This window comes from Pieris brassicae, chromosome 13 (assembly GCF_905147105.1).
Source record: "Pieris brassicae chromosome 13, ilPieBrab1.1, whole genome shotgun sequence".
Taxonomy (NCBI): domain Eukaryota; kingdom Metazoa; phylum Arthropoda; class Insecta; order Lepidoptera; family Pieridae; genus Pieris; species Pieris brassicae.
In genome coordinates this window covers 5,207,914-5,443,170 of record NC_059677.1, presented here as the reverse complement: position 1 = coordinate 5,443,170, position 235,257 = coordinate 5,207,914, and the positions used below count along the sequence as shown (strand labels likewise).

Here is a 235,257-nt window from a genome sequence, read left to right as displayed (position 1 = left end):
GTCCTCATAAGGGACCTTATTCGAAAAATCAACGCATTATGCATTCTAATTACGCCCACCAAATCTCATTATACATTATAGCTGCCGTCCCAAGTATTAGCTAACAATAACATTATTAAAAGCCTGACAATGCAGGTATAAGTGTCCATAAACTACATAATCCCTTAGGTAAACCTTATACACACAAAAACCAGCATTAGCACAATATTAGGAGACTGCCACGATAAATCGGTAATAAGCCCGCGGGGAAATGAATGAAACAGCACTTTGAGCGGCGACACGCACCATGCCTCGCAATTTGTTCCCCTGGCACTCTTACGCAACTATTAAATTGTCGTGTCATTACTCCGGCATTACCCCATCTATGTATTTCATGGCTGCCAGCTATCAAAATTACTATTGCGGAATGTTTGAAAGATTTGTAATAATTTATACCGCGAAGAAGATATTGTGTATATTTACATTTCTATAAACGATTTTTGACTCGTATTTGTTAAAGTTAAGAACTAGTTTATCAGGGCTCAACATAGAGGGTATGGTAGTGCTCCTCAATTGAGCAAGAATACCAACCTTTTCTCGAAAAAGTTCAGGTCAAGCCGGCATTTATTTATTAAAGTTTACTACATCATGCTGTATCTATAGTATATATTACAAGCTCTTTCGTCTAAAATATGATAGTTTTGTTTAACATAAATACCAGTAAGTTACCAGTAACCTTAAGTAAAACAGCGGATTAGGTACGAGTCAGGCACAAATGCTTTCTTTAAAATTCAACAGCCCACTACCAAATATCCAGCTCCGGTTAAGTACTGTTTAATACGTATGTATATAATCACGACGAATTCGAGTCACCTCAAAAGAGAGATGCCTGAACTTCTAGGTTGGTTTTGGTAGATTTTAAACTTTGGAATGAATATGGATCGACGGTAATTTGAAAACGTTGTTTAAGAATTATAACTATTTCCTATATTTGTCATTTACTGACTGAACGATTATCAAAACCCTCGCTGTATTGCGATGTTTCTGTTTAATAATGATATATTCAGATGTTAGGTTAGCTTAACGTAATAACTTGAGACAGAAGGTTCTATTGTCCTTGTTAAGTAAGCTTAATTATAAATTGAAGGTTGTCCAATCAATTAAGCTGTTCAAGCATTCAAGAGAGAATTTTGTGAGTTCTTAAAAACGTTTAAATACTATTAATTATACCAAAAAGTCATGCAAAGCAAATAAATAAATCAGTTTTTTACTATCTATATTATAGTTTTTACTAAATCGCTACCATTTATGTCTGGGCCTCAGATTTTATATGTTTTCGTGATTATTTGTTAATCTAATAGGCAAGTAGGTGATCAGCTTCCTGTGGCTGACAATGCCGACTTTTTGGGTCTATCACAAGGGTTATTGGGTTTCCTTACGATGTTTTTCTTTACTACGAGGGAATGTTAAATTCACGCAAATAAATTCCATTGGTGCAAAGCTCGAACCTACGACCTCAGGGATCAGAGTCGCACGCTGAATCCTCTGCTGCTCTGTCTCCTCTCACTTTTACATTATGACACAACACAGCCGAATTAGGCAATGCAATATTTTTTATTAGCGGACCCGACAGACGTTGTCTTGTCTTAACATTGATTTCGAATTGGTACAATTAAGTAAAAAACATACTTCAGAAACAAAGTGTTTATTATTCTAATGATAGACAACATTCTTTGTTTGATTTTCTGGTCGCATTCAGTTAATGTTATGTCAAACGTATTAAGGTTACATCAAAAAAGTTTGAATTGTAAAAGCGCTATGCACTGAAAACTGGTATCGTAACAAAAATATTCTAATTTTCTTTCTTCTTCTGACAATAACAAACACAACAAAAAAGGAATTAGCGAAATCGGTCCAGCCGTTCACACGTGATGCTGTGACCAAGGGAAATAGGAATTCATTTTTATATACACAGATTCAATCTTTGGCTTTATCTTTAGCATAATGTATTTTGTTTTATATTTATGTTAGCTGTAAAAATTAATAAAATTGTCATAACGTTTTTTAGTACCTAGTAGATTTAGGACGGTGTTTAAACAACGCCGTGCCGCGTGTGAACACGTAAATTAGATTGATATATATCTCTCTCTCGTATAACTGCATGTTTAGACAAAATTCTATAATATAACGAGAACAGAAGAAAGCCTTCGCATTGCATGCAAGGAGCAACTTACCTCCCCTCCCTCAGAGAAGTTGTTTTTTAATAGTTTTCTTTTATTACGGGTTTCAATGGAGTACAAACACCAATATCCGTAACACAAATGTGTAAATATATTTGCTGTATATAACAGGGGGTAGACGGACCGATGGTCACCTGATGTTAGGTGACACCACCGTACATAGACACTCACATTGCTCGAGTGCGTTTGCCTTTTAAGAATTGGTAGGAAAGACTGCCTTAACAAACGCTCAGATATGAATAAATGGGGACAGAAAAAAATTCTATTATTCCCAAATACCTACCACGTATTGACAAGTGTATAAAAATATATATTCATACTGTCATTAGCAATTAGATATCGGCAGGAAAGAGAACATTTATACTTAACCAACAATCATAGATCGTAGAACTTCATATAACAGGATATCGCTGAGGAAATCCTGGCAGGGATTAAAGATTATGCATTTGTAAGAATTTATTACAGCTAATTCATCTACTATACGTGCGTTCAAAGCTCTGTACGCTTAATTTCTTCCTGTGTTTAATAGTAGATTAATCTTAGAGTCTGGACGAAAAAAATATGCCCTTCAATGTCTGCCTACCCGACTTGTGGTCGTGTTTTGTTTCGCGTTCCACCAACCACCAACTATGCAAACTCTGCTTTGCCTTATTCCCCGGACATACAACGACCACTAAGCCTTGACATCTTGAAGCTATCGCGTAATTTTATAGGAGTATTAAGATAGCTTAATCAGGTGATTAAGCTGGCAGCAGCGCAGAGCAGATGCTCATCATGAGCACACCCTACATCTACACTTTCACACCATCACACAACACAGCCGAATTAGGTATTACGAACTTTTTACTTTTGAAAATGTTCGAACTTTTTTGTATTTATTCAATCTTTGGCTATATGTTTAGTTTAATTTTTCTTTGTTATATCGATTTTTTTTAGCTGTAGAAACACATCGAGGAAGTCGGCATTATATAATCATAAATAAGAAATGACATAACCCATGCATAAGCGGATAACAACAAAATGGCTGACTCGAGCTGGATTCAGTTTGCCCATGTCAGAGATACCTGGAGATGCTAGGAGGGGCGCAGAGGGTTCAGAAACAGAGGGACTTAGAAACGAATTATAAATTAGATATTATTTATTATAAATAACATATTACTTTATAAATTAAAATAGGATTAAGTTTACATTGATTTCGCTAGAAATTAAAGCCTTTTCGTTTTATTAATACCTTATTATATTTTATTGTTCTCAAACATCACACATTTTACAAGGAAGACAATCAAATGATTATATTTTATAGAAAGGATATTCACACGTGAATATGATATGAGACCTTAAGAAGGCGCAGATCCATGCAACCTTCTCAGCGATACCGCAGCACATAACTCACGAGGAGTGCCTCTTTGTATTGAAGAAGTTGCATGAGTAAATACATACATATATCGATAAGCGAAATAATAACAATAGCAAACAATTAACATAGGTTTTCAACATGACTCGGCGAATGGTCTATATGGAGTTTCAGAAAATCCGAGTCTTTTTCATATTTTTTTATAGAACACGGCAAACGGATAGTGGGCTCACCTAATGTTAAGTAATAGCGCCACCCAAGGACACTTACAATGCCAGAGGGCTCGCTTGCATTGTCGGGCTTTTTAAGAATATATATCTCTATATACTACCAATCACACTCTTTCGATGCAATACATTTGACAGAATTGGAAATGGCTACGCCATACACTCCGAAGAGATTCCAATCCACGCAGGCGTTTGATTAGAATCAGCAAGGAAAGCGGAAGCGTGACCGTCCCAAGCAATCCTGGCGTCGTACAGAGGCAAAGAGAGACGGAATGGGGTGTGGGATGAAACACGAGGCTCAAGGCTGAACGGGTGTCACTGTGGACACAGCCCCATCTAGGGGTCTTAGGGGTTACAGGCACGTGGACAATGACATGTGCTTGAATGATTTAAGGATGATTTTCTGTATGATAGCAAGCATTTAGTCTATCTATCACCTACTTTACTTTTAATAAAACTAATGAAATATAGTCTAAAAGACAGGTAGAAAGGCAAGGAAAATGCTAATAAATATTGGACAATGAATGATGTCTTTTCTCCATACAAGCTAATGTTGTCCATTAATTGGATAAAGTAATTAATCAAAATAATATTCAATTAAATATCTTCATTTACTATCCCACCTCCGTGGCTTTAGTGATGATAAGGTGTTTTTTTTTTTAATGGGATCTCGCTGTTGGCCTTAAGGGCCTTTACAGCTCAGCTAGGGCTGTTTTGGCGTAGCTCGGCCAGAATGGCGTTTTATCCCGCGGCTAGCGCAAGAGCGTCTCCTGTGAGACTCGAACCTCGGCTTGGACCGTCGCGGGGTGGTCAATCGCCTGAAGGGCAGGACGGAAGCTCACTGGAGTGAGCGAAGTACGAAGTAAAGGTCCTTGCCTTCCCCGGTGAAGGCGGTTTTTACCCTAATCTGTGTATTTTTATTATTATTGGCGGCGCGGGCTTTGGCATGGGATGAGCCCCGTCTCACCTCCCTCGGACAAGCAAAAAGCTAGCAGTAAGTTGGCGCCTGGTATATAGTACCGGTGAACCCAGAGGTGCTGCTTTCCATTTAATAGTATTTATTACTGAGTATTTTAAATTTTGCTAACTATGTGGGTTATATATGTACAAATTTGTGTTTTCAGATTAAATCATCAAAAGAAAGAAGAAACTTCCTCCACCTTTTTCCGCCTTAAACCAGTTATATATCCAAAATGAAACTATCCTTGTTGATAATTTGATAATAAATCAAGTTAGTACCCAGGAGTAGTATCACTTAGGTGGACGTCCTGCACACCATTTTAGAAGGTTTTGTAGCAGTAACAATGCTTTCTTGTGTATTTGGATTATAAATATGAAGTAGAAAACATATTAAGGCAAAACGAGGGGCGACTGCTAGTTCATTTTAATTGGTACGTCAAACACTCTTCTTACCAATTCAAATTGCAATTGACGGCCACGCTGATGTATAAATAATGATCGACACATTTCCATGAAACGTATTACAAATAAACATTGAAATTTTTACGGAGAACTTTGTTTCGAAATGCTTTAACGACATTTCTTTAATTGCTTCAAACTCGTCATTAGTCTTATTTAAATTTAATCATAAAATAAATTGTTAATATAATAGATTAATACTATTTTTTATTACAAAAAAAACATTCCAACACGCACTATTTCCAACACACAGTATTTACAACATACATTATTCACAATACACATTATTTACAACATACAGTGTTTCCAACACACAGTATTTATAGCACAGTATTTACAACATACAGTATTCACAACACACAGTATTTAAAACACACAGTATATACAACAAGTAGTATTTACAACACACAATATTTACAACACTCAGTATTTACAACATTCATCTTTAATGCTAGCTACAAGCTACACAGGGTCCAAACTTTTTAAATTTGTTAAATTTTTTTATTAATCAATTTTAAATTATTATTACTACGTAGTTTAAGAATGTAGTAAACTATATATTTGTGAATATTTGGAAATATCTATTTAAACAGACAATCATAAGTACATATGGTTTAGCATTTGTCCTAATTTTTATTCTATTCACTCCACTATTTGCGTGACACAAAGAGATTTGAAACTGGGTTATCTAGATTAACGGCAATCGACAATCTAGTGCCGTGGGATTGAACCTGAAGGACGATTGAATTAATTACAACAGAACAGTTTCAATCAGCTCAATCGGCCGCATATGATATAATTCGGTTAATAAACAGCTGACAATTTACCTATTGTTCATATTAATCAATAGCTAAGATGTTGTGCTATTTGACCTCGAAGCTTTCGTGAATCTTTCGCATTGGATTTCATACCCACAAAGACTAAAATTTATTTAAAACGTTTTCTATTCTAAATGATACAGATGTTTTACGTAAAAAATGATTATCCAGTGTCTGAGGCATCGATTTCCTCATGATGTCTGTCTTGACGTAGGTGAAAACGCCTAAAATCTTTAAAAAATCTATGTCTTTCAATAGCTTTCTTAAGGATTTATATACAATGACTAGCGTACCCGATAGACGTTGTCCTGCATGATATTTTAGATATTAAACAAAGTTTATAATGGGAGGAGCAGTGTTGGCGTAGTGGCTTCAGCGTGCGACTTTCATCCCTGTGGTCGTAGGTTCGATCCCCGGCTGTGCATCAATGGAATTGTATTTCTATGTGCGCATTTAACATTCGCTCTAACAGTGAAGCAAAAGATCGTGAGGAAACCAGCTTGTCTTAGACCCAAAAAGTCGACGGCGTGCGTCAGGCACAGAAGGCTGATCAACTACTTGCCTATTAGATTAACAAATGATCACGAAACAGATACAAGAATCTGAGACCTAAAAAGGTTGTAGCGCCATTAATTTATTTATTTATATAATTCGGACAGCTCAGACTTGAAATCGAAACCAGATCGTTTGGTTTGCACCAGGAGCTTTACCAGTTAAGCTATCCGAGACTCTTACTGACTGCAGCCATCTGCCGGGCTGATTTGTGGATCTAAACCATCCAGGTCGCCACCTAAACGCATACAAAAAAATCCTTTAATCGGTCCAGCCCTTTAAGAGGAGTACACACAACCATTTTGATCTCGAAAATTCCGTAAAACTCTGGCATTTGATTTTATACTCTCAAACAAAATCTATTAAAAGTCTTGTTATTGATATCATAATATACAAAAAGTCGCATGATTTGTAAAAAAATTAATAGTGACGATATTTTTTTTTTATACACAAGTAGTTGATCAGCCTTCTGTGTGTCAGAGAAATGCCGATACCCTCAAAATGGCTGCCTTGACGTAGGAGCGAGTGTTTAAAATCATTTCAAAACGCAAAATTTAGACGATCACCTTTGCCATTCTTTCTCTTCCGAGAGTTTTTACATCATCAACAAATCATCAATCAACAGTATTAAAAAATAAATAATAACCATTGAGATCATAGTTTATACAAAAGAGGTATGTTTACTTTAACAGTTTTAGAAGTTGTACGTTAAATTTTCGAAGAAGTCACACGAAATTGATACATCGCTAAAGATACTTTTAATAAACTAACTTTATTAATTAATTCAGTCCGAAAATACACCATAAATAAAAACCTGTACGAATCTAATTTTCTCGAAGGCGGACTGCAATCTACAATCATTCCAAAGACAATTCCACAGAGCTACGTGACTGCTCGTAATGAGGGGTAATGATCGTGGATCTGTCATTATTCCGATTGCGGTGTTAGTTCATAGACTCTTGTAATTCAAATTCGCTTGAGGGTAAGATTTTTATTACTGGGAATTCGAGAATTGCTACTGTAAAAATACGCAGAGGCGATGAGAACTTGGACACACTAATCGTGGTTGGTAACAGAAGGCAAATGACGTCGCCGTTCTCCAACCGACTGGAACGATCAAGTGGAAGACTCATTGTCCTCAAACCTATGAGAGAGTAAGAGAGGCGCTGGACTGCAAGCGGTGGAAACAGATTGTCCGCTCCAGATGTTTCCTTGACACGATGCTCAGACATGAGTTACCGACTGAAGAGAGAGACTACTAGAGTTGACTAAGAACGATTGTTATTAGGCAAAAGAAGTGTTGGCCTAGTGGTTTCCATTGAGTGTCTCAAATACATGGCGTTGTAGGTTCGAGCCCCGGCTGTGCACCAGTGTGCCTGTGCACAAAGACTTTCTGCCTTTGTGCGCATATAACACTCGCTAATACCGTGAAGGAAAACGTGAGGAAGCCGGCTTATCTTAGACCCAAAAAGTCGACGGGGTGTGGCACAGAAGGTTGATCACCTACTTGCCTATTATAATAACAACGAAACAGATACATAAATGTTAGACCCAGACCTAACAAGGTTGTAGCTATTAGTAAAATTATAGTTTATTGTTCTATGATAAAAATGGCAAAGAATGCCGGAAAGAGTTGGTGGACTGGAAATTGAACTCAATATCGAACGTGATAGACACTTGCCCCATACAGTGGAGGGGTCATAGTGAATATAATAGTAAAAAAATACAGCTTTACTTCTGGAATAAAGAGGCCAGACATCGCTCAGTATGCTACTCTCACCCTGAGGTCGAGGGAACAAGCCCTAAACGGGTAGATTGTGTCTCTGAACATTCTGCTTTTATAGAAAAGTAGTCATAAGCAAAATTATCACGTGATTGCATATATGAGTCAAAAATGCAATACAAACTGTAATTTGAAGCTTGTGGGAATTCGATTACAAAATTGTGTCACAAAAATGCTGAAACATCATGAGTCATATGTAAAATGTGAAGTGACTTGAATAATCATAATTATTAATTTCAAATAGTTAATGAAGGTTAAATAAAGTAATACTTTTCTGAACCTAAAATTTTCATTCACCCCTTCGCTGTTGACAGGTACGATTTGGAGCAAAGAAGTGGAACTCCTTGCCCCACAACAACCAACACACAACTCCTTGCTCCTTGCCTTGTTCAACAGTTTAAGATGGGTTTGTTCAAGCAGCGGCTAAATAAGTATGTCCTGGACAGGCGTGACCTCCATAAGCCGCATCACTATTAACATCAGGTGCATGGTGTCGAACGTCTATTCAGTGTATAAAATAATCCTAGCTTAGAAATGAGCTCTCATTCTAATAACTAACAAATGAGTATTCATTTGCTTCTCAATAACTTCCAAAATCTATTAAAAACCGATAAGGAGAAAATTAAAACAAATTTAAAAGTTGGTCCTCGTAGTACCTTTAATGCTGGAATTTCCTCGCTGTATTCGTCTTATTCGTTAAGGAAATCACCAGCTCTGGAGTGTGTAGAGAGGAGAGACCATTATTTTGCGATGTAACCATTTTATAAATACTTAGGAAGCATAATTAAATAAATTAGACCAATGATATTGATGTTGATGTTATTCATCGGTGAGTCAGCCGTGTACATAGCGCACCAGCTTCCGAAATGGGCAATTTAACCTACATGTAATGTCTAGTTCTACTTCGAAATTTTATGATTTTGCCAGAAGCCACTCCACTCGGGATACCGCGAACATGCTGAATGGAGTACAGAATTGAAGAGCCGCAGTTCAAATCCCAGTCCACCAATGGACTTTCTATGTGTGCATCCAATCGCTCATACGGTGAAGAAAAGGCGAGAGGCACAGAAGGCTGAAGGCCTTGCCTATTAGAACATTTATCAGGAAGGATAAAACGAAATCTGCGCGCAGTGTTGGCCTAGTGGCTTCAGCGTGCGACTCTCATCCCTGACGCCGAAGGTTCAATCCCCGGCTGTGCACCAATGAACTTTCTTCTTATGCGACCCAAAAGTCGAAAACTTGTGACAGGCACAGGAGGCTGATCAGTGATCACCTACTTGCCAATAATATTGAAAAAAATGATAATGAAACAGCTTCAGCAATTTGAGGCCCAGACCTAAAGAGCTTGTAGCGCCACTGATGTTTTGAGGCAACGAAATCTGAGGCAAAAACCAAGGGTTATAACGCAACTGGGTTTTATTATTACATCTCATGAACTCGACTTCATCTTCGAACGCACTTGAATGAGGCCATCCAGTCACAACTGTATTTACGCGATTTACAGATACTGTTGTTACAAGTAATAACTTCAAGTGAACGCTTGAGCCTTGAATTTTCCTAAGTCAGTTTAATCTAATACATGTTATAATTGATAATACATACATAATATAAGGAATGAGGACAGATATCAGATAATTCTTGTGTACATGTTCTGTGTCATTTTATGTCATACTGATACAAAGAATATACTGAAGGAATTGAACGATATTTAATGATTTATTTATTTCGTAATCCAACAGTTAACAGAAATTATATACAACAAAATACAATTATACTAAACAAAGCCAATAGCCAAAGATGGAGTACATAATACATATAAAAAGGGGTCAAAGATTTACAAAAGGGACAAAAAAATATTCATAATTGTTTGATGTACGTGAAAATGTGTATGCTGTGATGAATGTATATCAATTATTAAATTAAAATAAAATAATTATTTATTTACATATATATATATATATATATATATATATATATATATATTTATTATAAAGATTGAGAGAATTGTGTTTAGTCTTCTACATTCATTTTCTTTTCAATACGTTATTGGACACTTAGCAAAACGATCAAATGAAAAATAAAAAATTCTGTTTAGCAGTAAACATTGTTAATTGTTTTTACGTGTGTTGCAAATATCGGCTCAATGGTTATCAGTAAAAGCTTACCGGCCTTGGTGATAACACAATCATTCACAACAACTTGTATTTTGTTTATTTATTGCATATTTATCAAAAAAACTCAGTGTTGCCAGCATTAATGTATCATTGTCTATGTATGTCTTACCTTAATAAGTTATAATGAAATGGCAAGACACATTTTGGATTGCAGTAGATACTGTATAATTGCTGATCTTAATACACTCTCTTCGACTTTAAACAATAATTATAAATCAACATAAAAACCGTCATGAAAACATAAACTCCTTCCTAGTTTCATCACTGAACCAGCCGTAATAATTCAAAATTTCATCAGCATCACCTTGATGGAACAGGCTTCCCGTGGGGGTCTTGAAGATATGACCTCCATTTGTTTAAAGAAAGAGAGTTTATACTCCTCCCGTACAAGCCGGCTCCTAAAGTTCATGGGCTGCCATGACTGCGTTTCTGGTCTACCGTGGGCTTGTTTTCCTACCTGTAGACATATCTTAGGAATCTTGTGGCTAAACCGAGATATAGCAGTGGAAAAACTATCCATCTATCTATACAGAGTAACTATCTTCAGCGGAGTCATAAGACCAATTTGGATTTAGAGAAAATCTGTCACAGATCAAAGTGATAACACAATTTAAAAATAAAATTAAAATGTCTTCATTATAACATTGCATATGTGTAAGATTTGAGAACTATAACTTAAAATTCTTCTGTCTGTCCCTTCTATAACAAACTTAATAATTACTTCCATAACAATTTATTTTTCAGTGTTTACAGTTGAAAAAAGGTTTTATTAAAATCTCCCATTTTTGATGCAAGTGAGTGAATGAGTCAGTGTTATGTGTGCCAGCCAGTCTTTTAAACGTTCTTAGGTTGTGGACGCTGAGCGGGTAGAAATTATGCAGCCTATTGAATTTATTGTATTTATCCTTACTGTTTGACCGAAGACAACTTACCTACTTCTTTTTAGATACAGCTTAAGGTTATTTATTATCTCATTCATGTACTTTAATTTTCAATTAAAGATGCGCAATGTCATTATTAAATAGGTGCAAGTGTGACCAAATAAAACCCTATTTTTATGTCTGTTGGATACACTTGTCTTGTTTTATTCTAGTAAATATGTATAGTAATTTAATAATTACGTTTCATCAAAATGTATTTATAATTTATTTACATAAGCCAAATTTTGGCTAAGGGAGCAAGTATTACGTAACGAATTTTGGAGGGGGGGGTCCTCCTGTAAAACGTTACGATGCGGGGCGGGGATTGAATTCCACCTTATTGATAATATTATTTTCCCATTTCCAGTACTTTACACCATAAAATGGTAAGTTTTAGGTATAAAGAGTCACTGGGGTTGGCCACGAAACCTTTTAGTATTGGATACAGAAACGTTAAGGCGCGTTTCATGGGGCCCCCCTCAAGAATCTCCAAAAATAGCGTGACGTAATACTTGAACGCTAAAGTAAAATGATAGATGATCAAGATATAGAGAGATGGTGCCGGTTGGAGGAGGCCTATAGTCTATAACAGCTCATTAGAAAAAATATTATGTGCAAAATTTTAAGTGTGTATTGTACATGGATGAATGTTTCAAGGAATAAATGACGCTTAATTATAACTTTAAGCCATTTTTATAACAAATACAAATAAATAACGGACCCGAGAGTCGATGTCCTTCATGATATTTCAAGCGATTAGTACCAACTTCAGCGCCATCTGGCAGGCTGCTCAAAAGCATACAAAAAATCATTTAAATCGGTCCAGCCGTTTTAGAGGATTTCAGTGACATGTACAGTAGTATTATATATATAAAGAAAATTAAAATATTATAAAACTTTTCAACGTTGTACAATTAAAAATTATTTTTATAGTTACCAGACAATATTTTGCTATACACCCATGCAAACTACGATAAATATTTGTGTATATATATATTAAGTAACAGGGGGAAAACGGGCAGGAGCCACACGAGATGTTAAATGATAGAGGGCTCGCAAGTGCCGGCATTTTCAAGAGTTGGTACGCTCTTTTGAAGGACCCTAACTCGAATTCGTTCGAAAATACTTCAGTGGGCAGCTGGTTCCACATAGAGTACGTTAGTTAGTTAAAGTATAATATTAAGAAAAACACTTTTTAAATGGATTGAAGCTATGTATTATTATTAAAAACTTATTTTTTTTAAAAATCCGACGTTTCGCGTGCTTTTCAGCGTGCGTCACCGTGACCACGTAATATAATAATACATAGCTTCAATCCGTTTAAACAGTGTTTTTTTAATGTGTAAAACTAACAAAAGACAATACTAAAATATAATATTTAAATTTAACTTACTTATACATATTGTTGTCCTAGAATACTAAATAACAAAAGATACCATTATTCCGACATGTTACAACCAGGGTTATTACAATTAATTGGCGACAATCAAGCCGCATCGTCGCCATGTTCTTGTCTCGCTTTGGCCTATTGACTACACAATGACTAGGTTTTATAGAAATTGTGTAATGAGTATGTGCGTGAACCACGAAGCCATTTTATGTTTCAATTTATATCCATAGCGAATACCTGCATCGGGAGCACACTCACACTTTCACACAACAGCCAAATCAAATTAGTGAAATGTGTTTAATTATTTTTATGGAATTTTTCGTTTTATTTAAGTAGGATTACTAAATACATAAATGCGGAAAATGTTCTTTTGTATATATTTTGTAACTATGAAAACGGAACATTTAATTTTCAACCACAGCTAAAACAATTTGGTAACGCACTTGCGAGCCTTCAGGCATCCATGGGCATATCATTTAAGATGAGATGAACCTCCTGTCCATCTGAGCGCTGTTCTATGAAAAAGCAAATACCGAGCGCTTTCTAGGTGATCAGTCCTTTGTACTTGGACACTTGTCGATGTTTGGTTCTCAGCACAGTTTCCATTACCGTACGGCAAGAATAAATGCGCATAAAAAAACAGAATGTCCATTGGTACAAGATGAAGTTAGAACTTCGACCACAGATTAAGTCTCTCACTGAAGGCTGTGACATTGTTCTTACCTATGAATAAGTAAATACAGCCATCAAATTCTCATCGTAAGTAAATACAAACCATACCATTAGCCCAGTTACATAACCTGTTACCTTGGTTACCACATGAATTTTTATCTTATTTTTCATTGTGGCCGGCCATATTAATGAAATAGCATTCCTATGGACTATCGTTTGATGACATGATTTTAAAAACTTATAATTCACAGTGAATATTTCGTAGTATAAACTTGATTTGGCACACAATTTGATCTTAAATTATCGTAATTCATGTGCACTTTTTACTTCTGTTTAGCTTTGCCTCAACAACTATGTGTAAAATGTATTTTTGCACTTCTTGCCTACCTTATCCAATTTAATACATTTCTTTTCACTTTCACAGTGATTGCCTAGAAGAGATCGCTCGAAAGCGATAAGGCCGCCAGGCCCTCCTTTTAATATAATTTTGTTCACTTTTTATGTTATGTGCAACAAAGTGTTCATAAATAAATAAATCATTTATATGATCTAGTAGAGGACAAAACCTGGCACCATTTCGTTTTTTGACAATATTAACTTCACTATTGTAAAAATATATTTATATTATGTACGCTAAATTGACAATCAATACGCCTTCGTCTAGAACTAGATTATTTAAAAGCCGTCAACGCAATATTGCAATGTTTCCGAGGCTGTTAAAAAGTAGTATAGATTTATCCGTAAACATTTGCACACGTACAAAGGAATTAAATGTTGTAAACAGCGATACATTCCCTTTGTTTTGCACTCGAATAACGGGGAAATGAAGGCAAACAAAAGAGAAGCCAGCCTAGGTCGGCGCCCTACGTTCGCACGTTGTGTGAGAAAATTTTGTTTTTGTTTCAGTAGTTCGTAGACCTATCACTGATAGTGGGAAATGCAGAAATGTAAACATAACATTCAGAAACTAGACTTGTCAAAAATGTCACAGATTACAACTTTAATTTAAACCATAGATATGTTACATTATTTGTCTATTTATTTTACGCTCGCATTTCAATTTAATTGACGTTAATTGGCATTCTAAAATTAAGTTTCTAATTTTGTGATTTCATATATTACACTAATTTTTCGCCCAACGCTGCAACACCCTTTGACGTTTAACCACTTTCTTATTTAAGTAAATATTCATTAACGTATAAATTCAAAACTATTTATTCACTGTCTAATACTAAATCTATGCTAACAATCTTAAACAACAACTTTTCTGTCCTATGCTGAAACAGTTACTCGCTACTCTCAGTTTTTTGTTTAAATTAATGAATTTAATTAATAGTTGTCGTAGGTACTTGGCGAAACAATAAGCGACAAAATATGAGATACTAGAGTTATTTTATAATTAAAAATATTAAGTTATTCTCAATTATACCAATTAGCAAATATTTCTTGAATAACGTCATAAGCATGTATGAGATCTTATTTCTACATGGTCATACAGTGATGAGTTAAGTCTGTAATTTATGAACAGCCTTTGTCTATATTATAACCGATTCTATACCACAATTAGCAATATTTCAATTCTCGTTATTTTAAATGGCGTTGTTTGTGATATTAACAATTCACTTATTTTCAAGTAATGTTGTATTCTTACCTCATATGAGGTAAAATGTCGCAGCTAACCTAGATTGATTCCTAAATATATTATAAAAATAAAGGTACAGTTTAATTTATTCACGATATTTTGTTATACGCTTCAATTACTGAATAATTTGACATAAAATATCGTGTAAAAAATTATAATAAATGAAAAAAATTATTCATTGTTATTATATATTCATTTATTCATACATATGAAAAGAATACTACTTTACATACATACACTGCATTTGCTAAACATTTTTAATATAATATACCGAAGACTAACTGGAACTAAAAACATTTACAACAGAAAAAGTAGCCGGTATGGTCGGCCATTTTGAAAAAAAATAGGACAGACGAAACAAAAACAATATTTTTAAAATCAGTCTACTCTGAAAAATACTGTTCTAGCACATTAAATCACATAAACAATTTGACAGAACGAGACAAATGACGTTTCGCTAGTTGTACTTTTAATCAATCAAGAATACCCTATTATACATAAAATCTAAATCAGACAAATTATTCTCTTAACTAAAATTATCACTGGTCTCCTCGAGTCAAATTTTGTTAATAAATACAAACATGGGTTTGTGGGTACGACAGTAAAATCCTTAGACGAAAAAACTACTTAAAAGCGGGAAGCTTCTTGATCAGCAATACCTACTTAACCTTGAACTAAGTCTAAAAATCTCTAGCTTTCCTCATTTTTATTTATCACTGGCCCGCTCAACTTTGTAAACGAGAAAACGAATTTTAATCACAATCAAATGTCACTTAATATTCATGTAGCCTTATATGAGTTTTTAAAATAGGTACACGAGTTTCTGTTTCAAGAACTTGTAAATTTTATCTCATAGTAACGATGTCATAAAAAAAAATAGTAGAACTATTCCTTACAATAATTAATGCGTGAAGAAACTGCTAAACTTTTAATTATTGAGGGTCAGAATAAAGTTACAAACGTGATCTAAAAAATCTTAAGTTTTTTCAATCACATTAATTTCCAACGGCGTCGAACTCCATAGCGTTAAATTAACCAATGCAAATCGGGCCTTCACAAGGTTTTTTCTATAAAATCTACCTGGTTTAACGACTACGAGCAGGTAGCTCGTCGCTACCCGGAACGTTGAGTCGCTTTGTAATTTCATCTTTAGACATTTGATGGATGAGTGCTTAAAACGGCTTACAATTCTAGTTGCTATGGCATCTGTCGAAAAATTTAAACCTAGTTTGGGGCTCGAAACCTTTTGGACTTTATTTTATAATGCAACTTGCCACATTTTTGTATCTGTAACGTTTCACCGGAGCTTGGATTTTAAAATAGTGAAAAGGTATTGTAACGGTCAAGACGCTGTTTCGGGTTTCGGCAATAAGCGCGTGCATTTGATTGATGATGCGTGGTATCTTAAAGGTTAGGCTCAAAGCTTCCGACAGATATTACTTTATGAATATTTGAAAGCTGATAAAGTACCCACCATAAACACGAACTTATTTTTCTCTTCCAATTTATTGAGGTTTTAGTATTATGTAAGCTTTTTATCAGCATTTCCAACCACATAATCATAATGTTGGTAACGCAAATGGCTAATGTAAAACTTCCGTGTATGACGGATAGTTTTACGTATGGGAAAACCCGACTTGGTAATCTGCAGGTAAATTACACAATAATATTTAATTCTACCCGATTACTCGAGAAAATTGATTTGAATTCACATTAATGGGTTTAGCTTTGTATCACATTTAAAACATTAGTTATGAATGACTTTATTTAAATCCTTTTCCTTAATGATAGCTATAAATAATTCTCTATTACATGGTCGTGAAGCGTTTGTGTATAGTAATTTGTGAGGGGCGAGGGGGAAGCGTCAGGTTGTCGGCCCCGAGTCGTGACGTCACCGCACTGACCACTCCGGGACCCGCCACAATAGCCTTTCTTAGAACGAGCAGATGTGCCTGCGCATGCTTCCACCCCTCTCGCCCGTTCGTTTACCCCGCTTACACAATCGCATCGACAACTTCTAGAATAAATTTCTAAACATATAAATCATAAAGCATCACAACTCACAAGAAATACAACGTCAATTAACATTTCGGTTGCGCAGGTAGACGCGTACCTGACAACGTATCATTTTGATACCGGAGACCGTAATCGACGCCTCTTTGCCGCACGTAGAATATCGCAACTTCCATGGATGAGTGTGGATCTAGTCATGATGTAAAACATGCACTAAACCTCCACCCATCGAAAGAAATTGACCTTTGACCGGCTAGAACGAGCACTGCACTAATCGCTCGATGTCACGTTGCACCAGAACAATAACGAGCACGTTTTTTAAACTATAAGCGCGTCATACAACGCGACCGCACAGTCCGAACGTTCACCGCGAAATAAACGGTCGAGATTTGAAATCGAAAATCTAGACGCTGCGCGTGAGGCGCGAAGGGCGAAGCATCGACTGACCAATGAGGAGCGAGCGCGCGCAAACCGACGAGAGAGGGGGACAAAGATATTATCTTTCCTCAAAGAACGTTATTTTCTTTCTTTCGTACGCCCGCTCGTGCGTTAACCGACGGAAGTGAAATGTACGTGTAGTGATGCTTAAACTTCAACCGTTGACCTTGTATCGTAAGGTTCACCTGCCGTATATGTTGTGTATGAATTTGTTTCAACTGATCCTGGGAACACTAAATGAGTCACGGATCCCGAAGAATCTTATCTGTTTCCAACAAAAAAAATCTTTATCACGGCATGTATACCAAGACGCTAGATTGTATTGTTCGTTTTTCGAATGTGACATTTTAGGCCGTTGCGCATCGTTTCATTGATAGTAATTTATCTAATGCTTCTATAGTTAGAAACATAGCGGCTTGGTCACTCGAATATATACAGACTTGTTATTAGACAGAATTATGCAGCATATTTCTAGCTTTAACTACCATTTTAACGCAAACCATTCTTAATTTCGGTCTCTATTCTAAATTTAATACCAAGTCAAAATGATAAAGAATTTCACAATTCAGAAATAACAATCTATGTTTCGGGCAAAATGTTATTAAAACCTCTTTAAACAAATTATGCTGATAATAGAATTTGAACATTTATTTGAACTTATTGCATCACCATTTTCATGAAATACAAAATAAAAGGTCGCGGCATACCGTTCAACCGAAACAATGGTTCGGTTCTCAGAAAACGAATAAGAACCAAGAATAACAATTTAGCGATTGTGAAATTTTTACAAATCTTATATGCTGCACACTTTTGGCCAAATTCAAAAAGTATTTAGTATAATAATACGGTCAAAACCGTTAACGACGACATCGGTTAGATCAACATACCGGTTATATTGACCAAAATCAAAGGTCCCGGCTGACTTCTATTGTATTAGTTACTTCGGCTGTCAACGTCATCGGCTGTTACGACTATCGGTTTTTACGAGCAAATATGTCCCTTCCACGTTGCTATAACAGATTTTGACTGTATATCATGCTTTACAATTCAATTACAAAAGCTTTCTACTGGTTCCGCTTTGTGATGTACACCATATTGCTATAGTGTTTGAATAAGCATTTTATTTTTACTATTTTGCCAGTACAGTTGCCAGTTTACCAGTATTAGAACTGGTTTCCTATTACTCAGAAAAATGACATTGTAATGGGCTAATAATTGTGGAAATAATTTCAGTGGTTTATGACTTTCTTTGTTACAAGCATACATATCTATTCAGGGCGGGAATTAGAAGTCTGGAGGCCTAGTGGCAACAAAGAAGTTAAGGCCCTGGCCCCAAATTCTTTTCCAAATAGAATGAATAAATGAAGTGAAACTTCTTTATCGACGTTAGAAAAAAATTACCGTCACATTTTCCGAAATTCTGTAATAATCTTAGTAGTAATAAGGTAAAATTAAATAGTTGTATTATTTGTATTCATGTCTATGATAATAAAAGCCTTTTGTTAAACTTTGTCTAAATTAACTTTATTTAACCAATTTCTGTAAAGTTGCATAGATCATTTATCGAAAAATAAGGTCATAAAGAAGTTTCACTTCTTACGTGTATACACTAGTACACGCACACTTTTTTCCAGTTTTATAATCAATAATTTATTATGAAACGACGTAATTCTTTAATAAACATAAATTATATCAAAGGAAACGTTTTTTATATGATAGTACATTATTCTTTATCAAAATACGTCGTTCTCGTAGTTCAATTAGCTTAGATAAAGTATCAGAATATAATAAACAGTTAATTAAATTTAATAAAACGAGAAAAATAAAACAATTAATTTAATTTCTTCAGTTAATGCACAGATGTATAATATATTTTTCGTAGTATTCAACCCCATACTAACCACGTGGAAAAAAACAAACAGAATGACATTTTACCCTTTGAAATATAATCTACCATGACCAGAGACAACTGTTAAAATGGCTATCGAGCCAGATACCGCCAAAACATACCGAGCTGAGCTGTAAAGGCCCTTAAGCACAACAGCGAGATTCCTTCCTTAAAAAAAAAATGGCTGGATCGTTTTTACGTTTATTAACTTAATGGAATTGGTATTATGAAATTAAACAACGTGAAAAATATTTATTGAAAATTTTTAAGGATTATTGTTCGCCATAATAATGGTACAGCCAAGATCGGTGAGCTGCATGACTTCAGCGCCGCCATCTAGTAGGCGATGTGAGCAAACAGCGAGCTTCTCGCTAATCTCACACTTTTGCTTGTTAGTTAAGTGCCCGGAACTAACTACAGTTGCACTGAGTTGTTCTAATAACTGCGATGCCGAATAGGCGTCCATTAAAAATCTGAAAAAAATCACCAGGATACATGGATATCTCAAAAACTACTGAACCGATTTTGATGATGTTTGCATTGTCTAACTATGAATTAATATATTCTCGGAATTGTTGATAAACATGCTATCTTTATATCGTCATACAATATAACGTTACATATTAGTTTTAGAGTTGTTAAAATAATGTAATAATAATTTACCTCAATAAACAAAAAGCGACAAATTAAACTTGAAATATTTTGTATAGGACATCCGTTTAATGTCAACTTGTTTTAACCGCTGTCAATATATCACATTTGACAGATCCTGGGATACTTACTTTTCAACGAACAGCTCCAATTCGTTGTAGTTCATAACACTTAGGTATTCATTTACCAGATGGTCTGGAACAAGTCCTGTCACCTGAAATTTCATTAATGACATTTTAGATAGTCAACGAGGAATGGAAAATAGTCTACTAAACATAAAAGATAAGAACACAAATAAGAAAAAAAAACAAAAGTAATTGATCCACTATCCCATTGCTAAAACTTAACTGGTAATGGGTGCGAGCAGTGTGCTCGAATGAACAATGGCAGTTGGACAAACAGTTGGTTGGCCACCAGGGAAGAGATAGGTCACCCTTTTGCACAGTGGGCTGACGGGATTACGAAGTAGGTGAAGTTTGGGAGAAAAATGCTCAAGACTGAGAGATGGAACTAGTTGGAGGAAACCTATACTCTATAAAGATAGAAAAGTAAAAAAAATATAATTTTTTATGTATAAAGTTTGAAGTGTGTCTATCTGTTGTAAAAACTGATAAATAAGAGGATGATTTTATTTATAACTACGATGTACGTCTAGTATAGTAGCCGTAGACGTGCCGATGACGTCATACGACGCCAAATGACGTTAATGACAACAACGTAATTTATAAACTGTAGTAATCTATTTAATGCATTTATTGATGCGTTTTGATTTATATTAAAACAATCTATCAATTCTCCATTCACATTACACTTCGTTACCTTAAACATACATATGTAATAAAAAAAGCAGATCACATAACTTATAACGTAACGGGCGGCCTTATCGCTAACAAGGTATTTCTTCCAGGCAACCCTAGTAGAAAAAAAAATGTATTATGTATTATGTGATTTTTTATTTTTCTGTCAATGTAGAACCATAATATATATTTGTTAACGTAACGTAACGTCTATTACACATAATAGCGAATTATTTATTAAAGATTTAAGATGGCACCTGGTAGATAGTACCGGTGACCCCAGAGCTGGTGCCTTCCTCAACGAATAAGTATCGCAATACAGCGAGGAAATGTTGCCAGCGTTAAAGGTACTCTGCCACAGGGACCAAACTTTTTTAATTTGTTTTAATTTTCTTTTTAATTATTACTACAATGGTTAAGAAAATTGTATATAAATTGCAGGAATGTTATAAAGATTTTAGTTAAAAATAATAATTATTAATATTTATATAAATAATATAGTCTTGAGACTAGCAACCTTGGGGTTGTGCATAAAAATTCTGGCAGAGATGGCTCTTCCAGTGCAATTAATACTTGCTGACAAAGGCTAACATGAGAAAATTATGACTTCGCCACAAAATTAATAGTTATATTTTAAAAAATATTAGTTGTAGAAGGCTGTTCAGCAGGACAAAGATGCAATGAGATTATGATGATCAACATGATAATCCTATGTTTGTAGCTTCTGTTTTGTTATTTGTTACCTCAATCAATCCTTCAGCAGTAATCTTTCCAAGTAATCGCTGGCAACACTGTAATGCTGTAAGTGCTCTACGAAGGTCACCATCACAGGTGTGAACTGCTTGCTCCAAAACCTCTCCATCACCCACATCCACGCCTTCCGACTCACATACCTCTCGCAATCTGAAAAAATGTTATATTATAGAGCACAAATTCATCTAGAAAAAACACAGAAATTAGTCTATAGTAAAAAAATTAAGTTTTAATATACATAAATAGTTACCTATTTCACATTTTAGTATGTACATTAAATCTAATGAGTACTTAACCTATATAAATAAAAATGAGCAAACTGAGCGCAAAACTCAAAACGAGTACTAAGACCAGTTTTTATTTTTGAACTCTAAGAAAAATTATGAAGAAAAAGCTAAGTAAATTTTTTTATATTAAAGCGAAACTAGGTTTGCTGGTAACTACATAAAGCAGGAATGATTATAGCTGTTTGAATTTTTTTTTTTTTAATATAGAACGAATTTTTTTAAGTGAGAAGACACATTTGAAACTGAAGACCATGTAATCAAATATAAACTCTTTTAAAAACAGGTTATGAACAGGATTGGATAATTACTTATTAATAAATTAAGTGCTAAAGTAATTGGGCTGGGATTTGAACACATAACCTAAGGGTTAAAAGTTGCATTCTCAAACTTGTAGACAATAGACAATATTCATTAGCTTATTGACTTATTTAAAAAAATAAAAAAAATAAATCAATCAATAGCACTACGACCTTTTTAGGTCTTGGTCTCAGATTTCTATATCTGTTTCATGATCATTTGTTAAACAAATAGGCAAGTAGTAGTTTGTATTTGTTGAAAAAATGTGTGCCTTCTGTGCCTGACTGACCCCATCGACTTTTTGGGTTTAAGGCAAGGCGGTTTCCTCATGATGTTTTCCTTCACCGTTCAAGCAAATGTTAAATGCGCACATAGAAAATAAATCCATTAGTGCACAGCCGAGGATCGAACCTACAACCTCAGGGATGAGAGACACATGATGAAGCCACTAGGCCAACACTGGTCTATAATAATTATATATATATATATTTAAAAAAAATACCTTTTAATAACATTCTCTCTGGCCAGTGGTTTAAATCTGAATTTTGAACATCTACTGGTAATTGGTGGGATTATTCTTGATACATAGTTGCAGATGAGACAAAATCTAGTAGTCCTAGTCTCTCTTTCCATAGTTCTACGTAATGCTGCTTGAGCTGCATTTGTCATGGAATCAGCTTCATCCAGGATAACAAGTTTGTAGGATGGACATGGCTTACCACTGGAATAAGTGATATAAAATATTTTAGATATTTGATTTGAACTGCTGAACATAAGTATTTATTTAACTAAAGGGTCTGTAGAGGTACTGGGTTTTTAATAATGAATTGACTGTCCCAGGAGGTTTACTAGCAACAAGACTGGATTAGACTGGTTTAATTAATCAGACAAACCTATGTTGTCTAATAACAGAAAAATTAACCACTATAAATAATGTATTAAATTCTAGAAAATTATCAATAAGTCTAATTTCTAGCAAATAAAATTGTCAGAGGTGTGGCACATAAAGCACTTGCCCTTTTGAATAGATACTAAAAATAAAACTCACTCAGTCTTAGTACTGCTTACAGTTAATTGAGCAAATGATTTCACTTTATCCCTAATAACTTGTATTCCTCGTTCATCTGAGGCATTCAACTCTAAAACCCGATCACGAGTTATATCACCAAATAGTTGACGAGCAGCAGCCAAAATTGCACTTGTCTTTCCTGTACCAGGTGGCCCATAGAACAAAAGATGGGGCAAATCACTACCTGATAAGCATTCTCTTAAAACTTGCACAACTTCACCCTGGTCAACTATATCATCAATTGTTTTTGGTCTACTGAAAGTGTATAATTTATTGAGTTATCACACAAAGGTGGCAAACTTAACACCAAATTCTTAAGCAGTATGAAATAAAATAATTCAAAGAAATTAATTTTTAACTTTTATAGATATGCCAGACTGGCTTAAGACAAGAGTTTAAAGGATTTTTTAATTCCTAATACATATGTATATGGCATAATAAGACAGTGGTGAATTATATTGCTTAACTCAAGAATGGATATTATAATCTAGGAACAAATAAGACACTTTATTACTGAGTTTTATTTTACATATATTAAGCATTAAATAAGTTTCACCAAGTATATTTCCTATTATTTTCATATGTATTTCTGATATAATAATGTATTAACAAATTAAATTTATTTCTTACTATTTTTCAACCCAAGGTGCTGGGGGCTTTTTCTTGTTTGTCTTTATACCCGATGATCCGGCCTTTTCTGACGCGGAGATTTTACCAGTTTTTAAAAATGCCTGCATCTTAAAGTTTTACTAAGAATGTACTATGACGTTAGAGGTAAAAATTATTCCTTTTTATGTTAAATAGTTAATATTTTTAACAATAATGGTACAAAAAGTTGGAACTTTTAACAGGCTTTTCTGGAGATTCGCACCGCGGCAAATTGAAAATTAGTTTGATAACTGACAATTGACAACTGACAACTGTATAAAATTTTAAACATACAACTTTACCTAAAGGCCGATTAAAAACTATTGCCATAATATAAAAAAGCCCGATTATCATCAGACGAGCGAATGCTCAATCTATCGCCACTCTATCAAATAAACAGCATTTTTTCGTTGTTTTTAATGGAATTACAAATTAATTGGAAACACAAAGATTCTATGGATATAATATATATATAATACTTTAAGAATGCTCGTTCGCTTGGGGAAAACGGTACTAGAGCGTGCGAACAACTGCTTAAAGCATTCTTGCGTGTTCGGAAGTGCTCGCTCCTCGGAGCGGTATCTTGAAAGAGTTTTTGTATTTGAGATCATCGATTCATTTATAGATCGGTTTCAAGATAATTGCTTATACATGATAGAATCCTATCGAAATTCCAGATGTCTCTGGTATCCGACGTTTGAAAATTATAATCCTTCGTTGCATTAAATTTGTCAACCATCAACGTCGCTTCCTTCGTTTCTTTTTAAGACAGAATAATAAATGCAACACTTGCAATAATTATAACATTGCTGTCAGAGTCCGCCTCAAAGGAGCATTATCAACCACATAATTGACACCAATAAGCAATGAGAATTCATTCGGATGATCTAAATATTTATCGTGCACGAATTCTTGTTCTTGGTTCTTATTCTTGCTCGCTTATATTTTGAAGTAAATGTCGCAGTAAAGTAGTTCAATCAGAGAGTTAATTTAATCTCCAGACGGTTAATTAAAGATACGAAACATTTAAGAGTTTCCTAAACGTTCCTAGTCAACAAGCCTAACCTAAACTAATACATGGAATTTCCAAGCTCTCAGATCTATACATAAACACTAATAACGATCTTTCGTTTACAAATTTAAAAGTTAAAAGATCGAGAAAGAATGCTTTCTTTAGCTCTAGCTCAACGTCAGTTTGGTTTTGAACTTTTTTTTCTTGAGCAGCAGTTGCATAAATATTATGAATAATATAATTTGTAATATAGTAAATATGGGGTTTTTGGGGACGTTTTAATTGAAAAGAAATCTACTATATATTTTACTTGATTGTATAATATATAGCATATTTACATATCTGTGAAATATAAGAATTGTCATGCTAGTTCCTAGTCTGTACGAAACACGAATTATTAAACATTCGAAATTACAAATTTCGCTCCGTTTACGCTACGAGCACAGACTTGAAAGTTGAAACTAATTTTATTATTATATTAACAGCATTACCGAAACATTACTATGACGACGAGATCTAAGAAGAAAGTTGGGCCTATTCAATCTACTGTAATTACAAAAAGCCGTATAGAAAATTCTTGGGTTATGTTGATAAAAGGTATTTGTAAATATTTCTAATGTCCAGTGTACTAATGGAAGTTAGGTTTTATGAGTTATATATATTATTGTAATATTTTGTGAACATTCATTTCAGATACGCTCTTTAACAATAATAGCTTTAGGATAATAACTTTACCGCACCCGGCACACAGCTCGCCTACAAAGTATGTTTTAGATAAGTTAAATAAGAAGATGTTTGAAGTAGTGACATTCAGTGAACCATTTCGTTCCTTGTTCATAGGAGAAACTGTGAAATCTGATGGAAGTATAATGTTAGTGACTCCTGTTAACCCTGTATTCTTAGGTATGATGGTAACACTTGACTAAATTTAATAATAAATAAAATAAAGGAAATATCTTTTATAAAAATTCTGAAAACTATAGGAAATAAGATTGTGATCTCATCCCTACAGTCCTACTTTATTACAACTACTTAAATGTGAGTCTAGAGAGTGAAAAGTTAACTTAACATTATAGTAATACTTCCACAGTGCTTCCTAGACTACGTGAACAGTGTACAAGCAGGGCAGTGCCTTTAGAAGATTTATTATCTGAAAAAGGCTTTCATGAAATTCCAGAGTTTATTGGAGACTTGGATTGTGTTGCAGACTTAAAGGTAAGTAAAAACAAAGTTAAATTATAATTATTATAAAGACATTATTCTATACAGATGACTGTCTACAGAAGGAGATGAACTTGTAGTGTTTTTGATGAATATCAAAGCAAATTTATTGTATAACTTAATAACAACATGACATTTTCATTCTGAGAATAAAATATCTATTATTTTAATTTATATGTTTTTAAGGGTTCTGCTGAACTAAAAGCCTACAAGTACAGTGAAGTTAAAACCATGGAGTGGCTGGAAAGTAAAGTGCGAAAATTAGCAACATTATTAAAAAATAAAAAGATACATGTTACTTCTGGATCAAGTTCTGCAACATTTATCTCTAGTACACTCAATAATGACTCAATTGATGAAGGTAGAGTTAAGGTTATCTATCAATAAAAAAACAGTGACACCACAATATTCTAATAGTCTTGGGCTCATATTTCTGTTTTTATATTTAAGTCTAAGCATGCCAGTTTCCACACAATATATACCAGTGTATGAGCAAGTATTATATGCACACATAGGAAGAAAATTACATTGATGCATGACCATAATTTGAATGTGCAACCTCAAGACCAAGAGTTGCATGATTTAGCCACTAGGCCAGCACTGATCATAATAGATATTAGAAGAAGGGTTGTTTACTCAATTTTGTACTAGAACCAGTGCTGCTTTAGATTCTCACTGTTACATTTTAAACTTCTACAATTAAAAGTATGAAGTTTTTTTATTCATGCAGTATGCTTGTGCCAAAATTATCTATGTATACATACACATTTAGATAGTTTACTATTTTTATAATAATTGAGAATACCTTTAAGAAAACCTTTGCATCAATTTTGTTAAGATGTCTAGTTTAAAAAGGAGTTTTCAAATAGCAATATTTTCTTTCTTTGAAATGACAAAACATTTTTCAGAATTTTACCTGAAGTATGCTCATGGAATTATTTCGGAATATCTAGAAGATGACTTAGTTGAAGTGTTGGAAAAGAAATTTGCATTCAAATCTGAACTTATAGAGTCTGTTGGAAAACGTAAATCTGATGCCAGTGAGTTATTAGAAGCCAATAAAAGAGTTAAATGTGAAATTAATGAAGATAGTGAACTTATGGATACTAGTTTTAATTCAAATGTGGTAAAAAAACAGAAACCCTTAACAGCCAAAGAAAAGGCAAGACAGAAAGCAGCAAGTGGAACAAAGACAATATCCTCATTTTTTACCAAAAAGTGAACATTTTACTATTAAATAAATTGTAAATATTAAGATTTTTATTATTGAGTTATATATATGTAGTTGTAATTCAGTTCTCACACTTAAAGCTTAATTATTTTTAAAAAAATCAAGTTGGGCACAAGAAAATTTATTATCCGTAATCCCTAATAAACGAAGATGTGAAATCAATAACAGTTTCTCACTTAAATCGATTATTAACCTAACATCTTCGGTCAACTCTATTTCTTAAACTTGGCGTTTCAAATAAGGCGCTAAATTTCAATAATTAGTTTGAAATGGCAACATTGCTTCTCCGCCAATCACCATTGAGAAAAGCGACGTCCATATTCGTTCCTATTACTTTACGGACATTCAGCAAACATCTTAAAAATTGACTTTTTTAGTTATTTTAAGTGTTTCTTGGACAATTTAGACTTGGTGCAGTGACCTGATGTGATAATAATAGTGATTTATTGTAATTAAAGACTCGTAATAAAAAGTTTTAACACTAAAATCGCGGCCAATGTCAGCAGGCGTGTCAGATCAGGTATTTCGTATTAATGCTTATTTTTTTTCCCTATATAATTCCTGTTACTGGTCTAGCTTTGTATTTTTTAATATAAATATTCTTTGTTTCATGTTCTTGGTGAACAGCGGATGAAAGGGCAAGGGAATCAAGGTAAAGATGCTATTATGACGTTGCAGGTGTTTTAAGAATGCCTTGTAGCACCGGGCGGCTTGCATCCGGTATATTTTGTGAATGTACATTTACTGTTTGTCATTCATATCACCTGATTTGTATGGTAAACTTTTTATCATGATATTCTAAAAAAATATATACTTCTTTAGTAAAGCTTTTATGTATCAGGTGATAGCATTTTCGTTAATCAAGCTATACTTAAAATAAAAATATTATTAATTATTTGAGGGAAAACTGCCATACTGTCACTTGGAGCTGTTGTAGACAAATGATCTTCAATTAGATATAACATTCAATATTAATTATTATGTAATAAGATAATTATCCTATAATATGAAATACAGGAACTGTTATAGTAATTCTTAGAATACCTAAATTAAATAGGTAACATTAATTTTCATTGGAAAAAAAAGACTGGCTCAGTCAACACCTCAGTTGGTAATGGGAATGCATGCATGTTATGGTTCAACTACAAAGAAATTTAAAATTTACCTTCAGTCATTATAGAATTGTCATCACATACCTGTTTGTTCATCTGCTTACAACATTTTGCATTTGTTATCACAAAATTTTTGTCACCTGTTCACAGTATCAAATGCACCTAAAGAGCATCAGCTAGAACGGGGAGGTGAAGAGTTGTCAGAGGTGTCATGGCGTCATCAGCAGCAAGCATCATATGCACCACCCATCTCGTCAGCAACAGATCCGTACAGCGCAGCAGGTAGGTACATATTTTTCACATTCATATATTGTATCCAACAGATATATTGAAGTTCAATACTTGTATGATTAATTAGTTATAACATATTTTAAACAGAAGTTAATCTTAATTTCCGTAGTCTTATAATTTTTGAGGCTAATTTGTATTTAAAATTTAATGTTATCTGATTTATTATTTCAGTTACTAATCACCTTTAGTTGTGTATCCATATGTAATTAAAGACCTATAAGTTTATTCCTAATTTTATAATATTTTTTTAATTTGTCTTTCTGATCAGCCCAGGCTCATAAAAGCTAAAATATGTTTATCTTAATAATGGCAGTATAAATATGCGACAATAGTTTTTTTCCTATATTCTAAATGGGATCAAATTTTTTTAATTCTAAACATTCTACTATGAACCTGTCATAAGGATACAAATAATATTGTTAAAAGATTTTGAACAACAAAAAGGGTGGTTGTCATTCTTTCTGGATGTAAGTTAAGTATTTGACACTATGAGGACATATATAAATTGTCTATAGTCTATTACCCCAATATTTCTCAAATTTCCTTGAGTCATATTTACCATTTGCTCCAGTTGTATGACTGTATCAAAACTCAGCTATGTAGCGCAGTCAGCTAGTTATCATGCTGGAGATCCATGTTCAGAAGCGAGATGAGTTGATGGCTACTTAGAAGGTTTTACACACTCAGTAGAAAATAAATTTAATTAAAATAATTACTCTAAAAACAAGGTCTAATGCCTGTATGGATTCATACTTGCCAGCTGTTTGGTTATAGCAGAAAGTGGTATATTATTTTATAAGTGATATGGGGAATTGTCAATGGTCCTTGATACATTTGTAAAGACTACCTCCATAAGACCTTGAGTTAAAGGAAGTTGCCAGTACAATTACAAAGATTGCTGAAGGTCACTAACATAAGCTCCATCACCGGAATGTTCAACGCTATTCAACTTCTTGACACCACGAGGCTAGTGAGAAGATTGAAATGGAAAAACCATTTGTATTAGTTAATGAGTTTTAGTGCTTGTCTTAACAATAAGACAAACAGTGGTGATTGAAAAAAAATTAAGGCAAGAACAGTTTCTACCCCTTAATAGAGACTATAAGTTTCTTATGTTAAATATCATTATTAGTCAATTTAAGGTATTTATTAGTCTTTAAGTTAAGGCTGTATTGTCCAATGATGTCTCAGTAAAGAGAAAATTTATAAAAATGATTAGTATGAGACCTGGGTTGTTTGAGCTTGTACTATCTTATATAAATAATAAACATATTTGACTACAGTGGAATCGATAACTCGAATGTTAAGGGAACGGCAAAAAGAGTTAACTCAGTAAAGTTTAATAGTATATATTTATTTATTAATATTTTCAGTCATTTCACGAGTACAAGAAAAAATGAATATTTTATTAGATGGCCCGAACTTGATCATTATTTTATTTTAGTCTTATTATTTCTCGGAATTCCAATTATAAATACCGGCAAATATCTTGAACAAATGTCTTTGCCCTGCGCGATTTTTAAGCATCACTGGTAAAGGTGGGGCTGCGGGAGAGGGACGAGTCGATCGTGATTGGTAAATCAGTTGACATTTATGTCCTTGTTTAATGCTAAAGAAGTTTGCCGGTATCTGAAATATGTCATTATATTTTACTAATTTCGATTTAGGCTTCTTTTTAAAATTCGAGTATAGAATATAAATATGTATTATCAATACTTCGTATGGAATTAACATTTTATTCGAGTTACAAAGTCTAAATTACTCAGGATACCGTGGATTTTGAAGTTCAGCGAAAGGGAATGGCCATTGTTTTTGACTTACTGAGGATTTCGACTTAACGAGGTTCGGGTTATCGAGATTCCACTGTATGATCATCAGTAATATCAGATACAACTATCGGTTAATGCTACAGGCTTATTCATTCATATCTAAACTTATAAATTTTTGTTTCAGGTTATTACGGTACAACAGCACTTCCTTATCAAGCCTTCGGAGTTGGGGATGGAACATGGTCTACCAATGGCACAGACCCAATGACTTTTCTAGGAGGATACAATCCTCACGATTCATATGGAATGGACGGTAGCTAGTATTTATTCCAGTTGGCAGAGTTTAAAATATCACTAGCCTGTAAACTTCTATGCCAAATTTGAATAGATTACTAAAGTAGGTTTAAGCTACCATTTTAAAAGTAATTGAAAAAAATGTTCCATCCATCAAAACCAACATTATATTACAATCGAAATTTCTAGATTATTTATGCATTACATAAACATTTCAGGTGTGTTCGGACCGTCGTCAACCCCATTTTCCAACGCCGCATTTGGACAACCGGCATCAACATTCAACTATTTCCCAGGAAACGGTGATTATTCCACTTGGGGCCAGCTGGGTCGAGCTAAACAGTATGACGATTACTACAGAGCTGATGGGCTGTACGTGCCGGACGGTATTAAAGCAGTGGAGACCGGCGTTCAGGCGCTGTCCCTCGGGGAGCACAAGCATGACAAGGATCGCGCCGAGCTCAAGGATATATCGGGCGGATCGCAACCCAAAAAGATGACGTGGGCGTCCATCGCCAGCCAACCGGCTAAGCCGGCGCCATTGTCCCAGACTGGCGGTTTGAAGAAAAAAGGGCCGGGCATGCCCCCACCGCCGATAGTGCCCGGGAAGCACAATATGGACATTAGCACTTGGGACGCAGGCAAGAGCGCACCCGTAGCGTCTGCCCCCCCGCCCCCGGTGCTGCAACCCCCTTCTGTGCCTGCCCCTCTGCCGATGCCTCAGCCGGTCCCGCCCCCGGCCCCCATGCGATGCCCTCCTCAGCATCAGCCTCCCCCGGCGTGGACCCACACCCCTCGCGCCCCCATTCCCCCTCAGCCCCGGCCTCCGCTTCCCACTCCCCCGCCGCCATCCCTGCCCCCCCAAGTCTCCGCTCCGACCGTGCCCCACCCGGTACTCGACGAACTCCGCGTTAAGAACGATTACAACCCTAAAGACTTCGATCTCACCGCCCCTCTAACCCGATTCTTCGTCATCAAATCGTACTCCGAGGATGACATCCACCGCAGCATCAAATACGAGATCTGGTGCAGTACGGAACACGGCAACAAGCGTCTCGACTCGGCGTTCCGCGATCGCGAGCGCGAGGGCGGCTGTGTGTATCTCTTTTTCTCGGTGAACGGTAGTGGACACTTTTGCGGGATGGCCCGCATGGTCAGTGCCGTAGACTACAACTCTAACTCTAGCGTGTGGTCTCAGGACAAGTGGAAAGGACAGTTTCGTGTTAGGTGGATATATGTTAAGGACGTTCCGAACGGGCAGCTGCGTCATATCAAGCTGGAGAACAACGAAAACAAGCCGGTGACCAACTCTCGCGATACGCAAGAGGTGCCCCACGCGAAGGGTCTGCAAGTGTTGCGTATAATGCATAGTTACTCACACTCGACGTCGATTTTCGACGATTTCATCCATTACGAGCGTCGCCAGGAGGAGGAGGACTCGCGTAAGGTGCCGCATCCGGCTCCGGTTCAGGAGAACCATCGCGAAGAGCACGACGGCCGTGGATACCGTAATTACCGTGACTACCGTGATAGGGATGGCCGTGACGGGCGCGATCATAGGGACGGGCGAGACGGTCGCGATGCCCGTGACGGTCGTGATCATCGCGATCATCGCGATCGTGACCCCAGGGATAACCGCGATCCGAGGGATGTCAACCGTGACTATAAAGACGATAGGGACGGCCGGGACCATGGCTATCGTGACCGGGACCGGGACAATTACCGGCCACATAAGGTAGGTTATTTTATTTTTTAGCTTATTACCTACCGGAAGACACTTTTGATAGATATAATATATGTAACTTCAATCTTTTGGGGCTACGTTGCATTGGATGCGGAATCAAAGGTAGGTTTTGTAACATTCCCCCTTAGTGACAAGACTTTTAGATCCATTCGTACCATTGACATGTTTAATTATAAGAATTTGACATTGACTAGCTTTTAATGTTTGTCTGTGGCATGCTTTAAGGCTTATTGAGTTATGTTGTATAAGTTTATTATGGAATATAAGATACAGGTATCACTTATTCCACGTCATTCAATTTGTATCGCAGACACAGAAGACGGAGGATGTAGAGAAAAAGCCGGCGTAAAAACTATCAGTACTCTGTTAAAATAGCCAATCATCAAACAACACTTATTTTAAAACAAATATCGCAAATTAATTAGAAGTAGCCTGTCTAGCACCAGTCCAGGCCCTTTTATTTAGTTAATAAATATAAGATAAGCGTTAACTTTGTAGTAAGCCTTTTTACACAGCTTGTCTTTAATACATTTCTTAAATTTATGAAAAGGCAGAGAAAAAGATCCTCTGGGACTTTATTAAAGAAGAGTCCCTTTTCCCAAATAAGAATTACTAACTTTAGTCTAATATGGGTATATTGCAGCCTGCGTTTGTTACGATTATTGATATGCATATGTTCCATTCTAGTAAACTTTTTTTGTATACATACAAATAAATATGTTGTATTTTTAAAAATACTATAAATCTAAACACAATTAAACATCATACAGACACTTTCCTCCCTTAAAAGTTATTAATCTTATTTTTATACTACTTTATATTCAAATGTATAATGTGATTGTAAAAATGAGTTTAATTATGGCAGTATGTTTATGTAGTCCTGTAATCCCTATATTGGGCCTGAAATCTAAAATATTCCTATTATAATTCAATTTTTATTAGAGATAAAAGTCGAAGCCAAATCATTAATCCAATTAGACCACCTAAAATAGCAGTTTTGAATTTTAAATAAAATGAAGATGATTCTAGTTGCCCCTTTCAAAAGGTAGTTCCGTGTGGGTTTTCAATTCGGTTTTTGAATATTTTGTATACATTAGTTCAAGAATATATATTATTATTATATGTTAAGACAATGTACTCATGATAATATATATGTAATATCACATATTCATAGCTATGGGTATATTTTTAATAGCTTTAAAACTATTTTTAAATGTCATAAATACATGTATGTACTTTAATAATAATGACAGCCTATAATTCAGATACTTTTACATTTATACTTGTTTCTATTTCTATGTCTTGTAGGTATCTATGTGCCCTTTTTTGACCAAGGCCTCCTCAAAATCCTGCCATTCCTATTCCTATTCTCTGCCATGTAACACTGTTCAGAATCAGAGAACCTAGAGCCCAAGGTACAGAAACCTTGGGCTCTAGTTAAGTACTTTTGTCCTTCACTTGTAGATGGGCATGTGGCAAGAGGTACGAAGTTCTTCTGCCCATTTCCACTTTAGTTTATTTATTTTAATTGAAACATTAGTTATCTTAGTTGTTGTTTTTTTTGAATCCGTATTCTTTATTTTGTCTATTATTTTCTTTCCTATCCTATAATAATAATTATATCCAAATTTTGCAGGATCGCGATGGTTCTCGTGGGCGTGGAAGACCTCGTAACTAGTTGAGGTCCAGGACTAGCTTCTCTCCATAGAAAACAAGTTATCATTGGTACCGCAGCAGATGTATGCATATACATGAGGAACCTAACAGTTGAACTACATGTGATGAACAATTTAATAGTATATGTTGAACAGTGATTCATTTAAAAACATTCATCAAATTTAATGTGTTAATCAACTGAACATTGACTAGTGAACAGGACATTTGATAATCGTGTGATGATTGTGGACTTTTCAAAATCGTGGACTGATACAAAACGGTAATTTTATAGGGAAATATGTGAGAGGAGTTTGATCCTTTGTGAAATTGTATGTATAAACATCAGTGCACTGTGGGTCTCATATATCTGTTTATAGCGATGGCTATAAATTTTATATAAATGGAATTTTATATACGGTTTTTAAAGTAAATTCTCTCGTAATCGATAGATTGGTTCACACAAAACATGTACAGAATTTTGTTTTATGTGTACATATAATGTGTATTAATAACATATAATTTAAGTGAAACAACAGTGCGACGAGAGATTTAAAGTTTTATTTTAATGTGCCCACCTTATTTTTAAAGTGCCTTTTCTTTATGAATAAAATCAATTAGATTTGTTTTAACTGATAATTGTCACATTTTCTCAATATTTTAATACCTTTTGTAAAGCTATGAAACATTTATTTTTCATATTTATATTGTAGCGAATGGTTTTGTTTTATGCAAACAGCATTTTATCTCCATACGGTGTTCATTTAAGAATCTGTGTTACACAATTATTATGAAATTCAATCACTGATAATGAATTAAAGCCTGTTATAGACATTGTTAAAAATTATTATTTTTTCACCTATTTGACATTTTACTACTGGATATTTCTCATAAGCCTATTAATAGTGAAGTAATATGCCTAGCTATTTTAAATAAATTATTGTATGTTTCATTACATACTGTGTATGTCTTACTGATGATTTCAACAAGTACAAGAGTCCAACACTCGAATAGATTCTCGGCACTTAAGTGTTGATACAACGACGACGGGATGGGTCGCAACTATCAAGTAGCTTGCAAGGGTTTAAAGTGGGAGATATATTTATTATATACTCGATAGCTTAGACATTTTCAGTAAATACGTAAAACGAATCGTAATCAAATTCCGTTTATAATAAATTGTTGAAATCAATCCATCAACGACAACAAAGTAAATCGGTAATTTTCATCAGCGACCTCTATTGGACATAATAAATAGTGTTTAATTTTTGTTCTTTATTTGAATCTCGCTATAGCTTCACCGTCATATTATATAACTATGATTTAGTAGTCATAAATAATCAAAGGTAAGGTAAAGTAAATAACATAAACAAGTGGTTGATACAGGTTTTGAAACAATGTAATGCTTTTGGTATATTTTTGTCTATGGTAAACACTATTCTTTATTAGTAACTATTTAAAATTGAGTTTATTATGACGAAAGATTCAAAATAATTAAAGATACAAACTATTTTTTTTATTTATGTCAAAACTTTACAGCTTTGCTAAGCTTGTGTCGGCTGTCATTTGTCAGCTATCAAAAATATACTTTGAAGTCAGAAGGCTCGGTACTCAGTTAAGTGCGAATTGTGTTGTTTACCTCGCACATTTTGCTTTCACTAGCAAATGTTTACATTTACAATTGCTCCTTAGCACTATTGATTTAGTGAACATGGCTGAAGACATAAAAAGGACTAAGCTATGTGTAAGAGAGCTGCAAAACGTAATGTGTGCCATTCGGAGCCTTGCGACTTCCTCGGCGACCAGTGTTCTCGTTCTCGTACTCGCATTTTAGTTTCGGTCATCGAAGTGTTACAACGTCTCCGTTATTATCAAAACAATGTTATCGAGTTCGTATCAAACATTGATATATGAAAAACGATAATGTAATTAGTTTTCTGCGGTAATAAAACGAAATTGTGGACTTACTTAGCGTGTGTGGACCAGTTTAAGATATATTTGTAAAAATGAGACATGCATTCGACCGAAATGCAAAAAAGTGTATCAGTGCAAGTAGATAGTGATTTCGCGCTTTTTCTACCCGGTGGTGTGTACGAAATTAAAAAAATGGAACCAAGATCGAAATTACGAAAAGTGATTCTATTTTGCTTATTACTCTCCCTGTTTGGGATGGTGGCATTTGGATACTTCTGCCCAGATCAGGTTAGTTTATTCAAAATCAATTTTAATTATCGTAATTAGCAAATCGCAATACTGTTTAGAGTGAGTAATTTTCTATTTTAAAATGGGTTGATTTTTTATTCTTCTATTTATGTAAAAAAAAAATGCTTAATTTATTTGAATACATAAGATTTCATTTTATTTACTGACTTATTACAGTAATTGTGCACTAACTCATAGATCTTATTGGGTAAGATTTTTTTCCTTATAAATGTTTTAAAATTATGCAGTAAAAAATTTATTAAGTGAAAATTATTTATTATAATTTATTGAAATAGATTTATTTGTGTTGCAACTTAGATAAAATTATTACTAGCTCTATAAGTTGTCAAAATTTTAATTATAATTTTATTGTAGAATAGAATAACAACACAATTTATGTAAAATATTTACTTACTATGCTATTAACTTTTTAATTATTAATTGAGTTTAATACCTATATAGGTGATAGTAAAGGTAATCTTTAAATAATACAATTTCTTACATGCCCATATTTATATATATATATATATATATATATATATATATATATAATTTTTTGATGACATTAATAAAACTTATTAATAAAAAGTATTTCTATTATGTGCATCAGAGTACCTTTAATTCTGGTAGCATTTCCTCTTTGTAGTGCTATGTTTTAAGCTGTGTGAGGAGCTCTGGACTTGTTGGTGGTAAATAAATAATTCCTTTTTTGTCAAAATAATTTTATTTTGATATTTTAACTGATAATTGTCACATTTAACTTTTACAATTAACTTCACTTCACTTTCACAATTAACTTTACTTATCATAAACATATCCTATATTCTCAATAATAATTATAGGATATATTTATGAAAATTACTTAACAGTATTTTATAAGTGAAGAGGAAGTGGTGTGGGTGTAGAGATGCAATGTAATATATGTAAATCATAGGATAAACTGTTCAAAGGCTTCCTTTTATTAAGACAAGGATTTGGAATAATAAAAGGAAGTTCATACTTACTTTTGTTATTTTGAAATAAAATTATAGTGTATTATATTTTCCAAGTATTTAAATTACCTATGTTTTTTTAAATAATAGTGTTTATGAAAAAACCAACCACTATAATTATAGTTATTGCACATTGGTAATACTCCGCTATTTCTTTTACAAACAGTGCATTGAACATTCTACTTCCACTCAAATGATTTTAATTATATACTGTAACATACTAACACATTTAAAATTGTTCTAAAAATAAATTTGAATAGAGAATGTGTTTCCCGAGTTGGTTGAAAAACAAGCTTATTGTATTTACAAACTAGGTCCATGAATGAGATGTCTCTTAACAAGTCACAGTAACAGTGACTCCGCTAATTAAAAGGGGTGGCATACAAATGGTATACATTTGTCTTGCTCGACAAATGATTAGCAAAGATTTCTTTTGACATCGCTAATTTAATGATGTCTTTGACACTTCTGTCACAGTATTTTTGGTCTATGGCATCATTATCTAGCATTTCTATCTGTGGGTAATGCATCTTTCAGATAAAGGTCAAAGTTGAATTAAGATTCAATTAAATGACCTACTTTTTTATGTGATAAGTCTGTCATTTGTGGTTGTTATATGCAGAAGAGGTCTTAGAATCGCGACTATTAAAAAATTGATCTGTCCGTTTCTCAGATGAGGACATGGATCTGTCCGTGAGTAATATTCAGAACAAGTCAAGATGAAAACGGTCCAAAACTTTCATAAGACAGTGAGATTCAGAAACAAGACTTAACTGTCAAAATCCAACAGACTATTGACATAAGAAAAATCGCAATTGTGATTTGGATTAAAGAGTACACTGCCTGCACATTCCCCTATGTACCAGATGACCAGACTCTAGATTATTCTCCATTGTTGGTGTGACTTCCGATTAACCCGAAGTCGAGTTCCCTGTATTGTTTCGATTATAAACACACTATTCACATGTTTCTTTACGTCAAACAATATTGTAAAACACGACTTCGGTACTAACTTCGTGTCGTGTACTAACGAAGTCGTGTCTTAACTTCGTTAGTAGCTTATAAAAAAGATTTTATGATCCAAAGTAAGATATAAAAATATTGAGTGCGTTCCGGTACATCATCAAGTGCCAATACCCTCTAATAATCGCCGGAAAGGGGCCGTTTAAAATCTGCTTACGGAAAGTATTACGTAAGCAGATTTACTGCAATTTATCAAACCCCCCCCCCCCCCTACTTTTGTCAGCAAAAGTAAGCAAAGCTCTCAAAAATAATAGTACATGAATGTATTAATTTTTTGTAGCAATTCTCCAAAATGCATTTTGTTTTCTAGCTAAGACAATGAAATTATATGTAGAAAAGTAAATAATTACTATTGACGTAATCAGCAAATGAGAAACTCAAAGAGTGAGAGAGAGAGAGAATTCGCTAGTTATATATATACCTGCAGCTGAGTTTTATCATTGGACGTGAAGGCAACCGTATCACTCCACGCCCTTAGTTCAACTTAGCGTATATGGAACCAGCTGCCCACAGAATTATTTACGAACCAATTCAACTTAGGGTCCTTTAAGAAAAGATCGTACCTTTTAAAAGGTCGGCAGTGTAACTAAAAACTCAACTAACTAACTATCCAAATTAATATCTAAAATGTTTATTTAATGTTTTGACTTTTAGTTGCTAAAGTTGTTAATGTTGCTTCAACAAGTCCCAAGTGAACACACAAATGTGATGTAGTTTTGAGCCAAATCAAACAAATGTTGGAATTAATATTTGAGTTGGATGTTCTAGGGTTTAATGTGTGCTAAATTTCATAAAACGTGGCGTTACAACCCTTGGTCTTGGCGTCGGATATCTATATTATATAAAAATGAATCCCTACTTCCCTTGGTCACGGCATCACGCGTGAACGGCTGGACCGGTTTCGCTAATTGTTTTTGTTGTGTTTGTTATTGTCAGGAGAGGATTTAGAAAGTAATTAAGAAAATTGCGCGGAAAATTAAGAATAATTAAGCAAATATCGTCAAAGAGGATGTGAGAAAAATGAATTTCGTTTAAAATAAATGCTTCAATCGGAATTATTATATTGCTAAAATAATAGAAAATAATTACAGTCGCTAATTGTTTGTGGCATTAATCTTGAAAATACATGCTTTTCACATGCCCAGTTATATGTCGGAATACCAACAAAATTATTTATATACATATACATGCCAAAAAACAACAATATATCATAAAGCATTTTAAGTTAATTATACCAATCCGAAATCAGTATTCATAGTTAAGACAGGACGTCTGTCGGATTCGCTAGTATTTTTTCTACATAGAAACAGGGGGCTGTCAAGTATTACGTAAACACTATAGGGTTGGGGTGCGGTCTTGATTTTCTTATTTGATGATTACTTGACTTAATGTCCTATAACACCTAGATGGGGCGTCCACAGTGAGTCTCCATCGCGTTCGGTCTTGAGCCTCGTGTTTCACCTCGCTCCAAGTCTTTCCGGCTCTCTTTGCCTCGTCCGCAACTGTTCGGCGCCAGGTTTGTTTGGGACATTTGATGATTACGTCAACAGTAATTATTTTTTACACATATTACCCACACATTGAAAACGAAATACATTTTCGAGGATTACTACAAAACATAAACATAATACTATTATTTTAAATAGCTTTGCTTACTTTTGCTGACAAGTAAATCTAAGCTCTTGCAAGTAAATCTAACTAAAAAAACTATATTGCAGTAAATCTGCCTTCGTAAATAATTGAACTGCTCCTAGGTGATCAGCTGTGCCTTTGAGTTTTGGGTCGAAGGCAAGGCAAGCCGGGTTTCGATGATGTCCTTCATAAGCTTGTTCATGTTAAAATCTCATTGATGTAGTGGTTGGGTTCGTCAGCAGATAATGTTATTTTGGGTACGACCTCCCAGTGAAAAAAAAATACAGTTTTGTGGCTTGAGCCACTGAGGTCGTAGTTGCGAACCATCAATGGATTTTCTATGTGCGGATTGAACACTCGCATACGTAAAGGAAAACATCGTGAGGAAACAGTCCTCAGACCCAAAAAGTTGTGTGAGGTACAGATGGATGATCACCTACTTTCCTATTAAAAATTAACGGAACAGATATGGAATCTGAGAGTCTTAGAAGGTTTCAGAGCGACTCTTTATTTCGAAAAAATGAAACATTTTACTGTTATAAAATATATTATCATTATAAAATTTTGATTGTTTGTTTGCAATGAAAAGGCTTCGACACTACTGCAACGAATTGAAAAAGTCTTTCACCGTTAGAACACTCTATCCCTGTTGAGCAAAGACTATAGAATATTTTCATGAAAGTTATCGTTCTGTATGATATAACGATAGTGTAATCTAAGATGTGAATACCAATAAAATCCCTATATCACTGCGAAAACTATTGACAATATAGCATAGTGTTTCATACTTTTATAGAATAATAACATCTACAAAAATGTCTACATATGTCTAACAATAATCTATTTGCATTTAAAAGTCTATTTACCGAGAAAAGCTTCCGGCTATAGAACATCGCGATACGACCGAATTAATGAGGAACCGCAGAGTAAACTAGACATCTATATATAGTTGTGTAATATCACTTTATATATAAGTTTGGAATTTGGATAACTATGGAACATTTAGGCGTCTAAAGTACCAAACTGGAAATACCACTTGCAACCTCCAGTTTTGGTCATACGACCCGACGAAGAACGAAATTGTGTCTGGTCACTTCTACTTCGAGACCGCGAAATAAAAATACTAAAATATTTAAGTACATTTCTAAAACATGTGACTACAATCACAGTCTAATTTTATTTTTGCTCTCAAAACGTCGTGTTAAACTGAAGGTAATCTAATACTTGAAAATATGTTATAGAAACGATACACGTGTAAAAATGACAAGACAACTTAAGAAGGCGCCAGACCAAATCCATGAATTCCTACAACCAAGTAGCTTGGAATATCGCAGCACACAACTCCAGAGGGGACTTTTTGTATTGAAGAAGTCGTATGGGTCCGAGTTATAGCCTTTTACGAGAGCACTGCCTAGTGGCTTCATATCATTCCAGAGAGCAGAAAACCCTGGCACGAATGGAGTATCTATGTGATTGGAAAGGAAACGTAAGGAAACCAGCCTGGCCAAGGTTGAACACCTTGCCTAACAAGAAACAGAACTGGGTTTTTGGTTGTTACACGCTGTCAATCGAATGGAGTAAGTGACTATCCAGTCGGTAGATCGTCTGAGCTTCGTGGTCAGCAAGGAAACATTGGGAGCGAACTATCAGTTTCCACCGGTTTCTGTCCACCCTTTACAGTTACAACGTACAGTTTGTAGGATAAGTCTTTCACTTGATCCATCTGACAGTCCAACTAAGTGAAAATGGTACCAATGAAATCAGTTCCAGGGGTACCTGAAACTTCCTTTAACTCTAACTGCGTGATAATAAGAGCCTATAATGTTTCTATTTATGGTCCAAACACAACTTCGAGTGTTTAGACACTGACAGTCTTAGGACTGTGCTCAACACGAAATGTGTAAAACCATATCTTGCTATGACGAACCATTGTTTATTAATGACGGTTTATAAAGTTAATCACTGGCGCTTCAACCTTTCCAGGTGGCCTCAGATTTCTGTATCAGTTTCATAATCATTTGTCAATCTAATAGTCAAGTGATCAGCCTCCTGTGTCTAAGACACATCCGCCTTTTTTTTGTTTTTGCAAGGTTTTCTCACGATAATTCCTACATCGAGCGAATGTTAAATGCGCCTAGAAAGAAAGTCCTTTGGTACCAGGGATCGAAGACCATCAGCCACTAGGCCAACACTGTACATTACAGTAAATCTACTGTATGTTCTATGCACGTGTCGATGTCTATATAGGGTGTGGTGTTGCTGCTATTGTGTAAGGCATATTAATGGACAGGATAACACCTGGGCTTATAGCTCAGGTGGGTAGGTTTTTTTAAAGAGCAAACGAACACAACAATATCTCTTAAAACGCACTGCACTCGCGAGCCGTCTGGCGTTGAGTGTCCATGGGCGGCGGTATCACTTAACTTCAGGTGACCCTTCTGCCCATTTGCCCCCTTTTCTATAAAAAACACAACTGAGCGTTTTGTAAGGCAGTTATTGCGTACCATTACTATGTGGAACCAGCTGCCTGGTGAAGAATTTTAGTGAACTAATTCGACTTTATTCAAGGGTCCAAGAATATATGTGCAAGGCCTTAGACATTGAGTACCCATTAGGCCTTATCGCTAACTAGCGATCATTTCCAGGCAACCCTAGTAAAAAAAATAAAAAATGTAACACTGTCTAGTAGTCTATAAATTGCACAAAACAATAAATATCTAAAATTTCCTAGTCGCCACCAAATATAGTTACTAATTTGAATTAAATTAATAGCATCCCATAATTAGACAAGATTTTTGCAGGTGGGAGATAAAATATATGTTTTCTATTTATATGACCACGCAAGGGTAGACAGAGCCCACGGATCTTCATTTACGGTCCTGACCTCTGGATCTGGATGTGGTCCAGGTATGACTAGGCATACCTAACCCGATTTCACCATCCGTTGCCTTGTATATCCTACTTGTTCCTACCTTCTCATCTTCCACTTGGCCAAACCACTTCCCTTTCGTGTCCTTGACTTGTCTAACCCAGAGTGTTAAAATAAACATCCCTGCTCTATGAGATCTAAGATACTAAACTGCACGCCAATGGTCTAAATGTCATGTCATAGTATAAATATACACACTGAAAGTGTGACCTATATAGATGTGAGCTGTAATGATAAACGCAGATTGTCTAGAATATGTTTTTTATTTATTATCCTATTTATAAACGGCAGTGTTGGCTTAGTGGCTTCAGCGTGCGACTCTCATCCCTGAGGTCGTAGGGTCGATCCCCGGCTGTGCACCAATGGATTTTCTTTCTATGTGCGCATTTAACATTCGCTCGAACGGTGAAGGAAAACATCGTGAGGAAACCGGCTTGCCTCAGACCCAAAAAGTCGACGGTGCGTCAAGCACAGAAGGCTGATCACCTGCTTGCTTATTACATTGACAAATGATCATGAAACAGATACTGAATATGATCCTAAAAAGGTTGTAGCGCCATGAAAGAATTTTTTTTAATTTATAGAAAATATTTTTTTTGCACAGGTGATGGCTTGAAAATTTAGCTTCACCACATCCGTCCTGGTGCAAGTCAGAAATGGACATCACAGAAATACAAAATAAAATGTGTACACACGTACACACACACACACACACACGTAAGAAGTGAAACTTCTTTATGATAGTATTTTTCGAAAAATGATCTACTATATGCAACTTTACAGAAATTAGTTAAATACAGTTAAATAAGATAAAGTTTAACAAAAGGCTTTTATTATCATAGAATACAAATAATACAATTATTTCATTTTACCTCATTACTACTTAAGATTATTACAGAATTTCATTAATTTTAATAGAATGATTACTAGCATTGTTATCGTTATTATATATTTTTCGAATTAAATGTAATTGTGACTTACTAGTTCAAAATTAATTGAATGTGACAAGTACTTAAGGTACTGTAACATAACAAATATGAAAGAAAGAATCGCCTCATAAAAAGGAAAACTAAAGGAAAATCGTTGTATATCAGAATGCTCAATCTGGATATCGGTGTGCGAGAAAATACTAGTTTACAAAGTTTCCAATAACACTACTTACACTATTAAGGGGAAGACACTCTGTTCTTGTATTGGTTTTTTTCACAAACCACTGCTTCCATATCTGAGGGTTATTTACAGCTGTTTTTCCGCGCACCACCACTATGTGGAACCAGCTGCCCACTGAATTATTTCCGAACCAATTAGACTTAGGGGCCTTCAATAAAAGAGCGTACCAATTCTTATGGTTTTGTCCTTTTCATTCTTCTCACTAGGCCCGTGGTGTCTAGAAGTGAGAGACTATGACAACAAATAAAACTGCCGCAGATAATAATAGGAACGCCTGCACAGATCTTCATAAATTTGACCTATAGTTTATTATATATAATTGGTCTATTATTTCATTTTACCTCATTACTACTTAAGATTATTACAGAATTTCATTAATTTTAATAGAATGATTACTAGCATTGTTATCGTTATTATATATTTTTCGAATTAACCGTGGTAGGGAAAAGAAAAAGATGGCACGTAACGGAGAAATGTGACGCGTAACCCAAAAATGTAACGGTTGTTTTCCAACGCCGATAAAGAAGTTTCACTTCAATTAATTAGAAAAACACGAATAAACAATATTTACAATTTTCTTACCCTACGTAGTAATGAAAATAATTAAAAATGGATAAATAGAGAATTTAAAATGTTTGCATTTCCTCGCTGTATTGTGGATACTTATTCGAGCTGCGCCATCTTTTGTCCTTGCCCGAGGAAGCTGAGACAGGGATGACGTGTCTACACAAGTAGTATCCAAAGGCCGTCCTATCCTCCAAGGGATCAAAGAAATTCCATGTGATTGTCTCCTGTTACATAATTAAAAAAAAGAGCGTACCAAATCTTAAAAAGTCGGCAACGCATTTGCGAGCCTGGCAATGTAGGTATCTATTGGCGGCGGTATTTGCCTCCTGTTCTATAAAAAAACCTCTGTGCATTTTCTACCGTATTCACTACGGAAAGTGTTCAGTGTTTATTTAAGTTATACAATTCAAATTTGTTATTTTTTTGAGTTGTATTTTACAAACCCTTGGCGTTATTATTTATTAGGGCTAGTTTAAAGTTAATTTCACTTAAATACAGTTAAACACGCGAGCGTAAATCTAAACGTGTAATTAATGATATAATCGTACATGAACCAACCAAGCTCTGAAATAGTGTTTGAACAAATGGGAATAATTAATATGTATTTATAATTTGTTTTATTGCGTATTTTCTCATGCATTTACCTTAAAAGATTTTTTTAAATTTGTAACAAACCTTTTTTCTGACCAATGAACAAAAAAAAAAAATCGTGTAGTCGTTCGGAAGTTGAGGTACCGATATATGGTGGTCCAAATAGTAATGTCAATATTTTTTTTTTGTAGATTCCTCACACCTGGGGATGTACGAAAATATCCCATGTAAGCTCCGCGATTTTTTGTAGTTTTCGAGTTATAATTTTTTGAATGTTTTCTGCCAGCGTCAATGTTGGGTTTTGGATACTCTAGTTTTGTTTAAATTTAAAATTCGAATTGTGAATTTTGCCGCAAAAATTACTATTGTATTTATTTCTTCGTTGTTAATCATGACGTAATGTCAACAGACACAGCAACCTTTAATCCCGCGACGGTTTCGCACAGACTATGTCGAAAATATACTACACATATTGATTAATAGCTTATGGTAACGTAAGTACATGTGGTTGTATCATATTACTTGAGGGATGAATGCAAGACTATATTGTGTAACAAGATCTGGCGCCGGCTGCACGGCTTTTGATGCAAACCGTGCAAAAAGTCTTTGCGTAAATGTAATTGTGACTTACTAGTTTAAAATTAATTGAATGTGACAAGTACTTAAGGTACTGTAACATAACAAATATGAAAGAAAGAATCGCCTCATAAAAAGGAAAACTAAAGGAAAATCGTTGTATATCAGAATGCTCAATCTGGATATCGGTGTGCGAGAAAATACTAGTTTACAAAGTTTCCAATAACACTACTTACACTATTAAGGGGAAGACACTCTGTTCTTGTATTGGTTTTTTTCACAAACCACTGCTTCCATATCTGAGGGTTATTTACAGCTGTTTTTCCGCGCACCACCACTATGTGGAACCAGCTGCCCACTGAAGTATTTCCGAACCAATTAGACTTAGGGGCCTTCAATAAAAGAGCGTACCAATTCTTATGGTTTTGTCCTTTTCATTCTTCTCACTAGGCCCGTGGTGTCTAGAAGTGGAAGACTATGACAACAAATAAAACTGCCGCAGATAATAATAGGAACGCCTGCACAGATCTTCATAAATTTGACCTATAGTTTATTATATATAATTGGTCTATTAGGTACTACCTACATAGAGATCCCTCAACAAAACATTTTAGGTGATTCATTCTAAAGTAGTGTGTTCCTTCTCGACTGTGCATCATAGCTGAGAAGCACCCGGAGACAGGTTACACGTACCCATAAAAGCAATTATTTTTAAGCCTAAACATACAACCTAGAAACAAAATAATCAAAATATCTCGAATTGATACGGTAACCGATATTAGGAAATTTATTGATTCTATAGATTGTACCACAGCGTGTTACCATAGAATGTACCGTAGAGTCACCATAGAGTGTATCTTAGATTGTACCATATATTGTTAGCCTACAAGGGGCTGTGTAGTCATTGGTAGTAGATAAAATAGTATCGAACGATTTTTGTATTGCTACTCTTAGGAAGGAGAATTAAGTGTTTATGGTTTTATGTCAATATTATCATTATGGTTGAGCTAATTAAATGAACAGGGACATTGATTTTATACGTTAAAATCGTTACATAGGAGTTTCATAATGTAAATAGCGGTCGTTGACCCGTCGAAACAAATGATGCGAAATTGTTTTGTTTATGTGCTAGTGCAATCATGCGCAGAATGCAGGCATGCGAACATTATACATTATGCTAAAATTGTTGGATTTTCTTCGGCCGCGGCAAGCTTTCAACGTAAACAGTAATTTTTAAAACTGAATCAGTGGCGCTACAACCTTTTTAGGACTGGGCCTCAGATTTCTGTATGTTTCATCATCTATTGTCACTCTATGGGCAAGTAGATGATCAGCTTCCTGAGTCAGACACACGTTGACTTTTTGGATCATTTTTCACCGAATTTCACCGTTCGAGCGAATGTTAAATGCACACATAAACAGTCCATTGTATACAGCCTATATATAAAAAAATATGTGCTTGTTTATGACCTTATTTTTCAAAAAATTATCTACTATATTCAACTTTACAGAAATTGGTAAAATAAAGTTAAATTAGATAAAGTTTAACAAAAGGCTTTTACTATATATATATTCATAGACATATAATATAATATAGAATATTACAATTATTTCAGTTTACCTTATTACTTGTAATAGAATTATTACTATCATTGTTATCGTTATTATATATTTTTGTTATTAATAGCTTCGATCAACCGGCGTAGGGAGAAGAAAAAGATGGCGCGTAACGGAAAAGTTAGACGCGTAACCGAAAAATGTTGATAGGCTCTTAGTGGTTAATAGACTGCGCCTGAGTTGTTGAGGAAACTGTTAGATGTGCTAACAGTTTATGAAATTGTTTATGTTGTATTAGCGCAGAACACCTGTAAACTACGCCAATCTTAATGAGTTAGCGGAATAAATTTTGCCACCAATTTTCTTTATAACAACTAAACCAAAATTATAAGATACATAGGATACAAAAGGAAAAGTTTGTTCGGCCATATATTGTGTCTCAAATGACACAATGTATCACAAATGCCCCTTCGAGTTTTAGCCGAGAGTACGGGGGTGAATGTCCTTCACGAAACCAAGGCACTGGAGTGCAAGGCGAGGGTTTCAAGTGCACAGGTGCTAATTAAATATTTAAGGTTACGCCTGGTTGTTAACGGTGACTCCAGAGCTGGTGCCTCAACAATTAAGCATCACAATACAGCAAGGAAATGCCAGCGTTAAAGGTACCACAGGGAACAAACTATTAATTGTAATGTAATGTTTTAAATTATTTTTATGATTACAATGTACAAGTAAATCGTAAACACTGTTTATTTGTTTTGTTTAAGTTTTATTGAAATGTAATTTGAGGGTACTGTAGTACTGCCGGTATTGTATATGTATATATATGGCTTTGTTATATTTCCGTTGGATAATAGATGGGACGTTTATAGCCTATTGTGATAGGACTAAAATAAACTTGTAACGTATATTGCTTACATTAACAAGACTTTTGACATACCGAAGTCGATTGTCACTTTTAGTTTAAAGACCGACAACGCACCCACTAAAATAGGTATTCATGGCATGCGATGGCTGCCCTGTATGGGCGTCCCGTATTCTCATTTGTCTTATTAAAAAAAAAGAATTATCTAATGTTATCTAGAGCATAGGCCCCTCTCAAGGCTGGCACCACACAAGCACTAAAATGGATGTCCATGGGCGATGACTTCCATTTCTGGGCGTCCCGTAGTCTCGTTTGTACCATCAAAAAATTTAATTAATAAATAAATGTGTGATATAGTAATTTCTAAAGTGTTTTGATTTTTTATATCAGCGTAACAAATTTATCGTACACGTTATCGGAAAATGTATCTGATAAGCTTAGTTATTAGCTACAGGTTATTAGTAACGCCCAGTTTTAATATACCGATCGTTATTGCAACCAACCGTTAATATATATTAATAATAACAAAGCGGCATAATTACGCTTTTCTGGTAACTGTTCAGGTTACATTCGACCCTCTACAACTTCGTTGTGGATAAAATTAAAAGCCTAAATTATCAGTTACCAACCAGGTCTTGTATAAATACGGTATATAACAAATTTCATTCAATTTGATCCAGTAGTTTAAGAACAACTTGTAAAATTTCTTAATTGTGTCACTCAACCACTGACCCATTATCAAAACACTAAAAGGTACAGATATACAGGCTTCAAGAGGTGTCACTATAAGATCTTGTTAGGTTAGCTAATTACGTAATTTTTTTTTTGTATGGAATCTCAGTGTTGGCTTTAAGGGCCATAACAGCCCTAGGTTAATATGATAATGACAATTAAATTATACTATATTCCATCCTGTTCAACCCTAAATCTCCTACCTCAAAAATGACTTCAAATGTTTGGGAGCCCATAACTATAGCTTATGCTCTTCCGAAAACTATATCCTTCAAAACCCATCTCATAACTCCTCCTTTCTTGGGTTATCCTTTAAGGTATCTGCAGTGAGGCTATAGAACTCACTTCCCGTCCCTATTCGCTTAGCTCCTTCTCTATCTTCCTTTAAATTTCATCTGTACAATCATTACCTGTCCACATCGCATCCCTAACATTCGCACTAACTACTAACTGACGTTAGACTAATCTTGATTTGGATTATCGTGATTTAAGTGCACTTTTTACCTTTTGTTTTTATTGTATCATCTTTTTAGTTTAGTTTCTGTTTAGTTTTGTCTTATTGTAATATGTCCTGTGGGGTAGCCCTTCAAGATTTTTGGTGTTTTTTGTACTTTTAGTTTGTATATTAAGCAGGAACTAAATAATAAAATATAATATTTACTATATATTATGTATACACTACGAGTATAAATTATATTATGTTTTATAAACTTCCTCGAGAGAAAAATGCAAAAATGGATAGGAAATGCTTAAATGACTTTTCAAGGTTTCCACGAAAAGCCAATTTCCACGGGGATCTTAGCATACATTTTTTAGAATTAAGTCGATCGGAAAATGAATGAAAAGTAACTTTGGCCATCTCATTTAGGCTATACCTTGCGGCTTTATAAAGGTGGGGTATTAAGTTCGAATCCGACTACAATAATGTATTTTAGTTTTCTAAGAGTAGGTTTTATGATATATAAATTAGTAGTATACCTGGCATCGGTGATGGTTTGCCGTCGAAAGCCCTACACAGCCTCCACACTCCTCTATCGCTTCAGGGCATTAGGGATGCTGAAACTAATTTAATTTGGTCAGATGAACGGACTTCTGGTGCTCCTCACTTCTCCCTACCAGTTTAGGCAATAATGGCATGATTGCTGATGTCTTGCTACTCTTTTAAAACTCTTTCTATGTTGTTTTTTTAGTATAGGAACCTAATGATAGCTCCAACCACTTCCAAAATTCCCTTGCTTGTACTTGTCGGGTTCATGTGCCGGCCAGCTGCACTCGGCCATCGATCGTTGCTTAGCAACACGCTTTATCCTTGCAGGACACCATTGTTTATCCATTGGCTTCAAGTTTACATTTGCTATTTTTAACCATCCTTGATCGATGTTTGTTTATGTAGTCCTGATTGCAACCATCTTGACCACAGCATCATATGGTGGTTCATGAATGTTCCTCCTGCTGAATTATAACTACATTATACAACTGATGGTGTAAATAGAAATGGTTCTACCTTTTCAGCTAACCTTTTTCATAATCATTAGTCAATCTAGTAGGTAAGTAGGTGATCAGCCTCCTGTGCCTTAACAAGCAGTCGACTTTTTGAGTCTTAAGCTGGATTCCTCACGATGTTTTCTTTAACCGTTCGAACGAATGCCAAATGCGCACACAGAAAGTCCATTGGTGTATATCACAGGTTCGACCCCAGTGATGAGAGTCGCAAGCTGAAGCCACTAGGCCAACACAGCTCAAAATGAGATGGTGACCATATAATATATGAAAACATACTACAATTAGGGAGCTTCATGCACTCGGGAAAAATAGTTTACACTATTATATAACGGGGGGCAAATGGGCAGGAAGTTCATATGATGTTAAATGATACCGCCCATGGACAATCAATGCCAGAACGCACGCAAGTGCCGGCCTTTAATGAATTGGTATGCTCTTTTATTGAAGGACTCTAAGTCGAATTGGTTCGGAAATACTTTAGTGGGTAGCTGGTTCCACATAGTGGTGGCGGCAAAAAATGCCTTAAATAACGCTTATTTATGGGACGACAATATTTTCGGAGGAATTTATTACAAATTTTGTGGCGTGGGATTTTTATATGTAAAATTATAGATTTTAAGATAATACCATATTATACGCTGCTGCTATATGTACTGTATTTCAATAGAGCTAAAGTTCATTATTGTGGAAACGATGTTCTTTGTTTATTGTTCTCAGAAGGAAATTTAACCGGAACAAATTTAATATGACATACCTAAAACAATATAGGGTCCTAAGCAAACATGGTGATAATGTATCCATGGGTCTCATTAACCTAGGTACTCCAAGAGTTTAAAGCTGTTTTGAATGATATTTTTTTTATTGTGCTAATGTGAACTTCGTTTTGCAGTAATATGTTTTTCCTTAGCCTTCCTCTTTAGTACATACACATAGAATATTTTCCTGTTTCCCTTAATACTGTTTGTCTTGAACTCAAACTAACTTTTTTCATATAAGTAACCAAGTACAGTAATAAATATCAACAGAAAAGATTTTAAATGGATTCTAAATTTACATTTACTACCAGTTCGCAAGTTAAGGGCGTAGAGCGGGTGAGAAGAACTGGCAGGAACCTCTCCGCCACTCTTTTTAATCGCCAAGTATTGAGTCATACATATTGTTTGAACTGGAGCAAATCAAACCCAAGGATTAGGTTTAAATAATCGTCAAATTTATAAAGTTAGTTAGTTTAGTTATATACAGTTTTTATTGCTACCTATCTCGCGAAATGTATAAATAAATTGTATAATTTCAGGTCTGCGCAATGTCATCTCGTGAAAGAGTGGCAGAGTCCCTTGCCCTCTCGTACGCAGAAGCCCCGGGACGGCCTCTCCCTGACGTCATCGTGCAGCCAGGCCTCTCATATGACGAGGTCCTGCACGACGACTTCAGGTTCGACCTCAACGCCCACGACGTCATGGTCTTCTTGCATATACAGAAGACCGGGGGAACGTCGTTTGGACGCCATCTTGTGATGGATCTGGATTTGAAGGTAATGATGAAACGTTTTTATTTATTTGGTTTCATCTTTATTTGGAAAAAAAAGGCGGAACTTGGATAAAATACCAAACGGACTAGAAGTCCTGTTGTAACTGGAAAACACTCCTCCTTTCTGCCGACTGTTCTATAAACACAGCACTTTAACGCTGCAAAACTATCTCAAGACTACCAAAGTATGTTAGTGGTACATATATTGGGAAAAGGCCAAAGACCGCGGGGCAGATCGCCAATCTGCTGGTATGACCAAGTCACGATTCTCACTCTCCTCTGTCACTCTCGGTCTCCCCATAACAGCTGCACTATAGGAAGTTTGTAGCTATATCACAAGCAGGGTGTTAGTGATGCTTCCACCAGGAAACTTAAACAGTACACGGCTTTCAGAAATTAAGAAAACGATAGAGAAGAGAGTGAATGAAACCGCGGGACACAGCTACTATATTATTCATTAGTTGACATACCAATGGAAGTTTGAATTTTCATTTTGTGAACTGTACAGTGTCAGCATTTTTGGCACTATGGCAACGAAACTTTTAGTTGCTAATTTGCATTTATGGAGAACGCTGTGCTTATGGAGTTTATTTCTATTACTTATATTTTAGAATGAATAAAAAATTAGTGCGTATTTGATGATTTTCTGAATTAAAAAAAAAACATAGATGATCAATAAAGTTAGATAAGAGATAAATTTAATTCAATTATAGAATTGGAAATGTATGAATTTTATTTTCTAATATGAAAATAAAATTCATACATAATATATTTAAATTCGTTATAAAACTTTTTGTAGTCAAAACTTCTTACTAGTTTATAATCTGTGTAATGCTTCCTATCTCATTTTCTCGCACGTTACATGTTATGAATTTATGTGTCTGTCTCTTTTTATTGTCGCTTTTTTGTTTCATCGACATTGAAATCACAACGTTACTAAAGAAGTCTTCATTTTAATAAAAGCCTTTATTCACTAACAAAAAAACATACTGTTACGAGCTAGGGGATCGGATAGAAAATGCCGTAGATTTATTCAAGGGTTTATTTCTTGGTAAATCAATGAGGAATTTATGGGCACAAATTAACCGCAGAGATGCACTAATTACACACACAAAACAATCACTAATTACTTCACTTATGCACACTTTACACTGTAATTTATCACTTGTATTCACTTTGTTCGCACTTTATCGCTTCGGTGTTTTGCTCTTGTTATCGCATTCCAAACTAAGTCACTAGTCGCGTTTCGGCTCGCTTATATATCCCTGGGAATAATTCTAAACAATATTCGAGAACTTTCTAGGCGGGCTTGCTACTGAGTAGCGATTGCACAATTCTAGAACGTTTGCACTCTTTGTCTCTTTCGCACGTTGCTCCGTCCTTGTCGTACGGCGTTCTAGAGTGCTCGTCTAGTTTCCAGAAAGTTCTGATCTTCTCTCTCTCTCTCTCGTATGATTTCGTCCTTGTCTCACACCTAGAAAGTTCGGTCTAGAATATTCCTTCACCAAAGGGGTATAACTAGGCCTGAAAACGCCTGAAAACGGGTCTCCTGAAAACTGCACTACTCGACTACACATGTTCTGAAACCGACTGAAAAAAGGTTTCAGCTTCCTGAAAACTAGGGTAACATTATGAAAATTACAATTTTCTAATATGTGATTGACCCTCTCCTGAAACGGTCAGAAATCATATTTCAGCCTGCTGAAAAGTTCTCTAACTAGTGGAAAAATCTAGAAACATTGTAGTCGACCCGTCTTCGTAACACTACCCCCTCCTTAGACATGCTCGTCCCGAGCATCATTACTCCCTTTATAGGTGGCCATTATCTTTTCCATCGAGTCTGCGGATCCTTAACAGCTGCACAAGCTCTACATTTCTTGATCCAGTCTTCTACATCTTCACGATAATGTATCCAATAAAACATTTCCTTAACCTTCATAAGAGTCCGTTTTACTCCTAAATGTCCACTAGACAAGTCACTATGACACATTTCTAATATGTCGCGAACCTTGAATCTTGGCACAACAAACTGCAAATGATCGCCTTGAGCATTTTTCAATTTGCGACATAACACTCCATTATGTAGAACTAAACTATCCCATTGAGCCCAGTAACTCTTAGTAGTGTTACTTGTAGATGCAACTTTACTCCATTGCGGCTTGACAGCTGAAGATTTCATCCAGTCCAGAATGGGTTTAATGTCAGAATCTTGATGTTGCTCTTCCTGAATTAATTTCCCACACCAATCTGGACTTATGGTATCTGTTCTTAGTAACCTCACGTGGTCATTATCCCTTCCATCCTGTTCGTTAACTTTATCGCACGGTCTTTGAGACACTACATCTGAACTCCTTCTTAGCTCTCTTTCATGGGTTGATAACATGTCAGAAAATTTCTTTAACTGCCCCTCTGCTTTTGATAGAACTATTGACAGGGCTTCCGTATAGTTATCCGGAACTGTTTGAACTGTGTTCCACTCTTGTTGATTATTAGCCTGTCCGTCCACATTGATTACTCTACAGGCGTCATAACCACTTTTTGAACGGTTACCTTTAAAGCAAACTTCCTGTTTTCCACACTTGAACATTCCTTTTTCTAGATCTATCTTACACTTATAGAACTTCATAAAGTCCAAACCGATTATACAGTCATCTACTATGTCAGCAAGAACAACTTTATGTCTGTAAAAACTTCCACCAATCTTGAAGGTTGCGATACCTTCTCCTCGATCGGTTATGCGCTGACCTGTTGCCGTCACAAGCTGTACAATTCCTCTAGAAGGGCTTTTATAAAATGTCTTCAAAAGCTGATATCTGATCACTGTTCGTGAAGCTCCAGTATCGAGTGTTAGGTTACACTTAGTTCCATTGACTTCTCCTTCGATAACTAAGGTATTCCCACGTCTAACCTTCACATCACCTCGGAAGTCTTTCTTAGGGCATGAAAACCTCATGTGCCCTACTTCCCCACAGGTGTAACAGGTTGGCCCTCGTTGACACTTAGCTTTTTCCGTGACAGCCCTAATGCGGTAAGGTTGAAGATCTTTCCGAATCGCCTCCACCTCCAACGCATGGGCTAGAGCATCCTTCAGGTTCTTGGGGTGACCAAGATTTACACTTATCCTGACTTCACGATCTCTTATTCCATCAATGAAGGTTTGTACTAATATCTTGTCTGCGACATCTGGTAAGGATGCGAAGGCTTTCCTTACCAGCTTCTCTATTTCCAGGCCCCATTCTTGTAAGCTCTCATTTGGTTGCTGCACTCTCTCCCGTAATTGAGCCCTATAGACTGGCTCCAAATGTGAGTCCCCATAACGTGACTCAAGGGCATCCAGCAGTCGCGTTAGTGTCACATCACCTTTCATGGCTTCTAAAACGGTCAAGGCTTCGCCTCGCAGTCCCAACATAAGAGCAGCTACAGCCCGATCATTTTTCCAACCGTTCATCTTGCACAGAGCGTCAAACTGTACCTTATAGGCCCCCCAAGAAGAAGAACCATTAAAGGTAGGTGTTTCTAGCGTTCCAGATGATTCCACAAAACCTGACATCTTAAGGCACTGAACCTCCTTTTCCAACTCAAGCAAGCGTTTCTCCTGTTTAGATAACCTACTGTCCAGGTTTTTAAACTTATCTTTCAATGCCTCAGTTTTCATAGTCTGCATCTCCATATCTGCTGCAGACCCTGCCACAAATTATTCACGATACTCCCTTGGAGTAATTGACATGTTTCTATCCCACTTCTGACACCAAAATGTTACGAGCTAGGGGATCGGATAGAAAATGCCGTAGATTTATTCAAGGGTTTATTTCTTGGTAAATCAATGAGGAATTTATGGGCACAAATTAACCGCAGAGATGCACTAATTACACACACAAAACAATCACTAATTACTTCACTTATGCACACTTTACACTGTAATTTATCACTTGTATTCACTTTGTTCGCACTTTATCGCTTCGGTGTTTTGCTCTTGTTATCGCATTCCAAACTAAGTCACTAGTCGCGTTTCGGCTCGCTTATATATCCCTGGGAATAATTCTAAACAATATTCGAGAACTTTCTAGGCGGGCTTGCTACTGAGTAGCGATTGCACAATTCTAGAACGTTTGCACTCTTTGTCTCTTTCGCACGTTGCTCCGTCCTTGTCGTACGGCGTTCTAGAGTGCTCGTCTAGTTTCCAGAAAGTTCTGATCTTCTCTCTCTCTCTCTCGTATGATTTCGTCCTTGTCTCACACCTAGAAAGTTCGGTCTAGAATATTCCTTCACCAAAGGGGTATAACTAGGCCTGAAAACGCCTGAAAACGGGTCTCCTGAAAACTGCACTACTCGACTACACATGTTCTGAAACCGACTGAAAAAAGGTTTCAGCTTCCTGAAAACTAGGGTAACATTATGAAAATTACAATTTTCTAATATGTGATTGACCCTCTCCTGAAACGGTCAGAAATCATATTTCAGCCTGCTGAAAAGTTCTCTAACTAGTGGAAAAATCTAGAAACATTGTAGTCGACCCGTCTTCGTAACAATACATTTACATAATTTTTAATCACACTAGTTACCAGCAGCAAGTTGGTGAATTTGTCTTCCGACATAGGCCTCCCCTTTTTGTTTCCACTCGTCGCTTTCACGAGCTGGCCTCCATTCCGGCAGATCGTCGACATAAATATGATACAAATCAGTCTAATTATTTCAGAGAACATTCCAATTGATGAATTGGTGTGAATGATTGTAGCTGAACAAATAGGTTTCAATTAAGATGAGGCAATTGGCGATTTTGACATCCAATAATATTAATATAGTCGTAAAACCTTCAATTGAAGGTATACTCCTGAAAGCGTGACCTATCTGCCTATTAGAAATATGATTTTATCGGCCGTGGCACAAATTTTCTTTCATATTCCTTTGTCTCTTTTTGTCATATTACCTTGTCAGGGAAAGGGAAAGATGGGAAATGAATTACGTAAAACATACTATCATGCTTCTTATGTGCCCATCATATACTCGCTCGTATGGTGAAAATATCGTGAGGAAACTGGTTGTAGACCCAAGAAGTTGATGGTGTGGCACAGAACACTGATCCCCTACTTATCCAGACCTAAAAGGCTGTGGCGCCATTGTTACTTTTTGCAAGTCATAATTCTCATATTTATTCTTTGGCCATACAACGTATTACCGTACCGTCATCAAGGCGGATGAAAGATGTCAGGTGGGTAAAATTTAAAGGTGAAAAATAGTCAAAGACGTGACCTGACTTCCAGTGCGGCAGGTTATGTGAAAACAAGATGAGAGCGTAACATAAACGGTCGGCAAAAACCTCCAGCCCGTTTGCACTCTGTTCTTTAAAAACAATCCAATTTTATGTCTGGTAATTGGTAGCTTATACCGGTGATTTAAGTGAAACGTCAAAGTTATACAGCTAGACTTGTTTATTTTAGTTACTTTCACAGCTTAATGACTTATGGCTTATGGTTATGGGGTCATGCAGCTGATGTCGCAAACTATTTTCATCCTGCAGGAGAGGGCTATTCGTGCAATCTATAATTTTAGATGTAGGGATTTTCTGAAAGATAAGATCAAGGAAATTAATATACTTACATTTACCTCGCAATACATTTATTAAAATATTATCTGTGTATACAAAAATAGTGATAAGTTTACTAGAAAAGAACATATGCACAATTTTAATACTCGGAAGATAGTAATTCTTTTTTGGGAAAAGGTATACTCTTCTTTAATAAAATCCCAGAGGCTCTTTTTCTCTGCCTTTTCATAAATTTAAGAAATGTATTAAAGACAAGCTGTGTAAAAAGGCTTTCTACAAAGTTAACGATTAACTAGTTAATAAAAGGGCCTGGACTGGTGCTAGACAGGCTACTTCTAATTAATTTGCGATATTTGTTTTAAAATAAGTGTTGTTTGATGATTGGCTATTTTAAAAGAGTACTGATAGTTTTTTACCCAAGCTTTTTATTTTTGTTTTCATTATTGCACAAGAAACTAATAGCTATACTAACAACAAACCCCTAAGTCACACACAATAAACAAATATATTTTTTAGACAATTTTTTTATTTTTTTATGATACAGCATACAAAAATACATACACCCCTTAATTGTCACCCCTCAACGATCAACCGCTATTTTTATTATAGTAAATAGGTTATTCTTTTTTGACCAAAAAATATGTTACCAGGAAATAATATACATGGCAGAACGACGTTTGCCGTGTCAGCTAGTTTATGCATAAAAAATAATATTAGTACAAAAAAAAGTCTTAATATTAACTATTGACTTTACGAAAACTTTGACACTTACCCAAACAAAGACAAAAACCACAATGTCTCCGCGATGCTTCGTTTAGCCTCTTTGATACTTCGTTTAGCCTCTTTGATACTATCATGAGAAAAAAAAATCGTATTTTCCTCACTGATGCGTGGGGTTTGTGCGAGTACTAACAATATCCTGATGGTTATAGCTAATAAACCCGAATGTGCTGTTTTGAGACACTGGGTTCATATACATGCCTATGTACCTGGTGCCTCGAATCAACGGAGATTTTTGAATTAAATGTTTTAATAATTTTGCTAACAAGGTTATAAGTGTCTCTACTAACAATATATGGATTTATAATGGTCTGAAATAAATTATTTTTATTTATTTATTTTATTTATAAGGATAGGTAACTTAATCCTTTTTGGGTTTGACTTGAAAGCTTGTGTATACGGTGGAATGTAGGTAATTCTGAATATAACCAAAATATTGATTATAACAATTTGGTTTTTAGTTCAAACTGCGTGCAATGACACAGCGAGAATGAAAATGGCTTCTAAGAACGCGCGTCACGCTTTTTAGACGATATTTTCTCAGGAAAAATATTATACACGTATTTTTATAACATCATTCAAGAGTTTACGTTATTTTATATAATATCGTAGCGACACTTTTGTAGCGATGTTTAGGGAACAATAATAATAAGTGGCGCTACAGCCTTTTTAGGTCTGGGCCTCACATGTCTGTAGTTCTGACTTTCTTTTGCAAATTAGCGAACTGACTGAGATACGATTTCCAACTATTTAAGGTTAGTGTACTCCCTTAAAGGCTGACAACGCACCCACTAAAAACAGGTGTCCATGGGCTGCGATGACTGCCTGTTTTGGGCGTCCTGTAGGTTCGTTTGCCTTATATTATAGCGTTTGCATATATTTAAAAAAAATCTGTATCATGATTATTTGTTAATGAGATAGGCAAGTAGGTGATCAGCCTCCTGTGCCTGACACACGCCGTCAACCTTTCATGTCTAAGGCTAACCGCTTTCCTCACGTTTTTCTTCACCGAATGTTTAATGCTCACATAGAAAGAAACTTGGTGCACAGCCGGGGATCGAACCTACGACCTCAGGAATGAGAATTGCACGCTGATGCCACTAGGTCAACACTGCTCACAGGGAATAGTAAAATTGGTACAATTTAAAAATATCTATTGAATTTGACTACATAAAAGAACTGGAAATAGATACTTAAAATTAGCCATAGACTGGACATTGACAAGAATCCGATTTTAATGATATTTTAACAGTTTAAACATATTTAAGTGGCACAAACATACAAAAATTCTAATTTAGTATCCTAAACATATACTAAAATATAATAATAATTATAAATAATAAAATCTTTTTTTCTCCCATATAACATTTACAACAATAAATAAGATTACAGTTGAGAAGGTATTGGGAGACTGGATTCCAAACTAGGTAAGAACCGGTGATATGGATAACCATGCTTCCATTCCACAGCAAAGTCATATTGTATGTTAACAAAAAGTACATATATATCTGGGTAGGCGAACAAATTTAACGTTTTGAATAAGGAAAGAAAACACAAACAAAGCAGTCAATTAGTTAGAAGTTAGTGGAAATAAAGATGTATGGGTGTATGTCAGGGTGTGTGTGTGAGTGAGTGTTAGAAGGGTCTGTGGGTATGTGTCAGGCACACGCCTGAGAACATATGTGAATATAAAAGACGTTTGGAGTAGTTTGAGCGTGTGACTCTCTCTCATCTCTCGACCCTGAGGTCGGCCACGACATTACTTTTCGTATCCTCTACAAGGTTTTCGTCTCTTGGAGTTGGTCCAGGTACATCAATGTATGCCCTACTCGTAGGCTGTCTCTCATTCATTCTGTCTAGTTGGCCGTGGTATTCTTCTTTGTATCATCTTCGTCTTTAGTACGTCCTGATTTAGTCCAACGACAAGGCCTACTCAAAATAACACATGAAAATATATGCAATCCAAAACCACGAGCCTCGTGAAGTTTTGCTACTGTTCTGCTTTAGTGCCTCTCCATTATTGGAGGTTGGCCGTCAGTCTCTTGAAGCGTCAGATGCAGAAACTCATCCGTAGTCGCAATGCCGGTCCATTTGCGAACCATGATTTCTACCTTGTAGCAACACGCCGCTATTATTGCCAAAATTATCCAACACAATACATTTTTGAAGTCAGTGAAAAACATTACGTTTACTGCATCATGTTAACTGTTCTGTAGCATTAAAGGGTTTTTAAAAATCGTTCTGCCATTGTTCTAGTTCTTGAGTTGGAAACTGTGACCCATATTGGTTACGAAATGTTTCGAGTATTCATGAAAGTATGGCGTTAAATATGTGCTTTTGAAGTAAAGCTTCCTTATCGGCGTTGGAAAAAAAATTACTGTCACATTTTTTTGTTACCTGCCATCTTTTTCTTGTCCCTACCACGGTTAATTTGAAACCATTAATAACAAAAATATATAATAACGATAACAATGATAGTAATAAATCTATTACAATGAATAAAATTCTGTAATAATCTTAGTAGTAATAAGGTTAAATGAAATAATTGTATTATTTGTATTCATGTCTATGATAAAAAAGCCTTTTGTTAAACTTTATCTAATTTAACATTATTTAACAAATTTCTGTAAAGTTGCATATAGTAGATCATTTTTCGAAAAATAATGTCATAAAGAAGTTTCACTTATTACGTGTGTACACGCACAAATTTATTTTCTATTCTCCCTGTCCGCTTGTGGTGCTTATTATATAATATATATTATATTCTGGTGAATTATTGTTCATTGTTGACAGTCCCGTGTTATAAAGAGAATAAAAGTAAACTGATGAAGATTAGGTACAAGATATTATTAAAATTTTATTAAAACAGCTCACTACCAGCTCAGTTGCATTGCGTATATTTCCGTAAAGAATTGCTGGACTTCTGGGTCTAAGACATCATTCAATTATGCTGCCCACTGAAGTATTTCCGAACCAATTCGACTTAGGGTCCTTCAATAAAAGAGCGCACCAATTCTTAAAAAGCCGGCAGCTGGCATGGCATAGAGATGGGCGTCCATGTCCATGGGCGGCATCTTATAACGTCAGATGAGCCTTCTGCCCGTTTGGCTCCTGTTATATTAAAAAACGAGGTTCTTTACTCCTTGAGACTTTAAAAGTTTATGGACATACGGAGTTCGCCATATTCTTGTTTCTGATTCTCACCCTGGTATATACTACATCCTGAAACGTGTTGGTCTTTTCATGTCTTAAGTACAATCGAGTAACGATGTAAAGAAAGAATCCACTGTTTCACCTAGGTTTAAAAGAACAGTCGCCATGGTATCTGTATTCATCGGAAAGTATGCGATACTGAACCATAAAGACAAAAAGACCAGTGTTGAAGGTCCAATTCGTTATGGACCCGTTCCTCGTTGTCGTCGTTCCAGCCTGTTGACGTCCACACCTGGACATATGTTATACATTAGAGTCGGTAAAGAAAAATACCTTGAGGAAATTGGTAAACAGCAATTGTACATACCAAGGCTTTCTGGTTTTCGTAGTATTCATTGTAGCCTTGGAGATAGCAGGAGAAACTCTTAAGAGTATCAGACACTGCTCAGCATTATGCAGCATTCATTGATTGCATTTTACTATTAGTTAAATCACCGTCCTAGCCCAGGCATTACATTGCGTCCACATTTTATTGTTTAAGTTTAAAGTCAAAACCGGTTGTTGAATACGGTTTCTTTTATAGTTAATCTTTAATATTCACATACGCAAATAGTCACGGATATCTCTGGGCTTTTGTTTCGATTCCCTGAAACGCGAAGATTTGAATTTTAATGCTCATCTCGTGTGCGAAACACGTATAACAAACAATGACGGTAAAGATTTTTTGTTCGTTTCCGTTCTTAGATACGATGGGCAATACTTAAGAACTTTTTTAGACTAATAGCGGTCTTATTTAAAAAAAATCCCTTTGAACTCCGAAAGTCGTAACCACTTAGTGGTCTTCTATGTTTCGTAAAGTGGAAAATGTTAGCTGTTGCTAACAATACTGTTTATTTATGAGACTTTTCTTACGATAGTTACTGTCACTTTTATTTATTTATCAGTTATCTCACGGCTAACGTACATATAACAAAGAAAACACTTAGACAATATATAAATCCAAAACGGATTTCATTAATAAACAATATATAAGCAGATTATATAAGTACATTGATAGACAGAAATAAAAAAATAAACGAAAGGAAACTGAAAATTAACCTGAAACAAATGACAATTAATTTCAAAGAATAAACTAAATTGTTACTGCTAAACAAAGCCAAAGTCTTCCTGCCTCTTCAAATATTTCCTTTGGTGAGGTTGAAAATATTAATATCCTCATAATTTGTGTCATAGATAAAAAAACAAAACATTGGCGAATTATGCAGGTAACTCGTGATCGTACGAGGCACATGGAACAGTTGTAGGTATCTTGTCGCATACGGGGGAGGAATTCTTAGAGAAATTAACGACTGCAAAACCGGCAGCAAAACTTGCTTGCAAACAAATCATCGTGTGAGTTATGTGACCCAACATTAGGTACTTAAGTTACATATATATATTCTTTCTCTTACCGCATTTACCATGGAGAGTGTTCAGAGGAGTTGTTCTGATTAATACCTACTGAGTTTTATCATCAGACGTCGAGACAGAACACGGGATTCCACCCGTATCACCTCGACGTCCGAGTTCCACATCGGAGCGTTTTTCAAGTTTTTTGCCGCGCACCACGACTATGTGAAACCAGCTGCCCACTGCAGTAATTCTGAACCAATTTGTCTTAGGAATAGTGTACCAATTTTTAAAAGGCAGGCAACGTACTCGCCAGCCCTCTGGTATCGGGAGTGGTATCACTTAACATCAGGTGAGCCTTTTGCCTGTTTGCGCCCTGTTCTGTAATAAAAAAAATCAGTTAAAAATTAGAAGCGTGAACAAAATATGTAAACAATGATCGCATAGTTGAAGCCAATAGTTTTTATCACAACAATTGTAATTAACATTCTCGTTACCGATAATGTCCAACATAAGTGTCATTTAGATTTATCAACCCTTAGATAAGCCAAGTTTGTATTTGTTAGCGTCGCAACCCCTCTACCACTAATTCTGTATTACTTGTAAGCTCATATTTAAAACCATTAAAGTCAGTTGTTACCAAGCTTCAAACAAAGAATTTTATTTCAACATCTCCATACAATAACAGCCATGGAACTTAATTGGTAAATTATTTGTACATAGTATTGTCTTTGGTTAACATAGCTCTTACACATCGAAAGAAGCCAATTTTTTAACTGGGTTAAAGCTATTTGTATTATTATAATCCTATAATTATTTTATATAATTTTGAATATAAATTTTCCGACGTTTCGCGTGCTTTACAGCGTGCATGGTCGCGGTGACTGAAGACAAAAGGTATTGAATGTCAAAAGTATCACAGCTGTAGAGAAAGTTGTGTTATCTGTATTTATTTCCCCGGAGTTGGTATCGTCTTAAAGATGACGGGTTTTTGTAGAAATGACCCACGGTGTCCTCTATTAGGTCGTTTAAGTCGTCTATTATAAACGTCGGAAAAATGAAATTAAAATTATGTAAATAATTATACGTTTTATAATAATACTACTTGTATGATTTAATCCGGTTAAAAATTGTTTTCTTTAAAATTATATGTTGATGTAATAAAATATAAAAAAAATATTTTAAGCGTTCTGAATGATTGACTATGTGGTCTGCTGTAAACCATCTAGAGCGTTGTTCCTTTTAACATTTCCCATCGACAAAAACGTCTAGGTTACTAAATATTAATGAACCTTTCAAAGTTCTTTCTTTTAATTCAAAGTTACTTTAAATGTAACGAGTAGATCCTCGATTTTAAGGTCTCATTCTTTTGTGCATAAACAGAGTTTGAAGCTAAATACTGAATATGGGTTTACCAGTATCATACCACGCTTCCGGTATAACAAAAGATAAATGTATTCACACAACTCATCACACACCTGATCAAATTCTTAAGTGAACAAAAAACTGGAGATAACAATGGGTATTTTAAATATTGCATCTGCATTGTTGCTCTATTGAGTGCAGACAAAACGTGGATGTGGTTCCAACGTGCGACTCTCAGCCCTGGAGCCCTGGGATCGTAGGTTCGATCTCTGGCTGTGCACCAATGGGCTGACGATGTGTGTCAGGCACAGAAGATTGCTATTAGAAATGATCACGGAAGAGATATTCCATGCCATATGTCAAAATTGTGTATCAAATCTCTGAAGTGTGTTTAGAGTTTTGTGTTTTGACATTCTGTTAAACTTGCAATGCTTGAAATAAATATGGATAATGTTTCGTGTAGTAGAACATATCTGTCAAAGTCATTGCCTTAAATGTGATACCGTAGAAGCGTTGCTGCAGGGATCTGACGTTGCACAGTTGTTCTTGAAGAAGATTCTTTCGTGATCATTTGCAAGTAGATTTAAAAAAAATACATGTCGGAGTGAATCTACTAGACTGAAATTTGGACGTGTATGTCGCTCGTACATACATAATGTTTCTCATGTAAATAAAATATAATTTTGTAACGAGGAATAAAGTTCTTAAACATTTTTAACGTAACTACATTATTTTATTTTATTGTGTCTGTACATCTTAAAACAATGTATATGATATGAATTTGTTACCTGTTCTATTGATATATTATCTTTTAAGATACCGAGCAATCGGAACTGTTCGGTAATTAAAACTTTGCCATTGTAATCAATAATGAAAGGAATAAAAATAAATACATTTAAGTTGGATTTTTATTAGATGTTGGTAGATAGTAAAATTATTTACGCAGCAAAATGGCGAGGGTAGTACCAATTTCAACCGCCGGCTAATAAATGTATGTAGCACTGAACTCTACAGGAATATAGCGCGTAGATGCTTGTAAGAAATTAATGTACTCCAGGCACTGGATTGAAATGAAATTAACTAATTTATCGGATCTTGAACTTATCAAAGGGCAATTTACCAATAAATCAATTAGGCACTCACTACAATAGTGCTGTAAAGTCTGCATCCGTGCTTGCAATGTACCATATTTTGTACCAGAATAGTTCTGGCGATCTTAATACTGATAACTTGCGTTGGAACTGCTTATAAGGACGATACTTAGGATTTAATAAGATTAAATTAACATTTGCTCAAAAGAACAATAACCCAGGAACCCTGCAGTCTTAGGGTATATTTTTTATAAAAGCTCAAAGCTCACCACAGGTTGGTAAAAGATCCAAAAAAATACAATTTTTTATGTGACAATCACGGAAGCAACTAATTTACCGGTATGCCACGGCGTCGCTGGCTTCGTATCCAAACAATATCTATGGCAGTATTTTACATTTGTAAAGATTGGATGGGCTTAATCATTATTAACTGCTTACATTAGCTCAGGAATCGAATCATGATTCTGGTAAACTGTTGCACGCGGCCAACACGGCATACGGCAATGAACACATTTTTATGGGTTGAAATTTGCGGGTATATATTTTTTATGTTTCATAATTAATGTTTTGTCTAAATTGCTTAAAATATTTTTATTTAAGCAGTGACCCTTGTAAATTAGTGTAATACTGTGTATGTGTGCGTGATATATGTGTTGAAGCAAGCTTTTCTTTAATGGCTGTCAAGCCAGTTGAAAATTTACGCAATATTGCAAAGCGACTATAAAATTGCATTTTCTTTGCAGAGGCCGTGTAACTGTCAACGAGCGAGAAAACGTTGCCATTGTTTTCGTCCGCACAGCAACGAGATATGGTTGTTTTCGAGATATTCCACCGGTTGGAAGTGAGTATCTTTTGGTTTAACTAACGCTAGTTTAGTTACGTTTGTTAGCGGTAGTTGATTTAGTTCTTAGGGTAGGAAATTAAACACTTCAATGATGACTTAATTCACTATAATTTACTTCACTGATTTTACGTGAACTGTATAACCTCAAACTTACTGTATAAACTCAAACGAAGAAAAGGCCCGTGCGCATTGTCTCAATTGACTCGACCATCCCACTTCGGGAAAATGGTCGAGTCAATTCGTAACAACTCGTAAACAACCGAACGAGTCAAATGAGTAACTATTGCACATGCGCACTTGTAGCAAGATTCTTAAGAATATGTTTCATAAAAATGTTTAGAATTTAATTAAATTAATATTAGAAGCTAACACGTAGTTAAGTTACGTGCGTTAAAATACGTTATTTTAAGTTAATAAACTATGAATGGAAATAGTATTGTCTTTTGTTAACATAGCTTTTACACATTAAGAAAACACTTTTTAAACGGATTGAAGCTATGTTTTATTATTTAAATAATTATAAGTTTTTAATAATAATACATAGCTTCAATCCGTTTAAAAAGTGTTTTCTTAATATGAATAGAAAATTAAATTTCACTGCGAAAAACCGCCTTCACAGAGGAAGCGTGTTTCCTAACACACTTCGCTCATTCAAGTTACCTTTCGAAACGGCCTTCAGGAGACGCCCTTGCGCTACTGGCGGCGGAAAACTCATTCCGGCCGAGAGTGAGCGTATAAAGCAGCTCGGGCTGTCAAGTCTCAGAGCTGTCAAGGCCCATCAGGCCGACATCGAGATTCCTAAAAAATAATTCCACCCCTATCATCTTGACGTCGTTCGTTCGAGCGATATGAGGAACCAGCTGCCCACTGAATGAAAAATAATTAAGTGTGTCAAAAAAATTAGATTACCCTCAAAATTTATAAATTCGATTTCGAACGGTGATCAATGAAATTTAGTATTTTTTTGGCCGTGAGGTTCAAGTGCATAGATGCGCCTGATGATACCGGTGAACCCAAAACTGGTGCTTTTCTCAGCGCATAAATATCGCAACATCGAGGAAATCAAATTTAATTTACTTAACTATTTATCCAATTTTAATAGCTGGAAAACTTTTGGATATCGGACTTCCAGGCGTACGGCTAGGTTCTGAGACATTTTACTATAGTTTCGATAATTTTTTAAAAGCTTAAAAGCTTTCATATTTGTATATCCGATACATTCCGTTTAGTTCGAAATACTCCCGCGCTGCCATTATACGGTAACTCAATGATGAACATAAAATTTCTGACTTTTTTGCTACTAGTTTTTATAATGCTAACACGTGTCTCATATATTCTACGTGGGGTGACTACAGTCATAAATTAAAGACCATAATCCTGTTTCATTTACTGGAGGACTTACGATAATTGGCTTTTAATTTCAGTTCAGTATTCAGTATTTTAGAAGAATTAAAACGATCCATATTACATACCAACTAGAGCCCGTGAACTTCGTACCGCCCAACAGTCAATGATGTCGTGTTACAGGTTAGCTGAACTTATGATTTAATTAGGGTAATACAATGAATTACGATATCATGGCGATATTGAAATTGTTTGATTTGAAGCGTTTACGACGGAATGAACTTTCAAATGTTTGACAGTTAGAAAAACGCCTTCTGCCCATTGTTTTTAAAAGATATTCGCAGAAATACAACAATCAATAATTGGTCCAGTTTTTCCAACTTGTTTTATATATTAGGATATTATAGATAGCACTGAAATTGTTTTTTTTTTTAATACGTAAAATTATTGGTAGTATTGGAATTGGTCGATTATTTGTTCCTAGTGGATGCGGTCTATATGATTACAGGAATATTATAAACGAACATACAGGAATCGCTAATAAAGAAAAAGCTTCTAGAAAAGATCCTAACAACTCTTAACCAGGCTGGCAACGTACTTTGAACCGTCTGGCAATTTGTGTCTATGGGCGGCGGCTATCACTTAACATCAGATGAGCATCCTGCCCATTTGCCCCCTGTAAATCAAAACGAAATTGATAGTGACAGTTTATACCAAGGTCTCCAACTCATAGATTACATCAGACTGGCGCCGATCACATTTGGACATGCAAATGTGCCGAATTTGACTAAGTATTCAAAGCACCTCCATTGTTCTTGGCCTTGGATTAAAACCATAAAACGCGAGATGAATTAATTTAAACTTGATTGATTGTTAAAACAGCAGACAATTATTTAACTGAAACCTTGAAAATGAAATCTAATTGCATTATATAAAGACGCTATAGTCTCTTACAAATTGTGTTTACGCTGGGATGAAAAGAGATCGATGAATAATCAAGAATAATCTATCACAAAGTATTATAAATACGCTTGAAAGGTTTATTTGAAATATAATATACGTGTTATTTTAGTGTAAAACTCTTGAAGCACAAAACATACATTATCTGCTTACTATATGTGGAGCTAAGAGATATGCCTCAAAACTCGCACGATAACAGAGAAAAAAAATGAGAGGCGGTTTCGTCCTTGCCTTACATATGGGGCACACAAAGGCCAAGACACGTTCGTGACAGTGTGCGATTGAACATCTTGGAATAAAGTGAGCAGATAGGAAAGTATTCGATGATAAACAAAAATAGATGCTGAGCAACTCAAACGGAGATAGGCAGCCCGTGTTAAAGATGGAAGATGTTCAAAAGGGTAACCAACTTGGCCCCAAAGGACAGAGAAATAAGGACGGAGCAAAAGAGCGAGGAGCCGATGAGATGGAAAGGCAAGAAATGCTGACGGCAACATATAAAATAGAGTTCTTCTCCTGGACGAGAGTGGCATCTTATAATATTGTCAATTCGAGTTGGATAAAGGCTTATGTATCTCGTTTAGCCAATTTTCGGGTCACTACCGAAGGCCAGGGTTCTTGAGAAGCTTTACATGACAAGACAGGTCCAACATGCAGAGGCGGTTTCACAAATATGATTAATAATAATAATAATCTTTATTTCTTCTCTCACATATACATACATAGAAGGTTATTATGATTAAACTAAGATGATAACATTTGGAAGTGTATGTGAGAGACTGGTCTCTGTAACAGGAGACCTGAGTGACAGATAGCCAGCCTCTCCACCACCGGACCGGAACACGTACAATCAGGTCATTGTCATAAGATACAATAGAAGAAAAAAAGCAAGTGCTCAAGGAAAAAAAAATGGAAACGGAGTCGTAAAAATAAATTTGGTGTGTGTTTGTGTCTGTGTGTGTGTGCGCGTGCGTGTGTGTGTATGTGTGGGCGAGTGGGTGTGTTACAGAGTAACAGTTATTAAATCTTCTGTTTCATCGTAACTCAACGTCTTCAGCCAATTAGTAACCATTTTTTTACATTCATATTTCGATAGTGGGTAAATGTTAATTTTTTCATTTAATTTATTATACAGGTAACAGCCTAGGAAACCAAAGAATCTTTGCGAGAAAGAAGTTGTCCATCGTGTAATACGACAGCAAACTTTATGTTTAATCCGCTTAGTTACCTTATTGATTATAAATCTACAGGTTTGCCAAAAATCGAGGGAACGTTGTGTGACAGGGAAAAGGAGAAATAAAATAAAGAATGTTGTTCTTCTTAATGATGTATTAAGAACAACAATAGAGGTAGCAGATAATACAATAAAAATAAATAAACTTAAGTGGAAATGAGCGGGACACATGGCAAGAGGAACAGATACTTGGAGCAAGAAAGTACTAAACTGATGCCCAAGTGACAAGCGAAAAAGAGGAAGACAACTTAGAAGGTGGATAGATCAAATTAAATAAACAGCAGTACATGGGAGAGAGTGGAACAGATACATAAAAAATTAGATAATTGTTTTTAAGTGTAAAAGTATCTGAAATAAAAGGCTATTATTATTATTGAGTATTTAAACTAACAATGAATAAAGTCAGCCGTGAGGCCGGGTGAGACCGATGTTATCAGTTACTTATAATTCAACGCCAGTGACCATAGTTGACCGTGTGGTTAACACAAATTTCAATGAGATGATAAAAACCAATGGCGCTACAACCTTTTCGGTCTGGGCCTCAGAGGTCTGTATCTGTTCCGAAATAATTTTTAGATTATCAACCTTCTGTGCCTGACACACGTCGACTTTTTGGGTCTATGGCATTTCGGTTTTCTCACGATGCTGTGCTTTACCGTACTACACAGGAAATTCTGTAAGTACACAGCCGTGGTTCGAATGACCTCAAGGATGAGAGACAACACTTCACAGATGTGGTATTATGTGATCTTCTTTTTTATGTAACAAAACGGGCAGGATTCTCACTTGGTGTTAAGTGAGACGCACATGGACATTCACATTTTCAGAAGGCTCGCAAGTGCATTGCTGGCCTTTTAAGAATTGGTACGCTCTTTTCTTAAAGGATCCTAAGTCGAATTGGTTCGGAAATACTTCAGCGGGCAGCTGGTTTCACTCAGTGGTGGTGAGCGGCAAAAACCGGAGTCAAAGCACAGTGTTGAATCAGATTTTATTTGTGTATTTACACATAAGCTGGACTTCGGAATCTAGGGCTTTCTCTGCGTTTTCTGACTTCCATACATCAAAAATGTAGGGAGTCGCTTCAAATTTAATGGATCAATTGAACCAACCAAAGGTACTTGGAAGCCTTGGTTTGTATTAGTTATCTATCAGCATAGGTCTAAGGCCACCATTGTCTATAGTAAGAAAGGGACAAGAACATTTGTTATCATATGTTTGAATTCTTTCAATGGCCCGTTTGTTCAGAGGGCAATAAAGCATCTGTCATCAGGACAAAGGGCCATTAAGGGAACTTTGTTCGTTTAAGAAAGTGTTTCTTTTTACCTAAATGAAGACTTTGAGAAGAGTTATCTATTTTGAAGCCCAAGCTGCGTGAGGAGTTTGCCGATATTATGAATAATGCATAACAGTTTTCTTTTTGATTAAGATTTAGTTATTTAAGTTGTACAACATTACAATATTGAAGAGACAAATCCTATATCCCGAAAAATTGCATTTGGATTATTATGGAAACATTGTTACTATTGAGCAGTTTTGGCCTAGTGGCTTCAGCGTGCGAATCTAATCTCTGAGGTCCTCGATCCCAGGCTGTGCACCAATCTATGTGCGCATTTAATATTCCCTCCAACGGTGAAGAAAAACATCGTGAGGCTTGCCTTAGATCCGAGAAGTCGACTTGTGTCACAAGATGACCCTACTTGCCTAGTCGATTGACAAATCATCATCAATCATCATGAAACAGATACAGACAAATGAGGCCCAGACCTAAAGGTTGCAGAACCGCTGCTTTTTTATCATAGGCTATCGAATAGTAGTTCATACATACTTCTATCGATAAGCAAGTAACAAAATTGATTTGACTTTGACGTTATTAATTTATAAGTGACATAATGGCGGCTGACAGTTGCGCCATTGCCGTGTCGATGCGAGTGTGTTAAACGAAATGGTTTCATTGATTTTTATGATTCTTAGAATGAGTTGAAAACTATTTTTTTTACCCCTAAGTGATAAGCGCCACTCCAGTATTTTAAGATTTTTTTATTTTATATATATACATTTACATTTACATACGCCTTTTACCGTTCTTCACTTACTGGTCCTCACAGACACCTATCGTTTCATCCACTTTCAAGACACGCATGTTAGTTGGTTATGAAACCTATCCCTGAGATTTTGTTAATATATTTTTTTGGCCCTACGCAAAGATAACTTGTAAATGTTGTATTGTTAAATTTTGAAGCCGGATATGAAAGACGTGACGTTAAATATTTAAAAAATTAAGACAATTTAAAATCTTACACCGTCCGTAATTGGTGATACGTGATGAGAAATGATAACGCCTGTTAAGAACTTATAATTTGAAAAACATTGTATAGTCTGTTGTAGTTGAAGTTGACAATGACAATTAGAATGATGGCGGCGGTGTTTATTCCTTTAATACAGTTGACTAAAATTATTTATAATATATTAATAAAATAAATATTAAAATGGATTAGATATTAAAACACTGATAAAATATTTTTAAAGAAAAAAAAAAACGTTAGTCATGTTCCATTTAGTTTAGTCTCATTATAGTTTAGTTTAGTCATATAGTCTTGTCAAGTCAGCTTCCAGTTAGGGGCTGTTTTCGCAACTTCGACTAGCCCAAGTGGCGCTCCTGCGAGACTCGGACCTTGGCTTGGGCCGTCACGGCTGGTCAAATACCATTCGCCTGAAGGTTAGGTGTAGCGTATTTTTACCCTAGCTCCTAGTCTAAATTTACCTTGATGATTGATCATAAACCTTTAAGAACATATTTCGTAAGTGCGTTTTAATAAATTAACGTTTTCATGTAGCGCCATCTATTGGTGAATACTTTACATTACAGCGTAAACACAACTCGATAGAGACACAAAAGTGCTATAGTTAACGACAGTTTACTTATACGTACTTACAGTTAATGATCGTCTATGAGTAGGTTAATTTTCTGGCATCGACCTCCCAAGCAGCACGACGGGCGGTCGTTAAACAATTGCGTGTTTGTATAATGAATAAGATAATATCTGAACTAGAACACAAGTCAAAATCTTTACTTATATTATTGCTGATGTGGTAATAGGAACTAAGTTATTATATATATATAATACAAACATTTGTGTTGAATCAAACACGGATGACTTCAAAAAACTGCTGAAGAAGAATGAATCAATAGCCCTACAACCTGTTTAGGTCTGGGCCTCAGATTTCTGTATCTGTTTCATGATCATTTGTATATCGAATAGACAAGTAGGTGATCAGCCTTCTGTGCCTGACGCACGCCGTCGACTTTTTGGGTGTAACGCAAGTCGGTTTCCTCACGATGTTTTCCTTCACCGTTCGAGCGAATGTTAAGTGGGCACATAGAAAGAAAATCCATTGGTGCACAGCCGGGGATCGAACTTACGACCTCAGGGATGAGCGTCGCACGCTGAAGCCACTAGGCCAACACGGCTATTAACGCGATAATCTTGTTTTTTTATTGATTAACACTTTGTTGCATATAGAAACTTGCGGCTTCATCGATCTTCCAGGCAAGAACTGTGAGAAAATAGATAAGATCTTACTACGAATTAAAAATCTATTGTCGTTGACTAGATGTAAAAATCTGAATCAGTCGTGCTCTGAATAAATAATAACATAAGTTTAGTCTCGAATTATGACAGTTATTTATTTATTTATTTACACTTCGTTACACTACAAAATAAAAATAAAATTTAACATAATTAAATCAAAAGGAGGGCAACTGGCGGCCTTATCGCTTACGAGCGATCTCTTCCAGGCAACCACTGCGAGTAAAGAAAAAATAAATGTATTAAATAAGATAGGCAAGTAGTGCAAAATACATGTAATACACAGTTATTAAAACAAAAAACTAAACAGGAATAAAATATTAAAGATACATTAAGTTATATTTGTTTTGTCTGTATTTACGCATCATAACGTGAACAATTGACAGAAACTGTCTCAGGTTCGTATCTCATGTGCAATGTCAAATTTCATACAGATAAACGCGTTTGACAGCTCCAAAGACTAGATTTATGAAGGTTCTAGAGCACTGTTCACAGGGAGTTTTCCATTATTTTGATAATTTGCTTAGTGTATTTCGTTAACAATGTCATGAGAGTTTCATTCTTAAGTGAGCAATTTATTTTATTATTAAATTTATGTATGTTAGATAGAGGAGTGGGGAAGGGGGGAGGAGGAGGAGGCATAGAATATAGAAAGAGGACTTACGTATTACGCGTTTTTACTGTCTAATGATGATATATAAACAATGTTAGACGCTTTTGGCATTTACGCTTTTATTTATTAACAACTGTGAGAAAAATATTGTTATACAAAACGAATGAAACAAAGCAATTAAAACATATGTAAAAAGTGCATGAATCATCGATCATTATATATCTATCGGTTATTAAATACATATAGTTCGTGTTGATTTCGCTACTATAATCGCTTGTCAACGTGATTAAAATCGTGATTAATAATCGCCTTAAGTTTTTGTGCGAGGTATTAACGTTGAGGAAGCTGTTTGAATTTTTTACAAAGCTGTTGTGTCCATAGCTTATATCTTAATTGTTAAAAGGCAATGCAAAATTGGGGATTTTTTTACGACAAGCAAGCTTTATAAAGCTTTTACAAGTGTTTAGAATATTTGGTGATTTCTGATAACTTTCGTTAGTAACATTGTTCGGAACTTTACGGGTATAGGCTCCAGCTTTTTCCAAATATCTCTATACATGGCTGTCTCTACTAACTTTTCTAACGTAATTAACGTAAACGTATTTTATATTATATATATATATATATTAATTTTTCTAGGGGCCCCCTTCTTCCCCTTTGTCCCTTTCAAATAGTTGTCTTAAAAGTCCACCTTTGATTTTGCTATACGCAGCGGCCATTGCTACTTCTGTTTTATGGCATATACCTAATCTATAGCTTTTGGTTTTTAGCTTTTAATAAAGTAGCTCTATTAATGGTTTATAAATACTGTAGTATTTGAGTTTGTCGTGTTCAAATGCGCGCACATTTTATATGTAAAATAGTTCATCAATTACGACCAGATGTTCCGTGGGAATCCTGTCCCAATAATTGCTTGTAATAATTCTTAGGATTATAAAATAATTTGTTTGTAACATCTGAGATGTTTTTATATCTCGGTTCACAACTGTCATGAATCCAGCCGAGAAAAGCCCATAACGACGGCTTGTTTCGTGATACTCAGTGATACAATGACGGGTGAAATGGCCGGGGCCACGTGGCAGAGGAGTGAGAGGCTAGCACTGTCAAAGATGGACATACGAAACTGCAACAGCGGCGGGGAAAAGCATATTGCTTTTTAAAATAATACAAGGGCGTTGCTAGGACATCGGCTGCGAAGGGGGAACTATTGGGGGGGAGGAAGATTCAGAAAGGAGGCTTAACGGTACGTCTGACTCCCATACATCAAAAGAGAGAAATGTGACATAAGGGAGAGTTTCATCATCGGATGTCGAAGCACGATGCGAAATTCCACCCGTATTTCGACCTCCGCTGTTCCAGAACTGAGCGGTTTTTGAGGCAGTTTTTGCCGGCTTGTGGAACCAGCTACATTCTGAAGTATTTCCGAAACAATTCGACTTAGGATTCATAGAGAGGAGAGCAATTCTTAAAAGGCCAGCACTCGCGAGTCCTCTGGCAATGTCACTTAACGTCAAGTGAGCCTGCCCGTTTGCTCCGTTACATTAATAAAAGCTGTTTTCTGAATCTGACTGCCGTATGTCAAAATTCAATATGTTTATCTAATGTTGGTAGTTTCAGCTGGCTTAATTCTAAACTCATTTCTACTTAAGAGTAAAAATGTTTATATCTAAAACACCCGTGGTTTATGATAAGCGGAAGTGTCGTAACAACACGTCCCAACTAGCCCTTCAATACGTGATAGCCATTTCCGGTGTCGAACAAATCTCACGGTAATGTACTATTTATGTGAATAGAGACTTATGTGTTTGTGATTATATTATTTATACATTCCCGATAGGATGAGACCATTCTCTAGTACGTCCTGGATTTGGTTCAGGTATGGTAGGCCTACCTAACACGACTTCAGCATCCATTACCCTGTATTTCCTACTTGTTAGCCGCTTATAATTCCTTTCTGTATCCTTGTCACTACGTCCTCTTTTAATTAGTTGGCGAATTACAAATTTACTTAATAAAATAAATATAAAAAGATCAAGATTCAAAATCATTTATTTATACAGGTAACACAATGTACACTTATGAAGAGTCAAAAACAGAAATGTATTATCTACTGCCAGTTCTCAAACCAAGGGCGTAGAACGGAAGAAAAGAACTGACAATAAACTCTCCGTCAAATATTAATAAGAAACTAAATAAATATTTTATTTAAAAAAATATAACTTATTTGCTGACGCCCTGTAAAAGTAGGTACAGATAGAAAAGAGACGTATATAGTGCGTAAGTTTAACGCCCCTTTAACTATTAAGCAATAAAAACTTAAGTGTTTTTTTTTCGATTCTCTCTGGTGACATAGGCTGTATGTATTTAACTGACTGAATGAATGCTAATTATGACAGCTTTTAATTACCATTAAACACGTCTATTTAGGTCGGACTTAATGCATATAAAAGTCTAACCTAACATCCGCACTAACGTCACCGCAGAAATAGAGTCTGCGGGAAGAGTGTCGATATAGAATCATAAAAATAAGAAGATCTTTTTTTTAAGAATACTCTCTTTTTCTGAAGGACCTGAAGTCGAAATGGTTCAGAAATACTTCAGTGGCCAGCTGTCTTCACTGGCAAAGTGCACAAAACTGCGTTAAAAAACGGTTAGATGTGGAACGATGTCTGTCGTAATACAGGTGGAATTTCGAAGAGAGTGTTTGTGTAGAAGATGCAGGATGTACCGATCATCCGGTGGTGCGTGAAGTAATCAACTGGACTTGGTCACCTCCAGGTGTCAACTCCTATATATAAATAGAATTATAGACAGGAACAAAAGTACCGATTGTCATTTCGCATTACATCATCATGACAGTTTATTAGTTTGATAAGCTATTTAGAACCAAGAAATTAATCGGTCAATGACTCGGTCATTGTTGCATATGTTTATAATCGTAATATATGTGTGCACGATGTACATATAGACGATTAATATTTATTTTATTTTAAACCTTAAATTTTTTCCCGATCCACTAATATCTGGTTATCCTGTGTTAGTAAATATTTGTAACAGTTAGTATGTATCAGCAACCCTCTCCGGTAAAGGTCTCTTCCAAGGCTTGCCATTTTTCTCTAGCTCGAGCTATTTGCATCCATTGAGGACCCGCGATTTTTTTGATGTCATCATCCCATCGAGCGAAAGGTCTGCTTCTGCCACTGACTGCCTCAGAGGCAAATACGATTTATATAATATATGTTATATATACTGTCTCAAAGACAAACATTACCAACGTAAATTTGACTAATTTAAACATAATTTACTAAAAGTGGCTTCAGCGTGCGACTCCTTCATCTTCATCACTGATGTCCAGGTTTCTGGCTGTGCCCCAATGGACCATCTATGTGGTCATTTAACATTCGCTCGGTGAATTGAAACGTGAGGAAACCGGCTTGCCTTACACCCGAAAAGCTAAGCCTATTACATTGACAAATAATCTTAAAACAGATTATATGAAGACAAAACCTACTAAGGTTGAAGGGTGTTAATTATACTGAAAATGATGTTTAAAGTGTCCAATAACACTTATAGGGATGTTATAAGGGGAATTATATTAAAGGCAAGATTTACCTCTGTTTAGCAATTAAGACTAACGTGCAATGATAGGAAGTATTTCCGTCCAATTCGCCTTTAAGAAAAGTGCGTACCAGTTCCTAAAAAGCCGGCATTGCTCTTGCGAGCCTTCTGGCAGGTTGAGTGTCCATGGGCGGCTGGATCCTTTACCATCAGACGAGCCTCCTGCCCGTTTGCTTCCTGTAACATAAAAAAACGAATTCACAAATTCTAATGGCTTCAATCTTCTTAAAAGGCCCGTGGTGTCAAGAACTTGAATAGCCTCGACATTAACCACATATAATATAAAAAATTAAATGTGTGAGATTATTTTGAATCTAGAGTAAAATGAATGAATATAAAAATAATATTAGAATATGTTAAAACATATTCTAATATTATTGCGTTTACGCAATAATAAGTCTCGGATAATGACTGATAACAACTGGGTGGTCTGATAAGATTCTTATGTTGTCTTTTAAGCTTATTTCACGGTGTCGTGTTTGCTTCTGTAGTAAAACTTTTAGATTTTTAACAACAATGTAACGCATTACAGTAAAATTACATAAAAGCTGTAATTTTTTTGGAGGTCACGAATGGGGGTAGATGGAAAATTTTAAAGGTTTCTGTATGGTTGCAGCTCCTTAAAAACTTTGTGTAATACATAAAAAAAACATGGTGATTTATAAGAGTGGCGGAGAGTTTATTGCGTTCTCTTCCGTTCTCTACGCCCTTGATTTGAAAACTTAAGGTAAAATTAAATGTATATTTATTTTTTATTGACGTTCATAAGTGTACGTGTTACCTATATGAAAAAATGATTTTTGACTTTTGACTCCCTTACCCAGGTTATTTAACCAAGTTGCACTGTATTACCGTATTCGTATACATCCGTATTTTACAGTAAATCCTTCTTCCTCCATCTCTTAGTCTCAGTAAATCTCCTGTAATTACATTCACTGGAAGACTGTCAGATAGTACTTAACCTCTGACGTTGACACGTGTAAAGAAGGCCTAAATTAGTCACATTCCATTTTGACTCTTTGAATTTGGTGTTCTTTTTTTGAATGTCTTTTTTGACGTCTGACAACCGATGTTTGACATTTGCGTTATTTACCGATGTTATTTATGGGTTTACGCTGTGTTTAGTGTGGCGTACGACCGGCTATTGTTTTTTTAAAGCTCTTTAATTTAAACACGATTATAACTATTTATATTTAACCTAAAATTGTAATTGGTTTATTTTGCTAGGCGCTCGCGTTTATGTTCGCGAGAAATTTCGAGTAAATAAGCTTAAGACTTAATATATATAATAATAGTTTAATAGTAAGGTTAAGGAAAAACTAACACAAGTAAATCTAGGATACAAACATAATTACTAACAAAACTTATAATTGTATGTAAGTATACTAACTTAATCTAACTTCTTGTTTTATAAGTAAGAATTAAAAGGCTTTTTTATTTTTTATTATATAACTGTCAATTCACTAATTGCAGCTTATGACACGATTAACTTTTTTTTAATGTAATACGAGGCAAACGGGCAGGATGTTCGCCTGATATTAAGTGATACCAAAAAGGTTATAGTTTGAGGTTATATGTTCACTGTCTAAACTCTAAACACTGAGTAGAGAGTTTCTACTTTGCAATTGTTAATATTGGTGACGGATGATCAGTGTGACTGCAGCATCTTACGCCCGAAGACATGGAGACTGTCATTAAATGGATCTGCTTGGCATGCACTCATAGTGTCGTTTACTGCAGATAGGGATCTGTTTATAAGAGCATTACAACCGACGTTGGTCCTCACTGCCCGAACATAAGAGTTGTATTGTCTTTGGTGCATATCAGCAACATAGCTCTTACACATTGAAAGAAAACAATTTTTTAACCGGATTAAAGCTATTTCTATTATTATAATCTTATAATTATTTTACATAATTTTAAATTTAAATTTTTTCCGACGTTTCGCGTGCTTTACAGCGTGCGTGGTCACGGTGACTGAAGACAAAAGGTATTGAATGTCAAAAGTATCACAGCTGTAGAGAAAGTTGTGTTATCTGTATTTATTACCCCAGAGTTGGTATCGTCTTAAAGATGACTGGTTTTTGCAGAAATGACTCACACTCAATGTGTTTCTCTGAGGAAATTCACTTTACTATTTAGTTAAAGGAAAATTGCACCGGTCTTTTCAGTTTTCATTATAATTATTTGACATAATAATATCTACATAACACTTACAATTTTATAAACAATTTTACACAAAGTATTTTCCGTTTCAGTAGCGGACAGTTTGATATGGGAATACATATTTTCCTATAAAGTTCACAAAAGAGTACGACTTTAGATGAATACAATCAAGCCCTATACAATAATTGAGGCTAATAAGTAATATTATGTTGACTTAATTTTCTACTAGCATTCACTAACAGTCTTAAAACTTCCAAATCACTATCACTAGAGCCGGCGGACGACGAAAATGAACACATTTTACTAATGAATATAAAATTGGATGATCGTAATCCCGATCCACATGCCGTAACCCTACAAATTTCACCGATAGCTATCCGGGATTGATTTGGCCAATCTAAGCAACTGTCAGAATGGACAGATAGGTTATTGGCATGTGTAAACATTAATTTTCACACAGAGGGCAAACTTCAATCTCTGATCGGTCCTCTGAAGGATTGGTTGAAAAATTTGATTGGTAACTCAATGTATGCATGAATATTGGGATGCTTTTCTGTAGAATTTCGATCTAAGATGGCTAAAATTGAATTGAGATTGAATATTAATTTTGGCAGTTAGTGTTCTATGTTTTGACAATGTTCGTGTACCGCACTTACACTGTCACTTACCAGCGAGTTCAATTCAATATTCTGTCAATGAACGATCAGAGATTTGTAGCCCGTGTTACGTTCTTATGCAATTGCAGGTCAAATGCAGAACAGTTAGCTCTTACAGGACATTACTCATTCCGAGAATTTACAATCAGCATAATTTTCCAAGTACCATCTTCAACAACCAACCTAGAAGTTCAGGCTTTCTTTCGAATTATTAGGGATTATATCCCTTATAATAACAGTACTTACCCGGAGCTGGATATATCTGGTGGTCTCAATCAATTTTAAAGAAAGCCTTGTTAAATGCCTATCCGCCGTTTTGCTAGTGATTACCAAAATTGACATATGTCCCTTTAGATGTAGTATTTATGGTAAACGTCAATTAATATATAAGCACTAAAAGTAAAAATATGTTTATTATGGAATATTAGATACAGGTATCAAAATATCAAATCGTCATACAAAATTAGTATGGCAAACATTTATTTATTTTTCTCCCATATAACATTTACAACAATAAATTACAGTTTAGAAGGTATTGGGTTGGTTTCCAAACTAGGTAAGAATCTGTGATATGGATAATCAGACTTTATTTCACAGCAAAGTCATATTGAGTGGTAACAAAAAGTACATACATATGTGGGTAGGCAAACAAATTTAACGTTTTAAATAAGGAATAGTTTAGTTGTCTTTAGGCGTCTTGATCTATATAAAAAAGTTGGGTGTGAATATATTTTGATTTGATGAGGTGGTTTCAGTGCTGGGTTTAAATAAAAATTTAAGTATTTTCTGAGGTCGTCTGAAAACCAATTTCATGTTATCTGATTTCGTGCATAGTGGATGGTGTAGCTTATTTTGGTTTGCGTGCGGTGCTGATACAAATCTACAAATGTAAAGCAGTTTAACAAATTGCGAAATAGTGGTTTTCGCAAAACAATCTAGTGCTACATAGCGTTGAATGTTGTATAGCGATTTGATTGAATTAATAACTGGTCTAGATATGGGCCTTAGATTTCTGTATTAGTTTCATTATCTTTTGTCAATCTAATAGGCAAGTGGGTTATCAGCCTCCTGTGCCTGAAACATGTCGACTTTTTGGGTGTAAAGCAGGAACTTTTTGGGAGGAAACCTAACGATATTTCCTTCACCGTTATACCGATTGTTAAATGAGCATATAGAAAGGAAGTCTAAGATGGGCGGCCTCTGGGATGAGTCGCATGCTGAAGCCGCTAGGCTAATACTGCCTATGAAATTACGATAGTGGTGTGAGAAACACCAATAAAAAATTATATCGCTACGGAAGCTATTGACAATAGACCAAAGTGTTCTACAGTTCTATAGAAGACATCAATATAAAGGATTTTAATGGTGAAGAAGTGTTCAAATCGTTCTGTAGTTTTGGATCCTACTCAATGCTATCAAATCCTTGTCTCCTTATAATATTACTGGCGCCGCAAGAAATCCTATTCGCCACGTTCCCGTTTTTTTCGCTTCGAATTCGTGACAATACAAGATGGCCGGCGTGCCTCGGAGATTTTCGTGACACGTGCCGCGCAATCCACTAAATTATCGCCCATTAGACATCTCTCAACTTTAAGGGACAACTTTCAACTTTGTACTTGAAAGAAAATAAGCAAAACGTTTGAGGCTTCGTGGACAATTATTTACAATTTCCTTTTAAGGCAGCTATTGATTTGAATTGACAATTTTTTGCCTCACTGGTAACGAAGAGGTTATATTTGTGGCCATTGAACTCAAAAACTACTGGACTGTTTTTAAAGATTCTTTGATTATATCTAGACATTTCCAAAAGGGTTTTTTACCGAGCGTTTAATTATTAGAGTTTTATGTATCTAAATAACCCTAGGTCTCTGTAGATATACTTTTGAGAATCGGCAACACAATATTATCTGATCGGTCTGAGGCCATGCTAGCGGGCTGTGGAATCTACTCCCGGTGGGGGTCTTCCAAGGTAGATACGTCCAATTATTTAGAAAAGAATATACTCCTACCTCAAAGGCCGCAACGCACTTACTAAAATTGGTGTCTATAGGCTGCGATTAATGGTTTTTTTGGGCGTCTCGTCGCCCCCCAATACTATAAGAAAAAAAGTGTACACACATATACACCATGCACTCTTACAGAAGATAACAGTTTTAGGGTAAATAAAAAACTTATTAGTATAGCTTGGAATGGCAAAAATATTCAACATAAAATAATGACAGTAAAACCAAACTAAACTAAAGATTTTATTACGGTCAATAAAACTAATCTTAACGGTCTCAAATAACGACTGTTGAATCTCGACGGAGATTTTATCTTTAATCTTATTACTAGACACTTTGGAGCCGAGACTATACTGTTAATGAGAGGTCAAGTGGATCGATTATAGGACTACTGAAAATATGTTTAGCGTAGTTTATATTAATTTATTTACAAAAATATATATTATAATTATAGTACTAAGCCGATACGACATATAAAATATTAAATACATTTAGTACACAATATCGATACTGTAAACTCTGCAAACATATAAAGATGTTAAAAGTAGTGACAGTATTTAGTAAACAACGGGTTTAACGGGGATGTGTGCAACAGACTGTTTCTGGCCATCGCCTTCGACTTTAAGTAGCCCAAATGCAAATCCCCTTTTGTTTCCACTTCATTATTATTAATTGCTTAGGAAGTCACGTGGAACATGGTGGGAGTTGCAGCTCCTTACAAACGTAGTTAAAAAGAGTGGCGCAGAGTTTATTGCCAGTTCTCCTCTTCCGTTTTACGCAAAACGGAAAGTACAACTGGCAGTAAATGTAATATTATAACATTTAATGTATATTTCATTTTTTTGACGTTCATAAGTGTACATTGTGTTACCTATATGAATAAATGATTTTGACTTATAATTAAAATGTTATCATATTTACGTGTAAGACTCGCGTTAGCTAACAATATTATTTATTTGTTATGCAAGCCACCTCCTCCGTCTAATCGTGGGTTTCGGGAAATCACTCATAGGTCAAACATGAATGTGGGAGACAAAAAAAATTGGCACAGGAATTTCCTTTATCATTCGCATGCCTAGGGTCACTTTGAGGACCTAATAAGGTCCCTCTAGATAGCTTCTGCGTTAAAATTATTATTATCCATTATTTCTCCTGGATTCTTAAGCGACATATTTAGTACTGAGATGAAAGTTTCAGTCACCAGTCGCTTCAAAATCTAATTTTAATAAATAACATATTTCTGATTTTTATATCATGTCTATGTATATACTTTCACCATAAACCCAAAGCGCAATCAAAACTTGCTCCATCAGTGAATTAGGGAATAGGCATATCTTACATCCAAAAATCGCATTAGAAATAGGAACAATGGAATGGATGACAAAGCTGGATATATAACAGGTAGTTACGATGATTGAGACCCATCATTAAGAGACCAGAAGTCAGCGGACATTAAATAAACGGGTGCTGGTGAAAGTGAAATATTGGGGGCAATAAAGCAAATTGTGTCGTTGTCAAGGCAATGGAGCGGTAATTCTAAAGGGATATTTTTAAGTGAGATTATATGGAGTAGTGTATGACAATGTCTTGCTTACGGTCAATCGTGGAGACATGACTGGAACACCAACAAGAAAATAACAACACGTTAAGATCATAAAACAGATACAGAAATCTTAGGTCCAGACCTAAAAAGTTGGTGGTGCCACTGTTTTATTACTTTTGACTTGATAGTGAATTTTATGAGGATTGTTTTGATGTGTGTATTATGGTGTTAGGTTGACTGAAATATTAGTTTTGAAGAGATCGTAAAAATCTTGGAAAAAAACACCCACCCAAGGTTTGTCTATATACAATTAATACAAGGAAACTTTACTTCCATTGTTTTAGGCAATAGACAGAATCTAACGCCATTTTCGTGATTAATACCTAGTAAATATAGGATGCGCTTTGAATACAAATATATTCTTGAACAATAGGGGAGATCGCACTGGGATTAACTCATACAGGCCGACAAATTGGTAGTTGATACTTCAAACGTATTGTCCCAAGATATATATTCGAGAATGTGAATCACGTCCAGCGTTTTGGTTGGATTTTACAAATACGTAAACTAGAACTTGTAAGATATTTTGGTAAAGATCCCGAGCTTACAGGATCGTCTAATCTGTTATAGGCACCAGAGTGGATCCAACAGTGGTCCACCTTTGAGGTATCTAAGTTTAGAAATACTTTTTTTTAATCATAAAACGAACGAACAGGCAGGTGGCTCATCTGATGTTACATGATACCACAAATGGACACTTAATGCCAAGCTAGCGAGTGAGTTTCCGACCGAGTTGCCTGCAAGTATCCCTGTTCCAATAATGATAAAAGCCCTTTATTCTCTGACTAAGTCACATGCTATTGCATAAAATAGTAGTAATCTTAAATCTAATTCACGTAACAAAATAATAAATTTATTACCAACCACTTTGGTCAGGTTATCTGTCGACAAAGGCCTCCCCAATTGTTTCCACGTCTCTCTATCATTCATCTCCCTCTCCATCCTTTTGGTAGATCGTCCTCCCATCTTTTAATTTCATTAACGTGTTCCAACAATACAAAATAAATATTGATATGTCCAGTTAAAAGAATAGCATTCAACAAATAATTCATCGGAAGCTAAAACCAATAGACACGTTAAAGTTAATATGTTAGTTGCGTTTTGTTTGAAGTGTTCACGTGAGTGCATTCTTGATATTGCACGGATGATTTAATTATAGATTTTGCCTGTAACTGACGATACACGAACATTGTGAGAAATTCGGCATGATTTAGACTAAAACAATTGACAGTGGGTCACAGAAGGCTGATCGCCTACTTGCCTATTAAGATAATGGTCACGAAATAAACAAATCTGAAGTCAAGATCAATGGTTAAACTCGGATTATTTTTTTTACATAATTAATAATATTTTTTGTATAATATATATATATATACATTTATTATCTACCTAGGTAACACTGAAAACTTTCCTGCGTTGGGTTCATTTCACGTGTAACAAGAGTTTTAGATTTGCCGCCAATTCACAAAAACAAATGACAAATGAATGCAATACACTACATTACCAAGGAGTTCTAAAATTGAAATAAAAAAAAGGTTTTCATTTGCAATGTTTCTAACTGGCCAGTTTTAAACATTTTCAGTGTTACTTACGAATAATCGGAATATGCTGATAAGGCTATTGAGAATATGCCTGCATCATGAGCACACCCACACGTGAGGGTGCACGTACAAATCCTCACTTTCACACAATCACACATCACCGATTTCGGTATTACGTATTTAATAACTTTTATTGATTTTTTCCTTTCCTAAATATTGGAGCCTTTTATTACGTATTCTATTTTGGCAACATCTAGTATAATAATTGTATTTATTCAATATAATCTATGTTAGATGAAGAATAACGATATAAATAATCAAATCGGCAGCTTATTAGTAGGAGGTTAAATGTAAATGATTACGTGAGTATACATTTGAAAATACCTGCTTGAACACACATAAATCTCAGAGCGCTTTATACCGAATTTAAGTCACTATAAATTTATCGTTTATGTCTTTTTTTCAGACGTAAATTAAATTTATATATATACCCACGATAGAGATACTCGATTCTTAAATATTGTAATATATAAATATATTTTTAAATTCTCGTGTGTGTAACCCAAATGACTGATTTTATCTGAATCGTTTTAAAGTATTTCCGAACCGATTCGATTTAGGGTCAAGCAAAGCGTACCAAATTAAGAAGCAACGTACTTCTGGGTATTAAAAAAGTATCCTCCAAAGTTTTTTTTGGCATTTTTTTTGTTACACAACATAGTCTAGAAAGTTACTGAAACACATTGCCCCAAGTCGTTACAGACTAGCAATCAATTGTGTAATTAATCCAATTAATTTGATGGCTTTGTTTACGTTTTCTCCTGATAACATTGTATAATTAATTAGGACAATTAGAGCGTTTATAATAGTTACTTGTCAATGCATAATTGTGGAGGAGCAACGGGATCCTGTACTTCGGTAGACAAGACTAAAAAAAAAAAATATTTATGTTCTTAAACAAAAATAAATGAAGAAAATATGTTAAAAAAGATTATACACGTCTGAAAATTATAAGAGAACTTCAGAAGCGCCTACAATATCACAACTCACGAGGAGAGAAGGTCCTAAGAGGAGAATTCGTATGGGTCCGCAAAACATCCGCAAATATATGATAAAGAAAAAAAAATTGTTAAAAAAAAATCTTTCGTTGGTACACTCTTTGTTGAGATATATCAGCTAATTTATATTTGTGTTTAAAAATGCACGAGTTATCTGATTTAGTTGAATTGAGGTCAATGTTAAGGGTCAACTCGATAAACGAGACCTTTCAAGAGCATTATTGAAATGTTATAACAGTTACTCATGTACAATGACTGATAAACGTCAAAAAATGGAATGCTCCTAAATTGACATTCCCGTTCTCAATTCAAAGGCGATTAGAAAGGTAGAAGAACTGGCTGCACCGTCTTAATATTTAGACTACTTGGCAAACACTGTTCTTAGTGTATAACGTCATGTGGGGCAAATATTTCGATTAATTTCAAAAGGGAATTTCTATTACAAACAACTCAATCCCCTGATGTCAATACAATGATGTTCACCCTCGTGCCTGCAGGCGATAGGAATTTAGTCGACACAAATATAAGTAGTTATTACGAGTTCCCGGGGTTGAGGGGGAAAAATATTTAAGGATTGTATTATGATTAATTCTGTGTCAAAACGCCATTAAACTCCTTAGATACTTTATTAAGCTAGTTCGAGTTAAAAAAAACTTTTGTACACACATTTGCAAACATAAAATGCATGGCGATTAAAAAGAGTGGCGGAGAGTTTATTTCCCGTTCTTCTATTCCGTTCTACGCCCTTGATTTGAGAACTGGCAGTAAATGTAAAATTTGAAGCATTTAATGTATATTTCTTTTTGACGTACATAAGTGTAGATTGTGTTACCTATATGAATATTTGATTTTGACTATGATAAAGAATGAGAGATCGAACACCTCCGCTAAGTCAAAGAAGAGCGTAACAATGGCTCTTGGTTTCACAGAGCTTTTCATCCCGGAAAAGATGTGCATTCATCTTGAAAATCCATGTTTTTCACATGGCCAGTTATATGTCGTCTGTTCCCGTGTGGTGGAATACCAACAAAACTATTTATATACGTGCCTAAAAAACAACCAAAGAATGTTATATATGATAAAGCATTTTTAGATAATTATACCAATCCGAAATCAGTATTCATAGTTAAGACAGGACAACCTCTGTCGGGTCCACTACATTTTGAATAAATTTACTACCAATTCTCAAATGGCGGAAAGCCGTGAATTTACCGAGTGGGCTATTAATCAATCTCATCAAAGTCAGTTAAGTTCTCTACATTTATAACAGATAACTGCCGTTAAATTTAACGTTTCGTAAGCAATAAAAATTAATAGATACTTTGAGTTACATCGCTTGACTTTTCCATGATAATTTTACGAACTTGGTATTATGCTGTTTTAAAAATGTACTTAGAGCATATATAAGGTTAGCATAAGGTTTTTAATTTAATAAAAATCACTTATCTATAATTGTTTTATAACATTTGTTGAAATTTGGTTATGTATAAATAAATAATGTATTTAAAGCGAACGGGCAGACGCTAATCTTATGTAAATGTCGAGATGGATCGTGTGCATTGCCTTTTGCTCATTTCATAAAGGTCCGAATTGGTTTGTCGTGAGTCCCTTGATGACTGCGCCATGCTTTCTCAGCATTTTCATTCTCAGTAACCCACACGCCGGAGGTTCACCTGATGTTACATGGACACTCAATGTCAGAGGGCTCGTTGACGGCCTTTAAAAATTAGTACGCTCTTTTCTTGAGATGTCGAATTGATTCGGAAATACTTCAGTGGGCAGCTGGTTCCACATATAGGTGGTGCGTGAGAAAAATTGTCTAGAGAAACGCTCAGTTTTGAAACGATGGACGTGGAGGTGATGGTTGGTACTTGGTAAACTGGCCTCGACGTGTGATGAAACTCTGTAGGACCCATAGGACTCTTAGTCTATTGTTTTGTCAGCAGCCCTATAATGAGTGGGCCTAGTCTTTATTAGCGTAATGTGTGCCTTTTGCGATTAAAATAATTACATTAGAGTTGGATACGTCCATGGAAGGCTGGGATGTAAAACTGTATATGAAAAAGTTTTGCAAAACTGAAAAATATTCAATTTTTCGAGCTTTAGTTGCGAGGTTTAACTTGGGAATTTCAAACTGAATGTGCAAAATTGTTTTTGTGTTAAATACAAACTGTAACGCCGAAATTGTTTATTTACGTTTTGAGTAAATTAAAAAAGACACAGCGCTACAAGCTTTTGAAGGTCTGTTCCTCGGATTTCTGTTTCTGTTTCATGATCATCAATCTTATAGACAAGTGATCAGCGTGTACCTGACGCCGTCGACTTTTTGGGTCTAAGACAAGCCGGTTTCCTCACGGTGTTTTTCACCGTTCGAGCGAATGTTAAATGCGCATATAGAAAGTACATTGGTGCACAGCCGAGGATCGAAATTACGAGCTTAGACCACGCTGAAGGCAACACTACAACCAGTTATAATCTGTAATGTTAAAAACTTTATTTGAAATCAAATGAATAAACATACATACCTATTCTAGCCATAAACAATGTAAAAAAATTCTATTGCAAATAATATTTATTACTTTTACAGTGTATCAGTTTAATACATAATACAATTTAAAATATACAAAGTTTATTCGGAGTGGTCTCCATGGCTGCAATACAGTACTTTAAACGTTGAGGCCAGATATCTTCATACCTATATATATACTAGCTGACCCGGCAAACGTCGTTTTGCTATGTATATTATTCCAGGAAACATTTTTTTTAGTTCAATAAAACCTATCTACTATAATAAAAATAGGGGTTGATTGTAGAGGGGTGACAATTTAGCGTTGTATATATTATATATATATTTTTTGTGGGGTTTGACAGCACTTATCACTTAGAGATTTGAAAGATAGATAGTAGCCGATTCTCAGACTTACTGAATATGCTTAAAAAAGTTCATAAGCATCGGTCGAGCAGTTTCGGAGGAGTAACGAACGAGAATTTTGTATATTAGAGATTATATACACCAATTCATGAGACAGTTCTGACCCCATATTAATTGGTACATAGATATGTCGTTAAATTGATCTTATCTTAGAAATTTATGTTAATATATTTCAAAACTAGTAGTGCTCTGTGGTTCCATTCGCCTATGGTTAGACCTATGTTAACCTATGGTATGGTTGTAGATGGATGTCTTCTATAAACTGTAAACCACTTCGCTCATATTGTCAATAGTATCCACAGCATATTGACATTTTGGTGATATTTCCCACACCTTGGGTTACACTACCGTAATGTCGTAGGTAAAATTATCTAAAGTTCTTTTGTTCAATTGTGTCCCAAGTCCTAGTCAATGTGCTGAAACGAAAAGGTCGCGACAATTACGAGGACTGGGCCCATAACCTGGTTAAACACGCTTGTATGTTATAAGACTAACTATTTATTAATACATAGACTATTAGTAAGAGTTACAATTAGTTGTTATCAGATGGCGCTGTTAGTATATTAAAGAATATTAAATTGATAATAATTTTAACAGTGGTATTATCTCAAAGCTATCGGGCAGGCTTACCACGATAATTAACGGCTTGAAGCTTTGAGAGGGAGCGAGAATTTCAAAGCATAGATTGCTTCAGCAGGGTGTAGGGCTAGGTGAATAAAGAGTGAATGAAAGCCAGATATTCGTTTTACGATTAAATTTCTACCCGGCCTCTATTGACATGCATTTATCTACATTTTGACATTTATTTCCCATATAATTATTCTATATTAACAGTTATTAATACGATAGGACTAGACAGTTATACCTACACTTTCAACCTATCAAATATAATTATAATGTATTATGATAATATAAGATACATGTATCACTTATTTCACGTCATTAAATTTATATCCCAGACAAATCGGCAAAGAAGACTGAGAGCGAGAGAAAAAGCCGGCGTAAACAACTCTCGGTACGCTTTTAAAATACCAAATTAAAATCCAATTTAATGTATACACCTAAATACAATTATAATATAACAAGCAGCTCATGTGAACTCAGCCAGTGAACAAACAAATATGATACTTATTTATTAGATGTATCCCGTGAGTGGCGCTGTTGTGGTGTGCCCTCAGTATATCCAAAAGTTGTGACTTCCGCCTCAGATTCTTGCTTGGAACCCGTAGACCTCTCCCCATTATGCACGCACCATAATTCTAAATATATTGATATAGCAAGCTCTCTTCGGTAGCTGCTCATAACGCACCCAGAACAAACAATTAAAAATATGGCGTAAGGAGCTGGAATTGGTGGACATTTTGGCTTTTGACGTCTTAAAGCTAGGATTCTAATAGTGATGCTTCATACATGGAATATTTGAGTTTTTGTCCAGGTTTCGTGGATCTTGTACGAAGTAGCAAATAGTTCATTTGCATGTAAGTGGTCACAAATGAGACATCGCTCTTCAGATCACGTTTCATACTGGATGTGTATAGTTGTCACGTGCATCCTTAATGTGCGTAGTAAACTGTCCAGGCTTCGCAGGACTATTATGTGTATAACTCTAACGATTAAACAATTCAATTCCTGGTCTTTCGTATTGTGTTTTGTTAACATAGCTTTTACACATTGAAAGAAAACACCTTTTTAACCGGATTAAAGCTATTTGTATTATTATAAACTTATAATTATTTGTTTTTAGTCGATATCAACTCCGGGATATATAGATAACACAACTTTCTATACAGCTGTGATACTTTTGACATTCAACACCTTTTGTCTTCAGTCACCGTGACCATGCACGCTGTAAAGCACGCGAAACGTCGGAAAAATTAAATTTAAAATTATGTAAAGAAAAAATTTAAGTTTATAATAATACAAATGGCTTTAATCCGGTTAAAAAAGTGTTTTCTTCCTGGTCTTTGCTTTAGATGTCTGTATCATTTCTCCTGATAAGCAAGTAGGATTTATGTGACCGGAGGCAAATGAGTAGGCGGATCACATACAGTATATCAGTGGCGTCAAAGCCGTTGGTCTTTGCTTTAAATATCTGTTTTTTTTTAATAAGCCTACCTGCTTATTAGTGCTGGAACAAGCCACCGCGGAGCCTGTAGGAAATTCTACCAAGGGGCCCTTAGTTTGCTTTAGGTTCTGACGACTAGGATATTAAATAAAACAAAACCGTTACAAATAAGTTTTTCTGGATTTGATATCGGCAAAGTAACACTTTCAATAAAGCCTTCTTTAATCGTATCGTGCTCTATATTCAACAAAGTGAGATCAATAAAACGTTCTTATATAATGTATGATGTATATCTGGTTATATTCTTAGTGTAATTGTTTGTTTATATATAAGTTTATATCTATTTATATATATTTTACTCGTGTCACAATGTACGTTCCCGTACTCCTGCTGCTTAAACTGCTCGACGGATGCTTATGAATTTTTTGATGCATATTCAGTAAGTCTGAGAATCGGCTACTATCTATCTTTCAAACCCCTAAGTGATAAGGGATGTCCACCTCTAAGATTTATTTTTAAAACAATTTTTTTAAGACACACCATACAAAAATACATACAACCCTAATTTGTCACCCCTCAACGATCAGCCCCTATTATCTTATTAAAGTAGATAGGTTATTTTTACTAAACTAAAAAAAATGTTTCCTGGAAGTAATATACATGGCAAAACGACGAATATATATATATATGACAACGGATTGCGAAATAAATAAATAAATAATTCAATATAAGAGTACATCTGTTGGGAAATGTTTGAGGGGGAAGGAAATTACATTTTGCCGTATTGTAATTTCCTTCAGATGATATTCGTAGTTGGAATGGAGCATTATTTTTTCCTTTGTGTCTAAGTTTCACGTAAGTAGACTGAAGTCTCGGTCTGTCTTAGGTTGCCTTTACATTTTTATATACATTACCACGTCATAATAGAATACAATTGGATAAAAAGGAGGGCAGGCAAACACTGAAAAAAAATTGGAGAAGGCAAGAAGTTCAAAAATAAATAAGACATATAGTTTCTTAGACAAAAGTAATGGAACAAAATATGGAGACAATATAAAAACGTGCACATGAGTATAAAAACATCACGATAATCCAATCCAAGATCAGTCTCATGTCAGTTAGTTAACTACTAAAAAGTGTTAAAGTTGGGGATACGATGTCGATAGGTAATGTTTGTACAGAAGAAATTTAAAGGAAGATAGAGAAGGAGCTAAGCGAATAGGGACTGGAAGTGAATTCTATAGCCTGTATATACCTTAAAGAATTCGCCAAGAAGTTATGAGGTGAGTTTTCTAGGATACAGTTTTCAATGCCAGAGGGCTCCTGAGTTCGTGTTTTTTAATATAAAACGGGGCAAAGGGGCAGGAGGTTCATCTCATGTTAAATGATACCGCAGCCCATGGCCCATGGACACTCAATGCCAAAGGGCTCGTGAGAACACTACTCCATGTGGGGCCGAATTTGCGCTTCATACAGTTGCAAGCGATAGCCTAGAGCGAAGTGTCTTGCCGAGCACACTAAGATTCTTGGATGCTTGCCTATTCGCACGGTTGGATTTAGAGGTCTGGAGGCAACGTCAATGATTTCTGGTAATATTTAAGAACAATAGAATCATCTTTTTACAAAGGTAAAGGTAAAGCAGTCGGAATTTAAAACATTTTTTCTGAAGTCTATATTGTGGGAGTATTTTGTGGAGGTCCCGGCTGTAGTCCCCTTAATCGAGCCCTGTTCGCATGCATTACATATGATAAAGTATACTTAGTAATAAATAGTAAAATTATTAATTGCGAAATCTATGAATTACATTGGCTAACTTAACAGCTTTGTTTCCAATCAATATAAAAACCTGAGAACAAAACAATGTTAGTAATTGATAGTCCTTTTGCAAATGGGTGCAATGGCTACGATAGGTCTAAGGGTATGTTCCGAGTTTTTAATTGCAATGCTTTGTAATTACTTACTAGACAAAACATTTCGACACAGATCAAATCTAAGCGTACGACCAACCAGTCTCCAGAAGATAAACGTTATCTTTGTTTTTATAATCCAAGCGAAATTAGAGAATTATTCAATAAATTCAAAACTCTCGTTAAACGTAAATTAATCAATATTTTTTTTTATAAATTTGACGAATATTTAAATGATCCTATTCCTTGGGATTGATTTGCTCCAGTTTAAAAAATTTGTATGACTCAAAACTTGGCGATTAAAAAGAGTGGCAGAGAGTTTCTTGCCAGTTCTTCTTGCCCGCTCTTGACTTGCGACCTGATATTAAATGTTTTCTGTTGACGGTTCATAAGTGTACTACGTTACCTATATGAATCAAGTTATTTTACGTTTGAGTTTAATATGTACTTTTTTTCTACACAACTGTAGGTTTAGTATATTTTGTAAAGGCCTTTGCCGGCACTTTAACCATTGGTGCGCTCTCTTCTGGAAGGACACTAAGTCAAGTGAGTTAAGTAAACCGGTTCCACATAGTGGTGGTGCGTGACAGAAACTGCCTGAAAACGCTCAGTCCTGAAACGACGGACCTTGTGAAATGTAGAATTTCGTATTCAGTCTCGACGTCCGATGTCTAACGTCGAATAGTTTAAAATCGTTAACAGACAACCATAAGCTTTCCTTTCGTATGGATGTAAAGAAAGAGGCAAAAATTTAAGCTTTTTAAGTTCGATTACCTGAGGGCGTGATGTCTAGACAAAGGGACACGAGAGTACCCGACGAATGGCGATAATGAACGCGGCCCGAGGCGGGACGCCCATTGTCTAGGACCCCGGGTTACTCTTACTTTGACGGGAATATTTCAATCAAGCCATTCAGCACGAAGATTAGACTCATCACAAAAGCTCGGCCACTTTCCAGAGCTTTTGAACTGTTTTTTTTTCATGTTTTAGTTATGTTGTTTAAATTTTCTTTTGGCATCGAAAAGCGGTTGAATTGTTTCGATTATACTCACGCTTCTATGTGTCTATTAATTCACGTGTAAACAAGTATTTTATATTACAACAACAACAAATATTAAACTACTTCTGAATAATAGTTATATTAAGATTATGTAAAAGGTTTTTCGGATAAAGGCATGTTGGTTTCCGAAGGATTTATCTATATGTTATCTTACACACATATACATATTATGAAGGAAAACTCGAGACTAACAAAACCAAAATTATTTGTTAAACAAAATATACGAAACAGAAAACGTAAGTCAATTAAGTACTAATAATATTATTAATATATATATTTTTTATTACTGTCAATTTGACTGTTTACATGGGCCTTAATACCTATATGTCTTATGTATTTTTGCACTTTGTTTTCTCACAGAGGTTACTTGGAAAAGATCGCTCGAAAGCGTTAAAGCTTTTTTATTTAATAATCCTAATTGTACTATATTTCTGTATACACGCAACGAAATGTTAATAAATAAATAATAGATAAAAAAGGAATAATATTTTTTAGGTCTGGGCCTCAGATTTCTGTATCTGTTTCATGATTATTTGTCAATCTAATGGGCAAGGAGGTGATCAGCCTTCTGTTTTTCACACACGACCTTTTTGGTCTAAGGCAAGCCGGTTTCCTCACGATGTTTTCCTTCACCGTTCGAGCGAATGTTAAATGTGCACAGCCGAGGATTAAACCTACGTCCTCATTGTCGTGAATCGCACGCTGAAGCCACTGAAGCCACACCAACACTGCTCGCAAAAGAATACACTTAATATTTTAAAGAAATTATAAAGTACTGTCGCTAAAGAAGTCTGCGAGATAGGAACCCACGACGTTAGGAGTTTTCAGAAAATGCGGGAAGAAAATTAATTAAAAGCTTGTAACAATTATAAATAGATGCTTGATTTTTAAAATTTACTGTTACGGTTATGGGTTGAACTCCCGTCGAAATAGTGGGGTGAATTGTTTTTGGACATACGAGAGGCGCAGTTTGCCCTGAAAGAAGAGAGCGTACTAATTCTTAAAAGGCCGGCGACGCACTCGCCAGCCCTCTGGCATTAAGAGTGTCCATGGGCTGCGGTGTCAATTAACATCAGGTGAGCCTCCTGCCCGTTTGCCCCCTGTTCTATAAAAAACAATACAAGGCGCAAATCTGTAACCTTAATATCTCCGTCAGGTTCAGATTTTTATTAGTCTACCAAAATGACTGAAATACTTTAAAATCTAAATCTCTAAAAAATCTTGCACGGAGTACTCACTGTTTTCATCACAGCATGAAAACAATAAAAAAAATCGGTTGTCTGTAAAGTCGGTTTACTGACGATAGTTGAAGGTCATAAGAAAATGCTGATGCAATGGTTGCTCTTTCAAAAGAACATTTAAATTTTATTTGTTTGATAGATATTTTGTATGGATATAGAGAAGTAGGTAAATGGAAATCACAAATGAATTGATCAAGTTACATTTATTTGTACGCATATATACAAGTATGTCACGTTTTTTTTCATCACTCACTCAAGAAGCAGAGAGACAGGACATGGAGGTTATAGCTATTGGGCGATAGTTGGAGAGATCACAGCGATCGCCTTTTTTAGTGGAACATATCCGAGCGAGTACAGATACCGGAAAAGGCGCGTTAGAACCGGAGCCAACTAGTATGCAGTACAATACAATTCCCCCCGAATACCATCAGGCCAGCTCAACTTATGTTTGACCAAGGAAGATACAGCTTTACGGAGTAGTATCACACCGCAATAATGTCGGTGGTTCCTTCCCTTGATCATGATGGAGTTCGACGCAAAGAGACAGCCTAGAAGATCGGCTTTCTCTTTTGCCATATGGGCCAGTCCTTCCTATGCAGTGGTGGGCTGACAGAAATTCGCTTGGACAGCTTTCGCAAGAGACCAGAAGGCTCGAGTTCCCGAGGGGAGGTGGGCCAGTTTCTCACCAAATCTGGCAATATGCTCTGACTTTGCCTCAGCGATTTCCCGTTTGAAGGACTTAGAGGCTGAATTGTATGCTTTTTTACGTTCGCCGATAGCCGCATCACAGGATGTCGCCGCTTCAGCCCAGGCTTTAAAGCATTCACGCTTACGGCGCAAAGCCAGTTTGCAAGAACGCCTAAACCAAGGCTGGGATGCTACCGATCGGCACCGCAGAGAATGGAATAAAAAGTTCCATGCTCTGCAGGACCACCTCGGTCTTGTTTATAAAAAGAGCATACTTGACTAAGACCAATGGCTGGCAATGAACCTACTAAAATGGGTGTACAAGGGCTACGATGACTGCCGTAGGCTGGGCTTTGCGTAGGTTCTTTTGCTATCCATATGGTATTGACAATATGTAGTCTACATAGATAGCAGGAGATCTGTGAATTTTCTTCTCTTCCCTCCCCTTCTGTATCTCAAAAGGGTTATCATGTCTGTCTTTCTGCATACTCCTTCTGTAATTGATGACTCACACAAGGAAACATTCCACGCCTCGCTATTACCAAGCATTTTCAAAATAACACGACCGAGAATTCTTGGTGAAAGACTTTTTATGAACCTACCCACCCTGGGTTTTATATGTCAATCAATAAAACACATTCTTGAATCACGAAGTAGTTCAGTGTGAGATAAAGTTATATGAAGCACTTGAATCTCTCGGATATCGACGAACCACGCCCTTGACCTGAAGCGACAAGCCTTCCACACGGCTGGGCTAATTAATTTGTTCGTTCTAGTATTTTAGCTTCGAGCTTCATTTACGATGCAAGTTAATTTAAATATATATTGGTATTAAAACCTCTGGAAACGGTTCTGCTCCTTGATTTGAGAACTGGTAGTTCATTATAGTATAAGGCTAACTTGGCTCACCTGATGTTAAGCCTAATGGCTATTGGCAAGGATTTATTACACATCAGCATCGTTGTTGTCCACGGTGGTGTATTATTTGTATTCACGTCTACGATAATAAAAGACTTTTGTTAAACTTTATCTAATCTAACTTTATTTAACAAATTTCTGTAAAGTTGCATATAGTAGATCATTTTTCGAAAAATAAGGTCATAAAGAAGTTTCACTTACGTGTGTTCACTAGTACACACACACACATTTTTTGTTTTAATTGTCATCTATTGAAATTATAGTGAAGGATCAATACATATTTATTATTTTTAATTCAAACTGTTTGAAAACATTTTTTTTAGTTTTTACACATGAATATATTTGTTCGTCTATTCGAGTTTGTTGTTTGCCAATAAGAGTCACGTACAAATGAACCAATCAGTGAGGTTAGAGTTGGCAAGCTCATGTAAATAAAAACACAAAACTATCTAAAAAAAAGTACTTGTTTATACGTTTATAAGCTGCGGCGTCCCGAAATACCAACGGGATATTTCTGTCCATCGACAGGTTTGTTCACACCTTACGCACGCGTAACATTTAACAGACGGTATAAATTTTCATAGATTACAACTATTTAAAAAAATCATGTAACAGTTCTAATATCGGAGCAAGGAGAGAACTGGCAATCATCTCTCCGTGACTCGATTAAATCGCAGGTTTAAACTCTCTCTCTCTTCAGACGGTAGGACTTGTCTGAGGGTCGTGGTCAGCAAGGAAACACCTGGATTGGACAATCTGTTTCCACCGGTTTGTTTCCAGCATCTCTCATATAATTATATAATTTTGGAGACCGTTAGTCTTCCACTTGATCGGTCCATCTGGTTAAATTAGTTCTTTTTAAATAAAACATTTATTAATTAGGTAATGTACTTATGAACGTCGGTGGATGCCTGGAAGAGATCGCTCGAAAGCGATAAGGCCGCCAGTTGCCCTCCTTTTGATTTAATTATGTTCATTTTATATATTGTAATGTAACGAAGTGTTGATAAATAAATAAATAAAGGAATTGAAGCTGCTAAATTTACTGCCCGTACTCAAATCAAGGGCGAGAAAAGAAGAACTGGCAGTGACTCTTTTAAATCGCCAAGGGTTTTACTGTATGTTTGTAAGCACCTTCAGCCATTACAACAAGATCCTGATGACATGTTAAAGCATTTAATTAAATAAATAGATAAAAAAACGAGAATTTCTCCTCTACCACCAAGAGGGAAACTCTTTCCTTCAAGAAAAGAGCGTACCAATTCTTAAAAGACATACACTTGCGAGCCTTCTGGTAATGTATTTATTTACACTTCCTTACAATAATATACAAAATCATACATATAAAAAAACAAGTTACATAAGTAGTTAGGCAACGGGCGGCCTTATCGCTAACAAGCGATTTGTTCCAGGCAGCCCTAATATGGGTCAATAAAAAAAGGAACACCTACAGAGGGTAAAGTACAAGGGGTACATAATTCATTAACAAAAATAACTCAATATAACATGTAACTATAAATAGAATTGAATAAAGTAAAATCTAAAGATAAAATATAAATAATGATATGTATAAACAAAAATGTAAAAGCTAATCCAATGGTTAATTGAGTAAGAATGAATATTTATAAGTAGCTTATTATGAGGCAGAAGAAAAATGATCAAAAAGATTTTATAAAATATATTTTAAGACTGATGTCGTCTGATAACAATTGGTAAGGAATTCCTTAGCAGGACGCAAGTCAAAAGAGAGTGAACAATGTGAGTCCATGGGCATTAAATATCAGATGAGACTCCGCCCGTTTGCCCCATATAAACCAAAAAAGTTACATTACTGTGGGCCAAACATTGTAAGACAAAAAGAAATTTGCTAACTTGGCCAAATGATATTAAAACTTTATTCGTGATATATGACACAATTGATCTCACGCTAGTGGGGATACTGGGGAGCCCCTGTGGGCAACTATACCCTGGTACATGGTTCATTCAAATAGTCTCAGTGTTACAACTAAGCCCTTGAGTATATGCGAATGTGCGAATGAATTTAAGAGTGGGGCACATTGCTCGCGAGTGCGTTGTCGGTCTTTAAGATCTATAATTAGCCTGTATGGTAATTTGCAAACGGTGATAGCTAACAATATGAAAGAGAAAAAAATTCGCTATTGGAAGTAATAGGGTTATATATATTACATAGTTTAACAACTTTTTTTAAATTGAAACAATTTCCATTAAAAAGATTTCTCGTTGTTAAATTTTTTATCGGCTATGTACGTAGCAGTAAGCAGTGTTAGTCTTGTGGCTTCAGCGTGCGACTCTCATCTCTGAGGTCGTAGGTTCGATCACCGACTGTGTACCAAGGGACTTTCACGGTACGCAACGGTTAAGGAAAATATTGTAAGGAAACCGACTTGCTTTAGACCCAAAAAGTCGACGAAAAGGAGAGCTGCTTGCTGATCGCCTTGACTTATAGTCAATTGACAAATAATCATGAAACAGATGCAGAAACTTAAGGCCCAGATCTAAAAAGGTTTTAGTGCCACTGAGTAAATCAGTTTCAGCTACGTACTTTCGTTTAATAATTTTAAATTCAAAGTGCATTTTCGTGTTTGCCACAGACCATTTAAAAGCGTATTTGATTGGCATATGTATTTTGCGACAAATGAAGCGAGAAAAAAATATAATTTTACTCGAATTTTTGGCTCGCGTTCAGAGCTTCCAGTGTCACAAGTGCCTATTTATAAATCTTAAAAAGAAAGAGCTGTTTCAAAAGATTACTACAACTAGCTTGAGTATTTCCGAACCAATTCGACTTGGAGTCCTTCAAGCGTACCAATTCTTAAAAGGCTAGCGAGTGTACATGGGCTCACTTAACATCATATGAATATAGGACAAATACTTATTGTTGTAATTATGTTATAAATAAAACATTAAAAAAAATCAACGGCGCTACAACCTTATATATATACCATATTAATGTTTTGCAATATCTATGGCTTCACAGATTAGCAAATATTATCTGTAACCAAAAACAATAGAATCCTGACATAGAGAACTTTGACATGTCGTCTTCATTATGCGAATGAACTTTGTAGTCATGGATTATCTGGATAATATTATTAGGTCTGAAGCCATTTCCAATTCTATTGTAATAAGGCTTCTATCATAGCTAGTAGAAATTCATATGTACAACGCGCTACAACCTTATAGGCCTGGGCCTCAGATTTCTGTATATGTTTAATTATCATCTAAAAGTTTAGGCGAATCACTTCATTTGTACCTCCTGTAACCCCCCCCCCCCCCCACCCCACAGTTCTAAATGGTCCAGATCTTATAGCAATAAACTTGTACTCACTCCGTAGGCTGTCCACCTTTAGCCAATTGCTGGCATTAAGTGCAGCAGTTCCTCCTCAACTCTGTCGATCCAGGGGTAGCAAGATTGAACTACTCGAAGAATTTTTTAATAGCCAAGTTACAATCAATCCAACCAAAATTTGTTTATATCATAATAATCTGTTCTTATCAGGTCTAGAGTTGGGTTGGGTTACAGGGGTTGTAGTGCTGATGATATACAGAAACATTTTAAACAATTAAACTTATGAAAGGATATAATTGAATTTCAGTCAGAAGTTTATTGTGTATTTAGACAAGGGTCGTAAAGTGACATGACAAGTTGTTAATACTGTCTCAAGGCCATCCACATAATAAGCACATTATGTAAAAGCTATATTTGTGCTTTATATATCTCATAAGCCTACAACTAACATGAAGTATTTACAACAAAGATATATAAAAGCTAACATAATAAAAGCTTCAAATATTAACGAAATGAAAAAATCTATAACAATTTTTAAATACATGCAACTAAGTTAACCTAACTCAGGTGTTGTGTGATGGTGATGTAGGTGAATTGATTGTTGATTATTATTTATTTATTATATACATAATTTGAATTAGAAAAGAAGTTGTTGCGGTGGAAACACAAAATTTGACACAGCTTTTTCTGTCCCCCAGGACGTCGAACAGATGTAAATACATAACTAACATATATACTAAGGCCAGTGACATATACACAATAAAATGTATATAGATAGATATCCTTAATACTCCTTTTGAAATTCCGCAATAGTCGTTGTTATATGTTCGGGCTGCGCGATACAAAACTGAGCTTGCATAGTTGGTGATGTTATGAGGAACGCGATAACGATTACGAGTCTTGGAGTCAGGAACATGGAAGGGCAGTTTTCTAGAAGTGAGCTGCAATTAATTTCATTTCAGATTATGTCATGTAGTACCAAAAAATCGTATTGTTTTTCAAGTATCAATTTTAAAATATTTTACTTCTAGGTACAGGTACCGGCAAACTTCCTGAGCATTAAACAAGGGAGTGGGGGAAAGTTTACGTCGTACATAGCGTGGGACACAAACGTCAACTGATTTACTAATCACGCGATCGACCCGTCCCTTGCACAGGCAAGGACATTTGTTCAAGATGTTTGCCGGTATCTGTATTCGATAATTATTTAGATATTATATATAAAACTTATTTAATGAGAACGCGAAGAGTACAGCGAGGGACCAACAGGGACCAAACTTTTTAAATTTGTTTTAATTTGCCTATTTATTATTATTATCTAGGTTAGGAGTATTGTAAATACTGTATGTTTGTGTGTTGGTTGTTACTATTTATTATTAATAATTGAAAATTCTCTCCCGAGGTCGAGGGTTCGATTTACAGCTGGACACCACTTAAAAATGTTGTTTCTATGTGCGTGACAGTCGTTCGTACGGTAAAGGAAGATATTGAGGATAAATAAATCAATGACGCTACAACCTTTTTAGGTCTGGGCCTCAAATTTCTGTATCTGTTTCATGATCATTTGTAAATTGAATAGGCAAGTAGGTGATCAGCCTTCTGTGCCTGACAGACGCCGTCAACTGTTTGGGTCTAAGGCAAGTCGGTTTCCTCACGATATTTTCCTTTACCGTTCGAGCTAATCTTAAGTGCGCACATGGAAAGAAAATCTATTGGTGCACAGCCGGGGATCGAACCTACGACCTCCTCTTGTAAACCGTTACGATGCGGGGCGGGGATTGAATTACGCGTTATTGTTAATATTATCTTCCACTTACCAGTACTTTCAAGTGGGGGGTGTGTGTCAAGAATCTCAAAAAATTGCGTGACGTAATACTTGAACGCTCCCTAAATCTTAAACTCCCAAGAGCTAAAAATTGTTTGCGTAACGTTTTATTCAACCCGGAAGCAAATGTCATTTGTCTCTGTCAGCTGTCAATCTGACACTTGGACACGGAAGATTTCACACGACAATTATGTCTCTCAATCGCCGTTTTTGGTTCGGTGTTGTAAATGTGTCCCTAATGTCCCTTTTAAATTGTTTAAGGATATGTATATATCCACAGCTAACATAAATTATATATAACATACTACAATTATACTAAACAAAAAAATCTATAGTTCGTAATTCTTTTTTGAGAAAAGTGATACTCTTTAATAAAATCCCAGAGGCTCTTTTATTTTATCAGCCTTTTAATAAATTTAAGAAATGTATTAAAGAAAAGCCGTTTAAAAAGGCCAACTATAAAGTTAAGGATTATCTAGTTGATAATCTTACTATTTGTTTATAACTTTACTTTATAAAATAACTTTTTACTTTTCATGTAACCAGTATCACTTTAGTTTATTTTTTGTTCCTGTTTAGTTTCTTCTTTATAACTATATGTAATATGTATTTTTGCACTTCTTGCCTACCATATGTAATTTAATACATTTGTTTTACTTTACTGTGAGTAAAGAAAAACAGAGCGACAAAGCCGCCAGTTGTCCTCCTTTTCATTTAATTAAATACAATTTTTATATTGTAATGTAACGAAGTGTTAATGTTAATAAATAAAAGGGCCTGGGACTAGTGCTAATTAAGTGAGGGCCAGCGGTGAATACCAAAAAAACCCAAAATGTATTTATATAACTTTAATTAAATTACTACTTATAATTAAGACTTAACTAAATAAGAAAATTGAATCGTCCCGTATAATAGATGATGAATATGAGATGGACGATCAATTATAGACTTATTCCTAATTAAGGATGACCGGTCCGATGTGAGGTATCCCATCAAGAGCTTCCGAGATCTGTTGTCCATTTCCTTTTATAACGGTGTTCTGTCAGAGAGGTACTGGTATTGGTTATGCGGGGCAAAGGGTTGGTTACGAAACGTTTTACTATTGGATACAGAAACGTTACGGCGCGTTTCATGGGGGGGAGGGGGTCAAGAATCTCCAAAAATTGCGTGACCTAATACTGCATCACAAAGATTTGAAAATGTTTTTGTTACATTCTAATCGATCGTCTATATAATTAGACGTTTTTTTGTAATTAAAACTGGCTTTTAGGTTGTTCCTACCAATTTTCTCGCCATAAAACCCTCCAACCAAGGGAAAATAAATCTCGTATTGGTCCAACTGTGTTTGACTATTACTTTGAGCAATTTTGCGATTCATTTTTAATTATATAGATTAATAAACGAGCTTTTAAAAGGCAAACATGACACTTTTATCTATAGTACATTTAAAGCACAATTCGACTTTCCATTCGTTAAGTGACTGACAAAAAAACCTGTTGACATTTGCGGTCTATCGATCACCGTTTGAGCTGGACAGGCAATTTCCTTGCTCCGATAACAAATTTTAATGAATGTTACATGTAAATCGTTTAAATCTATATGGAGTATCGAAATGGCTTTGAACTTATAAAAAATTTAGAGGCATTTATACAATAGGGGGTAACGAACCTGGCTCACCCGAGGTTTATTTATAAAATGTCACAAAATTATTCTATCTATCTATCATCATCAATGTCTATACAGCCTATTTATTTATTTAGTAAACAAAACAGATACATCTCTATACAGTGTGAAAGAAGACTAAAACATAAAATTAACACATTTATCCATAAAAAGTATCACTGATATAAAATAAGATACAGAACAAAATAATACAAAACGTGACAGCAGAACGTTATCTAAGTAGACAATACAACACAAAGTTTGTAAATCAGGAGAACCCCAAACATGCTAGTATAGTAAAGAAGAAAGAAACAAGGCTTAGGACAATTATAGTTGTTTTAAGCTACTCTTAAATGAAGCAGTGGAGTGCGAAGAAAGGTCGGTATTAGTAGCAGAATCCAAAGTGGAACACCTGTGAAGAGGCTCGCGGTAGCCGTTGGTTCTGGGAGTCGGAAGGTTAAAGGTTCTGTGCGAACGTAGAGATCTGGCAGGAACATTGAATAGGCCATCTTGAGGCCCATTGACAACTCCATCCCACCAACGCAGCCACGGTCTACTGTGTTTTCTCTGGCCACCGGGTTCTGAAGTCAGTACGGACCTTGGGGTTCTGTCGTCCGCCATTTGGTGCACATGTACCACGTCAAGGAAGGTATAAATTGAAAGAAAACACTTTACCGGATTGAAGCTATGTATTATTATAAACTTATAATTATTTTACATAATTTTAAATTACGGCAATACTAAGGACGTATAAAGTTTTTCATTGAAGCGAATACACGAAACAGCGTCGTCGCAAATACAACCAATAATTATTCTATATATGTATAGATAGTTAACTTATGAATACTATAGAACTACACAATATTTATTTATTTATTCATTTGGGAAACAAACAGATACATCTCTAAAAGTAGAAGTCAGAAAAGAAATATAAACATAAGAATTAAAGCATTGGATATATCCACAAAAAGTTTCACTGATAAAAAAAAGGATATAAAGCAAAACAAAACGTGACATGACAGAGAACAAAATATTTAAGTAGACAATACAAAGTTTATAGATCGGTAGAACGACAGATATACTAGTAGCCAAAATAACACAAATCCTGTGAAGAGGCTCACGGAACCCAATGTTGGTTCTGGGAGTCGGAAGGTTAAAGGTTCTGTACGAGCGTAGAGATCTGGCAGGAATATTGAATTTTATATACACATAAACTGTTCAGTAGAATACAAAATAAAACATGTTTATTATGGAATATATATATCACTTATTCTACATCATGAAATTTGTATCGCACAGATTCCTACTCATCGGCAAAGACAAAGGGTGTAGGCCGAGAAAAAAGCCGGGGAAACAACTCTCGGTACTCTTTTTAAATATTTTAAAATATCAAATTTAAATAGAATTTAATGTATATACCTAAATCTTATAATAATGTCACAAGCAACTCTTGTGAACTCAGCCAGGGTACAAACAAATAGCTCCCCGATAGAAAACTTATTTATTATATGTATCGCGTGAGTAACGCGATGTTGTAACCTGTAGACTGTCCATAATAATATTATGCATAATATATTATAAGTTTTAAATAATTTAATATTTCTTAAAATTCTTTATTAATGGTTAGGTTAGGTTAGTCTCGTTGCTTAGGAACGTTCAGGAAACTTGTTAAACGTTTCGTTCACTCACTTGTCTGACGGAACTTTAGCGACTTGATTGAATATGGACATTTAATCAACTGTCTAGAGATTCAATTAACATTCTGATTTAACTACTTTACTGCGACATATATAAGTACACACGCGTCTTTTTATTTTTAAAGACATAAATGTAAATATATTTTTTAAAAGCGATATTTAAACTATTAAGTATTTCTTAAATTTGACGTAAGTAAGACGTGATTTAACATATAATTAATTAGCAGAAAGCGGGAAACAAGATCTATAATATATGTAAAAGTAGAGGTGGTTTATAAAATTGTTCCATTTGCGGGTAGGTAAGATTTTGTTGTAGTTTTGTGTGATATCTTTGGAAACTCCGTCCGCAACTTGAAAATTTGCTATTGTTAAAGAACTGGTTAGCTGGTTTTCCGAAATGGCGAAGTGCCAACACTGTCTTGAAACATCTTTTGAGTATTTCATGCAATATACTTTAAATATATAGCCTTTATAAATTGTTAATTCAAAATACTTAAATGTGTAGAATAATAAAAGATCTCGTTAATTTTCCTTTGTGGCTTAGTATATATTATGTATACTTAGTTACATTAAAACAAAATCAAATAATATAAATTATGAGGGATGCGATGGGCGGACTTGCTAACAAGCGATCTCTTCCAGGCAGCCCTAGAAAGGGAAAAACTGAAAAATGAAAGATGTAGGATAAATTGCAAGATCGTAACGAAATGAACATAAATTCAGTGACACTGAGAGAATTTGAATGACGAAACTTAATCTAAATAAATATAGAAAAATTAACTAAAATCTAATATGTCAATTATTGACTGTATGCTCAATGTCAATTCAGTCTTATCAGTCAGAAGTCAATCTTGACGCTAAGGCTCTATTCTCATGCAAAGTGGAAGTGCATTTGCCTCCGAAAGTAGCTGGTGTTTGCGAGACCCACACCAGAATCTTTGACTTAGAGACTGTGTAATACCGACTAAAACCCAACTCCTGCCTCGTGTCACCTTGTCGTCCACAATCTATTTCATAAGGCACTTTCTTTTGCGAACTAGTGTCCTGTGGAATCGACTGTCCTCCACTGGCAGTCTTCCCTGAGAGATACGACCTATAACTATTCAGAGTTAGGAGTGTACTCCTCCCTCAAAAGCTGGCAACCCACCCACTAAGTATAGCTGTCCATGGGCCGCGATGACTGCCCTTTGTGGGCATCTCGTAGGCTTGCTTTCCCTCTATTATATAAAAAAAACCCCTCGGGTTACAAGGATGACTTAAACAGGCTCCCGGGGCAGTCTTGTGTTTTACTCACGTACCAGAGAACTCTTCCTATATAATTCCAATTCCATGCGCCCATTCAGAGCGCTTAGATGATTCCAATCCTGTATTCCAATGCGTTGTTTCACTTACAGTTTCAGTAACTGGAGCTTAAGTCATGTCCCTTCTCCATACCGGTTCTTGTAAAAAGTTTTAAAACTGTGAACTTACGGAAACTTAAAGTGTCTATTTTCGAACCAATTCGACTTAGGGTGCTTCAAGGAACGAGCGTATCAATTCTTTGTGCCTGCAACTGCTCGCCCTCTGGCATTGAGAATATTCTTGGGCTGTATCACTTAACAGATGAGCCTCCTGCCCGATTTCCCTCTGTTCTATAAAACATAGCTTAAATAAAAATATCGGTATCCAATACTGGCGTTGTGCCATACTGGAACTATTGGTCACGATAAAGCTTCATTACCTATGAATAGAGCCGTGTGTGTTGATCTATAATCTGTGGTTGTTTGTGTAAAATTTAATCAACTTGATGGTACGACTAAGGGCTGTATTACAATAATATATACTTCTTGACCTCAGACAACATTAAGTCTCCTGCCCGTTTGTTGTATAAAAAAAAACTTAATTCTGATCAGTGCGGTCGAAATTTTATGGGAAATATAAAATCATCTATATATATATATATAACAAACAGATATAGCGTTATAATTTTCTTAACCTGCATAGTAATAATAAAAAAAATGATGAAAAAGAAAATTAAAACAAATTTAAAATGTTTGGTACCTGTGGCAGTATACCTTTAACGCTGGCAGCATTTCCTCGCTGTATAGCGATATATATTCGTCGAGGAAGCCACCAGCTCTGCGGTCACCAGGCACCAACCTAAATCTTTAATTGGCCTAAGTCTCTTCTCCAAAGGGAACAAAATCAAAGTTGGAAAAAGACTTTTAAAAGCGATTTATTGTTTTCCTGCTCCGCAATCTCGTAGTTTGTAGAATAATATTTACATAGTTATAAATATAGTAATAACTTATATTTAGCGGTATTGTTCGGGCCAGACATGTTCTAAATGGGCAATAACCCAAGACTGTAAATCCTATAAAGCCTAAGGCCACTGTCATAATATATTCAGACCCAGACAAGGCGATCTTTGATCACAATACTATGAAGATTTAGTTCCTATATTATTTTCGAACCAAGTGCTTAAATTTTTTATACAATTTGTATAAAGAGCAAATTTGGCCCACATAGAGTACACTTCTCAGCCCTGGGTGGGAGCTCCCCAGTACCAGCTCCTTCCACTTGACCGTATCCAACGAAGAGCGGTTCGAATCGTCGATGACCAATCCATCTCCGTGCGGCTCGATCCTTTGGCGTTGCGTAGAGATGTGGGGTCACCCTGCATCTTCTACCGCATTTACCATGAAGAGTGTTCAGAGCAGTTGTTCAGAATAATACCTGCAGCTAAGTTTCATCATCGGACGTCGAGGCAGAATACAAAATTCCATCCGTATCACCTTGACGTCCGACATTCCACGACTGAGCGTTTTTCAAGGCTATTTTTGCCGCGCACCACCGCTATGTGGAACCAGCTGCCCACTAAAGTATTTCCGAACCAATTCGACTTATAGTCCTTCAAGAAAAAAGCGTACAAGTTCTTAAAAGGCCGGCAACGCACTCGCGAGCCCTCTGACATTGAGAGTGTCCATGGGCGGCGGTATCACTTAACATCAGGTGAGCCTCCTGGCCGTTTGCTCCCTATTTTATAAAAAAAAATCCACCCGTATTACCTCGACGTCTGTTGTTCCACAACTGAGCGTGTTTTGTAAGACAGTTTGTGCCGCGCACCACCACTATGTTGTACCAGCTGAACACCGACGTATTTTCGAACCAATTTGAGGGTCCTTATCGGGCGGCGATATCTCTTAATATCAGATGAGACGCTTGCCCATTAAAAAAAATTTAACCTGACTTATAATAATTATTGAAAACAGATATAAATAAAATTATACTATTCTAAGATGCGGGTCTTGTCCTAGAGAGGGCTTCCTCCAACTTTTTCCACCCTATTTTATTTTTTGCCTTCGTCATCCAACTTTATCTGGCTAACCATTCGATCCCCTTGGCCACTATTTTGGTCCGAGCTTGTTCTAATTTCCTAGTTTCCCTTTGGACTAGCCCAAAGATTAGTTCAGTCGGTTACTGTTTTAAATCTGTCATCTGTATGGCATCGTGTCCTGCATCTGATTTCAGCAGTAACAAAAATTCTGTTTTATTAAATTACTAGCTGTGCTCTACGGTTCTACCCGCATTTTTTCGACGATATTCTATAGCCTAAAGCTTTTCTAGGTAAATGGACTTTTGTAAGTCTTTTTTGTAGATATTGATGTCTTCTTTAAAACTGTACAGGAGTTTGCTTTGATTGGGAATGTTTTTTTGGTATTTTTTACACCCTGGGTTTCACTATCGCGAAAGGAATCATAACTTTGAATACATACCCTATGTTCATCAGAGTTAATATTAGGTCCTATTGATGAAATAATTTTTCAAAGCTGATCTTTAGTTTGAAAGCCTATCGAAAACACAGATTGTTCCTCTTAATAAGTGTAGAAATATAAGAACCCTCTAAGGGTACCCTCTTTTTAAACAACCCAAATTATTTGTGACGTCAAGTACAATTTGCAAATTGTTGAATTCGTCTGTCGAGAGTGGCAAAAGTTTTTCTCACCGCTCGTTATTTTTCGCTGTCCCCTCATTTCTTAATAAATGGATCAAGTGTTCAACAAATTGTCTACGGATCTGCTTGTACGACAATCGTAAATAAAATCGCGGTTAAATGAGGTGCGGATTCAAAGTAAGCACGTATCTATAAGGTATCTCGGATTATGGATTATAAAAGAAATTGTAATGTATATTTTTTAAATAAGATATTTTTGATAAGTGATACCCATGGACATATTGCCAGAAGGATCGCGTGCGTTAAATTGTAACAATTGGTACGCTCTTAAAGGACCCTAAATAATAATCATTAATTTATCACAAAATCCCTAATAAAAAAACTTTACAGAAATTGGTTGAATAAAGTTAAATTAGATAAAGTTTAACAAAAGGTTTTTATTATCATAGACATGAATACAAATAATACAATTATTTCATTTTACCTTATTACTACTAAAGATTATTACAGTATTTCATTAATGGTAATAGAATTATTACTATTATTGTAATCAATATTTTTGATATTAATGGCTTCGGATCTGTTCCAATCGACTGTGGTAGGGACACGAAGATAAAGTGTCACTAAAATTATTAATTATTATACTCAAAACTGTATTATTTATGACAGCAAACAGCCTATTAGCTGTTACTGCATAACAATAGAACATTCATGAAATTTGATATAAAATGAAGGTTAGGGGAAATTCTCATTAAATCATTTTAATTTCATGCCCATGCGCCTCGAATTACACAATGGGATCTATTAATTTCAGCATCAAATATGGGCGTAATGTAAGCATAAAATTTAATGAGACAGAAAACAATATTTGGATGTTATTTTGCGTTGAGCACAGACTACAAAGCTAAACTTCGTTTGACAGCGCAATTTTATCAAAATAGGCAAAAAAAATATTTATCATTACTCTGGTTTAAGTTATTTCAACAACTGAGCGTTTCTCAAGGCAGTTTTTGCCGCGTACCACAACTATGCACAACCAGCTGCTGTGGTCTCTGGCAGAATGACCAGCGCTGTGGAACAACTCTGCTCCACAGCATAATGCTGAGCCAGGGCCAATTACAACCACAGCACACACGCATTACACAATTAAACCTTTTTCTTATGTTAAACTGTTATGTCTATGTCTATGTCAATGGTGTATCAAGAAAAAAAACATCAAATTCTAAAAAGCCGGCAACACACTCGCGAACCTTTGGTATTGAGAGTGTCCATAGGCGGCGGTATCACTTAACATCAGGTGAGCCTCCTTCCCGTTTGGGTTTCTATAAAGACAATGGCAATAATAAAAACATACCAATCTTTTAAATAATTTAATTCTAAGAACAATGTAGATTCGTATGCTACTTCAGTGCGTTCGTTAGTTGCAGTAGAATGTAATGTAATTAAATTAGAGACTCTTCGACATACAAGAGAGCACGTTCTAATAATATAGGAGTATATATCGTGATTCATTTGTCTTTTTTGAAGTGTAACATCTTGAAATCAACTCCCGGTGAGGGTCTTCCCTGAGAGATACGACCTCCAAATATTCAAAGTAAATACTCCTCCCTCAAAGGCCGGCAACGCTAGGTCATACCTAAAAACAGGTATCCATGGGCTGCGATGACTGCCCTTTATGGCCGTCTCGTAGGCTCGTTTGAAATATTAAAAAAAGCTTCAATGTGAGATGGCGACATCTACCCACAGCTAGTACTAACTTTTTGAAAAGGTTACATATTCTGTATTACCTACATTACTCAAAGAATTGATTGGAATAACATAAATTTTTTTTGTGTCCATTGAGTCAACTGACAAAAGTTATATTATTTATTAGTGCCTATATTTATAGTACTTAGTAATTTTTCGTTAATGTATGTTTGTTTTTCCTAATTAATTTCTTATTTTATATTGTTTTGTGTGTAAATTTGTTGTGCATTCTTGTCGATCTATGATCACCTCTGAGAGAATTGTGTTTTATTATAAATAAATAAGTAAAACTGATTGAATAATTAACGAGAATGGTTTAGGTGTCATGTTTCGAGGATTACGCGTCACGGTGCGAAACCGCGGTGTGTCAATGGCAACAATAGGATTGTTAAGTTATTCGAAAATTTCTTTAAATTATTTGGAATTTCAGTTTTTCATGTCTAGAAAATTATTTAGTGTGCTTCATTAACTATTCCCTAGTAATTCTGAAAACCTACTTAAGATTATTAAGTGATGGACATTCACATTGCCAGAAGGCTTGCAATGCCGGTATTAAAAAGCTCGGCTCTATTTTACTAAATCAGATTTATTGTATTTATGAACAATTTCGCCCACGCGTGTGGACGCCACAATGTCTGAAGGTGAACCAGTGGTGATTATATGCACGTATTATGCGTAATTTATAGACTTGATACACCAGAGCAGTTTATTAATAAAAAATAAAATATCATTTATTCATTATTGGTAGAGTCAGACGTCAAGAAATCTTGCTTCAAATTTAACTGTCAGTTCTCCAATCAAGAGAAGCCAAACACTGTCCGTCACTCTTCGACTTGGGTCTTCCAGAACTTAAATTACTTTTAAGAGTATGTTCGAAAGTAATTTATATTATAAAATAAATTTATTTATTCCGTGTAGTATTTTAAAGTTTTATCTCTGTCTCAAACATTACATAATTAGTTACACATTCGTTTCTTGGCTGGCGGTCGAAATTGGCACTTCCGTCGCCATTTTGAAATGTCAGAACTGACATTGTTAATATTCTTTAATTTCTTGGTGCGTACAATAAATAATGCGCTATCTACATCAAATCAAATCTAAATAGAATGTATTTAGTTTTTCTTTGCATAATTACAATGGCAAAGTTTTTATTGTCGAACGGTTCTGATTGCTAGGTATCTTAACAGATATCATATATTACAGGTAATAAAACCCGTAATATCAGTTTTTCCTAAGTTTGTTTCATATTTATTTTAGCCTGGAACTGGTTTTTCTAGATACGTATACATTTATTTATTTAAAAATTTCAATAAATTATTAAGTTCGCCTGCAACTTCATCATTATTCCCCTTATATTGGTTAGTTTGTTATTTACTGGCAATACTAATATCCATGACAGCAACACTTACCGGCCAATGAGAGTTTTTGGCATTGTATGTGATTTTTTAGTTACATAATCGTCCGTTTTGTGGCGCTACATTCGCTTAGTAGTTCTATAGCAAAAATCGAAATTTTCAAGCGTTTCTGAATACAAAAAAAGGATGGATTTTGATATACAGAAATCGTACACATGTAAATATTTAAAAATGGAACTTTAGAATGGGCGTGCGCGACATTTGTTGACAATGAACGGTAAGATTAACACAGAGTATAAACGGAATATCTCTTACGGTTCACAGAACAAGTTTGCATACCATATGTCGTGGGAATGTCATGTGTGTTTTATGCAAGGTATTGGAAGCTAAAAACGGTCCATTAAGTTAGCGAAGTGATTGGTTGAAAGAGACTTCTTTTCTGTATAATACCTTCAGAAATGCACAGTGTTTCATTAATTCTAGAATAATATAGTTAATAATGGAGCATTTATATGCTGTTGTATAATTTTAAAACGAGTTTTTAATAGGTCGACATAGTAATAAGGTGTTTGTCATATAATATTAATAAAGTTTTCATATATATGTGACGAATCAAACTCCAATGTGTTGCTAAATTGTATATTTATTCTAACCTTTAAGTTTAAAAAAATCTTAATAACCAAAAAATTATGCGTGAAGACAAAATAATGAATTATTCAATTACCGAGAAAACATACAAACAATATTTATGCTTAATTTTATAAAAGTATTTCGAAATGTATACTTTAATCTTATTCCGAAAACGTTTCGTTTTCCACAGACTAATAAACTCTCAATATTATATATATATAATAAATATACCATAAGACGAATCCGTTTTTAAATACTAGGATCTTATGGAAGACAAGCCCGTGCTACTGTGGCGAAAGAACCGACCAAACGATAGGTCATTTACTTGTGACCGACCTTCGGAGGAACCAGGTGCGATCTGGAGTTCAAGACTTGCATAGGGATATAAGCCAGTTATTCGCCTGCTCGATAGCTCGCTTGACCACAGATCGCAGCTGAAAAAATTCTGACAATTGTCAAATGTGTCAGAAGGTAAACATCATTAATGCGGCTCTCGCCGTGCTCGGTAAACGACTCCGGAATTATCCTCCTGATGATGACCGCGAGTCCGTTGGAAACAACCTTGCCTAGCTTCTCGTCCACAACTGCCTGTTATGCTACCAGCTGCTTTAAGCTGTTTTTCCGACCCAATTCGATCTTAGTCCTTCAAGAGCGTAACAATTCTTAAAAAGGCAGCATCGCAGTTGCAGGCTTCTGGCATTTAGAGTGTCCATGGGCGGAGGTATCACTTAACATCAGGTGAGCCTCCTGCCCGTTTGCCTCCTATTACATATAAAATGAATTAATAGATTCTAGTTTAATAATCTTCGGTTCAATTAATCGGAGGAATTTAGATTAAACCGTTTATAAGAGTTCCGCCCGATTTGCTTTGAATTAATATTGTAATCGGCCAGGATGGCTTAGTGGCTTAATATAATGGCGAGTTAAAATATTGTATCTTTTACGTTGTTCACAGATGTGGTCTTCATGCAGATTTCACCGAGCTGACGGCCTGCGTTGGTGGAGAACTTGACAGGCATGAAGGTTCTGCCGTCCACAGGCGGTATTTCTATATAACTTTGCTACGGGAGCCTGTGTCCAGGTATGTTGTTGTACTATTAATCTATGTATTACTTTGTAAACCTTACTTTTTCTCTCTTTATTTTCGTGACTGTCATGTTTGTAGGATTAAATAATAATAATAACTTATTTCGAGCCGTGTTGGCCAAGTTCAGCGTGCGGCTCTCATCCCTGAGCTCGTAAGTTCGATCCCCGGCTGTGCACCACAGCTGTGTTTTATGTATCAATATGTATCAATAAATGTTATAATCAAGATGGGACTGTATGGAAAAAAAAAACATTAGACTAGATATTATTCCAAATTTAGTAACTTCGCTAACAAGAAACAATATTAAATAAAAATAAAAATATTATTTCATAAATTGCTTACACAATTACAAATTATGTTAATTAGACATCATTTCATTTGACTGTTATCCGAATACAGAAACACATCCTTTTTTCGAATTAGAATTCTCGTCAAGAATAGGTTTTGTTCATCATGGAGCGTCAATGTTTCAATTGGTTTGTGACGTTTTACGTGCAATTTTAGAGGTAAGTTAATATGCCACTTAGTACATAAGTTAATTATTTACATCTGTTCGACGTTCTGGTGGACAGAAAAAGCTGTGTCCAGTTTGTGTTTCCACCGCAACAACTTCTTTTCTAATTCAAATTATGTATATAATAAATAAATAATAATCAACAATCAATTCACCTACATCACCATCACACAACACCTGAGTTAGGTTAACTTAGTTAAATGTATTTAAAAACATTAATAGATTTTTTCCTTTCGTTAATATTTGAAGCTTTTATTATGTAGTCCATGTTTTTATATCTTTTGTATAATTATTATTTTTTTCCATCAACTGGCTACTAAGCCGTTGAATCTGTACAAATTAAATAAAAACAATGGCGCTACAAGCTTTTAGGTCTGGGCCTCACATTTCTGTATCTGTTCGGTGATTTATATTTTTCTTAATAAGCAAATAGGCGATCTGCCTGGAAAATGTCGTCTTTCACTATACGAGAGAGCACACATCGATAGATGGTCCAGTGGTGCAGAGCTGGGCATCGATCCTACGAAAGCATGAGAGCCGACCAGAACTGCCCATGAAACTAGTTGGGAATTTTAAGTGCAGTCATCTGACATCTGCCTCTAATTTTGTGTTTGAACAGCTGTGCGTATTGTTCCCAGGTATTTATCGGAATACCGGCACGTGAAGCGTGGGGCTACTTGGAAGGGCTCCCGCCACTGGTGCCAAGGGAGGACAGCTTCTGGTAAGAATCATGTTGTATACGTGTACATGTACAAATCATGAGTGTCAAGATAACATAGCATTCTCTATATCTCAATATATTTAAATCTCCTGTCACGATGTTTGTCCGCGATGGACTCCTAAACGACTTAAGCGATTTTAAATTAAATTGGCACACCGTGAGCAGTCTGGTCCAACTTAAGAGATATAATAGCTTAGATCTTTAATTATAGTCGCAATTTTATTTTATCGCAAATTATTTGTCTATAATTAATTGACAGTCACAATTATCTGTTAACTCCAAAATATTCTAACAGATGTCGATACTTTTCGACTGGATTGAGCAAGTAATCAATAGATGGCACTGCTATGGTAAACCGATAAACGTGTCATATAAGCTACAATTCAATATCATGATTACGTACGTATTATTGAGGCTAAAGTATAAAACCACCAACCACGTGTTACTTAGACCGAAGTGTAAATGAAATTCAAATTATAGTGACGATAATACAGTGAAATTATTCTTTCGTGTCACGGTATTAAGGCTAAAACCACATTAAGGAGAAACGAAGTTCGCGGGGGCAGCTAGTTATATATATTTATTATGATAACAGAATTATGTTGTATACATGTACTTATACATGTACAAATCATGAGTTTCAAGTTAACATAGTATTCTCTATATAGTATCTACATAATATATATCTAACATCAAATCTGATATAAAATTATTCCGAGTAGTTTTTAAACTAAAAAAACTATATTTTTAGCTAAGTACATGTAATTTTACACAAGTATAGTACATATAAATTACGCGTCCCGTTGTTTGTCCGCTGTAGACTCCTAAACTACTTAACCGATTTCAAAAAAATTTGCACACCGTGTGCAGTTTGATCTAACGTATAATATAGGATAGCTTTATATAATTCCACTGTATGTATGTCACTGAACATCTCTTAAACGGCTTAATTGAATGTTGCTTTTTGTATGCGTTTCGTTGGATGGCATTTTTTTTTTGATGTTGGCAGACCCAACGTCTGTCGGGTCCGCTAGAACGCTTATGAATTAAGAGTCAAGATTTGTTTTTTTTTCTGTCATTCAAAGTAGTGTTTGTGTTTTGCATGAGCTTAAGAAAAAGTCCTATTTGATATCGACTTCTTACATTAGTCGGTTTCCGCCCTGTTCGATTCAAGAAGAAATTAAGAATCTTGTACCTAGTTTTAATCTCTGATTAAAAATTAATATGCACCTACATGACTTCTCCGCTATGTCCACCATGTGGGGAAGAGGGCATCCTGAAACATGATGAACACCTGAGTTGTGTCATCCAATATTAAATAAATAAAAATAAATGTTTTAAAGAAAACCTTGTGCAATATTACATATTTATACTTTGTAAGTACAAGTGTATTGGTTATTACAACAAACTCCCAAGCGAAATTAGAAAATTAACACTAAATAAATTCAAAGCCGTCGTTAGACGTAAATTAATCAATAAAGCTTTTTATACATTTGACGAATATTTAAACCTATTCCTTGGAATTGATTTTCTCCAGTTCAAACAATTAGACTCTCAAAACTTAGCGATTAAAAAGAGTGGCGGAGAGTTCCTTGCCAGTTCTTCTCGCCTATATGAATAAAGTTATTTTGAATTTGAGTTTGAGTGTTACAGGTAACGATATCGTCAACTAACGTATAAACTGTATCGTCTTTTGTAGTAGTTTATGGAAACAAACAAATGATTCGATGGACATTTTCAGCAACTCCATAGGTACCTACAGACCTTTCGCCAAATCTATATTCAAATATTTTATGTATACCGTATTACAATGTAATTACGTAATTACATCGTGAGTGGTGTGGAGATAGAATAATCGAAAATAATTATATCGAAAAAATTATCGAAGGCTATAATCAAATCAAATTCTATAAAAAGTATTATTTCTATCAACAAACTTTTCTGCCTACCCTCAAAATTAACTTTTATCCCACAGCATCGGAGGTACCCTCATGTTACAATGGCGATTCTTGGCGCGGTGTAACATTGGAAGAATTTACTGCCTGCTCGTGGAACTTGGCCAATAACCGACAAACAAGAATGTTGGCAGATTTGGCCCTCGTAGGCTGTTACAATGGAACTCTGCGACACAGGACAGCTGATACGGATAGGGTCCTCCTGGCATCCGCAAAACGAAATTTGGCTGCGATGGCCTATTTCGGACTAACTGAGTTCCAGAAGGTATGTTTTTTAACTGGCTGTAGAACTAGATTTTTATCGTTTTATCGGCCGCAGTTTTGAATCAAACATTTTCGACGTTTATTATATTTACATAAAGCCATAATTATACTTTAAACCTTAAGTATAAAAACATATAATTGATTAAGTAGTTGTGTGTATATCAGGTTTATACACACGGCTGGAGTAACAAGATTTAATATGTATGAATATATAATTAAAAAAAAATTAAAAACTAAGTTTTTATTTACAACGATTAAATTATAGAATCCAATAGGCATTTAAGTCGAAGGCAAGGCAGTTTCCTCATGTTTTCCTTCGTACGAGCGAATGTTAAAAGAGCACATACAAAGTCCATTGGTGCTGGGGAACGAACCTACGACCTCAGAGATGAGAGTTCCACTCTGAAGCCACTGCTAACACTGCGAAAACGGGCAGAAATTTGATTTAATTATTAGGAATATGACGGCTCTCTGTTTTGTTAGTGTAAACTACACTCGCAATGTTATAGTAATAGGAACTGAAATAGACCAAATGCAGGAAGCACTGTTCAGCAATAGATTTCCGATTTTACAGCGATAAACTGTCATATATATCACGTGGGATCACATAACATATTATATGATATACGAATATATCAGAAAGTTAATGGTCTCCGCGATTTTGGATTTCAAATTTCTGTTATATGATCGGCGGTGTATGCCTGATAAGTGAAATAAATTATAAATAAAAATGTGTTTTTGACATTATAATGTGTAAGATTAGGGTACCCTTTTAGGTAAAGATATACCTGTGTCAAGGTTCCCAGTTCTTCTGCAACAAACTTAATATCTAGTATATGACATGACGTATATAAAATTTAATTATACTTTTTTAAATTATTCTCGTCTTTTGTGTGCATGACACAGGCGTGTTGAAAACAGTTGGAAGTGAGTGTGTGGAAGCATGTTGGTGAATGAGTGAGTGTGGGTGCATGTAAGTGAGTGAGTGAGGGAAATGTGTAACTGTATAGTAGGTCTCGGAAGCATCTCCAAATTGCGTAAGGTGTGTTCTAAAGCCAGTGCTTTTATTGTATTTTTGATTGTAGACGGTGGGCTGGTAGATATTGACCAGTCTGCCTGCTTACTGCATCTGGCGAAGTCAGTACCGTCTGGTCGACGAACTCCCTATTTTGTTTAGGAACACCCTAATATCATACAGGAGCGCTCTGTGTGGTGTTATGTTCATATATTTTAATGTATGTTATATAATGTTATACGTAGAGCAGTGTTGGCCTAGTGGCTCCAGCGTGCGCCTCTCATCCCTGAGGTCGTAGGTTCGATCCCCGGCTATGCACAAATGGTTTTTTTTCTATGTGCGCATTTAACATTAGCTCGAAAGGTGAAGGCAAACATCGTGATGAAACCGACTTGCCTTAGACACAAAACCTCAATGGTGCGCTTCAGGCACAGAAGGCTGATCACCTACTTGACGATTCCATTAACAAATGATTATGAAACAGATACAAAAGTCTGAGGCCCAGGCGCAAAAAGGTTGTAGCGACATTGATTATTATTATTATGTTATACGTACCTTAAGAAAAACACTTTTTAAACGGATTAAAGCTATGTATTATTATTAAAACTTATACTTATTTAACAATCCGCGAAAACAGAGGACACTGTGAGTCATTTTTGCAAAAACCCGTCATCTTTTAGTCGATGCCAACTTCGGGGCAATCAATACAGATAAAACAACTTTCTCTGCAGCTGTGATACTTTTGACACTTAACACCTTTCGTCTTCAGTTACCGTGACCACGCACGCTGAAAAGCACGGGAAACGTCGGAAAAATTTAAAATTTAGAACTATGTAAATAAGTTTTTAATAATAATAAATAGCTTTAATCCGTTTAAAAAGTGTTTAAAGATATTTAACAAAATACAATACTATATACGTATCTTACCATTTCAATAAATTATTCGTGTTTTAAATTAATTAATTAAAATACATATATAATATCACTCGATGTACGTAATTAAACCAAGTAGTGTTTGCCCAGGCTTCAGCGTCTATGTGCACATTTACACATATTCGTACAGTGAAGAAAAACATCGCAAGGAAATTGATATTAGACGGTGTGTGTCAGGCACAGAAGGTTGATCACCCATTTGCCTATTAGATTGACAAATGATAATATAGAAATCTGAGGCGCAAGGTTGTAGTGCTTCTGGATATTATTATGTTGTAGTAATGTTTTTTTTTCCACAGATATCACAATATGTATTCGAAGAAACCTTCAATCTACGTTTTGCTGTTCCCTTCACGCAGCACAACGCTACTGTTTCCGGCGCGACTCTCGCCGCTCTGTCGCCTGCGCAGGTCGCGCAGATCAAACAGCTCAACTCGCTTGATCTTGAACTGTATGACTTCGCTAAGGGGCTCATGTTTAAAAGGTATTGTTAAAAATAGTTTAACAGATAACCTCATTCGTCTTTCTGTCAAATTCTGTTTAATAAAAAATATTCATTACTACTCTAAGATGCCTTTAAGAGAACTTTTACAGCTACCCTTTCGATCCCATTTGGGCCATGTTGCCCTATCTTGATCTTTCTTCCTCGTTTTGAGCCGGTCCATTTTAATCCAAATTAATCAATAAAGCTTTTTATAAATTTGACGATTATTTAAATAATCCTCTTCCTTGTGATTGATTTGCTCCAGTTCAAACAATTTGTATGACTCAAAACTTAGCGAGAGTTTCTTGCCAGTTCTTCTTGCCCGCTCTACGACCTTGCGAACTGGCAGTTAATATACGTTTAGAATCAATTTAATATGTTGTGACTTGTATACTTGTTTACCTATATTAAAAAAAAGTTATTTTATGTTTGAGTTTGATGGGCTGTGTGCCTGTCTATGGCTCCCAAATTTTCTATTCTGGTTTACATTAGTAAAGAGACAACGACGTAGCTGGTTCTACTGTAGAACATGGATTTCCTTTCTAAGAAAAAGTTATTGACAGCGCTTTTAGAATTGAACAAAAAAGGTATTATGTACATACTCAAGATGTTGTTATGGATAAAACTTTCACAACTATTGTATAAGAACTTTATACCAACCATACATTTTGCTCACTCACTTCATAGTTTTCCAAGCTTAGACGATTACCTACATCGTCAGAGTTACGTCCCGAGAGTAAAGCCATATGAAGGCGCTCTCACCATTAATAGTATTTAATTAATTATCATGAGGTTCCTTCCTTCCATCCTTCCATCCTTATATATAAAAATAATTTCCTATTTCCCTTGGTCACGGCATCACGCGTGAACGGCTGGACCGATTGCGCTAATTCTTTTTTGTTGTGTTTGTTATTGTCAGGAGAAGGTTCTTATGAAAAAATAAGAAAATTGGAAAAAATAAGAATACTTATTAAGTAATCATGAATTTTATTACGATAGCAAATATTTTTTTCAGTGCATAGCGCTTTTACAATCAAACTTTTTTCATGTAATCTTATGGCGTTTGACATCACATTGATTTGTTTATCATAAAGAATTTTTAGTTAATTATATCAATTCGAAATCAATATTCATAGTTACGACAGGACAACTTCTGTCGGGTCCACTAGACATTGATATTTTTTCTAAATAGAAATATATAATACATATAAAATACGAAGAACAGGACAATAATTAAAAAGGCGGAGTTAAGTTCCATGGCGGTTATTGTATGGAGATGTTTAAATAAAACTCTTTGTTTGAAGCTTGGTAACAACTGACTTATATGGTTTTAAATATGAGCTCACAACTAACACAGGGCTAGAGGGGTTGCGACGCTTACAAATACAAACTTGGCTAGGGTTGATAAATCTAAATGACACTTATGTTGGACATTATCGGTAACGAGAATGTTAAAATGCAATTTGTAAGTGTGGTAAAAACTAAAGGGATATTGGCTTGCAAGTGTGATGATTGTTTACATTATACAATTTTAATTAGTAACTAAAATATTTATACCTTAACTAAAGATGGGTTACATAACTCACGTAACAATAATTAAATTTAACGTGAAATTATCCAAAAGAAGACAATTAGATCTGTCCAATAAGAATAAACAAAGAGAAATGGAAAAATGTGTAGAAGGCTTTTACTCTAAAAGAAGCCAGGCAATACCAGACCGCTGAAAAAAATCTTACTAAGAAACTTATCTTAACTAACCAATTATTGTATGGGTTCATTAATAAAGCTCTAATAATAATAATTAATTAACATTGAACCGTTTGTCAGTGAATATAGAGTGAAAATCCGATATATTTTTACTTATTACAGATTTATCGACTAATTCCTCTCGCAAATCAACTTTTTTTTCCATCGCTTGTCTTTGCAGAAATAACAAAGATCAAAGAACTTCCTATATCTCAATATACTACTTTTGGATAAAATATTACTCTTAATATTAATTTGATAACATAATAATATTTTAATAATGTGATAAAAAGATATATGAATTTACTAGAATGGTGGATCGTGACAATTGTAACTTCTATTATACCTCTTGAGACGCGCCCCATTATGACGAACGCGAACTTTAGATTGTACCACCATAACATTTTTGTACCAGATTCTTGCAAATATTTATTATTATTATGAACAAAAATAATATTCGACTTGGCCGGCAACGACTTAAATCGAAAGTTTGGTGGCGTCATTTTCAACCATTTTGTTGCTACAAGTTCCAATTTAAACAAGCAAAAATGTTGTTTTGTGATGAATGAACCTCATTGTGTTGCTGAAATATGTACTTTTAGAAACAAAATTTAGAGTTACTTATTTTACTTGAAAACAATTAATTTAATTCCTATAAAATCCAACAAAAAGAAATCCTCAAATCTAAATTCAAATAACAAGACACAACTAGCTTTTACACAGACTAACAAACAAATTAAATGAAACGTCTGTAAACACATAATAGTTGTTTGTATTTTTAAAAACAACATTTAGCGTTTGTTATTTTACTTGAAAACACTGAATTAAATGTAATTTCTTTAAAATCCAAAATGTTCCAACGAGAAATCTTCAAATCAAAATTCAAATGACAAGACAAAGCTAGCGTCTTTTACACAGACTAACAAACAAATTAAATCAATCAGTAACAACACTAGATAATTAATAATCTCAAGAATCGAATGTAAAAAAAAATATGATTTTCATGTAAATGAAATCCTATCAAATACCAATGTCTAACGCATTTACGCCATTGTTATCGATAATTAAATTTGCTTGGATTTTCGGAGTGCCTTCAGAAAGCTAAGTCTGATCTATAACAGTGGTTTTAATAGTCAGTAATTCGATTAATATTAAAATGGCTGTTATGTGAAGCAGTTATAACAAATTCTGGTTTATATAATCCATACACTTTGCCAAGTTAATGACATTGGCACGTGCACCAGCATACATGATCTTTTATGCTAATCACAAAAGGTGCAAGGTTATTATGAAGAGCTCACTGCTATATAGGGTGTTGGTTTGGTAGCTTAAGTGTGTGATACTATCCGAGATCCATGAGCGCAAATGGTCTTTCTATGTGCGCATTTAACACTCGCTGGGAATGGTTGATCATATTTTTACTAATTACTAGATATTTTGTTTGCTTTTTTTAATAATTATTGTAAATTACAAATTATATTTACTATCTCAGTAGTACTTTGATGTCACTATGACAAGGTTCCATCGCATTAGCAATTTGCGGACACTATTAATCTGTGTTTAAAATTTAAATAAATTTGTGACAACATCCATATACCTTTCTAATACAAAACTGGTGATCAAATTGTTTTAAAATTAAACATATTTTTTTTCTTTGGTTACAAACTGAGAATTATATTTTTACTTTTTACATTAATTATAAACCAAATATATAATTGTTTATATTTCTATACCAACATTAATCAACCTCGCTTTACTTAGCTAATAAACTAGATTAAAAAAATACAAATATTATTTACAATTTGATGTCTACGATCAAAATATAGACATAACATTTATTATTGTATTGCCACTGATTTATATTTTTGTTTTTGCTGCTCTATACAGTAGAATCTTTTATGAGTTCTGGCATCCAATATCTGCGCGATGATTGATCCAAAATAACAAAACGGAAAGCGCATTGCTGGGAGAGATTATGAGTCTATTTTTCGGACAATTATTACCAATTCAAAATCATTTATTCGTATAGGTAACACAATGTACACTTATGAGCGTCAAAAACAGAAATTTACTGCCAGTTCTCAAATCAAGGGCGTAGAACGGAAGAGAAAAGCTGAAAGAAGAAACTCTCTTAAAAATAGCTTTTCCGTTATTTTTATTTAAAAAAAAACATAGTTGTATTTAATATAGAAAATTCTCGAGTGTGTTATTTCATGAAATTTTGTGTACATATGGGTTAGGTCTGCGAATCGGACAACATCTTATCCCCCTAAATTTTAAGGGTGGTCCACGGCTTATTTTTTTTTTACAAAATTGTGTTTGAATGAATTTTTACTCTTAGTTCATTAAGAACTTATGGCTTGAACTCAGAGGTTTATATAGAGAATTTTACAGAAAACCCTAAAAAGTTTTCATTCATAAAACCGAACAGTCTCTGGGGTTGCATAGTAAATTGTTTAATGTTGGTATTTACTTAGGAAGGCTAAGTAAAATCACAATAAGAAGAAACGAAGTTCTCGGGGGCAACTAGTTAATATATATATAATTCTACTATACGTATGTATGTAGAATCAACTAGACAAGACTAGACTTGAATCAACGCAAGAAGAAGACAGACTGATACTTTTGTCGTTCCACAGTCCTTAACCAATCTAGGTAAACATGCGCCCCTCAGTAGAATACTTAGGAATTTTAACCAATGTAATTGTTATTGTTATTGATATGGTCTTGACGTGTATTATGACTCACTTCCTAGTTTTAAGAAAAAAATTCAGTCATCTCAGCCATAAGTCATGTAATATTTTCCACGTTTCAATTTATTTATGTTTAAAAATACAAATACTTAAGTAAACTCTGTCCGCTATCATTTATTAGAGTCAATGTTGTGTACACCTATTATTAGATTGCATGCTAGAATAAAACCCAATATTGTTAATTAGAAAATGTATACATGTAATCTGTTGGTGTTCCTTAATAAATAAATAAATAAATGTAACTGTACTCTTCAGAAACGGCTGCTTTGAATGATTTTTTTTCGTATGCGTTTGGGCTTCGCCCTGGATAGTTTAGATTCACAAATCATCCCGTCAGGTAATGCTGCAGTCGGTACTTATATACATTTAATATCCTAATCGCTAGTAATATGCAGTGCAACGTCCGCCCACTAGTTTTTACTTAAAATTCTACCCAAATAGAAGTCGACTTCCAAAGGCGTTTTGATGGAAAACAAGACGGCAAAATTAACACGAGTTAATTGCTTTTTAAATAAATTACGTCATTATAACCGTTATAATTAAAGGAAAAGGCGGCACTTGCGCTTACGAGTATCTTTTGATGAAGATAAAATGTTGGAGCGTTCTCCGTTTGATATCTTTGAATTCTTGATAATTACGTTCAATTAACAGAGTTCCATTGTTTAATGAACAAGTTAAAAACTGAACTTGCTTCGGTCCTTTTATGGTTCGTACATGATCGTAATAAAGATATGAATACCGGTATTTTGTAACTCCAAATATTCATTCTGATACTGAGCTTAATGTTTAGTTTTTGTATGCGATGTCAGAGTATGTATGAGTATGCAGTATTGTATACAGAAAAGGATGGAATCGCTGTCATTTGACGGTTAGCGGAGATGAGTACAGCATATTTTAAGTTTAGAATCGTTGCTCCCGATGTCAACTGTCAAAAGATGTTTATCGTTCAATCGTTCAGGTGCGAAGGGATGCGTAAACATGACAGCGATACTCTACAATCGTTGTTCCCGAAGTCAGCTGTCAACTGTCACTAAACATGTTGTTCTTTCAGATTCGAAGCGTTGCGAAAACGGGACAGCGATTTCGAGTTCCGCTGGCGACACCTTGGCGAAGTGGCCCCGCGTAGTGGAGTCACTGAATTCGATTGGGACAGCAATTTAGAAGATGGGACAACCGAAAAATACAAAGGAAAGTAAGGCCTGGGATGCTAAATTTTATGTTTAGTTTAAAATACCACTTTGTGAAGGATCTCGAATAATATGGCAATAGAGTTTGGATGCGCAGGAGTTTTTTTAGATTCTTTTGTTAAGCGTGTGCCTTCTGTCCATTGCCAAGTTACGTGTCGAGACCTATTTCAAAATTTTGTACATATTAAATATACACGCCACCATATTTTAAACGAACATAATGTATATTGTAGGTTATCAAGTGTCTTAAGCCCGATTTCACCGACCTAGTCTAGAGTTAGTAAGATCTATGGCTAATACGGGCCTCTGTGCAGTTTGATGATTAAGCATGTTAGTCCATATTTCTAGAGCGTTGATTATTATTTAGTGATTTAACATCAACACAAATGGTACGATTCAAAAATAGGAATTAGCTTGAGTCCTGTACATCATAATTATATTATTTGACATTCTGGAAACTTGCTGATATGGTCTTTGTTCCATTATTAATTTGAATTTTTTTTATATATATTTAGCCTTATAATTCTTGTTTCTGAATCGCACCCTAACAGCATCCTGTCCTTGTGGAATAGTGACACATTTATGAATGTTCTAAAACCGATTTCAAATACCCCTAAAGTTTGTTGTACTTGGTTTGAGAGATAATTATATATGTGGATTAAAAATTCATTCTGCTACTATATAAAATAGCTGTTATTTCGATCATTTATGATTTATAGCCTTTTCGTAGCGTTGTCTACATAACGTACCAAAGTATATGTTTTTCTATCAAAATGATATATATACGCTTTAGAAGTAATGAATTTGACATCGTTAAACATGTATTAGATATGCAGTCATAATTGTGTTTCTATTTACGGATTGCGATAAATATCTTCAAACAATTATATAAATGTGTATTGTTTAAGGAACATTTAATACAAGTTTTGATATAGAATTGCAACTGGTGTTTGTTAAGGTAACATAAAGAGTCCACTAGTATTCCTCTTTGATTATATTCGTTATTGGCAAAAATGAAAACTAGGCAGCATTATTCGTAAGTAAAATTCGTCTAGACTATCGCAATTAAATTTTTGAAGGTTCTATATTATGCTACGCAATTTTTCGGTTTCTTTCTGGATGTAGGCTTTTTCTAGTACGCCCTGTATTGACTTCTGCATTCTCTGAAAGCCAGCCTCTTTGGTCAGTTCACCTAGTTGGTGGGCTCGTCCTTTTGCTCTTCCGAGATCTCCATTCACGGAACTACGGCATAATGCAGAGCGAATTCTAAATGCTGAACTAGGAATTACTGATTAGTTCAGAGCTTTTGTTTATTTCTATGAATTTTGTAAAATTTAGTTTGCTCTAAAGTGAGCTGCAATATCTTGTTGCTTACTTCTGTATTGTAAAATTATGTACATATAGGTAAGTATTTATCTGCTATGATTCTTGTATTCAGGCATTTTTTATGTTCCATGTTAGATTGCCGAGTTCTAGATGTCTATGAATCAAAAATTTGGTTGTGTTTTGTATGTTTACCCACCGATTTTATTATATTCAGAACAAGTCATAGCGTAGATTAGAGATTCATCAACGGACGTCGTGGCAGAATACGAAATTCCGTAGTTAGACGTTATATTCCTTCTGGGAATTAAGGCTGTTGTTGCCATACATTATGTAGATCCAGCTGCCCATTGAAGTATTTCCAAAATTATTAGACTTTTTCTTAAAGAAAAAAAGTGTACCAATTCTGAAAAGGATTTGAGTGTCCATGGATGGCGGCGGTGTCACCTAACGTCAGTTGAGCCTCCTGCCCGTCTCTTTCGTTCTGTAAAAAATAGTTTGAAGCAAAACATTTGTTCTACATTCTTGATTTGAACATTTTTTTAAACTTATATATATGCTTACTTTTTTATTTTGTCCCGTATTTGTGTTAGTTTCTGAATATCGTTTAGATGCACTTTAAAAATTGCTATCCTAAATCGATATTTTGATCGTAGACATCAAATTGTAAATAATATTTGTATTTTTTTAATCTAGTTTATTAGCTAAGTAAAGCGAGGTTGATGAATTTTGGTATAGAAATATAAACAATTATATATTTGGTTTGTAATTAATGTAAAATGTAAAAATATAATTCTCAGTTTGTAACCAAAGAAAAAAATATGTTTAATTTTAAAACAATTTGATCACCAGTTTTGTATTAGAAATGTATAATTATATGTTGTTACAAATGTATTTAAATTTTAAACACAAGATTGATAGTGTCCGCAAATTGCTAATGCGATGGAACCTTGTCATAGTGACAAATTGGTAAATAGAAATATAATTTTTAATTTATTACAATAATTATTTAAAAAGCAGACTAATTATCAAGTTATTAATAAAAATATGATCAACTATTTTAGTTTATTAAAAAAAAACAAACGATAGTTAAACGTCATAACAAAACATTTACGAAATGATTGCATACTTTTATGAATAACATTGAACGATTTTTATTGTATTATCACTATTTTGTATGGATACAAAGAAGGGAGTGACTCCTCGGACGTATAAGCCAATAGAGAGGAAGAGATAGATGCGGTGCAAGCGTACAATGAGCGTAACGGGACAATGAGTCATGCTTTTTCGTGCGTGCAGCCGGCGTTCATATTAAACGTTGCATTACGACAAAACAGTGTCCAGGCGCATTATCAATTTGCGAGGTAATTACGTAATCAATTAATAATAAAATATTTTATCATTTAATCTTGTTTAAATATGAGAAAATTAAAAACATTATTTTTGTTAGAATATTCTAGCTACTTTAAGTTTTATGTCTTGATGTCTATATCGCAGCCAATTAGCCTAATTAGCCGTTCAATCAACAGCCTAGCCTATTAACTAAACAGCGCCGTTTTAACTAGCGGCCTGAAAGATTTTCGGGCGTAGCATTTGTAACTATATTTAGTTAACTGGCTGGCAAATGCTTAGGCCATTCGTACTATAGAATGATCACGTGTGACAGATGAAACATCTGACATAAAAAAAATATTTCTTTAAAAATGAAATTGCTTGAGTCATCAAAATTCACATAATTTTTGTCACTACACTCTTGTTTTCATTAAACTTTGGAAACACCATTAATGTTGTGGTTTTCCGACGTTATATTGTCAGGTTAAAGAGTTTCGACGTTAGCCTAGGTGTGGGACTAAATTTAAATTAACAATCAACAGGCTAGGCAAGTTATGAAACGTCACTGATCCAAGTCATTTGCCTTGCTGTTTGATCAACTGGCTATCTTTGAGGCCGCTAGTTAAACGGCGCTGTTTAGTTAAAAGGCTAGGTTTTTAACCGAAAGGCTTATTAAGTTAGTTGGCTGCGACATGTATATGTAACCTTAGTTAGACCATCTTTTTTTACTTTAATTTAATAGTGATATGATAGCAATGATCCGGTATGACTCCTATCTGTCATAATTTTTATTTTGACATACAGGCGTCATAGTTGGCGCTAAGTCCCACTAAACATAGTGGGGTATTAGAAAGAGAAATGACAATATGACCAGTATTATATATTCTTTATCAAAGAAAACATATAAAATTTATTTTAATACAAAAATTGCAGCTATTTTGGCTTTAATACTCTTAATCATATCGATAAAAACAATAATTAAACTGACAAAAATGTCAAACGACAAAGGATTATTGGTCATTGAGGCAAGATTTTAGTTACAGTCCCGTAGAAGGCCGTTAATCAACGAACAAGCGTAAATAAAACATTCTACACTAGTCTACATGCAGATGGCAGGCATTTGTTTTTTGACAATTTCCAACACTTCCAATTTCATTCTGTTACCGACAATCTTTTGGCGGGAAAGGAGTCTAAATCATCCTTCTGTCAAATATTCTTTAACGTCATAGACTATAGACTTTAATTGTCAAAGAAAACGGTGGGTGGTTGTTCCCGATACTGACAAAACAGATCGAACAAAAACTGATGAAAACATTCCACCATTTTTCACTATAAAGCTTTGAAGAATGCAAGCGTTTAGCCTCTATCAGAAGTAGTAAAAGTAAGGCAAATATAGTAACTTTTGTTTTTTGAATTGTATGTATTTAGTATATAAAACATACGTAAAATTTAACACTGACATATATCCTGTGATATGTTTTGCACTAATCACGTTTATATAAGCTGTTGTATATAATGAGCCATATGAACTTATGAACTAGCTATGTATAGATTTTAAGCGTAACTGGATATATTTTAAAGATTTTCACCTGTAGCGCAAACTTTAACGTGTTTACGTTCTTAATCTTTTTTGTTATTGTCAATGCCATGCTGACAACTGAGCTTTTACTAGCAAGCGGGATATGGTTTGTCATTCAGATAACTGTCATTGATGACAGTGACAGATGTAGCTTTGACATTTGGCAGTTTCAAATTATACCAGTTACGATTACAATATTGTTTATATATGCTATTTTCTATAATTGTCGACAACCAAAATCTAGTATTAGTTGTTTAAGTTCCCGACTGAACCAAAATATAGTTGGTACGTGTTTATGAACACTTAATAAATGAATTAAACTATTCTGTCTTTTATTATGTCCATTAATTTAATTAATTAATTTAATTAGAATTAAGATTTTAGGTTATGTCTCCCTGATAATTTCTTTATACGGAGTGAGCCCTAACATCTTGCTACGAAAGGCTAAGTTGCCAATAGTTGGGGCATTAACTACATAATGATTGCCGGCAACGCACTCGCGACATTGATTGTGTATCACGGTGGTATCACTTAACATCAGATGAGCCTTCTACCCGTTTGGTTTTCACACCATCACACAGCACAGTCGAATTACTATTAGGTGTCACTTATTTAAATTGAATTGAACTTTTATAGATTTTTCTTTCGTAAATGTTAGAACCTTTTAGGATATATTTATTCCATCTTTAGTTAAAAAGTCATTGCATTTTATTAGCAGTAGGACTAAATAGTCACGTGAATTTTCACTAGTAACATAACTTGGTCCTGTTTGTCCTGAATTTAAAAGACAATATTCAAGGTATTTATTTATTCACACTTCGTTAATACAAAAAAAATTGTACACAAAATATTAAGGGACGCACCGGGCGGAGCTAACCTAATCCAGGCAAGCTAAGGGTAACAAACTAAAGAAAAGAAATAAGATGAGTGCGAAAGCGGCATAACCAAATGTTATAAAAAAATATCGAACCTTAACCTTGCTACAAAAAACGTTTGTGTACTACTGTAGAAAGTTATACTTCTCTGGCGTAACAAGATAAAAATCTTTTCAAAAATTTTATCTTTCGCCCTATTGTAGAATATACGTTTGTAGAAAAACGACACTAACAATAAAAATATACGTATATGTCCTCGTTTTAATTTGTTGGTAACTTTTTGGAAACCAAAATGTTGACTATTGCTAACTTTTTTCTCTCTCATATTTTCCCTAACTCTCCAAAAGAACTATAACTTAAAAAAAAAACAAAAGGTACTTCCCTGTTTGGAAAGTTCGATTGAAAGCGCTCATCTCAATAACTTTTGGTCCGTATTTAATTTGTTTTGAATAAGAACATTGCGCTACTAAGTCGAAATAACGAAACCAGCTAAACTCAAACTCAAAATAACTTTTTTCATAGGTAACCAAGTACACTTATGAAGGTCAACAGAAAAGGTGTAATTTTTTTTCTGAATTGACATTTTCAGTTCACAAGTCAAGAGCGTCGAGAGGTCTTTCAGTTTTTAGCCGGCGAGAAGAACTGGCAAGGAACTCTCTGCCACTCTTTTTAATCGCCAAGTTTTGAGGCATACAAATTGTTTGAACTGGAGCAAACCAATCCCAAGGATTAGGAACATTTAAATATTTATCATATATAAAAATCTTTGTTGATTAAATTACGTTTAACTATGAATTTATTTAGAGATCATTCTCTAATTTCGATGGGAGTTTGTTGCAAAAATACTATTTCCATATAAGGTGTGGTTTATCTTCTGATGCCTGGTTGGTTGTAAGCTTTAATTAGATCTGTTTCGAATATTATACAGGTCATAGTCACCATTTGTTAAAATCGTTTATAATTTTTTGTAGGCTTCAAGAATATATTTACCAGATTTCTGAAAAATACACAATTAAGAACTGTATAAAGGAGAAATTTGAGTTAAAGCAATGAATAAAATGAAAGAAATATCGCAACTTAAATTACCTTGAAGTTGTAACGAGGTGAAACTAGATGAAAGCTTATGAATTCCACTTTTTACAAGAAATACATCGTTAAATCCTAGCCAATTAAGCACCCAATTAGACATTAGGAAATGTATGAAGGAAATGACGAAATACCTAGAGAAATACTTGTTGTTTTTATCACATTTGTAATCGGAGAATAGGGCGACTGTTTCCTGGACATGAAACTTCTTTATTCGATTTACATTATAAACTTACAATTTATAATGTAAATACCATGTACTAGTTACAGATAAGTTCAACCAACCAATTCTTAAAAGACTCGCAGTATTGAGCCCTTTGTCATTGAGAGTATCCATGGGAAATCTCGGCTGAGGTGAGCTTCTTGCCCGTTTGCCCCCTGTTCTATAAAAAAAAATGTCCGTAACGTTTGAAGCGACATAGTTTGGTCGACCAAGATTTAAAGTCTAGTTTAAATTCAGCATTAAAATTTAACATACACCATGGCTACTTGACCTAAAATCCTATGTCCTCCATGTGGGGTTGAAGGCATCCAGTACCCCTGATTTGTCCTCACTCCTGGTCATTTTAGCTTCCTTTGCCTTTCCAATGATGTTAGCCATGTCTGTTCGTTTTGAAATACCAGTCGATCGCTGGCGTGAAAATGTGGATTGAGCACCTCGGTATAGGTGGTCCATCCACATCTCTTTTCGGCATTAATTGGCCTCTAAGCTAGGAGGCTGTTTGGGGATGGGATTAGTACCGCGATCCCAAGGTCAGGGCTTCTGATATTTAAAATAATGTGTCAATACAATACAAAAATTTCAGGACATTCGCAGTGTTTTTTTTTAATTTTTATTATTTTAGTTAATTATTTAAAGACGTAAAATACTTAAAGATACATGGATCATGGTGTAATGGTAGCAGCTCCTTACAAGCATTTTGTAGACAAAAAACTTGGGGGATTAGTGAGTTCTTCTCGTCCGTTCTACGCCCTTGATTTGAGAACTGGCAGTAAATGTAAAATTGGAAGCATTTAATATGTGTTATTGTATATTTTATTGACGTTCATAAGTGTATATTGTATTGAGTAGACTCTTTCGAATAAGTTTCATAGCACCAATGCTGGCAGCAATATTCGTCAGCTTTTAAAAGCGAAAGAGGAAATATCCCACGGTCCAAGCTTTCACAACGGTGCCCCACTTTCGAAAAGTCACAGTAAGTCGTCCCAGCAAGCAGATCTCAAATTTCCGAAAATAATTTGGTATTAATAATTTTTTTGTTGTCTACCTGGTAACACTAACTTATCACAATATGTGATAACAAATAAAAGTAATAGACAAAGAAAACTGTTAACTAAAATAAAAGGTTTAGTTTTATGGAGTTAACTATATGTTAAGTCAATTCAAGTTGTTTTATGGAATTAGTAGTAACTTGTTATCATTAAATCGAATGATTACTGTAAACTTAAAATACTTTACCGCTGCAAGCGATAACAACCTACAAAACGGCTAACATTATTACCGAAATTACGAAAGGATATTTCAAGGATGTGGCGGTTTTCAGATTATATGTTAAATGATACACTTTTTTTGAAGCTGGGTGTCAACTGTCTTTAATCGTTTAAAACATAAGCTTATAACTAACATAAAATTAGGGGTAGTGGTGTTGCGACGCTGGATTAACAAAAACACTTATGACACTTATGTTATTGGATATTATCGAAAACGAGAATGTTAAATTACAATTTATGAGTGTGGTAAATACTAAAGGACTTATTTTGGCTTCAAGTGTGCAGTGATTGTTAACATATTGTTTACGCTTTTATATATATACATATATATGTATATACCGTATTTAAATTAGCGTGCTCTCAATAAGGTGAAAAAATGCCTGGCTACACTTAATATTATAATAAACCCTGTTAAAAGGTAAAAAATGAGACGAACAATAAGAAATCGTTGTGTATTTTATGATCTATTGCAGGAAGTTTGAATTGTCAAATTTGCATTTAAGCCATTGGAACGCATCCGTTTCGTTGCCGAGGGAGCATAGGGCTGCTACGTATCCTTACATATATTTTTGGATATTCAAAACAAATAAGTCACAAATATTAATATCATTAACCTACATAACAATAATTAAAAACGGATAAGCCAGCTCTTGTAATTATCCGAGGATGGTGAGACAGGGCTAACGTATCCACACAAGTAGTACAGATACCGGCAAACATCTTGAACAAAAATTCTTGCCTGCGCATAAGTAATTTTTAGGTAACACTGGGAGGGGGGCGGCGGCGGGAGAGTTAGTGTCCATCGCGTGATTCATAAATTAGTTGACGTTTGTGTGTAAGATGCGCAAGCTTTCCCCCACTCCCTTGTTTAATGCTCAAGAAGCTTGCCGGTATCTGTATCCCATGCCATGGGTATGGATATGGGACAATGCGTTAAAACTACGCTAACGTAGGTCACGCACGGTCGGATACAAGAACAGTACTGGATTTTTAGGGGGTTCTCTCTGTTGACCTATTCAGGGGCCGAGCGTATCTCGGCACCATTTTTTTTTATGGAATCTCGCTGTTGTCCTTAAGGGCCTTTACAGCTCAGCTCGGACTGTTTTGGCGAGAATAGCTTGGCCAAAAACTCGGCATCAGTTGGTCTATGCTACACCCTCCCTCGCGAGGGGGATGTTTTATCCTGTTCGGGGCGTATGCCCCCTTCAGGTGGTGTTTTTATTCGCGCCCTGCTGATACAGGGCGGTACGGGGGCGGGCATATAGCCCTTGGTGAGGGCTGCAGGCGCGCGGGGAGATTCAATCTCTACCCGCTGCGCGCAGCCGATGGGGTCACGTCCGGGGTGTCAAATCCGGTGGTGATGAGAGGGGCCAAGGAGTAGTCTCGACTTGGCCCTGGTGTCGTGATAAGTGGTAGTATCGGGCAGCTAGCGCGGCTCGCGGTCAAGCTCCGCCGGGTGAGACCCCCGGTGGCCCCGGGGGAGGCCCAGCGAGGCGACCAGCGGTCGAAGCCGCAGCTGCTGTCCTGGTGTCGTCGGGACCCGCGGAGAAGAGCTCACGCGGGTACTTGTATCGGTCGGGCGGCCTGGAGTGCCACGGCGCGATGTTTTGGAGGTGAGGGTGTTGAGAGGCGTCCGCTTGATCAAACATCCTCATCGCGAGCCGTGCGACGAACTCGTCGATCGACTCCATCCGCAAGTCTCGCGCTATGGTGGCGTTCCTCACGTAGCGTGGTGCCTTTACTGCGCGCCGTAAGACGGTGTTTTGCACAGTGCGCAGTCTTCGGCGGTTGGTCTCCCTGGCGTAGGAGAACCACGCCGGTGCCGCGTACGTGAGGTGAGGGCGCACATACAGTTTGTGTAGCGCGAGCTTGGTGCGGAGAGGTAGATTGCCTGTGATCAGTGGGCGAAGCGTGTGCGCCGCCCACTTGGCGCTCCTTACAGCCCTGGAGATGTGGTGCTTCATGGTAAGACTCCGGTCTATGGTGACCCCTAGGTAGGTGACCGGAGTCTTCCACGGCACGTCTCGATCCAGGAAGCGTAGGGGTGGTGGCAACCTACCCCGGCCGAAGGCAATTACCTGTGTCTTGTCCGGGTTGGCGGCGAGTCTCCACTTGTCCAGCCACTCTGGCAGGAGGTCCAGAGCGCGTTGGAGTTTTCGGGCAGCGTGCGAGGTCCCCAGCGATGTCGCCACGTACGCCGTGTCGTCGGCGTAGAGGGCGAGTGTGCACCCCTCGGGGCACGGAACGTCGTCGGTGTAGGTGGTATACAGCAGGGGCGATAACACGCTGCCTTGCGGGACTCCCGCCGTGATAGGTCGCGGTCTCGACGCAGCCTCTCCCGTCGCAACGAAAAACGTGCGCTCGGTGAGAAAGGCGCGGAGCACGGCGACCATTCGGCGGAGCAGTGGACACTCGATGAGCTTTAGCACGAGGCCGTCGTGCCAGACACGGTCAAAGGCCTTCGCCATGTCCAGCATAACGGCGGCGGCCCCCTCCTTTTTGTTGAGGGCCGAGGCTGCAGTGAAGAGCACCTTCGTCAGCTGCAGCGTCGTGCTGTGCTCGCCGCGGAAGCCGAACTGTTCGGGCCTCGGCTGCAGGTACTGTTCGATCTTCTGCATCAACAGCCACTCGAACAGTTTCGACTGCGTCGAGAGCAAGGTGATGGGTCGATAGCTCTCGGGTCGTGTAGAGTCCTTCCCGGGCTTCGATATTAAGATCACCTTGCCCTCTTTCCATGATCTGGGGAAGTGCGTATACCGGAGGATACCCGTGAAGAGGCGCGACAGCGCGACTATCCACCTCATGGGCAGATGGCGCAGCGCCTCGTGGGTGATGCCGTCCGGTCCCGGCGCCTTCCTGGGTCGCAGTCGTGAGATCCTCTTCCGCACTTGTGACGGCGAGAAGAAGATCTGGGCTTCGTCGGTAGAGATCGGGCACGTCAGCCACGCCTCGACAGCGTTCACCACCTCTGCCACGCGCGTAGGGGACGTCGCGGGTTTCGGCGAGAACTGACGCTGGAGGTGTTCGGCGAATATTTCGGCCCGATCTGTGTCATCGTAGGTGATGGCGCCGTTGCTGTCGCGCAGGGGACGCTTCGGGTCTGGAGTCCTGTAGAGACGGCGGCAAAGTTGGTAGAGGCGAGTAGGCTCTGTAGTGGCCTCTCCCAGTGTGCACTCCCATGTGCGCCGTTCGTGTGAGGCCAGCTCGGCCTTGACACGTTTGGCGAGGCGATTCAGCTGCGTTTTGAGCGCGGGGCAGCGGTTGCGCTGCCATTGCCTCCTGAGCGCGCGCTTGCGCTGAATCAGCCTTTGCACATAGGGTGCAAGGTCCTGGCAGATGATCTCCGGCGTGCGCGTTGAGGTCGCTGCCGCCAGAGCTGCCTGGAGTTGCCGCGTCATGGACTCCGCCATGTCGTCAACGGCGCCTGTCGAATCCGGTGAGCCGGGCGCAGGGGTGTCTTCCATGATGGACTCGAAGGTGTTCCAGTCGGTGACCTTCCGGGTGCGTGCGGGCGGGGATGGAGCCCCCGCAATGAGGCACAGCACCGGCTGGTGGTCCGACTGGTATTCGTCCATCAGGACCTCCTGCGCTAGGTGGAGGTCAGGCCGGTTGTGCACCACCAGATCGATGGTGTCCGGCCTGTGGGCGGCTATCCTAGGAAAGTGGGTGGCGGAGTCAGGTCCACACACCAGGTAGCCGTGCTCTTCGGCGTGGTGCAGAAGGCGACGACCTCGCGCGTTCGTGACTTGGGAATGCCAGTTGATGTGTTTGGCATTCCAGTCACCCGCGATGATCGTCGGCTTCGCGCTGAGAGCTGCCTCCAGCTCGGCTTCAATGAAGTTTGCGCCGGGGGGAGCGTAGGCGGCCAACACGTCTGTGGGCTGACCGCCCAGTTCCAGCTCTACCCCGAGCGTCAGGATGCCAGTCAGGTTGACGGCCTGGATAGCGCGGTGAGGAATACTCCTTCTAACCAGCACTGCCAGGCCGCGCATGGGCGCCCCGTTGATCGCCTGATGCTATTCGCGGTAGACGAAGTAGCCCGCAGCACTCAGGCGGTCGGTGGGCGCAGGTGTGTCTCAGAAATGAGCGCAACATCCACGTTGTGTGTAGGAGGCGTAAGATCATCGTTGATTATTTGTGTGTCTTACGCCTCGACTGCGCGGCTGGCGTCCTCCATGGGTCGGGGCAGGCGGAGTCGGGTAGAGGGCGCTCAACAATGAGTTGACCGCCTCAGCAATCGCCGCCTCGCTGAGGAACATCTGGCCCCTCAGAGGGCCCCCGCTGCGGGGGCGTGCGGCGCGCTGTCCGGCGGTCCTGGAGGCTCCAGCGGCTGGAGCGGAGTCAGGAGCGGCCCTACTGGGGCCCTCTGCGAAGTGCGCGGAATTTTCCGCGCGCGGGGGGGCGGGGGGTACTCGGCATCAAATGTCTACAAAAAAAACTATAGTACAACTACGTCGTTTTACTATCGCGTTTTACACACGCACAACGCCATCTGTTGTTTTAAAAATAAATAAAATCATTTATTTAGACAGTGGCTCTAGCCTTGCTGTCGTATATAAATAAAATCCTGGGACAGCCCTATTTGTTACTGTGAGGTAATCGCTCCATCAGAGTAATGCCACCGACACACCGACCATTTATAACTTGTACTTAACTAAGATTTTTGCGTTAAAGTTAACATTTAAGTTAACAGAACTCTCAACCCTAAGGCTTGATTCCCGGCTTCTTCCATGTGCGTATTTAACATGGTCGAACGGTGTAGAAATGCGTAAATATCTATTGAATCGGTTTTGATAAAAATGCTACGCTGTAATCATCCCAAAATATTTATAAGCCAGAAAAATTTTGTGGACAAACATATCGTACAAACGTATCGTTCTCAAATTTCGTTAGATAGAAAGCCTTGACTGGTTTTAGCTATAGCGGATTCTTAAAAGGAGAATTTCCATAGCGCTAAATCACCTGCATCATGACCACACCTCACACACTATCACACAACACCTGAATTAGGAATATGTAATAACTTACTTAAATGTATTTAATAATTTTAATTCAATTTTTGATTCTGAGCGTTTTCATATTTATGATGTATTTCATCTTTGGCTATATCTTTTGTATAAATTATATGTTGTGAGACTGATTTGGTAATGCATGTTTGAAGTCTGCAAACAGGGAACGGGCATGGCGGCTATGTGACTCAACATAATTATTTGCTATTTATTACATTTCTTTAAAAAATGCTATATAAGCTGTGCTCTACGATTCCACCCGTATTAATTTGTACGTAGCACGTTATATATTCTAAAGCTATGTAAACAGACTTATAATTGCAATAAGAAAATGATATACATATAAAAGCGGACTTTTTTGGACGGATATTGATGTCTTGCATAAAACTGTAGTATATCTGAATAGTTTTCATACCTTGGGATACACTATAGTAATTTCAAACAGAATGATATTTTTTTTAAATTGTCTACATACAGCCTATGGTTATCAGAGATAACGTAATGGTGAAAGTTTTTTTTAAACAGTCGAATAGTTTCACATTTTTAAAACAACATTCCTCTTTATAATATTAGTATAACTGTCTAACTATAATGACACAACAGTTGTCAAACGTAACAGACCAGTTCCCCGCACAGACTAATAAATAACGTTTGTTAATGAAACCTGTCAATACTTTTAAGGAATTGATTAAAATTTTTGGTTTTATTTAGTAAAAAGTGAGCCGCATTACTTAACGCTCGTTTAGCTCTGCAAATAAAATCGTTATTTGTTAAGTTTCTGTCAAATTATGTTTATTCTGTGAAAAAACGAGAGAATAGTTAAAATTACAAACACCCATTTTACTTTCCGTTCTACTTTAATAATAAGTCGACGTAATAAGTGGACATGGGGAGAAATTGGCTGTGCCAAAAATCAATCTGGAACTGTTTAGGAAAAACACTTTTTGTATGGCTATTAGGGTTTACAATAATTTACCAAAAGAATTAAAAGATCTTCCGACTAGAGTCTTTAAAAATCAACTCGGTGTATTAGTTTGGAAAAAATGTATTAGTCAATAAATGATTATTTGCGTGAGACATAGTTGATATAAATTTAATAAGGAATGATATGATGTGTACGATATAAATAATATAAGAATTGACCAATTTGAATATGACTAATAATTTAAAATGTAAAATTCCTTTAAAGACAAAATTGCGCGCCATTGTGTGTGGCAGAATATGCCAACTTACTATTGTACCACCTTTTTGTACCATATTCTTGCAATAAATTATTATTATTATTATAATTAACTATTGGTTATTGTTTATAGTATAGTAAACTATTGTGTCAATTTGGACTTATACGTTTATCATCTCTACTTCGTCTCAGTTTCCCATAATTCGCTTTCGCTAACTAATCTAGCTAGAACGTTAAGAGGAGTATTTCGTTTGGGGAAATTCAGTCGAAGTAAATAAGGTATTTGATTAGAAGCTCAAATTTATGTTTTAAATATTATTCGTTCACATACACATAATTATTTTTAAGTCAACGGCAATGGACTGTCGAAGTAGACATGGGGAGAAATTGGCTATGCCAAAAATTCATCTGGAATTGGCGAACCACCTTTTGTATGACAATCAAGGTCGATAATTTCAGAAGAGTTTTTAGAAATCTACTTAAACAATTCTATAAATGATTGTTTGAAACATTACAATTAATATTAAATTGATAACGTAATAATGTGACATTTTATTACTACATATAATATAAGAATTGACTGAATAATGTAAAATTCCTTTAAAGACAAATTTGCACACCATGTGGCAGTATATGCAAACGTTCGATTGTTCCATAACATCTTTTTATCGTATCCTTGCAAATATATGAATGAAATAAACCCTATTCTCACTTTGATACTACCTGTAATCACACTATTTAATGTTTAAATTTCACCAGGTTAGTTTCCTACATGCTGGGTGAAGAATTTATCATCCCATTCCTGGAATAGCTAAACAAATGCTTCCAACCCATCTCGAATCTGCCTCTTCGGTTAGGTCAACGCCTTATACATGAGTAACTGAATGATTTCCTAATCAGAATCGCGTACATAAGCCACTTCAGTCTGGGTTTCGTCCCAGCCAAAGCATGACTACTGCTACTGTGTTTCATTATTACTGCCAGAAGTGTAAATATTTTTATAAGAGTTTTAACTCCGGCTTTTTCTCTACACCCTGTCTTCTTTGCCGATAAGTAGGGATGTCTACGATACAAATTTAATGTTGTGGAATAAGTGATATCTGCATCCTATATTCCATAATAAACATATATATATTTAACATATTATGTAAAAAAATATTTTTTTAAATAGACATATAAAATGATGGCTTTTAGATCCGAATGTAACACAAATCTTTCTGTTATAGACAAATATGATAGTATGACCCACCTAAGTGTTGTTAAAGAACTCGGGTTTTTTGTGCCTAGGGTATAATATGATCGACGACGAAAGCCAATGCTTGCGATACAAAGAGCCATCTGGGCCAAGAGCCAACAGGGAATCTGTTGCACAGATCCCCACGACTATATGTTCGCAGAGTGAGTTCACATATTATATTCACCTAATATTGTGTATCATTCATACATAATAAACTGAATAGTCAGGGGGGAGTGATAGCACGGTTTGACCAAATAAAGACTATTAAGGGTCTCAACATCAGAACACAGGCTGAGGATAAAGTGGTGTGGAGGCAGCAAGCCGACGTATTGGTAACGGCTTTTCAAGACAGGCATGAATAATAATGAAGACTGCGAAAAAGTAATTCAAAATAATCACATTTTCAGTTTCCTTTACATAATTGAAAACTGGATCTACGTATGTGCATCTTTTTGGGCGTCCCATAGACTAGTTTACCTCCTTAGGCATCAAACATTCTTCAGGAACCCGTGATTACTGAAAAAAAACTGTTCCTTATCTTGATCGTGAGCATATAAAAGCCGCTGGCGTATTTTAATAATCTTACATTAAATCGATTCTGAAGCCTTTTAAAAAGCCTCTTACCGATAATAGTTGGAGCGAAAAATTAGTTTCTTGGACGCAATCGCTGATATGTCAGGGCGCCTAATGGATTTCTTTTTATTTATTGAATCAAGTTTAGGTTAGGAGCTGATGGACGGTGACAAAATCGGTGACGGGGTCTAAGACCAGAGATGAGAGTAGTATGCTGAAGCCACTAGGCCAACACTGCCTGTCTATAAAAACCTCCAACTAAAATGATATACAATACAATTTATTATGTAAACACAGTAGTTTACGAATTAAATATCTGGTCAATATATTCTAGATGCCTTGTTAATGGAAAGAGAATGAATCTAGGCGTACGAGCAACCAGGCTCCAGAAGACAAACCACTTCCTTGTATAAATTTGACGATTATTTTAATGATACTAATCCTTGGGATCGATTTGCTCCAGGTCAAACAATTTGTATGCCTCAAAACTTGGCGATTAAAAAGAGTGGCAGAGAGTTCCTTGCCAGTTCTTCTCGCCCGCTCTACGCCCTTGACTTGCGAACTGGTAGTAAATGTAAATTAAGAATCAATTTAACGTCTTTTCTGTTAACTTTCATAATGTGTATTTGTATACCTTTATGAATAAAGTTATTTTTAGTTTGCAGTAACAATCAATAAAGTAGACTAAGTGTATATTAAAAAAATTCACACCCTTTAATTCTGATTTTAATTTTTATAGTTTGGATTTAAAGTACATGCCCACAAGTATATCCGAACCACTTTCGAATTCGACTCAGAGCGTACCAGTTCTTAAGAGGCAGGCAATTGCGAGCCTTCTGGCAATGTAAGTGTTCATGTGCGGTGGTATCCCTTAACATAAGGTGCCTGCCCATTTGCTTCCTGTTATATAAAAAATGTGTGCATGTACTAGTGTACACACGTAAGAAGTGAAACTTCGTTATGAGCTTATTTTTCGAAAAATGATTTACAGAAATTGGTTAAATAAAGTTAAATTAGATAAAGTTTAACAAAAGGCTTTTATTACCATAGACATGAATATAAATAATACAATTATTTCATTTTACCTTATTACTACTAAGATAGAAGATTATTACAGAATTTTTGTTATTAATGGCTTCGAATCTCTTCGAATCAAGCGTAGTAGGGACAGGAAAATGATGGCGTAACGGAAAAAATGTGACGCGTAACCAAAAAATGTGACGGTAATTTTTTGACAACCCCGATAATGAAGTTTCACTTCAAAAAGCTTTACTATTATTTAATACACAGAATTTAATTTACAACGTTAACGATTCTGTATTAAAATTTGTTAGCACATGTAGGTCATTTGATCAGTAAATTGTCCAGACAATTTAGACATACTCACTTGTCCCAATTGTTCAATGAAATATTGGCTATAATTACAGGCAGTGTTGGCCTAGTGTCTCCAGCGTGCGATTTTCATACCTGAGGTCGTAGGTTCCATCCCCGGCTCTGCTCAAATAGACTTTCTAGGTGCGCAAATAGCATTCTCTCGTTCGAGAAAAACATCGCGTGGAACGGTTTCCAATCTTGCCTTGGAACCAAAAGGTCGAAATGTGTCGGGCTAATCTATCAGGTTGACAAATGATCATGAAACAGATACAGAAATCTGAGGCCCAGACCTGTAAAGGTTGCGCTGCTGATTTATTTTATGAATATTTACTTGTGTTGAGTCTTTCCGGCTCCTGAATGCTATGCTTCTAATGCTAAAGAGAGTGCATGCTGGCTATACTCTCGGCGGTAACTCTGACGCCACGCTTATAAAATTAAGGAACTATCGTACAGAACATAAATATTATCATCCCTTATTCATTCTCAAGGTTTAATTGTCAAAATTTTCTAAATTCAATCTGCTAAAACCAACCTGTGACTTCAGGCACCTCTCATTCGAACTCTACGCGAATATAACAGAATAAACACTACTTATCCAGGGTTAATATTGTCCTTGGGTAGAATGCCTAGCGAACCCCGAGGGCCCATCTTAAGGGCGTGTGAAGGGCTGATGTGTTTTTAGTGGGTCGGGTCTCGCTATCCCTCTGAATAGCAGATGGATTTGAGTGTAGACCCAGCCCCACAGTCCCCGCGTCAAGCTCGATATCCTTAGCGCGGGCCTGCGCAAGCGCATTTTCACCTCATACAAAAAAAAGGGTTAATATTGTAGTGGGCTGGTCAATTTTAAAAAAAGCATTGTTAAGTGCCTATAAAATAGCTAATCCGCTGTTTTGGTAATATTTTTTTTGGTATGTTTACAATATTTGTCATGAATTTTATAAGAAGCGTGTAACATATACTGTATATATAGCTATAATAAATAAATGTCTGAGTATGATACAGCCTTTGCGCAAGCACTGTTAAAAGCGATTACGAATTAATAGTTGTAATCACATTAATATGTGTCTAGAATGTTTAATACTGTGAAAAGGATTTAAACGTAATAGATTATATTCCGTTTGTGAAATATAATCTCAATTCGGACCTGAAGAGTGGGACCAGGACGAGCTAAGATTGAATAACCAAAAGGTTGGCAAACTCCAGAGACAAAAGCGGGATGGAAAGATAACATTAAATAGTATCACTTATAACTTCAATTTTGGACGCTGTAACGTCCAAATTCCAAAGGCATCATCACATCTGTATTGTATACAAAAATGGGAATGGCTATAGGAAGTCGCCAAGAAGGACTTTAGGGAGCGTTCAAGTATTACGTAACGATTTTTTTTCCTTTCGTAAAACGTTACGATGCGGGGCGGCGATTGAATTACGTGTTATTGTTAATATTCTTTTCCACTTTCCCGTACTTTACACCACATAATGGTAAGTTTTAGGTTTAAAGAGTCGCTGTTGTTCACGAAACGAGTTGGCCACGAAACATTTTACTATTGGATACAGAAACAATACGGCGCGCAACGCTCCCTTATTCAAACACAAAAAAACATACACTATTTCAGTACTATGGCAACAGTTCTATGAAATTAAAAATAAAATATATAATATTCAATACATAAGACAATATCGCTACTGTGAACTCCCTCTGCTAAAGATAACGAATACTTGTTGACATTGGAACGTCAGGCGCTAAGCGGATACAGTTTTTATAGGCAATGGTTAGTTCTAATTAATTAATTGAGAATATTAAATCAACAATACACAACAATAGTATTGTCTTTTGTTAACATAGCTTTTACACATTGAAAGAAAAAACTTTTTAACCGGATTGAAGCTATGTATTATTATTATATTGCTTTACAGCGTGCGTGGTCACCGTGACCAACGTGAAACGTCGGAAAATTTAAAATTTTAAACTATGTAAATAATTATAAGTTTATGATAATAATTCAATCCGGTTAAAAAGTGTTTTCTTTCAATACACAACAATCTTAATTTAGGCATACTATAATTTCGATTATCTGTTTTATAATGCTCTTTAAACAATTAATTTGAAAACTCAAAATACTCCAAATTATCGATAAGGTAAGGATAAAACTCTTCTTGGCAATGTGTAAACGAACGAATGGCGCGAAAACTAACGTCACAGATTAGCAAAAGTTGAATGTCATTGACAAGATAAATGGCCAAAAATAAAGAAAACTCGTTGGTGTTATAAACTTCGTAAAATTGACGTTTGATCCAAATGAATTGTATAGTATGGCTTTATAAATTTTGATGATCTGTTTAATGATTATAGTTTTTATCTTAAAGAAAAAAGTTGATATCATTTAGCAGTACCCTTCATACAATTAATTTGAAGACTCGAATTACTCGAAATTCTCGGCGAATCCGTGCATTGTTCGTTGTTATCAAAATAATTCCTTGGAATGAAAGCAATACTATTTAAGAACTTGAAGAGACACTCCAAAGGGATCTTATTCAGGGGTTTAAATGTCACTTCTAGCTTTATTAATAATTTTTATATTTTCTATAAAAACTTTTTGACATCAATATATAATATTGGGTTGGTATATTTAGTTATATTTACTTGTGACCATAGGTTCATATAACCATTCATTTCATTTTATATAATTATTTTCTACTCTTTTAGAAGAACATAAATTTATTATAATAATATAAGCCTTTATTGCTGTATTATTTTTACACACAACTAACCAGATTGTCTTTCAACTAAAAAAAAAATTAAATACAACCTTTTTTGTTTTAGGCCTCATATTTCTGTAGCTGTCAAAATCTAATAGGCAAGTTGGTGATCCTACCTATTCCTCCTGTGTACACAACACACGGCATCGAACTTTTGGGTCAACGCAAGCCGGTTCCCTCGCGATGTTTTTCTTCACCGTTCGGGCGTATATTAAATGCGCACATAGAAAGAAAGTCAATTGGTGTACAGCCGTGGATCAAACCTACGACCTATGGGACAGGAGTGGCTTGCTGATGCCACTAGGACAACATTACTCTCTGTCTCTCGACAAAGGCGACCTCCATTGTTGCCAATTTAATCTTTCTCTTGCTATAACATCGTCCATATGCTTATGTCGTCCTCCCAACACCTCACCTATCCTCCATTACTTCTCTTTCCATCACTAGGATACTCCTTTACCTTCTTTGGCCATTTTTCTCTCTTATCCTACGTCCTACATATAACCATGCATACTGTCATCTAAGTCCAATAAATAAATGTATATTTTTTTGTATACTTTTTAAATAAAAATAATTATACTAAATATTTTGCCAAAGTTGGAATACATAGAAAGAGGCTCGAATATTAACGAAAGGAAAGAAAATATTAAATTCATTTAACTAAGTAATTCCCAATTTATGTGTTGTGTGGGGTGTGCTCATGATGCAGGTATGCGTTATGAATATTCTTAATACTTATAAGAAAAGTCAAAGTTTTAATTATGAAATGGCGTGTTTTAACGCGAATAGCACCATTTTTAAGCGTTTGAACTTTTACAAAAGATTTGCGTATCGTCTGAAAGCTTTTAGAACTCCCATTTTCTTAGTCTTTGTCTTGCATTGTGTTTCGTGTAATCACTTGTGACGCCCTGAGGTACTTATGCGGGTCAAAATGCCGGAAACACTTTTCATTTATCGTCTACATTTAATTTGAGCATTATTAAAGGCAGTTTTTGCCACTTATGTGGAACCAGTTGCCCGCTGAAATAATTCCGAAACAATTCGACTTCAGCTTCGATTTGAGTTTTTCCTTCTGTTTGAGTGTCCATGGATATTGGGTATCGCTTAACAGCAGGTGAGCCTCCTAATACATATAAAAAAATTAAGATCGAACACACAAATGTAGTGTGAATTGTGCATAATTAAGTAATTAGTAAGTGTTTTTGTGTGTTATAAGTGCATTTCTACGATTAATTTGTGCCCATAAATTCCTCATTTATCAAGAAATAAACCCTTGAAGAAATCTACGGCGTTTTCTATTCGATCCCCTAGCTCGTAACAATATTTACAATAATATAATTAAAAAAATGGAAGAATAAAATACATTTAAAAAGTGTTCCTTGTGTGTCTGAAATGCTGGCATTTGCACGCTGTATTATACATGTAATATCAATACTAATATAGCAACAGCTGTGAGGTCACATCAGCTATCAGGCGTCAACTTAAATCTTTAATCAGCTGTGAACTTCTAGGATCCTTAAAGGCAGGATTATAAATTATTCAAGATTATTACAGATTTTTGGGACGGCAAATTTTGTGCCGATTTTTTTCATTTTGATTTCTATTATCAAGCTGATTTTGACGTTTTCTGATATTTTACAGATAGTCTGCGGCAATTTTTGCCGATGACTTTCCCCTCTTATTTGTCATTGTACATTTGGGATAGCAAACATTCATATTCTAGAGTAAAACAGCAAGCTCCAGCCAGTAATCCAACTCAGCGCCCTCAGCTCACACTTTGTAAGTGAAAAGAGCGAAATTGATGAAAATGTATTTCCTTCTGTCCTCTTCCCTCTATCAACTTATACATCTTACTACTGTTTGAAGGCTGCAAACTGAATGTTTTGTTACACACACTTCACAGCCTCTACCTAGAAATTTTGTAAATCCGCCACTGAACTATTGTAAGGGTTTTTGGGATTAGGATTGTTTTATTATTTGTAATTAATAATAGTGATCCTTATTGATTATAAAATAAACAAAAATAAATCTAAATAAATAATTTTGTTCTATAATGTACTAAGCAGTAAGCAAGCAGTTGGCCTAGTGACTTAAGCGTACTTATCACTGAAGTCGTAGGTTCGATCCCGGCTGTGCATCAATGGACTTTTTGTCTATGTACATATTTAACCATTTTTTAACGACGTTCGCTCGAACTGTGTAGAAAGACATCGTGAGGAAACCGACTTGCCTTAGACTCAATAAGTCGACTAGTGTCAAGCACAGGTCTGATCACATACTTGCCTGTTAGATTGATCATGAAACAGATTCAGAAATCTGAGGGCATGATCTAAAAAGGTTATAGAGCTACGGATTTATTTAATTTTAATGTCATTATAATAAGTTGAGTTATTTTTAATTAATGTCAAAACTTATAGTCTAAATACTCTCATAAGTCGAGTTATTTTTAATTATTGACTCTCCATTTAAAAGCTTTGCCTTTAAAAATATCTATATATCTAAGATTATAAAATAATTTTAGTAAATGTTGTCTAGCAAGGAATTAAGGTCCCAAATTCCCAAGGTAAGTGGTCTAGTTCAAGCGCTTCAACAAGAAGAAAATCTGAAGTAGAAATGATATGTAGATCAGGTAGATCATGATGATAGAAATGATGACGTACATCTTTGTCATGTAGATAAGATGGGGAAAGATTTCTCTCATTACACGCCGTGAAGTGGTCGAGGAGGCTTGTCACCTGAGTCTTTGTGTAATTCGGGTCAATGTTCCCTCAAAAGCCGTACGTTTTGGCCTATTTATTCTTACACATTTTAGCTAGTAACTAATGTAAATATTTCTCCAAATCGATATATTTAAAACATTATTTTTAATATTGATACGGGCACTATAAGATGTTGTTAGGTTAGCTAATAACGTAATAACTTAAGACAAAAGGTCCCATACATGGATCTCACAACTTTTTACGGCACAAGAACTGTCTTCTGAGACTGGTTTGTTTTTCATATGTTTTTGTTGACAGTGTATTCTTGCTCTTTCTTCTTGCTTTCTTTGCTTCTCTTCAAAATCTGTACGGTATTTGTTTTCAGTTATCGTGTTTCGAGGCCGGGGAGTTATATTAAAAATTCGTTAACAGGTAACATTAAGGACGCAACGGCCTTATCGCTATCACACAACCGCTGCCACGTGAGCCTAGTAAGAAAAAAATCTTATGAAAGTGTATAACTAAAAAAACCAGTGGCGCTACAACCTTTTTTAAGTCTGGACCTCAGATTACTGTATCTTTTTCACAATCATAGACGGAAAATTTTCTCGCGTTAGGTTTATTTTCAGGTGTAACAAGAGTTTTAGATTTCCCGCCAAATCACAAAAACAAATGACAAATGAATGCAATATACTACATAGGTTACCAAAGACTTCTAAAATTGAAATTAAAGAAGAACATATTAGTCATGTTTCTAACTGGCCAGTTCTAAGCATTTTCAGTGTTACCCACGTATTACCACTTAGTACATATCTTATTTGCATTTTAAATTATAATATGTAAATTTTGAAAATCCAATAGGATTTAATCGGCTAAGTGTTACGATGACAGACAGTAGTGACAATTTAATCCGAGCAAAGACCGCCTTATTAGAGAAATATGTGTTGGCCTAGTGGCTTCAGTGTGCGACCCTGTGGTCGTTGGTTCAGCAACATATTTTGCGATGCATTATTCTTGATGTAATTATAATAGTTATTATTTTAATATAGAACGGAGGGCAAACGGGCAGGAGGCTCACCTGATGTTAAGTGATACCCAATGCCAGTGGGCTAGTGTGCGTTGCTGGCCTTTTAATAATTGGTACGCTCTTTTTCTAACCAAAGTCAAATTGGTTCGGAAAACCTTCAGTGGTCAGCTGGTTCCACATAGTGGTTGTGCGCGGCAAAAATGCCTTAAAAACGCTCAGTTGTGGAACGCTCATGATACGGGTGGAATTTCGTATCCTGCCTCGACGTCCGATGATGAAACTCAGCTACAGGTATTAAGAAGCCTCAAGTCATAAACAGAGGTTGTATTAAAATCAAGAATTTAGATATACTTGCTGTAAGAAAATAGGACGGCATTTCTCATTAAAGTTAAAGTTGGACATCGCATAAGGTATATAACGATCCACATCTTCAATAATAACGATACACTTACATATAAGTTTGTACTAAAATGTTATCTGGGCTTTTAATGTTATATTGGAGCAGTGTGGGCTTGGGCAGGTTCGATTCCCGGCTGTGCACAACATTCGCTTGAACTGTGACCAACATCGTGCGGAAACCGGCTTGCCTTAGACCCGGCGTGTCAAATTTGCTGATTTACTTGCCTATTAGATAATCATGAAACAGGTTACAGATAGAGGAATCATATCTATAGATAGATTCAGGAACCCTGGTATGTGTAAATGTGTTGATATTTCTTTCAGAAACAATGTTTATGATTACAATATTAAAGTTTTATAATTCATAATGGCCTACTAGATACTAATGGACTTTCGTCACTCTATAACCAAAGCATCCAGAGTTTTTTGACAACACGCAGATACCCAGATAGTTTAGAAAAACTCATCCTGACTGGCAGAGTTGAGAATACCAGAGCGATCACCTCGGTCTCGAGGTCTCGATAGACCGATCAAATAGCGGCATTTACAGGTCTTACCGCCTCCCAGGCGCAGAGGCTTACTGAAGACAGACATAACAAGATAATTTATTTCCAACAAACAAATATACTGTTCATGTGTTCAGAACATTCTTAATTTTAAAAAGTTTGGTCCCTGTGGCAGTGTACCTTTAACGCTGGCAATTTCTCGCTGTATTGCGATACTTATTCGTCGAGGAAGCACCAGCTCTGGCTTCACCGATCTACCACACGTCAAGGCAGACCCAAGAGTGCCTACACCAAACGGAATAAAATCAAAGTTGGGTGAAACACTTTTATATTTGAGCCGTATTTTTATTTTATCCTTCGTGGTTTTATGCTTTTCTTGTATAAAATATTTAACTGTAATATCCATACTGACCTTGCTTACATTTCCTTGCTTTGTAATCCTAGAGTTACTACTAATAAAACACTTTGATGGGCTATTTACTTATGTACACTTCGTTGCATTAAATACAGTACAATGTGTGTAAAATTTGCATAAACATCGTGTATTTTTAAGCATATTGCTTAAGAAATAATAAATATAAAAAATGTGTGCGTGTACTAGTGTACACACGTAAGAAGTAAAACTTCTTTATGACCTTATTTTTCGAATAATGATCTACTATATGCAACTTTACAGAAATTGGTTAAATAAAGTTAAATTAGATAAAGTTTAACAAAAGGCTTTTATTATCATCGACATGAATACAAATAATACAATTATTTCATTTTACCTTATTAATACTACAGATTATTACAGAATTTCATTAATTGTAGTAGAATGATAACTATCATTGTTATTGTTATTATATATTTTTGTTATTAATGGCTTCGAATCTCTTCGTATCAACCGTGGTAGGGACAAGAAAAAGATTGCGCGTAACGGAAAAATTTGACGGTATTTTTTTCCAATGCCGATAAAGAATATTGTTATTTTATCCCTTTAACATTCGCTCGAATGATGAAGGAAAACATCGTGAAGAATCCGGCTTGCCTTACAGCAAACAGTCGACGCCTTGTTTCAAGCACAGAAGGATTATCACGTGCTTGCCTATTAGATTAACAAACGATCATGAAACACATACAGAAATCTGAGGCCCAGACCTAAAAAGGTTGTAGCGCCATTGATTTTTTATTCATTTATCATAATGGCTGTACTAGGGCTTTTCTTTCTATATGCCTTTTTTAACAGTTGGACGCTGAAGATAAAACAACGTGAGTAAATCTTTTAGAACCAGAAAGTTTACGGCGCGTGTCAGGCACAGAAGGATTATCACGTACTTGCCTATTAGATTAACAAACGATCATGAAACACATACAGAAATCTGAGGTCCAGTCCTAAAAAGGTTGTAGCGACATTGTTTTATTTTAATATCTTTTAGTCAGTTTTGAATTCAGTTAATAATTTAAGACATTTTTAGTATAATTTTCGTTATAACTGTTATAATACACTTACACCTGAAAGTAAAGAACCCAAAACATTCTTACATTATAACCCCTATGGGTAGGTACCTACTGTTGCTCAGTCAGATACTAGTTAAAGGACCCTTGTCTAAGTGGTTCAGCTAATTCAACAGTGTAAAATGACCGCCTTCCTGATGATACGTGTAAAATTTCCAAAACCAATTCCAGCAATTTGTGATAAGCATCAGTTATAGAGTACCTCTCTGGGTGCTGTTCTAAAGTATTAACATATCTCATGATAATATCAGATTATAGATATTTCTGGATCGCCCACTCCCACCCACTTACGTATTGCTCACAAAATTTGCAAGTAAATTGGATATGTTTATTTCTTGATTTGTGTTATACCAGAGTGTGGTGGTTAGGTGTCACTGACTCGTAAGGTACACTTACAATCTTGTAAACCAAAAAACATGGCGAATAGGAGGATTTTCATTCTTATCTTGTATTTGAATCATCATCACCACCAATGGCTATACAGCCCCATGTGGACTTTAGCCTTATCCAGTATTCCCCACCGTAATCTATTTTGTGCTTCTTGCGTCCAACGTCGAACCCCTATTGTTTCGAGGTCCTTGACAACGAAGCAGCCTCGGTCTACCGGATTTCTTTTGCCACCACGTTTTGTGTTCTCTGAAGGGAGGGAACGACACTGAAGGGAGCGTGCATTTTATGGCGTTATAGACAGTTGTCGTTGAATAGAGAGAAGACAAACGTATAGATAATCCATTACACCTACTTATTAGTCATGGTCAACAACAGTCTACACGTGCAAGCAATCCCAATTTGTAAACAAAAGAACGTATGCATGATGCCAAGAGTCGTGTTTATTGCGGGCTAGGATAAAAAAGAGACAAAAGAACGTACACAGCTGCGCAGTTTCTACAAATTTTAGCAACTTAAAAAGTACTTTAGTACTCAATTATTGTCGTTATTGAGATTGGGTGTAATGCTTGAGTGTATCATTGTATAGAAGATAAGCTAAACCAACCAAAGCCAATTGATTTCGAGGGAATTCGTCGTTACATCGAGTAGCGTTATATAGATATACAGCGTAAACTCAATATAACGCTCGATTTATAAGTAAAGACTTATAGATATCATATTTAAAGAACCTTACAAAAAAATATTATTTACATGAGAAACTTAATATGTATATACGAACGAGATACACCTCGCCATCAGCCGTCCCAACTTCAGTCTACCAGACTCATTCTGATATGTAGCTTTAATGCCCTTTTGAATTGCTTAAACGCGCTAATATTAGGTCCTTACATATGAAATTGGCGTTTTGTATGGGAGGAACAAAAAGTCGAATATTTTTAAATATAATATATTTAATTAATCAAAGTATGAACCATTGTTTTCTATGCACTTTTGCCATCTCATAGGTAGTTCATTGATCCCTTTACTAAAAAAAACAGTCGGACGGGAATCAATAAAATCTGTGAAGGCGATTTGGACTGCCCCATCATAGTTAAATTTTTTGCCTAGCAAGAAATTGTCCAAATTTCGAAAAAAATGGTAATCTGTTGGAGCAAGGTCCGGGGAGTACGGAGGATGTCTTAGACATTCCAATTGAAGCTCTTCTAATTTGGTAGCCGTCTGTTGTGCAGTGTGTAGTCTAGCGTTGTCGTGAAGTAGCAGTGGCGTGGAGCAATTGACCAGTCTAGGTTGTTTAGCCGCTAGCTTTTCCATCATGTTTTGCAATTGCTGACAATAGACATCAGCCGTAATAGTCTGGCCAGATTTGAGAAAACTGCAATGAACAATACCGGCACTAGTCCACCAAACGCTTACAAGTAACTTTTTTGGGGTTAATTTTCGCTTGGGGCAGGATTTGGCTGGCTGGCCAGGATCCAACCATTGCACTGAGCGCTTCCGATTATCGTAAAGAATCCATTTTTCATCACAGGTAATGATTCGGTTTAAAATATCTTAATTATTGTGCCGGTTCAGTAATGTAACGCAGCAGTCGACGCGCGTTTGCCGGTTTGCTTCAGTCAATTCGTGAGGTACCCACCTTTCAAGCTTTTTAATCTTCTCAATTTGTTTCAAGTGAATTAAAACAGTTTTATCACTAACAACGCAGCCTGCAGCTAACTCGGAGATGGTTTGCGATGGATCCGCTTCCACAATAGCCTTCAATACTTCATTATCAACTTGGGTCTCAGGCCGTCCACGGGGCTTGTTCTGCAGGTCGAAATTTCCAGAACGAAAACGTTGGAACCTAAAACGAACTTTCTTTTGCAACATGACCGCCATACACATCATTCACCCTTCGAGTCGTTTCCGCAGCACTAGTGCCACGGCGGAACTCGTACTCGTAAATAATGCGATACTTTAAGTTTTCCATTTTGTAAAATGAGTGACGCAAACAGAAAAAAACAAATGAATGACGGTCATCGAAGCACGAATACATGAGTAAATAGCTGTACAAATTTGAATTTGGAATTCCTTACCAAAGAGGAGAACATCGTGATTAAAGTGGCAAGTACGAAATACGCCAATTTCATATGTCAAGGACCTAATATTATACGGTAATTAAATAATATAACTAAGATCATACTAATAAAGAATTAAATAAAGATAGATGTTATTTGTTAATAGCTTACGATAAACAGAATATGTATATCTTAATAGTGTGGTATAGCTACGAGTATATATTTCCGTGGAAGCCATGGCAGGTGACATTGCAACTTAAAGCTCGTTAGCGCGACACGGAACTGTAATCACATATTAGGAGCACCTTTGCTTAAACAGCTTGAAACACTTCGCGTTTGAGAGTTCACAGTTGAGTGAGGTGAGTGTGAAGGAAATGTACATTTAATTACGTTTAATATTTTAACATGTATTTATTTACGGAAATACATGTATTATCCTTACGATAATGTCGACAAATATATAATATTAAATACATAATATGAACTCATTCTGCGAACATACCTAGGTAACACTGAAAATGTTTAGAAAATTAAAAACGGCTTACTTTTATTGTTTTTCGAAGTTATCTCCGTTCCTCTCTACACATCGTCGCATTCGATGGAAACACTGAGAAAAGCAGTGGGCCCATTCTTCCTTAGGGGTCTTCTATGGCCTTTCCGTACGCTTTAACCGCATCTTCAGGGCTCAAATTTTAGAGGGATTCCTCGAGGGGAATAAATGAAAGTCGCAGGGCGCCAGGTCAGGACTATATGGCGGATGACTTATCATTTCGACACCTGCCATAGTCAAATATTCAACAATTCAAACAACAGGCAAACATCGATTGACATACCAGTCTCCAGTAACTGTTCTTCCAACTTCTAGCACAACTGTCGCGAAATGACCTTTACGATCAAAGAATGAGGCAATAATTTTTTTGACTTCTTCCATTCTTTACCTTAGTTTCGTGTGACGACCTGTGACGATGTCAAATACAGCGTTGAGTCACCGCTGTTAAACTTACCTAACATTTGGCGACACCAGTCCATGCGAAGGTGTTTCTGGTCGTCGGTTAAAGTACGGGGAATCCATCCTGTACAAAGGCACCTAAACGTTCGTGTAATATATCATCATGCGTCGCACAGCACTGATGTTATCTTCAGTATTCGCTGTTAAAGGACGTCCCTCACGCGGATCATCATTGAGATTGCTACGTCCACGCTTAAACTCGTTAAACCAATTGTAAATAGTGGCATGAGAAGGGGCTTCATTAAGTAGTACTAATCGCAACCTATAAAAGGCTGAGCCATCTTAAGTACCTCACCTTCGGGCTCAGGATATTTCTGATAGCACCAGTGAAATGTGTAAAACATGGCTTCAAAAAGGAAATTAAACTGTTCCGAATTGGCTCGACTGATTTTTTTAAATAATCCCTATTTTTTCCTCGAAGGAGAAGACGAATTAAAAATATTGATGCGTTTTACAACAGTCTACCAACTTACCGTAACCTTGTTTTGTAGGCTCTTAATGTGTATTAAGTTTTCATTTTGTTTGTTTATTACTGTTATTGTTATTTTTTTATCTCTAAGTTTTAGTTTATTGTTAATTTTTAGTTATTATTATCATTTTTTATTTTGATTTATTTTGTGATATTTTTTCCTTTGATATTTTGCTTATGTTCTAATGTAATGATGTGTTCGTGTGTTAAATTGGAGAAGTCATATTTTCTTGCATTTTTTAGACATACACATTGTTTTAGAATGTATATATATAAATTAATTAATTAATTCGAAAAACTTTCAGTGGCCAGCTTCTACAGGTTCTACATAGTGGTGGTGCGCGGCAAAAAACGCTCAGTTGTGGAACTACGGACGTCAAGGTGATACGGGTGGAATTTCGTATCCTGCCTCGACGTCCGATGATGAAACTCAGCTTCAGGTATTAAATACGAAATCCTGCACTCCATGGTAAATACGGTAGAAGATGCAGAGTGGCCCCATATCTCTCCACTCGTTGAATACGGTCAAGTGGAAGTAGCTGGTACTGGGGAGCTCCCACCCAGAGGTGAGAACATGTCTCCATGTGGGGACGAAAATTGGCTTTCATTATAATATGTTATTGTTAGATCTAATATGTCTAAATGACAATTACTAAAACATGACATTTAACGAGTTCAATCATGATATATGCAAGATGGCTTCCCATCTGTTGGCCGGTTTTTAAAATTACGAATTGTTTGTTTTTGAAACCATAATTAAAAATAACAATTTGTGTAGGTTCTATAGTCACCATTGAATATGAAATAGTTTTTAAATCATTTCAAATAGCCTATTGTTTTGCCATAATATAAAAAAAAGAAACTGTACATTGTACCTCCAAAATTTTGAAGTTATTACTTTTGACACCTAACCCTATGTAACCATAGATACTACATTATCTTTTAGACGTGACAAATTGCGTATATCTACATAGATGTCGTTCAGGCGAATGAAAAATAAAACTACGGTCAGTTAGTCATCGGAAAAACCTCGCTAGATTTATTATTACTGAACATGCTACCTTATCTTGATCAAAGGCTTCTGTAAATTACTTTAATAAGCGCCTATGTGATGTATGCACCTCGCGTGACGGTTGCATTTTATTGAAATAAAGTTTAACAAAAAAATCGACTCTAAAAGGCATGCTTTTGAATTACTAGAAGATATTCTAAATAAGGTTATGCTATTTGGAAGTTGTGTGGATCATCCAGATTCACAAAAGAATATTAATGATCCCTTAATGAACCCATTATTTGTCTTGGGGATGGTAAATAGAAACAAAGAGACTTATAGTTGGCCTATCTGCTTAAAGTCTTTCGAGGGCTGAGCAACCCAAATGTTCTTCAACGACTCGTGCTTCTTCTTACATCTTAGAACATAGTAGAAAAAGGCTGTGGCTGTACCAATGCTGTCCATCCACTGTCGAAGTCTATATCTTAGCAGACTGAGTTCACAGATATTGAGTAGAGATACATCGCTAGATATTGAGTATCTTATATATTTAATATTGTATATTTTATTTTTGCTATATGGTTATGCTGACTAGAAAGACGTTTAAGAAACCGCTGTCTAATAGAAACTAAGTGAAATAATATAAAACGTAACAAGATTGCAAATAAAGGCTACATTAATTTAAAGGCTACATTAATTTAAAGGCTAAATTAATTTAAAGGCTACATTAATTTAAAGGCTACATTAATTTATTTAATTGAAGTGAAACTTTTTTATCGGCGTTGCAAAAAAAAAATACTGTCACATTTTTCGCTTATGCGTCGCATTATTCCGTTACGCGTCACATTTTTCCGTTACGCACCATCTTTTCTTGTCCCTACCACGGTTGATTCGAAGAGATTCGAAGCCATTAATAACAATAAACATATAATAACGATAACAGTGCTAGTAATCATTCTATTACAATTAATGAAATTCTGTAATAATCTTAGTAGTAATAAGGTAAAATGAAATAATTGTATTATTTGTATTCATGTCCTATGATAATGAAAGGCTTTTGTTAAACTTTTCTTTGTCTTTTTTCGAATTTCTATGTCTATGTCTAATTTTATTTTATTTAACCAATTACTGTAAACTTGCATATAGTAGATCATTTTTCGAAAAAAAGGGTCATAAAGAAGCAGAAGAAGAAGAATCTTACGTGTGTACGCACACATTTTTTTTTAATTTCAACATTATCGTATTGGCTAAATACTAAGTACGGATAGTGTATGTATTTTTGTGAATACATAAATAATTCAAAATTAAACCTGTCTTTTGACGTCTGAAGTCATATTCATATACGTCATATTTTTATTTCCAACATAAATATATAGTATTTACAATATTCTTAATCTACATCATAATAATAAAAACAATTGAAAATAAATAAATAAAAAATTAAAACATATTTTAAAACTTTGGTAACAGTGGCAGTACCTTTAACGCTTGCAGCATTTCCTCGCTGTATAGCGATACTTATTCGTTGAGAAGACCAGCTCTGCGGTCATTATCTACCAGGCGCCAACTTAACTGTGTACTGTAACTGCCCAAGAGTTTCTCCTCCAAAGGGAACAAAATCCAAGTTGGATGAATGATGTCCAAATATTTTATTTTTTTATTCATGTAGGTAACACAATGTACATTTATGAACGTTAAAAACAGAAATGTATATGAATTGCTTCTAATTTTACATTTACTGCCAGTTCTCACATCAAGGGCGCAGAATGAAAGAGAACTGGCAACTCTCCTCCACTCTTTTTATTCGCCAAGTTTTTGTTTTACACAATGTTAGTTAGGAGCTGCAACCATTACACCATGTTCCACATGACATCTTAAGTAATTAATAATAATAAAATAAATTAAAAACAAACAGTTGTCCTCTATCAGCAGGAGGCATGGTCAAATATGAGCATCTCCTCGTCATATTGCTGTCATCACAATACACACAAGGACAGCAATAGGAAATGAAAATAAAAAAAACTAGTCTTAATCTTATTAGAAAGTATTGCATGAACCATAAAGACTTAAGAATAAGTTTCTGGTATTCAGGTAATATTTTAATGAAATAAGGACTAGTAAGGAATGTGTTTAAGACACGTCTTAACCTATTTTCTGTAATAAATTTTCTGCTTAAGGCTGCATAACTCTTGCAGCCAATTCCAACTTATTTAATAAAATATAATAACAATTTGTTGTGCTTCAAAGGGCAACAATTAATATTAAAGCTATCTCAAGCTGGTACAACGCTTTGGTTAGAAGTATGTTAGAGTGTAATTCGTCTGGTTGAGCTCTGAAACTAAATACTGCCTTATGGTGGAGGCACAATACGTTTTCAGACTTTATATCAGACTGTATGGTATCTATCCCTACTATTTAACCCTTTATTCGTACCCATTATTATTTGTCTTAGGGATCAAAAAGTAATTGGAAACCCAACGGGAGTTACATTTGGCCTACAATTTACTGAAAGTCTGGCGGGAGATAGTGTGCTCCAATAACTGGGTTTCTTTGTGCCTAGGGGATATGAGCGACGGCGAAGGTCTAGGTTATATATATACCAGGGGCCAAAACCAGTCTGTTGCATAGATCCTCGTTAAAACATTGGGCCTACTGAATGCTCTCTCCGAGTTCCGGAGGCAACATTCAGTAGTACTCAGTACCGACACGATTGTATGTTCGCAGAGTGAATTCAGTAGCGATAATGTGTATATTATGTGTTAATTTTTCTGGACACTATCGCATTTATTTTTCTTATAAATAAATTGATTCTGGAATTTTCCAGGTTTTCGACGATTACTTTCCTTCTGAACGTGGCTTAGTTTTCTCTGATTGCTTTGTAAGTTTCCATGTGTTCAGTTCAGTTTTATTTTTTGTAAAGGTTAGTTCCCGGCGCTTTGAAATGAGTTCTAATGTTTCCTTTTTGAGTATTTTTTGTTTGGTTTCGTATTTTGCATTAAGAGGCGCTAGCAACTACAAAAGAAAATAAAACACAGCATGGAAAACAAAGAAAATAAAACAATAACAATTACCACGTGAAAAAAATACTCCCCAATTCGCTGGTGACGGTGGGGAAACGTATCACCAGCCCCTCCATTACATACGAAAAACGAAGGACAGGACAAGAATTTAAAAAAAATGTGTGCGTGTGAAACTTATTTTTCGAAAAATGATCTGCAACTTTACAGGAATAAAGTTAAATTAAATAAAGTTAATTTCATTTCACCTTTTTACTACTAAGATTATAGAATTTCATTAATTGTGATAGTAATCATTGTTATTATATATTTTTGTTATTAATGGCTTCGAATCTCTTCGAATCAACTGTGGTAGGGACAAGAAAAAGATGGCCCGTAACCGAAAAATGTGACGGTTAACTTTTTTCCAACGCCGATAAACACGTTTCACTTCAAAAAGGCGCGACACGAGTTATGTAACCTAACTTTAGTTAAGATACAATATATATTAGTTAATAATTAATGTATGTATGAATGTAAACAATCATAACACTTGCAAGCCAATATCCCTTTAGTTTTTACCACACTTACAAATTGCATTTTAACATTCTCGTTACCGATAATGTCCAACATAAGTGTAATTTAGATTTATCAACCCTTACATAAGCCAATTTGTATTTGTTAGCGTCGCAACCCCTCTACCCCTAATTCTGTGTTAGTTGTGAACTCATATTTAAAACCATTAAAGTCAGTTGTTACCAAGCTTCAAACAAAGAGTTTTATTTAAACATCTCCATACAATAGCGGCCACCATACTTAAATCACGTCACAATAATTAAAACATGACAATTCGATCTGAAGAATGCATTGAGTAAAAAAAGTGAAATGGAAAAGTATGTAGAAGGCTTTTACCTAAAAGGGGCCACAAAATACTACACTAAAAAACCTAAAGTTTTTACAACTTACACTAACACAACTATTACTCATACCAATAAATGTTATCTAACCAATATTTGTATGGAACAAAGTTTTCTATCAAGGTGTCTCCAGCCGTTTCATTTGCTAATCTAACACAAGGCCGACCATTTAACTGGAATCTGATACTATTAATAAAAATAATCAATAAACCAGATGTAACCTGAAGGTGACAGAACTCACTCGATAAATAAATAGCTTATATTTGTATATACATCCAAAACGTTCTACATATAGATTTACTACCAGTTTTCAAAGTAGGGACGAAAAGAACTGGCACTGACACAATTAGACATTACAGAGTAATGATGCTTTTTGATGGAACACGGGCCAAACGGGCAGGAGTATCAACTCAAGTAATACGGCCGCCCAAGGACTCTCTCGTTGCCACAGGGCTCGTAAGTGCATTGCCAGCATTTAAGAATTGGTACGCTGTTATCTTGAAGGACCCTAAGTCGAATTATTTCGGAAATACTGCAGTGGGCAGCTCGTTCCACGCAGTGGTGGTGCGCGGAAAAACTTATATAACCCTCAGTTATGGAACGATGGACGTCGAGGTCCATGAGGATGGAGGTCGAGAACGATGCCTCTCAAAACCACCGGACAAATCACAAGACGACTAGAAACCTCGATACTCTGGGATATGCTAGATTGGGATCCATGGCATCTCCGTGCACAAGACCTTAACGAGGATATGCTGCGTCGACTCCGCGAGATTCACATCGAGGATCTAGAAACCACTGGTGAAGCCTACCTCTAGGTGTAATCGATTATGTATCAAAAGACAGTAGTCGGCTACTCAGCCAGCGAACGACCGCTCCACGTCCCCATAAATTATAATTAGCTGTAAATAGGCAATATAGAACAACATTATGGACTTATATAAATTTATTCTGTATCTACACACTAACAAGCTCACAGCACACACTTCACGACTTATACAGATCTCTCTAGGACAAACACATGTAGACTGTAAGTAGCTGACACACCCACAAGCCGAATACCCCATAGCCCATCGACCTTTGGACATAATGTAACATATGAACTAGGGTAATACACATAACATCAGAACATCTTTTATATTCTCTATTATATTCTAGTCTTAAGTGCTAAACAGTGGTAACTGGAAAGTCCGCAAGACTAGAGCGTATTCCCCTTAATAGAGAGTGTATGTAGTCTTTGACACTAATGTTAAATATCCTTTTTTGAAGTTATAATTCTGTTGGCGCAAGTCAACATTTTAAAATAAAAATTGTCCACTCCTTAATTCCCACTTGGTATTGTGTATATAGTGTTAGTGTCGTTTTTTCTACAAACGTAGAATATAATTTGTGAAAAGATTTTTATCTTGTTACGCCAAAGAAGTAAGTAAGTAACTTCTACACACACATATATTAAATTAGGTTAGATTTAAATTACATATTAGTCTTAAGTTAGATCGTAATGTAAAATTGAGTCCTTATGCAGAGACAACGTATATAAAACTGTATGTTTTTTGCTTTACTAATTGGTTTAATCCGTTTATAATAAAACAATGTTTTCTGGATACTATGAAATAAATTCGTGAATTTATTTTATTCCAATGCATTCGTAATATGTTTTCTTAACAGCATTTGAGTGTTTTTATACGTCCGTGTTAATGTATTTTAGATGTTGTATATATTTAAACAAATAAATATATATTTTTCATTTAACGTGGAGCAAATTAAGCTCACCTGATGTTAAGTGATCACCGTACCCAACGGAGTTTCTGCCGTACACTAAGTGGAAACAGCTGCCTACTGAATTACTTCCGAATCAAATCGACCATGGGCGGTATCACTTAACATCAGATGAGCCCCCTGCCCGTTTGCCTCCTGTAACATAAAAACTGGAGAAGGATCTATGCAAGCTCCAAGTGCTGCAGCGTTCTCTAGTTTCACGGAGGCCAAGGCATACACCAGCGAACTAAGTAAGTAAAAAAGTTGAATTGAATAAGTATTGTAAAGATGAAACACAAAAAGGAATATTTTTTATGAAGGGCTAACAACATTTAAGTAATAACATTCACCAATTCCGCGTCATATTCTCAAATCAGTGAAGAGAAGAACTGGCAATAAACACTATTACTGTTTTAAATAGAAAAGAATGTTGTCTGTTATATTGAAACTAAAGACTGTCTTATGTTAAGGCGGAGACAACCATTAATTTGACTTCTTTTGTGATGTTCATAAGTGTACTTGTTTACCGTTATGAACAAAGTTATTTAAAAAAAACTAAAAAAAAAACTCAGAATAAATTCACTTGATTTCTTGGCGTCTATACCTAATATCTCTTATCTGTTATATTGGTCTTAGCGATGGTGGGGTATACGTTGGTAACACTGAAACTGTTTAGCTGGCCGGATAGAAACATTGCTAATGAAAACATTTTTTTTAATTTCAATTTTAGAACTCTTTGGAAGTATATTGGATTCATTTGACATTTGTTTTTGTGATTTGGCGGCAAATCTTAAACTGAAGTACACGTGAAAATGAACCTAACGCGAGAATATTTTCGGTCAATGATTTTTTATGACTTTCGTTGTGGGCTTACGTAACAACAAAGCTATGATAGGCTGCGATTAGAATTTATTAATGAATCACGAGATGGGCCACTATTTACAATTGGTTTAACGAGTGGACGTAGCAATGAGTGATGATCCGCGTGAGGGATTTCCTTGAACAACGACTACTGAAGATAACATCAGTGCTGTGCGATGCATGATAGAGGAAAATAAGAGAGTGATCTATCATTAGATACGGGCAAGTCTAGGCATCGGTATGAGTCATGTTTAAAAATCATTACACCAACATATAGGTGTCAGGAAGCTTTTTACCATATGGGTTGCCCATACTTTAACCGACGACCAGAAACAACTTCGCATGATCTGGTGAATATTTGAGTATGGCAGGTGTCGAGATAATAAGACATCCGCCATACAGTCCTGACCTGGTGCCGTGTGACTTTCATTTATACCCAATAACTAAATATAAAATTCAAGGTATTCGCGAGCCCTGAAGATGCGGTGAAACCGGAAGAAAATGCCATAGAAGAGACCCTAAGGAAGCATGGGATCACTGCTTTTCTCAGTGTTTCCATCGAATGCGACGATGCGTAGAGAGGAACGGAGATTACTTCGAAAAAACAATTAAAGTATTGGCAACTTTCTACATTACGTGGTTACATTTTTCATTTTCTAAACAACGCTTTACACAAATAAAGAATAAGTGCATAATATAAATAATTAAACTTCAGAGACGGAGTTGATAAAACAAAGCAAGTATTCGTTTGATGTAGTATAATAATAACTATGTTTTAATATTGTATTTTATAAGCCATAATAATACATCAATGCAGTAAAAATAAACGCCTGACAACTTTTGTATAGCAAAAGTAACTTTTTTCGGATTTAACACGTTTTTCATTATTGTGATTTTTTGAATTTATATATTACATATTACATTCCTTAAACGACTTAAAAATTTATAATGAATGGCACGTTATTTTAGGCGTGTAATGTGTGTGTGTTGTGGTTGTTACTGGCCCTGGCACAGCATTATGCTGTGGTGCAGACGTGTTCCACAGCGCTGTTGATTCTTCCAGAGACCACAACAGATTGTGCCTCAGACGCAAAAAATGAAAAATTATCTAATAATAATAGTAGAAGAAATAATAAATAATAACAGTAAAATTAACAGTGTAAATAAAGAAGTCTTGGAACTATATAAAAGTATATAATAAAATGTGTGTGTGTACTAGTGTACACACGTAAGAAGTGAGACTTCTTACCTTACCTTATTTTTCAAAATATGATCTACTATATATATAAAAATTGGTTAAAAAAAGTTAAATGAGATAAAGTTTAAAAAAAGGCTTTTATTATCATAGACATGAATACAAATAATACAATTATTTCATTTTACCTTATTACTACTAAGATTATTACAGAATTTCATTAATTGTAATATTATTATTACTATCATTGTTATCATTATTATATATTTTTGTTATTAATGGGTTCGAATCTCTTCGAATCAACGAAGAGATTCGAAGCCATTAGGTGGTAGGGACAATAAGTCATACGAGTACAAGGTAGTAAAAATTATATTTAACAACTCACAATAATATCTGTAATACACTAACATATACAAAAATTTAAACTAACTATTTATATTAATTTTACTATTATATTTAAAAGTTATCTAGGTAAAAATTCCACAGTTTAATAAAATGGACACTTTTTTTGCTCGTATGTGCACGATGTGCAAACTTTCCCCCACTCCCTTGTTTAATGCTCAAGAAGTTTGCCGGTATCTGTACCAAATCGTACAGATGGTGTTGTGTGATGGTGCGTCAGGGTCTATACGTGAGGGTATGTCATGGCTCATGTTTATCGCGCATTTTTATCTAAATATCGTATCTATTAAAATAATGTTTTGTTTTCACTTAACTCTTAATTATTTACCCTCGTTGTATCAGGCTTATCGTAATTAAATAGAATCTTCGGAAGTTAATTAACTTTATCTTAACTTAGTTAATTAAATACGCGTTCCTTTGTTGATCCGTAAATTAATTAGCTCCTTTATAATGGCGTAATTAATTGTATATAATTTTATTACTCATACTCAAAATAACTTTATTCATATTGGTAACGAAGTATACTTATGAAAGTTAACAGAAAAGATGTTAAATTAATTCTAAATTTACATTTACTACCAGTTTGCATGTCAAGGGCGTAGAGCAGGCAAGAAGAACTGGCATGAAACTCTTCGCCACTCTTTTTTTGAGTCATACAAATTGTTTGAACTGGAGCGAATCAAACCCAAGGATTATGATGATTTGAATATTCGTCAAATTTTTAAAAAAGCTTTATTGATTAATTTAAATTAAACGAGAGTTTTGTATTCAGTGATAATTGTTGAAAAAACAAATACAATTTCCATTTCCAGGTTTATTTTCTGGAGCCAGGTTGGTTGTAGGCTTAGATTTGTTCTGTTTCGAGTATTAAACTGGTGAAAGTCAGCATTTGTTTTAAAATCGTATATTTTTTTGTACATACAACAACTTCAAGAATATATTGACCAGATAATATAACAATTTTTAATTCCCTAAACCGCCTCCCGGGAGATAACACAACAAATCCCCGAACAGCCCGCTTCTCCAGCACAAATATGGATTGAACCTCTACAGTAGCACCCTACAGTATACCTAAGGACATAACGCTGTGAATAAAGCTTTAATTAGTACATAAACATAAATTTTCAGTTATTTTTTTAATGGGTAGGGGACTAGAAGGATCCTTACAGTACGTCTAAAAAGGGCAGTCATAGCAGCTCATGGACACCTATTTTAGTGGTTTCGGTGGAGGGTATTGGTGTGCCAGCCTAGGCGGGAGGAGTATGGTCCTGCTGGATATGGAGAATTGGAGGATGTCCCTTGTCCACGTTAGTCACAGCCTAATGTGAGCCAAAGCATTTCAGGCCAACGGTAGTATTATATGTTTTTTGAAAACTATATAGTAGTAGAAAACTTTTAGAATACTGTAGCCAAGTAGGTGATAAGCCTTCTTGGCCTAACACATCGTGTTTTTAGGTCTAAGGCCGATTTCTTTATGATCTTATCCGTACGAGCTAAATATATAATTTTATAACGGCTATTAAATACAATTGTCGTTTATCATTGCACTGATAACGCTTATCAGTCAAAACAAAATGTCACTTAGTTTCTATTTATTTTATGAAATTTAGAGCTGGCAATGTTTTTGCAACTAACAATCGCGGAGTACTAAATTGATATGCCGATACTTCGGTACAAAGTACCAGCGCTCAACTTAGAAGTATCACGATTCAGAGATGAAATGGTACCTTTACTCTGGCATAACGACTTACCAATTTCATTTTAGTGTTTTATATGTATGTACAGATTATGTTTTCATTATTTATTATTATAGTGATGAACTTGTATTAATAACAGGGACTATTACCAGACTTAGATATTTTCCATATTTTTGTACGGATCAGAGTCCTGGTCAATTAGTGCAACGGATTCAAAAAGATAGAGGCATTCGAGATGTGGCGTTGGAGGAGAATGTTGCGAATGCCATGGACTGCAAAAAGAGCTAATCCAAAAGCAAAAAGAGCATAGTCCATTCTCGACGAACTCTCATTTACAAATAGGTGCTTAGCTGGTAATGGTAGGGAGGAATGATTGAGGATGAAGACAATTATGGGTTTCAACATTCCTAATGCCACACAACCTGAGGATAGGGGTGTAGAGGCAGCAAGTCGACGTATCGGGCTTTTTAACACAGACACGGCATTTAGTAATGAAGATTAATAATAAGAACATGACCAACACGTTGGTATTAACATATACGTTGTATAATTAACTATGTTTTATTATTATGTTAGACATAAATAAATATTTAGTTGGTTTTGAGACATCCTATATTCTATGACTAACCGTTTTATAATCTGTGACAGTAAATAAAAAGTAGACAAAAAGGGCGTGCCATTCGTAATATTTACGAGTGAGAAAAATATTTTTTAATTGTGTGGATAAAAAGTAATTCGTTGTTTATAGCCATTGATGATGATATATATACCTACTGTTTCATATTACTTTAAATATATTTATAAGAATTAATTATGAAAAACAAAATATTGAAAAAAATAATTTAGCAGTTTAGTAAATATACACACATTTAGGTTTTTGCGCTGATTATTTATTGAAACACAAATATATTTGTTTATGATTACATATTCTAATAAACCATAAACATCATCTATAATTCAGAGTGGTCTATGGTTGGTGTAATAGATGGTGGAGATGGCTGTCGATAGTGCTTTGAGTAAATCTCATCCCAGAATTGTGTTCTCTCCTTCAGCAATGAATCACTCAGGCGCATAGGATTGTCTATGACCATGTATGGAGTCCAGTCTTTGCCCACTGGTGGCCATGACGGGAAATCAGATCCCTCTGGTACAGGTTGACTGGAAAAAAATAAAATAAATCAAAAACAAATGAATTAAATAAATAACTGACCCAGCGCAGTTGTTAAAGTATGAAGATTATTACAAAGATAATAAAAAAAATAAGTGGCGCTACAATCTTTTTAGGTGTGGGCCTCAGTATCTGTTCCATGATCATTTGTATTAAGGCAAGCCTCCTGTGCACACGATGATGTTTTAGGTTAAAAAAAATTAAACTCATATCACAGGCAAGCTTTTGTAGTGATGTTTCTGGACACTATTTTTATAAACAAGATCTTTTTTCTCTAAAAACTAAGGAACTACATTCTCAAAGCCCTTTCAAGCATTTGCGAAGGTTGTAATTAATAAATAAAAAAACAACCCAAACAACCTTTTTTGTTTCTTGGGCCTCGGATTTCTATATTGTTTCATCAACATTTGTTAATCTTATAGGCAAGTAGGTGATCAGCCCTCTGTGCCTTTCAGAGGTCCATTAAATATTATATAGGATTTTTTTTATTAGAATTTATAAAGAATCATTGACAGAAAAACACACGAAAATATTAACATTATTTGTACAAATTAGGATTTATAGATAAGATTTTTCTGAGGTAATATAATATGATAATGAAATATGCACTTTTTGATTTTTGATGTGATAAAAATTAGTGGGAGCGACACTATTTGTTGGGTGCCCTATTGTTTAGTGTTTTATAACTTAGTGTTAGTGAGCGTTAGTCTTAAGTGTAAAACAGTGGTAATTGACAAAATCGTACACAAGAACAGAATGTCTTCTCCTTAAAAGTGTAAGTAGTGACACTTTATGTTAAATATCGTCACGTCGTATATTGTCTTACGTTTGGCTAGATCGTGATCTTCCACGATGTCTCAGTAAATGTCATGTAGTTTTAAAAAAACTACATAACTGGACAGATGTTTGGTGAGATGGTTTTGGAGGTCACGCCTGTCCAGGAGATGCCTTAACCGCCGCTTAAATGAACCCTTATACCCTTTATACCCATATACATAGTGAAGATGGAACAAGGAGTTCCACTCCTTTTACTAAAAAAAATCTACAAGCAAATAGGTATTGGTTCAACAAGAACCGGAAGCTGAGTCAGAGTTTGAACGTTTTTACATATGCGAGAAATACTTAATAATTACGGTTTACATTTTTAAAATGACATTCTGACTCAATGTGACTGACATGGGCGGCGATATCACTTAAGATCAGCTTGCCTGTCTTCTGTTACATAAAAAGAGATACATACCCTGTACTAACAAAGTTGTACCATAGATCTCGTACAGTCTTCTTCATATCCCTGGCAGCCTTTGGAAAGAGACCTTCGTCTATATGTGTAAAATTGCCATCTCCCACGTCGCTAGATTGGGCGCAGTGGGTTGCTCCACGCACTTTTGTGTACGGTATTGTGGGTATGTCATCATGTACAAAGGAATATTCATATAAATATATCTTATCGTGCCCAGCATCCACATGCAACTTAACAGATCTCAATGTTGCATATGTGAAGAAGACATCCGAGAAAAAGTCTACATAACTCAAAACCTTCTCGTTACTAACTGGCTCGTTGCCGAAGTAAAATTTCTTAATTCTCTCAGCAACCATCGCTTTTTCCTTATCATTTTTAAACTGCAAATCCGGTGGTAGAAATTCAACAAAATCTTCGTTCATTTCATGTTTCCATTGGTCGAAGGTGTCTTTCCTCATCAGCCCCTCCATGGCGGCGAAACCATACAGCATCGGTACCTTATTATAATTTCCACTCTTTAGGATGTTTACCGGACTCTCAGTGAGAAACTCTTCTTCATCTGTTTCACGCTCGATACAGGGAGACATTAAGAATGTTGAATCAGTTCGATTGATGAGACTCATTTCTCCAGACGTGAGAATTTCATATGAAACAGTTTTATAAAACTCTTGGAGAGCGTCCAAGTTCGTATAATCAGTAAAGTTTATAATTTGTCCATATTCTTGAGCATTTTTAATTGGATCAGTTTGAACACTCCAAGCTGCTGTATTCGCACCACTTTCTGGTATAACTCTCTTGAATAGACCTTTCGTCGTATCTGACAGCATGAGTAAATCGACAGATGACGATCCAGCGCTATAACCGGCTAAGGTAACTTCTTCAGGGTCCCCGCCGAAATTACCTATGTTTTCCTTAACCCAACGCAAAAGCGCGACTTGATCCTTCATACCAGCATTGCCAGGGATGTCCTCTGTTCCCAAACAGAGGAAGCCATGCGCACCTAGCCGGTAATTGAAAGTGACGACAATCACATCTTTGCTTTTCACTAAATTCTTATAAGTTACTAAATTTCCGTAACAGGCTATGTAACCTCCACCGTGCACATAGACTATTACTGGTAGATTTGTTTTTGTCGTATCTGGTACGAATATGTTTGCAATCAGACAATCTTCTGTTGATAACAGACTTCGTTTCACCATCATGGATAAATCTTGTTGTGGACAAACGATGCCTTTGTCTACAGCTTCAAGTACATACGGCCGATCCACTGCTGGTAGGGGTGCCTAGAACAATTATACATCAGTATACCATTATTTGATTGTGAGGAAGGTGCATGGATCTAGTCAGGCGTCATCTTAAATTCTCGCATCATTTTCACATTGTTTTATTTTTACATCTCTGATGTTTGAGAGCAAAAATAAAATAAAATAAATTTGTTCTTTAAATAATTTATTAAATTTATGATCTGATGATTATAATATTTATGATGATTGATAAATACATAAGCTGGGCTTCTCGGTGTTACCCACGTCCATTATTTTACTTCCTCCATAATACACAACTAACACCTGAGACTGGCGTATTCAAGCAAACTGAGTAACTTAATATTAAGTGTAGATGGGAAGCGGGATAAAAAATATGGTTTGTTAATGTCATGATTAACAGAAGTAATAACACTCTCTGTGCTGGAAAAGACTTTAAAAACGTCTTCGAACACCAGTTTACCAAGATACAGTTATGTGTATCAACGTAAAGTGAATTTAGTCTAACAATCATTATAGTTATAATCATACTTTTTAAATAAAAATTAATTCCACCAGCATCACCTCGACATCCATCGTTCCACAAATGAGCGAGACAGTTTTTCCGCGCACCACCACATGTGGAAGCTGCCCACTGAAGTATTTCCGAACCAATTCGACTTAGGGTCCTTCATAAAAGAGCGTACCAATTCTAAAGGACCGGCGTCTCGCTCGATAGCGGCATGTCTTTTCGTAAGCAGATAGCCGCCGACATATACTAACGGATCCGGATAATCCAATCACCTTGACTAAGAATAAATTAAATGCCAACCACTATTCAAAGACTGATAAGGGTAAAAAACTGCCTTCACCGGGGAAGGCGTAGATGTTTACTTCGTACTACGCTCACTCCAATGAGCTTCCGTCCTGCCCTTTAGGCGATTGACCACCCCGCGTCGGCCCAAGCGAGGTCCGAGTCTCACGGGAGACGCCCTTCGGCTAGTAGAGGGGAAAACGCCGATTCCGGCCGAGCTACGCTCGCTAAAACAGCCCGATCTGAGCTGTAAAGGCCCTCAAGAGATTCCATAAAAAAAAACACCGGCAATCGCGAGCCTTCTGGCAATGTGATATATGGGAGGAGTTATCACTTAACATTAGATAAACTTCCTCCCCGTTTGCCCCCTGTTATATAAAAAAGGAAAACTAAACAAGCTACATTTTAACTATCATTGTCTTATATCTTATTTAAATCTATTCTAATAATATAATAAATTAAATAATTTAATATTACAATAGCAGATAGCTACTTTGAATGTCCAGTAAATAGGCTATCTTGCTCTTTTACAACTTCCAACTTTCCGTAACTTTGTTTATCATTCTCATGCAGGTTTTAGTTTCTATTAAATATAGTGTTTACTTATCCGTTGGCGAAAGCACCAGCTCTGGTTACCGATTTTAACTACCAGGCGCCAGCTTAAATATTTAATTAGTGCACTGGAACGCCACAGCCCAAGAGTATCTACTCCAAAGAGAATAAAATTAAAGTTGGAGGAAAGACTCTTTTATTTAAATCGTTTATTATTTTACGCCTGCTCTGCGGTTGCCCCACTTTTTTGCTTGTTCAAGGGAGGTGCACGGCGGAGGTGCACGGCGCAAACGTGTCCACACAAGAAGCATCCCATACCAAAACCGGGACAGGTTTCAGGATCTTCCAAGGAATCAACGACAACCCATCCAGCCGCTTCCCATCTTCTCTAGCGATGTTTAGTTTCTATTTAGTGATAGTTATTATTTATTTATTTTGTGATTTCATGTGTACGTGTGTAAATTTGTTGATGTCATATTTTCTTGTATAATTTTACGCATACACATTGTATTAGATCTTATACCAAATAAATACGTGATTTTATCCTCAAGTGATAGATAATAAGGATAATTAACGATAACGCCTCGTCTTGATAATGTTTTGTATATGTAATAATATAGCAAACGGACAAGCAGTTGAAGGTCAACAAATCCATAATTACGTAGGTAACACTGAAAATGAGAAACGGCTTAATATAGAAAGTTGCCAATACTTTTATTGTTTTTCGAAGTAATCTCCGTTCCTCTCTTCACATCGTCGTATTCGATGGAACCACTGAGAAAAGCAGTGGGCCCATTCTTCCTTACTTGTCTATGGCATTTTCGAACGCTTTCACCGCATCTTCAAGACTCTTTATCTTTTGAATTGTATCTTTAGTTCTTGTGTATAAATGAAAGTCCCAGGGTGCCAGGTCAGGACTGTATGGCGGATGACTTATTATCTTGACACCTGCCAAAGTCAAATCTTCACCATGCGAAGCCGTTTCTGGTCGTCAGTTAAAGTATGGGGAATCCATCTGGTACAAAGCTTCCTGACGCCTAAATGTTCGTGTAATAGTTTTTGAACTGGACTCATACCAATCCCTAGGCTTACCCGTATCTGCTGATAGGTCACTCTCTTATCTTCCTCTATCATGCGTCGTACAGCACTGATGTTATCTCCATTAAAGGGCGTCCCTCAAGCGGATCATCATTGAGAATGCTACGTCCACGCTTAAACTCATGAAGCCAATTGTAAATAGTGGCACGAGAAGGGGGTTCATTAAGAAATGCTAATCGCAGCCTATCATAGCTTTGTTGTTGAGTAAGCCTATAACGAAAGTCATAATAAATCATTGACCGAAAATTTTCTCGCGATAGGTTCATTTTCACGTGTAACAAGAGTTTTAAATTTGCCGCCAATTCACAAAAACAAATGACAAATGAATGCAAAATACTACATTATGATCAGCGTCGACACACACCGTCGACTATTTCGGTCTAAGGCACGATTCCTCACCATGTTTTCCTTCATCGTTCGAGCGAATGTCAAAGGCGGCACATAAAAATAAAGTCCATTAGTGCCGATGGAACGAATCGATCGAAATAATATTTTGTATAATTACCTTGAATCTATCTCGTCCAGTAGGAGCCCGGGCGTAAGGCACACTATAGAAACTGTACAGCCCATCATCTTTGTAACCTTTGACTGGTCCCTGACTGGTATTAACTATGCGCGACTCAAACGCATTGGTTAAACAAAATAACAAACAAAATATAACGATCATCGCGTCTGATGTTCTTGAAGCGTGGTTCGCTTTGGCTAATCACCTGATTACACATATATTACTTGCGCTCCGGCTCCACTCATTTATTTTTTACTCCGCATCCACACTCTCTACGAGGCGAGAAGTGTGTGGACGGTACGCTCGTTTCGCTGTTTTTTTGGAATGGAATCGCGACAGTTCGGGCTGTTCTGGCAGGCATAGCTTAAACGGCTTTTCCCCGCGACTAGCGCATGGGTGATTCCTGTGACACTCGAATCTCGGCTTGGGCCAACGCGGGGTGGTCCATCACCTGAAGAGCAGGACGGAAGCTCACTGGATTGAATGTAATAGTAAAATTCACATGCCTTTCCCGATGAAGGTGTTTTTTTATCTGATCATCTCATGTCGTATCAAAGGACGCGGGGTTGAACCGAGAGCATCAACCACACTCTCATGCTCACTTTGTTGTTATGTACTGCATTGCCTACTCTTACTCTTTCTATATAGAATCCAAAAAAAAATCTATACAAAAATTATGAACCTCATAAGTGGCGACTTTTTGAGGACACCTAAGAAATAAATTTACGTAAATCATATTCATACCGACATGATATGTTTTGACGTGACAACGTCTAATAAATCAATGAACGCCGGCTGTACGCATGGACAAGCATGACGCATTATCGCGTTACGCTAATTGTACGGTTGCGCAGCATCTATGTCTCTTCCACTCGATGCGTCCGAAGATTCAATCCTTTGTATCCAAACAAAATAGTGGTATTTAAATAAAAATGATTCAATTTTATTAATAAAAGTATTCAATCATTACATCAATGTTTTGCTATGACGTTGTCACGTTAAACTAACGTCCGTAAACTTTACAGACAATATTTTCTTTTAAATTATTTTTTGTGATATAAAGGCAATACATTATAACATTAGTGGCCATTTAAACTAGCTAGCGCAGTTCTTCTAATCAAGTATAAAAACTATCAACCAAAAAAATCGAGAGTGTGGACCTACCAATGGTGCGGCCTAACCTTGCCAATATTCGTGGTGATGGCCTTGGCGTAGAGTTCAAGTAAAGAAATATTTTTTATAATCAGTCCAGGAATTTTTAGCTTGGTTATGATAAAAATAATATAAATTCTTCTATAATATTAGAGAAGAGATTTATTTATAGAACTTCAGTGTCTTAGAACTTCCCTATACAAAACATTTGACGTAGTTTTGTTTTGTGGCAGCAAAATGGTTTTATATTTTGAAGTTCTGACTCGGAATAGGAAAACATACAATTGCCCATGGGTAAAACATTCTTTTTGCAGATATTGATGCGTTCTATAATACTGTACAACTTTTTTTTGTTATCATCAATAGTTTCCAAAGCGCACGCGATGCCAGATTTTTTATGCAAAAACCTTTCCTTGCCTTTCGTTTATTGCATTTTTGTTAGTTAATTTTTTGTAATATGGCAGTCAGCTTTCTAATAGTGAAGTAATTTTTGTAATCGGTCAAGTAGTTTTTGTGTGAAAACATTATAAACATACATAAAACATATAAATGTGTAGTGTAACTTGGAAAACATTGTTCATGTTCAAACTAAAAATTGTACATGACATTCGGGCCATAGTTTGCGCTGTCTTTGCTCAGACCTTCTAATCACGCAATGGATTTTGGTTTTTATATGGAGGTTTAATCGTGTTATAATCTCTGTGTTGCTAATATAAAGTCTCTTTTTGTTTGTACGTTTAAATCTTCTAAACTACGCTTTCCTGTTTTGCACGTCGCGACGGAAATATCTAGTTTGTGATATTTGGAGTTATTATTGAGAGCTCAATTTTTATTTAGAAAGAAAAGAAAAAAACACTATAGCTTCAAAAACAATAAGGTCAAATGTAAATAAAACAACACCCAAACTTTTGGCAACAAAATATTGTGAAATATCTGTTTTTTTTACCGCAATTTATTGTTCCTATTATTAAGACATTACGATAATTAATATACATTTGCATGCCTATTTTCTCAATCTGAATAGTACCTTACTTAATTAAACATTAGTAAAGTCGTAAAGTATAAATATTAGTCATTAAGTCCATTCCATACAATCCCCACAGGCCATGAGAACTGATCGTGGTTGGAAACATAGAAGGCAAAAGACAACGTGGGCATTCACCAACCACATGTACCGACTTATCGTCCTCAAAACTATATACTGTCAGAAGCGAGGCGCTGGACAGAAACCGGTGGAAAGAGATTGCACGCTCCAGATGTTTCCACGACGTACAGACATGAGCTACCGACTGTAGAGATCATTCCTATTGGAGCTATGATGTAGTATGTTCGTCACACACCAGTTTAGCAAACGTTAGGCCCGTCTCACCGTTCGACACGCTCAACAACTGGCACCGCAGAGTAGACAGAAAATAAACGGTCAAAATATAAGACCCAGCTTCCCTCCGGCTTTGGCTCTGTTGTCTTTGGACAGACTCATGGGCCGTGGGGTTCTAGTGCACAGCGAATTAAAGACTTTAGTAGGCGCCTGCCACTACCAGTGCTCCCAGAGCTGGTGCTTTTTTCAACGAATATGAATCGCTATACAGCGAGGAAATACCAGTGTTAAAGTTAAACAGGGACCAAATTTTTGGGTTTGTTTCTATTCTGTTTTGGTAAATACTATAAGCAAATGTAGTTGAATATAATATATTATATGTAAATGCCAGACTAAATTATTATTATTATTATAATTATTTATCTATATTACACGATAGATACTCGATAATGATAACAAACAAAGCATGACAATGACCTTGCAGTGACAAAGAAAATCTTCAACGATCACTTCCGTCGTAGTTCTTTTTAACCGACTTAATAACTGAAGGAAGATTACTACAGCAACTAAAACTTTTAATGTTGTTAACTTGTATGTATGTAGTGCGGACTCGATTTCGGCGGACCGACTCTGATTTGGTCCGTTGGGCGGAAAGTCCTGGCTAACTAAGTCTAGCTCCTTCCGGAAGCTCAGTAATGTCCTAGGCAGGCTTCACGGAGTGACCTCACTGTTCCGAGGATTTCCGTTCGTCAGCGAACCATAGCCACGCGTTCCAGGACTACGCCTAGGACAGATAATTACAAGGACATACAAAAAATTATACAGCGCACTTTTCGTTTTATAAAATGTTTGTAAGATGCCACTACGAACTTCGCCAGGTGCAGGTAGGGGCAGTTGCCTGCCATCCTTTGTTCTTCTTCTTTTAGTGCCTTTTCATTACTGGAGCTTGGCCGTCAGTCTCGCGATACATGTCTTGTGCTAGATGCAGCTCTTTCGTAGTTCCAATACCCGTTCAGTCCCTAACGTTACGAAGTCATGTTTTTTTTCTTCTACCACCGAGTTCTACTGGTCTACTACCCTTTTCATGATAATCGGTTGGCACCTGTCATGCTCTAATTCATAAATGGGAAATATTATTTAAATCAGTGTACAAAAAGAGTAGCAGTAGTAGTAATTAAAAAAAGAGTACGCAATGATAAGGATAATAACGGGAATGCTTAAGTGGTTTGGCCGTGGAAAAAGGTAATGAGAACCGGTTAACAAGTAGGATATACAAGACAATACAACGGTGTTTGGTAAGTTAAAACCCATAACCGACGAGCATGCATGTGATGAAAGTAGATGATGAGACAGATATGTCAGGATCGTAAGTGGAGATATTTGACCCCTCTGGGCAAAAGCCAAAAAAATCAATGGCGCTACAACCTTTTTAGGCCTTGGCCACAGATTTCTGTATCTGTTTTATGATCATTTGTTAAACTAATAGGGAAGTAGGTGATCAGCCTTCTGTGCCTGACGCCGTCGACATTTTGGGTCTAAGGCAAGCCGGTTTCCTCACGATGTTTTCCTTCACCGTTCGAGCTAATGCTAAATGCGCACATAGAAAGAAAATCATTGGTGCACGGGGATCGAACCTACGACCTGAAGCCACTAGGCCAACATTGCCCGGGCAAAAGGCATCTTATAAATAAACAAAAGCCTTCACTCTCAACTTCACTGAACACAAGAGTGAGACAGAATCCCCAATACGCAGTTTGTGTCAATTGTTTTTGATCAAATGTCTCTGGATGTCTAATCCACAAAGCTCTCTCGAAACAGTTTCAATTCGTTCAACATCACAGTTGAACGAATTCGTCTTATGTTTTGAACGAATCCCCTACTATAGAGCTTTTAGCACGCCTCAAAGACATTTCCATTTTTATATGGAAAGCGACAAGACAATCGTGTACGATGATAATGGTCTCCAGATTTATGGAGGTGGATGTATTGTTTCTTCAAATTGCGCACACGCTATCAATGATAAAAACAGCGTAATAATGATAATTGAAAATTGATTAAAATAATTTAAAAGATTTGGTCCCTGTGGCAGTGTACCTTTAATTCTGGCATATACATTTACAAATTGTTTACTGAAGAAACATTAACATCATATTACAAGACACAAAAGAGGGACCACAACAATAGAGACTGGGAAAAATTTTATAAATTCCGACTAGTAAACAACTTTTCTTTTGATATATTTTAATATGTTTGTTAAACGCTAAAATAATCTACTTAATACTTGACTGAAAAATATATTGTGGCTTCCACTCCGATGATAACTTATACAGTTACTTATTATCAATTATTTAATAAATTACCGCCTAAAATTCGTCATATTACCGCGTTTAACCGTTTCAAAAAGACATTAAAGATACATATCAGAATGAGCCTGGCAGACAAGTTAGGACGGCTGATGACAACGTGAATCTCGTTCGTATATATTAAGTTTCCCATGTAAATAAAATACATTTATTTTAATGAGAAATAAACCTCTTAAATATTATACTGCCAAGATTCGTATGTTTAAGTTACACCTAGTAGTGGACATCAAGAGATTCAATTTCCAACAATAATATTGTTTTGCTAAACTGTTGTTGTGAACTTGTGACCTCCAGTGTATTTCGTATAACGAATAACTGCTCAAAGTACATAAGTAGATTATGTGTTTTTTTATAGAACAGGGGCAAACGGGCATGATGTTTATTTATTTATCCATAATACTTTCAATATGTCAGGTTAGGCACGTCAAAGCAAAGTCAAATCATTTATTTCAATAAGGCGTATTAAATTTGTTTTATAAAAAAGACTAGTTGCCTGTCCACATTGTAACCCTAACTTTCTTACTAACTTCTAACTGACGTGAGACTTATCTTAAATTATCGAGATTTATGTATCTTTTTACTTTTTATTTTTAATGCATGATCTTTTTAGTTTAGTTTGTTATTTTGTTCCTCTTAAATTTTGTCTTAATAACTGTGTGTAACATGTATTTTTGCACTTCTTGCCTATCTTATGTAATTAAAAAAAAATCTGTACTCACATCTGGTTGCCTGGAAGAGATCGCTCGAAGGCGATATGGCCGCCAGTTGCCCTCCTTTTGATTTAATTATGTTCAATTTAATTTTTGAAATTGTAATGTAACGAAGTCTTAATAAATAAATACTTTCCTTTAAAACTAATTTGATAAAAGTTAAAAGTTCTAAAGAAGTTGCTTGTACAATTGGTGATTACAAAGAGTGGCGAAAGGTTTATTGCCAGATATTCTCGTTCGCTCCACCCTTTTGGTTCATAAGTGTACTTACTGGCAAAGTGGCAGGTAGTAGGAGACCTGTCCGTAGACGCAGGTCTTGGTTGAAAATCCTTAGACAATGGTTTGGTAAACACACCATTTTATTGTCTCCCTCCCTCATCTTATACAAGATTAAGAGATTAAATTGTTCACTTAATTAATTTTTACGATAGGTTTTAGGACGAAATCACTATTTTCCACTTGTCAGTACTTTATACCACATAATGGTAAGTTTTACGTAAAGAGTCACTGGGTGATCACGAAACGTTTTACTATTGGGTACAAAAAACGTTAAAATGAATAAAAAATAAAATATATTTATTATGGAACATAAGATACAAGTATCACTTATTCCACGTCATTAAATTTTAATCAGACGGCAAAGAAGACAGAGGATGTAGAGAAAAAGCCGGCGTAAAAAAACTCGCCACTCTTTTAAAATAGCAAATCATCAAACAACACTATTTTAAAACAAATATCGCAAATTTATTAGAAGTAGCCCGTCCAGCACTAGTCCCAGGCCCTTTTATCAACTGGATAATGGTTAACCTTGTATTAAGCCTTTTAAAACAGCTGTTCTTTAATACATTTCTTAAATTTATTAAAATGCAGAGATAAAAGAGCCTCTGGGATTAAAGAAGAGTATCCCTTTTCCCAAAAATGAATTACTAACTTTAGCACTAGAACTTTAAACTAGCACGGGGAAATTGCAGTCTGCATTTGTTCCAAGTATTAACATCGTGCGTAAGTTCTATCCTAGTAAACTTCTTACTATTATTGTATACATACACTTCGTTGGGAAACACTCTAGACCAACAGCTCTTAATAAACTAAATAATATGTAACAGTTTTTAAAACATTTTTATAAAATCTCTAGTCGTTTTAATCCATCGCTCGAAGTGTTATAAGTGCTCTACCGAGCTCTTCACGCCATTTCACTGTATTCTGAATTTCATTTTAGACACGAACATACTTTGCAGGGGATGTACTAATGTTATTTTTAAATATTTAAAATTGATAAATATAAAACTAAAACAAATCTGGCAATATTTATTTTTTTCAATAATCACAAATACTTATGAAAATATGTTATAAAAAGGATTTACACGTGTGAAAATAAAATGGTTATTTAAGATGGCAGTATATATAAGACAATTACCACAAACTACAAACATGAGACAGGCTCGAAAATAGATATTTATATCTAATGTTACAAAACTGTTTTAAATTGTGTTACTCTACCAGCTTAGGATTTCTTAAACAAAAATATGGCGATAAATAAGTGGCCAAGATTATATTCTTTGTCCAAATTACATCGTGCGTGTTAAGAATTGTTTTCTGCCTTTTTTTAACATAACTAAATTACTTTTTAAACATCGTCCTTGAACTCATGTGATATAATCACCAGGTTGTCCTCTTAATATATTGCTCAGGAAACAAAATAAAAAACTAATGTTAGTTTAGTTAGTTTTAGTGTAGTTTAGTTAGTAAACACATGATATAAATTGACATAGATACAAAAAAAATATATAAAAATCGGTGCCGTCCCTATAACATGTGGACACGACCAGCAAAATCAATTAGATACAATATACAGTGTTAATACAAACAACCATTAAAATTTAAATACAAACTGTAAAAGAATTAAACTATTTAAACTAAGAAAATAAATTATCGGTACTGTGACCTAATTCTACTCTTAGCTGAGGCCAGAGAACCATGAAAAATGTCAAAACTCTGTGCAATTTCATTATGGTAGCGACATAACCTATTAAATGGAGAGTTTCTGGCAACGTTTGTTCGACAATGTGGGATGTGAAAACATCTTCGATTGTACAAACGACTCCCGACCCGAGGAACTTGTATGTATAAACGTTCTAAAATTTCTGGGCAATCCACAAGTCCGTTAATTACCTTAAATAGGTATAGGGAGTCGATGTTTGCCCTACGAACGCTCAGAGATTCCAAGGTATAAAGGTATTAATTATTTTTAAAGGATAAATGGTATAAAAACTTTTTTTGCACCCTCTCCAGCCTCGCTGAATGGGTTAAATAAATTGGAGACCAGACACACCTGTTGAACTCTAATATGCTTCTAACGAGGCTGTTAAAGATAGTAAAGATATAGATGGTAAAGATCCCTGTAATTCTGGAGATAAAACCAGAGAGCTTTAAGGATCATTTTATAATATTATCTATGGGCTCCCTAAAACTTAGTGAACTATCCATTATGACACCCAAATCATGCTTTTAACCTCTTGAAGTTTCTGGCCCCTTATGCAGTATGTTAATGGTGAAGATGTCTTTTTCTTCGAAAACTTAATGCAGCAGCACTTTCCTTCATTTAAAATCATTCTATTCAGCCCGCACCATATGTTGACTCTGTTTAGTTGCTCCTGCAGAAAATCACTGTCGATATCTTGTTGAATACGTTAGTATAATTTTAAATCATCAGCATACATTTTAAAATTGCACTTTAAATTATATGCTAAGTCATTTACAAAAATTATAAAGAATAAAGGCCCTAAGTGTGATCTCTGTTTCAATGTAATGTGTTGAATGTTTGGATAATATCGTTGTAGTATTCTAAGGTCCGTCGTTATGTGGAGTCGTGTTTTCATACTCTGCGCGTGCGTTTGCGCATACTCTGAGTCACGGGTTATGTTCACGGCTCAGGGCCCAGTCAAGGGCTACCAGGATGGCAGTGGGATGTACGTCTTCTATAATATTCCATATGCGAGAGCTCCAACAGGAATAGATAGATTTAAGGTATTGCTATAGCAATAATTGGCATAACATAATTATTATCAATCTTAGAATTCTTTCTTGAGAACGTAATTAGCAATTAGTGCGTTACTTAAATAGATAACGATAAAAACGATATGCTTCGTACACACTAAACCTGACTAAATTTATAATATTAACCAATATAACCAAAATATTAATATTTTTGCTTCACAGCTTAAACACAATTAAACAGAAACAAAGGAAATAGTTTTATTTATTTTTATTAAGGTAGTTTACAGTTTTAAACCTCAAATGTATGTAATATAATATTATTTAATCCAACCATTACAAAAGTAGCTTATACAGCTTAGATTTGTTATATACATTTTCTTCTTGTTACCCTAATATTCTAGCTTTCTTCAGTACCTAGTCTTTTCCAATTATCTCTATCAATGGATTTCTATCTCCATTCGGTTCCTGCTATTGCTTCTATATGTTCTATTTATCCAGCTTTATTTAGGGCATCCTCTTCCTCTTACCTTGGTCCTATCCATATAGTTGTTTTTAAAGTCCACCTACAATTTGTGCATCTTGCTTGTTTTCCTTATGAGATATTTTAAGCCATACTAAAGTGATAATCTGTTTACAGGCACCGTTACCAGCCTCAAATCGATCTTACGTTTTAGAAGCCATAAATAAAGGAATAGTATGCCCTCAATCAACAGAACTGCTATCTATGTATAACCAAACAGTAACAATAACCGAAGACTGTCTTATCGCAAATATATTTGTGCCGGATACCAAGAAGACTAATTTACCAGTGATTGTCTATGTACACGGTGGAGGCTTTATCGTTGGACATGGGAATTTCCTAACCTACAAACAGTTTGCTAAAACGAATAATATTATAGTGGTCACTTTCAACTACCGTCTAGGCGCCCACGGATTCCTATGTATGGGAACAGATGATATCCCCGGTAACGCTGGGATGAAAGACCAAGTAGCTTTACTACGCTGGGTCAAAGAAAATATAGCAAATTTCGGAGGAGATTACGATGATGTAACAATCGCTGGCTATAGTGCTGGATCTGTGGCTGTTGATTTACTGATGTTGTCGGATATGGCAAAGGGATTGTTTAACAAAGTGATACCTGAAAGTGGAGCAAATACAGTCGCATGGGGCGTACAAACAGATCCGATTAAGAATGCAAAAGAATACGGAAAAATACTCAATTTCACAATGGATGATGTAAATTCCCTTGAAGAATTTTACAAAACCGTTTCATACGAAATTCTGACGTCAAAGCAATTCGATCTCTTCTCTCGTCCAGATTCAACTTTATTATTCTCCCCGTGTGTTGAACGTAATACAGAGGGAGAGGAATTCCTTACTGATAGCCCAGTAAACATCTTGAAGAGTGGAAGATACAATAAAGTCCCAATGTTGTATGGATTTTCTAATATGGAGGGTTTGATGAGGACGACACTATTTGAGGAATGGAAGAATAAAATGAACGAAAACTTTACTGAGTTTCTGCCTCCAGACCTTCAATTTAATAGCGAAGAGGAAAAGAAGACTGTTGCGAATAAAATAAAAGAATTTTACTTCGGTGGTAAGGTCACTGACGAAAATACTCTTAGTTATGTGGACTTCTTCTCTGATGTCCTCTTTACATACTCAACTTTAAAATCTATTAGGCTGCATTTGGACGCTGGTCATGATAAAATATATCTATATGAATATGTTTTCGTTTACGACGATTTGCCAGTCGTCCTACATACTAATGTACGAGGTGCCACGCATTGTTCTCAATCCGTTGATGTAGGTGATGGCAATTTCGCTCATGTTGATGTTAAGCCTTTTCCACCAGAGGCGAGGGAAATGAAGAAAATCGTCCGCGAACTTTGGAACAACTTTGTAAAAACTGGGTATGTTTTTGTATACTTTCATAACAACAATTTCAAGTTAAATATCATTTTTATTTACTAAACCAACTGTTTTTACTAATTGAAAGACCAGTGTTACTTTTAAACCAAGTTATAAAGACACTGTTAAAAATCACGATAAGAGTCACAGTCACTTAACGCTAAATTTGGACACCCGTATGTCGAAAAAAACCTTGTCATAAAAATAATCTTAAAAATAGAACTAAGAGGATGTGAACCCTCAACAAAGCATCGATAGTCCCTATTATTTTGTCCAGTACTGGAAACAGTTACACGGACCTATCAAATTGTTAGACCTGGCAAAATCCATTGTCAGAAGTGAAACTTCTTCTTCTGGAAAATTAATTATTACTAAGGTAAAAGCCCCAATACATGATCATGTACTGATCATGTATATGATCACTCCATGTCTTTGTACATCTATATTCACACTGTTTACACACTGTATACGTGCTAATGATAAGTAAGTTCTAATATGTAACTACTAAACGAATACATCAACCAATAGCGTGTATTTTTCTCACTCTCGATCGGTCTCTATAGCTCTTTCCATTTTCATCGACAAAAACGCTGCACATCTTCGTGACGTTTTCGTCAAAATTTTACCCTCATGCGCCTAAAGAAGTTTCACTTCAAAAAAAACTAAAAACTAAAGAGTTAGCTAATTTCACAGATTACTGAATTGCAATGCAATACAAGAGAAATATTGGTTTTTTTTTAGCAGACACCTTTTTGTTTGTCACTTAGTTTAATTCTTTCGGTCGCACGTTGGCACGAACTTTGTGCTACGAACTACGGGAGACATATTACTCATTTAATCTATACTATCTTACCTGATGAAATAGAGCTATCAAAGTTTAGATTATATATTTTTACAGGCAACCAGTACCTCAAGGTTCAAACTTTCCATCATGGCCGCCAGTTGGCAACGACTGGTCTCCACACATGGAGCTTAATTACCCTCTTCAGCTAAAAGGATCGCTTCTAAAAGAACGAGCATTATTTTGGGATGAAATCTACGAACAGCACTATCGCCACCCGTCACCACCACAAAATATTGTAAAAAGATTTGAACTTTAAATACACTCACTTAGGTTTATGATTACAACATATTTGGGAGGGGTTTATACATTTTTGCTTTTCGCGTATATATTTTTTAAATCAATCACCAAATCTTTGGGTTATTTAAAATTCCTAAAAAGACCTTCGTCTTTTTGTAACCCGTAGTAATTTGGTAAAAAATATGATTAATCGAATAATGTTTAATCTTTTACTAATAAATTTTGAACATTTTGTTGTTTTTCTTTGTGTATGTGTATTGTTTTATTTGTAAATACTTACCGAAATTGCGAAGACGGGTAGATAGCAAAAGATAGACAATTGTGAAAGGCCTTGGGGAGGCTTTTAACCGTGGTTTGTATTTTTATCGAACAATTGAAAAACTTACTGTTGTCTTAATAATTGCAGCATAGGGCATCCGTAATGGCACTTTATTTAGTCAACTAAACAAATTATAATGTGATTATAGTAGACCTTGTCAAGTCTTATTACAAAAAAAATGCGCGATGATTATCACTTGTGCCTTGTGCTAGTCGAGGCAAAGACCCACTTCCGGCAGAGCTATGCTCGCCAAAACAGCCTTAACTTACCTTAACCTATGGCCACTGGGTCCTTCGGAAAGTCAGTGAATAGGAAGAAGATCCTCTCTTTAAGTGGGAGAGGAAGTACCTTCCTCAACACATGACTTTTACCCACCTTTAAAAAAATATCAGTCTCAGTATCGTATCTGATAATATTTTAGGTACATAATGTTTAAAAATTTCATAAAAACTTAATTATACATAGTGTATAATTAATGCGATCAGCATCTGCTTGCCTAATAGAAAAATAATATTATGTAAGTAAATTATTGTGTTTTGAAATTGTTTAATAGCTGCAATTGTTTGAAACAACAGCCACAGTTAAGTGTAACTGTATTCATGTGTGTAACCATTAGGTAATTACCAAATATGATAAACACATTGAATCAAAGCAAAAAGATAATCTTTGAAGATAAAACCGGTTTGATACTCGATAGTGTTTGAAGCACGACGTGTCGCAATGCTAATATTTTTATTTTTTACGTTCATTTGTGTCTGCCAATGTGTAGATTATCGTGTTGTTGACACGTCAGAAGGTCCTGTGAAAGGATACAAGGATGGCGGAGTGTATGGCTTTTATAATATACCCTACGCGAAAGCTCCGACAGGGAGAGATCGATTCAAGGTAACTTATTAATAAGTTCACCAGTTCACGCTGGATTCCTTTTATACTCAAGTGCCGCACTGCAGGCTTTGGATGATTTCTGATTCAGACAACAAAGAACCTCTTTGCTTCCGCGGCTTGCTGCTTGCTTGTATCTTTGCCGTGCAGTGTGATTTAACGTCGCCCTAATATGTACCTCCCAAAAATACTATCGTTACAGTTTAAATTAATTAATAAATATATTTTAAGGACTTATATAACATATTTACACATTGAATTATAAGTTTTTAAATAACAGAAAGATTTTTAACATCTCAATTGCAAGCGTACTTTAATTTTGCGCCATCTATGCTTAGTGTTGGGTAACTTCATATATGTCGTTCCACACGAGCGTTTTTTCAGTTCGTTTTGTGCCGCGCTTCACCTATATGTGGAACCAGCTGCCAACAGGAGTATTTTCCAACCAATTCCACTTAGGATCCTTCAAGAAAAGCGCGTACAAATTCTTAATAGACGGGCATCTTGTGAGTCCTCTGGAAATAGATCTATGGGCTTAACATCAGGTGAGCCCCCCCCCCTGTTGTTCAGTTGTTTTCTGGTCTACTGAGAGTAACAGATGACGGGCACTGGAGTTAACTTAAGCAGTTACTGACATAAGTTGATGATACTTCGACCATACCCGACGAAAATCAAGGGTTAGATCTTCCGGATCTCTTACAACAAATTGGGGTAAAAACGAAGCTTCAATCGAGGTCCCTCATTCCTTACTTCGCTCATTGCAGTGAACTTTCGTCCTCTAGGCAATTCACGAGTCTCGCACTTCCGTTAGTCGCGGATAAAAGCCTAAACGAGATTTGCTACGTCTGATTGACTACATATTAAATGTATTCTTTGCTACATCTCACTCTAAGGGCCAACTCCAGAGTCGAGCTTAGCTCTAAGTAATTGAAATGGCATCAAACTTGGCGTTAAAGTGCTCGTGTATAGACAATCTACTATTAAGAAAAACAATTTTTGAACGGATTGATGCTATGTATAATTATACTACAAATGCCAAAAAGTGTTTTTCTTAATGTGTAAAAGCTATGTTAACAAAAGACAATACAATCTAGTATTACCTTAAGGTATCTACACATTGTTATAGAAAATACCATTGTTTACAGCCGTGAATAGAATGTGTCATAGGTACTGTTAGGTTTACGTGTTAACGAGATATATAATTTAGTAAATTACTTTATAATAATGTAAATAACAAGGTAAAAAGTATATACTTACTGACATGAAATAATGATAATACTGCAGTTACTATCGTTATATCAAACAGTAATAATATATATTAATCTAGACTTTAACTTACATTGTAAATAATAGTTATATAAGACGCATTACAAATAAGTTAAGTGCATACTAGCGGACAGACGTTGTCCTATCTTAACTATGAGTATTGATTTCAAATTGGTATAATTAACTAACAATGCTTTATGATAAACAACATTCTATGTTTGTTTTTCTGGCGAGTATAAAATAGTTTTGTTCATATACCGACATGGGAACAGGCGACATATATAACTGGCGATTTGAAAAACATAGATTTTCAAGATTAATGCCACGAACAATTAAGACCTGCAATTATTTTATATGTATTTTATCAATATAATAACTCTGATTGAAGGATTTGTTTTAAACGATATAAATTTTTCTGACATCCTCTTTGACGATGTTTGCAGAACGCATTCTGTCAATGATATGTCAAACGCCATAAGGTTACATCAAAAAGTTTTAATGAAATTTAAAAATAAAAGCTATCAAAAGTCATTATTACTTAATATGGAGGTTAAGTATTTTCTTAGCTTTTTCTTTCATAAAAACCTTCCCCTGACAATAACAAACACAACAAAAAGGAACTAGCGAAATCGTTCCAGCCGTTCACGTGTTATGCCGTGACCAAGGGAAATGGGGATTCATTTATATATATAGAAGACAGCTATTTTTTCCTTTTTGACGATTTTTTTTTTGTATTGCGTGTAAATAGTTAAAAATAAATAAATGTTCGTTATAGTAATTTGTCTAATTAGACTAAAGAGCAAAAGCTTTTTACAATTATTTCACGGTTTAAACATAATTACGGACGACACAGCACAGCGCACATTTCGATGGCACATTTTGACTGTGTCTAGAACGTAATAATATATAAACACTCATTTTGCGGATATATTATGACGTTGCAGGATGTTTTATTATTCTTTTTTGTTTTTAAACTGTCGCATTAACTTTTATGATTATTTCGTAGCATTACCCTCTAAACTAAAACTATCTATATGAATGTTGAAATTTATTGCAGACAAGTAAAATTTAGTAAACGATTACTAACGTTGTCCATTAAATAATAAAGACATCTTCGTGTTTTTTTTTAAATAAAATGTGTTGCAAAAGTTATGAAAAGAACAGTTATAGTACATCGCCTGAGGAAGTGAAAAATTAAGACATTAAAACTGTCCTAATAGTGCTTTACGACTTTGTTCCCCGCGGCAAGCGATATGATATATAGTCCCTATATAAAGTTGAAAATATGACCCATTTTTTTTATTTTCATTGCCCTATTCTATAATAACTGTCAATTATTTATTTATTTTAAAAGGCACACAAATGAAACACATTCAAACACTTACAGAAAACACACGACATATAACAACACGAAACATGCATGTGCATCAATAACAAGTGTGCACAACATTTAATGGGATATCATTACGATGACATAGAGAAAATAAATATAATAAATTATAAATGGTTTATTAACAGTTCCATTATTATTTGCTTTTCAGCCAGCATTACCCGCATCTCAAAGAACTTATCTCCTAGATGCTGTTGATAAAGGCATTGTGTGCCCTCAACCGAAGGATATTTGGATGCTTTTTAATCGCAGTTTACTTATGACTGAAGACTGCCTTATTGCCAATATATTTGCACCGGATACAACTAAAACAAATTTACCAGTCATGGTTAGTGTTCATGGTGGTGGGTTTGTAATAGGCGACGGCAATCTGCTAACATACAAGAACTTAATCAAAGGCAGAGAGCTAATTGTAGTCACATTCAACTACCGACTTGGGGCTCATGGATTTCTTTGTCTCGGAACGGATGACGTACCCGGAAATTCCGGCATGAAGGACCAAGTCGCTCTCCTACGTTGGGTTAAAGCAAACATAGCTAACTTCGGTGGAAACCCTGATGATATCACAATTACTGGCGGCAGTGCTGGAGCAGCGTCAGTTCATTTACTGATGCTATCGCCAATGTCACAAGGATTATTCAATAAGGTCGTACCAGAAAGTGGTGCGGCCGTCGCACCGTGGGCCGTTCAGAAAGATCCAATCTGGGTATCTCAAGAATATGCAAAAATGTTAAATTTTTCCAATTATCAGGACTTAAATGCGCTTGAAGAATTCTATAAAACGGTGTCTTATGAAATTTTAGCGTCTAAAGGAATGGAGCTCATGAATCAGACGCACTCATCAATAAGCCTTGGCCCATGTCTGGAGAAGGGTTCTGGTGATATGTTCCTAACTGAGAGTCCGGTAAATATACTGAAGAGTGGAAATTATAGTAGAGTGCCAATGCTGTTTGGATTTGCGAAGATGGAAGGTTTGTTGAGAAAAGATGTTTTTGACGATTGGTCGGTGAGAATGAATGAGAAATTTTCTGATTTTATACCTCTAGACCTGGATTTAGATGACGAAACTATTCAGAAGGTGAAAAAGTTCTATTTTGGTACTTCACCAATTGACAAAACTAAAATCGTAGATTATATTAACTTCTTCACGGATATTGTCATCGCTTACCCAATGCTAAGATCTTTAAAGATGCATGTTGATGCAGGTCATGACAACATATATTTATATGAATTTTCATTTGTACATGACGATGTACCATATGTTCCTTACACACACATACGAGGAGCTGATCATTGTGCTCAATCGCTGCATGTGGGAGATGGCAACTTGACGCTTAGAGATGATGGCGTATTCCCGAAGGAATGTAGAGAAATGAAAAGAATAACTCGGGAACTTTGGTACAACTTTATAACAATGGGGTAAGTTTGTGTTACAAAAGTAGTTATCCACCATTGCTGATATGGATAAGGTGGCATGGATTGGCGACAGGCCAAATGAATTTGTATAAAAAATAAAATTCAGTGGCACTAAAACAATTTTAGATCTGGGGCTCAGATTTCTATATCTGTTTCATGATCATTTGTTAATAAGGTGATCAGTCTCCTTTGCCTGACACACGTTGTCGACTCTTTGGGTGTAAGACACACTGGTTTCCTCACGATGTTTTCCTTCACCGTTCGAGGACGGACAAATAGACTGAAAGTTCATTGGTGCACAGCCAGGGATCGAACCTACTACCTAAGGGATGAGTGTTGCACGCTGTAGCCAGTAGGCTCTCATAGTCTTCTTCTATATAACACACTAATTTGCTGCTTTCAGGAAACCAGTTCCAGAAGGTTCAGAATTTCCATCGTGGCCTCCAGTGGGCAAGGATCTTTCACCCCATATGGTGATTGATGATCCACTCTATTTAAGCGGTGTATTACTTCAAGAACGAATGGTCTTTTGGGACGAGATATATGAAAAGCACTATCGCCATCCTTCAGCTTCGAAGATTAAATTGTCAACACGTACTGAATTATAAATAGACAATCCCAAACACGCTATTTATGTTTTCATAAGCCTCACTAACTATATTCTAAAATAACTCATATAATAAATAATATTTTAAAAAAACCAATGGCGCTACCACCTTATAGGTTTGGGCCTCTAATTTATTTAGCCGTTCGATCCTATTTTAATAGAAAGAAAGTCCTTTGGTACACAGCCGGGGATCGAACCTACGACCTCAGAGAGAGAGAGAACCAACCAAATTTGATTTATAAGATACATACAATTTCGATATTAAGCTTTAAGCGAGGTTAAAGTAAGGTTTTTTTTTATAAAATAGGGGGCAAACGGGCAGGAGGCTCACCTGATGTTAAGTGATACCGCCGCCCATGGACACTCTCAATGCCAGAGGGCTCGCGAGTGCGTTGCCGGCCTTTAAACACTAAAGATGCTGAAAAAGATACCTAACACTTCCTAAAACAGTTAATAATGTTATTTTTCATAGTTGCAGCTAACTATATTAATATTATTATTAATTATTATTAATAATCAATCGTTAATTTGTGAAGAAACTGATACATTGATTGATTGATTTCTTCAAATCAGCAATAATCATACAGATGTCATATTAGCTAACATTATGTCATAAAATAACAGTTATATTATTTATAATTGTTGTCAAAACTTATGTTCTAAATACTAATGCATAAAAGCTTTGCCTTTAAAAATTAAATCACCATCCCCTTGAAAGCATTACACGGCAGTGATATGTAACTTCTGCTGGGTTGGTCGATTTCAGGAACTTCATGTTTTAAGTTGTTACTAATAAATTGTCTTTATTATGAATTATATTGTTTTTTAATATATTTCTATGATATGTATATAATTTCATGATTAACTTAATACGATATACGTTTACTATTTGCTTTGCCATATTAGGCGTGCGCAAGATAGTAATTGTATGTATATACTAGTTTATGTACTGAAGAATAGCATAACAGATAATACATATCTTTATAATCTGTGCACGGCATAGATAATAAATCTTTAATGTCATATTGCGTTATTTAAACATGTGACACAAACAGAGCACATTTGTTATTCGTTTTTAATTTGATATAAATATTTTTTTTCCTATGACTTGGTACAAATGGACTATATGGTACAAAAATTCAATTTAAAAGTCGGGATCGCTATTCAGAGTTACATAGTCCAACACCGGTGTCCAGGAACTTGTTTGCTAATTGCTTCTGTCTCCATTGACAAACCCTCTAAGCATTGGAAATTTCTAGTCCAGTCTATGATTTATTGATTTTCTCCCTGGATCCATTCCTCCACGCAAATTAATAATTACGATATAATACATATCTGATCACAACAGTCTTGCGTGTAACGTCGTAATGAGGTGTTGTGTGTTTATATTTTTGGCATGCATTTGCACATACTATGCGGATTCACGGGTTATAGAAACTGCTCAGGGTCCAGTCAAGGGTTACACAGAAAATGGGCTGTATGCCTTCTACAGTATACCGTATGCGAAAGCGCCTACTGGTAGGAATCGATTTAAGGTGAGCTTATAGCTAACTATTTATTTATTTAAGATATCTTACAGCAACACATATACGTATTATAAAAGAAAACAGATAATATACATGGACAAAATAGATTACATTGTTTAACTAAAATATTTCCTCATACCTAAACTTTATTCAAGTTAGCTAAAACCCTATACATTGGCGATTTACGCAGATTATTCGTGCCTATAATAATTACAGGCGCTAACTTAAGCAAATACAAGTCAACATTTATTGTTCATATTATGACCGTTAGTAAACAATAGCGCTTCTATACTTACATTAACTGCCAGTTCTCAAATCAAGGCCGTAGAGACAAGAAGAGCGGGCAATATTCAAATCGCAAAGTTTTTGAAGTAAAACCTTTTTTATCGGCGTTGGAAAAAAATACCGGTTACGCGCCATCTTTTTCTTGTCCCTACTACTAATAACAAAAATATACAATAGCAATAACAATGATAGTAATAATTCTATTACAATTAACGAATTTCTGTAATAATCTTAGTAGTAATAAGGTAAAATGAAATAGTTGTATTATTTGTATTCTGAATGTCTATGATAATAAAAGCCTTTTGTTAAACTTTATCTAATTTAAACAATTTCTATCAAGTTGATTATAGTAGATCATTTTTCGACAAATAAGGTCATAAAGAAGTTTCCCTTCTTACGTGTGTACACTAGTACATGCACACATTTTTTTACAATATGTTTATGAATATCATAATCTCCTAATCACATTTTGATTTTAATTATTGTAATAAAATAAAAGATACTTGATAGATATCGTCTAGATATCGTTACGTTACGTAAGTAATGACGAAGCACTTATTTAATAGATAATGACAAACTTTATACAAACGAAACCTGACTAAATATAAAACAAAGTAATAAATTTTTCGCATCACAGCGTAAATATAATTAAACAGAAAGAGACGAAAGTCTTACTTATTTTTATTTAGGTAACCTACAGCTTTTATAATAATTACAAAACCAGTGTATGTACTAATTAATACTAATATTTAATTTCTCAGCATTACATTTTATTTCTTGTTATAATATCCTACCTTCCTTCAGTACCGTCCATCCGAACCCCTTCACGGATAAACGCCTCCTCCAGGTTTTTCCAAAAGCCATGGTCGTGGCATTCTTTCTCCATTCGCGTCCTGCGATCGCTTCTATAGGTTCTATCCACCTTTTTAGGGCACGTTTTTTCTTGTCCTTCTGCAAAGATATGCAAAGATAAGAGAAAAGAACCAAGGGAATCTTTTCTCTTATCTTTGCATCTTGCTATACACCCTATGCTATATTTTCAGCCATTCTCAAGTATTAATCTGTTTACAGGCACCGTTACCAGCCTCAAATCGATCTTTCCTTTTAGAAGCCATAAATAAAGGAATAGTATGCCCTCAATCAACACACCTGTTATCTATTCCCAACCAAACAGTAACAATAACAGAAGACTGTCTTATAGCAAATATATTTGTGCCGGATACCAAGAAGACTAATTTACCAGTGATTGTCTATGTACACGGTGGAGCCTTTATCGTTGGACATGGGAATTTCCTAACCTACAAACAGTTTGTTAAAACGAATGATATAATAGTGGTCACTTTCAACTACCGTCTAGGCGCCCATGGATTCCTATGTATGGGAACAGATGATATCCCCGGTAACGCTGGGATGAAAGACCAAGTAGCTTTACTACGCTGGGTCAAAGAAAATATAGCAAATTTCGGAGGAGATTCCGATGATGTAACAATCGCTGGCTATAGTGCTGGATCTATGGCTGTTGATTTACTGATGTTGTCGGATATGGCCAAGGGATTGTTCAACAAAGTGATACCTGAAAGTGGAGCAAATACAGCCGCATGGGGCGTACAAACAGATCCGATTAAGAATGCAAAAGAATACGGAAAAATACTCAATTTCACAATGGATGATGTAAATTCCCTTGAAGAATTTTACAAAACTGTTTCATACGAAATTCTGACGTCAAAGCAATTCGATCTCATCTCTCGTCCAGATTCAACTTTCTTATTCTCCCCGTGTGTTGAACGTAATACAGAGGGAGAGGAATTCCTTACCGATAGTCCAGTAAACATCTTGAAGAGTGGAAGATACAATAAAGTGCCAATGTTGTATGGATTTGCTAATATGGAGGGTTTGATGAGGTCGACACTATTTGAAGAATGGAAGAATAAGATGAACGATAACTTTTCCGAGTTTCTGCCTCCAGACCTTCAATTTAATAGCGAAGAGGAAAAGGAGATCGTTGCGAATGAAATAAAAGAATTTTACTTCGGTGGTAAGGTCACTGACGAAAATACTCTTAGTTATGTGGACTTCTTCTCTGATGTCCTCTTTACATACTCAACTTTGAGATCTATTAGGCTGCACTTGGACGCTGGTCATGATAAAATATATCTGTATGAATATGTTTTCGTTTACGACGATTTGCCAGTCGTCCTACATACTAATGTACGAGGTGCCACGCATTGTTCTCAATCCGTTGATGTAGGTGATGGCAATTTCGCTCATGTTGATGTTAAACCTTTTCCACCAGAGGCGAGGGAAATGAAGAAAATCGTCCGCGAACTTTGGAACAACTTTGTAAAAACTGGGTATGTTTTTGTATACTTTAACAACAATTTCAAGCCTAAAAGCCAGGTATATATGATAAGTTGCAGAGTCGACGCTTAACTCTAAATATTGACTCCCGAATTTAGAATCAAATAGTACTATGTCATGATAATAATCTTAAAATTAAATAAAAAGAATGTGACCGAAATATAGAGGAATCAGTCATCCACGTAGTACTGGAAAACGAGGCTGTGGCTAAACAACGTGCAGAAATCCTCGGTACAGTGCGGTCGCTCCGTGATGCCTGCGAAGTCCCAAGGAGGCTTCTGTGCTTTTGGAAGAATTTAGGCTCGCTTAGTTAGCTAGGACTTTACGCACCATAGATCCGTTGTGCGTAAAGTGTGACAGTCTAAGTGCGGAAACTAAAATTAACACCGGAACAATCCCAAAACAGTTACACGAAGATTTCAGATTGTTAGACTCGAAATTCATTTGTTTCTTGCAAAAAATAGTAATATTAAATACTGCCACAAATTTCTACGAGATAGTAATATAAAAAAAATTGTTGTCTTGCCTTAGGCCCGTGTACAGTTTTCAAGGATCATGAATCGACATGTTCAGGCATGTCCATGATCCGATCGTAAAGTAAGCAGTAACCAAAAATAATAATAATAATTAAGCCTTTTTATATCTACATCCTACTGTAATACAATATAGAATATATACAATTTTATTATGTAAGATGCGGTACAAGGACTCCTCCAGCATTTTCCACCCTATTGTATGCCATTTAACAATTCTCCGCCGCTCTTTTTAATTGCCAAGTTTTTTTTGGATTGCACAACGTTTGTAACGAGCTGCAACCATTACACCACGTTCCACATGACATCTTAAGTAAATAAAACACTTTTCTGTTTGTCACTTTTATTCTAAGAATACTTCTTTCTATCGCACGCTGACATGAACTTTGTCATACGGGAGTATTTTTCTCATTTAATCTAGACTATAAATCCTACCTGATGAAATAGTGCTATCAATGTTAAGATTATATATTTTTACAGGCAACCAGTACCCAAAGGTTCAAACTTCCCATCATGGCCGCCAGTTGGCAATGACTGGTCTCCACACATGGAGCTTAATAACCCTCTTCAGCTAAAAGGATCGCTTCTAAAGGAACGAGCATTATTTTGGGATGAAATCTACGAACAGCACTATCGCCACCCGTCACCACCACAAAATATTGTAAAAAGATTTGAACTTTAAATGAATATATAAATTTATTATGTTTTTATTTACTTTCGCTACGTCTTGGGGTAAATACAGAGAGAGTCTTCTGTGGCATATAGAAGCGTGTGTCATAGTTAAGACTCAAGAGTCGTTATTGTAAGACGGTGGAAGGTCTAAGCCGAGGGCTGCGGTTGATCCAAGTTTAGACCGTATTGAATTCTATTGTTTTTGGCATTCTTACAGAGGATACTAGTTGACTAGTCTGTGTTTGAAATATACTACTGTTTTCAAATTGGCCTAAATCTCTATATACCAGTGCATAAACTCAAAAAAAACTGTTTGAAGTTCATAATAATTTGACTTTATGCCAGTTTCAACTAAAAGGTAAGGAAATTACACACGATAAAAAATAAACAAAGACATCAAAAGAAAGCCAAGATATAAGCACTAAAGACTTAAGAGAGCAGACTTACTCTTTTTACATTGGTTATGGAATATATTGACGGATTGCGATAAGATACTTAATTGTACACAGTTTACAAAGCATACTTATACGTTTTGTACTTATACGTTTGTATATAATGGGAACGCGCGCGAATTAAGCAAATCGAATTGATTTTAAGATCACATAAAACACACAACACGAACAAATTTATAGTTTATTGTCTTTGGTAGAATAGTTCGTCTTACATGTGTATTGTATAGGCAATATTTTTTAATTTAAAAAAATTGTAATTATTATATAAACTTTTTAGACCAGATTTTTATATCGTGATTATTTATTTTTCTTAATATCACATCCAAATCCATTCGTCAAACCTCGCATTTGCCAGACTTATAATAAATAAAGTTTAACTCGCGTAATGGGTTAAACTATCTGTGAATAAATGATATGACGTATAAATAACAATTACAGTCGACTCTCGATGATTGGAAACTCAAGGGATCAGAGATAATATCAAATTACCAAGAGTTCAAAATAACGTGCTTTTAAATAACCACGAGGGTGGGTGTGGGAAATAATGATTACTCAAAAAAATTTATCATTAATTCTATATTTATCTATAATTGAATACAATTATTCACACATTTTTTGTTTCAAAGAGAAATCCGTAATCTTCTTTTCAGTGAGCGACTTCAGTCAGTTGTAAATAACATTGAACAGGTACACAAGGCCGGACTTCATTGGCGCATGTTGGCGAGCAAGGTACTAATCCTTTAGTTTTAAATTATAGAGGGACAAATTTACGTTAATACTAACTAACGGAACACTCACAGAGAACATACGACATAGACAAACATGTAGGTGATTAGTACGTGTCGTAATGAAACAGTGATGTGTCCTGACAAGGACAGTTGTAAACGTTATCGTCATGAAACAATAATTTGTTCTGAAAAGAACAGTTAATTGCGTTATCGTTAGACCACGATATCGAACTGTTCTGAGAAGAACACGTTCGTACCCTTCGACGGATGCATGCGCATTTCGCATGGATGAACGAATACATGCGCATAAATGACAAGAGTGTATACAAAGAGAAGAGAAATTTATAAAAATAAACGACAATAAACAAGATTTAGATGTACATTTTCATGCATATTTTTATATTTAAATCTTTGCAATTGTTATTATTGGTGACGGATCAACAACTCTTAAATTCAAACTCAAAATAACTTTATTCATATTGGTAACGAAGTACACTTATGAACGTTAACAGAAAAGATGTTAAATTAATTCTAAATTTACATTTACTACCAGTTCGCAAGTCAAGGGCGTAGAGCCGGCGAGAAGAACTGGCAAGGAACTCTCTGCCAATCTTTTTAATAGTCAAGTATTAAGTCATACAAATTGTTTGAACTGGAGCAAATCATTCCCAAGGATTAGGATCATTTAAGTAATTGTCAGATTTATATAAAGTTTTACTGATTAATTTACGTTTAACCAGAGTTTTAAATTTTTTCAGTGATTATGCTCTGCTTCTTGTAAAAATGCTTTGTTGTAAAAACGAATACAATTTCCATATAAGGAGTCGTTTATCTTCTGGAACCTAGTTGGTCGTACGCTCATATTAGTTCTGTTTCGAGTATTATATGTGTTGAATTTAATTAATGAAGTCGACTGTCTATTAGCAAAGACAATAGACAAATCATTGCTGTAGAAATTCTGCAACTGTACTTGTACACATTTTGATGGATGTCACAAGCTGTAAGAAATATTTACCAAATAATTCGAAATGTTTAGAAGACCGCCGCAAAATATCGCTTTACTTTGACATCAGCTTACGTAACTGCTTCGTAAGAATATTTTATCAAAATATGTAAATTTCTTTGCCAATTTATTTAGGACGAAATTTAGTATGAAAAGAGCCTTTAGAATACTTAGAGCGACCCCTAACAGTCTAGCTTATGCGGTCTAAAACTTTCGTCTATAAAAGATTTTTACCGAGTAAGCGGGACCTAAAGGGTGTAAATGCGATTAAGTAATGCTTCGGTGTCCACACAATGGCATAGTGTGCACTCATGTGAGAAGAGATAGGTAGTGAATCGTGCCTTGCCGCATGAACGCAACCAGAGAGAATAGAATATAGACAATTATTTTATAAGTAATCTTACAGATACACATAGACATAATATAAAACACTTAGACAATATTCGCCAAACCAGATTACCGTGTTAAACAAAATGTACAAAACAGATGACATAAGTCAATTGTCAGCCATAAATAAATAAAAAAAGAATACTCAAATTAAACAGACTACAACTAAATATAAAAAGTAGTTTCCCAACCTTTTTCTTGAAACCGGCATAAAGTCAAAACTATTGCCATAATATAAAAAATATATAAAAAAAGGAATTGATAGTAAATAAAATCTTACCGATTCCTAACATATTTCCTCACATCCTAAAGGATTATAAACATATCCCTGACTCTAAAATTTAGTTTATAAATTATTAATGTAACCAAATTAAATTATTAAAATACTTAAAATACCGGTTTACTGCCTGGAAGAAAATATTTAAAATGTATTTAATCATTTCTAGAAATAAATATAGCATTTTCGTCAGTTTTATACATTTTCGTAAAGGTTTGCCTTTGACGTTTAACTAATTAACGTTAAAACTATTTAAAGATGTTACACGAAGTTTGTATCACTAAAGTATTTACATAGTTATCTTTAATTACAATGGATGACTTCTCAATCATAAACAATAAAAAGGTTTTATAAAAACCTTAATTTATGTCCGTTTATTTAAGTTTTTGATTGAAACAAATATGATAATAAAAATATTTGTAAAATCGATTTAAATTAACCGTATACAATAAACAGCGCTCCGTGGGTGAATTTGGAACTAAAAGAAAGTAATAAGAAATAGTAAGAATGTAATAAGTGTAGGTGTTCCGAAATAGTTTCCCACTCTCATTTGGTGTTGAGACTTTTGGTCCGTGGGGTCCTAGCGCTATAAGGCTTTTTAAGGAAATTGTTTAGTCGCCATCACAGGAGAGCGAAGAACTGGAAGCTTCTTCGGACAAAGTATTATCTATTCAAAGGGGGAACTTTGCCAGTATCTTTTAATAATATATTTTAGTTATTGTACTATATTTTTAAGGTGTTTAGTTTTAGATTCAAAAATAGTTGTTTATGCAACTGTCATATAAATAGGTATTAAAACATGAGTGTAGTTTATCGATAAGTCAAAATAAGATTACACGAGTGTTTTAATACCTAATTATATGCAGTTGCATACACCACTTTATTTAATCTCATGGCTATAGGTACATTAAATAAAATGCAATATAAAAGAAACAAATTATTTACATTTTGAATATTGCAATTATGAAACTGAACCTGAATAACAGGCTGGGAGGCGCTATAAGAGCTAGTGGTTGTCGGGGTTGACAATGGAACGTTAATATTAATTTCATTCTGATTATTTTCTATGGAATTGAGTATCGAATTGGATATTAAGATTTTGTTAGTTATAGAGTCGTCTATGTAGCGTTCTGCAGCTGTTGCTAACTTCCACCCTCCGTGATGTTTTAGTGCTGTTGTCTCTGCCAACATCGATTAGTAAGTTCTGCGAATGTCCCGTATACGAATCTGAGCTTGGAAGATTAAGTATAACTATCGTTTTACCCAACATTCCAAATTTGTTAATACCAACTCTTTGTTGGGTGCATTTCCCAGAAATGTAATTTAAAAAGAAGAAAAGATTGCTATATTAATTTGTATTGTTTACATAATTGGTAATATTTGCCCGTTATGGTAAAACATCGGTCTATTTTGTTTTTAGAAAATTGAAAAAATATATTGTGGCAACACAATACTGCTACAGAACTCGTAGTCAGCCAGTTAGTGAGTGAATAAATAAGTTACAATTAAAGGAGGTTTTATTAAATTTAACGTTAAATGTAGATAACAAATATTTTTCACTATACTACCTTGATATTTCGATAGTGTAATATATAATGGAATATTATTTCACCAATATGCATATGAAACATTTTATTTTCTATTACTATTTTAAATTTATTAATTAATGTTATTATAGATAATCGATGATTAAGAAAAAAACAAAACTCAAGCTTTTATAATAATTTACCTATTAACTAATAACTAACGAATTTAAAAAATATAAATGTATCCAATCCAGAGATTTAAACTCCGCCTTTCTAGTCATTTCCTGTAACAAAGTTCTTAGTTTGTTTATATTATATTGAACTCCTGCATGTACCTACCAAAGTCTGTGGTTTCATGACAGATTTAGATTGTTGGCGGCAAATCAAATTTTCATTAAACTTCAAATAAAAGAATATAAATTTTATTACGCACATTTGAAACGGTATTTATTATGTATATGTATGTATTTATAAAACTGATAATTTATAATATTTATTTATACATTCAAACACTTTATTTTACCACAGAAAATAAGCGTATGTATTTTCGTTTCATTCTTAAAACATCGGTCATTACCAAGAACATGCTTCTCGTTCTCCAGGTATTTAAATCGAAAGACAATTAGCGCTTCGTTTAATTGAAGAAAATCACTTCTAGTCCAAGGGAGCTTTCAAGTATTACGTAACGAATTTGGGGGGGTCCTCTTGTAAAACGTTACGATGCGGTGCGGGGATTGAATTACGCGTTATTGAAATTTTTTTCGACTTTCTTTCTTAGGGAAAAATGATGAGAGTAAATTTTTACGATGCGCGCACCCACTGTAACAAAAATCCCGACACCCTGAAGTTAGCTATGGTCAACATTTTAATTTTTACTATTATTAGTGTCGTTTTATCTACAAACGTAGAATAAAATTTTTGAAAAGATTTTTACCTTGTATATAACTTCTAACGCGTCTACATAAGTACACACGTTTTTTTTTATTTTCTAACACAGCTCTTAATACACGCTTTTGTAGCGGAACAAAACCCATCTAGCGCTTCAAGATTATTTTTAGACGCTAAGTAGTTTTGTTAAGCGTTGACGAATCTATTCCGCTACTTATAGCGGTAAGCGCTAAATATCAATCACAGTCAAGCGGAACGCGCCATCGTTTTCACATACTCAGTCATAGACTAGAAGTTATATAGAAAAAGGAAGAAATAATATCTCTCGTTTAATGTTAAAGAAATTTATTGTACCATTAAAAAATAAGCAAATTACTTAGACATATACAAATTGTACGGTTAACAAAATATTGTTACTGACATTAGAGAAATTAAAAGATACTATAAGAATGTTTTGAACTTTACATATTAAGAACAAAATTATTAAAAGTTTGACATTAAGCTTATCGATTTTAAAGATTTACATGATTATCATACATCAAAATGAGCTTTTTATTAGAAAAATAGATTAAGTTAGAGCCATATAGCTACTACACCATATACATTGACATCCTACTTATAATCACCTCTTAAGAAACCATCACATTTAAGTTTATTTTTAAAAATTTCTAAGATTCGTAAAAAAATATTAAATTTCAATTTACTACAAGTTCTCAATGATTTGGAACGAGAGGTACTGGCAAAAATATTTTTGTTCTAGCGACGTGTACAATACCGTCTCATTTTCGTAATTATTACTTAAAGACCCAATCTAAAAGATATCTAATCTATGGGTACGATCTTATACGCATCTAGTCTGTGCAATGCGCGTTTTTTATCTTTGCCCCATAATAGATAATAAATAGATATGGTTATGAACTAAACCGTAATTCAAATAAAAATCTTATTTTCAATCATATTTTGGCTTAATTAAAAAAACCAACAATATGTATCAATGTTTTTAAATACTTTGATAAGGAACTTTTTTTATAAAAAAGGAATGTCAAATATCCTAATTGTAATACAACGCGCCCGTAGCCTTGACTATGACCGTGAACTTTTGACCGAATTAACAGAGTTCAAGGTCAGTAAGACAAAATTAACAATATTTAAGAATCGAGCCTTCGCGCTAAATATAACTTCCGTATGTCAACTAATTCATAAATAGAGGCTTAGTTAGGAGGTGTTTATAAGTAAGTTAAGGATAAATAATTTAACAGTCTCACACACAAGCAAGTGTCCACACAATTATACTATGAGATCCATCTGTTACAGCAAAGATTGTTCCACCATTATTTTCTCGAAGCCGTTAGGAGGCGGATACCGAAAATTATCCAGGATTACATCCAATATCGCACCATCATCAACTGAAAAGTATACTTTGGATATAAAAATATTTATGATGGTTGGTTATATATATAAATATTCCATTATTAATGGCCAGCTCTTGAGGTATCTAGAGGGCCACCAGCTGATTAGCGATTATCAGTACGACTTTCGTCGTGGTCGCCCAGCTGGTGACCTTCTAGTATACCTTACACATAGATGGGCAGAGGCAATTGCGTCCAAGCTAGCGGTTAGTTTGGACATAGCGAAAGCCTTCGATCTGGTGTGGCACAAAGCACTGCTCTCGAAGCTTCCAGCCTACGGGCTTCCCGAGAAATTATGCGACTGCATCTCCAGCTATCTGGCCGATGGGAGCATCAAGGTCGTCGTCGACGGAGCTTGCTCCGACCTTAAACCCGTGAATGCTGGTGTCCCACAAGGCTGTGTTCTATCCCCAACCCTGTTTCTTCTGCATATTAATGCTATGTTGTAACTTAGCAACCTTCATTGCTATGCGGACGACAGCACTAGGGATACTTTTTACACGGGCCGGGCAGGTATTTCTCGGGCTGTTGTTGATGAGTGCCGGAACAAACTTGTGTCTGAAGTCGAAACTCTTTTACGTGGAGTCTCGGACTGGGGTAAACTAAATCTAGTTCAATTTAACCCCAAGAAGACACAAGTCTGCGCGTTTTCCGCGAAAAAAAACACCCTTTGTTGCTACTCCTCTTTTCGAAAACAGTCTTCTTGAAGCCACAGCCAGCATCAGAATACTTGGCGCGGTCATTTGGAGGGAAAGGCTAAATTAGCTTCCAAAAAGCTTGGTGTTCTCAGCAAGACGAGACGGTACTTCACTCCGGGCCACCGCTTGCAACTCTATAATGCGCAAATTCGGCCCCACATGGAATACTGTTCTCACCTCTGGGCGGGAGCTCCCCAGTACCAGCTCCTTCCACTTGACCGTATTCAACGAAGAGCGGTTCGAATCGTCGATGATCAATCCCTTTTCAAGCTGCTCGATCCTTTGGCGTTGCGTAGAGATGTGGGGTCACTCTGCATCTTCTACCGCATATACCATGAGGAGTGTTCAGAGCAGTTGTTCGGATTAATACCTGCAGCTGAGTTTCATCATCAGACGTCGAGGCAGAATACAAAATTCCACCCGTATCACCTCGACGTCCGCCGTTCCACGACTGAGCGTTTTTCAAGGCAATTTTTGCCGCGTACCACCACTATGTGGAACCAGCTGCCCACTGAAGTATTTCCGAACCAATTCGACTTAGGGTCCTTCAAGAAAATAGTACAAATTCATAAAAGACCGCCAACGCACTCGCGAGCCCTCTGGCATTGAGAGTGTCCATGGCGGTATCACTTAACATCAGGAGGCTCACCTGTTTGCCCCCTATTTTATAAAAAAAATATTTAAAATAGTCCAGTCAAGCAAAGCCACCCCACTGAAAAGAATGATTAGAAAAAACCAAGTGCCTTTTTTTAATTATTGCTGTGTGTGACCAGTTTTAAGTGTAATTCTAAACAGCTGTATTTTGATGCAATTTTTTGTTTGGATTTGATTATTTAAGATGTGTGCATAGGAAAACTATCAGGTCCACAAGTATTTATAAGAATTTTCTGTGAATGCTATGCATTAAAAAAAAATCAACTCACCATATAGGGCAGGATAAACTGTCCCTCTAACGCTACGTACTGGTATTTCCATATTCTTTCCGTTTAAAAAGAAATTTAACTCAACATGATCATAAGCTAATCCTATAACATCACCTTCCACAGGCATCACTGAAATTATATTATCTTCATTTTTGTGATTCTGTGGTGACCCTGTTGATACTAGGATATCGGTTTGTAACTCTGGGGCCGCTTTTAGTTGATAAAGTTCTACATTGTCATGCCTGACTGTACCATCACTGTTTAAGCACCATGATTCTTTGTCTACTCCACCTGAAAATTTAATAATACAAATTATAATTGAGGAGAACATGAACATGGCCTAGTGGGATGTTTAAGCCTGAGACCAAACCACTATTTTTATTGGGAGTTAGAAAGTACCTTAAGCCAGCTTTTCCTTATTTCTCATTTACCAATACTGCCTATGTTTTCTTCCCCTAGTATTTTTGGTACTTTAATTTTGCAGATCAGTGACGTTTTTCACTATAGGTATTAAGGGTAAAATTCAATATGTATGATTTGTATGCAAGTTGTTTGATTAATCATTTCACACCTGATGTGAATGTGTTGTTACAAGAAGCACTAGTCAATAAATTTGAAGACATACCATGAACTTTATTTATATCTGTTTCCCGTGAAGCTAATCCAACAGCCCAAACACCACCTTGCTGTAGCTTCACCTCAAAGTAAGCCTTGTTTTGGACAAGTGGTGCATTGCCAAGTACACAACCAGACCCACATGCCCGTTGGCCACCTTTTACAATTACTACTTCATGGCCTGTAATTTAATTAACAAAATTATTAATTACAGTCCTCAAGTGATTGATACTATATACAGTGTAAAATGTCTATAACGACACTGAAGGTACTGTAAAGTTGTTGTTAAATGGAGAAAACAAAAATGTCTATATAATCCATGACTCCTACTTATTAGTCATGGTCACCAACAAAAGAATGAATGTCTTAGAAAGTTTGTATACATGATGCAGACAGTCGAGTTAATAGCGGGCTAGGATAGTAATGCGACAAATGCACATACATTTCTGAGTTTTTACCAATTTTAGCAACTTAAACAGTACTATATTACTCAATTGTTGTCAATATTGAAAGTGGGTGTAATGCTATGTTAAGTGTATGGAAGATAAGACAAACCAACCAAAGCCATTGATTTCAATGCTTTAGGCAGTTCATCATTAAATCGAGGGATGTGACATGGAGTTTACACTGTAGTCCTTAACAAAAACCTACTATATACAATAAAACATCCATAATGTATATAAACTTTAAACATTATCTTATATAGTAGAGAGAGATTAATAAATTACCATTAACATAGCATAACTCTCACATTTATAGTCTTGAAAATATTAATGTCAATAATAAAGATAATAATAATAGTTTAACAATTTTTAATTTTATAGTACAAGGTTTAGGATGATAGAGTCTAGTTATAGTAATGTTATTATTTTGTAGTTATTTGTAGTTGCAATTTTATAATAAAGGAAAGATTAATAGTTAGCACTAAAAATGAATAAAATCTTTATAACATTTTGCCAGAAACATTTGTTTCTTCAACATGCATAAGCTATAAAATCAGTTGATTTAAAGTTTTACAAAGATTTTTGAACATTTACGTAAAAATTTAGAAAGAAGAGTTTAGAACACGAACATTATTTTTAAAAGTTTTATAAGAGGCAATCGCGATGATAAATCGAGAGATTTTTTTAACAACCCACTCATAAGATTTTATATTTGTTACAATTACATTGGCATATTTTGTTGAAATTATAATATTAATCTAGAAATAAAGGAAACATAAATACCCATATGAAGAGTGTCCAACTGAATCGGATTTTCTTTTACCCTAATTGGCACACTGGGCGTTAATGAGAACCCATTGACACAACTTTTCAAACAGCAAAACATTTTGTACACGAAAAATTATTTTAAGAAAAATCAATACACTTATTTGTTTTGTTCCCTTTTTATTTTTTGTTTGTAGATCAAGGCGAAACGTTCATCGAATAATTCAACGTTATCATCTGTCAACGTCAGTACGTATGTCAAATATATGCTACTAACAGCGGTCATAACTTAACAGACTTCAATTTTAAATTTATGTATGATTTGTTTCGTTACTCTTATTAATAAATTAAAATAAATAAATAAGTAAGCCTTTACCATCAATGTAGGTAAAATCAATAACGCAATATAAACGCACCCATAATGGAAAGTAAAGTACAAAATAGGTACTGTGGTCGAACGAATGATAAACTTTCAAGTATAATTATATTTTGTACGTTATTAAATTGAATCTAACACTAATTAGCTAATCTAAAAATCAACTTATACTTATATGATTCCCTAGACAGAGAGCAATGCAATATGACTAGGGATTATCCTTCGATTTTAATTAATTATTGACTCTCAATTATTAGATCAAACATGTATGAAATTGATTACAAATATTGATCGAGATAATTGGATTGCCTAAATTGGATCTGATTTTGATTAAACAATTTGTGTTGACTTAGTTTATTGAATTCTTTATTTTTAAATGCGAAATTCTTGATTCAAATTAAATTCTTTTTCCAGTTGATTTTAAAGGTGACTAAAAGAATAGTGTTTTTTTTGTCGCTTAGATTTTTAGATATTTCTTACAGATTTTAATACAACACAACTTTATTTTCAATGTATTTACTATAGTTCGAACTTTTTAGTAGCAAATTCTCCCACCGAGCGCTGCTGTGATATTCGTACTACGTGAAGTACTGACTTAATGTACACATATACATATTTTAAAAGAAAACACTTAAAAATTATACAATGCTATAACTACAACTTACCAAAAAAAAATTGTTACCACTCCTAAATAATTTTTAAGTATTCCCGCCACCTATATCATTTCATCACGCCCTCTTTGGTAAGGTGAAAAATGTCTACATACAATAATAATTATTACAATTATTGTATTGTTTGCTAAAACCCATTCAGACCCACCTACAAGTGGAGAGTCTACTATCGTTTCAAGTATATACTAAGTAGCATTGTATTCGTCAACGTCCCCTATTGAAGTTGTGCAAAGATATACAAAGATGTCGTAACATACTTTCGCTTATCACGTACGCATTTTTACATAAAATCTCCTGGGTGTTTATGAAAACAGGGAAATGGTTTTGAAATATGCATTATTTCATTCAAAGTAAATTTGTTGGAATGAGCAGTGTTGGCCCAGTGGCTTCAGCGTGCGACTCTCATCTCTGAGGTACGGGTTCGAACTCTGGCTGTCCTCCAATGGACTCTTTAGGTGCGTACTGCGCATATAACGTTCGCTCGAACCTTAAAGGAAACCGAATTGCCTTAGACCCAAAAAGTTGACATGTGTTAGGCACATCTGGCTGATGACCTACTTGCCTATTAGACAAATGATTATGAAACAAATATAGAAATCGAGGCCCAGACCTAAAAAATACGACAATTTGATAGATTATTTCTGTAGCTCTATTTTATTGTCTTTATCTGTGTTATTGTTTTTAATGCGCATACAAAATCTTCTATACAATAAATTATAGAGGAATATATTATGCATAGACAATTTCATTATAATAAATGCATTATTACACTGTCGTTCTCTATTGTGTGTACTTTCTGGCACATTATGTATTTTCTTCAGAATTTCTCTTACGTCACGTTTATTCGGCAATAAAATAAAAGTTCCTCAACGGTTGACAAACTTTTTGTATATATTAAAACAGTAGTTTTGTGTTTGCCAGTCATATGTGAACAGGAAGAGCGATGACTCAGTGGCTTCAGCGTAGGGCTCATTTAATACTCGCTGATACGGTGAAGGAAATCATCATGAGGATGTGTCACGCACAGCTTATCACCAACTTGTCTATAGAAAAATACAAATTATTAATGTTGATGACGGGTACCCTGATATTAGCAACAGATACAGAAATCTGAAGCCAAGATCAGGGTTGTAACGCCACTAGTTTTTATAAGCCACGCCGAAGGGATTTTTTATGATCGTTGGTTGCTTGTACACATAACGTTCGACCTACAGGGTCTCGGATGAGTAATGGTCATTATAGAGAAAGCCTTTTATGACTAACTCAGCGAGTATTTCTTCGCTAACTCATTAAAGCAAATACTCCGTCATACATTGCACAACGATACAATATCAACGAAAAATAGTAAGGATTGCTCACGAGATCAATAACATAAACTTACTTAAATCATGTGTCTTTTTTTTTCACAGACTACGTATACCTTTATCAAATACTGTCTTAATGAAATACAATATACAATAAAATAAAAGTAAAACATAAAAATATCAGACTGTCATCTAATAGTAGAATTTCTCGTTGTACTACGATGGTAAAAAAATATGTACGAGAAATCTCTATACTTACGAAAGTAAATTGTCAATGTGAAATATGACAGGATGTGTGGCTTGCGCTTGCGCCACCATATTGAAAAAAAAAATACCAACGCGCGCGGGCAGCTGCCATGCATACAAGCCCTAAACGCACCCTTTTCTTATCTATATACACGATGAGATAAGAAGTTATTTTAATTTTTTTTGCCAATAGATACAAATTCAGGGAAACGAACCTTAACATCAAATGTAATAAGAGATTTGTCCAGTACATAATATATGTATAATTGTACGTGGTCTAATGCGGAACGAATACGCTTGAATACATATACATATATTTATCCTTATATACATATAGTCTCCGACACTATCGACATATTAGTGTGATCTCATAGTATATTATGTGTTTAACATAAATTATACTCTATTATTTTTTATTTTTTCTCAACATTATCGCATTGGCATAGTATTTCTGTAGTAGATAAAAAAAAATCCGTTACATTCCGAAATGGGAGCAGACACGGTGATAGCAAATAACAGAACAGCCTTTTTATGACGGACCTAAGTGTGATCTAAAACAGAGTTATTTTGGGATGCTTTTCAATACTAGACTGTTTTACTTTGAAATATAAATTCATTGATGCACGAGCAACGTATTTTCCCTGATGTAAAGAGACAAGCTGATGATAAAGTGGTGTGGAGGCAGCACGTCAACTTATCGGCTGGAGCTTCGGGCATGACCTAATGAAGAAGAAAATGCACGGCCAGAATACGAATCCTCGGTTGAGGGTCACACACTTAAGCACTAGTGATACTGGTCCTCATTATATTATTTAGAGACTTAAATATTATATAGAGGATATATTTGTTTATTTGTAACGATTAGGACTCTGGAGAAATGATGGTACTGTTCTTCCTCCAACCTAAAGAGAAGATCCTGGACCAGTCTAACCACTCATCAGCCCGAAAGCTCCAGTAGCTTTTTAGTTTTTTTGATAAAATCTAGCTGTTGGCCTGAAGGACCTTGACAGTTCAGCTCGGGCTGTGTAGTAGTGTAGCTCAAGTGCAAGGGTCTTCTGAGATGTCGGCTTGGCTCGTCGTGGGGTGGTCAATTGTCTTAAGAGCAGGATGGAACCTTATAGTAAGGGACCGTCTTCCCCGGTGGTGGGTTTTTACCCTCATTTGGCTCCTAATTGGAAAAGGAAGTTATACATATCCTTATCGGGAAATACAGATACCGGCAAACTTCTTCAGCATTCAACAGGGGAGTGGGGAAAAGTTTGCGCATCGTACACAGCACGGGACACAAACGTCAATCACGCGATCGACACGTCACTATCCCGCCACGCGTCACTATCCCAGTGATGCCTAAAAATCATTTCTGCGAAGGCAAGAATTTTTGTTCAAGATGTTTGCCGGTATCTGTACTTGACTTGACTCAATAATGACGCTATCGCAGAGATTGTAGCCGTAGATTATCTCTACAGGATACACTATTAGGATGCTATATCATGTTTGTTAAATATTTTCCGATATACTAAATGGCAAAAGGCCAAAAAAATCTAATGTTCTTTTCAGAGTAATTAGTAATGCATTCTAGGAGACATCAACGCGTGGCGTTTGATTGTATTGCTTATTGCAGGGGAATCAATCACCCACGTAGTCGTGCAATGTGTGAGTGTGGCTTCCCACCGAAAGGTATTCCTCGGAGAAGTGAGGTTGTCCCGTGAAGCGAACTTCTGGGCTTCTGGAAGGAGCTAGGTTGGCTTGATTAGCCAGGACTTTACGCACAACGGAACAAGTGCGGAACGCAGCGTACCAAGTACCTGTAAAATGCCTTCGCTTTAACAACACTATTACAACCATTACCATTACTTGTCTAAGATTAAAGAAATATAATAAATCAGTGGCGAGTTGGCAATAATCAGTCAAAAAAGGGTTGTACTTTTAGGTTTGGGATCGGATTACATTATCTGTCTCCTGATTTGTCAAAAGGCAAGTAGGATTATAGTCGCACGCTAAAGCCTAGTGGCCAACACCAACAAATTCTATTACATAAGATTACAACTAATGAAGCTTCAAGCAAGGCTCCGAGGTTATATAATTTGCTGTCTTTCTTAGTTAAAAATCGACATGCGACTTCTTCGATACAATGAATCCCCTCGTGAGTTGGAGTTCTGGTGAGGAAGTTGGATGGATCTGATCTGGCGCCTTCTTAAGTCCTTATATTAATCTCATACATGTATATATTTTTATAAGTATCTGATTATCCTCATATTAATATGTGTGATGTTTGAGGTCCATACATTATAGACGATGTAACGTCTTTTCTCAATCCAATCACAGTCACAACACAATATACATGTTTCTATAGTTATTCAGGTTCTTGCAATTATATTTTTTTTTAAGTCAAAAAGACTTGCTATTTTTAAACGCTATTTGCTGTAATTAATTTCTCTTAAAATCGCTACGCCTTATGCGACAGATTGTTCCATGTGCCTCGTACGAAATCGAATTGACTGCATAATTCGCCAATATTCGGGTTTTATCTAACTATGACACCAACTATTAGGATATTGATTCCACCTCACCATAGAAGATGTGAGGAAGTTTTTGAAGACGGGAAGACTCTGATTTTGACCAAATAATTTTAATTATTTGTTGTTACAAATACTAGTTTTTCTTTTGGTTTTAAAAAATTCAATACATATATATATTGTTTTCTGCTACATATATATTGTTTATCTATGTAATTTGTTTTCGCTTTCTGTATTGTCTAATTGTTTTGTTTTATAATATGTATGTTAGATGTAAGATTATAAATAAATATATTATTATAAATTAATATGAACTTAATAAAAGTGTACAGAGGAACTTGTTAAAAATTATCGTTTTATACTCTTAATTCCAGGAAGTGAGTTGACTGAACTCCTAATCATACATCAGTCGTAAGTAACAGGTGTTTCTTGTCAGAATTTGTCATAAAATCGCATCAAAATTCGTATATAAATGTTGCCTGCGTGAAATACCTATCGCCACAGCCTAATAAAAAAGTGCGTGCGTACAAACGCATGTAGTTAAAACTATTGCCATTATATAAAAAGTACACATGTCACAAGTGAAATTTCTTTGTAAATTAATTATTACTAAGCTAAAAGCCCCAATACATGGTAATGTACCAGTATATCATCACTCCATGTATTTGTATGTCTATATTCACACTAAATACTAACTGCTAATAATAATATAAATAAATAAAAAATCTGCGTTTACTGCACAAGACGTTATTCGACAGAATTGCCATTTAAAGTTCTTATATATAACTACTAAACTAATACATCAACCAACCATCAACGGTCTCAATCGATCTCTCCCTTTCAAAAACGCTTAACATCTTCATGGCGTAAAGTTTTTACCCTCATGCGCCTAAAGGAGTTTCACATTTAAAATATTTATGATATTGTCATTGACATGTCTATTGTATTTAAAGACAGATAAGTTATCTATGCTACTAACATTAAAGGTACACTGCTTGGAAACACACTATTTGATATATATTAGTTATTATAACCTACATAAGTTTAAGAATATTGTAAAAAGTTTATTAATACAATAAAATAAAAGTGTTCTTTTTACATTTAGTTTTAGTGTCTATTTATCTTTTTTTTAATTATAATTACTTCTACTGGATCGAATTAATATATTATATCACCATTAAATCCAAAAAAACAAAACAGTTCAGACGTACGAAATTACTCGTATATGAAGATATAATATACTTTTTTTACTTAATAAAAAAAACAGTTAGGTCTGGGTATCAGATTTCTGTATTGTTTATTTGGCAATCCAAAAGGTAAGTAGGTGAACTGCCTCCTGCGCGCGACACTCGCCGTCGTGATGGGTCGAAGGCAAGCTATACCCACAATGTTTTCCTTCACCGTTCGAGCGAATGTTAACGTACGAACCTACTACCTCAGGGATGAAAGTCGCTCGCTGAAGCCACTAGTCCAACACTGCTATGTGTGCTGTATTTTTACTTAAATAACTTTCATTAATAAAATTACTTTTGTCCTTTTACATTTTTATGGATAAAACCGAGATAATGGAATGATTTGACAGTTGACATTTGCTCCCCTTATTATTGGTGGCATTTGAATTCGATTTCTAATGAATTTTTTTGATATTTTGATATCTATCCAACAAATATTTCAACAACATAAACGTAATAATTGAATTTTTTACTACTAATTCTTATTTTTTGTTGATATTGTCTGAAATAAACCAAATAAAGTTCTATATTTAGATAACAATTTTGACGCCATAGCAGACAGAGCGGGGCCAGGAACCAGGACTTGGCTGTCAATATAAAACCAGCGCAGCGAGCTTGCGCATCAGTTTGTGACGATAACGGACGCGTACACGCAGTGAGTATTCATTTTATAGCATTATTTTTGTACGCAAATTGTTTTGTCATCATCATGTTATCATTTTTGTCAACGTATATACGCTAGTATGATAAAATTCACCATTTTACCATAAACTATACGTTTGTTTTAAAATATTTTAACTAAATTTTAGTATAAACTTTTAATAATTACGTTATATTAAAAGTTAAATTGTATTTACATAATATTACTTACGTAGGCATTCAATATGAGCTTTGGTTTATATTTTATTCCAGTAAAAAATCTTTAATGTAATTATAGACAATAAATATTGTCCAAAATGAAATTTTGAGTATGGAATTACACAGATTACAATGTTACGCGGGAAATCGGATTTTTTTTAATAGTCTGTTGCAATTCTGTTTTATCAAATAATATTTGTGTTTAATTTTATCTTATATACTTTTAAACAAATTTTCAACTATATTTTGTTTTTAAGTTTATATAAATATTCCCGATGTGCAAATGTCAAATTCAAGTCGAAGCGGTAATATTCGAAGTAGAACAATAAAAAAACAATCTTGTTATGTTTTGTTTAACAATTTATAATTTTGAATTAAAATAAAAGTGTTTATTATGTCTGAAACAAGCGTCACAGTACCATTATAAGATGAATATATTAATAATGTTTTTATAATAAATTAACGAAAGGAAATCCTCGTTATATTCGTATCGAATTACAAATAGATAATTCTTAAAACGTCTTCAAAACCGGTAGTGATTTAATTGGAATTTGTAGAGGAATGAACCCATGGTTAAATAGACAAGGTCGCTTTCTATAAACGGGTGAGCATGGTTTAAGATATTTACTAACATATATAATTCATAAATGTTAGAATTTAAGTGGGTGTTGCGATCAACTTAAAAAGAAAATAGTTCTTTAGTACGCTCTTCTAATGAGATCCATGTAATATCTAAGTTCATTTATTCAGTACTTAAGGTACCTTCCGTCTTAACTTATTACGTAATTAGCTAACATAAGTGACCATATCAATATTTAAAAAAGAAATGAACAATCCTTGGTCCTTGAAGTCCTACACAACAGTACAAATTTCAATTCCTTATACTTAAACCAAAGAGTAAAATTCGAGAAAAGTTTGTACGACTTGGCGGGCACACTGTCATGCCCAGATAAATTAATTTAACTTTTGGTCGCAAATAAATGAATGCATGCATTAATTAGTTAGAAAATTTCGTAAATTTGTGGAAACACGGCTTCATCTTAAAACAGCAGTTATTCTTTTCACATATTTTCATCACTCGGCAATGGAGTACCATGCAATAATGTGGTGGTGCGTGGTTTTTAACCCCATAGAAATAAAACGTCATGATTTGTAAAATGAATAAAAGAAGATACAAATGCTTGGCTTTAACCTAACCTAATGTAATTCGCTAGGGTCTGGGAGCTGAGACAATATCATTCATCATGAATGTATCATTTTTTTAAATTTACAATGACATGTCGTAACGGTAGAAAAAGAATTTAACTTGCTTTAAGGTGTTATTATACATTAAGTTCAAAGATAGATAGATAGAGCTTTTTGTCTATATAATTTTTATTTTGGATTTGTTAAATAATTTGGGTTTATATATATATAGATTTTCCCGCACACCACAACTATGTGTTCTGCTCATATTTCCGAACAAATTCAACGTAGGCTAGAGCGTACCAATTCCTAAAAGGCTGGCGGCGCAATCGCGAGCCCTCTGGCTTTGAGGTCCATAGGCACATAACACATAACCTCAGGTGAGCCTCCTGCCCGTTGTCTTTCTGTTGTAGTTTTCTTACGAACAGTGTGACTATACATTAAATGGTCGTAACCTTTAAAAAATATTATTATTATATATATAATTCATCTTCATAGAATTTCCAATAAATAAAGTATGAAGACCAAATTAGTAAAAATTAGTTAAATATACAACAACATTAGGCAAAAGTGCGGCTGTGTACCAATGGACTTTCCATGTGCGGATTTTAATAGTTTGAACGGCTAAGTAACACATCGTAAGCCGGCATTAGGCCATAACAATCCACGGCGTGTGTCATACACCTACTTGCCTATTAGACCAAATTATCATAAAACAGATACAGAACAGAGGCCCAAACTCACAGAACACATTTAATTATTGTAACCCTAGCTAGGACCGGTCTCTGACATGAACATTATAACTGTTATAATAGCGGACATATAAAACTTGATTTATTAAAATACTGCTCGTGGCTCGCTATAGCGAACCCACTATCCCTAACTTCGGATCTCGTGGTTAAAAATAGCACTATTGGGTGTTGAAGAATATCCATGCCTGGTTCCTGCTCTAAGCTATTTTGTGATACACACACATTCACATTGAGTACGATCGTTTCTTGAACGACCTTAAGTTGAATTCTTTCGGAAATAATTCAGTTGGCAGCTGGTTCAAGATAGTGGTGTTGGCTTTTAAGAATTGGTACGCTTTTCTCTTGAAGGGGTCTAAGTCGGATCGCTTCGGAAATACTTCAGTGGGCAGCTGGTTCCACATAGTGTACGGCAAAAACGGTTCTCAGTTGTGCAATGACGGATGTAGAGACACAGATGTAATTTCGTATTCTGTAGTGTTTTTCTTATTCTAAAGGATTATAATAAAAGACAAAAAAATCACGAAGCTTTAAAAGATTCTAAACTTAATTAACGAAAGCAATTTCGATAATTCTAACATAAAAAATCTTGACCGTGACCTTACGTTTGACATTTTGAACCAATACGGCCATCTTTGTTCAACAATCGCATGTAAAAATATAACTTTTTTTTCTATTTTTATAAATTAGTCTTATAAATGTAGGACTCATAGAACGTAAATAAAAATGAATCAGTGGTGCTACAAACTTTTTAGGTCTGGACCTCAAATTGCTGTATCTGTTGTATGATAATTTATCAATCGAATAGGCTGGTTTCGTCACAATGTTTTCCTTCACCGTTCAATTGAATGTTAAATTTATAGAAAGTCCATTGGTCCTTAGGGATGTGTCCCGCTGAAGGCTAGGCCGCACTGTAGCGTAAATTGACGAAATTAATTAGCAATTAAACATTTCGATATTATAATTAAATAAAAACGTTTTTTTCTCTCTGTTTGTTTAATATTTTCGCTGAATTAATTATGCTCTTAATAGATAAATAAAATACTTGCTAAATCAAGGATTTCTAAATACTTGCTTGCTTTTTTACGAGAGTAGCTTTTTTATAGAGTTATTTTCGATTAAAAATTAACAAATTCATCGCGTTTTGTATTTCATTATTGTTTGCGTTACATCCTTGTTGATTGATTAATATGTGTGTACATTTTTTATACTAAATGTACGAGCCAAGGCTGTGCGTATTGTTCACTCAAGCTTTTAATGTTTTATAAGCTATATATAGTTATAGGACAATCTAACACTTATGAATTTAATTTCTGCGACTAAGGGGTTTTGTGGGAATCGCAAACGTCAAAGCGCCATCAACAATCGCCCTAGCCGGGTTGTGGTAACAGGAAAGCCTCATCCCCTTAGAAGTTAAAAGGCAGTAACCATGCATTCCTCGTAATTAAATAGCCCAACATCGTGGCACTCACAAAACAAAAACTAACGTTACAAAGAAACAAATTTACATGCGATTTTGTTCCCTTTGTAGTAGAGACTCGTGGGCCGAGGGGTTTAAGTGCACAGCTAATTAAAAGATTTAAGTTGGCGACTGGTTGTACCAGTGACACCAGAGCTGGTGCTTTCCTCAACGAATAACTGCCAGAATACATCGATAAAACGCCATTAAAGCTACACAGACGCCATACTTTTTAAATTTGTTGTATTGAAGTTATACTTGTTTTGGGGCGTTAGGGAAAAATTATGAGAGTAAATTTTTACGATGCGCGCACACCGTCACACAACACCGACACCTTGAAGTTAGCAAAGTCAACATTAAAAAAAACCATTTGTTTAATTATGTAGAAATGTATTATATGATATTTAAATAAACTTTATTTAACTAGATGCATACAATACCTTTATTCTATAGTTAGTGTCGTTTTTTCTACAAACGTAGAATACAAGTTTTGAAAAGATTTTTATTTTGTTACGCCAAAGAAGTATAACTTCTAACGCGTGTTATTGTCTTTTTTATGTATCATTATATTTGTATATTTATATCTAAATAGGTCAAAAACAAATTAGTTAAAGCAATTATATATGTTGTATAGTAAAAATAATTGTAAATACAATAAATTTAAAAAAAAATCCTCGAGGCAATGTCATCTTTAAAGATGATGTAACACGTTCTTATGTAAGAATGGCACTCGCCAGCCCTCTGGCATTGAGAGTGCCCATGGGCGGCGGTATCCAGGTGCCGGTTTGCCCCCTGTTTTAAAAATATTTACAAAGTTTGAACGAAGTTAAAAGGTTAAAAGGCAATTTAAACAGAAAGTACAATTTCCTTCTTCGCCAACTTGGATTCAGAACAGTGTCAGAGAGTTTTTTGACAGTTCTTCTTGTACCTTGATTTAAGAACTGGTAGTCAAAGTACATCCTTTTTAATATTTTCCATCTTTACAGATAATGAAACAATTCGTGCTATTGGCGGTTTTGGCTGTGGCCCACGCGCAGTTTCAAAATGGACGAATCCTTGAACCACCTGTGCCATCGCAGTGTGTCCAGCGAACCATTCACGAGAGATATGTGGACAGTAAGTTTGTTATTTGTTAACAAAAGCACATTCACTATCCTTACACTAAGCCGAATTAAAAAAATAAGATACAATATCGCTACTATGAACTCTGTGAACATATCTTTATCGACAGTGGAAACATCATACAGCCTCAACGTCTTTGTTAACGAGGATCTGTGTAAGAGACTGGTTCTGACCTTTGGAATCGCAAACCTTCTCCTCGACCATCGCACAGATACAAAGGATCCTTTCTGAAAGAAGAGTTGGGTTGATCACCCCAGCTTGACTTTAAGCCGATAGTAGGCCAACTGTTAGTCCCGTTTTTTTATTTATACATTTCAGCCCAGTCCTTTATTTGCTCGATTACTACGTGCATGCATGGTCTGTCATGCTACTCCTTCGGTAAGTCCTTTCGGGAGTGTGCGTTACTGCAGGCTTTTTCAGGAAGTTCTATTGGTGCCTTCTTTAGTTCTCATGTCATTTTCACATGTATTTTATATAACACTAGCTGACCCATCAAACGTCGTTATGTCATGTATTATATACTATTTCAAGGAAACGTATGGGAACGTACATTGTGACACTAGAATTTTATATATTCTATATATAGATAGATATTCATAAGGGATTGGCCTCATTTTAAGTGTGAAGTTTGAGGACAAAATACAATAAAGTTAAAATCCTGAAAACTATTCGTCTGAAGACAAATCATTATTTTGGTACAGAATCTGACAACAGATTGACTCAATATTTAAAGTTACTACAAAGTAAACATCATTTGTAAACCTGAAGTCCAACTACACCTGTACACAGCATCTCGGTCGCATCTTCAGTGCTGGTTTGCTAAAAATTAACTATACATTAAATTTAATGTCCAAAAAATGGAAGTTATTCAGATTGCAAGTCTTCGCCGCGGCGAATAATCTGAATTAAAAATTAAAAATTATTTGTTATATTAATGTGAACACACAGTATTATCATATTTGCGAGCTGAGTATTCTGGTATACATTGTTGTTACTCGTGGGTATCATAAATAGTTGTAATATAAGCATAGAACGCGTCGATCCTTTGATGTCAAGCTTATCCTTTAGATAGCTGTCAAATGAGCCATTTGCTATTTTATATAAAGCTCATCCTTCGCCTCCTTTCAAGAAGTAATACTGAATTAATTGATACTTTGATCATCCAGATTGGTACACGAAAGGCTGGAACGTATGAACAATAATTAGAACTTCGTTTGAGTTTTAAAAGAGACAAAATTAGACATTAGATAAATCGTAGACTAAAGTTTCAAAGCACTTAAAATGTTAGATTAGCAAAGGAATTCCATATCGTTATCAAAAGTCCCGTTGAACAGGTTTTTATCTCGTTACGGGGGAGAGATAACATTCTTTAAAAATATTAATGAAGACCACGGAATGTTACTAGTAATGTTACATCATTTTTTACGAGAAAACGTGCAGGAGGCTCACCTGATGTTAAATGAAGACCCACATGGGTCAATGGAGACTCACATTGCCGGAAGGCTCGCAATTGCGTTGTCGGCTTTTCAATATTTGGTACGCTCTTTTACTTCAGTTCAGACGCGTCAACGTCAACGCAGAATACAAAATACCAGCTGCCCACTGACTTCTGGCAATGTGAGTGTCAATGGGCGGTATCGCTTAGCATCTGGTGAGCCTCTTGCCCGTTTGCCTCGAATTACATTAAAAAAAACCATCTGTATCACCTCGATGTCCGTCATTCCACAACTGAGAGTTTTTTAAGGCAGTTTTTACCGCGCACCACCACTATGTGGAACCAGCTGCACACTGAAGTATTTACGAGCAAACTCGACTTAGGGTCCTTCAAGTAAAGAGCGTATTACTTCTTAAAAGGCCAAAAACTCACCAGCCCTCTGGTATTGAGAGTGTCTATGGGCGGCGGTCTATGTTGTATGTGTCTATGTTAAGTGATAACATATGAAACTCCTGCCCGTTTGCCCCCTTTCCATGCATCAAGGAATGAAAGGAAAGAAAAGCTTAATTATTATTATTCATAACAAAATTTTTGTTGTTAAATTAGTGCAATAATATCATAAGTAATTATTGGTTGGTTGAGTTGGCCCCGGTAGATAGATCCCGTGACCCCAGAGCTAATTTTCTCGCTCAACGAATAAGTCACGAAATACTACCAGCGTTACAGCTACAGGGACCAAACTTTTTAAATTTGATTTAATTTTCTTTTTATTTATATTTAATCATTTTTATAATAATAAACATAATATGTAGGTGTAGAACATTGACTGTACATTTAAATGTTGCTTAGGTTATATAAATAAAAATGAATCACAAAATTTATTTTTTAATTACATTGTCTATACGAAGTCTAATCTTTAAACAATATTGTCGTATAAAAATACGAATAACGTTTGTATGTTACGATTTTGCTTTTAAAGCTTTATTTCAAAGTGAATCTCACGGCCCGGATAGCTCAGTCGGTAGAGCATTGGACTTTTAATCCAAGGGTCCAGGGTTCAAGTCCCTGTTCGGGCGTTAATTTTTTTTATTTTTCTTTAACATTAAAAACTCCGTTTGTATGTAATAATATCACTTTTTTAATGTTCTACACCATTTGAGTTTTTTACGGCATAAGAGCGTATATCACGAATTACGGGAGACATTTACTAACGCAGTAGAATAATGTTATGTTCAAAACGTAATTTTCTAACCTACATTTTTTTCAAAAACAAAAGCGCTGTTTTCCTTTCGCGTTCACAAAGACATTTCCACGACAATATGGAAAGTAAATTTTCTATTGATACTTGGTACCCAGTTCCCATGACTCTATTACACAATGTAAATAGCGTTGGAAAAACATTGATTTACACTTTTCCTAGATCTAGTAGTATTTATGTCATCATAGAAGCATGTGTACCTAAGAGCCAAGAGGTAGGTGGCAGTCTCTACATATTCAAAGACAATTTACGTTTAATGTCCATCAAGTCCCCAAGTCGAGTATTTCGACACCCTTAAAGTTCTTTATAGTAGCAGTAGCCTTGTGTCTTCACATTCCTAAGGTTAGATCTCCTGCACCAATGGACTGGTATGTGCACAAAACATTGTAGGGAAACCGGATTGCCTTGCCTAGATTGAAAAATCATGAAATTGATAGAAAAATCTGAAGCCCAACCCTAAAACTTTTGAAGCGTCAGATTTATTTATTTTATAACATCATTGTGGATAAATTAGAAGGCTGAAGTTTTGACGCAGCGATTGTATGAATGATATTTCACACTTCTCGCAGATAGCTAGAAGTAGTTGTATAAATCAAGGAAAAGCTTGAAGATAAATAAGTTATAACTAAAGACAGAAGGCCTTAAGTTGGGGCTGAATATATTAACCGACTTGCTTTTTGCCGATTGCATGGTTCTCACAACTTTTTACGATAGAAGAGCTGCGTTGCGTGACGTGGTTTTTAATAACATTAATCTTATTATAGTCTATAGGTAGGATAAAGTAAATTGTCTTTTGGCATGTAGAGCTTTACGTCGCTTCAATGACAATTGTCACAAACGTATTTGACATAAGTGTCCGAATTTGATGGTTTAGGTACTTTTTACTGCGAACTTTGAAACATATCTAATAATAAAAGCCCGTTTAATTTCCACTTATTACAAAAACAAAATTTTCGATCCAATTCGACTTAAGAAAAGAGTGTACCAATTATAAAAAGGCCGGCACGGCACTTGAGCCTTCTGTCAATATGAGTGTCTATGGGCGGCAACTTCACTTAACATAAGATGATTTTCCTGCCCATTTGCCTCCTATTACATTAATAAAAATAAAGCTTAGATATTGTATATTTTTTTCTTGTTATTCTTATATTCTAGCTTCCTTCAGCAGCGTTGAAGGCCTCTCTGATGTGAACTGAACTCTCTTCGTATGTTCTGTCCATCTTTTTTAGGGCGCTTTCTTCTCCTTCCCGTTGATCTTTTCCATATAGTTGTCATTAAAATCCACCCCTGCATTTGCATCTTGCCATATAACCCGCCCGACACATATCTTGAGCGTATCAATTGAGCCCTCTAATATTGAGAGAGAGTCCATCGGCAGCGGTATCTCTTACAGCAACTAAGCCTTTTACTCTCTGTTCTATTTAATAATTGTCATTTAAACTAATTCTAAGACTAATATTTCTCGTTTATAGAGTTTGTCTTCGGTCGTCCGTTCCACTCTCTGCCACGTATCAGCTGATTCCCTGAATTTCCACCTTCTAAATGGTCTTCCTCTTTTTAACCAGTACTTTCTTGTCCCACTCTTCTGTTCCATTTGTCATGTGTTCATTTCCACTTAAATTATTTTAATTGTTACATTATTTTAGTTGTAATATTAGTATAGATATTCCTTATTTGAGGTCTAAATAATTCGTTTTTGCAGACAAAGGATATTACTTCTCTTGGCGGGACCCAGCACAGCGCGGCACAGAAGTTGACTGGCTGACTGCTAGAAACTTCTGTAGACAGCGTTGCATGGATCTTGTGTCTTTGGAGACCAGCGACGAAAACGAATGGGTTAAAGCACGCATCGTACAGGATAAGGTATGATAATATTCGTAAAGGGGAAAATAGGACTTTATACAAGTATTCAAAATAAGGAATTCAATTAGTGATCACAGAGAATAGCAAAGAAACACTTACCACTTTCTTGGTTATATTTATACTATATTCTGTGATATTAAGAAAATACTAAAATAAAAAAAAACAAGACGCAACAAAAAAAATTGACTGTATAGAGAATATCTTGGACACGAGGATGTAAAATAATATATTCAATTAGTAACACAGATTACGGCAAATAAACAATTAGCACCTCCTTGGTTATATTTATGCTATAGTCTTTGATAGAAAAGACTAAATTTCATAGGATACTAATAAATGCGTAATGTTATTTCATACATATTTCATAAATTAGAAAACATTTCCTTCCAAATATATACAGAATAGAGAAATACCAAACCGAACATTTATTTTCGTATTATCTTTACACAAATGCTCCACTTAAAATATTTGAACGTTATACAATGCGTATATCCGTGTACATTTTCTCGCACCAGCGCAACAGTTTTTCATGACAATGGCCGAACCTTGACATCCATAATATAGAAATTTTAAAATTCACGTCACGAATTTTCGGAAATAGAAAGCGCATACGCGTTCGAAAGCGATAAATCTCTTGTTTTATGTAACAGGGGCATACCAGAAGGAGGCTCACCTGATGATAAGTGATACCGCCGCCCATGGACACTCATATTGATAGGAGACTTTTAAGTGCGTTACCAGTCTTTTAAGAATTGTTACGCTTTTTCTGGAAGGATCCTAAGTTGAATGGGTTCGGAAATACTTTTTTGACCAGCACAGCTGGTTCCAGCTGTGCGGCAAAAACTGTCATAAACGCTCAGTCGCGGAACGATGGACGTCGAGGTGATACGGATGGTATTTTGTATTTTACCTTGACGTCCAGTGATGAAACTCAGCTGCAGGTACTAGTCCGAACAACTCCTCTGAATATTCCATTGTAAATGCGGTAGATTATGTAGAGAGACGCTTCATTTCAATGCATCTGAATTCAAGTAGATCAAAGTAATACCAAAAGTAACCAAAGACAAAATTCCAGGTCAAATACATCTGGACTTCTGGGCGTGTATGTGACTTTAAGGGTTGCAACCGTCCCGACCTGCTTCCCAATGATGTCAATGGATGGTTTTGGACTGCTGAACTCCAGAAACTGGCTCCGACAACCAACAGGCAGCAGAACGACTGGTCCGAGGGTGGCGGTATTGGGAAACCACAACCTGACAACAGGGTGAGTATTCTTTCCGACACCGAATCTAGCAGTTCGATTCGTCATTATCTAGCGCCAGCAAGTTGATACGCCAGCCTACCTACCCAACAACGAACCAGCGATGGCAACTCCTACAGTTCCTCCTAGGACCGTTTATAATGTTTTATTTAGTTATAAGTCCTAAAACAAAGCTCGCATAAAATAATACAAGATTTTACACTTACACATCGATTATTTTAGAACATAATTAAAAAAAACATTAACTAAAATAATATATTTCTGATCTGAATGAACTATTTACGGTTTTAACCACTATCTAGAATTTATGAAGGTTTAGTGGTAGTACATTCTAGTAAGTTGTGGCAGTACTTGACTTGTTCAGTTTATTATTCTATGCAGAAACGAAAATGTTTATCTTACATCAGCAAGTACAACAGTTATTCTATCGGCATGACGAATTACACATGACGTACACAAGCGGATGCGTAACTTTACTTAGGGAAGCACCGATCACCATTTTTTAATAGAACCGTGCAAACGGGCAGGAGGCTCATCTGATGTAAGGATACCCGCGGCTCATGGACTCTGCCAATGCCAGAAGGCTCGCAAGTGCACTGCCAGTCTTTGAAGAATTGGTACGGTCTTTCTTAAAGGACCCTAAGTCGAATTGGTTCGGAAGTACTTGTGGGTAACTAGTTCGCCAGTTGTGTTGCGTGGCAGAAACTACTGTGGAACGCTGGACGTCGAAGGATGGTATTTTGTATTCTGCCTCGACGTCCGATGATGAAACTGAGCTGCGGTTCTTATCCCAAAATTCCCGTTGTTTAGAAATAGATGAAACTCAGTGGCATCACAACCTTTTTAAGACTGGGCCTTAGATTTCTCTACCTCTTTCATTATCATTTGTTTACATGTATCATCAATTTACGGCAATTTAACCCAGAAGGGGGGGGGCTTCCTCTTGCCAGCAAAAGAAAGCAAAGCTCTCAAAAATATTTTTTTTTTGTAGGAATCTTCGAAAATTTATTTCGTTTTCAAGCATACACATTGTGTAGGTAATATGTGTAAAAAGTAAATAATTACTGTTGACGTAATCACCAATTTAAGGAAATCAAAGGACACAAAAACCATATAGTGCTTACGTAATATCTGAACGGGCCTATTGGCAAACAGTCGTCTTTGTCTACAAACTTTTAACTCTTTGTGTTGGAGTTGGACGACTTCAGGGATTAGACTAGCACGCCGAAGCCACTAGGCCAACACTGCTCTATAATAATTATATATAGATATATGTTTTATAGCATTAGAGACCTTATGTCACCATAAGAAACGATGCGTGCGTAACGTATAGGCATAAGGTGATGTCATACAGTGAAAACGAAAGCGCTATATTTGCAATTACGAAATTAAAATCTGCGGCAAACATTTCTCCGTCACAATCCAATACTTATAAGGAAACTTGGTTAAATAAAAAAACCCCGAAGCAACCTTACTTGCTAAACATAAAATAAATACCTTAGATCGACGGTGTCAGGAACGGGTGGCTGATCACCATCTATTGAGGGAAATTACATAACAGATCTAGAGCGTAGTGCCAGGCTATCAGCGACTTTCATCTCTGAGGTCCTAGATTCGATCACTCACTGTGAATCAATGGAGTTCCTGTCTATGTTCGCTCCTAACATTCCATCGCTCGATTAAGGAAACCTTAGCCAGTGGATATGTCAGGCACAGGAGGCCAACTACTTGCCTGTTAAAGTGACAAAGGATCGTGAAAGAGACACAGCCAGGCCAGACCTAAAAAGGTTGCGTGGTAGTTTATTATCATTACATAATTTCGCAACATGAAATGTAATCGAAAGCATACAAGCGTTTATTTGCCGAAGGGCGTTCCCGCATACTTTCGACGGCTCATCAATATTCCACCAGCATCGTCACATTGTTTGGCACTTTCACCAGACGAATTATTCTTTTGACATTTTCGCTCGTTCATTAGTAACACAAAGATGTTTTAACTTTCTTCAATGTGGAAATACGTGAAAAGCAAATAGATTTAGAAAATTAAAAATTTCTATTGGACTAACGTTAACGCAAAATGAATTTGAATAAGTTCGAAAGGCATTAAGATCTTCATATAGTCAACTCAATTCATTGAGATTTTTAACGATAATCGAATAAAATTATATACATAAGATACACGTTGTGTGTGTGTTGCCTGGAAGAGATTGCTCGAAAACGATAAGGGCAGTCCTCCTTTTCATTTAATTATGTTCCATGTTTTATATTGTAATGCAACGAAGTGTTGTAATAAAAATATCGCTACTGAGAACTCTGCGAACATATTAGGACGTCGTATATATGTCGTAGTAAAGTTTAGCATTTTGATGTAAATAAAGCAGCGTCGAAAACGTTTAACTATCTGTCTGACCGAAAGCCAGCGTGTTGATTAACAATATTAATCAAGACTCCGCCATGATTATTCCATTTGTTATTGTTATTTCGGTGTGATGATGAAGAACTGAGAGCTTGGAAATTCCGTGTTTTGCTTTATTGTAAATGGTTAGGTTAGGTTAGTCTCGTTGCCTAGGAACAGGTTTCGTTCACTCACTTGTCTGCAGGAACTTTAGCGAATTGATTGAATATCGATCTTTCATTAACTGTCTAGAGATTCAATTAACTTTCTGATGTAACTACTTTACTGCGACATATATATGACTAGCGGACCCGACAGACATTGTCCTGTCTTAACTATGAATATTAATTTCGAATTAGTATAATTAAATAAAAAAATATTTCAGCAACAATGTGTTAATTATCCTAATACTTTATGACATTCAACATTTTTTGTTTGTTTTTCTGGCGCGTGTGTAAATAGTTTTGTTGGTATACACAGAAACAGGCGACATATAACTGGCCATGTGAAAAACATGGTTTTTCTTTCATAAGAACCTTCTTCTGAAAATAAAAAACACAACAAAAACAATTAGCGAAATCGCTCCAGCCGTTCACGCGTGTTGCCGTGACCAAGGGAAATAGAGATTCATTTTGATATATATAGATAGATACATAGATAGTGGAGTCACCATTCAGTCAAGCGTCTTTGTTAACGGGGGTTTTTGAGATGATAGTCATACACAATTCATTATGGCATCAGATTGAAAATAATCTTAGAATTAAAAAAAAAACTATCCCTACAATGTTTTATTACCTGTACGAGGATACAGAAAAAAAATTATCTTATAACCGGGGTTCGAACACCTCATACCTCATACCTCACCTCACGTCAGATTGAGATTATCTCTTTACCACTGATAGATGTACCGTTTTGCATTTTGTTTGCCTAGAACACGACTCGTAACAATTATAAATTGTAATTTGGTATAAGAGATACTAGATCCGTTCCAAATTCGTATACAAATACTTCGAATTAAAAAAAATATGATTTTCCGTATTCAGTAAGAACTTTTGCTATAAAAAAAATGCAGGCGCAATTTTTCTATGGTACTTTACTTTTGCTCTGGAACAATATTCGATGTTGTTCGTTTATTATCCGTAGCGTTGACGCAACCTTGGAAACCAAAAACTCTTTATGAGATCGGGAACGCTGTCAGTATCACTATAAGAGTAATAGAACAAGAGAACTTTGAACGGTGTAGTCAGCGTTAAAAAAATTGCGCCTTAATAGATATAATAAAAATACAGGACAATCGTTTATTTTTGCCTTACTCTATATATAATATTTACTTTTCTTTTACAGGAATTGATCCAAGGAGGTGCGGCTGAGCATTGCATCGCTATTCTAAACAACTTTTACAACGATGGAGTCCACTGGCATGACGTCGCCTGTCACCATGTCAAACCATTTGTTTGCGAAGAAAACGACGCATTACTAAAATACGTCCGATACACGAACCCCAACTTACGAGTTTAATAACGTATACGTATTTTAACACACCATTTGCTATGGGTTTGATAAGTATTAAATATAATCTATGTCAAATTGCATGACTAATTCCAGCGCCCCCTAGCGCTTAGGCGTTGAACTTTCAAATATTTTGACGTATTGACCAAGTATTACTTGTCAAACCTAGTAATTGGAGGGAAAGCCGTTAGTATATAACTGAAGAATAAAACATATTGGTATTCTTGAAAATACAATTATGTAAAAAATGATGTATGTATTCAACAAATAAGAAAAGATGTTTCCATATGTACATATATTTTCAGAATTTAGGGCATTCCTTCCCATGGTGTTAAATTTAATAATTTTAAATCAAAGTATGAACATCACTTTTATATGTAATTTTTTTCTCACCTCAATAGTATTATAACGTCTAAGTACTTAATTTATTATGCGTTATTAAATAAAAATATTTAAAACAATCAATTATTTATTTACACATTTATATATATATAATAGACCCCTGATAAATATTTTATGATAATGGAATGAAATCACTTTTTAATTTCTTAATTAAATCAAACTAACCTGGATTATATGGCAAACAAACTGATATCAATAGAGGAAAGATATTATAGTAATACAAGATTAGTACTGTACCAATTTAGACAACCATTCAATTTTAATGAGGAAGTATATTGAGGAAAATCTGAATCATTTGTAGAGACAAAATACTTAACAAGTATAATTTTATTTTCACTTTTAATTCAAATTTGGATAAAATCTGAATAGAAAAATGTCACACAAGAATTAAAAAATACAATTAACATGCCAAAAAGTATGTGATTTACAATATTCACATAAATCTGAATCAGTTATAACAATGTATGGTAAATATCTCTGCACAAGCAATAATATGTGTATATAATTAAAAAAAAACCCTACTATTGCTCGTCTGAAGCTATTAAAACAATAATGAAGCTTTGTAAATATGTATTCTTTATAATATTTTAAAGTATGCCCAAACAATGCAGATATCACCTAGAAAGTAACAAATAAAAGACTGTACAAAACAGTATTAAATTTTATTCACATATTAACTAGCTGGAAAAAATAATCTGAAGCGGTAGGCATATGATTTGCTTGAATTTTTCTTAATCATAATGAACCATAGACAAATATTGCAGAAATATACTAATGTCAATAGCATTGTGATATGCATTAACCGCTACAGCCGTAGAAAACTTAGTTTTAGTCCAAAACTGGAAAACAAATTATTATGTTTAACTAAGTTGGAAATATATTTGTGTTTCATTAATTATATGTAAGATGCATAATTCTGGCTTGAAAAAACAAATACCTAGAAAGATTTATAATAATTAATACTAGTTATTGTAAGTAGTAAAAAGGACTGGGCTTACTCTCTATTAGCAAAGTCTTCAATATTTGAAACAAGGGATTCATTAGATTGCTGTGAATCAGGCAATAATGCAAAATCCTTATCAAATTGTTCTTGTAAACAACAAATCCGTTCCATAATAAATAGTAGTAGTATTGCCCAAAAATATTCAAACTCAAACACTGTGTCACTCATTTTTTGCCTTCTACCATTATAATATGATATCCAAATTTGGTCTTAATAGGAGGGTCAGTATACATTGGATTTGTTACTGAAGAAATTGGTAAAGCAAATGCTGCATCTTGGAATGGTCCCACCATAGAACCGCGCGTCATCCAACCCAAATCTCCACCTTGACGCGCCTTGTCCTCACTATATGCAGCAGCTACATCCGGAAACTTTTGACCGGCTTTCAATTTTTCTAGGGCTTCTAAACATTTTGACTGTTTCTCGCACAATATATGACGGACTTTGACAGCGGTACCACCTTTTTTTTCTTTCCCGCCAGATTCTAAATTTAAAACAAGAACATATTGAAAACACGTTTATATCCAAACTAAACGAAGTATCAAGCAATTATAACCTTTTGAATCGCCGCCGGATTTTGATCCACCTTTAGCTGCCGCGTTACCCTTCCCACCTTTTTCAGGTTGCTTTTTTGGAGGCATTCTTACTAATTTGTATCTTACTTAAAAAAGGGAACACAAAAGACAGTTTTTATTAATAAGTTAATTTAAAGCAGTCCGTATCAGTGTTTTGATCATTTGTTTTGACATTGGTATTTACATTGGGATGTCAATGTCATTCCATTCCAAGTAATCATTAACTTCTATACGACATTACGGATTACAGGTAAAACAAACTAGACTAAGAAAAATAAGGAATTTATGAAATTGTTAAATTTATTAACAAAATATTCTCATCATTATTTTTACTTATAAGGAAAATTTGTAAAAAAGCTGGGAAGCCGATGTCATAAACAATAAAATTTCAAGCATAATTTATGTTTTCCTGTAATTCGACAAGATTGTAAATTCTTCCCGTTAACACGTCAACGTTTGCGGTTTCCAGTTTCTATGCTGATTAAAACTAACTGGGATCACGCGATTATGTTGTTTTGTCACATAAGTTAGGTCCAATATTGCATTACAAATACATGAAAATTTATCGGTTATAATATAATAATAATTGAATTGGCGGTGAAATAAAACTTTTGAATTAAAGCTAAACATAAAATTACTCGATTTTTGTCAAATTTGAATGCCTTGTAAATAATTCAAACTAGGTACAAAAAAATTGGTACTCGGTAGTCGGTACAAAGGTGGAACGAATAATGTTGTCTAGTGTTACGTCACTATGAAAGTGATACAAAAAAAACAATGTTAGTTTTAACCACCCCGAACGCATTTTTTACACCAACTGTATAGTTTACGAAAATATTTATATCCAAAAGATGTTTTAGCATCAGTAAAAAATGCCCACGGAGCGCAGTACTCCACCACCAAGGGGACTCTTTGTATGGAAGGAGTCGCATGGGTCCGCCAAGTATCCGCATTATACAAAAATATCAATAACAAGGCTGCTAAAACGAAAGGTTTCTATGAAGTTGTTAACTCAAATTTAGTTTCATGAAGTTTCTCTGACAGCACGAGTCCAGGGCTGCAAGGTCGTTTTACAGAGCTTGAGATCATCATCAGATATATTGCACCCTTTTCGAAACATTCGGGAATGTCATTATTAAAAATGTTTAAGATCAAAGATCCTGATTGAGATTGAGATAGCTGTCGGCATCGCTATTGGAAGTCACTGAGGAAGAATCCTGGCAGTAATATACCAGTGTTCAAAGGTTACGGATTTAGGGTGTTTGGTTTGTTCCGAACCACCCGCTTGTGGAGCGGGCAGATGCAGCAGTTTCCTGCAGAATTCAGTTGGCCTCTCGGACACCATAATAAAAATAATAAATAGCCTTTTAATACTTACTTATAAAACAAGAAGTTAGATTAAGTTACTTTACTTACAAACAACTATTAGTTTTGTTAGTAATTTTGTATCCTAAATTTACCTGTGTTAGTTTTTTCTTAACCTTACTATTAAACTATTATTCTTCATTCTTCAGAACTCCTCTGTAGGTGAAGGCCTCCTCCAAAGATAGCCTGTCCTCTCTGGGTTGGGCTACTTGAATCTTGAGTGTTTTAACATTGTATTATTGTAGTAGTGGTACTATTAGTCTGGGACTGGGACACCAAATTCCTTGTAAATAAGATCAATTCTCGTAACCAGTGGTGTCATATGAACTTTTTATGAATAGAACTATATATTAATGATCGACAAGGTACAAAATAAGTTGCTTAGAACCTTCTATAAAAGAAGGCACAACTTATTTCCTCAACTTTATCCTACAAAGTTTTTGGTCCTAAGGTATGTTTCACCAAAACTTCGTAGGCATTTAACTTTAGTCAAATTTGGTATGAAGATAATAAATAACGAGACGGCGAGCACAGAAAGGGTAAAAGGCACGGGTATACCCTCCTCAGAGAAAACTCTTCTCTTTAATCTTAATTTGCGAAGTCACGTGAGACATGTATGAAAAAATGTGATTTTTTGTGCTTATCGTACATTTAATATAAACTTTTTTATACTTACATTAAAAAGTTTATATTAAATGTAGCCTAACATCATTTAGTTACAATATATTTTAGTTAATAATTTAACTTTGACATTATGTTAATATTCTTATTATATGAGCAGTGTTGGCCTGGTGGCTTCAGCGTGCGGCTCTCATCCCTGAGGTCGTAGGTTCGATCCCCGTTTGTGCACCAATGGATTTTATTTCTATGTGCGCATTAAAACATTAGCTCGAACGGTTACGGAAAATCGTGAGGAAACCGGCTTGCCTTAGACCCAAAAAGTCGACGGTGTCAGACACAGATGGCTGATCACCAACTTGCCGATTCAATTCACAAACGACCTAAAAAGGTTGTAGCGCCATTGATTTTCTTTTTATTATATGACATTGTAAAAATTGATATTACACTTGCATGCCTATTTATATATGATTGTGGGGATATTTGTAGTTGATCGATGTAATTCTACCACTATCTCGGCAAATAAACGATTCATTATAATTAATAATAATAATTAGAAGCGTATAAATGTAAGCTTCATCAGCATCAGCAGTAATCATCGCAGACTTGAAGCCAAAATTATCTCTATAGATTTTTACACAATCAGAAATTGTAATTTAACATTTTCGTTTCCGATAATCTCCAACAACATAAGTGTTGTTACCACTTATATTTATGAACCCTTAAGGCCCATTTAGATGGAGAGAGTTTCTTGTTCTGTGTCGAAGATACGATTATTTTAGGGCCTGTACGGTCGCACAACTCTCAAAAAAGTAAGTACATTGTTTCTAGTCGCACTTTAATTCGTGTATGCGGTGATGTTAATTATTTTTGACTATGTATTTGCGAGTTGTTCCCACGAGAATGTAAGTGCGTGCTCCTATTTCACCATGCCTGCTGCTGATGTCATGTAGAACATGGTGTGTTGGTTGCAGCTTCTTGCAAACGTTGTGTAATATAAAAAAACTTGGCGATTTAAAAGAGTGGCGGAGAGTTTATTGCCAGTTCTTCTCTTCCGTTCTAAGCCCTTGATTTGAGAACTGGCAGTAAATGAAAAATTAGAAGCATTTAATGTATATTTCATTTTTATTGACGTTCATAAGTGTACATTGAACACAATGTACACTTAGGTAACAACCTATATGAATAAATGATTTTCCATTTTTTTGTCATCGTTTCTTGAATTTTCCATTCGCCATACAATGGAATAAATATATGGTGGACGTGAGTAGTTTATGTATCAATTTTGAAAGACACGATTTAAATAACTTCGCTCGATAGAAAAAAAAACCAAACATAGCCAACTTTTGACACTTTTAATTCATTTTATGACGAAAATGTATAAAGGACATGATTTTGAAATTAAGACGATATATTTTATCGCAAGCCAAGTAATCCATTTCAGAAAAAAAATTGATAAAATTACATTAATTTAAAGTTTTACATACCTAATTGTAATTACGGACCGGCGCGCCTCAGCGCTCCAGCTCTCCATTGCGTAGCGTAGTCCACCCCGAGACACTAACACAGCAATGCGTGCTGGCCTTAAAGAATATAAAAAAGTTTCTTTGCCTTAACATTCACACCTCTCGCTCATTCACTTTAGCGACAATTGGCTCGCAATGGAAAATTTATTGTGTCCGTGTAAACAGAGTTTCAACAGCAATAATCGCATTTCGAGGTTTTGGGCCAGTTGCTACCATGAGTGCAGTGCACGAGGATATTTTTTATTATATCTGCTTTTCTAAGACAATAATTAATTAACCGGAAACGGCAAAAAAGATGTTGGCTTCATTTTCATTTTTCGTGTTCCGCAAACACTCGTAACTTCTATAAAGTTCAATGAACTTAATATTATGGGCAGCGCCAAAATTAAAGTATTTTTGCGCCATTTTTAGATCAATACCCTAATAATCACTAAACAGTAAACTCGAATGAAACATCTCGCACTCAAAACGGTTCAAACCGATTTGTACGATACTAGTACATGTTCATACTTGTCGAGATTTAGTTCGCGCAATTAAGAATCTTCATACTATAATGTCTATGTGTTTACAGACGCAGGAAATTATCGCCTAGCGATAAATCACTAGCGATTCTCGTGTGACATAATCGTAGGCGAGAATTTAGTTTTTGCCTGTATGTAAACATTTTGATACGATAATGCTATGGAGATTATTGCTGGTTATAGTCGCGTACGATTTCACGCACCAAAACTCGAGAAAAGCGAGATAAATCTCTAATCTTTCCATCTAAATTCTAAATAGACCTTTAGATAAGCCAAGTTAGTATTCGTTAACCCCTAATTTTATGTTAGTTATTAATCGCATATGTTAAACGATTATGGTTAATTGACACCCAGCTTCAAACAAAGTGTTTCATTTAACATATATTTGAACCCACAAGCGCCACAGAACTCATATATAAACATTATTTTACTCGATGTTTCTATAGGAAATTGTCAAGATATAATTTTAACTATAATATTATTGAAGTTTTATAGTCTGTGACCTTGTGACGGACTCAATTATAATAAGCAGTTACAAAAACAAGTTAGATGCGTTCTACCAATGCAAATATGGAAATTTATTTAGTTTTTACACACTACTTTCGGCAACACACATAAAAGTTACTTAGTTAATTTGGTAATTTATGATATAATATTATCTATAACTAAAATCGCAAATCTTGACGTTGCAAAGAAATGCCTCTCTCTGCATCTTCTACCGCAGTTACTATGTGTTGTGAGTGGGGGAGTTGTTTGGACTAATCAAGTTGAGCTAAGTTTCATATAAGATCAGAATAATGTCTAGCGTCCCACAGTGTTTTTAGGCAGTTTCTGCCACGCACCACAACTATGTAGAACAAAACTACTCAATGAAGAATTTCCAAACCAATTCGACTTGGGGTCCTTCAAGAAAAGTCCTTCTGGCTTTTTACGTGTCCATGGGTGGCGGTGTTTAACATAAGTTGATCCCCTTATGCGATTGTTACAAAAAAATTTAATACACATTATAGAATGATGTCCCGGCCGCGTATGTTATTGTGAACACGATTAACTTAGGAATGGAAGGATTTTGGTACGGCTTTAACCAAAAAAAATCGATTGAGGAAGTTTTAGATGTATAATTGTTTATGGTTTTGTGTAAAGTGACGTAATATAACGATTAATACTGATGAGAATAATATTATACACTTACGAAGCTGCAAGCAGGAATTTATA

At 35.5% G+C, this 235,257-nt stretch overlaps 11 protein-coding genes and 1 non-coding gene across 19 annotated transcripts; 8 read left to right on the top strand and 4 right to left on the bottom strand.

The window, feature by feature from the left end:
* Positions 1–19,439: 19,439 nt before the first annotated feature.
* Positions 19,440–24,247, bottom strand: LOC123717895 (replication factor C subunit 4). The gene is made up of 6 exons (XM_045674146.1): positions 23,994–24,247; positions 23,343–23,618; positions 22,797–23,015; positions 21,701–21,860; positions 20,292–20,374; positions 19,440–19,982 (listed from the first exon to the last, which is right to left on the bottom strand). Exons 1-6 carry the CDS (start codon positions 24,098–24,100, stop codon positions 19,775–19,777), a joined length of 1,053 nt encoding a protein of 350 aa, XP_045530102.1. The 5' UTR covers positions 24,101–24,247; the 3' UTR covers positions 19,440–19,774.
* Positions 24,248–25,160: 913 nt separating this feature from the next.
* On the top strand, positions 25,161–27,493 carry LOC123717781 (ribonuclease H2 subunit B). Of its 2 annotated transcripts, none has more exons than XM_045673969.1 (5): positions 25,161–25,620; positions 25,717–25,786; positions 26,100–26,238; positions 26,431–26,605; positions 27,153–27,493. In XM_045673969.1, exons 1-5 carry the CDS (start codon positions 25,527–25,529, stop codon positions 27,464–27,466), a joined length of 792 nt encoding a protein of 263 aa, XP_045529925.1. In that variant the 5' UTR covers positions 25,161–25,526; the 3' UTR covers positions 27,467–27,493. The 2 variants fall into 2 exon arrangements, with proteins under 2 accessions (XP_045529925.1, XP_045529923.1); XM_045673967.1 differs by having other exon boundaries at positions 25,165–25,620; positions 25,717–25,926; positions 26,114–26,238.
* A 292-nt stretch (positions 27,494–27,785) lies between these two features.
* On the top strand, positions 27,786–35,176 carry LOC123717800 (YTH domain-containing family protein 1). Of its 6 annotated transcripts, none has more exons than XM_045674010.1 (6): positions 27,786–27,995; positions 28,103–28,127; positions 28,738–28,869; positions 30,832–30,840; positions 31,160–32,676; positions 34,322–35,176. In XM_045674010.1, the coding sequence occupies exons 1-6, from the start codon at positions 27,972–27,974 to the stop codon at positions 34,361–34,363; spliced, it is 1,749 nt and encodes a 582-aa protein (XP_045529966.1). In that variant the 5' UTR covers positions 27,786–27,971; the 3' UTR covers positions 34,364–35,176. The 6 variants fall into 6 exon arrangements, with proteins under 6 accessions (XP_045529966.1, XP_045529963.1, XP_045529962.1 ...); XM_045674007.1 differs by having other exon boundaries at positions 30,832–30,960; XM_045674006.1 differs by having other exon boundaries at positions 30,832–30,963.
* A 788-nt stretch (positions 35,177–35,964) lies between these two features.
* On the top strand, positions 35,965–130,939 carry LOC123717686 (heparan-sulfate 6-O-sulfotransferase 2). Its single transcript, XM_045673825.1, has 8 exons — positions 35,965–36,540; positions 51,972–52,208; positions 66,271–66,368; positions 114,679–114,804; positions 115,963–116,045; positions 118,021–118,265; positions 120,512–120,696; positions 126,247–130,939. Exons 1-8 carry the CDS (start codon positions 36,352–36,354, stop codon positions 126,389–126,391), a joined length of 1,308 nt encoding a protein of 435 aa, XP_045529781.1. The 5' UTR covers positions 35,965–36,351; the 3' UTR covers positions 126,392–130,939.
* Positions 130,940–167,936: 36,997 nt separating this feature from the next.
* On the bottom strand, positions 167,937–173,889 carry LOC123717838 (cholinesterase 1-like). Its single transcript, XM_045674077.1, has 3 exons — positions 173,690–173,889; positions 169,480–170,762; positions 167,937–168,229 (listed from the first exon to the last, which is right to left on the bottom strand). The coding sequence occupies exons 1-3, from the start codon at positions 173,849–173,851 to the stop codon at positions 168,022–168,024; spliced, it is 1,653 nt and encodes a 550-aa protein (XP_045530033.1). The 5' UTR covers positions 173,852–173,889; the 3' UTR covers positions 167,937–168,021.
* A 7,351-nt stretch (positions 173,890–181,240) lies between these two features.
* Positions 181,241–185,301, top strand: LOC123717880 (para-nitrobenzyl esterase-like). The gene is made up of 4 exons (XM_045674128.1): positions 181,241–181,467; positions 182,073–182,259; positions 182,867–184,146; positions 185,043–185,301. The coding sequence occupies exons 2-4, from the start codon at positions 182,092–182,094 to the stop codon at positions 185,242–185,244; spliced, it is 1,650 nt and encodes a 549-aa protein (XP_045530084.1). The 5' UTR covers positions 181,241–181,467; positions 182,073–182,091; the 3' UTR covers positions 185,245–185,301.
* Positions 185,302–186,231: 930 nt separating this feature from the next.
* LOC123717888 (cholinesterase 1-like) lies at positions 186,232–191,126 on the top strand. The gene is made up of 3 exons (XM_045674139.1): positions 186,232–186,429; positions 189,234–190,501; positions 190,902–191,126. The coding sequence occupies exons 1-3, from the start codon at positions 186,265–186,267 to the stop codon at positions 191,104–191,106; spliced, it is 1,638 nt and encodes a 545-aa protein (XP_045530095.1). The 5' UTR covers positions 186,232–186,264; the 3' UTR covers positions 191,107–191,126.
* A 1,225-nt stretch (positions 191,127–192,351) lies between these two features.
* Positions 192,352–196,506, top strand: LOC123717840 (para-nitrobenzyl esterase-like). The gene is made up of 3 exons (XM_045674080.1): positions 192,352–192,640; positions 193,988–195,267; positions 196,288–196,506. The coding sequence occupies exons 1-3, from the start codon at positions 192,473–192,475 to the stop codon at positions 196,487–196,489; spliced, it is 1,650 nt and encodes a 549-aa protein (XP_045530036.1). The 5' UTR covers positions 192,352–192,472; the 3' UTR covers positions 196,490–196,506.
* Positions 196,507–202,108: 5,602 nt separating this feature from the next.
* Positions 202,109–206,805, bottom strand: LOC123717889 (SPRY domain-containing protein 7). The gene is made up of 4 exons (XM_045674140.1): positions 206,612–206,805; positions 205,396–205,566; positions 204,771–205,061; positions 202,109–203,146 (listed from the first exon to the last, which is right to left on the bottom strand). The coding sequence occupies exons 1-4, from the start codon at positions 206,712–206,714 to the stop codon at positions 203,049–203,051; spliced, it is 663 nt and encodes a 220-aa protein (XP_045530096.1). The 5' UTR covers positions 206,715–206,805; the 3' UTR covers positions 202,109–203,048.
* A 6,711-nt stretch (positions 206,806–213,516) lies between these two features.
* Positions 213,517–228,490, top strand: LOC123717893. The gene is made up of 5 exons (XM_045674144.1): positions 213,517–213,593; positions 218,176–218,305; positions 222,707–222,867; positions 223,943–224,131; positions 227,868–228,490. Exons 2-5 carry the CDS (start codon positions 218,179–218,181, stop codon positions 228,039–228,041), a joined length of 651 nt encoding a protein of 216 aa, XP_045530100.1. The 5' UTR covers positions 213,517–213,593; positions 218,176–218,178; the 3' UTR covers positions 228,042–228,490.
* Positions 220,750–220,822, top strand: Trnak-uuu. The gene has a single exon. It is a non-coding gene; the product is annotated as a tRNA-Lys (tRNA).
* Positions 228,491–229,080: 590 nt separating the features above from the next.
* Positions 229,081–230,198, bottom strand: LOC123717897 (peptidyl-prolyl cis-trans isomerase NIMA-interacting 4). Of its 2 annotated transcripts, XR_006754893.1 has the most exons (3): positions 229,994–230,198; positions 229,433–229,921; positions 229,081–229,273 (listed from the first exon to the last, which is right to left on the bottom strand). XR_006754893.1 is itself a non-coding variant. In XM_045674149.1 (2 exons), the coding sequence occupies exons 1-2, from the start codon at positions 230,076–230,078 to the stop codon at positions 229,602–229,604; spliced, it is 405 nt and encodes a 134-aa protein (XP_045530105.1). In that variant the 5' UTR covers positions 230,079–230,198; the 3' UTR covers positions 229,081–229,601. The 2 variants fall into 2 exon arrangements, 1 of the variants encoding a protein (XP_045530105.1); XM_045674149.1 differs by having other exon boundaries at positions 229,081–229,921.
* Between the last annotated feature and the right edge of the window lie 5,059 nt (positions 230,199–235,257).

Excerpts from the sequence above, each read along its gene's own strand:
- LOC123717880 (XM_045674128.1), top strand. The coding sequence starts at position 182,092 with ATGTGGAGTCGTGTTTTCATACTCTGCGCGTGCGTTTGCGCATACTCT. Across the intron at positions 182,260-182,866 it reads CAGGAATAGATAGATTTAAG|GCACCGTTACCAGCCTCAAA; the intron begins GTATTGCTATAG and ends ATCTGTTTACAG. Across the intron at positions 184,147-185,042 it reads AACAACTTTGTAAAAACTGG|GCAACCAGTACCTCAAGGTT; the intron begins GTATGTTTTTGT and ends ATATTTTTACAG.
- LOC123717895 (XM_045674146.1), bottom strand. The coding sequence starts at position 24,100 with ATGCAGGCATTTTTAAAAACTGGTAAAATCTCCGCGTCAGAAAAGGCC. Across the intron at positions 23,619-23,993 it reads GCACCTTGGGTTGAAAAATA|TAGACCAAAAACAATTGATG; the intron begins GTAAGAAATAAA and ends ATACACTTTCAG. Across the intron at positions 20,375-21,700 it reads CTGCTGAAGGATTGATTGAG|GTGACAGGACTTGTTCCAGA; the intron begins GTAACAAATAAC and ends ATGAAATTTCAG.
- LOC123717800 (XM_045674006.1), top strand. The coding sequence starts at position 27,972 with ATGTCAGCAGGCGTGTCAGATCAG. Across the intron at positions 27,996-28,102 it reads CAGCAGGCGTGTCAGATCAG|CGGATGAAAGGGCAAGGGAA; the intron begins GTATTTCGTATT and ends CTTGGTGAACAG. Across the intron at positions 30,964-31,159 it reads TTCATATGGAATGGACGGTA|GTGTGTTCGGACCGTCGTCA; the intron begins GCTAGTATTTAT and ends TAAACATTTCAG.
- LOC123717889 (XM_045674140.1), bottom strand. The coding sequence starts at position 206,714 with ATGTTTTGCTGTTTGAAAAGTTGTGTCAATGGGTTCTCATTAACGCCC. Across the intron at positions 205,062-205,395 it reads AGATATAAATAAAGTTCATG|GTGGAGTAGACAAAGAATCA; the intron begins GTATGTCTTCAA and ends TTAAATTTTCAG. Across the intron at positions 203,147-204,770 it reads AGTTTATCCTGCCCTATATG|TTGATGATGGTGCGATATTG; the intron begins GTGAGTTGATTT and ends TATACTTTTCAG.
- LOC123717840 (XM_045674080.1), top strand. The coding sequence starts at position 192,473 with ATGAGGTGTTGTGTGTTTATATTTTTGGCATGCATTTGCACATACTAT. Across the intron at positions 192,641-193,987 it reads CTGGTAGGAATCGATTTAAG|GCACCGTTACCAGCCTCAAA; the intron begins GTGAGCTTATAG and ends ATCTGTTTACAG. Across the intron at positions 195,268-196,287 it reads AACAACTTTGTAAAAACTGG|GCAACCAGTACCCAAAGGTT; the intron begins GTATGTTTTTGT and ends ATATTTTTACAG.
- LOC123717897 (XM_045674149.1), bottom strand. The coding sequence starts at position 230,078 with ATGCCTCCAAAAAAGCAACCTGAAAAAGGTGGGAAGGGTAACGCGGCA. Across the intron at positions 229,922-229,993 it reads ATCCGGCGGCGATTCAAAAG|AATCTGGCGGGAAAGAAAAA; the intron begins GTTATAATTGCT and ends TTTTAAATTTAG.
- LOC123717888 (XM_045674139.1), top strand. The coding sequence starts at position 186,265 with ATGCTAATATTTTTATTTTTTACGTTCATTTGTGTCTGCCAATGTGTA. Across the intron at positions 186,430-189,233 it reads CAGGGAGAGATCGATTCAAG|CCAGCATTACCCGCATCTCA; the intron begins GTAACTTATTAA and ends TTTGCTTTTCAG. Across the intron at positions 190,502-190,901 it reads TACAACTTTATAACAATGGG|GAAACCAGTTCCAGAAGGTT; the intron begins GTAAGTTTGTGT and ends TGCTGCTTTCAG.
- LOC123717686 (XM_045673825.1), top strand. The coding sequence starts at position 36,352 with ATGCATTCGACCGAAATGCAAAAAAGTGTATCAGTGCAAGTAGATAGT. Across the intron at positions 114,805-115,962 it reads CTACGGGAGCCTGTGTCCAG|GTATTTATCGGAATACCGGC; the intron begins GTATGTTGTTGT and ends TATTGTTCCCAG. Across the intron at positions 118,266-120,511 it reads GACTAACTGAGTTCCAGAAG|ATATCACAATATGTATTCGA; the intron begins GTATGTTTTTTA and ends TTTTTTCCACAG.
- LOC123717838 (XM_045674077.1), bottom strand. The coding sequence starts at position 173,851 with ATGATCGTTATATTTTGTTTGTTATTTTGTTTAACCAATGCGTTTGAG. Across the intron at positions 170,763-173,689 it reads CTGGACGAGATAGATTCAAG|GCACCCCTACCAGCAGTGGA; the intron begins GTAATTATACAA and ends TAATTGTTCTAG. Across the intron at positions 168,230-169,479 it reads TACAACTTTGTTAGTACAGG|TCAACCTGTACCAGAGGGAT; the intron begins GTATGTATCTCT and ends ATTTTTTTCCAG.
- LOC123717893 (XM_045674144.1), top strand. The coding sequence starts at position 218,179 with ATGAAACAATTCGTGCTATTGGCGGTTTTGGCTGTGGCCCACGCGCAG. Across the intron at positions 222,868-223,942 it reads CACGCATCGTACAGGATAAG|GTCAAATACATCTGGACTTC; the intron begins GTATGATAATAT and ends ACAAAATTCCAG. Across the intron at positions 224,132-227,867 it reads AACCACAACCTGACAACAGG|GAATTGATCCAAGGAGGTGC; the intron begins GTGAGTATTCTT and ends TTTCTTTTACAG.
- LOC123717781 (XM_045673967.1), top strand. The coding sequence starts at position 25,527 with ATGACGACGAGATCTAAGAAGAAAGTTGGGCCTATTCAATCTACTGTA. Across the intron at positions 26,239-26,430 it reads ATTGTGTTGCAGACTTAAAG|GGTTCTGCTGAACTAAAAGC; the intron begins GTAAGTAAAAAC and ends TATGTTTTTAAG. Across the intron at positions 26,606-27,152 it reads TAATGACTCAATTGATGAAG|AATTTTACCTGAAGTATGCT; the intron begins GTAGAGTTAAGG and ends AACATTTTTCAG.